General features: G+C 42.9%; 1 protein-coding gene, 1 long non-coding RNA gene and 1 pseudogene across 5 annotated transcripts; all 3 read right to left on the reverse strand.

Annotated features, from left to right (window-relative positions):
- Positions 1 to 2377: 2377 nt before the first annotated feature.
- SLC4A11 (solute carrier family 4 member 11) lies at positions 2378 to 219561 on the reverse strand. 3 transcript variants are annotated; one of them, XM_067533596.1, is made up of 20 exons: positions 218810 to 219561; positions 121192 to 121242; positions 106943 to 107095; positions 94445 to 94488; positions 88633 to 88864; positions 86694 to 86775; positions 69582 to 69705; positions 65732 to 65938; positions 58735 to 58819; positions 45311 to 45436; positions 44099 to 44212; positions 42983 to 43115; positions 41391 to 41464; positions 31834 to 32086; positions 29448 to 29554; positions 27763 to 27931; positions 23415 to 23588; positions 17117 to 17312; positions 8423 to 8592; positions 2378 to 3804 (listed from the first exon to the last, which is right to left on the reverse strand). In XM_067533596.1, exons 1-20 carry the CDS (start codon positions 218865 to 218867, stop codon positions 3741 to 3743), a joined length of 2616 nt encoding a protein of 871 aa, XP_067389697.1. In that variant the 5' UTR covers positions 218868 to 219561; the 3' UTR covers positions 2378 to 3740. The 3 variants fall into 3 exon arrangements, with proteins under 3 accessions (XP_067389697.1, XP_067389696.1, XP_067389698.1); XM_067533595.1 differs by having other exon boundaries at positions 94445 to 94491; XM_067533597.1 differs by lacking the exon at positions 218810 to 219561 and adding an exon at positions 144727 to 145026 and having other exon boundaries at positions 94445 to 94491.
- On the reverse strand, positions 96616 to 98097 carry LOC137143612 (myosin regulatory light chain 2, smooth muscle minor isoform pseudogene; annotated as a pseudogene).
- A 14264-nt stretch (positions 219562 to 233825) lies between the features above and the next one.
- Positions 233826 to 237780, reverse strand: LOC137143678 (uncharacterized). Of its 2 annotated transcripts, XR_010917231.1 has the most exons (3): positions 237560 to 237780; positions 234654 to 235068; positions 233826 to 234529 (listed from the first exon to the last, which is right to left on the reverse strand). It is a non-coding gene; the product is annotated as an uncharacterized lncRNA (long non-coding RNA). The 2 variants fall into 2 exon arrangements; XR_010917232.1 differs by lacking the exon at positions 234654 to 235068.
- Between the last annotated feature and the right edge of the window lie 50578 nt (positions 237781 to 288358).

Here is a 288358-nt window from a genome sequence, read left to right on the forward strand (position 1 = left end):
ACCTCATGGAAATGCCTGCTTATATCAGTAAAAAGACGCACAAGAACTTTCCTTTGTAACAGGAAGGGAAAGGGTATTGGTACGAAAATCCTGCCTTTTTCGGGTCTGAAATAGGATTGTCATTGTCAGCATTTTATGAGCCGAATATAATCTCAGACACATTTGGATCAAGTCTGGGTTTTTATCCGATACCCATATTTTAGAACGTAGGGCCAGATCCTCAGCTAGGGCAAACAAGCACTGACATATGCTGATTTACATCAGTTGATTCTCTGGCCCATGATTTATACAGTGAAAACCCAGAAAAAGTAAACTAACAGTCATGTTTATGCTATAAAGAAAACACATGCGTGACTGAAATTACCTCACAAGCTGTTCTAAAACAACAACTTAACACAAAAAGCAGTCAGGGTGCTTATTTTAGCTGTGAGGGTTAATTTACCTCCCATCATGTTGAAGTGTAATTATTTCTATATTTTACATTGCTTAACTCAGTGACATTTGTCACTGCATCTGGACTGCTATTTTCAGAGAGACTTAGAGAAAAATAAAGGACATTTTTGATTCTTTCAAAAACAGAGAGAGCTCATTTAAAATATTTCACTCCTGCAAGGGCTTTTGTTAAGTGCAACGTACACAGTCTAGTGCAACATCCTGACACCAAAATGACAGGTGGTGGCAACACACATAAGTTCACAAGGTGAGCAATGAACCCAGTGATATCTGTTCTATTGCAGGTTGATTTTTAGGGTTTTCTTTTCCTTTAGTCCTACACTATTGAATGCAGTTTGCGAGTACACTTATAGGTTTTTCGGTAGCTAGATTTATTATATGTATATAGTGAATTCACCCGCAGTGGAGAGGGTCGGCCCAAGATCTATGGACCAGTTATGTTCCATGACACTCTGCACAGAGGTGAATTTCACCTATTTCTTACTTGAAACAGCTGCTCTGCATGCAGCATTTGTGCCCCTCTACCAGTCAGGAGAACCAGCATGTGCTTTAAACCCTCTGATGCACAGAGTCTGATTTTTCATATTATGAGGTCAGCTGTTAGGAACAGAAGCACTAAAGGCCCAGGCATCAGTGACATAACATGACAAACGTGTAGTTAGAACACCCATGTTTTCAACACGCGGATCACTCCAAAGTATTGAAAAGACACTCAACCTTCCTTCAAGGGGTTTCATTCTAATGCGTTTTACACTGGGAAGGAATGAATTTGTTGAAAAATTGTCAGAAAATGATGATCTTATTGCACTTCATCTCTGACAGCGGATATCAATACTCCTCTTTTTGTCATCTCGCCTTTTTCTGTTGACTGAAGCACACTGCCTTTTTAACCATACAAGAGTCTTGTTTGCTGAACATTCACTTGTCTTTAGTTAATTTGGAACCTCTACGACTACTAGCAAGCCTACTATAGAACTGATTCAAAGATTAAGAATATTAGTCAATGTGCTTCATGTAGTTGCTTTTACTTCTTATCTTCTTGTTCTTGATCATGCAAACAGGGTCAGACCTGATTGTTTGTTAGCCATATAGCAACTCCTTTTTGGCGGGCTTTCTAAGACATTCTTATTAAAAACAAATTAATGGCGATGCCCACATTTCCTATCTTAAGAGCGTTAAATTAGGCCAAACCCTTCACAGCTTACCCGCAGGAACTGAGTATAACATAAGGTTAGATTTTAAAGGCAATACAATGCTGCTTAGATGGCTAATGAAGTAGAGAAACTGTTTCCCTGTCATGACTGTGCTAACCGTTTATCCCAGACAGTAACATACACCCTTAGGAACAACCTGGTGCATCAATAAGAAACTTACAAAACTTCAAAAAGAAACTGAAAACTCTGCTCTCAGTAGTTTCCTTCAAAGCTGTAGGCAATTGCATTATGATGGAATCCCTCTGAGTGTTATTAAAACAGACTAATTCTTGAATGGGTTATTGAGTTTGGGTTTAGAGATTTGGCTTTAGCATACGAGCTTTCTTCCCCAGTTCCTCTCACTAGTGATGGAGAGCTGTAGTTTTTTACTTTGTAAAGAAAGCCAAATCACCAATGTTCTCTCGCTGATAAATCTCACTGTCAATTATTGTGCGAACCATTTGCTTGAAACAAAAACACTTTTTTGTGCTAATCTACTGAATGTTTGCATTTCATTTTGTACTAACATTATCCTAATTTTTTGCTTTTTAAAATTCATTATCTTCATCGCTCCACTTTTTTTCTTGTAAAGTTTGCTCCTAGCTGCACTACAGATCAACAGAGAACTCACTAAAGGATAGATCGTTTCACAGTACTTCAAGTATAGAAAAACTGACCATAATAACCAGCAAAATTAAATAAACCGAAAGATAAAATAGATGGCAGGAGAGTTAGAATTCATCCAGAAATATAATGTAATGTCTGGGGGGTGGGGAAAATGGGAGGTAGCTACAAAACTGAAACAGTGAAGTGACAAACAGAAATATTGATTAGGCAACAACCAACTTTCACTACATACTGTACATTAAAATTAAATGCAAAATTCACATGTCAGAGCATTCAGACAGGGTGATGCAGGTCACAAATGCCAAAGGACTAGAGGAAAATGAAGGAATATTTGAACCTAGCAGAGTATTTAAAAAAAAATCAGTAATTGGGATAATGCAGTTTGACAAAGAATGGCTTTGAGTGAGAAAAAAGCAGCACTGAAGCAAAACAAATGTATGTCAAGATAGCACAGGTATCACTGATTGCACAAGAACACTTTCAATATCTTGAAAGAATATGCCTGTATATCCAACATATGTATAATATATGCAAAATATATACACAAATCTAAGTTATGTATGTATATATGTACACATAGGCAGTTCTGTACATATGTATATGGGAACATTAATGCTCGTGACTGAATTTTGCCACATTTCAGCATCCAGGTGAATTTTGGGCACAACCAAGAAGGTTGCTGCTGTACAAACCTACTATTCTATATTTGACTACTGAGAAGTAACAGTGTAAAATAGGTTCAAATAATTCCCAAGTAGCTTAGACCCAGTTGTAATTACATCAGCATCACAAAGTGAACCCAATCTCTGAACATTTCTGGTACATATGAAGAAATTTAAATAATACACAATCTACAGCTTTAGATGAATCAGTACAAACCATATTCTTTTGCTTCCCAGCCCATCCACTTAACAACTCGATGAGATCACTACACGTCTCCTCTGACATCAACAGGCCAGCACAGAGCTATCCTTTTGGAAGATGAACTGGAGATTTGGGTAACTGCATTAAAGCTCCAAATTATTCAGTAATTCTGTAAAGTAAGGATTGGTTACTGTCCTTACAGATCAATAGTGTTCTGGGAAAAGGGACACAGTGTATAAAAAAAGGGATTCCCCTTAAAAAAGGGAACGTGAGGCAACCTTAGCACAGCACAATCCAACAAGAGAAACACATTGATCTTTGGGATTTCAAGTTTTAGGATGTAGAAGGTAACACTTCCATAAAGCTGGCTTGCCTCAAAGCTCAGAAGAGTACTGGCCTCCCAATCCAAGTCTGTTTTGATCTGAAACTTGAATGGTCTGGTCTTCAACCGCGTATCTCCCAGCGCCATACTAGAGCAGAAAGAAAGTCCTGGAGGTTCTAAACAAAAGAGAACTTCAGATCAATAATTCTACATCTCAACAAGGCTGCCATTTCCTTTGGATTCGAAAAGCCGTTTGCGGTTCTGAGAGCAGAGATTCATTTTTAGTGCTCCGCATCCATTGCATCTAAGTATTTGGCTTCAATGATCCTAGGAAGCAGGTTATACCTACGAGTAAACAACAGATATAATTAGTGCTGCAATAAGGGTTTGGTTCATCCTTTTCCAGGCTCTTCAGAGCTGGGGGTGTCTCTGGCTCCGTGTATGCAATTTGCTGATTTCCATCAGGTTTGTCAAGCTGGTGTGAAAACACAGCCACATTTGCTCAAATTGCCGGAGTCCCTGAAACTGCACTGTTGCAAAGACCTTCCTAGAAGGAATGTTCTCAGCGGTCAGAGCGGCATTGTCACCATTTCCGGTGCCTGTGCTCCCTCTCCTCTCTAAAGGCGGCAAGAGCTTCAAGGAAGGGAGGGGGCTTGAGGGTAGTGTCAAGAACGGAAAGGGATGTTGGCCTCTCCCCTACATCTGTGCCCTTGGCTGGTTTGGGGAAGGCAGTGGACCAGCTTTTCATTGGTCGAAACAGAACATAAACCAGTGTTCAGAAAGGGGAGTCTGGCTCTCCTAGCAGGTCATTTCCATCTCTAACTTTGATTATTCAAAAATCACAAAGCAGAACCCAAAACATTAGGAGACTGGCTTAAAAGTGACAATGTTTTAAATAAATCAATACATTTCGGTTCCTTTTATTTGCCCTCTAGTTCCTGTGACCCAGGTGCAAGGTTTTCTCCACAACCACGAGGTCTAGAATCTTTCGTTAAACACACAAAAGTAAGCTAAGATTCTCAGACACTCAATGTCACTAAGAGCTGGGGCCTTAAAAAAAACACGCCAAACATTGCTTGTGAGTTTGCAACACTGCTTTTACATTCTCTTGTTTTTTGCTTCTGTCCACTCCGCTGTGTTATACACCGACCTGTACCTGTTACATCTTTTTACTGTGAAGTCTTTGCGGGCAGGGATTGCCTTATTTCATGTTACAACCCGGACCGTATTGTGCTGGGCACTGTACAGACTGGGGCCTCTGGAAGTTACTTTCATACAACATAACAACAGTATCTCATTTGAGTCAAACAAACACTAAGTGGCACTACAGTCAACATTAAAAAGCTCTCTCCTTAATATATCCTACTGGATATTTGTAGATTAATCCTCTGCTTCCTCAACAGCACAGGAAGTTACTTTTCAGCTATTTCAATAATAAATACAACAATGCAATAAGCCTGTTTTAGATTTAGACCGTCTCAATAGTTAGCCAGGAAAGGAAATTTCAACTCTCACTTACTGCAAAGAAATGCCTCAAACTCCTCAAATTGATCTGACATGAAACAAACACTTGAAAATGAAAACATCCTGGAAAACATAAACTCTGTTTGATCTAAATTCAATTCAATTCAACTCAACACTAAAATGATTGTCCAGAGAGGAAAAGCGAAGCCTAAAATACTCGATCCATGGGGAGTACAGTGCCAGAAAAATCATGTTTAATCACTAGTATTCATGCTTCCCCAAAGCTCTGCCACTCCTAACAATTGCAAGGGGCTCAGGAGATGGCACATTTTCTCTGGATGGAATATTTCATTAATAGCCGGGGTGGAGTCTCCCAAAATAATGTAGTATTCATTTGAGTGCCAGCGCAATACTTGACTTGTACCAACAAAGAGACAATCTATTCCCCTCTCCAAAGAGTTTACAGTCTAAGTCGCACCCTGGCAATGCAGTTGGACTCAGTGTAACAGATAAAGATTCAGTCTAGAAATGGGAAAAAATATCTTGGGGAGAATTATTGTTAATTGGTTGGTCTTGTGGTTAAGATATTAGGCTGGTACTCACTGGATATAGCTTCTATTCCCAGCTCTGCCACGGACTCCCCGGGTGACCACTTAATCTCGGTTTCACTTCTCTATCTATAAAATGGGGATAATACGTCCCTACTCTTACCCTTTGTCTGTCTTGTCTATTTGAAGGATCAACTCTTTGGGGGCAAGGACTTCCACTTACTATGTGTATGTACAACACCTAGCACAACAGGGCCTCAAATCTTGGTTGGGGACTCAGCACCAGGGTGGATTGATTTAAACCAGGATTTCAAGCACCAAGTGGAAAGCCTCGATTTAAATCATCAGTTTTAATCAACTTTTCCATTTGCACTTCAGTTATTCTCTAAAGAAAGGAGCACTCATCAATTGATATAACCATTAAAACACATTGATGTGCAACTAAATAGAGGCAGGGCACTAGATTCGGTACATTTTATTGCTACTCAGGAGGGTACATTATAACTATATACACACATTTATTTAATCAGTGATATGGCTTCATTTCAGATGCTTATTAATTTTACATTTTTAATACGTAAGGAAATAGTCAATGATGGATGGAGCCATAAATATTCATAATTTGAGAACTGGGCCAATCAGAGCTCAGGTAGGGAGAAGCTATAGGAGTACGAGACCACCCAGGTGGGCTCAGTGGCTGATCCTGATAAGATACATGATGGGGTCTCCTGGAGTCAGAGGCTGGTTCCCAACACCTGTGATGACTGTGCAGGTCTCTTGCACTACGTAGTGCAGCTCTTGGGTCCCCCACAGAATCAAGCCCTTAGAGCACAAAAGTTGATGTTTTCCCCCAATTCACTCTTTGTACAGAAAAGCAGCCTTTCACTCAGACGTTTTCGATGGAGGCCCATGGATTCAGCATATTTAATTCTCTTTTAAATGTTTTAAGAGATTATAAGAAGTTTAACATAATTTAATACAAAGTAAGATTTCATTTTAAACGGGTTTATTTTTTCAAGAAAAACAATTTAAATTTTTTTTTAAAATTCCAAGTTCACCCCCCCAAGAAAAATCATCGTTTTTTATCCATCCTGTGCCTCTCTGCCGTAATACTAACAACGATAAACATTGAGGACACAGACGTAAAGGTTCTCATAGTAACAAACTTGCTCTCATTGCCCTACTGTATATTCTGAAGTGCCCATCTTACATTCTAAGCAGTAACTCCAAATATCATCTATGTGCAGTGTGAGTTAGTTAATGTTGCTAAGAGAATTGTAATGGAGCGCAGGGGACTGGACTAGAAGACCTCTCAAGGTCCCTTCCGATTCTATGATTCTGCAATTCCTATTTTTTTATACAGTTAAACAGCACAACCTTGATGTTGTGGTATTTGGGGGTTTTGTTGTTTTTTACAATCCACTTCCCCTCCCTTTTTTTTAAATTAAAGGAAAGGGAAATGTATGCAGGTTAATATTGAAATGCTTTCACTTCTGCTTTAAATCCACACCTTGCTCTATTAAGAGCTGTGGAAAGTTCTGACAGCAGCGCTAGGTGGCAGGGTGGTACAAACACTTGTGGCTGGTCTGCACTAGCGCTCCCTGTCTTAGCACCAGTGGTGACGCACTGTTGCCACAGCAACAGAGAGAGAATTACCTAAAATTCTCACTTTAGACCCAGCCCCTGCGGGAAAAGGAGAAGGCAAAGGAGACGCTCACACGTGTGCTGCTGAGATTGTCTGGCTGGAGGCATTTTTCTGGGTAAGTGAGACGCAGCACATATGGAAAAGCATCAATTAAGGGTAGCAGCAACAGAAAAACGCCGAGAGCCTAATCCTGATCCTAATGGAGACCGTGGTAGTTTTGACATTCACTTCAGCGGGGATAGGATCGGGCAATTAGTTTTCCATCCTCGATACACACTCTCCCATAAGTTCCTTTGCGATCATTCTCTTGCAGATTCTCCTACCAGCTGCCCAGTACGTTGTAATGCATCAAAGGCGGCAGGGCATCATTAAACTGCTACAGTACTGGCTGATGCCCAAAAAGCATGCTAAAAAATCACTGCTAAATAGCTTATTACTGTTGGACGTGTAATTCGTTTCCCACCACACCTAAGAAAGGACAGACTAGGAAAGAGGACGTTGGTCAATTCTTTTTTTTTTTTTTTTTTTTGCTCATTAAATAAAACATCAAAGCAAAAAGCCCACAACTCTTAAAATGCTGAAAAAATGAATTTCTTTCACTCACTAACGGCCCCTAAAGCATCACTGGAGTCTCCCAAAATGTAGACCAAAAAAAAGTCACATCTGGGCAATATGGCAAATTGTGAGCATGTGTCAATGTCATTTTAACACTATGGAGCACTGCCCAGGAGCTCCCTATTCTTGTGCCAGGGGTTTGAAGCTGTAAAGCACTATGTGACTGCTAAGGGTTCTCTATGTAAAACATTCCTTACTGCACGTAACAATTCTGCTTAGAGTAACACGTTACAGGCCAAGCTGGGACGCTGCATGTGTAATCCAGGACACTGAAAACTCAATCCCAGTTTAGCTCCAATCAAGGCATTGTCATGCGACCCCTAGAGCAGACTAATCTGCCTTCTGGGTTCCTCCTTGCTCCAGGGATGTATCCCGTGCTAGAGTCTGTACCGGTCACGGCTGGCTTTTGCTTAGATATCCTAGCTGGTATGTATGGTTCCAAGGGTTCCTGCCCCATACCTCCACCACTTCCTGCCCTCGGTGTGGTGTCCTGAGAAAGACCCCATCCACCACACACTGCTAGCCATGATCCAGGTAGCTGGTTCTGGGGAGCAAGCTGGCACCTTGTGTGACCATTCAAGCCTGAATGTAACATGTCACAGAGAAATCTAAGTTGTATGTAGTTGCTTAGTCAGAGGTCAAAACAGCTTGGCCACTCAGTGAGGTGAAAGCTGTACCGAGAGCGTCATACCTGATTGGGATCATTCCTATCATAATGAGAGGAAAAATCATCTTCATGTAGGGTAACGGTGACATCCCAAACCCACAGAGGATGAGGAGCTGAAGAACCTGCAGGCCTGTGAAATAGTGGATCTTCCTCTGAGGGACCCTGCGAATGTAATGTGTCGGAGGGTAAGCCGTCTGTGAAAGAGAGAAGAGGCATATGTCAGGCAACAATGAACAAATCAGTCCAGGTGGGAATAATGTATCGTTGGCCTACCTTTCTAAATAAAATTATTTTAGGGAAACCATCAACACACAGCTGTGATGGCTCATTTCACATATCAAGTCTAAGGGTAGGTATCAGAAAACCAGAAAATGACACTGCATATGTTAAAGGGCTTTCTAAGCTGAATACCGGCCTGTTCCTGAAACCAAAAGGGCTGAACTGAGGATTTCTAGGGTTAAAGCTCTGGCTACAGTACTGGCAACAGAACACAGAGAATGACTAGGCAATAAAAAAATGAAGGAAACCACAGATAGAATCGCCTTGAGGAACATCTGGAGTACGAGAAATTATACTGATATAAATACCATAATTAGATCACCCTGTGCATGATTAGCAGCACTTTGTAGCAACATGTAAAATATCCAGGGGACAAGGGAGGGTGTGAGCATCATCTGGTGATGCCGTGTTCGGCAGATTCCACTTCAGTTTGTTTTCTATGTTTTAATGAGCTCTTTACCATTGGATAACTTGTCATCTTCTTCCTTACAGGAACGATCACCACTACCCTCTACTTGAACCCAATCTGCCCTGAGATAGAGCAACTGTGAAACTAAGCTGGGAAGAGGACAGAAGAGACCCCACACAAGGAGACTGCAATGCAGTGGAGTAGGAGTGATTATAGAATCAGAGTTGGAAGGGACCTCAGGAGGTCATCTAGTCCAACCCTCTGCTCACAGCAGGACTAACCTCAGCTAAATCATCCCAGCCAGGGTTTTGTCAAGCCGGGCCTTAAAAACCTCTAAAGATGAAGATTCCACCACCTCCCTAGGTAACCCATTCCAGTGCTTCACCACCCTCCTAGTGAAAAACTTTTTCCTAATGTCCAACCTAGACCTCCCCACTGCAACTTGAGACCATTGCTCCTAGTTCTGTCATCTGCCAACACTGAGAACAGCCTAGCTCCATCCTCCCTGGAACCCCCTTTCAGGTAGTTAAAGGCTGCTATCAAATCCCCCCTCATTCTTCTCTTCTGTAGACTGAACAAGCCTAGTTCCTTCAGCCTCTCCTCATAAGTCTTGTGCTCCAGCCCCCTCATCATTTTTGTTGCCCTCCGCTGGACTCTCTCCAACTTCTCCACATCCTTTTTGTAGTGGGGGCCCAAAACTGGACAGAATACTCCAAATGTGGCCTCACCAATGCCGAATAGAGGGGAATAATAATTTCCCTCAATCTGCTGGCAATGCTCCTACCAATGCAGCCCAATATGCTATTAGCCTTCTTGGTAACCAGGGCACACTGCTGACTCATATCCAGCTTCTTATTCACTGTTACCCCCAGGTCCTTTTCTGCAGAGCTGCTGCCTAGCCCGTCGGTCCCCAGTCTGTAGCTGTGCATGGGATTCTTCCGTCCTAAGTGCAGGACTCTGCACTTGTCCTTGTTGAACCACATCAGATTTCTTTTGGCCCAATCCTCTAGTTTGTTTAGGTCCTTCTGCATCCTATCCCTACCTTCCAGGGTATCTACCACTCTCCTTAGCTTAGTGTCATCTGCAAACTTGCTGAGGGTGCAATCTACCTCATCCTCCAGATCATTAGTGAAGATGTTGAACAAAACCGGCCCCAGGACTGACCCCTGGGGCACTCTGCTTGTGACCGGCTGCCAGCTAGACACAGAGCCATTGATCACTACTCGTTGAGCCCTATGCTCTAGCCAGTTCTCTATCCATTTTATAGTCCATCCATCCAACCCATACTTCTTTAACTTGCTGCTAAGAATACTGTGAGACCATATCAAAAGCTTTGCTAAAGTCAAGGTATATCACGTCCACTGCTTTCCGCACATCCACAGAGCCAGTCATCTCTTCATAGAAAGCAGTCAGGTTGGTCAGGCATAACCTCCCCTTGATGAATCCATGCTGACTGTTCCTGATCACCTTCCTCTCTTCCAAGTGCCTTTAAATGGATTCCTTGAGGACCTGCTCCATGATTTTTCCAAGGATTGAGGTGAGGCTGACCGGTCTGTAGTTCCCTGGATCCTCTTTCCTCCCTTTCTTGAAGATGGGGCACTATATTTGCTTTTTTCCAGTCACCAGGGACCTCCCCCAATTGCCACAAGCTTTCAAAGATAATAGCCAATAGCTCTGCAATCGCACCAGCCAACTCCCTCAGCACCCTCGGGTGCATTGCATCTGGCCCCATGGACTTGTGTATGTCCAATCTTTCTAAATAGTCTTGGACCTGTTCCTTCAGCACTGTGGGATGTTCACATCCTTCCCATTCTGTGCCGCCCAGTGCAGTAGTCTGGGAGCCGACCTTGTCTGTGAAGACAGAGGCAAAAAAGGCATTGAGTACCTTAGCTTTCTCCACATCCTCCGTCACTAGGTTGCCTCCCCCATTCTGTAAGGGGCCCACACTTTCCCTAATCTTCTTCTTGTTGGTAACATGCCTGTAGAAACCCTTCTTGTTCCCCTTCACGTCCCTTGCTAGCTGCAACTCCAATTGTGCTTTGGCCTTCCTGATTTCATTCCTGCATGTTCAAGCAGTATTTTTATAATCCTCCCTAGTCATCTGACCAAACTTCCACTTCTCGTAAGCTTCCTTTTTGTGTTTAAGTTCACCAGACTTCTTTGTTAAGCCAAGCTGGAAGCCTACCATATTTGCTATTCTTTCTGCACATCGGGATGGTTTCTTCCTGTGCCCTCAGTAAGATTTCTTTAATACACAGCCAGCTCTCTTGGATTCCTTTCCTCCTCATATTAGCCTCCCAGGGGATCCTGCCCATCAGCTCCCTGAAGGAGTCAAAGTCTGCTTTTCTGAAGTCCATGGTCCGTATCCTGCTGTTCTCCTTTCTTTCTTTTGTCAGGATCCTGAACTCGATCATTTCATGGTCACTGCTGCCCAGGTTGCCGCCCACCTTCTACTTTCCCTACCAAATCTTCCCTGTTTGTGAGCAGCAGGTCAAGAGAAGCACGGCCCCTCGTTGGTTTCTCCAGCACTTGCACCAGGAAGTTGTCTGCAACACTATCCAAAAACTTCCTGGAGTGTTTGTGCTCTGCTGTATTGCTCTTCCAGCAGATGTCAGGGTGATTGAAGTCCCCCATGAGAATCAGGTCCTGTGAACTGGAAACTTTCCCTAGTTGACTGAAGAAAGCCTCATCTACCTCGTCCTCCTGGTCTGGTGGTCTATAAACAGACACCCAGCACGACATCACCCTTATTGTTCTTGCTTCTAAGCTTAACCCAGAGACTCTCAACTGGCTTATTTCCAGTTTCATACTGGAGCTCAGAGCAATCATAGTGCTCTCTTACATACAGTGCAACTTCTCCACCCCTTCGCCCCCGCCTGTCCTTCCTGAACAGTTTATACCCATCCATGACAGTGCTCCAGTTGTGTAAGTTACTCCATCAAGTCTCAGTTATTCAAATCATATAATAGTTTCTTGACTGTGCCAGGACTTCCAATTCCTCCTGCTTGTTTCCCAGGCTTCTTGTATTTGTGTATAGGCCCTTGAGATAAGTAGCCGATTGCCCTACTTTCTCAGTATGAATCAGGAGGCCTCCCCTACTGCATCCTCCTCCTTCTGCTTCATTGTGGTGTTCCACTTCCCTTTGGGTTTAGGTCTCCGTTTCCCATCAAACCTAGTTTAAAGCCCTTCTCACTAGGTTAGCCAGCCTGTCTGCGAAGATACTCTTCCCTCTCTTCGTTAGGTGAATCCCATCTCTTCCTAGTAATCCTTCTTCCTGGAACATCCCATGATCGAAGAATCCAAAACCCTCTCTCCGACACCACCTGCGTAACCACGCATTTACTTCCGCAATGCAATGGTCCCTACCTGGGCCTTTTCCTTCAACAGGGAGGATGGATGACAACACCACTTGCGCTTCAAACTCCTTTATCCTTCTTCCCAGAGCCACATGAGCAGATCACTGTGGACTAAGATCATTCTTGGCAGTGTCGTTGGTGCCCACGTGGAGAAGTAGGAAGGGGTAGTGGTCTGAGGACTTGATGAGTCTTAGCAGTCTCTCTGTCACATCCTGAATCCTAGCTCCAGGCAAGCAGCACACTTCTCTAGTTTCCCGGTCTGGACGGCAGATGGATGACTCCGTCCCCCTTAGGAGGGAGTCCCCAACCACCATCATCCTTCTCCCTTCCACTGATGCAAATACAGATGAATGTATCTAGGATCACAGCATGAGTTACTAAAATTTCCCATATTTTAAGGGGAAATATCCAAATATGGAGGTTTCCTAGCCTAGGTACAGCAGGCTAATCGGTACTAAAACAGATATTTATTATTTGTATAATCATAGCATCAGACCAGAACCCCATTATGCTAGGTGATGTACAAACAGAACAAAAAGACAGTCCCTGTCCCAAAGAGCTTACAACCTAAGTATATGCCAAGAGACAACAAATGGAGAACTGCATACACCACAAATATCCATCCTTTATTTACAAATGAATATATTCAAATAAGGGAACCTACAGTTCCTGCAATATCCGAGGTAGAAGTGGGATACAATAATAGATGCCAAATAAAATTAGAAGGCTGTTTTTTCCTTGAGGCCCAGTCATGGGCTCAACTGAAATCAACGGGAGTGTTGCCAGTGAAAAAAAGCTAGTTACTAATCTTTTGTCACTGTTGTTCTTTGAGATGTGTTGCACATGTCCATTTCAATCTTGATACGTGTGCAGCCTGCACAGAGTCATTGGAAATATTTCCCTCAATGGTACCTGTTGGGGTGGCTCAAGCACCCTCTGCTGCCATGTGCCACTGTGTGCTGGTATAAGAGGCCAAGCTGCCCCAGTTCCTTCTTGCTGGACAGCTCTGATGCAGAGGGATAGGAAGGCAGGTTGTGGAATGGACATGTGCAACACATCTTAAAGAACAACAGTTACGGAAGGTTAGGAACCATTTTTTCCTCTTCAAATGATTGCACATGTGCATTCCATTTTCGGTGATTCACAAGCTGTAAAGTAGGAGGAGGGATTGGAGTTCATGGACATACAGACCAGAGCACAACTCGTCCACATTTAGCATTGCCTTTAGAGTACTGGGTGATGGCATAATGGGATGCGAAGGTGTGAAATGAAGACCAGTTTGCTGCTCTAAACATTTCTTGGAATGGGATCGCCTGTGTGACCTTGTGGAATGTGCTGTCACTTTGCTTGCGGGGGAAATGCCTGCCAGGTCATAACTTACACAAATGCAGGAGGTTATCCAAGATGAAGTTCTTTGTGGAGAGACTGGGAGACCCTTCATTCTGTCTGCAATGGGTCTGAATGGTTGGGTTGACAAATGGAACTCTATAGTCCTGTCTATGTAGAATGCCAAAAATCTTCTAACATTTAGGGTGTGCAGGCATTGCTCCTCTCCATTGGAGTGTGGTTTTGGATAAAAGGTAGGTAAGTAAATCGACTGGTTAATATGAAAATTAGATACCATCTTAAAGAGAAATCTCGGATTCTTTATCCTTAAAGAAGACTGTATAAGGTGATTTGGACATTGAAGCATGCAGCTCAGCCACCTTCTGGTCTGAAGAGATGGCTTCTAGAGGCTCAAACGGAGGCCCCATGAGCCTTGACAAAACTAGGTTCAAGTCCGGGGCGGGAGACAGATTCCTTTATCTGAGGGTACAACCTTTCCAGGCCCTTCAAAAATCTGATTCTCTATCGTTAGAAAATATAGAACAGTTGGCCACATGAAGATGGAAAGCTGGTACTCTTGCCAACTGGACCTTGATAGAAGTAACTTCCAACCTTGATGTTTTAGATGCTATAGATAGTCCAGGATATGATGGATTGAGGACTGCATTGGTGAAACCTTGGATTGATGAGACCAGGTGGAAAAATGCTTCCATGTAACCATGCAAGTAGACCTGGTGGAGGGCTTTCTATTATTCAATAAGACATTGCTAACGTGCTCCAAACAAGACTCCTCTCTTGGATTTAGCCATACAGCCTCAAGGAAGTTAAAAGAAGTGCACACACAAGTTTGGTTGGAGTAGCCATCCATGATTTTGGGAGACTAAATCTGGGTCCAATGGAAACGAAATCAGAGCATCCACAGACAGATTCCAGAGACCGGAGAGCCAATCTGTTGGGGCCATGCTGGGTCTATTAGTATAACCCAGCATGGTCGTATTTGATCCTTAGAAACAATCTGTGTAGGAGTGGGATTGCAGGAAAAGTGTAGCACAACTTGTTCGACCAGGGTAGCAGGAAAACATCTGTGATGGAACTGGTATTGTGACCTTGTTACAAATAGGTCTATCTGGGGATTTCCCCCTGCTGCAAAATGCATCTGGTTACATCAGGGTGGAGAGAACACTTGTGGGGACTTATAAATGATCTGCTCAAGCACCCTGGAGGTAAGAGTCTTTGAGACTAATTGAATCAACAGTGCAAAAAGTTCCACAGGTGAACTACCTCTTGACAAAGCAGGGAAGAGCGAGTTCCTCCTGGCCTGTTGAGGTAAAACGTTGCTGCAGCATCGCCTGTGAGAACAAACCAGCTTTTCCCCTTGACCTGAGATAGGAAGGCCTAACTATCTAGGCGGACAGCCCTTAGCTTTCTGACAGTGATATGTAGAGAGAGATCCCTTGAGGACCATAAATCCGGAGTTCGGAGGGGACCCAGCTGAATCCCCTCTTCCCAGAGCAAAAGCATCTGTCACCAATGTCAGCAAAGGTTAAGGACAGACAAAGTGAACGCCTGCACTAACATTGACGGAGTCTGTCCGCCAATCTAGAGAAATCAAATATTCGAGAGGGCACACTGAGCATAGAGTTCAGATGACGACTTGGCGAATAAATGGAGGCGAGCCATCTTTGAAGAGTCTGAAGAGATGGGATCTGGCATACTGGACTACGTATGTGCAGGAGGCCATGTGCCTTAGGAGCTTCATGCAATTTCAACCTGTTGTGACTGGGTGAGCCTTGAGATCCACAAGAAGAGTTCAAATGGTTTGGAACCTCATGTCCAAAAGGAAAGTTCTGGCTTGAGTAGAGTCCTGCACTGCTCCTAAAAATTGAATCTTCTGTACTGGACAATGGGTAGACTTGTCTAAATTTATCAGTAGACCTAGAGCTTCAAAAGTAGACTGGATAAGATGTACCCTGGACAGTACCTGAGCCCTGGACCAGCCTTTGACTAGCCAGTCATCCAGGTAAGGGTAGACTTGTACTCCTAGACTTCTCAGGAAAACAGCCACCATTGATGTATATTTTGTGCAAGCCAGAGGCGATGCTAACAAGTTGAAAGGCAGCGGGGTGAACTGGTAATGAGAGTGCTTCCCAATGAATTTGATGTTCTTTCTGTGATCTTGATAAATTGCCACATGAAAGCAGACATCTTTTAAATCGAGGGCTGCATACCAGTCCCCAGGAAAGGAATGGAAGCTGGGGTGACCATGCAAAATTTTTCTCCTTTTGTGAAATCTCTGAGCTGGCGCAGATCTAAAATTAGTCTGAGACCTACCTTCACTTTAGAGATTAGGAAATAATGGGAACGGAACCCCTGTGCAGAGGGGATTTGGCATCCTAAGCGTACAGTGGAGGAGAATCCATGGGGAAAAATCACACTCCCACTGCCCCAGATTTCCAGCATACCGATATGTTTATACATCTGCCTGAACTGAATGTGCGTCAAGTCAATGTTATTGTTTGCATTGCAGTCATGCACAGCAGCTTCAGTCTGGATGAACGTTCTATCATGCCAGAGGCTATAGAACACAGAGAGAGAGAGAGAGAGAGAGAGAGAGAGAGACAGTCCTTGTGGCAGTGAAGAGCTTACGATCAGGATGCTCCTCACCTCTATGAGTACTAGTTTCATTCATTTTTAAGAGAAAAAAAATAAAGTTACTGGTTTAACAGTGCCCTTAGGTATTTTCACCAGGAGCCACATACTCACGTCTGAGAGCAGGATTTGCCTCACTGTCTAACGTACAGCAAGAGGGACAATAATTCTGAACGTTTTGGGGGTAAATTAAGTGCAAAAGGAATCAAACACGAAATCCCCATCATTGTGAGAAGGGGTGAGTTTAAGGCCCAAAGAGCTCGCGGCCTTGTTTGCCAACGTTCAATGAAATAAAAACCAAATGACAAACATCAAATGGGAACACAAAACAAGGGTGTGATTGGAAAGGCAGGCAATAAAAGCTCCTTAATGTACCAAGCAATGGAGAGGAACCTAAGGTTTTTTCCGGTCAGGGTTAATAGCAAGATTATCGGGAATCCTACTGTGGCCTATTGCCCTGTAATTATTGTTGTGGATGCACGTACAACACAGCTTACATAGGGCGTGTGGTGTCTGTGGAGGGTGGCTTGGGGAAGGAGGAGGATGAAACACACAATCATGGACGGTTTAATGGCAATGTTTTGAAGCTGTAGCAATCAACTCATTATATGAGTTTCCTCAGGAAACAGAATGTTAAGGCGCTATTTCTTGTTCCATATCCTGTGCAGTAATTTCCAGTTCAAGTGCGACTCTATGTACCTGCTCTTTCAGCAAGAGGGCCACCCTCTCAAAGAGTTGATTCCCATCAATGGAGGTCAGGGCGATGTACAGGAAGAGACCGTAGAGGACTGGCTTCGGAATCCACTGCAGTGGGAATGGCAGGAGCAAAAGCGAGAGACCCACCAAGAAGTTGGCTACCAGTGTAGTCAGTCGTGTCTCTTTCACACTCACGATCCTACAGGTGGGAGAATACACACAGTGACATGGAAGCAAAGGCAGAAAAGGACAACAGCAGGTCTAGGGCTCATTCACATTGGGAGCCTGTTATGGGACATGTGATATTTCAGTACAAGATACTTGATTGATTGCATGCGATAGGGGTATCTCCAGCCAAATGCTAACATTTTCAAAAGACAGAAACCCTCTTGGACTCAGTGCAGGCATTTAACCCACAATTCAAACAGAGCAGCTGGATAAGTGCCAGGGCCCAGGGCCAAGTTTGTTTATTTCATTTTCCCTCTCTACTCTTGTTTTCTCCCAAGCTCCATAGATACTATCGGAGCTTAAGCTAATTTAATCTTCTACGGTTTGCTAAAAACATGCTAGATCACCTTTCCAGCACTGCCTGATTTCAGACTGCACCAATGTGTGCATGCATGTTAGATGATACATATATATCCCCCCACTCCAAAGGGGAATCAGAGAGCTGCTTCTGTGGAAATTAACTAGTGAGCCACTTGTTAGGAGAAACTCATTCTCCTGACTAAGAAGTCAGCATTTTTGATAAACATAAAAATCCCCTTTTTTTTATATATATACCAGGGAAATGGTTCAGTGAATTACGTAGAGAATGAGGACTTAATTCTGTGGTGAGGTATGGGAATTGCTCCGCAAATTTCCCATTAACCATGCTAAAAATGTAATCCTTAATGCAAAATTTCCCAAACTGACAGACCTGTTACTGGAAAAATGTTGAGAGGAAGTCAGAAAGGACAAAATAACTTTAAACCCACTGTACAACATAGTCTAGAAACATTTCTGAATGTGAAACAGAGTGCCCCATGCAACAAACCGAAAAAGAAGAAAAGGGGACACCGCTACCCTAAATGTGAGCAATCTCTGCCACTGTCCCATGGGCCTACCAAAAAACAGCAAAAAAGGGAACCTCTTCTCCCAGGACTATTTAAATAAAAAAAATGGACAGTTTACCTGTAATTGTTTCCATATAAGGAAACCTAACCACCAATCCAGAGGATAACAGCTGGCTACGGCCTGCCTACATCAGCAGAGGCAACTGGGCTGAAGATTGTTTTGGTGCCTGTGTGTGGCAGGAGCCCACGCCTAGTGGTTGGGGATAGGGGAACCTGGGTTCTCCCACTCCACCGGGTTCCGACCCAAGGGCTCACATGGGTAGCATAGGAAAAACCATCAGGTATCCTCCCCTGGGTCTTTTCCAAACAACTCTGTCCCTCCTCAGGGTGCGTTGCTTGTGGTTATCCCTTGTCACCCAGTCCATGGGCCTCTGCAGACTAAGGAGTCCCAGCTTCATGCAGCTGCCCTGCTGGGGACACCTTCTTGGTGTAGCTCGTTTGGTGCAATTAGTGCAGTTTTTAACTCTGCCTGCCGCCTGCTTGTGCAGAAGAGATTACTCCCTTTCAAATCCCTCCTCCAGCTAGAGCATGCCCTGCAGGCCTGCCAAGCTGGGGCTTCCTGGGCCCAGAATTGTTCCTGCACCCCCTTCTCTCCACCCCATCACACTGCTATCTTGTGCTCGCTGTATCCGGATGTAGAACATTGTGCTCCAGATGCACTGCAATCAAGCTTCTGGTAAGGAAGCATTTTAAAGTCACAGGGATGGAGATCCCGTAGAACACATGTTTCTGTTTTATATGCACATGTTTCTGGGGCTTCGCAATTCCTTTTATCTTATAGGAGATTTTTGCCCTGTGGGGTGGAGCCTTTCCACACTGAATTCTCATAAAAAATATAGACACCCCCTTACTGTAAGACAGACCAAATTTCAGAGTTCCTATTTTCTTTAATTAATGCAGCGTTTAACGTGGTGAGATCTGGACTTGAGTTCCCAAAAGCGAAGGCTTCCCAGGTCACGTAATCTTCCATGCCAATAAATATAAACTTTAACCTGCTACCCTTTAACAAGGGAAAAATATTATCCTTGGGTAACACGGCAGAATTAAGATACATCTAAAGAATGAAGGCCAACTGTTAAAATGGGGGAATGCAGTCTTTAAAAGGTCCTTTTAAAATGGGGGAATGCAGGGCCATGTTAAAGCACCATTGATGAGTGATAGAACAGATCCAGGATCAAGCCTAAAAATGACAGGAGGGTCATCAAAAGGAATTGCTGTCTAAATCTCCCAATTGCAACAACAGCAGAAATTGGAATCTGACACCACTGGCCAAGACCCTCCTGCAAAACCTAGAACCATTGGCCAGATCTTCTCGCAAAAATCCAGATTGGAGGGGTTGGGGGTGTCAAGTTCTTCCCATTATACTATTTACAGAGTATAACCCCAAATTCTGTAAGAACCGTTGGAAAATTTGGGGTGGCTAGCCATCAATAAGGTGGATGGAATTCGTTTCCCACTTGTCTGCATCCAGACTTGGGTTGTTGTGGAACAGAGATGCTTAAGATGATGGACCAAGGCAAGCTGGAAGCAGAATTGATTCCTTGATGGCTAGAATTAGATCGTTTGTGTACCAGCATCACTGTGACCATTCAGGTGCTAGTAGGACCAGTAACATTCTGTTCTAGCCTCTCAGATGACCTTGTGTTCATGTTGAAACAGGAGGGATGGAATACGATAGTTATCTGGCCTTTCCAGGAAAATAGTGAACATGCCTATTAAAAGTGCCCCAGGTTCTCTTCAGCAGATCGAATACAGGGGGAATTTTATGTTTGATGCAAACAGGTCCATTACTAGGTAATCTTATGGCTCACAAATGTATCTGAATATTTATTATTTGGAGCATTCATAAAGCGTACTAGGTGTCTCATAAGCCAAGCAACACACACACCAGAGAGCTTGCATCCTGACCTGGACATGACACAGCCAGAAAGGGCATTCCAAAAGAGACCAGGTCAGAGAGGGAAATACAGCCTGTGTGAGTTAGAAAAGCAAGGATAAGAGGGTTGATCTTTATGTGTGGGACTGGACTGGATGATTATTTTCAGAGCCAAGAGATTTAATTCTACCCATCAAAGCAACTTGAAAGTCTAGCAGGGTAAAGACAGGCTCCTGATCCCTGCTTGTGATGGTTTAGAAACAACAGCACTGATGTATTTGCTGACCAAATTAGTGCTGTTAGACCATTTCCCATGTACCTAAGTGTTGTGAATCTGCTTTCAGCTGTAGGACACTATTTATAGACAGCACTGCTTACAGCTAAGATTGCCTGACCCATTGTCAATTGCTTGCAACTTTGCCAAATGTCATCCATTTAGGCTGACATGCTGGCTGTCTTGCCTCAGGTTGAATTATTCTGAAAAATTTCTGCAAGAAAGGTTCAGTTGTTTCGAAGAACAAGATTAGGGAAAAATCAGTTTTACCCATGTTAAAAAAAAATTCTTGCAACTGTTTTGTTGAGAATCTCTAGCACTTCCATGCTTTGAAGCAAGGGCTTGAAATTTGGTCAGGTTGAGGGGTGTCTTCTTGCCAGAGACGTGCCTTTTGCTGGGAAAATCTAACCAAATTTGTCCAATTTATAAAAACTCTTCAAACTGAGTTCAGGCAGGCTGTCCAGATATTTTTGAGAGTTTGGCAGCTAAGACTGTGGCCCTAGAAGGCCTGTCGTCAGCTGAGGAAATATAAGGAACTGGGGGAAACTGCAGCGTATAATCCAAGCTCATCTTCCAAGAATCCTTAAACCACAGCTCGAGTGAGATCACTGGATTCTGCACTGCACGAGGTAGGCGTAGCACCGAAAATTAATTTGTCTACAGGATCAGACTCCAAGGTTGGTCTGCACCAGACTCTGACACAGACTCCTCCTCAGACAAGAAAGAGGAGGACTTTTGCCTTCTTCAGGGGAGGTTCTTTATTCTTGTGTTTACTTGTATCCTCCTGTTCTGAGGTTGTAGCTTGGTTTCCTTCGGAGAGCAGGAGGGGGAACTTTCAGCACCTGGTGGTGAACCAATCTTTTTTTCACTTTCTATTTAAGCCTTGCTGCCGTTTCCCTCTCACAGCAAGGCTGCTGAGGAGGAGGAAGACAACGATACATAGATTCTCTACTTTACATTTTACAACTTCACGGGGAACAAGAGATCTGGAATCTCCATGGGAGCTGAAGAAGGCAAAAAATACTCCGATGTTTCCCAGCATCCAGTTCAAAGTTATCATTTATGTATTTAATCACCTCTGGGCAGAATGAGCATGAAGCCTTAGGAGAAGGTTCTTAGCGTAGCTTATGGACATCTGCACCTACCCAGCTTAATCCTATCGATGTTTCCCCAAGAAGGCCTAATGGCTGAGACGTGCCTGTATAACGGAAGAGCCTCTCACCATCCCGAGGAACACTGGGAAAAGCTGCTGGGAGCGCTGAAACAGATCCACGTTGATACTGTTTTCAGCCCTTTGCACTCATGACCTCACAGGTTCCAGACGTGGGGGAGTTGCACTGGATGTTTTTCTAATAAGACAAGCAGGCAGCATCTGGCCAAATGACTGTCTCATTGCTCAGCAGAGAGCTTAGAAAAACCACTAACATCTCTGAGGAGATGAGTTCGACAAGAAGTTGTTTGGTCTTGGATTCCCAGATGGACCAAAAAAAAGTAGGGGGGAAAAAAAAAGTACTGAGATGTGGAAGACCTGGTTTCCCAGCAGCATACCTTAAGGTTAGGACCAAAAGAAAGTGCTCTGTTAGAGTGGTTTTTCTCAACCTTCTGAGAAGCAAGGACCCCTTAACTTATTAACATTTTAATAAGTGCCCAACACTCCATGTTCCACGGGATTTTATATTAACAGACTAATGTGAGCCATATCTTGGAAGAAGGGCTGAGTATATACGGCTGTGACATGACAGATGTCAGATCTAGTGTGGGTAGGGTTCTCAGCTTTACACCAGGGGTGCACAACTCAAGTATGTACCTGGGTTAGAGGTGATGTTGGCCAAAGCTAGGAGGTTTTGAGCAGCATGCCAATGCTGGGGAATATAAAGCACCGCGCCAAATTTTTTGCCATAGATTTGAGAGGAGGAAGGGGTGAGAGAGAGACAGGGAAGGAGGGTGAGACAGAGAGAGAGAGACAGGAAAAGAGGGTAACTGGTAAAATCTGGGTCTGTCATAGAGCAGTGAAATTAACAAGTTTTCTGGGCACTGGGCTTTGAGCCACGGAGGGGAGCTGCCATCTGGGCAAGTTGCAGGCAGCTGCTGCCTGGCTGCCAGCCCAGGAGGTGGGCGACTGCCACCCAATCTGAGCTGGGGCAGAGGAGGCTTCCATGCCGGCTGGAACCCAGGGATATGGGCAGGCGGCTGCTGCCCGTCTTCAAGCCAGGGCATTGGAGGCTGTCCCTTGGCTTGGAGCCAAGGCCCGGGTGGCTGCCTCTCAGCTGCGAGCCCAGCTCATGAGACGCAGGAGGCTGCCACTGCGCTCCCACCTGGGAGTTGGGACCCGGCGGGAAGCCAGGTGCTGCCACCCGCCTTCCCCAGAAGCTAGCGGCTGCTGCCTGCCTCCCAGCTCGGAGTTGGGACCTGGCAGGAAGCGGGCAGCTGCCACCTGCCTTCCCCAAGAGCCTGTGGCTGCCACTCACTTCCCAGCTGGGAGCTGGGACCGGATGGGACGCGGGCAGCTGCTGCGCGCCTTCCTCATAAACCGGCGGCTGCTGCCCGCCTCCCAGCTGGGACCAGATCGGAAGTGGGCTCCTGCCGCCCGCCTTCCCCAGAAGTTGGCAGCTGCCGCCTCCTTCCCCTTCGCTCTGTTTTTCCGCAGGTACCCCCTGCCTGTGTCTCGCGTAACCCTGGCACAGGTTGAGAAACTATGTGTTAGAGAACAGTGCAGCCACCAGCTACTCCAAAGATGCAGAATAGCGGTAGTGGTTAGAGTCAACCACAAGGCTCTATATTTGCTCCTGACCCCCCGCCCTGAACAATCTATCTTCATCTTAGCTGTCCCTGTGTTGATGTGGGCAGACCATTCCTGGGCCCAGCAATCTGGATTGGTGGAGACTGACAGGAAAGATTAATACACATCATTCAAAACAATCATTTGTACGTGTTAAAAGAACCCCGGAAAACCCCTCAGGACCCCCCGATTCACAGGTTTCTCTGTCCTGCAATCTTGCATCTATGGATTTGTTACTGGGACTCCCCAAAACTTACGTCTCATAGATGTGCCCATTTTCAACCCGCTCTTCCACGTAGGCCAGTGCTCGGACATGCATTGGGGAATGAGGGAATGCAGCGTGTATCCACGGCAATCCGAAGACAGACAGCCCCGTGTTAATCAGAGCTACAAGGAGGAGGTCCCAGTGATAAGCTGTTCCTTTCACTAACCTGAAATAAACTCTAGTTAATAAAGATTTTATGTGCTCTTAACCATGTAGTAACAAGGTTGCAGTTGCTATGACTGAGTTAGAACATTCATTGATGGAGTGCATCTCCACACACAGAATTTTACAGACCTCCTCTTTTATAGCCTACAGTACATGAATTTGAAAGGTAGTGAAAACATGATTGCTGCCATGGGAGAGCTACCTCTTTGAAAGAATAACCGAAAAGAAAAACATGATCCATTAATGTTGATGAGTTCCAGAGGGATAGTCGTGTTAGGCTGTTTTTAGCAAAACAACGAGAATCCTGTGGCACCTTAAAGACTAACCAATTTATTTGGGCATAAGTTTTCGTGGGCAGAAACCCACTTCATCACATGCATTATGCCCAAATAAATTTGTTAGTCTTTAAGGAGCCACAGGACTCTCGTTATTATCCATTAAAATGATCGTCTAGTCCTCAATTGCTTCAGCATTTATTATTGCAATATCAATCATGATGCCTCAGCTCATTCGAGATGAATATTACCATCATATGTACTACTGCTATCACACTTGGAGCACTAGCAACAGCTGGAGCAAGGGTTGCCAAGGCATTTTTCATTTTAAAAGCTCTTGTTTTTAGTTGCTCAAACTTTCATCCATCGAGCTGAAGTTTTCCAGATCTAGTTTTTTGATGCATTGCAGATGTGTGCCTGGTAAGCTAGCTACAGGCTTAAACAACATTCACGAACAGTCCGTAGTCGGCTGCATCCACGGGGGTTATGTGCATGCTTCCCTGGCAGGCAGGTGCTGAGCAGTCAGAGCCCCAGTTTATGTTCTGTTCTTTCACACTGCCGAAGAAGCACCTGCATATCTGAGGCTTCTTTTATTTCCCCCCCCCCCCGGCATCTGCCCTTTTTGGATTTTCCCGTTAGCTTATACATTTTCTTCATACAAAAAAAAGTATGTCATTGCCTATGCCATCGTGGGCTTTGTTTCAAAGCCTAGCTCCATCTAGTTACTCTCTGTCCTGGTTTCAGTCCCAACCTGGGATTTTGCCCTTAGGGTTTTTTTGATAAGTTTTTAAACGTATTCAGCTGACAGCAAGCAGACCAGGGCCCAGGACCTGATCCAAGAGGTGTACAGCACGTACTCAAGCTGAATAATGGGCAACATCAGCTAAGTTATGCTGAATCTCAATGTATGGAACCACAGATGTAGCAGACAGTAAAGATTTATTAAGCCATCTGTACATTTCCCAGCCAACCCATCATTCTCTTCACTCGTCACAGAATCAGAGAAATGCAGGGCTAAAAGGAACCCTGAGTGGTCATTTAGTCCACCTCTGCAGGCTGAGGCAGGACCAACTGGACCTAGACTCTCATTGCTAATGTTTTATCTAGTCCAGTTTGAATAAGTTTATGACTGAGCAACTCAATTTACCTTCAGTTGGGCAAAGACAACGAGAGATCTGTGGCACTTTAAAGAATATTCAGTTGGGCAGCATCTTTTGCCTTTCTGTCCCACAACAAAAAGGCTCCAGTGCATTTGAAATAGACAATGATGTGGGAGTTGGTAGTTTGGCTGTGATATCTAAGGAGGATCCCAGTTACAAACCCTTTAACAATAACCCTACTAAATATGAAAAGTCACCACATGACATCTTCTTCTTCTGTCATGCATGCAGAAAATGGTTCAAGAAATTCCATGAAGAAAATGGCAAAATTCCTGTTTTAGAAGAAAGCACTCATGACCCATTTATAACTTACATTTATGCCAATCGCTGTTTAATTAAAAAGCTGCATGATGAGGATAGAGGAGAATTTTCAAATGGCACACAGAAATCCCAGAATAGGCATAACCCAGTTGTTTTGAGCCTGTCTATCTGACTCTGCTTCCCTGCACAATGGTCCTTTATCAAATAAAGTGCAAGAAACAGAAAACACTAACAAAAAATTGTTATGAGCGAAAAAAACAAAACCCTTCCTATGTTACATTAGCAAAAAAAAAAAAAAAATCCACTGGGAAAATGGTAGTTCCTGGGGGGGGGAAGAAGAGATGCCTTATCTGACTGTAGTTATTAGAAACATCAAAAGGAATATTTGAAGACTGTAGCTTCTTGTTTCCAAGCCTGTGCATAAATCAGTGATTTTAGATAAAAGTGATGCTAGATTACACACTGCCCTACTTTGAGCGTGACCTCCTTTGCTTCCCATATTCTGAATTATATAGAGGCAAACCAGCATAGCTCCAAACGCTGCTTGTTCAGTTTCAAATTCTTTCAAGTTAGCACAGCTGCAATACACGAAGCTGTAGACCTTTTTGGTTGATTCACTCTTAGTTTAAAGAGAAATATTCAATGAATCCCAGACAGCAAGAAACCACAAGGCAGACTAGATGCCAACCCCATATCAGAGTGGGAGGTGTACCCACTGACTTCAGAATAAATGAGATCATTAGTGTAAAATCCACAGAGTAAGAACAGTGAAGTAACCAATTTACAGATGCTTTTGCCCACTGCTCCAGCTCATTGCCGGTTCTTTACTTGGCCTCCTATGTCAAAAGTTATGAGTGATACTGAAGATTCTTTCCAAAAAATGAAATGCTTCCTATGGTTCATTTTCTTAATGGTGGCTTGAAATAGCCTTCTTTCTTCCAACAAACCCAATTTGAGATGGTCTGACCCTACCTGGTCTCTCTAGACATTGGTATTTTTGGAAGCTCCCACGTAGGTTGAGTACTTGTAGGCCCAACTAACAAAATGGGTGATAGCCACTCATCTTGCATCATGTAATTCCCAAATAACAATTGCTGGGCAGAATGCCACAGTACACTTGACAGATGGGTACATCTGCAGTGCAGCTGGGAGGTGTGAATGCAGCATGTGCAGAAATACAGCAGCATGTGCAGAAATCATCCCTTGCTGGGATGATTTAGTTGGGGTTGGTCCTGCTTTGAGCAGGGGGTTGGACTAGATACCTCCTGGGGTCCCTTCCAACTCTAATCTTTTATGATTCTGTGATACCTGGGTTAGCTTTGATCTGTAGCTGGTCAAAGCTAGGTCAACTAATAATAATGGTAGTGAAGCCAGAGTAGCGCAGGCTGGTTGCTGCTCAAGTGTGGACCCAGGGGGCAAGCCTGCAGTGTTGCAGCTTCACTGCAGTTATTATTTGAGCTAGCTTTGATCAAAACTAGCACAGGTATGTCTTCATGTGCTACAATCACACTTCCTGATCGCAGTGTAGATCTAACCTATGAACTGGGGTCTACCCAAATTCACAGCTGTGAAGATCTCCTCGCAGACCAGGAAGCCTGGTCTCCCCCATGAAATCTGGTCTCCGGCCACCCAGCTCTGAAGGCAGAATGGAGAGCAGCAGCTGCTAGTTGGCCGCTCAGCTCTGAAGGTAACACTGCCGCCAGCAGCAGCCAAGTAGTAAAGGTGGCAATACTATGATCCCCTAATAAGCTTGCGGACCCCTTTTGGATCGGGAGCCCCAGTTTGAGAAACATTGCAGAGAAATCAGACATTTTTCATGGGTTGGTCACGGCACAAACAGCAAATGTTGTGGATGTGTTATACACCTGTGAATCTGCTATTTATGCCATGACCCACTTGTAAAAAATGTGTGATTGCGCTGAGATTTAAGTAGACCCCTACCTATGAAGTCACTCCCAGAAGTACACATCGCTAGAGGTAGTATTTCTCGGACTGGAATAAAATACCATGCCAGATATGATGAATGTGGAGCCTTCCACGTGTAAATATGTACCGGGCGCACGCACAGTACTAGCAAGGTTGTGTAATTCAGTCCCAGCCCATCTTTAACCAGAATGCTGGTAATATAGTACTGAAGGGAAATCATCTCAGGGCTTCTCTACATGAGCAATTAGACCATGGCTAGCTGGAGTGTGAATCTACCCTGCACTAGCCTGCTGTGGTCTAACACACGTGCCCTGCTGACATGCATGAACGGTTCGTTAATGTTCTTTGAGCTAGTCCCATTTCAAAGAGGGCTCTGTGAAAGTAGCCTAGTGAACTGTTTACATGCATTAGCAGGGTTAATGAGGACAGTTATATCATGGAAGGCTAGTGCGGGGTAGATTCACACCCCAGCTTGCCGCAGTCTAATTGTTCGTGTAGACAAAGCCTAAGAAGAACTGCCCTGGTTTGGAAAGAGAGGGGTTAACAATGTTACCTGTTCTCTGGAGCGTTTGTGAGTGACGCCACTATATTTTGCTCTATGAAGAAAAGCATCGACAGAAGGAACCCCAGGCCCATGGCACTCATTACAGAACCAATTGAGAGAGATCGGATTGGGGCCAGAACGAACAAGCTCTCCGATGGGTTGTAGTTAAATTTGGACACTGTAAACAGACAGAGGGGGGGAAAAAAGCATTAAGGAGGCATCTGACTATTTTCTAGCTACCTGCATGAAGCAAATGGATGTTCTAGCCCAACCACAAGTTATTGGCCTGGATGCAGGTTTCAGTGGGACTCTGGTCTGCATTCTGTAGGAAGTCAGGCAAGACGATCATAAGGATCCCTTCTTGCGTTGAAATCTATAAAACTACTGTTTTTAAAATATATATATTTAGCACCTTAGACCGGGCAGATAATGGCTAGTCATGCTGCAATTCAAATTTTATAAAGGAGATGGAAGCTTAAATTGAAGATGCAAAAAAAGTAAAAAAAGAAAAACATTCTTATCATAGACACAGGATTTTATGGTATGTTTATTTATAATTGTTGTATATTTACTGTATACAAATTGTATATATTAAATTATAAATGTTTACGATTATTTCAGATCCAGAATTTGGCACCTCCATCGTACAGTCCTACTTCTTAGTTAATTTCCTAGCACAGGCATTTTTAAAACACTCTCACACCAACTGAGCTGCATAATGGGTTTTTAGCATAATACAGGGATGGCCAAAACTTGTGACTCATGAGTCGCATGTGGCTCTTTTATAGTTAAAGTGCGGCTTGCGGAGCCCTCTATGTCCTCCCCATTTTCCATCTACCAGACTGGGGTGGGGAGCTCAGGACTTCTGCCTTTCGGCAGGATGGTGGGGCTAGAGGATTCTGCCCAGCAGGGATGGGGCGGGGGGATCAGTAAGTTTGGCTACTCCTGGCATAATATGAGGCTGCCTTCAGCTGGTGACAAGAAATCCATCGTCACTAAGGGAAAGATCACACGCTACAATTCACCACTTCTCAATCCAGTTAGATGGAGTGACAATCACAGCAAAAGAGCCACTTCTTATTTACTTCCATACATTTCCTCACATCATCCACTCACGTCATCACAGGTCAATGCAATTCCTGTCCCTATTCTCTCTTCCTGATATGGAAAAGCTGATCCATTTGGCCAATGAATGGTGTATCATTTTTAGATTTCCTTGTGTATCTTAGAATCACCCAGATGCTTTGGACCATTACATTTTTAATTAGGAAAATATGTAGAGGAGACTAAAAGAACAGGCCGAGCTCATCAACACCACATCTGTACAGCTGGCAACAACCCTTCCTGCCTACTAATTATCCTGCCCTTTTGTTCTTTGTGAGAATAATAGGATCAACTATTTCTAACAACACACACACATTTTAATGACATTCAAATGAAATGACAGACTTAAATAATGCACTGAGAAAAACTTTATACAATCCTGTTTGGTTTGGTGTTTCCATGATTTAACTTTTATTGAAGGAACTGGAGGAAACTCATGCATGTGTAGACAGGGTGCTTAGGAGATAATATACTGCAGAGCTTTTTACATTTTTATTTTAATGTTCTTCGCAATAAACTTGTTTTCCTTTTTGATACCATCTTAAGTACCTTTCATGTAGCAATTTGGAAAAGTTAACAAGCTGACTTACTTTCTATTTCCTTGAAGAAATAGGAGCCAACGATGGAGAAGGTTAGAACGGATATGGGTAAGGCACAGTCAGACAGGATTTCGCGGACCCTTGCATGCAAATAGGGGCTGCAATTATAAAGAATTTCCATTAGCATCCAAAGTACTCCGTTTGCCCGCTACTGTGGTAATGGAGTAATCATTCAAACCACATGCAGTAGAAGCTCCATACCGGATGCTGCTATTGTTAATTCTTCACCCCCAATATTATTTTAAAAATCATGTAGTGTACCTACCAGCTTTTTTAAACCTAAACAGTAGAATTCACATTTGTGGGAAATCCAGGCTCTAAAGTTTGGATTTCACTGATATTTTCATCAAACGGGAACAACATTTAAGATTCAGGCTTTGAAAAATACACAGAGTTCTCAAGAGCTGACAGCTAGCTGTTATTTCCAGGTTTTTTTCCCCCCAATGTGGCTCGTGTCTGCAATTTCAAGCTTCAGTACTTTTCCATTCTTTAAACATTCAAGTGGGAAATTTTTCAAAGGCCCCAAAAGAAGTTAGACACCCAACTCCCATGGACTTTCAGAGGGCGTTGGGTGCCCGGTTAATTTCCTTTTGTGCTTTTTGAGAAAAGTGAGATGAAACACCTTTCCAGGAAATCATCATTTACATTATGGGGGTATATTTCTAAAAACTTTCTAAACATTCTAGAAAAAGGGACAAATAGTCAAGTGGCAAAATTTGCAGACAATACACAATTACTCAAGATAGTTAAGTCCAGAGCAGACTGTGAGGCGTTTCAAACTGATCTCACAAAACTGAGTGACTGGGCAACAAAATGGCAGAAGAAATTCAATGCTGATAAATGCAAAGTAATGCACATTGGAAAATATAATCCCGACTATATATACACAAAATGATGTGGTCTAAATTAGCTGTAACCACTCAAGAAAGATGTTGAAGTCACTGTGGATAGTTCTCTGAAAACATCCACTCAATGCGCAGATGCAATCAAAAAAGCAACAGAATGTTAGGAACGATTAGGAGAGGGATAGATAATAAGACAGAAAATATCATAATGCCATTATATAAATCCATGGTACACCCACACCTTGAATACTGCGTGCCATTCTGGTCACTTCATCTCAAATAAGATATATTAGAATTGGAAAAGATGCAGAGAAGGGCAGCAAAAATGATGAGGGGGATGGAACAGCTTCCACATGAGGAGAGATTAAAAAGATAGTTTTCAGCTTGGAAAAGAGACGACAGGGAGTGATATGATAGAGGTCTATAAAATCATGAGCGGTGTGGTGGAAGTAAAGAAGGAAAGGTTCTTTACCCCTTCACATAACACAAGAACCAGGGGCCACCCAATGAAATTAATAGGCAGTAGGTATAAAAAACAAACAAAAGAAAATATTTCATTACACAACGGACAGTCAACCTGTGGAACTTGTTGACCATGGATATTGTGAAGGTCAAACAACAAGAAACAGGGTTCAAAAAAGAATTAGGTAAGTTCCTGGAGAACAGGTCCATCAATGACTATTAGCAAAGATGATCTGAGATGTAACCTCATGCTCTGGGTGTCCTTAGACTCAGACTGCCAGAAGCTGGATCACTCAGTGATTGCCTGTTCTGTTCATTCTCTCTGAAGCACCTGGCATTGGCTACTGTTGGAAGACAAGCTACTGAGCTACATGGACCATTGATCGGACCCAGTTTGGCTGTTCTTATGAGATGAATTGGGTTTTAGCCACAGAGCCTCCAAGCGTGTCAAAGGAAGCTCGTATGGCTCTCAGAACACTCTCAAAATCTATGAATGTCTTCAAACACCCAGCCAGATAGGGAAGTGTGTTTTCCACTGCTTATGCAAGAATTTATTTAGCGTTTGCATATTTGCCGAGCCAAACAACCGCGTTCGTAGTGGCCAAATGGAGCTCCGAGACCATCACTGAATTTGGTCAGCGGGCACTCCTTGACAACGTGTATCCTCGTTTGATCTGCGCTGCAGCTGCAGTTTATAGGCGACTGGGATTTTCCAGACTGCCAGCCAAATTAAGGCCTGTTCTTGTTCCAACTGAAGTCAACGGCCAGACTCCCAGTAACTTCACTAAGGGTCTGTCTAGGCTGCGATAAAGATGTGCAGGCTCAGGCTGGAGCCCAGCCCAAGGACCCTGTGAGGTGGAAGAGCCGTACAGCGTGGGATCCAGCCTGAGCCTGCAACATCTTCACTGCAGTTAAACTGTCTCTTAGTCCGAGCTCCGCAAGTCCAAGTCAGCTGGCACGGGCCAGCCACAGGCGTCCTAGATTTGAGATCGGGAATTGAATGATTAGGAGTTTCCAGTGGGTCACGTGATGCAATCTGTAGAATGAACTCTAAGGCTGAAGTAACTCACCTTTTCTTAAACTGATACAGCGTATGACCAAGCCAAAGGGTTCCCAACATGAGCATGAGACTAAGGACAGCAGTTTCACGCCCATAATGCCCGACCTCATTCATGCCCGTCTGATTCTCCAGGGATATGGACCTGCTCACTGATGAATTCATCAAGAAGGTGGTGTTGATGCTGAGGCTTGGAATTACATCAGTCCGTGCATTTTCCAAGTAACTGTCTCCTTGGTTCTCATGGTAGTAATATTTCTTAAAAACTGCACAAACCACAAACAGGCAAATGTTACAACAACAATTGCACAGCCACTAAAATAATTTGGTTCTTACGTGCTTGAACTTGCAATATTAACAACTTTCACAGTGTTCTTTATCTGCAATCTAGTCCTCTAATGGCACCATTAACACCACTAAAGATAAGAGAAACACTGCATCCTATGAAACCATAAACTCCGACTCTAAGGTCAGAAGGGACCAATATGATCATCTAGTCTGACCTCCTGCACAATGCAGGCCACAGAACTTCACCTACCCACTCCTGTAATAAACCTCTAACCTATGACTGAGTTATTAAAGTCCTCAAATCATGGTTTAAAGACTTTAAGGTACAGAGAACCCATCAGCAAGTGAGCCGTGTCTCAAGCTACAGAGGAAGGCAAAAAACTCCCAGAGCCTTTGCCAATCTCCCCTGGGGGAAAATTCTTTCCCAACACCAAATATGGCAATCAGTTAAACCCTGAGCATGTGGGCAAGATTCACCAGACAGAAATCCAAGAAAGAATTCTGTATAACAACTCAGAACCCACCGCATCTAACATCCCTTCGCAGGACATTGGCATATCTACCACCAATAGTCAAAGATGAGTCAATTGATAAACTAGGCTGTCTCATCATATCATCCCCTCCATAAATTTATCGAGCTCAGTTTTGAAGACAGCTAGGTTGTTTTTTTTGAATAACCAGATTATTAGGCGTTTATAAATTCAGTTGTGAATAAAAATTAGCTTGTTTTATAAGTTTAAGACAACAGGTAGGCCATGTGTAAGTTACTGTACAGAAATGTAAGTCCCTCCCCATTCTCATATTTTTCCCTGGGTTTGCTTCATGTGCTGAATCATGGCTTTACATTTAAAGAAGTAAACTGTGGCAAGTTCTTACTCTAGTATACTAACAAAATGTGTTTGGCAGCAATTGAAAACATCCAAGATAGAGCATCCTACATAGTTACTATTATAAATATGCAATAGGTACTTTCTTACACTGACTAGTGCATATTTTTAAAGACATCCAAGTACAGTTTTATAGGACAGACAAATTAACTGGGAGATAATACTTTTGGAAACGTGCTCCAAACCTGTAGTGAAAAAACACAGAGATACAATGGTTTACCAGGCCTTCTATAACTATCTTAAAAATTAACCTGAATAAATGACCAACCCCAACATGCCTGTTATAACTATCCAGGGTAAATACCTTATAATGCTTCCGAAGATCCCTAAAATACATAGTGAGATAATCTAGATTAAAAAGAGACTGCATCTAAACATTTATAAAAGAGTGGCTGCTGTAAAGATGCTATTACTTATACTTATGGAAGGCTTGGAACTGTGGAATTGGATGGGTCTGACCATACGTGATGGAAGATGCCATTGTCTTAGATGATATGATGAGCAAGGGTCTGGAGAACTCATTAGGAAAAGAAGCAGCCAGGAAAGAGCACTTGGTGAAGGGGAAGATGAGGACAGCAAGCAGCTAAGGGGAGAAGAGCAATGGAAAAGGAAGTCAATTCAGGGGAGAAGTATGTGCCAACCATTGTGGACTAATCAGCATGGCGTGGGGTGGAAGAATTACTTCTCGTGCCTTGCTTACAACACTCCTGTTAACACATCCCAGAATGAGGTTTGCTTTTTTTGCATCTGTTGACTCATATTTAGCTTGTGATCCACTATGACCACCTAAGGCCTCTTCTGCAGTGCTCCTTCCCAGGGAATCATTTCCCATTTTGTATGTGTGCAACTGATTGTTCCTTCCGAAGTGGACTACTTTGCATTTGTCCTCATTGAATTTCATCCTATTTACTTGATCATTGTAACTCCCAGCTCCTTTTCTGCAGAACTGCTGTTTAGCCGGTCAGTCCCCAGTCTGTAGCAGTGCATGGGATTCTTCCATCCTAAGTACAGGACTCTGCACTTGTCCTTATTGAACCTCATCAGATTTTTTTTGGCCCCATCCTCCAATTTGTCTATGTCACTCTGTGTCCTATCCCTACCCTCCAGTGCATTTATCATTACCCCCAGCCTAGTGTCATCCACGAACTTGCTGGGGGTGCAATCCACCCCATCATCCAAATCTTTCAGGGTGATGTTGAACAAAACCAGTTCCAGGACCAACCCCTGGGGCACTCTGCTTGTTACCGGCTGCCAACTAAACATCGAGCTGTTGATCACTACCTGTTGAGCCTGATGATCCAACCAGCTCTCTATCCACCTTATACTCCATTCGTCCAACCCATACTTCTTTAACTTGTTGGCAAGACTGTATCAAAAGCTTTGCTAAAGTCAAAGTATATCACATCCACCGCTTTCCCCACATCCACAGAGCCAGACATCTCATTGGAGAAGACAATCAGGTTGGTCAGGCATGATTTGCCCTTGTTTAATCCATGCTGACTGCTTCTGATCACCTTCCTCGCTTCCAAGTGCTTCAAAATGGATTCCTTGAGGACCTGCTCCATGATTTTTCCAGGGACTGAGGTGGTCTGTAGTTCCTCAGATCCTCCTCCTTCCCTTTTTTAGAGATGGACACTATATTTGCCTTTTTCCAATCGTCCGGGACCTCTCCCAATCACCACGAGTATTCAAAGATAATGGCCAATGGCTCTGCAATCGCAGCAGCCAACTCCCTCAGCACCCTCGGATGCATTGCATCTGGCCCCATGGACTTGTGCATGTCCAGCCTTTCTAATTAGTCCTGAACCTGTTCTTTCAGCACTGAGGGCTGCTCACCTCCTCCCCATTCTGTGCTGCCCAATGCAATAGTCTGGGAGCTGACCTGGTATGTGAAGACAGAGGCAAAAAAAGCACTGAGTACTTCAACCTGTTCCACATCATCTGTCATTAGGTTGCCTCCCCCATTCAGTAAGGGGCCCACACTTTCCCAGACCTTCTTCTTTCTTGTTGCTAACATACCTGTAGAAACCCTTCTTGTTACCCTTCACATCCCTTGCTAGCTGCAACTCCAACTGTGCATTGGCCTTCCTGATTTCAGCCCTGCATGATCGAGCAATATTTTCATACTCCTCCCTAGTCATTTGTCCAAGTTTCCACTTCTTGTAAGCTTCCTTTTTGTGTTTAGAAAGCTCACCAAAGTTCCTCTGCTGAGCCAAGCTAGTCACCTGGCATATTTGCTATTCTTTCTGCACATCGGGATGGTTTGTTCTTGCACCCTTAATAAGGTTTCTTTAAAATACAGCCAGTTCTCCTGGACTCCTTTCCCCCTGATATTAGCCTCCCAGAGGATCCTGCCCATCAGTTCCCTGAGGGAGTTCAACTCTGCTTTCCTAAAGTCCAGGGTCCGTATTCTGCAGCTCTCCTTTCTTCCTTTTGTCAGGATCCTGAGCTTGACCATCTCATGGTCACTGCTGCCCAGGTTGCCACCCACTTCCACTTCTCCTACCAATTCAGCCCTATTTATGAGCAGCAGGTCAAGAGAAGCACAGGTATAAAGAGGTCTCCGTTCACTATCCAGTTTTTTTTTTTTTTTAAATAAGTTTCATTACTTTGATTTTTTTAATGTACTAGTTTTAACTTAAGAATTTGCATAATTCATCCTCTTCATTTTCTTTTCATGTCAAATCTGAGAGAAATTTAAAAAGGTAATTAAAATTTTGCTTTTTTTGCTAAAATGACTTTCACTGTCTGTTTCAGTGAGGTTCCAATGCACTTACACTATTCTGCAATGCAGTCAACACGGCAGGAGAATATTTATTACAAGAAGTTACTCTTGGGTTGTTATTTTTCTAGTGGTTTTAGATTATGCATACTTCATTTTTCCTAAGAACTGCATTTTGGGCAAAAACTGTCCTGCTAATTTCCTTTTAATAATAAAGACCAAAACTTTAGACTGGATGATTCTGAAATTTTGAACCATCACTGGAGTTTCCTTGAAGTGGAGATCTGAAATCTGATTGGCTAATGTACTCACTGGCCATTATATACCATGACAATGCCCAATAAAGCCAGAAGTCAATGCCCGTGATCTCTCATACATATCACAGGACCTGAGAAAGTCAGAAGGAAAACTATCGCAAATGTATTAAATGATATCTGGATGATAATACTTGGAATTTCAATAGCACACCTCATCTGAAGATCTCCAAGTATTTTATATTAATTACACCTGCAACACCCCTTGAAGCAGATATTGCCATGCCCATTTTACAGACAGGTAAACTGAGGTACAGAGTACTGAAGTTACTGAGCTTTGTAAACAGAACCCAGAAGTTCTGACCTGCAGTCTACTGCTGTGACCATTGAAGAACACTCCTAGTGCAGTGGAAGTAATAGCAAGCTGGAGTTAAAGACCTGTAAAAGCCTCCACTATTCCCAACAGGCTTTGAACCCTATGGAAAAAAACACTTTTTACTTTGACGACTACCGACACACACGTCTATCGTACACGTCTACTTAGCTTCCGATCAAAAAAGAAGAAAACAAAAAGAAGGTCAAGAAATTCAAAATTAATGCTGACATTTTAAGTCATCCTGTTGGTCTAGTTACCATAGATGTTCTGGGAACAGTAAGTGATTTCACATTCAGCACTACTGTAATACCTGAATACAACAGAGTTGGGTTAGAATTGAGCATAGGTCTTAAAATGAATTTCAAGATTGCTACTGATTTGTAGCAATTTCACATTTAATTTAAATGCAGCAGGTAGATTATATTTATTCATGTTGGATTCAGTGTTGGGGAAAACAGCTGATTTTTCATCTCTATTTTACTTATTGTAATGGGTGTGTTTCTGATTGGAATGATTGGCAGTTAGAGAACAAGTCTGCCATGTAACAAGCATTTACTATTTAATATTCAGCTGCTGCATACTTGGTCTTTTTGGAGACATTGCAGAGCAGGCAAGTTCTATGAACAAGTTCATTAGAGAAAGCACTTTAAATTAGAAGGTTGTATGTGTTAAACCACATTCTAGGACCGTGCTGTTTATTTCTAGTTCCCTCTGATCCAATTCACCTTTCTTGTTTGCTTCAGCTGTTACATAGCTGTTTCCTGCAGAGTGCAAATGTCAAGATCAAACAGAAGCATGGCTTAGGCGGTTGGGCCACGAGTTGAAAACAACTGTCACTGGGACAGTAAGAAGAATGCATGTGTTTGAACTACTATATGTGATAATACCCTTCCCCCTAATTTCCTGCATATGCAAGGATATCTTGCAGAGCACATATAAAAGCAACAAGGCTTAGCAAATTAAGGAAACAAAGGTGATCTTCCTTGGGAGCAATGTGTTGCTGGATGCACTCTCTGACACAAAAGGCTTTTAAGGGGAGACAGATATTTGGAGCAACATAACAAGCTGTACTTAGAAAAGCCAATAATGCACCTGGACTTGGGCAGTGAGGAGCATGGCAGTTTTAAACACACTGCACAAATATTCTAATGCAGAACATCTTTTAATGTGGAAGAGCTGTGCACCTAAACGCCCATGGACCCTGCTGAAAACTGACCTTGGGATGGCTACCTATATTATAGGTGGGGCTGTTGCACTGCCTAATACCTCCCCCGTTATAAGACTCTGGTTTCAGTTGCTTACAAAACTTTGCCACACTTTAACCATTCAAGCTGAAGTTTTAAATGTCACTTGTCTGCATCAGGCTGAATTCCTTCTGGAAAATTTCAGCCAGAATGGTTCAGCCACTTCTGAGAATGAGGTTAGGGGGGAAAAAAATTTTTTGTTGAATCTTTGATTTGAGAGGCTCTAGTGCTCCCATACTTTGGATCAGGGATGTGAAATTTGGCCAGGGATGTGCCTTTTGCCATCCCTGTGAAAATCTGCCTACAGTTATAAGCCATTTAAAAACGCAAGTAGACACATGATCAGCAGAAATTTGTTTTTGCTTTGCAGATAAATTCTGAAGATTCCGTCTGCATTGGGCATGCTCCAGCCAGGGGGTGAGCGGGGCTTTCCCTACAATTGCATTTCTGGGTAGCAGAGGGCCAGCCATTCAACCGGAGAGCCAGGAGCCTGCCTTTCCTATACTTTCGATACCCCTCCTGCTGAGCCCAGACAAGATGGAGGAGGAAGCTGCCTGATCTGAACACAGAAGGAACAAGAGACAGGCTTGCAGGGGAGGGAGCAGGGGGTGGGTAGACTGGGACCAGAGGCTGGCAGGGAAAGCTGGGAGTGGAGTGGGGTGGGAGACTGGAACTGAAAGCTGAGGAGAGAGCCTGGGAACCAGTGGCTGCTGTGGGAGACTGGTACTGGGAGTGGCTGGTCAAGGAAACTGGGAGTGTCTATCAGTGCATGGGGGGGGGGGAGGGGGGGACGACGACGGGAGGACAAATCTGACTAGAAGCCAGGTTGCAGGGGGAGAAATGGGACAGACTGGGCAAAGACACTGGACAAGAAACTGGGTGTACAAACAGCACAGATTGGACGAGGAGCTCAGAGAGGGAGACTGGGACTGGAAGCAAGTAGGGATGGGGAATGTGGTCAGCAGAGGGGTGACTGGCGGCCAGGGACAGATAGCTGGATGAGGATCCAAGGGAGGTGGAAAGGGAAACTGACGTGGGGGAGAGGGGTGTCTGAAGAGCTGAGACTAGGCCTTACTGGACCCGGAGTCTGGACTGGGGTGAGAAGCCTGAGGAATGGAGAATGGACCTGGCTAGATGAGAAGAATGGGACTGGGATGGGGAGCAAGAGACAGGAATAAGACAAGGGCAGGCTGGAGAGGACAAAGAGGAAGAAGGGGGGCAGAAGAGTCTGTGCCCACCAGGTCACATCCCCACCAGCGCCTGGAATGGAACCTAGGATTCGGGAGTCGTCTTGCTCCTCTGCTGCCAGCAAATATCTGTGAACCCACTGGCAAAGCATGCGGCTCATCTCCCTCGAGTTCTGGTCCAGGCACAGGATGACGATTACCACGATCAGTTACTCCATTAGTTCAGGTAGCAGAGGTGGGCTTTGGTTATTTTTGGTGGGGGGGGGGGGGGGGGCGAGTGTTGTAAAGTTTCCAAGGGTGTCCTGGATAGAACTGGATTCTATACCTGCATCTGCCACAGAGTTTCTGTGTGATGCTAGTCAAGTGACGTACAACCAAACTTTCCACCTCCTGGTGGTCATCAATTGCATGGGCCTCATTTTCTGGGTGACCAGCTTCAGACCCTCCAGTCTGATTTGCAGAAGTGCTGACCACTCCCAGCTGCAATGAAGTCACTGGGAGCTGTGCCTTGAACATAGGAAATGCTATTAAATGCTAAGTACTCTGAAAATTCAGTTCCAAGGCATCAAATTGGGCACCCAAAAAGAGTGGATATTTTGGAACTTAATCTCTCTGTGCCTCAGTTCCCCATCTGTAAAATGGGGATAGAAAGTCACCTCACAAGGCTATTGAGGCACTAAATTAACTAGCGTATGTGAAGCACTTAGAAATTATTGTTATCAGCACCACAGAAAACGGTAAATTAGTAATTCTGTCTCCACAGCAGGTTGAATAACGTGCAGGAAATAAGTCCGGGGCCCACACACTGAACAAGGAGGAGAAAAAATATGGAATAGCTGCTCACTGAATCAGCACAACCCATCCTGTGCTCTGAATGAGGCAAGCATGTGGAAAACATAGTATGTGACCATGCAATTGAAGACTATTGTAAAGCAAAGGCGTAAAGTGCTGAATTAACGTTGCTCAAACCACCCTAACTCTGCCATTTTGTAACTTTTCACTGCTTCATTTTGCAGCCTTAATAAATGTTATTTTAATGTACTGTGTGTGTGTGATAGAGAAAGAAGAGCGCCTGCAGGTTCTAAGAACTACAAGTTACACCATGGGACCACCTTAATTATAAAGGATTCCTGGCAGCAGAGCTCAAAACCCCTTTCGCACTGTTAGTATCAGGAAAAAGACACAACCCACCACAGTATAACACCAACTAATCCCTCACCGTATTTTCAAGGCTAGGCAAAAGGAACACTGCCGTTAGCAGGCAGCTTCTGCAGAACAGCTTTGTTCCCACGCTACCTTGTTGCCTGAGTTAGGTGAGGGTAAGACTGCGGGAGATTTGTGACTCTTACCCAAGATCAAGCATTGCAGAGGTGTACAGCAGAGAAACCACGAACTGTGACCAGTTTGGCAGAGAGGCCAGAAACACTTCCGATGCATTCCACCCGGCATTTGCTCCAAACCTGTATGCTTCCCTTTAAGCGAGCTTGAGTGATATGGCAGTTCATTCGTAAGTCATCTGTGTGGGTCTCCCTCAGTATCTAGCCACAGGTGGAGTGCCTTTAGGTTATCCAACAGTCCCGTGGTGCCTTGTGTATATCGGGCGCTGGGGCACTGCCACACGCATGCATACGTGTCTCTGCGTGACTACAGATGAATCGGGAACATGGCAAATCTGTAACAGCCTGCCATAGATGAACTGTGTGATTTGTATTTAGTAGCAGGGTGTTCTTCTCCACCGCCCCTATGGCATATGCATAGCCTGCAGAGTTAAGGTCTGGCAGGAGGTGAAGCCACGGTGACTTTCAGGAGGGCTGCAGTGACTGTAGGATGCTCAAAAGTGCTGTGCTCTAACTTCTCCAAGCAGCACAATCTAAACCATACCTAGTTTGCATTGAGGAAGTTCCGTTTCAAACAGGACTATGTTAACACGCTTTAGGTACCTTTTAGTGTGTGACAGCAGGGCAGCTGGAGCACACCACTTTAGAGCAATTTACATCCCTTCAGCCTCGGCACAGACTGTAAGGACCAGCTCTCACATAACCCCAGTGCAACTGACAGGGACTCCAGAGCCCAGGTAGGTTACCCAAGGGATCAGGCTCTCCCCGCTATGCCCCACTTGCTGGAACTATTGATGGTGGAAGGGAGGATGGGTGCAGCCAGCCCACTGAATCTCAAATCATGGGTGAATTTTTGTTGAACAAGACTTTGAAAAAGAAATGAAATGGTTCATAATTATATATGTGGGCAGTAGGAAGCAAAATTTTCTAGTGTCACTATCTGATGCACTCCCTTCCGATTTCAGTCTCTGATTCCAAACCCTAACAGAACAGCTGAAACAAGAGTCTACAATACAGCCTACACATCCAAAATAAAACCTTGTCATGATTTCTTCTTCCCATCAACACATTTCAGAAAAAATGAAGACCTTTAATGAATATTGAATAGACAAGCACATGCTGGGTATAGTGCAAAGCACGTTTTGCTGGAAGTTCTATAAAATGGTTTGCATTGAAAAGAAACTGAATTTATGGTTGCAACCTACTTATTTTCTTTCTACAGAAAAATGAAGCATGGATCAGAATTGAAGAACATTGCTTTGTTTCACTGCTTACCTTTAATAATCCCTTTGAGTGCATCAAGCACAAATGTGATCGATATAAAAAGTGCAATGATTTCTTCTGTTGATCTACATTAAAAAAAAAAAGACACTCCCATGAATTATTACGGTCAGAGTCACAAAGTCTGAATCATAGAAGATTAGAGTTAGAAGGGACCTCAGGAGGTCATCTAGTCCAACCCCCTGCTCAAAGCAGGACCAACCCCAACTAAATCATCCCAGCCAGGGCCAGCCGCAGCTTAAAAACCTCTAAAGATGGAGATTCCACCACCTCCCTAGGTAACCCATTCCAGTGCTTCAACACCCCCCTGGTGAAAACCCTTTTTCCTAATATCCAACCTAGACCTCCCCCACTGCAACTTGAGACCATTGCTCCTTGTTCTGTCATCTACCACCACTGAGAACAGCCTAGCTCCATCCTCCCTAGAACCCCTTTCAGGTAGTTAAAGGCTGCTATCAAATCCCCCCTCACTCTTCTCTTTTGCAGACTAAATAAGCCTAGCTCCCTCAGCCTCTCCTCGTAAGTCTTGTGCTCCAGCCCCCTAATCATTTATGTTGCCCTCCACTGGACTCTCTCCAACTTGTCTATATCTTTTCTATAGTGGGGGGCCCAAAACTGGACACAATACTCCAAATGCGGCCTCACCAATGCCGAATAGAGGGGAATAATCACCTCCCACGATCTGCTGGCAATGCTCCTACTAATGCAGCCCAATATGCTATTAGCCTTCTTGGCAACCAGGGCACACCGCTGAATCATTTCCAGCTTCTTATCCACTGTAACCCCCAGGTCCTTTTCTGCAGAACTGCTGCCTAGCCTGTCGCTCCTCAGTCTGTAGCTGTGCATGGGATTCTTCCCTCCTAAGTGGAGGACTCTGCACTTGTCCTTGCTGAACCTCATCAGATTTCTTTTGGCCCAATCTCCCAATTTGTCTAGGTCACTCGATATCCTATCCCTACCTTCCAGGGTATCTACCACTCCCCCCAGCTTAGTGTCATCTCCCCCCATTATAATAATATATTTATTTGTTACTTTATGGAAAAAAGTGTACAGATCTTAGTTCAACTCTGACTTGGGTGATAGAATTAGCAAGTGTTGAAAGCATCTTGCAAGCAGAAATGCTGAACACTGAAATGAGCTCATGTTCTCCAAATATAAATCTATACATTCTCAGCTGATCGCATTCTAGTTTTATAACACAGGACTTGTTTACATGACATTTACTTTGCAGGAAGCTGGGGTACGGCTCTACAACACACCAGCCTGCTGTAGCCTAACTGTCTCTGCAGACCTTGCTGACGGCATTCCCAGTTCATTAATGTGCTTTGATCTAGTCTGCTTTAAAAGAGGACTAGATCAAAGCTCATCAATGAACGGTTGGTACCCATCAGCAGGGAAAGTTAGTCCCTGGCAGGCTAACGTGGGTTAGGCTCATAGCCCAGCTTGTTGTGAACTAATTGTTCAGGCAGACAAGCCCAGAGACCATATAGCAAGTTCACAGTCAGGAACTTCTGGAACATATGGATTTTCTATTTGCTGAATAATATGATCAAAATGTGACTTTCCTTGAAGAAAGCAAGAGGTACCTTTTAAAGAGCTTCATTACAAGGCTGAAGTTAAAGAGAGAATACAGCACAAGAAAAAAACTGTTCCACAGTCCAATCCAGGCGTAGAAAGCATTAAAATCCAAGCTATAGTCATCACAAATCCCTTGGATCACTGCAAAAAACAGTAAAACATTCAGTGGTGGATTCATGTTTATATTCATTTCATAAATAAGACACTCAGATTTATAGAGTTTAAAGTCACAAGGGGCCATTAGATCATCTAGTCTGACCTCCAGTTTGCCACAGGCCATTAAATTTCATCCAGTTACATAGCCCAATAACTTGTATTTGACTAAAGCATTAATTTATTCAAATGCAATAAACGGGCAAAGGTTTCAGTTCCGTCTGTCAACCCTACAGACTGTTCCAAATCTAAAGGGAGCCTTAAAGCTGACAGGGAAGAGAGAGAAGTCTAGCATTATGCATCTTGACCATTTGACTGCTGCTGAATTTTCTAGGTACTGTATAACCAAATCTGATGCGGTACATCTAAACATTGCATTGATTTTCAAGACTTGTTAACGAGCATTGGTAGTACAGCACAAACACAGGACCAGTCAAAAAAGTGTTATGTCAGAACCAATGTTTAAAGAATGATACTTGGAAAAAATACATTGTTCAAAGGTTTCTTTTAAAAGGGAGCCAAGTAGTAAGTCTCTCTCTAATGGAGAGCTAAGCCACCAAACCGCCCCACTTAATCTGGCTTATTGGACCTATAATTCAAATATTGGTGGAGCAACTACCCTGAACAATTACCAGGACAATATATAAAGGACTCCTATTGCAGTCCCTTACCCTCCACGTGCACAAATATTTATTTTCAAGTGAGGAAAAAAGCTCCATGGAAAAACAATTTTATTTTCATGAAAAACTACATAATTTTTTCATTTCAGATAATTCTATTAGAAATCTCCATGAAACAATTCTACAGATCATCTCCAAATCCTTCCCGCAGGGTCTGCACATTTTAGCTTTGTTTGGTTGTAGGCAAAGGACGTATTTGCTTAGCAAAGTCCCTAGGAACACAAGGCTCTCAGAGCGTGACATCTCACCAGTAGGTTCTCCTCCATCCACATAATGCTTTGGTAAACTTACCATTGATGTACAGTGCTAAAGGAGCTGTAGTTAAGAGTACAACCAGTGGCTGCCCTGAAAACAGAGCATAGAGAAGTCCACCGATACACTGGCCAACGATGGTCTTCTGCACATCTAAAAATAATTAGAAAGTACATTTCTGAAGCCCAGGTATTTAAAAATGCATTTCCTATTAAGGGTAGTGTACACTGCAATTAAACACCCACGGCTAGCCCATCAGCTGGCTCAGGCTGGAGGGTCCCAGAACTCAGACTCCATACCAAGCCTGAATATCTAGACCACCATTAAACAGCCTCTTAGCCTGAGCCCTGGGAGCCTGAATCAGCTGACATGGGCTGACCGCAGGTATTTAATTACATTGTACAACATACCATAGTGATCAGCTAGAGTATTATTGCACTAATGTAACCATGCAAGTCACGAATGCTAGCCACTAATAGCACATACTGAGAACAAGACTATTCAAACAAGGGACTACCCACAGGTTGCAGTTAATACACAAAGGGCATAATCATTACGAGGACACATCATCAAACTTGCATAAATAGTCTAGAGAGAGACTCAGGATCCCAGGAAATTGCCCTTTCACATGTGGATCAAAAGGCTTCTTTTTAATTATTTATTTAAAGTGAAACAAGGAGCAATTTCTCCTAGATAAGAAGTAGACAAACAGGGCTGGATTCTCATCCACACTAGGGCGCCACTGAATTGCAAGCACAGCGTAAAAGGGCCTTAGAATAGCTTAATAAGGCCTACAGTGGGGATAGGTTGGGAGATACAACAAGGGTAAGCAACTGCCTTCCACCAGGTTAGTTATTTGTGTTTCAGTAGCAACCCGAAGCCTCACTCAGGAGTGAGGCCCCATTGCGTTAGGTGAGGTACAAACACGTAGCAAGCGTGCACTTACAACCATGTGCACAGGACTACCTTTACTGTCATCGCAACATGGGTAGCAGAGGAGACAACAGTATGTCTGTACTTGTCTCTGCCGGGGATACCAGAAAAGTTTACGGATCTAGATTAGTTTTTCTAACATATTCCGAGAAATAAGGCAGAAGCACAACTGTCCATATTGTAATTGGAAAGAGGTGCTCACCGATGTCTCCTCTACCAGACCCCACTTGTTTCGCTATTTCCACCAAACTGAGCAGACCTAAAGCAACCCTGACTTGCAGAAATACAGGGTTTTAAACAAGAGAGTGACAAGCTCACCAATAGCTCCTCTTGTGTTTTCATCATTTAGGGAACCAAATGCGATGGATGGTAGGAGGCAAGCAAAATACAAAAAGATCATTGTTGTGATGTATTTTCCTATGGCCTTATTATTCCCAATAATACCTGAAATAAACCCAAATAGCAGTATTAATACTCAATAGCACAGTTGATTTGATGGCATCAAAACATTACTCAAAGATCGTCATGCATATTATTAGTTATTGGTGACAATTTAACTGTTGAAATGAAAAACTGGGAATGTCGTCTGCGTCCATTTAAAAGACAATTCCTGCTGGTATTTATGTACTGTTAAAGTTCTAGTATGAAGGCAAGCTATGGTAGATAACCCATAAGTAGTGAACATGGGTATGAAAGACTTTTTTTCAACCTGAAAACCTACTTTCATTACAGAAAATTCCCTCTCTGTTCAGATGTGTTTTTTTTTGTTTGTTTGTTATTTACAATATGTATTCGATTTTTCATTACATTCCCATTTAAAAATTATTTACAGATACTTCTTAGGGACCAAAGAAGTGACTTAGGCGAAGGAAGCTGAACCAGGTGGATAAAATACTAACCAAACTTCAAGGCAAAAGGTTTTTTGGAGGTTGGGAGGGTGGAAGGTAATTTATTTTTCATTTTAGGGCACCTCTGCACTCCCCTCAGGGACCTATTGTATTAATTTAGATCAGTAATTCTCAACAAGGAGGACACGTACCCCATGGGCACTCAGAGGTCTTCCGGGGGTACTCACCTCATCTAGATCAGTTTCTCTCAACCTGGGGGTTGCAGCTCTTGGGGGGGAGGGGTATCACGGGATGGATTTAGGGGGGGGATCACAAATGAAGGGCTGGTGTTAGGAGGTGGCAAGCAGGGCAACTGCCCAGGGCCCCACACCACAGGGGGCCCAGCGAAGCTAAGCTACATGCTTCAGCCCTGCCATCTGGAGCTCGGGCTTCAGACAAGGTTCATGACTGAAAAACAGTCTCGAGTATCACACTGAAATATACGTACAATATTTATATCCCAATCGATCGATATTATAATTATATTGTAAAAATCAGTAATAGTGCAATTAGTAAGACTGGGACTTTTCAGCTTGGAAAAGAGATGATTAAGGGTTAATATGATAGAGGTCTATAAAATCATGACTGGGTATGGAGAAAGTGAATAAGGAAACGTTATTTGCTCCTTCACATAACTCAAGAACAAAGCCACCCAATGACATTAGGCAGCAGATTTAAAACGAACCAAAGGAAGTATTTCTTCACAGAACGCAGTCAACCTATTGAACTCCTTGCCAGAGGATGCTGTGAAGGCCAAGACTATAACGAGGTTCAAAAAAGAACTAGGTAAGTTCATGGAGGATCGGTCCACCAATGGCTATCAGTCAGGATGGGTAGGGATTGCTGTTTGCCAGATGCTGGGAATGGGCAACAGGGGATGGATCACTTGATGATTCCATTCTGTTCATTCCCTCTGAAGCACCTGGCATTGGCCACTGTGAGAAGACAGAATACTTGGCTAGATGGACCATTGGCCTGACCCAGTATGACTGTTCTTGTGTGTGCGGTGACACATGTATTTTTATGTCTGATTTTGTAAGCAAGTAGTTTTTAAGTGAGGTGAAACTTGGGGTATGCAAGACCAATCATATTGCTGAAAGGGGTACAGTAGTCAGGAAAGATAGAGAGCCACTGGTTTAGATGGAATATATGGCCCAAAGGTATTAACATAAATCCAATCACTATCCAACATTAAACAGTGTTAAACAAAGTCCAGGGTTTGCTATTCAGAGTCGTCAGCCTAGTACATGAGCAAACACACCATTAAAAATCCTTTTAACCTCTTATTAAAAAGAAAGAAAAGACGGAAAAACAGTTGAAGCATTTGAAATGTAAACTGTTGAGTAAGGCTTTTATTTTAACAGCATTCCTTGTTCCTTTTCCCTGGAGAGAGTGTTTATATTTGACAATCTCTTTGGTGGTATTAAAGATGGTAATAACTGTCCTGCTGGGGAAAAGAGAAGATGTTAGTTGACATGGGCTGGAGCCATTGTTGATGCTGTTGTTAAAGTCCAATCTTGTTTTAGCTCTGGTGGTGTTTGGCATTCAGCTGGAGCTGGTAGGCATGGCAATGTCATTTGGATCCCTTTTTCTGCCTTGGTCTAGTCAGGACATCTTATTGTCACGATGATGAGGGTCCAGGGTCCCAGGAAACAGTGAGGGCATCAGCAGTGACAGTGAAGCTTGCTTCAGTAGCCTGTCTTTTCTTCCTTATTTCCCTCCCCCCCTGAATTTCTTTAAGGACCCAAAAATGGGAGTAATGGGTGTAATAGACTATCCTCTCAATATTTTGTTCTTGAATTAGGCTTACTATCTGACACCCTGATTTTGGTTCATTAATTTCTGGTTCCATGTCTTACAGTCCTTTAATAATATCAACACGGTGTTTTTGTTTGGACTAATTTAAGTCTCTGTCTGGTTTTCTTGCACTTGTTTTCAATAAACGACCTATTTTTTCATCAACATTTGTTATAGGTTATTGTAGCATTTTATCAACTTTCACTTAAAAAAACCCCACAGTCGAGCTTACAATTAGGGCCACTTTATCAAAACAGACCAGAATTGGAAGTGCCAGAATGCCACCAGATCGGCTGTTCTAGCAGACAGACATTCTAGCATCATCAAAAACAGGAAATACTGGAAATCTCAAGAGAAAACATGTTTTTGTTAGACCTGCAGCCTAATTTTCCAGACCCAAGGAGTTTGGATAATTTGGATGAGGATCAAAGCAGCATCCGCATGTTAGGGTTCTTAACTAAAAATCAAGCATATGAACATTTTGTGATTTGCCCTTAGTTAATTTCAACATGCTAATCAATTGTCTTCTCAGTGCATAACACTTTCGCTAGGAAAAACAACCACCAGGTACTATACTGTCCCAAATGGACATCTGATAATGTTACGGGCTTGAATCATTTACACGGGGAGGGGGGGGGGGGCGTGGGGGGAACGACACACAGTTTATTTGAACATCAATCTTACAAAAACAAGTGAAACAATACAAGAATGCTTATGTTAAGGTTATTTGCAGTGGTGTTGCAGCTGTGCTGATCCCAGGATATTAAAGATACAAGGTGGCTGAGGTAATATCTTATAATGGACCAGGCAAATGAACTCTCACAAAAAAATGATAGAGAAAACCACCACATGACTTGTGGGCAAACACTTTTCACAAAGTGATCACTCCGTATCTGACCTCTCAGTCCGTGTTCTCAAAGGAAACCTGCACAAAATCTTCAAAAGACAAGCCTGGGAGTTAAACGTCGTAACTTTGCTAGACACTAAAAATCACGGTCTTAATAAATGCACTGGATTTATGGCTTATCACAACAATCTGTAACCCACTAAACCCCCTTTTTTGTCTTATGACTGCAGGGGTGTTAATATGCCACTTCACCTTGAATGGTCCCTTAGAATGTGTGTTAAATACTTATTCCAAACCATCTGTTTCATCTCGCATTTAGCTGTGATGCTCTGAGTACCTATCCCAGACCTGAATAATAGCTCTGTGAAGTTCAAAAGCTTGTCTCTCTCACGAACAGTTGGTCCAGTAAAAGATATTACCTCACCCACCTTATGTCTCTAATATCCTGGAACCAACATAGCTACAAACAACAATGCAAATTCATTGAGCTGCTGTTTCTTTCTGTGCGTTCAAATGTACCACATATAAAATTAGCATTTTAACTTGAAATATTTATCACAATTACATTTTTCCGAAGTCATTGTCTGATGAGAGATCTAAAAGGTTTATGTGCAATTCAGAAACTGGCCCAGTCCATTTCATCCGAAAAAAATTCAGGATGCATCATGACAGTACACCATTTGGAAAAGCCTAAAAAACGAGTGGCAAAATAAGCCACCTTGCTTCCACTGTGCAGTGTACATTTGCAGCACATAATCAGCTTGCAGTCCGGCTGTGAAATTTGAGTGCTTGACATTTAGAAAAGCAGTCTCTTAAAATTGAGGTACATCTACAAATTCAAACTGCAGGAAACAATGCTTATTTGTATGACAGCTCTATTTTATGTGCTCTATAATTTCTATCATGTTCAAGTATCTGTGTTCAGGTAAAAAAAATTGCTATTGACTTTTTAAAAAATATTTACAGTATCTTCTGGAAAATGCACAGACTAGGTATTGTTGGCTTCAATTTACTTTAATATTCATGTTTATAACATAATTGATAAAAAGGCTCAGTCGGTAGCTGAGAGACACTTAAACCTATTAATTTTACATTTACTGAATCAAACTTGAGACATTCAAAAAGCTGTGTGGGTAAAGCTATTAGTAAAGCAAGTGTTCCTATCTCATTGTATTAGCTATTGAATAAAAGACAATCAATCAGCTGAAAAGTTCAGTTATACTGATGTGCTTCACAGACAAAGCCGCATCTTTTAAACCCAAGGCAAACAAAGTATCAATCATGTTTAAATTATGAAAAATACTTTAGATGGTATCCTCTGAGTTATCCCTAAATAAAAGTAACATGTACACACTTCCTGCAGCACTGCCACATTAAAGCCGTTTTTGAACTATATTAGTAAATTGTTAGATTACACCTGCTTTTCTGACCTACCTCTCAGATTCATCCCAATTAAGAATAATACAATTTCATTGTACTTTGCTGGAAGAGTGGAAAGCAAGGAGGATTGAAAGGAAGAAAGGAGTCTGCTGTGTTTTCTTGAAGAGCACAGATGGCCAGAATGAAGAATTTCTTTTTGCTTATGAGAACACTTCCTTTAAGCTGTCGAGCTCTATTGAACTGATTCTTTCTTGGGCAAAGGGAACATACAGTCAGGTTCAGGAAACTAAATTTGAGAAAATAAACAGAATGCCCAGGAGGATTCTATCCGCTTACTTTCTTGCATTTCTTTCAGCTATGTATTATTTCCTGCAGACTTCTATCCACTTGGGAGGATGTATATTCACATGCATCCAGATTATGTTAATGTTATTTTTAAGGGCTTCATTTTCAACAAGGTGGGCCTGACTGTGCATGTAATTGGCGAGTGCCTGTACAATTTGTCACTTGAACATGGCCAGAGGTGGGGCTCTGAGAAGGCAAAACCCATCAAGCACTAAAAGCAAAAAAGCAAAGCGAAACAGACAGGTCAGGGGAAAGGCCACCTATTTAAGTGCACTTGAGTATTTTCCAAGAGAGTGTTTAAGGCACTTTGAATGTTTGCAAAGCACGCCTTTTCCAACAAGTCAGATTATTGATAGCACTTAATCTATGCTTTTTACCTTTAAAGTTCTTTATAAACATCTTGTTTGTGGGGAGCTGTACCTCACTATGGCCCTGATCCTGCAAAACACTTAAATGCATGCATTGTTTGGCTCACATCTGTAGTCCTTCAATAGGACTGCTCCCTTGAGCAAAGTTACATGCGTGCTTAAGTGCTGTGCAGGATTCAGGCCCACAGGTGCAATCCTACTCATTTCAGTGACACAATTTACATGGTGAGGTCTTATTCAACATGAGTAAGGGTGGCAGATTAGGATCCACAGTAATTAACCTCTAACTCCTGTGAGACAGGGAAACCAAAGCAATGAGAAGTTAAGCGATCAACACAAGGACACAGAGGGTCAGCGTTATTGCTAAGAACAGAACCGAGGGACACCTATATTCTAGTTCAGTGCATTGATTTCCATTTAGCTGAACATCAGTGTACGCCTTTAAATTGTTGTATTGCACAGTTAGAGTAAAAGCACAAACCACAAAAAAAGCCAATATATATTATATATAAAAAGTACTGAAAGAATGAAAAAGATTTTAAAATGCAGCAAATGTGTAAAATCTTATATATGATCAAGAAAAATCAACAGGGTTTTTGGTTTTTTGTTTGTTTTTTGGGAAACGTAGGCAGTCAAAATCTGTATGACTTCATCAGGATCTTTAGTCAAAATCTGCAGATTTTTTTTAGGGCCAAATTCAGCAACAGGAAATCCTTGGCCCTATTACTTTATTATTTTTTGACCTGATACTGGTACGTCACAAGGAGAGTTATTCAAATATAATCAATAAAAGCTATGTAAGAAAACTGCTGCTGGTGGGCCAAAGTTTATAGAAACCAAGCAAAATCCCACAAGCCACACTGTAGGAGCACAACAGTTCGTAGCTGACTATACTATGGCTTTCATTTTACTCCCAGTTTTAAAGGACAGTTGCAAGTGTCCCAGTTATTTGCATAATTCAAGTGTATCAAACCCAAGTGCTTCAACGAAGAATTACAGTCTATATAAATTGTACACTCCCTTAGAATCCTGTCATGACATCCTGGTTCCATTGATGTTAAAAGGTGCTAGGATTTCCCTCCTAGTCGTCTTGTAAAAACATGAGCCTCTTAGGTACTGAAGCAGATTCTCCTTTAGCTAGCACTAGCAGATCCCTTATCTTCCCTGTGAGGACAAAGCCCTAGGACAACAAAATCATCCTCCCCGCCCCACACAGACCCTCATGACATTATGGCGCATTTTGTTGCTCTGTTTGCGCATTGCTCCTGTGCCCTCTGCTCAGACTGCAGTCTTTACTTCAATAAAAACAATGCCTCTGTAACCTGATCCTCTGACGAGGCATTCATGGTTATTTGTTAGTTCGCAGGTAGTTGGATAATTCAAATGCCCCCTATGCAGTACCATGTTGCTTTGAGATGATTCAGAAATGTCATAGTATTATTCACCTTCAAGCCCGGTGCTGTGTGGGAGATGCTCACTGTTTCTCATCTATTTTTCATTCCATGTGTCCTTAAAGAACGTTACCATTGCATTCTTGATTGCTGCAAGAATTTCAACCTTTCCACCTATATTCTGTACAGATTGCACTATTATTGTTATTTCATAATGCAGTGTTGAGAATCACTGAATTGGATTTCAACTGTGCCCACTAGATTGAATATTGCTTTAGTTCTTGGTTTCCCAGGCATTGTATATTTATGCACAGCCGTTGTAGTGTGTTAATACTCTTCTTATTCTTCAGTTTGTGTGTCAGGGCCACTTCTCATTCTGAAGTGCATACCAGATGATTTGAGTTAAATGAAAATTTCACCTTTCTCCCTTTTTAAAGGAAGCCACATTACTTGGCTTTAAAAAATATTTAATCTGTTTTACACTGATTTTTTTTTAACTTGCACCTTTGTTAGAGCTATTGTCCGTCATGTCTGGAATGTTGGTAAGACAATATCACATTGCTTCAGTTTACATTCAACAACCAGAGTGGTGTGCGGGGTGTACCAGGTCCTTTGAGTCCCCCTGATGGTTCTACCATACCCCACTCTGGAAAAGGAGCAGTGAAGGTGGGTCCTCCAGGCCTGCCTAGAAAGGCTGCAGGGAAGCAACCAATCAGAGCTCAGCACGCTCAGATAAAGGGAGCTGCAGGGCCTGAGCTATTCAGTTACTGGCTGGGACCAGAGGAGCTCGGCATGTGCTCACTGCTCGAGTTCAAGGGAGAACCAGAAGATGGGTTCTGGTGACACTGGCATTCCATGAGAAAGAACTTCAGCCCTGAGGTGGGCTGGGAAGGGGCTATGTGGGAGATGGCCCAGGGAACAGCAGCAACAGAGTTAAAGGAAGCAGCACGTGGCTGCTATTTGTAGGATCCCTGGGTTGGGACCCACAGTAGTGGACGGGCCCATATCCCCACACCAGCCACTGGGGAAATGGCCTAAGCCATAAGAAGGGGACAAGATTCAGTACTAAAATCCCAAGAAAGGGGCTAGAATTAAAACAGGCCTAGAAATGAGACTGAAGACCCCAGAAAGGGCCAACCATTGTTGGACTGTTACACCCCGGAAGGGGTTCCTTCATTAGCTGGACTATGTGTGATTTAGCTGGAGGGCTGGGTCACTGAAGACCCACCTGACAAGGTTAACAGCTGACAGACGGTACCAGGAAAAGGAAGGCATGCAGGTTCGCACCCGGCTGACAGGAGGCGCTCACAAGAGGTGAATAGTCCCTGTCACAACTGGCTAGAAACAATTTTTAAAAGTTACAGGGAGTGGAACAAGTGAAATTTCCAAGCACGCGGATTTCCAGTATATCTGCTCATGCAAAACTGCTTTGATAATTTGAGCTAGTGATGTGCAGGGTACTTCACAAACAGAGTAAGAAAAGGTCCTTGCCTAACCGGACCATGAAACACATATTTACTCTCACTCTGTGTTCCTGCTCTTGACCGATTTTTAGCTCAAACTACAAAACATACTATTTATTTATAGTACAGGTTACCAGAAAACAGATCCATTGAAATCAAAATGCTTTTGCAAAATTGTGTCGTTCTGATGAAATTTTGTTCTGGAGGAAAAAAAAAAAACTCAAAACAATTCTGACAATGTAGAAAATGTCCCATCTCAACATTTTCAGAACGAAATGTCTGATGGGGGTGGGGAGAGGATGGTTTTGAAATGACTTTTTATTTCAATTTTTAAAAAATTTTGTATAATATAAAACAGTCAAAATCCAAACAAAATGTTATAATCCATTCAAATTTATGTAAAAATTGTCCTTCACAGAACTTCACAGTTTTCAGATTTCATTCCAATTTAAAACAGTCAGCTTCTGAAATCCTTCACAAGACGGAATTCCCACCATCTGCATAGCTCTCATTTATAGGCCTTTGTACAGCGTTTGTATAGCACTCACTGTTCTAGTCGCTGTGCCCCACACAATAAAAATACATCAGCATCACCTCTTGAAGGCTCAGCTCTACTTCCTTCTATTAGGCCAGTTCTTCCCAGTGATAGGGGCTACCAGTAGATTCCTTTAGCGCTGGGTGCTCTTATTACATGGTTGCTTTGGGGAAAAGCTCACTTAAAACGTGTGATATGCAATGTATTCTGCAGGGGACGAGATTTGGGCTCAAGTCTGTTCCATCCTAGGAACTCTCTGTCCTGCCCAACAGAAGAAGAAACCTGGCATCTGTCAGCTGATATGTCATAGAGCAGTGTAGCACAGGGTGGAGGAAAGAGAGATGGTTCTGGGAAAACAGGGTACATAGTCCATTCAACATTAACATGAGAACAAGGACCTTGAATTGGATTCAGAATTCAATCATCAGTACACTGAGCATGGAGAGCATTGGATGATGGGTTCCTGCCTGCAAACCTCGGTTTGCTACACCAGACGCTGGTACAGGGTGGCCCCTTGAGTCACCCCTGGTAGAGCGAGCACCCTATAGTCCAGTCTTGCGGTGACAAATACATGGATTATTGCAGTAAGCTACCCATTGCAGAGTACTCATGCAGCACTTTCCATTCAAGGCACTCAGAGTGCTTTACAAACGCTAATTAATCCTCAAGGCCCATGACCAAGCAGGCATAGAGAGATGGAGGGACTTTGCCCGCAGGCGCGCAGCAAATCACAGGTATAGCTGGGATCTAACAGATAATTCAACTCCCCGTCTTGTGTTCTAACCACCAGACAAACATAAAAATGCACATGCAAAGAAATCATCTTTTTAGTTGCTCTGGGCACTTTAACTCCACTTCCGAAAATAGTTTTCTCTGAACATCTTTGCCCATAATTAGTTCATGTAATACACTCTGAAAATCTAGCTCTAAGGGTCTGACGTAAGTGGGGACAAGCTAAGAAAGACCAACTCTGTCTTCACACCAGCTTGTAAAAATGTAGTTACTGCCAAACAGATATGGTAGTCACAGACCACCTGGCGCCACCTTCACCACTCAGGCACAACTGAGAGGATAAAAGAAACTAGACCCATTTCACTCAGCACAGCAGAATGGAAATGCAGAAAGCAAAAAAAGTTGCTTTCCCCCAGCGGCAAGAGCTAATAGCAGGGCTGGGGGGTGACCTCACCCTGCCTTTAGGTGCTTTTTAAAGCATATTATGAAAGCGACAAAAGCAGGTGTATGACACAAATTTCATATAGGGCTGGAAAGCGAGCCCCCCCCCCCCCGCACTCACCCCGCAGTGGCAGCTCCTGTCCAGTGAGGCTGGGCCTGGCTCCCCCACTCCAGGTGTTGTGACCTAGCACACGGGGGCACTGTGGCACTGCCACTTATCCACATTTGGCCTGCCCACCCCTTCATCATGATTGGCTGGGCCAAAGCTGAATGGTGCTACGACCCCATGCCTGGGAGCTGGGCACGGAATCAGCTGCTGCTGAAGGACGTGGGGTGGGCTTGCTCCCTTAGCCCATCATTAACAACCCATTGGCCCCTGTGGTTGCAAATATTTTGCTCCACCAGTTTGCACCATTCTCAAACTGCAAAATAAGACTTTTCAATTCCCCATCAGCTTTTGTGACCCTCCTGCTGGCAGAAAGCCAGATCTTCCTGGGAAGCGGCAGCCTTTGGGCCACTGGCTCTCTGGGAGACTAAGGAAGCCCCAATCCTGTTCTAACCAGACACATCATCATCTGGAGCCTTTCATTGTAACGCATGGAGCTGTTTGAGTAAATGAACCCCAAAATCATTTTAAGTAATAAAATTAAAACTTCCATTACTCCTTGACCTGAAAATAAACTAAGAGAAGGTAAAAACTGCTGATGGTCAGGGGCTTTTTGTATGCCAAGTTTCTGTCCTGAGTCAGTTTTTACAACAACAGTTATAGGCCTTCAAAAATGGGAGTGTTTTCACAGATTCCAAGATCAGAAGGGACCATTGTTTAGTCTGCTCCCCTGTATAACACAGGCCATAGAACTGCCCCAAAATAATTCCTAAAGTGCATCCTTTAGAAAAAACATTCAATCTGGGCTAAACACTCAACGATGGAGAATCCACCATAAATTGTTCCAATGGTTAATTACTCTGTTAAAAATTTACACCTTATATGCAGTCTGAATTTCTTTAGTTTCAGATTCCAGCCATTGAATCGTTTTGTGCCTTTCTCTGCTAAACCGATGAGGTCATTATCAAATATTTATTCTCAATGTACGTACCCATAAAGACTAGTCCAGTCACCCTTCAGCCTTTTCTTTGTTAAGCTAAATAGACTGAGCTTTTTTAGGCATGTTTTCTAATCCTTTAATCATTCTCGTGGCTCTTCTCTGAGCCCTCTTCAGTGTATCAACACCCTTCCTGAACTGTGGACACTAGAGCCAGACAGTATTGTGACACAGTGGTCACACTAGTGCCAGTTATACTGGAGAAAACTGGGTGACCATTTACAAATTATGATTGATGCTCCTAAAATAATAGGTGCATAAAACCAGGTAGTTAAATCCTAGCATAGTAAGTAGGTTGGCCAATAGCCCTAGGCTTCTTTAGATTGCTTATGAACCTAAATAAGACCATATTGTTTGTAGAAGACATTGTGCTGACGCTCCCGTAACTTCAATTTGTAACAGTGTTCAAACACCCACATCACCTCCATAAAGGCTATGGCTGGCTGCCTCACAAAGACAGCAGCAGAAAGTGTGTACTGTACAGATTAAAACTGATTAGTTTATAGAATCATAGAATACTAGAGTTGGAAGGGACCTCAGGAGGTCATCTAGTCCAACCCCCTGCTCAAAGCAGGACTAACCTCAGCTAGGGTTTTGTCAAGCCGCAGCTTAAAAACCTCTAAAGATGGAGATTCCACCACCTCCTTAGGTAACCCATTTCAGTGCTTCACCACCTTCCTAGGGAAAAACGTTTTCCTAATGTCCAACCTAGACCTCCCCCACTGCAACTTGAGACCGTTGCTCCTTGTTCCATCATCTGCCACCACTGAACTGCCTAGCTCCATCCTCCCTGGAACCCCCTTTTAGGTAGTTAAAGGCTGCTATCAAATCCCCCCTCATGCTTCTCTTTTGAAGACTAAACAAGCCTAGTTCCCTCAGCCTCTCCTCATAAGTCTTGTGCTCCAATCCCTTAATCATTTTTGTTGCCCTCCGCTGGACTCTCTCCAATTTCTCCACATCCTTTTAGTAGTGGGGGTCCCAAAACTGGACACAATACTCCAAATGTGGCCTCACCAATACCGAATAGAGGGGAATAATCACTTCCCGCAATCTGCTGGCAATGCTCCTACTAATGCAGCCCAATATGCTATTGGCCTTCTTGGCAACCAGGGCACACTGATGACTCATATCCAGCTTCTTATCCACTGTTACCCCCAGGTCCTTTTCTGCAGAACTGCTGCCTAGCTTGTTGGTCCCCAGTCTGTAGCTGTGCATGGGATTCTTCCGTCCTAAGTACAGGACTCTGTCCTTGTTGAACCTCATTAGATTTCTTTTGGCCCAATCCTCCAGTTTGTCTAGGTCACTCTATATCCTATCCCTACCTTCCAGGGTATATACCACTCCCCCCAGCTTAGTGTCCTCCGCAAACTTGCTGAGGGTGCAATCTACCCCATCCTCCAGATCATTAATGAAGATGTTGAACAAAACCAGCCCCAGGACCGACCCCTGGGGCACTCCGCTTGTGACTGGCTGCCAGCTAGACATGGACCCATTGATCACTACTCGTTGAGTCCTATGCTCTAGCCAGTTCTCTATCCGTTTTATAGTTCATTCATCCAACCCATACTTCTTTAACTTGCTGATAAGAATACGTTGAGAGATCATATCAAAAGCTTTGCTAAAATCAAGATATATCATGTCCACTGCTTTTCCCACATCCACAGAGCCAGTCACGTCATCATAGAAAGCAATCAGGTTGGTCAGGCATGACTTCCCCTTGGTGAATCCATGTTGACTGTTCCTGATCACCTTCCTCTCTTCCAAGTGCCTTAAAATGGATTCCTTGAGGACCTGCTCCATGATTTTTCCAGGCATTGAGGTGAGGCTGACCCGTCTGTAGTTCCCTGGATCCTCTTTCCTCCCTTTCTTGAAGATGGGCACTATATTTGCTTTTTTCCAGTCATCAGGGACCTCCCCCAGTTGCCACAAGCTTTCAGAGATAAACGCCAATGGCTCTGCAATTACATCAGCCAACTCCCTCAGCACCCTCGGGTGCATTGCATCTGGCCCCATGGACTTGTGTATGTCCAATCTTTCTAAGTAGACTTGGACCTGTTCCTTCAGCACTGTGAGATGTTCACCTTCTTCCCATTCTGTGCCGCCCAGTGCAGTAGTCTGGGAGCTGACCTTGTACTGTGTTATAATCAGTACTGATTCATCCTTTGCAGATACCAACAATAAATCAACGTAATCATCAACACAGTTTTAACAGGGAATTAATTTAGATCAAAACCAAACATCTTCATTAGGAAGAGAACGCTGCAAGTGTCTGAAGTCCTTACATATCTATGTTTGCTCAGAATTTTTTTTACAGGTTTCTATCTTGATTTTCTTTTAAATAAAAAGGGCCAATTGAGATATCAAAGAACATATTCAATTCACATCATAAACAGGACATCGTATCACAAGAATTAAAAGCAGGCCAATGCTTCTATAAACATTGGCCAACCTACCGTCAGTGAAGTCCAAAGCGTACACTGGAAATCTTCGTGCTATGTCATCAAAAATTCCCTTGCCAACATTGAAAAATTCATGCAACTGAAAGAAAGGAAGGAAATGTGTCAGTTTAAAGGCTCATGTATTGTTAAAAAGATTAACCTCCTTATTCAGTGTCGATAGGCAATAAAACAAATGGTTTTGAATGGCGCATTCAAATCCAGACAGAGTAATAATAATACAAACAAACAGTTAGCACTTGTATAGCAATTTACATAATCAAAAGCACCATAACCCTTCATCCTCCCCTGTGAGAAGTATTTTTATCCCACTCCCCAGATGGGGAAATGGATCCTAGAGGTTGCTGATGGAGCCATGCTGCCAAGGTGGGAGGAGAAGGGGAGAGAGAGTTTAGGCGGGTAGCCCAGGGCCACAGCCACTACTGAGTAAGGCATAGAGATCCATATGGACAGCCTCGCCTCCTGTAAATCTCTGGATTTTGCAGGTTTGGGTTGAGTCCTGCAGCCTTTTCCATGCAAACTCCTACCCAAAAGGGATGATGTGCGGAGTCTCCAAAACAAGAGACTGGGGGATTTCCTCCCACAAAGTCCTCTTCCTTTGCTTTCCACCTAAGATGATGATCCAGGCTAGTAAATCTAAAGAACCAAAACTATTTTTGCATTCAATAAAATGCTGTAGTCGGTTGTGACCTCTGTTATAGCCAACCCCAAAAGTTCAAAGATCATTAGTCCAACCCCCCACCCCCTCCATCATAAAGATTGACTTTAAAAACCATGAGATTTAAAAAATAAATAAATGTTACAATCTTTGTTTGTTTGTTTCTGGCTCTTTAGGATGCAACAGCTTTGCACTGTCAATCTTTTCTTTGCAGCTATGGGGGCTAGATGCCTCCCCCCCCCCCTTTTTTTTTTTTTTAAATAGAGAGCTGAGATTCTCTTATAGCCTTTTAATTCCAGCAGCTGGGGCTTTAAGAAAAAACTCTGAACATCGTGAGAATCAGAATAAAATTGAGAGTTGGCAACATTACTATAGTAAGTAACTTTTTAGCGTTCAATACATCTCAGCTGCTTTTAAAAACCAGTCTTCAGACTCCTGCACTTTTCTAAAGAGCCAGCAGAACATAATATATTTGGCTCCTTGAACCATGAAAAGGGAAATTTGATTAAGTTCCTTTAAAAATCCTAATTCATCTAACAATTAAAGTACTTAGTTTTTTTGAGCTATCCTTGTCGATGCAGAGCGTAAACACCATACAATAGTTCAGGTGCAAACCTTTAAACATTGCTGTTATTTCAAACTAACTGCTACAAGGATCTGAAGAGAGCCAACAATATGCTTGTTGCAATACTGCATACTGAAAATATGGTCCCTGCCCATAGAGCTTACACAGTCTAAATGAGAGAGTCAATACAATATGGACATGTAACATATACCAATTAACCAGATGGTGGCCCCATCTCAAAAAGGTGCAGATTTATCCTCTTTTTAATGTGGTTGACTATTCATCTTTGAAGGCTAGGTGGAAGTCAAGTGTTTGAAAGGAGAGTTTTAATGCTGCAGCACTAAAAATCAGAAACTATAAAACATTCACCATGAATTGCTTTTCACGTGGTATTGACCAGACTGCAAACGACAGAACTCCACCCGTCTCAGAATGTAATCACTTATTTAGGGGAAAGCGATCACAACTGAGCTGAAAATTAGGATTTTCCCAACCATAATCTAAAGGGATCCCCCACAAATTCAGTGTCTGCGTATTTACTCTTCATCACTTTTCCAATTCACATTCAGCTACTTGGGCAACAGCCTGTTTCTCTTGGCATGGTGCTGACACACCTGTACTGTTGCTGTGTGCCATAGGACTTTATTGTCAGCCTTCTTCTGAAGATCTTTTGCTTGCGTGTGCTGGAGATTTGGATTCTAGCACCTTGTTTGTGGTCTCTAAGCAACTAGGAAAATATGAACTTAAAAAAAACCATTTTAGCGTTGAAGCAGTTTGTGTTTTAAAAGATTAATAATTTTAGAAGCAAGCATTCCCAAAGGCACTGGTAAGACAGAATCACAACAGCTTTAATGAGTAGTGTGTTTACTCTTCTTACTGTAGCAAGCACAGGAGAACCACTCTCAGACTGGTTACCCATAGGGGAGAAAGAGGAAAAAAGACTGCAACCATGTGTTTGGTTGGCAAAGGCTGCTGGCTCAGCGTCTGCCGCAGCAGCACTCACGCATACAAATAGATGTTGGGCTGGGTGCTAGTAGTGGCTGCAGCATAGAAGGAAAAATTATACGAGAAAAAAATTATGCAGAGAGTAAATTAAAGGAATTTTGGAATAAATGAGCAGAAACACTGTTTGTGAGCCTTGCGTCCCTCTCCACATTACTTGAATGCTGAATATTATCACTGGTTTATTTGGCGCCCTAAAATGTCAGAGCGGACAATGGAACTCACAAAGGTTGCCCAAAAGTAATGAAACTATTACTCTTTTTAAAAGGTTTTTGGGGAAACTCAAGTGTTGGTTTTTGTTTGATTTTAATTAATTGTGTATCATACAATTTTAGGTCAGGTTTGTTACAAGGAATTGGCTTCAGCAATCAGTTTCTATTATTGCTGATGATCTTCCCTCCACAGCGGTGACAACCTACATGTTTCTCTAAGCATCTGTCTCTCACTTACCCACACACAACATAAATAAAAAGAAAAGCCCAGCCTTCTTAACATACTTATATATTTTGGGTTGGTCATAATCCCACTTTCCTGCTTGTCCACCAGGGCTCTCAATCCTTTTCTGCGTAACCAGCTTTAGATTTCTCACCAGCTAAAATTATACTTTTAACTTCAATCAACTTCTTGCTTCCCCTCTGGTCTCCAATACCCTCGTAACAGCAGTACCTGTAATGGCCCAGGAGAATAGGTAGCAGCCCTCACCCCCTATATTGTGACTTCAGAATTCCCCCAATGCCTCACCTCCCTTTACCCGCATCCTTCTCACTAACCTCTCAGTTGCCCCAAGTTCCCTTCCTGCTTACAATATAAACACGCACTGGTTTCTCCCCTATTAATACATCACACCCTATCCCCTACAAATTATTGCCCCTTCTCCCCTTTATCTCCAAACTCATTGAGCCCATAATCTGTAAATGCTGCCCCTTTAATTCCACTCTAGGCCGTCTTCAATCTGGTTTCTCCATTTTACCCTTGGTCTCCTCAAGGTCTCCAATGACCTCTTTCTGGTCAAGGCTAACACTCCACTTAGACACCAACACCACACATGCTTTTGTGACTCTGTCCTCCTACTTCCAGGATTGCTCCTTCGGGGATTAATTTGGAGAGTCCTCTTCTGGTCCTCCCTGTTTTTGATTGGAGTCCCTCAAGGCCTCATCCTTATCTCTCTACACGTTTTCCATGTTGCTGAATAAGCTTACCCAGGACTTTGCAGATCATCTTTATGCTGATGACTCACAAATCTGCCTCTGTATTCCAAACCTCTCTCTCTCCATCCACACTAAAATCTGGGCCCCATCTTTCGGCTAGCTCCTTGTGGACATGCAGTTATTAACTGAAGCTGAACATGGCCAAAACTGAGCTCTTGATCTTCCCTCCCCAGAGCCCTCTCCTCATTCCTCAATTACAACAGACAGCATCCTCGGCCATGCTGTCATCAAAGCCCAAAAATCTCTCATCCATCCTCCTCATGCAGGCTGTGTCTAAATCTTGGCATTTCTTGCTACACAGCAGCTTGGATACATGACCTGACCCTTCAATTTACTCTGCCAAAAAACCCTTCAAGCACTCATTATCTTGAGCCTTGTCTACTGTAACCTCCTCCCCCTGCTCTCAATACCTGCGACCCCATCGCCCCCTCAGGTCCACTCAAAATTATCTTTGTGGCTTCTGTCCAACTTCCTCAATCCCCACTTCAAGGCATTCCGTTCGCTCCTTCTTTAGCGTGTCAGAAACAAGCTTCTTGTACCAACTTCCAAAACCTTGGATAATTTAGCCTCACCCTCTCTATCTAGGCTGTTGTCTCACTGCAAAGTCATCTCCTGCCTTAGCTCTGACAACAATAATTTCAGCCTTGATCTCCTGATTCTCCCACACACACACTTGCTCCCGTAGAGTTGCTAGCATATGTGAAAAAATCCAGGTCAAAATGTGTAAGCCCACCATCTGACCTCCAAATTCTCTCTCAATCTCACCTCTGATGCAACGCATACAGAAAACAGCAACCTGATACTAGCTGGGCAGGTGGCAAGTTGCAGTTACTGCTGCTGGAGTGGCTAAGAATTATGCACAAAGAGCCAGCCTATGCTAAAACACCCTATATGTTTGGTACACCTTTCTCACATCTTATCCCACACCTGCTTATCTGTCCACCTGCTCTGTTTGGTCTTTCCGGTTGTAAACGGGGAGTCTGAAGTCTCCAAAAACTACCACAATGTAAGTGATGCATAATAATCTATATAAAATGTATTCTGTCAATGCTATGTAGATATTCTGGCCTTGCTCACCCAAAATCAGTTAATGAGGAATTAGTCCAGTGCTTAGTAAAGAGGAGGATTTCAAGATGGCATAACAAAGGCAGCACACAGCTGTCATGTTTTCTCAGTCCTCAGAGACAAACAGAAGCAGTGCTACCATGCTGTAAGCGGAGTATTGCGGACAACTCGACCTTGCACTCCCGAGAGGTAGAAATGAGTGTTTGCAAAAGAGAAGCTCATTCATAGGTGTAAGGTTTGTTGTCTACTCTCCACTGTTGCTGCAGGATGGGTACAGTGGGAGAGCAGGTGGGGCAGATTTTCACATCATCACACGTTCATTACTCACCCCCACACTAAGGAGAGCTCATGCTTGCGGGCGATAGAGTAGCTGTTGTCCTCAGTGGATTATGGTATTTTATTTCATTTGGGGTGGCTCAGGAGAGAATTACATTTCAGTTTGCTAAAGGCTTGTCTGCTTTGAAGCACTGATGATATTGCCTTTCCCTGTTTCTTAAATCCATCACACTGAAAATGAATAGTCAGGGCCACTGGGGATCACTCATGTAGAAGAATGTCCCACACTGTTTACGTAGGGAACTCACCCTTTTCAGTCAAATGCTATGCCTAAAAGGAGAGAGCTAAAGAGAAAAACCTCGGGAGGAAGTCTAAAGCTTGGCTAACACTTAGAAGTTTTGCTAGCTCAGCTCTGTTGGTTACCCCTAACCAACACACCACAAAAACCCTACTGTAAATGCAATTATTTTGCTGGTATGGTTTATTTCAATTCTGTGAACTGGTATAATCTACACCGGCAAAAGCACTCTTTTGCAGGTATAACTTGCATCTCCATTAGGCGATCACTGGCATAACTACACCAGCAAACCCTTTACCGCTTAGCCACGGCCTTAATCCAAGAAGGATCAGAGATTATGACAAGGTCAATTGATTCTACAATTAGTATTATAAAGCCAGTGCCTATTAAGGTTCGTAGGTCAAAAAAGAAACCGCCAAATAAATACATGATGAAGAAAACTAGAACATGTCTGCCCACGATAAAAACCACCTGAAGGTAAGAGATCAGAAAACTAGCAAACCTCAAGTCCTAGTCTCGCTAAGCCTTACACACACACACAGGCTGTGGTTTCCTACTGCGACATGCACCAGTGTTTACAGAAATGGCTTCAGAGGAAAGGGAGCAAAGGGTTAAACCTGCACTAGAAGAAAACATTGCTGCAACTCACTTGTAACCTCATCGAGTCAGAGGTAACCAGTTTAAAGAAGTGTTTTAAACTGGTTCTGCAAACCTGAACCCTTCTATGAATGGGGTTTCGAAGAGTTCAGGAATCACCAGCTATAGACATGTCTCTGGAAGAAGGGACTTTATGCTTAAAATGCAGAGGACTGGGATAAAGGTAAGAAAGGGCAGGCACTCAGGCAGGCCTTTGTGATCTTTACTTATTCCTAAAACATGGTTTTAAACCCCTTAAAACTAGCCAAAACATATGGATTTGTGATGAACGTTTCCACTCTGCACACTGTAGGCTGCTCAAAACTTCACATTACTTGTAGCCTGGGGAAAAGAGTAGGAGATTAGAAGTGGCTTACACCAATTTATTTTTAGAATTGCAGTTTTTCAGCTGCGTGCGAACAGACAGGGTGCAAGAATGACATGAAGGGTGCGTCAGAAGAGAAAGCTGAGATGCAGCAAGCTCACTGAGAGATGCAGCTTCTTGAGTGAATTTAGCCTTCAGGGGAGCCAAGAAACCCTTTGATCAAAGGTGGTGCAAGTGATGACAACCTGAGTACAGATTAGGGTTCTTCAGAGACAGACTTGCTATCTTCCTGACTGAGGATGCTAAAGTACATTTGCTTCTCTTTCACAATTCACAATAATCCATCAATCCTAGACCTCATTAAGCATCTAGAGCGGAGATACTGTAACTACTTCAGTCCTCTTTCCAATATATCTATCCTTTGAAGGGGTTTCCTTTAATTTTCAGTGTGAAGTAGTTAAGTGGAGGTATATATGTAAGATTCATCGTATTTATAAAGCTATTTAAAAGGGGCTATTGCACTTTTTAACCCATTTGCACTGTTGCAAAAGAGATTTTGTTAAACGGCATCAGAAACAACAACATTTTAGTGGAATTAGACTGGCAGTGACATAAAGGGCTTTCTACACAACGGCTGGGAGTGAGTCTCGCAGGCCTGGTCAACAGACTTGTGCTAGTGGGGCTTCTGCTAGTGGGCTAAAAACAGCGATTTAGACATTCCTGCTCAGGCAGGAGCTCGGCTCTGAGGCCTAAGGAGTAGGGGTGGGCTTTCGAGCCCAGCCCAATTGTCAAAGCAACATCTACACAGCTATTTTTAGTCCACTTTGAGGACTGAGATGCATAAACTCATGAATATACAAGTACAGCTAATCCAGTGCTAAGAAAAATCTGCAGGTTCCCAGGCTTTCTTTAAAACAGAAAACAGTGGAAATCCAGGACTTAAGACCTTTTCTGAACTTACCTTGAGCGGCTTGTGGCTGTGTGTTTTGGGTCCCTCATTCACCGCCGAGGGTCTCTGATTCACCACAGTCAGCAGGTGGCGCTGATGTACCAAGGCTTCTTTAAACTCTTCTTCGGTTTTCGTTTCTAGAAGCTTCTGCCGAAAAGTTATATCCGAAAACATTGTGGCAAAGGTCCGGCCCACTTCGGTGGCAGTTTTCGTACTTTTCTGAGGAAAACAAATGATGTGCAGATAAGGGATCGTAACAAAAACTTAAAGTTATTTGAAAGCTGTAAAACTTCAAAACAAAATACCACCCTAAATGCCAATCCTCCTTCACCTGCCTGCCAAGACCAGAACACAAGATTCCTCACTTCCCTGAAATCACTGATAGCACAAATCAGGGCAGCAAGAGCAAGTAAATGCTTCCGGCCTGGCTTTTTGTGTTTGAGAGACCATTTCTTACAGGGGAACAGGGAAAGTTGAATGGGTTTATGCACTGTAATCTCACTTTGCAGTGAATTTTTACAGTCATTTCAATAAATGAGATTGGCAAACAATTCAGGGCTCATCTAACGCACAACTCAGGAGACGGGGTGCACAGTGTCTACATTTTCATGCTACATGAGTTGTGTCCCAACTACCAGAAAGACACTGCACATTGCTTGGGATCACCCGAGACATTATTGCTACCACTCCCTAGACGTAAACATCTGGAGACAGCAGGTAGTTTGTTCTAGGTTGAGTGCCTTCAACCAGTTTGCTCCATTGGTCTGCAAGTCTGCTGCATCCTGAAAATGGAGTTAAGACTTACTGTAAACTCCGTGGGGCAGGCTCTTTACTTCATGACTGGACTGCCCAATGGGCACCTGATGGGACTTCTAGGATCTACTGTAATACACAACATAATCACCACCACTACTCAGGCTTTTGCTGTGTGGGTGGGAATCAGCAGGGAGGACAGACAGCTGTTTGAATAAGGTAATCGATTCAGGGACAAGGCAAGCAAGTATGAGCTAATTAGTTTTTTCACCACCGTGGAAAGACTGGGCTGTGGATTTGATGCCATTTCCCAGACAGTTTCTCAAGGGTATTTATTTAGTTCGAAATTCTCAAATGAGTTTATTATTTTAACTACTGTACCATGCATGTACTTAGGGCTTGATAGAGAAGTTCATTTAAGAAAACAAAACAAAAATCATGGACTAACACAAGCCATGGCTTCTCTTTACCAGTCAGTCATACTGCTATTGCTTCCCCTTCTCTTCCCCTTATTTGTACGCTGTGCACTTCTACTGTGCACTCTTTGGGAGACATCTTCAATACCGGTCTGCAGAGTGCCTTGCATCCCCCTAATCACCAGCATCACGCTCTGCAGCACAACCCAGGGGTACTGATGTCAGTACTGACTCTGAAGGAAGAGCGCCCCCTACTGAATCATCAACATTGGTCGTCGCAGCAGCTGGGTTTTCCTGAGCATGTTGCTGACTTTATAGGAATACACGGTTTACATACATTGAAAAATGAAATCAATATGGACGAGTGGACTCAGTTTTGTCTGCTGCTTTCTACGGGTGACATCTGTGTGTTTGTTTTTAGCCTGTACCGTTTTCAGACACCAAAGTGGTTATTTATATAAAAATGCTTTTGGCACCAATGAAAAAATTAACTCAGAAACCACTGAATCAGTCTGGATACATATGCTCAAAAAAAATCAGTCCTCTTTCTATGAACTCATTTGAGCACCTCACAATTTTTAAGGTCTCTCTCGTCACAATACCCCTGGGAATCAGGGAAACACTATTATCCCCATTTTTAGAGAGAGAGAATTGAGGCTGAGAGATTAAAGGCCCAGATTTTTAAGTTACTTTGACATTGCTGAGCACAGAGTGGCAATGCTAACTGATTTAGGTCTCATTTTCAAAAGGGGCTTTTGTCTCCAAAGTGCCTAAATCCCCGTTTGAAAATGAGACTCAGGCTTCCAAATCAGTTAAGCACTGAAATGCTGAGCTCAGCAACACCTTTTAAAACATGGACCTAAGTGACTTGCCCCAGGTCACAGAGCTTGCAGTGCAGCAGAGATTTGAACCCAGGTCTTCCAAGTCCCACACCAGTGCCTTAACCGCTCCCGTCTTCAAAAGGCCACCTGTACACTGCAGATAGACCTACTAGTGTGGCAAGAGTGTGGCTACACAGCTTGAAGTGTGAGAAAGGGTGGGATTTCTACAGCTTAGCCAGCAGGGGCGGTACAGCTCCCACATTGGCTCATGCCCACTACAAGTGCGTCACTTCAGACCCTGTTCTCTGCTGGCCCAACAATTGGGATCCTCAAGTAGCACTTGAGCTCAGATCCCCTGCACGAGGGCATTTGTTGCCTGATCTATTCATTATATACTGATTACCTAAGAATTCCCAATGAACACACAGAGGTTTGGTAGGTTCTTGGCCCAGGATCAGGGCCAGTATTAAAAATTACTGTTCAGTTGGGAACCCCAACGAGCACGGTTGTAACACTCAGACTTAGGAAAAACCTTTTGTATCTGTTATAGGTTTAACACCACACAGTTAGCAAAGTTCCACTCACTCCAACCCATTAAGATAGATGGGGAGAACACAGACGGAGCGTCTGAGCACCCATACACTCACACTATCCCTTGCAGAACAACATGAAGCATTAGTCATTATCTTCCTCATCACCATCATCAGTGGTCATCATCCAGGTATCTCCCAAGGCACATAGGCCAGGACAGCACTTTGATAATGTGGACGCCACTATGCGTAACTGTGTTAAATAGGGGTTTCATCCTCTTTTCCTTATTTGTATTTCCTCACCCTCCTAAGGTTGGCATGCCCTTCTCCCATATGCTACTAGATCTTTTGCCTCAAGCTTACTGGCATGTACATCAATTAGTAACCATGTCGCACTTGTCATCAGACAACTGCGGAGTTACAAACTTAAAATATCCCAGGACGATACAAACTGGCATCAGTTTAGTCCTTTCAGCGGTCTATCTTTGATATCTTATGATCTAAGGCATCTGATACTCAAACTGAAACTCGAGAGCTGCAAAGGACTCTTTAATGCGTCTCCTGCAGCTCTTTGGAGCACATGGTATTAAAACACTGCGTGATTTAATTATTAACCGATCTAAGCTATTAACCAATCAGGATGCTTTTACTATGTTATTAGTGCACGTTAACTTAATTGGTTAAGTTATTAACTTATTTGTGGTGAGAATAATGCGTATTTCCCATCATGCTGTTTGAATATGAATATATTGTACTAGAGTAAATGACAATGAATTCACACGACTGGGGGGCTCTTTTGAGTAATGTTGATCGCTAATTTGGCTCATGAAGCAGTGAGGTCGGAGTATCACTGATCTCAGGTTCTCCTGGTTAGCTGCTTATGCAAAGGCTTTGAGCCTTATGCCTTGTTTAGCTAAGCTAATGTCTTATAGGCCTCATAGGCTCATTACATTACCATCTTAACTTACACCCAGGCTTTTCCTAACAAAATAGCCTACGGGCTAGATTGAGGCAAGAGCTATGATAGTAAATCAGCCATAATCAGACTTACTAACTATGCCAGGCACCCGCTCCAGTGCTAGATGGGATGCCATTCTTCTCTATAATGAGACTGCAAGAGCCTGGGGAACAGGAAAGTCATTTGTCGTAATTTTATACCTCGTGCTCACTGCTGAGTCAGAAGGAGATGTTGGCAGACAACTACTGTGGTGATCTCAATCATGCTCTCTTCCTGCTGTGTCTGGAAAATGGGTGGTCATGCACCCTGGTACGGCTCCAAAAGAAAAAAATATAAGAGAAGACTTCGGAGGCAGCAGAGTGAATGATGGAGAAAAACACTCACCATTTTAGGAGGCGCAAGAACCAATATCACAAATCTCACTTCACAGGAGTTCTCCCCCCAGTTCTGAGGCCTCTCCAGTCGGCTGATGCAAACGTGACGTCGCTGAAGAGACTTTATAGTGCAACTGTCAAGTGAGATGGAAGTATTATGGCTTAGGTTAGACAATCCATAACACACACACTCTTCTGCCGAAGGAAGGTTTTTTTTAAATATTCACATTCTAGGTATGATACAATAGGCATGTGTGAAAATAGGTAGCTTGAACATTGTTCATTGTAAAAAGACAAAAAATGGCATTTTAATGGTAGTGATTTGCCTTCTTTTCTAGGCCTCAATCCTGCAAACTGCTCAATGGGAATGACCCTCTCTCATCAGGGCCCTGCTCACAGAGCAGCTTGCAGCAGGATTGGGGCCCTACTTCGCTTCATCCTCTCTCGTCTGCTGTATAATAGCCAGTAAATCAATAAAGAAACTTACCCTAAATTTGCAATATTGCACAGAGTTCTAGCTAGAGGGCTCCTTTTATTTTTTTTAAAAAAGAAGAACGAACAGATAGTACTTTGCACTTCCGAAAATCCATTCATCCAGAAGTCTCAAGGGGCTGTTGCAAACAATTAAAAAGCCAATAAATAAATTGCCTCTCTCTTATTGCTCCTCTAACAAATGCCTCAACATTGGTTTTGGGTTTCCAGAGGTTTCCCCCTCCCTGCTTGGTTGGTTTGGATTATTTGTAAATACATTACGAATATCAGGTTCTGACCATCCTCTTTCTGCTGGAGAAGTCCAACAGTCTTCAGAGAACCCAAATGGTGACTTCATAGCTCAGCGATGAAACTTGAGTTAGAAGTCCCTCAGCTCCATTAGAGAGGAGAAGGTTGTTGAAGAAATAAGCAGTCATTTAGATCTTTCAAAGATTGCCAAGACTTCTATTAAAGAGAAGTCAGAACCTGACATTTCTAATGTTAAAAACAAAACATTTTTAAATAAAACATGGAGGCCATTTTTAGGCATCACAAAAGAGCAGTAGTTTCTCTTTGCTATTTACTTCAACTATCACAACATGCTGGCACGGTGGGTAGCCATAATTCTCACCATGTTACCAGTGAGGAAACTGAGGCAAAGCAAGGTGACATGTCCAATATCACAAACCAAGATTATACCCAGAACAACACCCTCACACTGCCAATAAAATCACTTATAATTTTTCTGCTAATACACTTCACAGTTCTTTCAAAACAGACTGACAGATAATGCATGATAATTTCCTTATTGGTGTGAACAGTACACAACAGTGATATACCATCCTAACTGCAGTGCTTGACTTTGCAACGTGAGAGTTTACATTATTTTTAATGTAATAAATATAAGCAAGATTATGTTAGTTATTGTCATTGCTTTTCTCAAGTGAGTATTTGCCAAATAAACGACTAGCAATTAAAGGATGTGGACAGGGCTTCAGTACTTTGGTCCAGTTCCTCTTTTCCTTTCTCTTAACATAGTTTATAACCTTAATTAGCAACTTAAATGGCATACTGGTAACAGTCGCTCAACAATTTGGACAAAACGGGGTGTGTAGATCTGAGACCAAATGAATAATTCTTCCATACAGGTCTGAACAATTAGCTCATAAACATATTTTACTAGCGAATAAGTTTCTGATTGACACTGATAGCTTGCATAAATCAAATAAACTTAGCTAACAACCTGACAGGCTATTGTTAGAAATGCTTATTTTGACGCAAAGGAGAGTTAGATTCCTTTATTATTTGCACAATACAGAGTATGTGGAAGGATATAAGATTTCATATATTTATACTGTACACTCCCTTTAGTCCCCTTTTTACATGAATCAGACTCATAACAGAAAATCCATACATCCCTTTTGGATAGAAATAAACCTATTCAAAGTTCAGTGAATGCACCCATACACGTTCTGATCTGTTTATATGCAGTCCGGTCCTGAGTGGCAATTATATAGATGCTAAAGTTACTAAAGGACATATTTGGTAGCAATCTACTATAAGTTTTGCCAACAGGGATCAGACGAAAACAGGGTTAAAACTGAATTCAATAATTTGCAGCAAACTGAAATCAATCAATCAATCTAGAGTCATTGAAGTGGCTAAGCCCGAATGTGCTCAAATTGTCTTGTGTTGTCAATTGTGGGTTCCCATTCAGCAAGATAACTGGGGTAAGCACAGGGACTCTCCTGAGCTTTGGGGCTGATACGATAGCTATCAAATTGTCCAACATCTTAAGTCATTTTCCTTCATCCATATTCATTGGAGAGACCTAATGCATGAACGGAGAGGTGAACAGTGCCGTTAGCAAAACCCGCCTGCCTGCATTCTGTGCCGTTTGCTCACTGAGTCAACACTTTCATTCCTTAGCCTTTGAGCTCAGTGATTAACTCAGTTCTTTAAAAAGGAAGATTCTGCTGGAGTTCTGAAAGGTATTATTTGTATTCTGGCAGTGGCCAAAGGCAGTCAATCAGGCTCATGACCATATTGTGCAAAGTGCTGAACAAACTCTTAAGAAGACACTATCCCTGTTCCAAGTAGCCTATGATATAATGCCCTGATCCTCCACTGAGACATGCCTGGGGCTCTACTCAAGTGCAGGTTGCACCTGTACGCTTCTCAGTGCAGTATCAGGGCTTAATTTGAAACATAATAGTGCATTTGTGTGTTCCAATCTATAGGAGGTTATATGTGGGAGGGAAAGGGTTAATAATAGTAAGATCATGCTGCTACTTGGGTAACAATGTAAAGAGCTTGATAGCGCCAAACCTTTTGAAAGTTTTCATTTTCTTCAGACACACACACACTCAGCAATCCCATCATCATTAGCTAAATGAGTTCTTGTAGGCATTGACTGCATGCAAAATACTTACATTCAATTTATTTCTTGATATATATATTTTCAACTCTCACGCTTTTCCATCCGAAGCTTAGAAGTTTGATGTATGCAAAAAAAGTTCAGTAGTCACCATCAAAAAGTCAACATTTACCATGAGTAAACACATTATGGTATGCTTAGAATAGGGAACAATACTGGGGTGTAGTAACCATTGACTTCGTCTAAATGGTGACCATTACACAGATGTAACATGGTTAGAACAAAAGGTCATGCCTATGAAGTCAGGCATCTGGATTAACAGTTGATACTGACTGGATTCTCTTTGTAGAAAAAGCCTTCAGTAACATAGAAGTTTCTTCCTGCCAGAACACCACTGTGGATATTGAGCCAACAAGCTAGTGAAGTGATGAAAGGGCTGAAGTGGTTGATGGAAAAAAGATGGAACAAAAGCCAGGAAAAAAGAAAAGCCCACGTGAAACGTGAGCCACAATACTGGAAGGACTCTCAGACTGACATCAACAATTCCCTCTCATGGGATGGTCAGTGAAAAGCTAGACAATGCCCGACAATGAAATAACAAACCATTCTGCCAAGTTAGCATGCATGTTAAAAGCCAATCGCTGCTTGAACCAGAACAAGATAACTTCATTGGACTAAGACAGAATAGTGCCATGTACTGTCATGGGGCTTGCACTATGGTACAATAACTCCAGCAAAATGGAGCTATTTTAGGCTTTGCCAACAGCCAACATCACAAATGGATTCCTAAAAATTATATTCAATTTGATCTGGTTTATTCCAAACCATTTTTGGAAACTTCTCCAATTTACATTTTTATTTACTTGTCTAGTATTCGTTTAAGAAATAAAAACAAAGTCAAAATGGGAGAACATGCAAAAACAAAGTTACTCAAGGCCTGTTCTAAAAGGCTACACCAAGCTGATTAACAGCAAATAATTGGAAAACTTTTGAACAAAAAGACGACAAAGGGATGGGACCTTTAATTTCTTAGCACAAAGAACAATGTACACAGTTAGTTACAGAATTTAATTCTGAGTATTACATGTGGATTTTGGAGCTGAAAACCAAAATAGTTGATTGGATAGCTCAGAGGGTTAAGAGAGAATTAAGACCTTCTCCTGTATGAAACCCATTAAAATATGGCAGCAGACTAGGTTTACCTGATAACTATACTATTGCTATTAGAAATGAATAGGTGATCTCAGTTCAATATAGATGACCACTCCACAAATCTATCCATCAAAGATGATTCTCTCTGCAAAAAGACCGTGCCCTGATTTATTTGATATCTTTTCACCCCTAAAATGGACCTTCCAAATCAAAGGAGAAGTAATCAGAACAGCCAGTGCAAAGCATTCCAAAGTTTGAGTCTGCCCTCCTCACCACCACCAAGGCATAAGATTTTTTTTTTTTTTTTTTTTAAATAAAGGGTTTTTTCCTTTGCTGTCTAGGCTTTTTAGCCATTAAGCTTCACTTGAGTCACATTTTTCAGCTCTTAGCAGCAGCCACAAAAAATAGAAACTTCGCTTTCATTTAAAAAATAAAAAAATGAGATCACCAGGATCTGGGGCTTTAAGAAAAGTCCCCTCCAGCCCCAGATATCAGGAGACTTGTGATCAAAGTATGAGATCGGTGGGGCAATGGGAAAGCCTGCAGGGTCATTCTCCATGCTATCCCTGTCCTGTGGGTAAAGGACTTCAGAGTCTAGGACTTTAAGTCATTCACCTTTCATTAATATCATGCAACAATGGTAAGAAAGCAACACCGTTGTGATTTCTTCCAATACCGAAGAAGGAAATTTACAAGCACTGGTCTACACACAAACCTGCACCATTTAATTCAAGGTGTGATTTTTCTACTGATTTAATTAAGCCCGTTTAACTATGTGTGGACCACTTAAAATAGGTTTCAGCCTGGCTTATATTGGTTTAACTTGTGTTGGTAAATTTACAGACACAAGCTAAACCAATAGAACCAGTTTTAAACTGAGGTAAGTGTCTTAGCAGGGGTTTAACAAAATTAGCATTTAACATTATTTAAACAGGCGCAACTTCAGTGTGTAGACAAGCCCTTATGCTAAATGAAAAAGTAGCAGTCCCTAAAGCTAGTCTGTCTGTCGCTCTGCTTCACTAAAGAGCTTTCAGCTACAGCCTTCCCCAACCCTCTGGGTCCCTGCATTAAAACTTCAGTTGGGGACAACACTGCACAAATTCTCACATGAACACTAACATTCATTGACACTGTCACGCTGGCTGGATGGGGTGGGAGGGCATTTATTATATTGCTTGACATCAGTATGTCAAAATCGTAGTCATTCATGTGAGATAGGCTATAAATGTGCTAAGTAAGAGGATAATGTTTATGTTCATGTTTTATGTGTAATGGAAGTTATGGATATGTTTGATATATCTGTATTTCAAATTGTGCTGTCTGGGTCACATCCCAGACAGGATTGCTGCAGAACAAAAGCCTGCTTGATGGCCCATTAAGAAATTCACAGGTGCAAGGGGCCCAGGGGGAGAAGCCAGGGATATACCTGATGAGTCACCAGGACTTGCTCATGTGACTCTGGACTCCATTTTGGTTCCTGTGAAATTCCACAAGCAGCATGGCAAGGGCCAGAGCACATAAAAAGGCAGAGGCCTGCAATCCATCTTGTCTTCAGTCAGGTTCAGCCTTCAGCCACCTATCTACCTCTGGATCAAGTCATTTGCAACTGAAGATGTGAAACAAAGGACTGAGCCCCATCCAGGTACTGGATGTACACTAGAGGGATTATACAAGCCTGAAAACTCCACAATTCTTCTGGAAACCTGATATATATGGACTTTCCAATCATTTGTATGTATCCGATTGCTTTAATCCTTTAACATTTCTCTTATAGTTTGTTCCTTTCTTTTTATAATAAACCTTTAGTTACTAAAGGATTGGCTGGCAGTGTGGTATTTTGGGTAAGATCCAAACTTATATTGATCTGGTACTGTGGCTGACCCTTTGGGGTCAGGAGAACCTTTTTGGTAAAGAGCATAGTTTAAATAACTGGTCTCTTTACTGGACCTAGTGGCTGACTGGGGGCTGGAGACTGAAATGCAGTAAAGGGGGCTGCATGTATTTGTGTACTGGCTTCTTGATAACCCGTTTGGGGAATCAGAAGCACAGTTTGTGGCTGGTTGGGAAGCCTGACTTTAGTGTCACCCATCAATGCTAGGAAAACCTGCTCTCCTTTTACAGCCTGCCCTGACCTTGGCATTATCAGGTGGCTACCCTAGGCACAGACGGGTCACAGACACTTTGCAAATTTTAAATTGTGAAAGCCCTCTAAAATAAAAGATTGGGTGGACATGCAGTCATGACAAATGATCTAATTGAACTGTGTCTAAATACCAGGTCTTACTGATGAAAATGCCATAATACCTTATTCTTTAATAACGGTGTTCTTAAAAAGGCTAATTACAGTACCCATTTCTGCATCACTACTCATATATATATATATATATATATAATATTTTTTTTAAGTTACATTTAGAGCAATGGTCAAGACAAGAGGCTAGATTTTGAGCTGGCGTGAATTGGCATAACTCCACTGACATACACAGATTCACACAAGGTGAAGATCTGACCTATGCCCAAGACCTTATCTAAGAAACAACAGACATGTCTCACACAATTTAAGATTTAAACTAGGGATACCAATCAGAAATAAAAACAAAATCTTTATCAGGACAAGAGAGGAAGTGAATTACTTTCAACAGTAAGTTCTCACCAGTAAGAAAAACGTAACTATGATTGCCTATTAGAGCTAGTCAGCTGGCCTTCTCCTCTCCTGGAGTAGAACAACAACATTTTGTTTCTTTTGCATTGCAGGTACATCTAAGAAAGCAATGTTCTGAGACTGGGACCACTTGTGAGGGATTCAATTTTGACAACTTGGATGGTCCCTTTGGGCTTTTATTGACACCTAGCCAAGAGGAATGTCTACTAATGTACTAGAATACCCAGTCCCATCCTTCTTGATATAGTCTTGAACCAATCCTGGTGGACTATCCAGACAAAAGTAGATCCTATCCTTACATGTCACCATCAAGAAGTAGTTCTACAGAACAGAATGCAAGGAAGAACTAATCACAGCAGAAATTAAACTGTCTCCTCCACCACCAATAATTCACTTTTGGAGAGTTAAGAAGATTGGTCAAGAAGATTTTGGCTTGACAGCTTCAATGGAAAAGTAAACTGAAGGTGGAAAAAGGTCCCACAACACACTTGCTAAAAAAGAAAAAACCAGTACTATACAAGCAAGGCTGATTATGGTAGCTGTAAAGTTTATCTAGAGAGAAAAATCGGCATTTAAATACTTTAGACAGCTTACTGTTGTAAGCATGAGAGCAAAGGCATTTGTATACACAGGATTTCATTAACAGAATAAAGTCCTGTAATCATTCCTCTAAAAGAGCCTCTCTTTACAGAAAAATAGATAGTTGTCAAGGAACAAACATGGCAGAAGAGTACATTTAATTATTAAAAGCGATGCATTGTGCTATTATGAGGCATAGTTTTGCACCGATTACTGTATTTTAAAACATCGTAGATTTGAAAACTTATTTTAAAATCTAAAATAGTAATGCCAGGGATTTTTTTTATAGTAGCTTTGAGACCATAACAGAAATTCTTTGGAGTTCAGAATAATAACTACTTTTTAAAATGTGCAAAATCCAATACATGTCCCTACTTCTGTTTAGTAATGAAGCAGAGAAGCATCAGTGTCCCATGCTATGATTAATTATATACATCAAAACTGAAAAATTATTTATCACTCTTCAAAGTTATCACTGTTTCTACAGCAGGTTTTGCTTGTTGTTTAAAATAGCCTCATGCATCACGTTTCAAAATGTTCCTGGGAGTTGGAGTTAGTTAGCTCCTCCAGAGGGACCATTATGATGACACAATTAATATATTAGAACAAGCAAATTTGCAGCAGTATGAACACACAAGAAACATCAAACTGCACTCCTATCTTGTTCAGAGATTTTTCCTTTGCTTGGTCAATCATAGGGGCCTTAATCAAATGAACTGAACAACTTCAAAACAAACCCTTCACGTGCCTTATAAATGCAATCAAAGGAAAAGGCCCTTCCACAACCTGACATTTGCCTCTCCAGGGCCTGACTTTTCCAAACTCAGCCATTTAAAAAAAAAAGGAGAGCAGCTATATCTTGGCATGAAGAGAATATCTTGGTGCCAACAATGCCTCAAGTTAACAAAAATGCCAGAAAGAATTCCATTTAAGTAGCACATATAAAAATACAGGTGTTATTCAAAAATCATTCTAGGAAGAACACATCAAGGACAGAGATGCTGCTTGCTGCAATATTGCTGCAATATTATTAATAAGGTATATGGCACATTCTATTTTAAGCATTAGGTAATTAATCCTTACCACAGCCCTAGAAGGTAAACAAGCATTAGCATGTGAACCTTCACAGGTACAGAGAATGACCTATCAGTTAACCTCTGGGCATGGAGAAGCTAGCTGGCTGGACAGAGGAGAGAGAACATGTAGGGTAGCCCTGAGGAGACCCAACACCTCCTGAAGCTCCTGTTAGAGCAGGGCACCTTTTACAAGCCAAGTGATGTGTGAAATGTGTAATTTCTGACCCCTGGTTTTGGGAGAAGTCCACTACACTATAGTTTGAATTCACTATCAAAATCAACTGGCTCCTCTGAGACAGAAAAAACCATTTAGACACTCATGTATTTCTGGGATGAGATCTGGTTGAGAAGCATAGTACACTGTAGAAGAGATCTTACACTTATCCGCTCATTGATTTTCACTCCAGTGACAACCTTTGGAAGGGCTTTTTGACAGAAGGGCACTGTCAATACCACAGTCCCAAAAGTTATCCCCTCTGGCTACATAAGGCTCAAGCTCAGGGATGAAGCACTGAAGATGCAGATTTCTACTTGCATAAAAGTAGGAGACTGTGTCACATCAATCAAGATCTGTCAGTTGGGGACTGCCTCTCCTCCACCAAACCGTCTCCTATGGAAACGGTCAGATGCAAGAGCGAAGCAGAACAAAAACTAAACTGGATTTTGACAAATCTTTTATTTACTCTGGTTTCTGAATCTAGTATCTAACTGGCCACTCTAGCCATGAATTCTCAGACACATCACCTGGGAAGATTTGGACTGTGGGTTTCTTTTCTAACAAAAGAAACTAAAAGGCAACACAAGCCATTGCCTATTTCAAACAAGCATCAAGTGACAAGGAAAAAGTGTATTTCGGTAAGAAATAACTCAGAGCAACAGGCTAGTGAGCCAAATCAACAAGACTTATTCCACCCTTGACTCAGGCAGCGCACAGTTTAGTTCAGTGACCTCCGGCAAAGGGCTCCTGCTCTGAAGAACAGCATCCTGGAAAAGAAGTGTACTTCAGGGAACTTTTGAGCTGATCTGTCTATAAAGTATGTTGCTTTCTGGTTCACTTTGATGTTCAAAATGGCATATAGCCTTTCAAAATGCCAGCCAGAGTACAATAAGCACAGAGTTCTTTTAAGCAGTATCAGAGATGCATGCATACCGGTGACACACTTGGGAGTTCAACCTAGACCAGTAAGGAGTTGTATCGCCACCTGCACTGTCCCCCTAAGTGCCTGTGTGCTGTGCATCTTTGGTTCAGAGCCCTGACATTAACAGCCTGCTTATATTGCACACGGATCTTACCCTAGCTTCCACTGCCCAGTTACTCTTTACAAGGGGACCTCAACAAGTCTTCCAGCCCCTAGTTCTCCCCCCAAACCATCCTTCTTTGCAGTGCTCTGCGCTTCTTACTGTAGCACAAACAAAACCTTATCAAGTTCGCTGCTCCTTTAAAGAGACAGTACACAGCAGCTTATTAACTTAACTGGGGTTGACAAACCCTTCACTTCAATCAAAGCCCTGAGTTGGGTTATGATAAAAAGTAAAAAGTTTATTAAAAAAAGGATATAGGTTTAAGTGATACCAAGAAATAAGGGCAGAAATGGTTACAAACAAACAAAAAGTAAAAATATGCTTCTAAAGCTAAAACATGAACAAGTTAGAGACTTTTGTTAAAAAAGTTTCTCTCATCCGTCATTCCTTTTTGGCCCTTTCTTTAGCCAGGACCCAACATACAGAGCTCAGAGCGCTAGGTTTCTTTGACTCCTCAGGTGAATTACACCAAAAATGGCTTTTTCCCCTCCTTCTATGCTCATATCCTCGAAGTTTTTAGCTTTGTTTTCCAAGTCAGGAAGCCCTCCTGAGGGTTCAGCTCACTGTGTTCATCAGGGAGCTCAAGCCAGGTTAATTTTTGCAGTCTCCTCCTCTTGACATGATAGTTATGTGGTTCTCTCACCCACTCCCTAGTTTGATGGCTTTGTTTACCTTTTATGTAAATATACTTTCCGTATATCTCCTTGCTCAGTTTACACTGGAGACCCATTCAAGCAGGCAGAACCATTCCTTTGTCTATGATACAGTGACTTAAGACCTGCTTACCAAACCTTTTAAGAACATATTTCCAGCACATACCTATGATTCTCCATATAACACCCACACATACACCACACAAGAATATTAATGACCAGCGTGTTTCCTGTTCACATACGATATTTTACGTGACACCTTTTAGATACAGACAACAGTGTGTGAGGTGTAGTGAGTATGTCAATCTTGACAAGAGTTGCTGACATAGCATAGTGAACAACCATTGGGCCTGTGTGTGTCACAACTGGGTATATGAGCCAAAGAGCCAGGCCAGAGCTACCTATGAACTTGGTACATCAGAGAGGTTGAACCAGCATTAAAACTAGCACTCAAATGAATGCCAATGGGTTGTCTCACACAGGTCATCTCCTGTATTTCCTTAGACCTATTCAAATAGAAAGCTACAACACTATTAGCACATAGGGTCGGTAGCTTAACTTTCCCTCAGAGAGAGCGAGGCCTACAGAAAAGATACTGGCAAGTTTGGGTAAGATGCAATTCTTTTAATACCTTGGGGAGAAACTCTGGATGCAAACAAAGCATCATTTTATCTCTGTAAACAACTGTAAAGGGGGAGAGGGGGGGAATGAGGGCTCACCATGAGATCCTGAAGCTCTTTCACTCTTTTTGTGGCTGTAATTGCCACAGTAAAGGCTGTCAAATGACAGATGAAGCAGGGAACATTCTCTCATGAGTTCAAAGGGTGATTTCATGAGCTGAATGAATACAAAACCAAGATCTCATGTGGGTGTGGGTGCTTTAAACGGAGAGTAGAAGTTCATTAACCCCTTCAAAATATTTTTTCCACATTGTGGCTGAATAGTCTTTTGCTGCACTAAGCAGCAATGAAAAAAAGAAGGCTAACGAGATGTACTTTTACCATCAATATGGAGCTTTCAAACGAAGTTTGTATTCGGGTATGGACTGAACAGGAGCCGAAGCTGGGTTCAATGTTACTGTTGATTACTCACAAAGAGAACCGTTTCCACTTATGATCTTAACACAGGCAAGCTGAATGCTTCCTAGAGTTGAATAGAATCTCCTGTACCTTGTCTGAACAGGATAGTTCAAGATCTCTCAAAGTCCTATGGCCCATGCTGTCAAGTGGAGAGAGTCTGGGTCCAGATGGCAACTCCGACACCTCTGCTGGGTCAATAGATCTGGAATGGTGGGGAGAGAGAGATAGTTGCAGTAGATCCGAGAGCTACTGTTCTTTTGATCAGGTCAGGGCAATCAGAATAACTGTGGCTTTAGCATATCTGATTTGCCAGACTCTTAGAATTAGAGGAATTTAGGGGAGAGGTGCAGAGAAGACATAACCCCTCCCCCCCCCAGTCCAGAAGAAGGTGGACCAAGCATCCTCTCTTGCTAGGAATATTTTGCAGTTTTGCAGATATCTATTAAAAAGGTTATTTAAAAATATATTTCAACTGCAACATTTTGTGCCAGAGCATGGCAAGAAAAGGGTTCAGTCAAACATCACTTTTCTTACTTTGGGGGATTTAAGTTATGTAGGAGAGTAAAGAGTTAAAAGCTGGACAAGTGGTCAGGCCTAAATTACAGGGAACGGCGTCAAGGCACGGGCAAACCTTGTTTCTGTTAATTGGTGTGAATTTTAGTTAGAGTCTGTTCTCTCTCTTCTTCTCGTCCCTTCCTGGCCATCTGCGCAGGGGATGAGTCTATCGCCATTCCTGGGGAAGGCCTTTTGGTGGGAAGAAAGCATTATCTTCCTTCTCCCCCTGGCAAGCCTTTACTTCAAAGAATGTTAGTGTAAAATGTATAGGTTTTAAGGTGATGTGCCTGACCACTGTATGGTAATCCTGTAAACAACAAACAGGGGTGGGTATAATTATATTCGTTATGTAGTTGTTGATATTCATTTTATAGGTGTCAATGTAACCAAATAAGGGTCTATGGGAGTTGCTGAAAATATATACATTTACATATTGTTATGGATAAAGGAATTGTAAAGTAACCCCCTCATTTCTCACTCCCGGTGTGGAGGTGGAACAAGCAGGCAATAAAGGGTTCGGTCTCCCCGATCCGCCCCTGGGACAACCTGTTTGATTATTTCTAACAAGTTGGATCTTGAATGTTTCCCTTGGTGAAGCTTTTAAATTCTAACGCCAGTCACCATCTGTTCATTTGCTTTAGATGTTTTAAACAATTAACATAATCCTATCACAATGCCTGCCTCATCCAGTCTTACTCTCACTCCAGGAACAGAAATGAGAAATAAATGCATTTTTAGAAGAAAGACAGACAGCATAGTCAGTTTAAAGGATAGCTAAGGGTAAGTATTAGGAATGATACACTGCAGAAGAATAATGGCAAAAGATTTATTTTAGGTTATATTCCTATTAATATACAGTAAAAACAGATTATTCTCCCTGACAAATCTTCCAACCAAGTTAAGTGAGTTGCAATTTTTCTTCAGGCAAGACATATGCTCTAAAAATACAGCTCAATTAAAAGCTTTTCTACACCCACTATTCTAAACTAGTTACAGCAAAAATACAATAAAATAATAGGTATTATAGTGCATAGCTCATCCACTTCTTTCCTTCATAACGTCCTTCCCCACTCTTTTAATTAGAGTCACAAAAGGAGAAGGAAATAAGGAAAATTGTGGATAACAGCACTTGACATCTTTGGATTATAAACTTATTTTTTCAAATCCTGATTGCCACAGAAATAAGTATTACTCACACATGTTATTATTCAACCCTTAGGGTGGCCTTCTGTAGAAGCGAAAGCATGAAGTTATGCCATCAAACCCTATGTATTTTAATTAACCAGAACATTTGTACCATAATTTCACTTCTGATCAGTGATTTGTTATGAAGAGAATTGCACCATGAACACGTCCAAATAGACACGTTTTAAGTGACTGTAGCGGATGCTTGATCACACCTCCAGCAGTAAAGCTTACACAGGGACTGTATCCTTTCACTGTAAAACTCAGTTTTCAGTTGCTCACAGCTTTCTGACAAATTAGTTTCTTCGGCTGAAATTTTCCATGATTGTCCACAACCTGGGAGTGAATGGGCTTTTGTTTTTGACAACCTTAAGCAACACTCTTTCAGCTAGTTAAATTATGCCAACGTGGGGAAAGAGATGCTCTTTTAGTGGGAACAGTGTATCTTAAGCACTTTTTTCTTTCACATGCACAAAATATGGCTGAATTTAAACATTTGAAAATTTTCAAGACACTCTCTCTGAACATTTGGCCAATTAAAAAGAACACAACCAAAAACCAACAACTTTGGTATAAGTATTTAATACCTGCTTGGGTCATGCACAACAGCTTTAGTTAGAGAGATACAGTCCTAGAACAGAATTCCAGCTAAAATCTACAGGACAATTTTCAGCACAGAAATTCTATTGGTAAATTTCACTACAGAAGGTTTATTGATTCTATTGTCTGTCACAACTCATTCGCAGATGAGCCTCCCACCATGATTCCTGATCCTCTTTTGAGTACTTAGTCCTGATACCCCTCACAAGCTTACTCTCATCTCTCGAAACTTGTTTACGGGGGGAGGGGGGGTGGGAGGGAGGGAAAGGGAATAGAATTCAACACAAGCTTCCACGGGACAGCGTTATCAGTGCGGTGAAATGTTGTTGCTGATACTGTAATGTTTGTTACTGCTGCCAACATTGCTGTTCTTGGAGTTCGGATGTCAGCTGCACGAGCAGAGAATGCAGCTTGCTGATTCAGCAGATCTCAGTGTTATTCATAAGACAGACCACAGGCTCGGTTCCATGGCGAAGGCACTCGGCCAGGTTCATAGTTGAAAAAGCACGGTACTAGTGCCCCATAGGAGATACAGGGCCACTAACACATGTATGCTCTTGACAATGTACCTGCTCAGTCAGCACACCAGGATACTGTCCCCTAGGCTGAACAAAGATGCCCCTCCTAGGACTTCTCCTTTTATATACTGATAGAAACAAATGACGTATTACGCTCCAGACATTGTTAGTTACCACCCTTATCCTTATACCTGCTACTTCGAACAAAACATCCTTATCCATTATCCTGTCATCCCATTCTTAGCTTATGAGAGGTCAGCGTGTTCCATACCATCTCTTAAGAATGTGTTCACGCAGTGACTTAAGAACTCTGGGTGAGTGTTCCTGTGCAATCCTCTCCAGTCAGGAATGTGCGTACTTGGTTAGTCAATACCTAATGTGTGGTTATTTTGTCAAGGCCAGACCTACTCTGGTTCACAGCCTTTGGTTCACACTGTTAGTTATGCCTCGGGCTCCAGCAAGGCGTACAGACAGCGCAAAACTCAAGCACTCCCAGACTTCACCCAATAGCAGGCAGGCCACGTAAAAACTGCTATCTGATATCCAATCTACTACCACACTACACATATTGATGGGACTTCTAGTTCTAGTCATGGACAAGGACCTCCCTGTGCTAGGCACTGTACAAAAGCACAGAACAAAAAAAAGATGGAGAGTTTACAGTCTAGGTACTTGTATGGTCCCCATGATCACAACACACAAGTGCCTATTTCTGCAGGTAACTCAGCAAATAAAGACAGCTTTAAATTAGGGAGTGGAGTGGTGATGTGAAAAAAAGAAAAGAGAAAAGAAGAGAATTTCAGGCTCCCAAAAGTGATGATTTCTGGATAGACATCCTGCAAATTGGAACTCTCCCTATTGGTGTGCACAAATGAAATCAGTAAGGTGTTATTTACTAATGAATTTATATTTATACCCTTTGCTGAAAAGAATGTTGGCAAGCAGGTCATCATGCCATCTTCTGCAACAGATCCAAACATTGTGGCCACATATATATAAATCCTTCAGGCATACACTGTGATGATAAACTCCCCTGTTCTCCAAAACCTATAAAGCCACCAGCAACAAGGAAATGCATCACTGAACCATAGATCAAAGGAGAAAACACTTCCACTGAGATGGGGTTAAGATGAGCCTTGCAAAATTCTATTTGCTTAAAGATAGTAAATTCTTTCCCCAACAAGTACGTAAAAATATTGTTCGTATTCTCAACATGTTCAGTCACCATGGCACATATGTAGTGATCCAAAACCCTCTTATAGGGGGAATGGAGGGGCTCTGAGCACTGTTCCAGTCTACATGTAACACAGGCTGAAAATGCATTACATTACAATCTCACAGTTAACTTCAACCCCCAGAGCTCCTTCGACATAGCCGGTTTACCCCTGGCTGAAAGACAAGTGTTACTGATTCAGTATGGTTGAATCTAACTAACTGCTTACCAGAGAAAATTATGCACCAAATATCCATCGGCCTACATGTGGGATTTTATACACATGTACTACTTGTAGACTTGTCAGTATATAATAGTGCATATACTTGTGTAGGACAATGCTACAAGTAATTTGCTCTTAACTTCACATAAACCCACACCTGTATAATATAAAATATATTGAATTACCTCTGAAGATTCATTCTCTGTAGAACTCTCTCTCACACACACAGACACACACACACACACACACACACACACGGCAAAAACAGCAGCAACAAAAACCCCCAAACCCAACCAACCAACCCAAAGCTCTGATAGATTTGAGTCAAAAACAAACATCATAGCATGGATGGAGTGGCAGCATCCAGAGATGTGGATCAATATTACCAGAGGAATGACAAGCCTCACTACCACCCGAATATCAACTTCGGTTTGAAATAGACGACTACTCATAATGACTTTTCCAGTCACTCTTTAACAAGTTATCTATCAGACTAATAAGGGATATATATTCTCCTCTTGACATGTGCATGTAATTCCCAATGACATTATTACAACTTTGTCTAGGTCTATGTTTGAAAGAAACACAATCAAGTGGTGACTCAGAGGATGAAGTCAGAAGTTCTGAGTTCATTTCCCAGATCAGTCAGCAACTTCATTTTTTTTAAATGCCAGAAAGGACCAATGTGATCATCTAGTCTGATCTCCTGCAGAACACAGGCCATAGAATTTCACCCAGTCCAACAAGTTGTTGCTGAACTAAAATAGATTTTTCACAGAAACACCCGGTCTTAAATTAAAGATTTCAAGTAATGGAGAGTTTACTACATCCCCATATTGTCTGTTTAAATATTTAATTACTCTCATTTTTAAAAATGTGCATCTCACTTCAAGTCTGAATTTTTCTGACTTCAGCTTCCAGGCCCTGGTCTCAGTAAGCCTTCACCAGATAGATTAAAGAGCCCGTTAGTATCGGATCTCTTCCTTCTGGGTAGGTAGACAATGATCAAACTGCCTCTTAATATCTTAGATATGATAAACAGATTGAGCTGCTTATACGTCTCATTGTAACAAGTGTTTCCAGATTACAAATCTATCCAATATCTTTGTAGAAGTGTGCACACCAGAACTCACCACAATATTCCAGCGGTAGTTTATCTAATATCATACAGAGAGATTAAAAAAAATATTAGAGAACCTGTGTTAATTAAACTGTCTCTCTCTGTTTCCCCAACTGTAAAATGGGGAACATTCACAGCACATCATATTAGTGCTAACAAGTTTAATTCATTAATGTTTGAAAAGAACAATTCAAGACTCTTGGATGGAAGACAGTGCAAAGTATTATTACTATATACCCATGAGCAGAAGAGAATAAATTATCCTTTATAAAGTGCAATTCACATTGTTTTGTGCAACAAAAAATGTTTCTTGTTCTGAACAGCCCAGAAAGGTTTCCAATAGTCTGATGTACTTACATGATACAGAGCCAGGACTGTTGATACTGCACCCCTGTGACTGTTGCTGTAACCCCCTGAATCGTATCTGATAAGAGATGAACTGGGGGAGGAAAAAAAAGACACTTAATGTTCTGAAAATTGCAAGTCTGAAGAATTGCAGCTTCATCAAGCCAGACTCATGCAGAGTGTTCTGATGGAAAACATTGTCTGAGCACTGGCAGGAATGCTGCACTTTTATTAACTTATCCGCTGATTAGACTGATGCACAGGAAAAAAGGATGAAAGATGGAAACACTCAACCTGATATTTTCAAATACTGTCCTTAAAAGACATTTTACAGCTTTGAGTGACAATGTGCTTCTCTTTGTAGCAAAGCTGACTAAGTCAGGCTATAAGGCCTGTAATACAGAATAAAATAAGGTTAGGTTAAACCCAACTATCAAAAGATGAAATCTTATCTCTTGGTTGGACTATTTCATTTCCCATTGCTTGTTCTGTGGAACATTTTCAACTTTATGCTCAATTGCCATCAAAAAATGGCAGAAAGTCTATATTACATGTAGTTATAAAGATATAAATATGTGAAGAAACGAAAGCTTAGCACAGAATACCTGAAAAGTATCTGAAAGGAAGGGAGGATGGAGCTAGGCTGCTCTCGGTGGTAGTAGGTGACAGAATTAGGAGCAATGGTCTCAAGTTACAGTGGGGAGGTCTAGCTTGGATATTAGGAAAAACTTTTTCCCTAGGAAGGTGGTGAAGCACTGGAATGGGTTACCTAGGGAGGTGGTAGAATCTCCATCCTCAGCAGTTTTTAAGGTGCAGCTTGACAAAGCCCTGGCTGGGATGATTTAGTCAGTATTGGTCCTGCTTTGAGCAGGGGGGTTGGACTAGATGTCCTCCTAAGGTCCCTTCCAACCCTAATCCTCTATGATTCCATAGAATAACCGAACTAGGAACAAATGTACTATTCACTCAGGATTATTGTCAGATTTGTTAATTAAATTAAAGATGGGACCACTGTATTTTAAGTAACAGGTTTGTAGATTGATGTAAGTGTTTTAATTCCCAATTAAGAGACTCTAAAAGGCACATGGATGCCCGCACATCAGTGCCGCTTGGTTCAGCTAGTGTGGCCATGAGTAATGGACTGGAGAGCTAGGTGTCGGTGCCATGTACTGCCACGCGGGTGAGTCAGATTTAATCACGGTCTCCAAGGCCTTATGCTGTAGGCCAGCTGGTGTTCCTCCCATGGCATCACACTGAATTTTTGGAGGAGAAGAGGAACTACCTCCTGTCACTTTCATCTGTTGGAGAAACAATGTTAAATGGCCTCAAACAAGTTCCATCCAAGTCTTCTCAACTGGTTAGATAGTTGCAAACACGCAGGGCTTCAGCAGAGCCATGGAGGAATTCACACGCATGCGTCAAGTTGAGTGATTTTAGGCTTAGAGATTCCCATGGCAAAGCTGTGTGTTTCTGGGCAGAAGAGGTAACTCTTATCAGCCCCGAAGGGACACTAACAAACACCACTCTGCTTTTTACAAAAGCCAGCTTTTACAGAGAGTGAGAGAAAAATTCCAACCTGAAGGGGAATGAAATACAAAGAGCGTTTCAATGCTGCTGATCCACCCCTTCAAACTGACCCAATATGATTTAATTTAGTGAGACACACACAGTCAGTATACCAGTTTAAATACAAAATGCATCTTTTAACAATTCAGACAGACACAACCATGGGATAACTCAGCTACCGCATTAATAAGTGACCCAGATATAAATGTTGCCAATGGAATGATACACAGCATAGGAGTGTGTGCTCATGGGGAATCAGCAGTGAATACTAAGAATCATAAGCAATAATGAAAATGGTATAAAGCAATTTAAATGTTGCTCATAACAGTCAAAACGCACAACTCAGATAGAATCCCATAGCTAGAGTAAATGAAGAGATAGTTACCATTCCCTTCTCTGGGGGCTCCCGAATCGGTGAATAAAGTGCTCATGATTTTGTCAAAGTTGCAGCTTGGCTCCATGTTATCAGAATCTTCAGCAAAGTGTTTCAGCATTTCTCGAAGGACATCATCCAAGGAAGTTGCTGTCTCATCCAGTATGATGATAGCTCTGGCCAGGAACCCATCCAGGTCACGGTGGGCTCTGACTTCTTCCTCAAAATTCTTTAATTTCAGGTACTGCATTAGGGAAAGGTTCTCTCATTAGACATTTCGTACTCACAGTATATTTAGCAATGAACTAGAGCACCTGCTCACTTGTCTAGCTAGCCACAAATACGCAGTTCATTTGGGCTGTAAAACTGACGCAAGATTTTATGCCACACATTCTGCGGGATAGTAGGAGTCCAGTAGACTCCCCACTGACTATCTCACTCACAGATGAGAGGCTGGGAACACACCCAGGCTAGATCATAGAAGAGCAGCAGCACTGTGATACCTCTATCACTTATATTTTTGTTAGTTAAATAATTAGGTTATCATTGAACTAAGGAGCTGCAGTTCCAGCTCATGTCAGTGGAAGTTGTGGGTGCTTGGCTACAGTTAAAAAAAAAAAAAAAAAAAAAGACCACAGTTATGTACACCACCAAATAGATGCAGTATCTTTATAATTCTACAAGCGCTTCAAGCAAAGTTTTGGCAAAAGGACATCTATAAAAATAGATTTTTTAAATACTAATGGTCACATTTTCTAAATACATTTCCTAAGTCCCATTTTCAAGAGTGACTTAGGCCTGTCGGAACTAAGTCTCATTGAAAAAAACACTTTTGAAAATGTGACTTCGGCACTTTCGAAAACGTTACCCTGTATCCTTATTGCTGGCGTCCACATCTGTTTCATGCACGGAAAACGGAACCTCTTTTCCTTCTCCATTTACAGCCTAAACAAAGTGTAACTAACATTTTGCTAATGACTTTAATTATCAGGTTGTCAGGACAGGCAACATACCCATTGCAATGAACACTGTTTTACTTTGCAGCAATCAATTTCTTACACAGAATAATTTAGACTGAAGGATTCTTCAAAGGAACTAGGTTTTCCTCTTCTCAAAAGCCTATCGCCCTGTGTTCATAAAAGGGAAACTGAACTGCTACTTAATCTTTATATTACTTATATTATGACAACACTAGGAAGTCCAGTCAAGGAACATTGTACTAGACATGGTACACACAAGTAACAAAGAGCCAGTGCCTGTCCCAGAGACTTCACAGTCTATCTGTCAGATAGGATGGAAAACACAGATAAATGGGGTAGAGTGGATTGGGAGATTAAGACAACAGCAAAACAAACAGGTCAGCAGAAGTCCCTGTTTGCCACTTGCCTAATCACAGCCAGATCTGTAGGCACCATGGCAGAGGTGAGGTTTAAGGAGCTATTGTAAGTATGGTAACAGAGTGGCTTTGCAGATTTTAATAGGGGTCTTCTCCCACTGCTCCTTATGCATGGGAGAACCACAAAGGTTCTTAAGGGAAAACTGGTCTGAACAGCAATGGTGCTGTTGGCAGAGCATCATAAAGCACTTTGAACAGGTCCATCGCCCATCTGAATCACCTCAAAACATACAGCTTCTCCAGCGGTCTGAACTAGTGAGCCCCACTTTGATGTTTATAAAATCATTCCAATGGCTTTTATGGAGATGTAAAGCACTCTGTTGAAACTTACGCACTAGGATCCCCAACCTTCACTCACTGAAGTGAATGGCACAGCTCCTAGTCACTTCACTGGTGCAGGTCAGGCCCTATGGGGGTTTTCAAGGCACCGCATCATCCTCAGCAGTGTATTTCAAGCCAAAGGGTAAAGAAATACCAAGAGCGCTCCAATGCGGATGGCCCATCCTTTTTGGGCTGTACCAACACGCTAAGTCAAGATTCCAGACAGGAAGTGATTAGAGCACTAGCCTAGGACTTGGAGACCAGGGTTCAAATCCCTGCTCTGCCAGACTTCCTGAGAGACCTTGGACAAGCCACTTAGTCTTTCTGTTCCTCATCTGTAAAATGGGGGATAACAGCACCGTCTCACAAGGGTGTGTGAGGGTAAATACATTAAAGATTGTGCGGCAATCAGAGGCTACGGTAATGGGGGCCAGATAGGTACTGTAAGCTAGTATTAAGCAGCTACAGAAAGTGACAAAATTTAGATTGATGGGGCTCATGCTGAACTAACCCCCTTAGGTAGGTCAATGGAAGATTGTTACTCCTTCCATTGCTGTAGGCTGGGTCTACACTATGGGGTTACACCAACAAAGCTACAGCGCCATAGCTATGCTGCTCCCTGGAATGCAGCTATGGCCTTAGTTGGAAAGGCTGGGGGCTTAGCTCAAACTGAATCTGCTCTAGGAAGAGACAATTCACTTCTTTAAGTGCAAAATATTTGTGAAGGCGAGGTCATTCATCTTTTCTGAAACAACATGCAAGTTGCAATGGGATGCCTAATGCTGGAATCTTCCTAATGAAAATTGGAAAAGCCTCAGAACAAGGCAGTTCTTATAAAAGAAAAAAATCCTCTTCACACTCCTAAAGTGCAATTGCAACACTGCAAACAAAAGTTGTTGTCATTGTGAGAGGGAAACAAAGCCTTTGAATGTGTTGTGTTTACAGGAATAGAAGAATGTAATTAAAATTGCTTTCCCACTTCACAAGTGATAGCCATGGCTCCACAGCCAACAACAACAAATGTGAGTTCCATGCGTGATCCATATAGAAAAAGTTCAAAAACACTTATCAACAAGGCCCAAAAGGAGTTTTAGCTGTTGGGCTGCTGCTGCTGCTTTGGTGACTACATCTGCTCACAAATACTGCAAGACAGTTTAAAAGAGATGTTCCAAAAATGTATTCTCATGAACCTTATTTCCTAGTTTTCCCATTGTCAAGGTTGCTTGAGGCAATTCACTCAAATCAACTGGGGTTCTCATACGCAGGTTCAAATCCTGCCAACAATATGTTTGGCTTCTTTGAGTCTCATGCTTACAGGGCAAAAGCTGATCACCAGATGGAGGCCAGAAGAATTTCCTCTCCGTACATGGTACAGGACTACACGAATAGCTCCATTATGGGAATTTATGTACTCCTCTCATTTATCTGCCACTAGCCACACTCAGGATACTGGAATGTGTCTCAATAGAGAAAGCAGCAATTGGTCCATTCCAGAGAACCAGCTGAAGTGAAAACATTTCAACAGCAAGATGATAAGTAGCCAGTCTAAAGCTGTAACTCCTTGAACTGGAAAGCTGGCACTAGAATTTAACTTTTCTTTACAAATCACTGCACTATTCTCACAGATTTGAATGACACACAACAGAAAGCAGTGATCAATGCTCTGCATGCAACTTAGACTAGAGAGATTTTATTTTTAAAACAAAAATTGGAAGAACATGTCCTTCTTTACATACCTGCTGAGAAAACAAATTTAGTATTCTGATTTTCCCTGCCAGTAGCTGCTGGCAGAACGCCTACAAGAGAATGAGGAAATGCTGCTCTGCTGTAGCTACTCATGATGCCATCACCTGTCACAGGGAGATCAGAAGCTGCCTGTGCCTTCTGACAGGTAAAAAGCTTCTGAATTTACCTCAGTGAAAAGTGGCCAGTCTTTAAATGAACTTGTCTCGCCAACTGTATCGAGAATCACCACATGTACACTGCTCAGCCACCAAAGAGTTGCAGCAGGGGGCGACACATGCACCCAGTCAAAACAGTCGCAACGTATCATGTTTTCCTCCTCTTCTTTATGCACTTCTGTTGGTCTCCCAACCATTGCATTGCTACCTCCATCCTCTACCTCCTGAAAAGTACAGTCGCCCCCAGCAGACGCTCTATGGTCTTTGGGCAACACCAAGAGAAGGGGGACTCTAGCAGCAGAGAAAAAGGAGACTTTAGTCGAGGAAGGGAAAGGCATTCCCATCACCTCTCTCAAAAGACAATTAAGTCAACTCTGCTTGCTCCCCAACCAGTGGGGAAGAGAGGCACCCATTCAGCCAGGACGGCAGGTGGCTTGCAGAGGAAGAATGCCTTGAAGGACAGCAGTGTCTTTCTGAAAAGAAGATGATGCCAGCTCTGAATGTGTTATCTGTGGACTTTGGGGCCGCAGATGAGGATCAGTGTGGGAGAATGGCAGAAAAGCAACTCCCCACCCCTACCCCGAGTGGCCCAAATAGCATGGTGGTCTGTGACATGCAAGATGCTTTGAGTGCTGACAGTAATATCCAGTGCTTTGATATCCCTAAGGATTCCCAAGAAAGGAGCAAATGCTGGACAAAAATGAGAATCCAGATTGAGAAAAATCTCTCTCTCCCTCCATTCTCTCTCGGTGCATCTATGTACTTTGTCATCCTCACATCTGAGCACAGTATCACAAGCCTTCTAAACCAGTCCTTCCCTAAGATCCAGCAAATTGGCAACAGAATCCTTCGCTAATCCTAGCCAAAATATTTACGACAGACTACTAATTATTCCAATCGTGCCCTGAAATGCTTTAAGCGCTACCTATGTACAAAGAGGTCAGATACATCTTTCAACTCAAAGCAAACAGACAAGCTGCCATGTATTCAACACGGCCTTCCCTTTGTTTCTCCTTTTTAAAAGTGAGCTCCCTCCTTTGTGGTTAGAATTAGTATTTTAAGATACTAATTGCTTTTATTCTGCTTAGCACCCAAAAATGCTTTAGGGTTTTTTTTGTGGTGAGGGGAAATTGTAAACTATTTAAATGAAGACCTCAATTTCCAATTATGCGTGCCCGAAGTAAAGGCACCAAAATCCCCGTTTCAGGAATGTAAATGCTAAATTTGAGTGCCCAAATACAGTTGTGGTTTCAGGTACTTAAATCAACATCTAAGACTCTAAAACAGGTACTTAAGTGTCTAAAGACAGATTTCTGCACATAACTTAGAGAATCCAAGCTTCAAAATCTGGGCCCAAATTATAATAGTTTTAATAATTATATTCAAGTAACCTATTGGGCTAGCCAGTACAAAGGGCTAGCAAGCCGGACTTCAGAACTTAAGAGTGGGTGGGAATGAGACAAAAAGATTTAGAAAGGGTACACCACGCTCTTAGACTGTCTCTCACACAGTTTCCAGATCCCACAAGATCTGCAAGATTATAGATGTATGTGATACTGAGTAAGTTTCCATTTCCTTTGCGACACGCTTTCTGGTTGATTTACCTATTTATTAAATTGTCTGCAGTTATGCGGTTTCTGCATGAACTTTTTCATTTCTCTGTTGGCACTAACATGTTGTGGCCTCTTAACTAAGCACAAAATAAATGTTATTCAACAATAATCCTTTCTGGCTACATTGCTTCCAGGGAATTCACTCCCGCTGAACCTCCTGAAGGCAGATCTGATTAACTGGGATAAACAGGAAACTGAATCACACTGTTACAATGTCTATTGGATGCTTTTGTTTTTAAGTTTGAGACAAGCTGTATTGAGACTGTATTGCTGTGTGTGAGCTTGGACCACTTTTCAGGCAGCAACATGAGAACAAGTGATGAATTAATATGGTACTGAGGTGTCTGAGGGAAAGCCCAATAACAACGATATTAGATTTTGATGGCAAAAGAAATTGGGTTTGGAAAAGAAGGACAGTACATGGCTTTTTGGATGAAAATAGAAACAAAATATTCTGAGCGCGCGAGGCATTTAAATGTCTTCTGATTAGGGCAGAAGGAAGAAATGATCAAGCTTACTCCTGTAGATCATAACATGTTAATAGAAAAAGTAAGATAAAAAGGATTAACCAGCAAAACAAAATTGCTACTTACCTTTCTAGATGTATGTAATAAAACACAGCCAGCACTTTCACTTTCTACTGGAAAAGAATTTGAGAAAAATATTACAATCACAAGTATCTAAGAGGCAACAGGCCTCAAATGAAGGCTTTGCAAATATGCTACAATTTGATATAAGGTGAAAGTTTGCCATTCTACTGACAAAAGTTGCCACTGTCAGTCCAAAAAGCAACTTTTAATAATGTTTGCAGATATATCTGTGACTGCAGCAACAAGAGCTACTCAGTGTGCAGAAATTTTTTTAGTGACATCACCAAAAGAAATTGAAATAAGTCAGCAAAATGTTTCAAGTTCTGCAAAAATATTCTTTTTTCCATTAGTTACAAGATTATTTTCACCTAATCCCCAATCCAGTAGGTAAAATATAATTTTATCCCGTGTATCTGTGTTTTATTCAGGTTTATTGACAAAACATTTCAAAGGATCAAGAATATTTCCTCATTTAGAGTCCAACCATGCATTCATAGTAATTAATGGAAAACCTCCCATTGACTTCAGTGGGATCAGGCTGTGACAGAGTGTCACGATGACTTGGAGATAATGGGAAAGCACCACCACCACCTACTCTTAAAGGGCTGAACTCTATGGCATTACCTTGACAAGATGAAGCACTGCGACTATTTTTGGAGATTTTGTAGACTTATTTTGTGTGTACATGAATTAGACACTAAAGTGATAAGAAACTTATGAACACCTAAAGAAAAGGCACTGAGAGTCATTTTAACGTGACTCTGTATTCTAAATTCTTACCTCTGTTAGCTATCCAGAGGATATATATTAAAGTGATTTTTAATTTATCATCTAATTTATGGAGAATGAATAGCAAAGCACAGGAAATTCCTACTCGCAATCCTTTCAAAACAGCAAAATTAATCAATCAATTAAGACATTTTTTTCATACCTATAGCACTTGGTATGAAGAAAGAAACACTCTTACTTTCTGCCTCCATGCACTTGTATCGTAGTTCTAAAAAAAGTTGATATCTACTGTACCAAGCAATTTCCCATATATGATCAACAAAGACATTTGATGGGCAGTGGATAAAACGTCTGCTCTATCATTCAGAGGTCTGAATTCATGTCTGTTGGGATTGCACTTTATTAAAAATTCCGCCTTTCAACTTCACAGTACCAAAAGTACCACTGTATTGTCAATACTTTGCTTTATTACTCAAAAATACACTGGAAATACATAAACTCTTCCACACTGCCACGGAGTTTAAATGGAAATACAGAACACCTCTTTGTTGAAGAAGCAAAAAAACATATGTGGAGCTGTGAATGTGTAGGGTACAATTAGGACTATTAAAAGCCATAATCTTTTCTAAATCAGCTGTTTTTAAAACCACATCCTTAAAAGGCTGAATTGCTTCTATTATCTTATTTTTATATGCAAAATATTTTTGATCTGCTCCCCCTCCCATTTACAAGTATTGGGCATATTATACACACAGGCCACATTCTTAGCTGGGGCTTTGCTTAGCTCCATGGTCGTCAGAGGAAATAAAGCTGACTGACACCAGCAGAAGACGGGGCACATCATATATACAAGGTCTGTCTTCACTACAGACACAACTCGAGTGAGAGTTGCCACTCTGCAAAACACTGAAGCTACAAAAAGTGAATGGCTCAGTGCACAGAAAGATTTTATTAGCAGCTGCAAAGTTGTGCTTTAGACTACACCACCTAGCCCCTCTCAAAGTTTAGCCTGAGGATAGACCTTAACTTGAGTAGTAACTCACGTGTTGCCCCAACTTAACTCTACAGTCAAGGCATGCCCACACATGCGTCCCTTTAAGCACGGTGAAATATTATAAGGCAGTTCAGATGTCATAACATTGTTTGCCATAGAGAATTTCAGAGTGGAGAGGTTACTCCCATTTCTTTCAATCAATCAACTATTAAAGTGTAATTAACTTTTAAGTATTATAGATTGTGCAAGTCTCCATATGAAATTTATGATTGTTAAAGTATCTTTGCCAGGAATATTTGATTTATAAGTCATCTTTATTTGAAAATGGTATTTAGTATAAAAATGTAAGCCTCCAGCTAAACAATAAACACTGAGCATTTTCCCTAGGCTTTTGTATTCACTCTTCATTATTCCCAAATGCTTTTCACTTACAATACCCTCCATTTACAGTCTAATTACACAGATAGACATGTGTAAGAGACCTGGAATCAATCAAAGTGTAGAGGAAAGCAAATGCTAAAAGCATGCAATAGGTGGCTCCAGGGGGTAACAAAAATGAAATGAGAGTCAAAATAAAATAGATCTGTGCGTGTCTGATTATCTGCAGTCTGTCCTTTGCTCCATCCTGAAGGATGTGCGTGAATCTAATATAATTCAGGTTACCCTTTTTGTCACTTCATGTCCCTCTCTGTTCAGTTCATCTACTAACTCAGCTGTAAACCAGTCCAGTTATCATCAGCAGTTCTCTCAAGTAATCTTCTTAAATGAACCCTTTTGCTTCATCATCAAAAGCATCTTTGATTACATCTTCTGGACCAGGGCCATTTAAACTTCTCACCAAATATCTTAAGGAATGTATGGAAGTTTTATAAGGCCCGAGGCCTCATTCATCACAGTATCCAAGAACACACAGCTTGGATTCTTTCCCAGGAAAGGAAGCATATCATGCAAGTCTTCCTTATTAGTAACAATGTTCCGTTCTCATCTATAGAATTCTTGAATCTGTTATTGAATGAACATAGCTAACACACTGGAGCATGTGTGTTGCAGGATGCTTCTTAGTGGCCTTTGTCTTTGTCCGTTTTCTTGGATTATGGACGGCTGGAGCTTAGATACCCCAATCATGGGTACCTAAGTAAACAGACTGTGCAAACAGCACAGAATTGGAGCTGGACCAAATGCAGCACACACAAATCTAATTTGAACAGCTGGAGGCATTTACACAAAATAGTTTCAGACCAAAAAAAAAGGAGGGGCGAACCAAGGATTTTAAAAAAATATTTAAAAACAAAAAAAAAAAAAAAAAAAACCAGTCACTTTTGTATTTTCATTTCTATTCCTTATACGCCTCCTTGCTGAAAATAAAATTTTAACCCCTCCCTCCCCCCCAACAAGAATGTGGTTTGAAAATCTATTAGAAAAGTCCAATAAATACAGTACCTTCATTAGCTCTCTGTATCCCTACAGGTAGGGTAACCACAGAGCAAGTGTGAAAAATCGGGGTAGGGAGTAATAGGTGCCTATATAAGATAAAGCCCTAAATATCAGGACTGTCCCTAAAAATCAGGACATCTGGTCACCCTACCTGCAGGTAGCACACACAAACCAATAATAGTGCAAGGATTCCAACCTTGCATTTGTCAGACTGTATACTCCAGTTTCTGTCTGGAGATTTTTTTTTTAAATTAATAAATAAAAATCAGCATATAAACCTTAGATGTACATCAGAACCCATACTTAGATAACACACATTATGATTTGTATGACGTACACACACATCTACAGGTTTGCGGAGATGAGCTGTGAGAAGTTCGTCGGGAGTTTAAAATACTATTTCAGCGACAGTGACAAACTGCACCATGTTGAATTCGTACTTGTGGTTTTGCCTAGGAGCAATCAGGACTTCTAGTAGCACACCATTGCTTTTCTCCATTTTATTATAGTACCTAGGACCAGTCTCCTTCCAGCTGACTGCAGCGGCCAGCAGATTTTAACAGGACTGGTTAACTTCCATAGCTTAACAAGGATGCATCTGATGTGATAAAGATTCATAACTAGGAAGATTTTAGGTTTGTGACCTTTACTGCATTCACCTTAAGGCAAAGTTTTCTCCGAGCCAGCCTTCGCATGGCCTGGTAAACTCTCCTGATCGGGGCAACCTGGACATGTAAAAGAAAGTTTCTGATTTCATTTTTAAAGAGGAACTGCTAGAATTTTTCTATGCAAAGGAGGTCTTGAAAACAAACTCATTTAAATTGAACAACAGGATTGAAACTTGTCACTCACTTTCCCTAAAGACCTCGGTTTACCCAAATTTCCTTCCCCCTAATAGGCTCCTAGAGCTGGCTTTTGGGGTCTGTTTAAAAAAAAAAAAAAAAAAACCAGCCACACATTTTTGGGATGTCTCCACGTTAGCGGACAGTGCACAAGTTGTATATAGACCCACCCTTAGATTTTAAGATCTTTGGGGCAGGAACTGGCTTTTTAGTTCAGCAGCCACTGCCAAGGGGTCCAGAACTTGATGGATTCCACCAAGTGCTAGCATAATAAAATAAGTCAACTCCAGCTAACAACACACACGAGAGCAATTTCATTATTCTCTAGTTAGAAGTCCTATTTTCAGTTTCTGAAGTGATCACGGTTGGGCATTTAGATAAAATGCTAATCATTCTGCTTCGGCATGGCTGACTTTTCCAAGGACTCAAACCAATTAAAAGACATTTCTAACAAACAGAGTTGGCATGCACCATGAACTGAAGCAGCAACGACCGCCCCGCCATTTTGTTTTCCTCAGTATCTATGACATTTATAAAATGACAATACGGACATAGGGTGCAGCAATAGGAGCAGTGACAGGAACCCAAGTAACTCCACTGTGCTGTGGAGAGCAGCAGCTCAAAGGGCTCCTCTGCTTTGCTCTTAGCCATGGGCACTCACTCCAGGACTTAGTTGAGGGCCTTTCATTCGCAAGTGGTCGACGGCCAGCATTGAAAATTTGAGCCACTGTCTTCCTGGTTTCTAGTGGTGCACTGTCAGCAGCAAACAGCCAAGGAAGAATGGCAGGCAGCTTCACATGAACGTCTCTCCCCTCCCTGCCCCCCATTTAACTCTAATTTTGAAATGTGGATTTGAAATGGGGGAGGGGGGGGGAAGTAAGTTTGAGGATTTAAATCTTAAAGTCAGAGCCCCTAGTAATAATTCTTCCATCTTTCTTCACAGGGATCTAGTTACTAGGCCAAGTTGAGACTTTTCAGGTACAAGGGCAAAATTTGGTCCCCAAGGAGGGTGGCCAGGTATCCCGATTTTATAGGAACAGTCCCAGTATTTGGAGCTTTGTCTTATATAGGCGCTATTCCCCCCCCCCCCCAGACACACACGCACTTGTCCAATTTTTCACACTTGCTGTCTGGGCCCCCTATCCCCAATGCTCATAAATTGCTGCTGCTGTCACCACTATCATAAGGTTGATTATTTATATTTATCATATATCATATCATAAGGCTGATTATTTAATATTTATTGATTTATATTTAAGCTGGTAGCACTTTAAGGCCACGACCAGCCCCATTGTACCAGGTGCTGTACAACATAAGAAATGACATTCCCAGCCACAAAGGGCTTACAAATTAAGAGACATTATGAGTGAATGAGAGAAACAAGTGGGCTTGGGCGGTGGTGGGGGAAGAGGTAACAAGGCAACAAATCTAATGGGCTGTGCATAGTTCTTAGCCAGGTGATGACAGCTCACCTTCTGCCTCGCCGTTAGTTTTGAGATCAAACTGGAAGGAGAGTATGGTGGCGGCATGATGAATTCTGACTGGCAGTTTCTCTCACGCACAGTGTGGGAAGTGTGACTGGAGAAAGACACCACCCCACTCCTCTCCTGTCGTTAACTGAAATGGTCACACAAAGAACTAACACAGCAGATTCTCTTGAGATTACAGGTTTTGAGACCTGCAAAAAGAATAATCTGCTGCTCTGGCCCTAACCATTGTATTGGAAAATACGGTTTAAAACAGCGATCTGCTCAAACAGGGCACCAAATAAATCTCTTACAAATAAACCTGGGTGCCCGGCCGCCTCTGAAGCAAATTCACTGTGAAGGATCTAGAATTAGCAGTCCTCTTGTATAAATACTTGCATTAGACAGACACACACCAAAAAAAAAAAAAAAGGTGAGGGGGGGGGGTTAAATTTGTAAACATTGCTTTGAAAATACCCTGATCAGGAAGCTTGAAGGGAGGCCAGCCCTCTAGGCAACGGGACAACACAATTGGTGTATCCACTTTCCATTATAGTGTAGGAAACCCTAAGAGCCCAACCTGACATCAGACTTCTAAAATAGGAGTTATCAGATGTAATCCATGGGTCAGCATTGTGCCAGTAGACATAAAAAGGCCTTTGGTATTCATGTGAGGAAATGTGGCTATTGTGTGTCGAGTGATACCCAGTCAGGCCCAGACCACTTGTCTCTGGACACTACTCTCCCTGGAATTCCTCGGCGCCACCGCAGCGTTCCTCATCCCCTCTCTTTTTTTAAAAAAAGGATTTTAAACAGGGGCCTGACAGCATGCTGGAAAGCTGTGTTTGGCTAGTAAAGCAGCAGGCGAGTGTGTGCACGCGTGTGTGTCTCTGGAGTGTATTACAGGAAACTGTTGGCTCTTGGTATCTAGGAATGAACTATTGTCTAGAGGGTGGAACAATCTTTATAATTTCTTGTGAAGTGTAAATTGTGTTCCATTATTATTTCTAACAAAGCCACATCCTTCCTTCGGATTGATTTTTCACCAATTGCTAATAACCAGGACTTTTATTTCTTCAACTTTCAAGCACAAGCATTCAGGCTCCTTGTTGCAGGCATTACTAAGTATTTGCCAGTCTGAAATAGTTTTCAAACAGATTATAAAATGATAGCACTGGCCATAAAATTCATGAACCTTTGACTTAAGCTGGGCCCAATTTCAAGCGAATCAGGGACATATTATGGATTTGCATTGAAATCATACAACCCCCATCAATTAATATGAAACTGAAAACTGAAATTAAAAAGGCAAAATTGGACAGTTGTGCTTTGAGATCATGGGGCTAGCAAACCCGAGATCAAAACTACCAGCAGCGTTCGTAGGAAGATTTGAAGTAAAATGGCTGAGCTTTGCACAGCTCTGTAAGCAGTGCTTTTGTTGCAATCCATCATTATCACCATGAATATCCACCTTCCACATTTTACGCAGCTAATAGGAGGTGGCGTTAACCCTGCTAATGAAGAAATATTATGGATATATCGGATTGCTATGTCAGACTTCCCACCCCAATCCTTCTGTAACTCATTTGTAGGGAAGCATGTTAGCTGTGAAGTTTGGATCTGAAGACCCACAAAGTTTGAGGGGTATGGAGCTGGGATTTTGGTTTAAGTCCATCCCTGTTAGTTGTTGGATAATCCATTTCTTAGTGCAAAGCCTAAATGCCAAACCTTAAAGCACTACAGAAAAAAAGAAGACCGTCACATACAACCAGATGGCATTAAGACAAATACCCAAGCCACTAAAAGGATCAATACCTAAGTAGGTAGAAGAATGAGGAAAAAGGGAAGTGGATGCAAAAGCCAGGGGAGGGAGACCACAACCACCACCACCCATCCCTACCCCAGTCAACAAATGAAAGGGACAGACTTGCAGCATGTCCTAAAGGTAGCCAGCAAAGGTCACAGATCTCATCTATAAGGGAGTTTCATAGCAGAGAACCCACAAACTGGCCCCCAGCCTCATTAAATCTGGTATTACGCGGGAGTCACACAGATTGCTGGGCAGGGACATAGGGGTGAGAAGTGACTGTACAGAGCAGCTAGATACTTGTGACAGGCACAATACACAGAAGGTGCAGGTGTGTATAGTCAGAGCCCAGGTTATGAAGGAATGGATACCCGAAGGTACACTCTTGTATGAGTTCTGTATTTGATCTACATTCCTTTCGTATACTGGCAGCTAGCACAGAACACGGTGGATAGGTAAAACACGCCGCTCTTCCGTCTGATTCGGGCCCAATGTTCTTCCACAGTCTCATCCCCCAGCTCTCTCCCTGCAACCTGCTTCCAGGGAAGCCTTTCAGAACCCTCCCCCCGACTTATGAAGGACTCTGCCTGTGCAGAACTGCCACTCTACTGTGGTAGCCTGAAACCAGGGCAAGAATGGTTCAGCCCCTACCTCGGTTCAACCAGAGGAATACTAATTCTGGATTAGGGAGAAGTGAAGATGGCCTGTGCCCAGGACAGAGGAGAGATTGCTAACGCTCCAGATGATGACCTCAGGCACAATGGAACTTTCTACCACAAGAGTAACGTTCAGTTGACAGCTTTCTCGGGGGCTGGCCCAAGACTATAGAACAAACGCCCTCAAAAACTAAGGACCATCCCCAAACCTCACCAACTGCTTTCCACTGCACACTTATTTGGCCTGCCTCTTTTACCGAACAACATAGCATGTACCTACAAAAAACTGTCCTTCCAACACAAAATGCACACTGCACACACAATTCTCCCCCAGGGAGAGGATGAAAGAGAAAAAACAAACCACACTTGACTGATGGTTAGTCACGTCATTTGGTGCACTACTGGAAAGTGCTAAGATACCACAGTGATAAGAGTTGTATAGGAACGAAAAAAAATCACCACATTTCCATTCGATGTCATTTGAAAATTGTTAGTGCAAGGTAACAACACGGAGAGGGGCATGTTGGGGGAGGGGGGAATAAGGGGAGGTTGCTATGGGGAAGTGAGATAAGGATGGGACGATGCGAGATTCTGAGGGGAGGACAGTCCTATGGAGTTGGGAGGAGAACAAAACGATGCCATGGAAGGTTGGGTGGAGCTTACTTGTCAGGATTTCCCTTACAAGGTCATTTCTGGAGTGGAGATATGAAGGTTGAACAGATCGCTCTGGTTTGAGAAGTTCTCCTTTCTCCCTTTACCAGCCATGAGGCATTTTTGGCCCACTTTGATCCTCTATTTTGGCCTCTGTGGCACAGGGTGGCAGGGAATAATGCAAGAGTCTAATTTTGCTAGAGTGAGAACTCTGGGGGGGGGGGGGGGGGGGGGGGGGGCACATAACTCTTGGATACAAAGCAGAAAGGGGATGCGAACCCTGGAAAGGAGAGACCTCTCCCCACATGGGAGATCAGAGAGGGAATATGGGGAGGAGAGGAGTGGCTTGGACTGGGGCAGAAATGTCACAGAGGCCTATATAGAATGCTGGTAAGAAGGACATTCCTTGGTTTTATTGCTGTCTATTGTGCATGTCTCCCTGGAGATGTAGGTACATTGTAAACGCCTGTGCTTTTATATTTGTAAATTACATTAAAATAAGTCTTAAAAACAAGCCTATAGGAGATCTTCCCAATCCTGTATAGCCCGCATTGCAAGCCCCGCACAGACTTCCCTACTACCATCAATTCCTTAGTCGAACCTTTCCCATTCCCCATAGAACCACAATATCCTAAACAAAGGACAAAGCTGTGCTGAGATTGTTCTTTTAGGCAGTTTGAAGATCACACAGATATAGAACCCACATGACCTCCCCCAAAAACCTTATAGACATGACAAGTAGCAGAAGGGCCCCAGGCAGATGTAAGCAAATGCCTGTAATCACCTCGCGTCCTTCCTACCATAAATAAGCATAGCCATTCAACAGTACAGCCCACCTACCTCCGCCAACGACAATAACCTCATCACCTGCATCCGATAGTCAGTGATAGCAGAGGCTGAAGAATGAGCTTTATTGTGCACTCTCCAGCAACCACAAGGAAACACACAAGGTATGTGAGCTGGTTCAGTGACCCAACTGCCAAAACTGAGCCAGCCTCTGGTATCTGGGCACTATGCTGATTTAGGGAAGGAGCACAAGCTGGTTTATACAATTATAGCCTGTGCTAGCTAAGAATGAAGACCGCCACACCTTAAACACAGAAGGGTTTTTTTAATATCATGTATATTGTATTTTTTAGCTACATCCTTGCATATGGTACAGAATTCTAAGACAATAGTTAATTAGTTGCCATAATTTTATGGTCCACGCTATGCTCCATTGCTCAACATTGTTTAATCCCACACAAAGATATTTTAAAATAAAATGATAGCAACGAGTATCTAATTAATGTATGTGCCAAGATGTATATCCATTACATGAGGTTACTAACTAGAATGGATAATAGCAAAACTGTCAATGGTCCATAATTCCATTTTATTTGTTTACACTTCTTGCATGCGCCTATCCCCAATGGTGCTGGGTGCTTTAACAAGTGATTATTATTTGTACTGGACATGAAGGTGGGGTAGATGCCGTACTGTGATGTTCTGCGGATCACCCAGAGCAGGAAGAGGTTCAGTCACCTACTGCCTTGTAACCTTGGATGCCTTAATGTTATGCTGCTATGGCTCCCAGCCTGAACACCAGTAAACAGCCCAGAAGCATAAAGTCTCACCCTGGCTCTCACCAGTCCACTTACTCCTTGCAAGGTGACCCCAACAGCCCTGCTGCTCTCATGTCTCTCCAAAGCCATCCTTCCTGAGTTCTTACCTACCAGACACCCTGACTCTTTCCCTCTGGTTCATCAACCCCCACAGGCGTGAAACCAGCCCTCCTCTCACACATACCAGCTTACTTGGGCGCACACGCGCCACAGTTTGCACACCAGAGACCTGCTCAAGGTAAAAATTAACTACAAGTTTATTTAACCAGGAAAAAAAAAAAAATAAAAAATAAAAAAATCAGATTCAAAGATGAAATAACACAAAGCAAACACATGCAAATTACATACAAAGTAAACAAAGATGCAACTTCAGGCTTTACATTTGTATTAGAAAAGGGAATTCGTCTGATATAAGTCACTATTATCTTTGAACAGTTTCCCAGCATACCCTCTGTCACAGCAGGGATCCAGCATTTCACAGACAGCTTCCTGGTTAGAGGCTGCCACTCCACTTCTGGATGAAAACCTAAATTGTTTTTAAGGGATCCCTCCCCACTTCCCCACCACCACCTTTTCTCCTGGCATGGGGACTCAGTTATTTAACATGGGGAAATTCTAGCTGGGAAGTTTCAGTGTCTGTCCATTAACCCTAAGGGATAACCATTTGTCTCTTCCTGTGTCATACAATGCTAGGTGCTTGGAGCTAGTTTCATCTGGTTGGGGAGGCAGCCCTTCCCTCTCACCATCTGCCGCCTCCGGCCCCCTCTTCCCCCCCGCATGGCTGACCTATTGTGTGCTGGAGCTGAATGGGAGGTGGTGGACTCTCCATCATTAGAGGTTTTTAAGGCCCGGCTTGACAAAACTCTGGCTGGGATGATTTAGTCAGGGTTGGTCCTGCTTTGAGCAAGGGGTGGGACTAGATGACCTTGTGAGGTCCCTTCCAACCCTCATCTTCTATAAATGCCCTTTCCACTAGACTACGGGATATTCTGGTAAAATGCTCCATCTCTCCTGTTGTCGTTGTGCCATGTTGTATAAAGAATTGGAGCAGGGATTTGAACTTGGGCTCCCACATCCTACACGCACGCCCTGATCACCAGGCTAGAGTCACTCACCGCTTTCTCCTTGCCCCAGTGGCTATCCACTATCATTCATAGCGGCAATTTATCGTCACTCATGATGACAGCAAATACTCATTGGACCCGGGAAAGATTGAGATCCTACAATGGATTCTTTCAATTTGCTCACATTTTTCACAATTTTATGAGATTTGGGTCAACCCAAACCAACGGGATATTAGGTTTTTTCCTTTTCTTGGGTTTTTATTTTTTTGAACTGCCAGCAAACCAAAGCAATCAGCTATTTAAGATCTACCAGTTACATTTGCTGCCGTGAATGTGACAAACGTATTTGAAGTTACACATGAACATGACAGAGATTTATCAAATGAAGACCTGACCTTTGAACATTTGAATACATGTAAATACTGTGTTCTGTTTTATCACATTCATTTATATTGAAGTAGCAATTTTATGTGTGTTTCCGCCCCTCTCTCCTTTTATATATTAAAAGGAAAATACAAATTAAAAACAAGAGAACGGAATACAAGAGTGACGTTCAAATCAGGAAATGCAGTCATACTAATTAACTACTCTTACTTAAATGTTGATGAGCAAGAGAAAAGTTACATTACTGGAAAACAACCTATTTTATTCAGCTTTCACTGAAAAATACAAGACAGAGCTTTTCTGGCAATCAGCCCACAGCTATGGAACTCTCTTCTAGAAGAGGTCGTGATGACAGTCCACCTCAATACCTTCAGAGCTCAATAGAAAACACACTTCCCCCTCGCTTCCCCAACCCTTCCCCCTCCCACAGGAAGTAAAAATTAAAACCAATGAAAGAAAAAACTTAGTGTAGACTGAGGTACACACTTCCAAAAATGGATCCTTTAAATTTGTCTCCCAAGTCCATTTTTAGGGCTACACCTACATAAAAATCTCTATTTTCAAAAATGCTGAGCACTCAGCAGCTCTCACTGAAGTCAATGGGTGCTTCCAGGCATGCACTTGGGGTCCGCTTTTCAGAGGCACAAATAGTATTTAGGTGCCTGTCATTGAAAGTCAATAGCTGTTAGGTGCCTAACTGACGTTTATGACTTTGCGTATCTCCCTTGGATACCACAGCAATAGACAAGGCTTTTGTTGGGCACATACCTTCCAAGGGAAGTCTGCAGCAGAAAAGTAGGGAGATCAAGGCAGGCATAGTTTGACCTCCTAACATTTCAATAAGGATTGCAGAGAACACAATGCACTTACCAGTTACATTCTGTTGTACTTCTAAATTGACATTCACAAAGAATCTGATGCTGTCCCCTGAAACAATTGAGGAGTTTACAGTGTCAAAGAGCTCTTCTCCTCCTACTTCTTCTTTGTTCTCACAACCGTCATCTGTGTCACATTTAAGATAACCTGCAAATAAAATTGAAAAAAAGTTTCTTCATTATATTCTTTGCACTTCACAAGTAATCGAACCAAGATCAGAAAGAAAAAAGATCCTTCATTATATCAAGCATTTTTCACAAGCAAAACGAAAAGGATTTTGCAATTTTTCTTTAAGGGCGACATTATCTCCTCAAGTCTGCAAAAGGATTTTCAACTGCAAAATTGTTACATCTGCAGAAATCACGGCATACCGCACATTCAGGAAGCATAGAATACTAGGCTCAACCATCGTCTTAGGGAAGAATGCTGCCCTATATATTTGCATTATTAGTAAACCTCTAAGACACACACAGGATGTGACAGATGTTGGATGTAGTAGCAAACAATTCAAAGTCAAGTAACCTGTGTTTAAAAATATTGCTTTAAAAACCCTACGTATAAAATACAACACATTAAGTAAACAGTAAAATTCATGTCTATGAGCTCTGTGGAAGAATCAAAAAACATTTGTTTAGATTTATGAATTTTTTAAAGCATTATTTGTGTGAATATAGGACTGGTGAAAGGGGAAGAGGCAACAACCCTGGAGAAGGAAGCCTCCCATTTATCCGCAGACCAGACATAGCGTTAGTAGCAGCAGCGCAAGCTTCCCTACAAACCTAAATAAATAACTTTCTTCTTCAGAGGCTGGGCCTAGTTATGATGGGGCAGTTCAATGCCAATGTGCATTCAGTACTTGGTCTCTATTCTAAGCCTGCCAACAATGGGGCTAATTAATGCAACGTAAGTAGAGGTGCGGGGGTTGTGATACTGAGACTTGTCCAACTGAAGCTGGATTAAAAGCACTCACCTTATATGCACCACTCAACAGCTATGAGACAGTAAAAAAAAATTAGGCCCCATATCAGCAAAGCACGTAAGTGCATCCCCTATTCAGCAATGCACTTCAGTGCTTTGTTGATAGTGACGGAGGTTCCAATTCATTCTGAGCTGCCCAACTGACGACCTACAAGTGAGCATTTCTATCACTCCATCCCTGTTCCACCGAAGCCACACAGACCAAGTCAGACAGCCAAGAGGTTTACCATTTGGCTTAGCTTCTAGCAAAACAAAATCTTACTCTAGATTCATTATTTGAAAACAGAGAGTTACAAGAATTTGGTCTTGCAGGGGAGGAGGTAGCTGACAACAATTAAGACTTATCCCTTTAGTCAGAAAAAGAGAGAAAAAGACAAGGAACAGGGCATGGCTAATCAGATGAGATGATACACCAAAAAGGCAGACAACATTTCTTAAATTAGAAGAGACAATTTTCGTTCCTTTCACAACATAATAGTAGCTTAATCTAGGTCTCATTCAGCACATCATTTTATTACAAAGCAACTGAAATACCTGGGAGCAATGTAGTTCTTCTATTCATTAACAAGCTTTATATATTACCAGAAAGTTGTTCAGGTAATTTCCCCCCCCTTTTGTGGCAGGTAATGTATATCACACACACAAAATATATGGACATTTTATTAATATGTTTTAGGGATAACAGCAAGCTAAAGCAACTAGTTTCAGAACTTAAGCACAAGCCTCTTGAATAGAAGCTAATATTGATGGAATTTTTTTTTTAAATCCGTGTAAGAAACCTAGATATAAAAAGGACTGCAAAGAAGAAGAGTTTAAACTCAAATACATTTTTCGTGACATCAGGCTGACAGTTAGCCACCACAAAACAAAGAACTGCCGAATTTGAAGACCAGAAACAGGAACTCTAAGCTATGACACTTGAACTTCAGCGCTTCCTGTTGCCAATTATCTTTCGAGGCTCGCTCTTGCATAATGTGCTGACTAAGAAGATGCATATTATGCATCTTTTGGTTTAGGATCAGAAGCCTGTGCCAGCTTCCATTCTTCAGAAGGTCGAGTTTATTGGGTCATCCTTAGAGGAGGGCTACCACGAGTCTCTGAATGCCTTCTAGAACAAGAACATATTATCCTACCCGCAAGTTTCCAGAGGGCTCTAGGGGAGATCATATTACTGCCAGCATACCCTGTGAATGGTTTGGCAGGACTAGATAATAATGGTTTGTGCTTTGTCATCAAAGCTGCAGCCTTTAGACAACCCTCTTCCCCAGTTTCATCCTCACAGTTCACCACGATTTACCTACTGCTGCTCAAGGGAGAAGGAAAAATGGCTAGAATATAGGTGATAGAAATTGTGGGATTAAGTTCATCGCTGATATTCTAAAGACTCTTGATTCTTATGCCATGACTGCGTAGGAAACATGTAAACATTCTTCTGCATCCAGCATCGCATCGCACTGTGGTGGCTTCATCAGAAGATTTCTTCTAGATGGTGGAATGCCCAGTTAATCTGCAGTGCCTTTCCACAGGTTTTGTTGCAAGTCCATTCATTGTGAGGAAATTTCAAGGAATTTAGCAGATTAAAATGTCTGTTTCCATGGAGGTGTGGCAATGCTTGGAGAAGACAAAAGCTTGGTCTTCCACTGCTTGAATTTCAGCCAATGCCACTTCTAGATATTTTGGGAGAACTTCATGCCACCATCTGCGCTTTGAATTCTTGCCTTCCCGAGCAGGTGGGAACGAGTGGGCAAGTATCAGTCTTCTGCTGGTTGAGACGGTCAGTGCCTCCTTTTGGGGAAGGGTGGGGGGGTGAAGGCAGGCTGTCAATCAATTTAAAAGTTAGCATGTGCTCGGCCTGTGCTCAAGGCAATCATCTCTTGACACTGGCAATCTAGCCAACCCATATCTAACAGATCATTTTTCTTTAGGGTTATAGGATAGGTTATGGCACGAAAATACTCAACGCATCGAGATTGGGCTGGTTCCATTTCCTTTTGTTAATCAAGGCTCTGACCCACGTCAGGCACAAACACTGCAATTGTTATGTCGGTTGATGATTTTATCCCAGCAAGAGATAATACCTAGATGCCCATGCACAGATCATTAACTCTATCAGCTGCCTTAGCTACTGTGGATAATTAGGTGCTGTTGACGCATTGCAGTCCCGGGTGGAAGTGGACAGGGTGGCCCTCAATTGGCTTTGTTCTTTTCTCTCTGACAGATATTCCCAACGATTGCTTGGGGCAACTGCAATTCTTCCCCAACTTGCTTCCCGGTTCCTTGTTGTCACCCCTCTTACACAATGTGTGCAGTTTTTAGGAGATATACTCCAGTTACAATGGTTTAAGTATATTGTTAACACACAGATTTGTATCTGACTCACCCAACTTGAGGGTATGTGGTTGTGTGTCTTTTAGTGTATGAGTGCAACTGAGACGTGGATGACCACAAGCTGGGTGATACTCAATTCCAGCTAAGACTAAGCCAATTGCAGTGGCTTAGGGAGGAAGGTCAGCTGTTAGAAGGGAGAGGGGTGAAGGAGCAGGTGAAGGGCAGACATTTAGCCTTGGGGGGGGCCTGACAGGGAGACGGACGGCAGACTGTTAAGACTGGAAAGGAATGGATAAATCACACCAGATCTTATCCATCTTCTCTCCCTGTCCTCAGTTTTGCTGACTCAAGAGAAGAGGGAATGAAAGCAATGGGGGATTTGAAGTGTGGAAAACAGAGAAATAAATAGTGTGGGTATGTTTTTGGTAAGGCAGCATATTCAGCCTCGAAACTCGTACTACTACGATTCCAACCTTGATTAGAAAAATCTCCAATTTCCTAATTCCTACCTCTTCAGAACAAGAAAAAAAAAAAAAAAAAAAAACCCAAACAAAAAAAACTTGGTGCCTCTTGAAAAGTTACAAATAAGCCAAATACATCTGGATTATAAAAGTCTGGGGGGAAGTAACACAGACAGCATTAGAGCAGGTTTGTAATTTTTCACTAAGCAGAAGCTTGTGGCTTAGGAATCACTGGGGATCTCTTAGTGAATTCGTTGATACAGACACAACACTTTCCATTTCATTGATTAATTCTTCAAATCCATTCTCATTTTGCCCATGATCTCAGGAAAAGAAGAAATGTTTAGCTGTTAGCTGTCTGGCAGGCAGATACATTGCATTGCCTCCCAACATTGTAGTTCAGCAATTGATTAGGAAGAATGTATTGAAAGTCTGGCAACAATCCATCCCCAAAGGGAGACCCAGTGATGTGGGGTTTTTTTTTTTTTTTCCCCAAACAGAAAAGATGCTACCCAAGGCAGCAGAATCTGTTCAGTTATCCTGGAGTTTTGATTTTTGTTTAACGGTGATTTTGGTGTTGTTGCAGATTTCAGCTGCCTGAAATGAGATTTATATTTTCACAATGGAAAAACAGCTTATCAAGCTTTAATACAGAGAAGCAATTTTGTGTCTTGTACAAACAAACAAAAAAGACCCAGCCCCTTCCACAAAAATATGAAATGCATTTACATCTAATTTGACCTTGACTTGAAAAGATTCACACTGTGCAGTAACTAGACTTCAGTAAGTCATTGCATGCCACTTGTACCTAGCTACATCATTTTCTGTATTGTTCCAATCAAAGACACCATCGGTACCAGCAAAAGAACTGTGCCAGTGCTTTGAAGATGAGAAGCACCAGGTAGAGCTGAAGTACTGCCAGAGCTGCTTGGATTGAGCCTTCGGTACCACCCCGGAGTAAGGGGTGGCACAAGTCCTTTTCCAAAAGAGCCCAGAGAAGAAATTGCATCTGAATCACTGTTCTGTCAAATGCCCTCCCTGCTCCTGCTTGACATCTTGGAGGGGGCAGCGAGGAGTAATTCACTGCTGCCCGTAGGCAGCGTCTGCCTCTTGAATTTGGGGAGGTTGGGTCCACACCGAGGCCCCACCACCACTCGGTCTCCCTCCCCCCAAAGGCCGCACACACACTCCACCCCCTCCCACAAAGCCCACCCACACTGCTTCGCTCAGTCTGCTGTTCTTGCTCTGCTTCTTCCCACCCCTGCTCCACCTCCTCCCCCGAGCCCGTCCCCCCCATGCCCGCCCACCACTCGCTCCTGTGAGGAGTGGGGGCGGAGGGGAGGAGGCAGGGCGGGAAGAGGCGGAGCAGGGGGCGGGGCAAGCGGGAGCTTCCAGCAGCAGTGGCTGTTTGGGGCGGCTTAGCCTCCCCAAGCCACTTATACCCACCGCCCATGCTGCTGCCCTTGTGCCATCTCCGCTCTGCCCACTGCCCACCCATCCACTCTGCTCATTTGCTCAAGGTGGGAGAACCTGCTGCCCTCTGCCCTCCTCTACTCACCTGAACTCGTGATCTAGGAGGTCCTTAGGCCCCCCCCAGTCTACGTCTGCATAGACGGGGGAAAAAAAGCTACATTAAAGAACAGGGCAACCTGAATAAAGTCAACACTCCAAAGTTAGGAAACGCCTGTGCAATCTTAGCTCAGCCTCCTGCTAGGGATGAATTAGGATACGGTCTTTAATGATATGACCCTGTGCTATCTATCCCCAGCGGGAGCCCTGCCTCATTCAGAGCACAGGATGGGCGGCGCTCGATGCAATATTTTGTTTTCTCCCCATTGTTCAATGTATGGCCTCAAGGCCCTATTTATTGCACGCTATTCAAACCCTGCTCTGGAGGCTGAATTATTAATTTCCTCATGGGCTTCTCTATGGTGCTCATCAGTATAGGAGCCAAGTGCTTCAAACACGTATGTTAATTTACCTTCACAACACCTCTGGGAGGCCAGGGCATGTTATCCCCATCTGACAGATGGGGAGCTGGGCACACCTAGGATTTGATTTTTCACAGTAGTTAGCACTACACAGCGATTTGTACATTTAAAATTACAACTCCCACTAGCTCTACTTGCAGCCGGGAGCACTCAGCCCTTCTGCAAACGAGACCTCAGGGGGTCTTAAGTCAGGCCCCATGGAAATGAGGAACACACAGTTAGTGACTACATGTGAAAAGTTTGGGGTCCTGTGGGGAAAAAAATAGTACATGATCAGCTAATCATGGCGTTGTGTAATTAAAAATTGTATCATAATACATAAGCACAAGGGGGCTGAATTAAGGTTGCAGGAGCAACCTTCATCCTGGCATTCCCTAAGTTGAGACTCCTTGCCTTTGCAATCTTAGTAATGTCCATCTTTGGCCCTTAGCCCTGGCTGGAGCATGCACAGTTCTTCAGGGATGGCACGTGAAGTCAGGTCACAGGTAGGAGCTATGAGAGACTTGAGCATGCTCAGTGAGGATGGAATCCGGGGAGATTTTAGCTGCTAAAAAACAAAGTCCCTAGTGAGCATGTGCAAACTGCTATTTTTCAAAGGCTTATAACCTTGCCAAAATATACAGCTTTTCATGGGGATGGCAAAAGTCACCTCTTGACAAATTTCAAGTCCATGCTCCAAAGCATGGGGGAAAGGGGGATGCTAAAGCTTTTCCGAGAAAAAGTCACCTGAATTTTTTAACAGGGGCAAAAAACAATGAATTTCCCCTATTCCCTAAAGCAATTGAACTCCTTTGGCTGAAATTTTCCAAACACTCAGCATGTAAAATTTCAACCCAATCTGTTAAAGTTCTGTAACATTATAAGCAACTGAAAAAACATTGCCTTATAATCAGAAGCATCAGGTGACCGCAATCATCAACTGCACCACTAGCCCTCCGGATAATAAGAAATCTAATAAACATGGGAAAAGCTAGTGTACCTGCTAACTGCACCAACTTAGTGGGAGGTTTTCACTGGCACAAAGGACAACTAGGTGCCAATTGAAAACCATGCTTTGAAAGACCGTGGGAATTAGGCACATAATTACCGTTTGTGCCTTTGAAAAATCACAGCCTTAAATTATCACAGAGAGGGATTCTCTGTAACAAGACTATAGCTCATCAATAATTGCTTCATTTTACATTCCAGCCTATCTGAGGTACATACTGCTGGATCATCTCTCATTTCATGACATCCATTTGATCCATTTTGTAGATATATCAACATTTGGGACTACACGTGTGTGAACAACACTGCAGCACAAGCAGTTTAAGGGCTGTCTAATGTGACTCGGTCTATTTTGCCATCAGTGCATGTGCACAATTATAAACAACATTAACTGCAGCAGGCAAGTGGCACTGAAGGGAGAACAGCCCGAGCATTTCAGTCACCTGTCATTTCTTCTTGCAGCACGATTCAGCTGTTACTCAGCATGTATGTTCCCAGTGCAATGCAAGACTAAAAGAGGAGAGATTTTTGTGACCCTATATTTAAAAACTGACATTTTACATATACAACTTTCTCCCTAGTCGTTACATTTCTGAGGAGTGAGAAGAGAGAACAGGGAGGCAAAAGAATGAATAAAGTGTAAAAAAGCTGTCGTCAATATCAACCAAGGAGCTGTAAAATTATGACTGGTTTTGGGTGGCAATCACATGCTCAATATGCTAATATCATGAATATTTAGGCCAATTATTGAGAAAAATCCCTTTTAAGCTACATTTTACCCTCAAGCATTCCAAGGAATGCACATTTAAAAAAAGGACCCTGATCACAAAGAGAATTTAATGGCAGTGTTTGTTTATTAGCACTTTTGTTCAACTAACAATTCAAACTCGATGATCCCAACTCTCCATTTAATTGAGAGTCTCATGATACACCGTGTTTTTCTTAAAACATCAGCTCCTGGATTCATGCAATTACATGAGAATTCCAGCATTCATTTTTTATTTTTATTTAAAATAAATCAAGCTTCTCACCCTTGTGGTTAGGAGAAAGAGCTTAAAGAAATGGAAATTATAATGACTCAAAAGCCAGGAGAGAGAGAATACTTTTGGGATTGTTCTTAAGCCACTCATGATTTTGGGAGGCCTGAATCATTTTTGAACACTTGGGATTGGCAACACTGAATTAAGTTACAGATACACTTGCATCATTAAATTTCAAATTTCTTTTTAAGTGTGTTTCCAGGCAGACAGCATGGACTGCAAAACACAGGGTAGTCCCTCTTTCTTGGCTTGGCAAACTAGCGTTTGTGGTAATGCCGCCAAACATTAGAAGTAGTAGTATCAGCTCTGTTCCTGTTTTAATTTAGCAACCCAAATTGGTTTTCCCCCTGAAATAGGGATGGTTTCTCTCCAACATCACTACTCTGGATGTATTTATCATCGATTCCAATTCACTAAACAAAAAACATCAGACCATTGGGCTTGTTTTTACGGTATCAAACTGTAAACCTGAATCCCTGGTTTAAGCGTCAAATGGAACTCAGCTTTACCTACAGAGTGTCCTGGCCTGCACCTCCACTCTGAAAATGAGATTATAAAAATATGCAGGCTCAATATTGCCTCTAATGGGTCATCAGCTTTCTGCTGTGTTAACATTAGTGGGCGAATAATGAAAGGACCTTAGAAACAGCGAAGAATTCACTTTATACGTATGTTCCCAATTCCCTATATTTTGTATTCACAGCATTCCAGAAACAAAGGTTTTTTTATAAATAAAACTTTCACACAAATACACACTCTTAAAATGCCATCATTACATTTAATATGCACACTTACACATACCCTTGTTTTCAAGCAAGTGGTTGGTTGGTTAATGCAGAAGTGCAATTTCTGAGTCAAAAAGTTATCACCATAGGCACCCAAAGCATGAATAAGAGCTTTTTCCTTCAAGGCAGGGTGATCAAAACTGTATATATTTGCATTTTCCTTCAAGCTGCAAACATACAGGTCAATTATTTTAAAAATACCCTTTCTGCTGCATTTCCAGTTTAAAGAAAGTCTGCAAAATTGTCATGAAAATTTACCAAACTGAGCTACACACTGTACTCACCGCATTCTTTGTCATGGTAATGGAGGATAATGAAAAATACTTACGTCTTTCTACCCATCTGTAAAGAGAAATGTTATTTTTCCAGCTGATTCCCCACAGAAACTAGGTTTAAAACATTAAAGCAGTGTGGAGGAGATTAATAAAAGTTAATGATTGTGTTACAGCTGCATCTGCCAATCTTAAAGATTAAACTTTTCTTTACTAGCATGTTAAGCTTTACTTAGATCTATGGGTTGAGACCTTACCTAGCAGCTATGTCCCAATTTAACTTCTCAGAAAATTAACAATAAGGAACAGGTAACAATGTGGACCTCCAGATTAAAGAGCTTCCTCAGTGTTCAGTTAAATAAGAAGCATTTTACTTCCAGCTCAGGGCTCTCTTCACACCAGAGGTAATGGGCTATGTCTGCCAATCCCCAAGACCCACAGCCAGTTGGGAAAAATGGAATAGATAGTTAGGGATGGCACTATTTCCCACGGGTTTGAAGACAGCTATTTTAACAAGGAGGCTGATGAGATACTGTCTTGGGACGAATGGTTTCTCTTTACTACTCTTTACTACAGCCATGATTTCCAATATTTTTTCCAGACCTATTGGGAAAGGGGTTGTCTTCTGTCATAAAACAAGCCAGATGGAAACACACACTTTCCCCTGCTGCCTTAATAATAATTCATAACAGACTTGGAAAAAAACTGATCTGCTACTACAAAAGGGAAAAAAGGCTCTTCGGAATAGATTCCACTATTCTATTATATAGCTAGCTATCGAAGAAGTAATGTAAATAATCTAAGTAATTCAGTGGTTTTGGTTTTTGTTTTTTTTTTAAACACAGCAGCATGCAGAGTTTCAGCTCTGTACTACAAGCCACTAAATTAGAAACTTTCATTTTAATTTATAGTTCTTCAAACTAGGCTCTAGAAATAATCTGTAGCAAGACATGCAAACTGTCTTCTGGCTTGCCACCAGCAGTTATGGTGCATTCACTGCTGGCAAGCAGACGCTGTCCCCGGAAAATGCAATTCCCATTGTGCAAGGATTCATTTCAGAACAGCATTTAGCTTAATTTCATAGTTAGATAAAACTAAATTTTTTAAAAAGCAAAACCGTGACACAGAGACCAAGCAAACACAAAACCCAGCAAAACTGAAAACACAGCAACAAATAGATAAAATATGTCCAAACATCCCCAGCCAGGCTGGTCCCTCCAGCAGAATTGCAATTTAGTGTGCCAGCAAAACCAATTAATAAGTAAGCAGAGACCAAACAATAAGATTCACTCCGGAAGGTGAAACTTGTGTTGTAGTATTGCTGAGCCAGCTTTAAAGCAATGCAATGCTTCGGTTACTCCATCAAATGTTAGGGATTCTTCTTTTAGGATTTAGAACCCCTCACAATGAAAACAAGATCCTCTTCAGATAAAATGAAGATGCAGTACCAGCACATGTTGCCTGGTCCTTTACAAAGTTCATTATGTTGGCAAATACAATTATATTCTACCAATACTAATTCCTTTAGAACTAATCCATTTACACTGCAAGTTTAGGTATCAGTACACCTTTGTGTAGAAGGTTCTAGAAGGTTCCACTAGGAAAACGCCGACTAGCGTAATGAGTTATTCTGATCACTGATTGCAGAGCTGCATTTCATCAAAATTCTAATTATCTTCAGATCTGGAGTTCGTCTCTACCGTCATTCAAACAGACATTTAAAATTGCCAGGAAGGACTCTACCTGACGTGAAATCTCATTCAGGATACTAGCGGATCAACTCAAAAACACAATGTGTCACACTGTTGCTATTTGCCAGATTAGAAAATACTGACACCTGTGGCAAAAAGGAAAGGAAAAGAAAAAAGCAATGCAAAAAAAAAAAAATGCTAATTTAATTGTTTTGAAGTATTTTACCATCAAGGAAGAGATTTTTTTTTTAATCAATGTCCATTAAATTTGCTCAGTTTGGTATATAAAACAAAACATGATGCTACTGCGAAATACCATCATACTGTACTTCGATGGGGAAAATGGGATTCACTAGAAGCAGATGGCTACAAAAGTGATAAAAGGTGTTGGAAAAATTATTGGGAGGTGAGGACACAGCTAGCAGATGTTAAGGAACATTCAGACTGGGACATAACACACAACAGATGTCTGTGAGTATCAAAGATTCAAGAGGAGAATCTGTTTGGAAGTATTACTCTTCCAGTGGTAAAGGTCTATAGATCTAAGCATCGATCCAAGCAAAATTAGGGTTTCAACTAAATGGAGCTAAAAGCAGTTGCGGTACTGCTAGAAACAAAGAATATCAGTGTTTTTATGCTAAAAAAAAAATTAAAACCTAGAAGAGACGAACAGAAATATTTGGCTTGGCAAGAGTATCCATTTCTCAAATCAGTATCTTAAAGATGAGGTGGGATAACCATAAGCCAACAAGATATTGGGATCCTTAATTAAAAGACAACGTTGCAGGGGAAGGAAAAGACCAATTATACTTACAGATACTATCAACAGATCATTCCAGGATGGAGATATTCCATCTCATGGTTATGAGTTCTTATAAGATAAGAAAAACACTAACACAGAAATATTGTTCAAGTACAGTGCAACAAAAATGCCCTTAGTGTATTGAAGAAGTAAAGGAAGTTGCTGGTACAGCAATGGGCAACTTTAGCTCTCTCAGTATTAAGTGGTTGAATGACACATTGCGGCCTGGTTTGGATAAGCGACTGCTTTACAAAGCAATTTATTTTCATACGTATAATTGGAAAGGTGACTCTCTTTAAAAGGAGGAAGTGGCCTGTGGAATAACAATCTGGCTTCCTTTAAATTGAGTTATTCAGACTCTGCCTGAGTTTATGGGCAAGTCTTTTAAACTTCTGTACACCTCAGTTTCCCCAAACATGAAAGGGAACTAACAAATCTTTCCTCCCTCACAGAGTGATGAGAAGAGACAAGGTAAGATAAAGTAATATCTTTTATTGGACCAACTTCAGTAGGTGGAAGGGACAAACTTTCAAGCTTCATAGAGCTCTTCCTCAGGTCTGGGGAAGGTAACCAGAGCGTACAAGCTAAATACTGTACAGGGTAGGTCAGATTATTAAACATAAGGGGTTACACAGAGGGTGATGCAAGGATTACTCTAGATAAGTGCTATTATGATTATTATTCCCAAATTCTGTGCAGGCGATGCACTGTGATCACATCACAATTAGAGCACAGACCATAAGAAGGTGATTCATCTAGGACTAACAGCAAAAGTGAACTTAAAAAAAAAAAAAAAAAAGGTCAGATTTTAGAACCGTAACACTGAGAAAAAATGACTGATAGGAGGTTTAAGGGCAGAGTAACAAAAAATTCACCACCTTTACAATTATAATCAGCCTGGATACAATATAAGAGCATTGTATTCAAAGAACCACCCGCAAGCAAAACCAGAGAAACAGAACAATGGGAAAAAAGAGTTGGCATGATAACCTAAAGTGCTTGGGTTTCTTATAGCTAGAAAGTAACTAACCTCTTCCATCCATCAGGGATAGATAACAGGATGAAAGATGATGCTCGGAGCATCTTTGAGTAAGTTATTCATGTGAAGACTGGCCCCTGGGCAGGTGCTCTTCCTTTTCCTTCAATGAAGTGAAATGTTGACCCTGCCCTCCCCCACTACTGCCACCCACACCCCTGAGCCTCGTGGAGTTGGGATGGAGGCTGATGGAGCAGACCTGTGGCTGCAGAGGCCTCTGGGCCCCAGTGACAAACCTTGCTGGGTGGGAACAGTAACACCCGGGTGGGCTGAGCTGGGCCAGGCCAGGATGAAAGTCTCTAGCTCTGCTCTGCAAGTGGCCAATACCCCCAGACAGGGCCACCCGTCCCAATGGCCCTTTCTGGGCAGGTTGACACCAGCTGTCTGGGTCTCAAGAGAGGAGCAAGCCTCAGCTCAGCATCACCATAATGGGAACCATCCACCGGCAGGTGACAGCTCGCACGCACAGGGCCCCCAGAAAGCCACTCAGGCTGGGGGCACTGATCCCCTTTGCACAGGGGGTGATGGACTCCTTCCCACTGGAGAGAGGGGGAGAAGGTCTCTGCACCCAGGAGCCTCCAGCACAGCCCCACACCTCCAGTCCCCATCCAGCCCTATGCATTCTGTATTTCCAGCCCATTCCAGCCTGCACCCCCTGCCCGGCCCTCAGCATCCTCTGCGTCCCCCAAGTCCACCCAGATGAGCTCCGAGCCCAGATGAGCTCCGAGCCTGCATGGCGGCAGTGACTCGAGAGCCCAGACATCATGGATTGGGGCAGCGGCTGCACTGAGAATCCGGGGGGCAGCAAGGTCTGCCAGAGCCGGCGGTGGAGCAGCAGGTGCAGTCTGGATAGTGACATGGAGCTGGGCAGGTCTCAGTGCTTGAGGCCGAAGCCCCAGCAGCACTCGTGGTGGTACCAAGAGCAGCTCCCAGCCACTCAGCACTGAAGCTGCGACCACCATCTGACCGGTCCTGGTGGTGGGGAGTATCTGGAGAGAGGTGGGAGTGCTTCCCCAGCAGCCTGGCAGGAGGCCGCTTCCTGCTCCTCAGAGCCACGGCTGGTGGCCACTGAGCTCCGCTGGGCAGCCCTGACAGCCATATCTGTAGCCACCGCCCATGGAGGGAACCAGGGCGGAAAGATCATCTGGTGTGGAGGCAGTGGGTGCATGCAGGCTTCTCAACTAGCTCGGAGCTAGTGCTGGTTTCCCAGAGCTGGGCTGGTGATGGGCACCAGTTGCTCCAGGCCTCAGCTGCTATAAGACTGCCCAGTTGGGAGAAGACATTGGGGCTTTTCCCCCTAAGGGAGCCTGGCCCCAGCCTGAGTGGCTCTACAATGGGGAGGCTAGCCCCACAGAGCTGGTAAGATGTAGGGGGATCACAACATACATCAAGGTCTTGGCTGTGCAAGAGGGGTGAGTCTACAATCCCAGAAATCGACCACCCTAGGCAGCTAGCTAGCTAGGGCGACTCCTGGATATACTGGCCATTCTCCATCTGGCATATCCAGGGAGATGGCAACACCCTAAAAGAGAACCTGAAAAAAAAACAAAACACAAGACAAGGAACCACCCAAGACAATGACGTGCACCAAAAAACTGAAGATACCGCTTTGAATACTGTATCAGCACCTACGGGACTTGATTGTACGGACTATTTGTAGCACTAGATTATGTAACATTCCCTTTCATCCATACAAACCTGGATTCAAACCCTGTTTAGGTCATAAGTTAAATGAATTTGATACGCCATCTGTTGCACAATAGACCTTCAAAATCAACCTAGTTATTTTCCGTCGATCAGGTCACTGTGGTAGTTTCTTTTATACGCTGTATAACATGCAACAAATTAGTAGAGAAGAAATAAAATACTTGCCAGTCTCTTCAAAAAAGTACCCATTTCTGGACATCGCTGCCGGTGGGCTTTCTAATTAAAAAGAGAAAAGAGGAGGAAGATGAGTCCAACTGTGAGAACTGTAATGAATATGAATACTTTGGCTTAACGGCTTAGATCATCATAAATGCTAAGACAGACAGAAGAAAAAAAAAAAAACTATTACAGACATTAATGATTCATTCCATTACTGACAAGTTCAACCTTTTGTTTATTGACTTTAACATTTCCCAGAATGTTCAATTACAGTCACCATCTCCTGCAAATAATGTTTTTAAAAAGTCTATGCTTCAGATGTCCTGTGAGCATTTAGTGCTTCCAGCACAAGATACCACATTAGTAAACATCTGTGCAAGCCTAATTATGTCAGCATGGTCCATCATCTGAAGGAACACGTGTGCAAGCATTCACACAAAACTCTGCTAGGGGACAAGTCTGTTAAAATGAGAGAAAATAATGACATCCAGCCTGTACGCACAAATATGGCATTGTATGCTTGGATAATTAATTCTAATGAAAACTGAACTTTGATGAGAGCTTGATTTTACAATCCGTTCTGCTCCTTTTAACAAACCAACCATCAAGGGCCCCTGAACCAAAGTTTTTCCCCCATATGACAAACATGCTCTCTTGTCTTCTTCTGCCCTCAGCCTTATCCTGGATATAGGCAGGCAGACAGATACCGTTTGTTCCAACCAGGTCCCACAAGAGAGGCAGTATCACACTCACCTACAACGACCTAGGAAACTGAACCGATGTCAGGAATGGGGCCCGGCGTACCAGTGCTTAAAACAATTTAGCTGCTACGATGGCTAAGTTAACCCCATTATCAGCAGTTACACAAAAGTACGATGGACACTTCAGTCAGCTGAAATGTGCCCCATCAGTTCTGAATGAGTGTGTGTCTAGCTGCCTACTCTTCAGGCAAGTATGTGCAATTCTGGCATCCATTCCAGGTTCAATTTTTAAATCCACCCTAAACAACAACTCAGACAGCTTGTTTAGGACCACTGAGAACCTTCTTTATACCAGGGAGAGGCCAGGGTGTAACCTTTCTTTAATTCAACTCACCGTAAAAGACATGGAAATTGCTCTCAATACTCAAGAATACATTAAAATAATGACCTGAACAACCCTTCTCATAGCAGCCACATGCAGTATTTGAGGGCCAAATTAACTGGTGTGTAAGTAGTTGTGTAAGCCAGTCAGAAGATAAAATGAAAGATGCAGAAGGACATAATCTGCACTGATCTGGCATTCAGCAGGTATGCAAAACAAGTGCAATGGACAGAAATTTGGGCCTATGGGTATTAGAGATAGTATAAAAACCACAGTGAAGCAAGCCTCTTTACTTTAATTTACAGTATAGGACCCTGGTACTTAATTTCCCTGCTACAAATACCCTACCCGTCATCCATCTCCCACAACCTATATCGAACACAGGTTACACTCATTTTGCACAATTAGGGCCAAATTTGCTGCTGGCATAATTCCATTTGAGTTAGTGGAGTTACACCAGCAGAGACTTTGGCACCTTCAGTGCCAGAAGGGTGCAGGTTATGCTACTTTATATTGATTTTCTAACCAACTTACAGCCAGCTTGTAACTTCACCCCACCATTCAGTCACTGCTGAACACGTCTTGGCAACTGCCATTTGGTTGCATTTACTCCAAGCGTGCATATACCGAGGGCTATTTAAAGAACACAAGTTAAAAAGGATGAATCAGGAGACCAGTCCCAGGATAAAGCAGACAGAACCATGTGCTTTCCTGAGAGAGAGTGAGGACTAAGAAAAGTGACAGGAGTGCTGGACACGCAATGAATCAGGATCCTAAAATGCCTCACTGAAGAGTCAGTTTTATCTAGCTGGGAGGCGAAAGCAAAAACATGGTGGTTATGTTAATAACAGATGGGTAATTTAGGAGCGGTCCATTTTTAAGGCACTGTCAACCAGCATCAAGCCTAAAGCAAATCAACAGGCACTTCTTTTCAGTGGTTGTGTACATACAGTAACAGAAACACATCAAGTTAAAAAAATAAGATACCCTAATGAAAGACACAAAATAGCAAAGGCCTGTACTCTCACTTTATAGCAAGCATGAAGTCCACCTATCAAGGGTCTGATGGAATTTATTTAAAAAAGCTTGTGCATCGTAATTTTTTGTTTGTTTAAATAAAAATAAGGTCACGTGTATTTTCATAACATTTTGAAGTCATCAGTCAGAGTGTGAACTAAGAGGCTCTTCTCTGTTTCACATCTCTAGCCTCCTCTTTGATTTCTCTATTTTGTTTCCATTACATTCCTGAAACATGGTTATCCTCTGATGGAGAAAGTAATAACACAAATACATAAATCTGCATTTATTTTAACCAAAACCTACACTTACTATAAAAATATGTGTATAGTATAGAGGCAAGGCGAGTGAGGTAATATCTTATAGGACCTACTTCTGTTAGTGAGAGACAAGTTTTTGAGCACACAGAGTTCTTCTTCGGGTCTGGGAAAGATGTTTTCCAGCGTCACAGCAAAATGCAAGGTGGGACAGATTATTTAAGTAGTTAGCATACATTGTAAGGGACCATTCAAGGTACAGTGGCTTTCTGATACCTCTTCAATCATAGGACAAAAAGAGGGGGTTCATGGGTCACAGATTGTTGATAAGCCATAAATCCAGTGTCTCTGATCAGTCCATTATTGTTAGTGTTTGACAGAGTAAGGCGTTTGTCTGTCTGTTTATATGTATAAAACCTGATGAATAAGAAGTTCAAAGTGTGTTGCATTCTACATTAAGAGTGCCTCGTATCTGCAGCATCCTTCCTTGATGGTGATTTTATTACAACTTAAGTAGGGCTGTGGCCTGATCACGACTTGGATGGGAAACAAAGGGAAAAGCCAGAGTACTACAGTAAGCATTATCATTAGGTGGCACTATTTCCCTGGAGTAAATAACGAACCAATGCTCAAGCACGTTGCCTAGGGAACAGTTACGCTGGATATGCTGTTTTTCAGATGAGTCAGAAAACCAAGGTCTTAACCTTGTAATTAAAAGGTCCGATGGCACGTTTTGAAAAAGCTAGGTGTTAACCCTGGAGTGTTCTGGCTAAATTCCTACTCTGGTAATTGCGTTCTCTTTACGTAATGTTGCCCTACAGTTTCAATTGGGTAAAGTCTTAAAACTATTGCGTGGCAATGCTTTGCTGAACACCTATTATAGCCCACACAAGTGGCAGAACTTATTACTTTGTCTCCCAATAGGTTTATAATATGCTTTAGGAGCCTGTGCGATAAAAATATTTACTTATGTGTTGATTATAGGCCCAGTCCCAAACGGCATTTGCACACGGGACTACTTGTGTGCTTAAATTTAAGCACATACATAAATTTGAGAATCAGGGCTCATTCTTTTTCTCTCAGCATCCGGGGGATCAATACATTTTCAGAACAATCTTATTTTCTCAAAGCATTCTGCATCTAATAAATATTTAAACAACTCTGTTTAAGATGGAAAACTAAGTATGGTCTCTCTTCATTACATGGAAGCATACGTACATGGATAATTTGCATCTACAACCTCACACCACTTACCACGCTTTTGTATATAGTATACGGCAGAGCAATGACTCAGAGGGAACATATCTATCTGTAGGGTGTAAACCGTGAAGAGCGAACAATTATTTAGGGTGGGACAAGAAACCAAGAAGAGGAAAGGTTTTGGCGGAGTATCAGAATAATCTTCAAAGGGTAATGATGGAAGCACCATCACTTCAGACATTTAAATCTCCACTGAATGAAACACTAAGCAGTTATACTATATAGGGAGCTGTCCCACAACACCCCTCACTTTACCCTCTAACACACCAGAGAGCCAGCAACATCTTATGGAACATATTGAACATGTGACTTAAAACAAATCTGTTTATAGATGTGTTCTATGATGTTTCCCTTTTATTCTTTGCTACTAAGGATACAGTCAAGAAGAGTCCATCTGCAGCTTTAGCCTTATCTAAAGGTACAAATCTTGACTTGTACACTGTAGTCCTATAAACAACTCCCAATTGTGACATAGGTAAGGTGATTGCAGGTGGGGATAGAAGTAACAGTAGCAGATGGAATGAAGAAGCCATAGGTCCTATTTTATGCAAATGTTTTTAATAAGTATGGTAACAAAATCCAAAGTGACAGGTGCAATTAATGAATAACAAAATCCAAAGTATGCAGTGTTGTAGTTGTGTCACTCCCAGAATATTAGAGAGACAATGAGATAATATCTTTTATGGGACCTTGGTGAGAGAAAGCTTTCGAGTTTATACAGAACTCTTCTTGAGGTCTGTAACAGAACTGTTAAGTTCTCCCTGGAGGTATCAGCAGTTTTTGTATCAGCTTGTTGAGATCAGATTTGTCAATAGAAAAGCTCATGTTGTATTCATGGAGCTCTGCCAGGGAATTGTTAGCAGTACAGTTTGCCATAATTTTCTTGCTGTTGTGTCTTCAAACATTTAAAAAATGTTCCATCAAGTCTACTATGTATTAATTCTTTCCACTTTACTGAAAAAAGCAAATCAGGCCAAAATAATAAATTGCACACAGAATCAAGTATCAAGAAAGGAAAGCCGCAGTGTTATATTAAAGGATGCAATATCCTGAATGTAGACAACTCTAGTAAAAAGAGGATGAGCTATGAAGAGATTCAATTTAAAACAAGGCAATCAATCATCAATCCCATAGTAAGCTATAAAGATTTTTCTACTTTAAGTGTTTAGCAAAATAGTTTTTGTTCACATACTTTAATGCTGAGGGATTTATAACCTGTACAAGCAAAGGAAAAAATTAACCATTTTATATGACACCCATCCCACCTCACCCCATCTATGAAGCTTTCCTACCCTCTGCATCATCTTCTCCTACAAAGTGTCTTTGAACTTTTCTTACGTCACCACCCTAAAACACAATAAAGGAGTTAATAGTATTCAATCTCATCTTTATCTTCTTTCACCTATACTATGGGTGAACACCTGGCCCCACTGAAGTCAATGGGAGAGTTTTGTACTTATTCCAACAGGGCGCGCACACACACACACACACACAAGTCCCTGTGCCACATAATCTTCTTACTATACATGTTCCTTCTTATCCATTCCCTCCCTGCTGTTTACCAACCTTGCTTATTAGGTTGAGTCTAAAATTTAGGTTGTACACTCCGAGGAAAACCTTATCTGTGTTGTATGTAACAAGTAGCGTACTTATGGGTGCTATAATATGAAAGATCAGAGGAGACACACACACACACACACACACACACACACACACACACACACACACTTTCAATTACATTAAGAGTACTTCAAACTACCTCGCCCACTTCAGTTTTATGGACAAGGACTTTGTAACCAACATAGTACATTCAGTATTTAGGAAAAAAGGATACCAATAGAAAAAAAATCTTTTCCTCCAGCATAATTAATTGTGTAGATTATTCTAGCTGCTCGAGGAAGAAACAATTATGTTTTGGCTTCTTTCCTCACTACAGGAAAATACAATCTTCCTCCTAATTATTTGCCAGCAAAACCCAAGGAATCGTGGTGCAACTTTTTAGCAATTTAACAATTTTTTCAATCAAAACCATCCATAACCAACTCTTCTCACTCCCTAGTAAGTATCTATTTAAATTAGGATTTTTAGAAAATGCTGAAGTATTATCGTCATTGCTTTTTAAAACTTTTTTTACATATATTTTGCTCCCTCTTTATGAACATTCAGTTCACAGAATGTTATATAATCTAATCAAAAGCTGCAAATGGTAAAATGTTAATATCCATTCTTTAGATTTAGAAGATATAGGCTCAGAAAAACCACCACTCTTTGACTTCAAGCCATTTCAGTGACTCAGAAGTAGCATACAAAGTTTAAAGAATTTGATGGTTCGATTTCCTGGCGCTGCCAGTCAGGTAGGAAAGTCTAACTTATGTCGCTGTTTAAGATTTTTGGGCTCAAAAACAAAAACAGAAATATCCACAACCAAGATCAATCCAGGCTGAGAGAGATCAGGCGAACAATATTTGTACTTCCTGATTTCTTACATTTTTATCATTTTTACATTTGCATCTAATAAAATGAAAAGACAAAAAAATCCAGCATGCCATCTTCCATTATTAAATTCCTCAGAGAGATGTGTCCCAGCAACTCCCTTACTAACCAGTTTTAACTCTCTTATTATGAAGGTTAGTAATAAATTCTCTTAAGCCATGCAATATTACCAGATTACAAATAAAAACATTCTCTGGATATTTTCAAAAAAAACCACCGCTAAAATGTGCAGATTCCTTGAATGACTGAGCCTTTGCGGTAACCATGACAAAAGCTTCAACTTTAATTGGAGAAACTTTCAGCCTAACTTTTCAGAAGTGACTATTGTTTGGGCGGGGAAAGGGGTCCTCAGGTTTTTGTCTGTTCTGCTTGACACACCTTAAGAGGGGCATTTTTATATGAAAAATGCTCCGTAATTTTTGAAAACATAGGACCCTTGGCTTAAAATCATTGGTCACTGTTGAAAATACACAGCTCCATCAGTAAGCCACCTTACTGAAGAATGTTTGCTGTGTTTGGGGAAGGACAGTCACCCTGCCTCACTGAGGCTGCCTTTCATTCTGGCAAAATGATTAAACAATTTAATTTTGTTTGGAAGGAGCTGTAACTATGGAAAACACTAACCAAGGTCTAGACCTCAGGCAAACTTGGCCAGTGGCTGGGCCACGCAGTCCCAGGGGTTTACCAAGGGTCTGATAACAAATGCAGGGGCAACCGATTGATTCCATTTGCAGCTGCGTGTGTGGGAGTTATACAACAGAAGCACCAGAGAAGCAGAGAAAGCAGCAGCAGAAAGCAAGGACACAGCCAAAGCAAGCATTGAGAGCAAGAAAAACCTAGAGAGAGCTTTTAGATAGAGTGCTGCATGTAAGAGTCTTGCAACTGCGAGAGAAGAAAACATCTCCTGATTGAGTCCTAACGTGTTCAAGAAAACAGGATTAATAAATCCTGCTTCTTTACCAAGAATGTGCGCACACACAAAAATACTGGATTCCATTATCAATTTCTCCACCTAAACAGAAACCACCTGCAAGACCCCAAACATCGGCTAACCACTGGGGTCAAAGGGGAATACAAAGCACTGTTCATTTACGTGCAAGAGAGGCCGGACGCATGTCTGCCAAACATTTTCAGGCTCGCACTCTCACGGGCTGAAAATACTTGCTGCGTGTTAATTTTTGCCGATTTCTTGAGTCAGTGAAAGTTAACGTCTAAGAAATATTTCAAATTCTAGTTTACCTTAAAATACTGCACCACTCAATCTTATACATTTGATTACATGGTCCATCTAATTTACACTGCGAATCATTGATGCAAGGACTTCATCCTCTACAGTTGTAGACAGGCAACACAACGTCAATAGTATTATTTGTCCATAATATACACACATTTAGAGATAGGTACATGCATGTACCTCTGTCTCTGTGTATATGTCTCTCTCCCCATATTCGACAATATCCCAAAACTTGGTCCAAAAATCTCACTCTATCCTGTAGGACTATCACAAGTCTGACAGTTTATTGTATATAGTCACCTTCCAACTTAAAAGGATTGACCAACATAAGGCACCCTACCCAGAAACAAGTAGTACCATGCATGGTTTCAAAATTGGGCAGCTCTCTCGTATTACACTTCCTCATTCCTCACAGATTAAGAGCTGGGCTTGGTTAGCACTTGGCTAGGAGCACTCCAGGAAACACTCAGGTACCACAATAAGCTGTGCTAGTCACTCAGAGGTGGACTCTTCCTTCAAGACTGTTTCTTCACTGACACAAAAGGGGTTTGGTTTTTTTTTGTTAGTTTTTTTTTTTCCCCCTGGGTTTTTTTTCCCCCCCCCTAAACAATATGGTAACAGATATGGGATAGTGACCTCCTGGTAAAAATCACTGGAGACAAAGCACTTGTGTTTACTGTGAGATTGCTAGGCAAAGTCAGCACTGTACCCCTGCCGGACCTCACAGTCTACCTTGGGGTAAAAACTAAAGTGCTTCGTCTCCACTATGTTTTTACAGCAAGTTAGCTCACATGCATTAGTTATCCTTTAATAACAGACACCCCTTTATCAGCGGAGACAAGACCCAAGCGGGTGTTAGATTGCCACATGCTGTGAGAGGGTGAAGTGCTGATGGAGGTGCAGTCTTTCAGAAGAGATGTAAAACAGCATTCCTGATCCCTGCCTCATGGCATTCTTTGCAAGTCGGGCGTTCGTATGTTCTACCTACCCACATTCCTCCTGCACTTTCAACTGGATATTCTAGTCCTCATTTTGTCCCCCAAACACTTTGGGTGCTGTGCACCATTCATCAGCTGCTGTGTTCTGTAAGTACTCAAAAAGGGAAGATGCACCACATTTCTCCTCAATTCACTGGGTCCGTTCAGGCCTCTAGAAAAGCTTAGCTCCTGTGTGTCATGCTCAGAGGCTTACAGCACGCATTAGGATGGTAGTTTCCCCCACCTCCTCAATCAACATTGCATCATCTCATCTGCAGCATCACTCCCGTGATAATAACATGGCACCTACTCCTTCGGTGTTGTACTTCATCTGTATGTAGATGCAAATAGCATCTGCCCATTAACTCTGGAAAGTGCTTTGAGATGATTTTGGATAAAGAGCTGCATAGTGTGATTTATATGCAAGATACTATCAGCATCTTCTTAGCCTTCTTTTAAACCAGGGAGTTTACTATTTACATTTACCAATTAAGTGACAGCCAAAGCATGGACCAAAATAATTTTGGTTTTAAAGTAGCCCAATCCTATGAGACAAGTAATTACAGTGGTTGAGCCTTCTGTGATGTGTTTAGATTTATGTGCATCTTTCGTTTCCTCCTGGAACCACAGACTGCCAAGTCCAAACTGAGGGCTGTCCTCAGACTCTTAACTTAGGGTTAACACAGCTCCCTTCCCTACCCTAAAAGAGGGGAGGCGCAAAGGTGGTGGTGGGGGGTATGGAAAGCTACCTTTGCCCTCCTCCTATGAGCAGTGGTCAGGTATACCCAGGAACTGGGGCCAGACTATCTTGTTTAATATATACATGTTTCTGAAAACTAAACAGGCATTTTAATAAATCTTGGCACTTTTAAAAATGGAATACACATGCAGCCACATCTATGTACATTTAATATGCTCTCTACCCTTTTCCTTAGGGGGGTTCCCCCCTTTATTTAAAAAGGCTCCTCACCCATTCTTTACAATGGGCTCCAGTCCCGTAACGAATGCACGCAAAACAGAATGCACCTGCTTGCAACATTTGCAGGAATGGCCTCTCTCACTTATAACTAGAAAGAGCTAAGCCACTTGTGAGGTGTCACTCTTCTTGTCAGAGTGCAATCTCAGCAATGATTTGCTCCCATAGACTATCCCAGAACGTGTGCTACAAAAACAGTTAGTTTTCAGGGGAACTGTAATCGCTACACACGCCAGGCAACAAAGTACCCTAACCCCATAATCACCATCACCATGTACCATAGCTACGTCCTTGACGCAAAGCCTACCACACGGGTACAGTGAAAAATGCATCTTTACAGCCCATCAGACTGGGCATTCTATTCAAAGTTCTTATTCAATGCTCCTTTTAAAATCTATCATTTCCACTGCAGGAAGAAAAAGAGCTGTTTTTAAATCTTATCAGTCATGGTCACCCTTCTGGTAAATGTGAAATCCCAACTCACGGGTGTGGGGAGAAGGGGAGGAAGGGAGAGGAGAATCTAATTTTCACAACTGCTGGCTGCAAAGAGGGAAAACATCATACTGAAATAATGCAGCAGGCAGTATCCTCATAACCGCGTACTCACAAGCAAACATACACCCCCACACAAACACAGGATCAGCCTTGTCTGGTATCAAAGCATTTTCCTTACTGTTCCTTTTTTTAAAAGCTTGCTAGACTGTACCCCAAGTAGTTCTAAAACCATGTAACAAAAGATCACTGTCTGCAGCAATGACAGTGGCTACACCCCAGCCTTCAGAACAAAGCAAAAAGGCTGTGTTGATATATCTTCTCCTAAAGTACCAGACTGCACAAATTGAGTCATCATGTTAGCCCACCGGACAGATTAATATGCAAGGGTGCCTCCCAGAGGTGACTCTAAAAAGGAAGCTGTTTTGTAATCAGAGATCTGTGCAGCTGCTTAATTAGCAGGATACATTCTACTTTATTTTTTCCCCCCCCTCAATTCATTCTCTTGGCCAACATTCCTATACAGGTGTCATGTAGAACTAACGGGTCCCACCATAGCAAGAGGAACTATTGCACTTCCACACTTCCTGCACTTTTCACAGCAATTACTGTCCAGCACAATTGCGTGGGGTTTACGCACAATAAACACATTTATTAGGTGATCAGGAAAGAGAAGAGGAGCCAGGGAACAATGACCATTCAGGATTTGGCTGACAAACCAACAAAAGCTTTGGGCCATTTACATTTCTCAGAATGAAAGGGGGCAAAAAGGTGCTGTTATCCAGTATAATTTCATTAGATCCTGAAAATGTAGTCAAGGTCTACTGAGCTCTGGGGCATAAATTCCAGACATAATGCTACACGGCGGGTGGGAAAAACCCAATCATTAAATACACAACAATGTGATGAAACATAACCACGTTCCATGTTAAGGCTCTTCACTACAGGTGGAATTTTCAACAGCACTTAAGTGATTTAGGAGCACAGATGCCATTGAAAGTCCCTCTTCCATCCAGTGACTACTTACAGAGGCCTATCCATCTCTCAATGGTATTTTAACTTTGTTGGAAAAATACTGACTTTGTTTAGGGCTTTTGGGTCCTTCCCGTATAATATCCAACTTTGGCAGTATTCGATACAATTCTGTTATAGCACACCATCATTTTACAGACCATGCTGTGCATACTGCACTATTGTTACTCTGCTGGACTCAATACAAGTGATTTAACAGATCTGCACAATCCCATACAAGTCACCTCTCAATAAAAAAAAGTCTCAGTGAAATCACTCCATGTAACTGTTCTATTGTGTTCATGAAGTATTGTGAAAACAGTATGCAAGACAGCCAAGACAGTTGTCGGATTTAGTTTAAAATAAAATGTGCATTATAGTCCTCATCTTGGGCTAACAGAATAGAACAGTTTTGTACAACTACAATCACCCAGAGTTCTAGGATTTCTGGCATGTTTTTGAATATTTCTCATACGGGCTCATTTTTAAAATTAAAAACTTCTAATTAACACAAAAAAACAAAATAAAAAAAAAGGGAGAAGAGTACCAAAAGGCATTTCCATGTATAACTGCGGCTGGACAAGTTTTATTGCAACAAATTCTGCAAGCAAAAAAAAAAAAAAAAAAAAAAAAAAAAAAAAAAGCCATCTGGTCTGAACCTGTGACCAACTATAATTCACACTGAACCCAAAGTGACAAGTCTGCAGACCCCCGTAAAACAAGTTTTATGACAAACTCTGAAAAGGATCATGACGATAGCAGCATGGATGAGTGCAGATAAAAGTCACCTGACTAGCTGACCCAAGTGTCTTCAGCTCTATTTCAGACCAAAAAACGATTTACAAGTCCAACAGTGCGCGGAAAGGCAGATTTTCTCCTTGCCAATAAAAGTGAAAGCAGCCTACGTGAGCAAACAAGACAGTCTCACCACACTCAATCTACGAAAACCAGAGAAATGGAAATATGAAAATTGATCGTAATCAACCAACTAAGTAGGCTAGCATGAACATAACCAAACTACATGTAGAAAAAAATTCTATTTCCTGACAGACCATGAACCTCCACCAAGCAGCTGCAAAAAACAAAAATAGAGTGGACAGAGATGGAGGCCTAATGTTCAGGTACAAGAATGTTAGACTAACAATATACATTTCTGCAATGTTATTGAACATCAAATTTATTTAACTTCATCAAGATAGGTTACACGGCTACTGTACCAGGGATGTTCCATAAGGATCTTCGATATCTATTCCTTTTACACATCACAATGACAGACTGTTACGATGTTTTAGCATTAACAAGTTTTTTTTAAAAGACAAAACATCTTTCTTTGCTAGCCTCTCCCCATGTATTTTCTGTAACTGAATTCTGGCTACAAACAACAAACCGATGTTTAATTAGATTACATTTAAAATAGTATTCTGCATCCCTAAACACACAGGCATGTAGAACAGGAGGAACAAGCAGTAGAATTCATTACCAAGCAGCAAAACCCATGGAAACACAAGTATTATCTTACTTTGGTTGATTAAATAATTGAAGAGCTGACGGATTACTTGTTTTCTAAATTTCCTGTTTAAATCCACCACCCAGCAACAGCAGTGCCTCAATGCCAGCTATGGTTTTTTAGACTAACTTACCTGCACTACTTCTTTAACAAAAGATGCTGCTAAATTGCAAACAGCTTTAAATCCTGTTTGTTGCTTTCCCTAAAGCTTTCAATAAGCCTGAATACTGGTTTCCTAATGCCACTTTTGTTCAGGTGGCAAGAGGCAATGGCTTGTGGTTCCCAGTGGCTCCAATATTAATCAATCCAGTGCATCTTTCTCCCTCACTTCCAATTGGTGAGTGGCAAATGGGTGGAGTAAGAGCATGACCCATTAGATTCCAGAAGTATAGACTTCAGTTCAGCTTTCAGAGAGATCACTGTTTGCAGAAGTAAAACAACGAGGGAATGAAGATGCTGGAGATCCAATAAGCTAATTAATTCAAAGCTATCTACATTCCAAGGCAGGTTCAGCTATCCTAAACGTGCAATCTCTCTCCTGCAGCCATAAAGGTTTACTGTCTCTCACAGCTATTTGCCTCTGGTAGGAAGGAGGAAAAATAGAACAATTCAATTAAAGTGACCCTGCACTTCCGAGCTGGTGCTTTTTACTGAATACCACATCAAGAAAGCTAGCGCTCCTCCTTAAAGAAACCTTGTAGCATTCAGGCACCAACTGAATGAGGAGATACTGTACCTTACAGACAGAAGTACAAAAGATGACAACAAAAGGATATGAAGATGTAGGAAAAGGAGGAAAAACGGCTGCCAAAAAGGTAGAGATAGCAGAGTTCTCTTAAAGACAAAGCCACTGTAGTCTGACAATGTGTTCTTTACTATAATGCTGTAGGTTACAGCATTATAGTAAACTGGGGCCAGGCGTCCAGCCTTCTTACGCATAGGCAGCAATACATACTGTTATTTGTATACACAAACTCATACAAAAGCAGACACTCCTGCATGCAGAGAGGCTATTGGGTATTGACAGTATACAGGGGGTTAAAGGACAGATGGCAAGGAGAACAGCGAGGAGAGTTTTGTGATGTCCATTAGGAAATGGACTACGGTGACTAAAATTCATTTCATATAGTCAAAGACGATGTTCATCACCAAGCCAGAATTTTGAAAAATATTTAAATTTAGATTTGTTTCTAGCAGAGGTTTAATTCTTTTAGCAGGTTCTCAGATAAAGGGCAACAACTGAAGTATTTCACATTAGTGTCTAAACAGAAGTTTGAGTTTGTTAGAGATTTCACTATACAATCACATCCACCAGAACTAATAGGGATCTACTGTAGAGAGACAGGAGAATATGCATCTTCTCTATTTCGGCTTCCTTTTGCACTGGCTGTTTACCTACAGACAGCAGCACTTCTGAAACCAACTGCAGGTTCAAGTGAAAAGCCACACACCCTGTATGCAAGTCCCTCCTGTAGATGTACTTCCTGCACACCATACCACATGTAAAACGAAAAAATGCAAATATGTATTTTTTTTTTTTTTTTAATAAAACCTCCTTTGTTGTTTTCTGCTTCAGGGTCATAGAACATCTCCTCTCCATATTTGCATCTTACGTTAACTCTTTGGGGCGGTCTTGTTCAGTCCTGAGCACGTTGTGTCATCACTAAATAAGATGTGCTTAAAATAGAAGCAGAGGCTATTGTCTATAAGGTAAACCTTGAAGACAAGTATGTAGTGGTTTTCAAAGACAGATGTTCTTGACCAAGAATACAGTTGTGACGCTGGCTGAATCGGGGGTCCCTTGAGATATATTCAGGAGCTCTGATTACTCCCTTCTACACCAGTCTCACGTGGGGGGTGTCACGCTGGCTGGATTAAGGGAGGCATTTAGTATATTGTTTGACATCAGTATGTCAAAACCATAATTCATGTGAGATATGCCATGTCAGGTACTGTCAGAAAGGCTATGAACGTGCTAAGTAAGATGATAATGTTTATGTATTTTATGTGTAATGGAAGTTATGGATATGTTTGTTATATCTGTATTTCAAATTGTGCTGTCTGGGTCACATCCCAGACAGGATGGCTGAAGAACAAAAGCCTGCTTGATAGCCCATTAAGAAATTCACAGGTGCAAGGGGCCCAGAGAGAAGCCAGGGATGTACCTGATGAGTCACCAGGACTTGCTCACGTGAACCATTTTGGTTCCTGTGAAATTCCACAAGCAGCATGGCAAAGGCCAGAGGACATAAAAGGCAGGTGCCCGGGATCCATTTGGTCTTCAATCCCATTCAGCCTTCAGCCACCTATCTACCTCTGGATCAACTCATCTATAATTGAAGCTGTGAAACAAAGGACTGAGACCCATCCAGGTACTGGATGTGCACCAGAGGGATTATACAAGCCTGCAAACTCCACAATTCTACTAGAAACCTGATGTACATGGACTTTCAAATCATTTGTATGTATCTGATTGCTTTAATCCTAGTGGCTGATTGGGAGGCGGAGATTGAAATGCAGTAAAGGGGGCTGTGTATATTTGTATATTGGCTTCTTGATAACCAGTGTGGGGAATCATCAGCAGTTTGTGGCTGGTTGGGAAGTCTGACTTCAGCATCACCCACCAGTGCTGGGAGAATCTGCCCTCCTTTTACAACCTGCCCTGACCTTGGCATTTTCAGGTGGCTACCCTAGGTGTAGAAGGGTCACAACAGTTTTCTGGAGTTTTAAAGAAGTGAATAGGAAATAAACTCAATTAAAATTTTAATTATGGAGTTATTGGCAGAGACATCGTTAAGGGTCCATTGAGATTTGCACTTCAAGCAGAACTACATTCCCTCTGTCTCACACGTTAATGGTTGAATTTAGTCTCCAGATTTGCCAGTTGACTTTTCCATGGCATACAAATTTACAAAGTTTTAGCACAGAAGTATCTTCTAAAAAGCTCCCTCTTTGCGGTTTGGCCTCTTTTCCTCACATTTATTAGGGTTCCTCCACTTATAGTCACAGGCCCCACACACTAACACCTTCTGATAACGTGTGGGAAAGATGACAGTTTTGAACTTCTAAAATTAAACATTCTTGAGGTTTTTAACCAGATACTAACTGAGTCTGACCAAGATTAACCTGCAGAACTGCCCAGGTCTGTCAGGTATTTCTCGTTTCCAACACTGCCAGTCTGATTTTTCAGCTACAGAGAAACACATACGAATGGCCTGCAATTTTCTCTTTGCCTTTTTTTTGGGGGGGATGGGAGGGGGTGAGAACGTTGTTTTCCTAAACATTTTCTGACCAGCTCAATCCCAGACTCACCTGCTGTGCTCTACTGAGCCAGGCTAGGTATTATGGCAGAGGACTCTGCAGGTGGCTGGGGGCAGTTTCAGATAGCAAGGCGGAGGAAGGATTAAATGGTTTACGCAGGGATGCACATGGGCTGGAGGGAGGCAGAGGAGGTTTGAAGGCAGGAGGAGATGGAGGGGAGAGCAGAGAGCTGTGGCTTTGCAGGAGGCCTGCGTTGGGTGGGGAAGCTCAAAGTGGCAGCACAATGGCGCTGACACTCGTAGGACTCCCCCAATGCCACCACCTTGGTTCCCTGCCGCACCCGAACACCAGCTCCGTCGGGAGCCATCCAAGCGCGAGGGCTTGGTGCAGAAACGCTCTGCTCCCCAGCGCATCAGCGGTAGTGCTGGAGAAGTCACCACCCCCAGCAAAATGCACCAGGGCACCTCAGTGCAGCATAAGTAGCATTACTGGGGGGCAAGAGGGAACCTTCAAGGGCCAATGCCTCAGAGCAGACGTGACGCTGTCTTGGGGTGTCCAGGATTGAGAGTCACCATGTTAAGCCCCCCTGCCGCCTGCCTCAGCGAGAGTGACTTGCTGGTGCTCAACTGGGTGTCAGCTCTCTGACACGCCCAGTCTGTTCACCGCCTAGTCTCCTCAGGGCTCTGCCAGACTTTACTTTCCCTTGCAGGTTAACACCTGATGCACCCCAGTCCCCAAACCCTTCAGGAACCTCCCCCTGTAGCATCCAGCCCGTCACCAGACGCTCACAGTAATTACCAGGTGAGCTGTCCCTAAAGAGTCTATACACACACCAGCTTGTTTGAGTCAACGGACTATCAATTCCAGTGTAACACCGCAGCACCGTAAGCTGTTTATAGTGTAAACACATCTACGTTTATTGGCAAAGGTAAAGATTGAAGAGATAGTGAGCAAGGATAATGAGACCCACAGGTTGCTAACAAAACCAAAACAGCACAACACACTTCTTCTAGCTGAAACGTTCGATAAGGGCATAGCCTGTTAAAGTTAAGTAGTTTCTCACCTAAAGCATCCGTGCAACATCACTAGCTCTCATGGCCAGGATTCGGCTTTCACGAATGCAACAAGCCTCGTCCTCCTTGCATCCTCCGTGAAGGGTAAACGAGGTGCCTTTCTCTTATACCCCAACGTTCATGGTCTTTGTACCCCCGAGACAGGACAGTCCCTTGTAGTTTAGTCTCTGGGGTCTTCCCATCCATTGACACCATATGCAAATGTGGCTTATAATGCTTAATTTACATTTGACAGAGACACACATCTGATCTCCTATCCAGAGGAAACCTGTTTGTCAGCTCTACCTGGTTACAGGCTTTAAAACTTAATTCCAGTATGTCTACATAATTTTAAAATACCATCAGTACATACATTTCACAAAAATATTAATGAATAGCGTGATACCAGCTTTCGATGGACACCTTACAAGGCACCATGCATGGATAAATGCTATAAATGGCATTATGTGTAATGAGTTTGTCAGGCCTACCAGGAGTTGCTGACGCAGAGTAGCAAACCCTTTGCCAATTGACACCAAAGGAGCTCTGTGCCCAGCAGAATCACTGAGCTGCCTCACTACCCAGGCCATTCACACAATCTTCCCACCCAAAAACTTCCCCTCCCAATGCCCCATCCCCACCAACCCCACTCCCTCACCTGTGTAGCTGCTCTGTGAAAATGCAGGGATAGGGAACCAGTAAACATGGTCAGAGTTAAGACTGAACTCCGGACTGGTTGTTCAGGAGGAGGGTAGAGATATGCAGGCTATGAGGAGGTGGAAGTTGAGGAAAAGAAGGGGAACTGAAGGGCAGAGTATAGATTGGGTCTGGAATAATTGATGGGGTGAGGAATAATTATTTATGGTTTATATTGGTGGGATATGCAATCTAGCAACCTTAGCTCTCAGTTAAAGTTTTCTGGAGGGGAATAATATAAAACTGAACACAAAACACCCTGCATGCAGATACACAACACAGTAAAGTATATGGAAATGCTGCTTTTCTAACCTACATTTAAACACCATGCAAATGCAAAGAGACAGCACAGGAAAAGACTCAATTCTAGCTCTGTGTCAGGCTGATGAATATATTAACCTGGTTTAAGAGTTAGCATTACTACGGTCATTTCCAGGAATATCTCAAGCAGTATGTTTGTTGTGCATAATAAACATAAAATAGTCCCTAAAAAAAAAATCCATCTATTCCCATAAGAATGGACTGCGTGCATGTTTGTTGTAAGACACATGCATATTAAACCCTTGGGGATCAATTAATCTCAAGGAGAGGTAAGGAACGAGAGAGAAGAGGTATAGCATCTGGGATAGCAGAGATCATAAAGGGCAGACCAGGAATAAATATGCAATCCTTAAAACTTGAGAAGTACGGCACTGTTTCAACATGACGCCACTATAACCGGGGCATCTCTGCTTCTCCCAATGCACTGGCAGTGGGGATCTGACCAAAATGGGCCAGCGGGGAGAAGAGAAAAACACCAACAGTGCTGCAGTTGTCCCCAGCCATCCCAGCATACAAGCAGTAAGGTGATAGGTGCTTCTCGAGGGGCGAGAGGAGATTCCCTCTCTCCTACCTGCCCCGAGCACATAGAGAGTGAAGAATTCGGCCTGTGGTTTGCAGTTCACAATCCAAACAAGGTGAAATGACAATTGTGTGTGAGCCGTTACCAAGAGCTATAGTTTAGATTGTATCTCCTGTCACTCCATGAGCCTCCCCGTCCCCTTATTAAGAGACAGGCAGCAAGTCCTCAAGACGCATCTTTGCACATCTCCCCTGTCCACCTCGCCCTTGGTCCTCAGCCCCGGCTCAGAATCCTGCCACTTCGACACCAATGCCTACCCCACTGCAACCCATTCCCATTCCACACCCACCACCAGCCTCTGCTCAGTCTCAAATGGAGTCGGTAGCTCAGTGCGTTTATGAACGCTAACATTATTTTAACTATTCCTCAGTATACACATTTAAAAAAAAAGCAGCCAAAGTGTGACACAGAGGGAATAGGGAAGAGGAAGAAAACAAAAGGGTGGAAGGGGAGTCAGACAAAACAGCTTTCCTACCACTTGAACGCATGGATGTGTCTCACCACCCAGGCCGAATGCAGGACAGGGCCACCTGCTAGACTGCAGTTTTTGGGAACCAGTCTAACAAAGGACGCATTGCCCCAGCTGTAGGGGTGAGGGAACGAAATATCAGCCCCTAACTTAAAGAGTTTTGTGAGCAACACAGTCCTTCAGTGTAGGCAAGATGGCCAGTATCCCCCCAGTTCCTCACCGCTCCCCGGCCTGGTCCAGACAGCTTCCTGGCCCTGTTTCCTTCCTGGCCTCAGAGGTGAAGAGAAGTGAGAGAGAGCACTTCCTTGTAACCCCCAGGGACATTTCTCCGCCTTTTACTGCCTCTTTGTTATACCCCTGCTTTAATGGACTCCTACTTAATCTCCTTAATGTCACCTTTTAACTTCTCTTTAAGATAAGTAGGCTGAGCTCTTTGAGACGTGGCTATAAAGCAGGGTTTGCTAATCCTTTAAAGCAGTCATTCTCCTGGCTCCTCTCTGAATCATCCTCAATTTATCAACATCCTTCTTGAACCCAGAACTGGTGACAGAGCAGAGAGCAGACCCAATATGCAGGATTTTTTTTTTTTTTTAAACTCTTAAAAACCCATTTTCCCCAGTTTCTCCCCCACATCCCCAAATTCCTCTGAAAGATTCTACACTGGGATGATCTAGGATGCATGAAAATCTGCAGGGAAGGACACAACACACGGCTACCTCAGGGACAGGTGGTGCAGGGTAGGAAGAGGAGCTGTTTAAAAAAATCTGAAGATAATGGAAAGCAAATTTCAGCTTGAAAAATGTTTTTTCAACACATTTAAGACTTATTTGCCCTGCTGCAATTGGTATCTTCTATACCCTTCGCTAAGTCAGATCTCACACCCATTCTGTGACACAGCTGGCAAAGCGGTCTCTAATGTACCCCTAGCCAATCTCTACTACAGTTAAGACATACCACTCCACAACACTTCTGTGAACCACAACAGGCAAGTTATTTACAGTAAAACAATGGAAAGGGCCTTAAAGTGTGATGCCTACTTGAGAGCTGCCTGGGTAAAGTTGGCACTTCTTACTAAACATATCTGTCCATATGTAAGCAAAGCTTTCCATGTACTTTAATAGCTAAAGTCAGCTTTCAGTGGGGTGTGTGTTTTTGGTTGTTTGTGGGGGTTTTTTTTTTTTTTTTTTTGTTTTTTTTTGGGGCGGGGGAGGGGGGGAGGAGAGGACATTGTTTTTGTTTTGTTTAAACTTACTAGCCCTGAAGAGCCAGCATCGCTCTGGGAGAGGGAACTGGATTCCAGTCCCCTGTCCACAGGCTTGTTTGCTCACTTAAAATTAGTCACGCCTGGACAAACCCCACTGAAGGTAATGGATTTGCACAGGTGGCCCTCGGCTTAATTTGAGGACAATGGGGTTGCACAAGCGTTCCACAGCCCACTGTCGTCTGCAGAACCTCTGCTACTGATGAGGATGAGGAAAGGCAACAGCTGGATCCCCAGAACCCAGTGTGAGGTTACAGGGCTGGAAGCTAGAAAAAAAAGACATTGTTCCACCTGGAGATGGCACACCTTTATATGGAAATCGTTTAGAGTCCACAGATATAGAGCCCCGCAATGCCATGGTTGCATTCTTGTTCAGAGGACAGGAATATTTTAATAAAAAACTATTCTATCGGTTGAAACACTGCCCTCTGCTAAACCTTCACCACCTACTGCAGTAGCTCCCAGCACAGAGGCCTGAAGGATCTGCTTTTCATATACAGGCAGTACATAAGAACAGCCATACTGAGTCAGGCCAATGGTCCATCTAGCTCCGTGTCCTGTCTTCCGACAGCGGCCAATGTTAGATGAAGTAATTTTTTTGCAAGCCTCAATTCAAATTAGCATGAGTATATTAAGCAAAATAACAGTACCACCATCTAGCACTTTTCAGCCTTAGATCTCAAGGCCCTTTAGAAAAGGATATAAAATATCAATACCCCTTTTCACACATAGGAAAACTGAGGCACTGTGGGGTGGATTTAGCATATTTCTATGTAGCTATCACTACAGATCTATCATAAACATTCATTTACTTCACCTCTCATTGTGTAATTAATGCTAGTTTTACACATATGTAATTAGAGGGTGGATGACTTAGTTTCGCGTGATGTATCATTTAAAATATTCCAACAAATTTACATTCTAGAAACATTCTAGAAGGAAGCAGGACTTCAAAGAAACATTTATTGTATCCAGGGGATTCTTGGTAAGCAGGGCATCATTGCATGCGTTCAGAGAATAACCCCTGAGCATTAGCTGATAGCACACTACTGGAATTCACTGGGTTTCACAAATACCTGACATATCCCTAAATTCCTGGAGGTTAATGTCACATGCATCTTTTTTTTATATCTCAATTTATGTAATATAGTGTAATGCATTTGTCCCATATACACTTAGCACACACATGAACTGTGTGTGAGGGGCACAATCTCATAATTCGTTGAGAAGCAGATGTATGGTGAGTAATGAGGGTGTGGTACATCACAAATATAGGATAGTGACAGGTAAAGTAATTGACATGACTCTGGGCTAAACACATTACTCATGAGAGAGTTTGCTGACCATCCCTAATTAGTCAATAAAAGCATCATGTATTTTGTTTATTCCACAGTTTAGAAGAAGAAGTTATTTCAGAAAAGTTCATTAGTATTACTTTGCATGCCTCTGTTATCGTGAGCCACATTCAGTGAAAAAAAGTTGGTTTAATATCTACTAGAGCTTTGATATAAGCCAAGGCATCACCATTTTAAAGACCAATGTCTCGTGTTCAATCATGTGATATCAGATCTTAACACTGTCAAGAACCAACTATTACCAATTCTGGACTTCAAACCTCTCTGCCTTTGGAGCAAGAGAGAAGAAAATATTTCTATGGTAGGTACTTGTTACAAAATGGTAGCGTCACAAAAGCTGCTCAGAGATTTGAAATGCTAGATAGTTCTGGCTAACATAAATTAGTGGAGAGAGGGTTGGAGCCTTGTCTATACTAAGCTACAAAGCCCAGCACTGGTGGTGGTAATGGTGGAGATTGTAGTGTGGAAGGGGCTTTAGCATTTTTAGCACCATCCTTCTCAAAGCTGCGTTAAATGATACCGTACTTAAAAGGCCTGAGATCCGTGTATATGACAGACTCCAACAGCAATTCAGGGAAGAATGGTCAAAAGATGCATGCGCTATATAGCATATTCCACGAGTTCAGTCAAAGTAATTTTTTCTCACAGCTAAATACTCTATGTGAAAAAAAAGTAACACACTCCGTTGAGTGGATTGCTAGAACACATTTCAAATCTCAACTAGAAGACTTAACAATAGAGACAAAACTTCTATACAAAACAGGCACTGCAGCTCTCCTGTCATCTACAAGGATGAGGATGAAAGCCTGGAAAAAATCCAAATGCCATCAGATAGAGATGCACACTTCTGGCACACCAACACCATCTATTTGGATAACAAGAGAACTCCAACAAGACACCCATTTAACACAGCATGCCCTCGCACTACTAACACGACAAGATTTTTAACAGAACTAACAAGTAGTGAAAGAGAAGAGTAGGTAGCTGGAGAGAAAGAGAGCATATTTCTTTGAAAAAACTGGTGTTCAAAGCAAGTCACGCAGTTTTTAAAGAGATACACAGAGACCACCAACTAACTGGGGAGAAAAAAAAAAAAAACCATCCATGCCACAAAAACAAATCTATGGGAAACTGAATCCCAGTTCCAGCATTATTGCACCTGTGAACTAAACAGTTCCTTTTCCTCTAGAATGAACTTTCATAGAGAAACAGCTGTAAATCCAATGTAATTTAATTTCTCATAAAAAGCAGTATTGAAACAGCCATGGTGCTTTTCAAGGAAGTGCTGATGATATCCATTAAAAAAAAGAAAGAAAAAAAAACAGTTGCACAACATTAAATTGTTGTTATCCAGTTGGTTGCAAAGAGCTCTGGATAATCAAGAACCTTATTTCAAAGTGCATTTAAAATTATTTAAGAGATTTGTTTCCAAACAGCTTTTTCAGAACTGAAGTTTAGAACATATTACTGGGGTTTGCCAAGACATACATACCCTCTCACCATTTACAAATCAGGTTACATTTTCCATTAAGTTATTTCATTGTTATTTCACCATTTTTATTCCACTACTTCTATAAGTGACCTCAATGAGAAGACAGACAATGCTCCATCTTTCACGAGAGTCTTACATTTTAAGTAAAAAACACCCTGTGCTAACGTCTCTGCGCCCCCCCATTACAGCATATGTGAACACCCTAGCACAACATAAACGTTTAAATCGCCAGTTCATCCCTTGCTCCTCAGAAGGAAGTGGTTGTTTATTTTAATGGCATATCTGCACGATTCTGGTCTCACTAGCTCCAACTGCTGTCAAATCAGCTCAGTTTTGCAAAGACGAGACCTTCTACCTCGCAGCAGACTGCAACTCGCCAACAAACAAAAAGGTTTGTAAGCAATGATGCAACTCAGACAAAAACTTAACGCAGTTTTGCAATGGGGGGAGGGGCAAATTTTGCAAGGGGAGGGGGGGGGGGGAAGTAGCAACAGCTACCCATGAAAACAAAACACTCGTGCTACGACTTCTGAAAGTGTCTGCCCTCTGAGCCCAGCGCATTGTAATACAGGAAAAGCCCAGGCACTCCAAACGCTGCACATCCCTCCTGGAAGTTGCCAACAAAGCGAACCCCAGCACATATGGGCGGGGGTTGAGGGGGGGGGGTTTAATATCTTGCACGTTGCTCTCTGAACTAGCCAGAGCTGCATCACCCCTGATTGCTGCTCGAGTCCTTTTGCTCCTTACCACATGGCTGCAAGTGGAAAACACGTTTTGTTGCTGCCATCGCTGCTGCTTCTGCTTCTCTCTCACCCCATCTTCACCATCCTGCCACTAAGACTTTTTTTAAAAAAGAAAAAAAAAAAAAAAAAGAAGAAGCGCAGCCCAAACTGAAAGTCCTGGTTGCACTGGTGCAGGCTGAAAAGGGAAGAGACAGAGAGCAGCAGAGACAAAACCCCGCCTGGGTCCTAGCGCTGCTCCTTTTCTTCCCATCCAAGCACGGATCCACCCCCTGCCTCGCCTTGCTCATTGACTCGAAGGTGTTTGCAGCCCCACCTGCTCTTATGAATGGTGATTCCACCGACCCGCCCTTCTTATCTTCCCCACTCCAGAGACAGGACCTCAGCGATTATCTCCTCTACCAATCAGCAAACCCACAAGTACCTTCCTTAAGTATTCTTGCAAACTCCTTAAAGGAGCACAGTCAAGGGATGTATTTTAAGTGACTAATTAAAACAAAACACATGTTCTGATAGCCCACCCTTTAAATAGCAGCATGGGAAATATTGCCTTTTCAAACATCTTTTTTTAAAAGAAGTTGTTGTTACAGGAATTTTTTTTTTCTGCTTAAGTTTGTAAGGGTCTTTTTGGTTAATCAGTTTCCCCTTCCCTGCCTGTACAATCAAATGCACAAAACAAAACTGATAAAAGAGAAAAATATATTATCTGGAGTGTTGCTTATAACACTAGCAGGGCAAAATGTTCAGACCCAAGTGTGATTTTTAATTTGACAATGCCCCTTTCACTTTAAAAAGCATGACACAGAGGCATGTTTTCAGTTCTTGTGTAGCGTCCCAGCCATGCATGTTGTTTTCTTACGGAACGCATTTGGCAGTTACCATGATCCAATTTGTTTGCCATCTGAGCAGTATTTGATTTGCCTCACCATTGTACATTCTCTCTCACCAAAAGAAGCTGTAGATGAGTAATTCTAGGAAGTGCAGAATGTAAAAGAATTGGACAGGCAGTGGGGAGTGGCTAAAGATCTATTTGTTAAATTTCAACACAGCATTAAAAGCTGCCCTATAAAGAAATGGAAGGAAACGTAACACTCAGTCTCTGGGGAAAAAAAAAAAAGTTCTGAATTTAAAGACTGGCCAGGGAAAGATTACATCATCTTTAAAATGTATAGAAGCAAAGTGAGGGTTTCAGGGTGTAGGTAAAAGCTTGACACAACCAGTTTTTGGCCCTGGACCCCAAAAAACACATTCTCTAAATAGACCTGATGTAGCTACCTCAATTACATCACAAAAATCCAGACCCTGACATATCCCGGCACTAAACAGCCACACATATCTCATATCAAGCATCTGGATCCAGACAGTTTTTGGAGGAGTTTTTTGCTCTGAACCCCAGATTTACACCCAGTAAAATTAGCCAAGCACTGCTAGCATGATTCCACCTGAAGAATGAATAACAGCAGCACAAAGACCCTGGTCTGGCTCCTGGATCCAGCTATCTTTTGGCTCAGAAACTCCAGATTGTACCATCCAGAAAAGCAAATCTCCAGCAGAAATATACGGACTCTATTGCATCCTGGTAAAGGCTAGTGAAAAAAGAAAAAAAAGAAACCCACACATATCTAGCACCTAAATCCATTTGGAGTCAACCAGCTTTCGGCTCCAAATGCTAAAGAAGTTCACTCACCAAACAAAGACGTGTAACCACTTCCAGCACACAAGAAAAATCCAGACTCCTTGAGTCCAAAGCAAATATGGGATGGAGTCGGGTGTTCTGGTTTTGATCAGATCATGTTTGGTTTTAGCTGGTGAATCTATTTAAAATGCTGATTTGTGGTTCCACTGACATTTTTCTTATGTTGCCTAAATTAATGATTGTTAGTTTAATGGCTTAAAATCTGTGGTTTTAGTCATTTAACTCCTTCTTCTGAAAACAGGGCTATGACATTCCCAGTTGGATCTGGTTTGTGCGTGAAACTACGGAGTGAGAGTATTCAGAATCGCCTAGGTTGCTATACTGGAAAGTGGTGGGCTCTCTGTTCTCATTGACTTCAGTGGGTACGAAGAGTCTTGAGGACTTTGCAGCATACGGAGCAAAAGAAATCCAGTGGACATCAGGTAGTAATTAAATAGAGTTGTGTGTACTTGTATGGTATTCTCATGTAATTAAATCAGACAGACCAAGTAGGAGAGGGAATATCTTTTACCCCACCTACTTGTCTCTCTCATGCCTGGGACCGACACAGCTACAAGAATATTGCAAATATCTTCAAGATTCATTTAACAGTGCTAAGAGCCAATTCTGTCCTCAGGCACCATACAACTTCCTCTGAGGCTGAAGGGGAAGTGTGTGTGCTTCACCAAGAGCAGAATTAGGTTATTATTTGGCAACTAAAATTATATCTGTGACAAATGATCAACTTCCTTTTTCCTTTCTACCCAGAGTACTAAAACTTGGTTCACTCCTTGTTCAGTTTTCATCTTGATTGCTTTAAGTTACCGGTCTCTGGGCTCACCATTTCTCCCTTCCAACCAATCTGAAGTTCTGTCAGCTGTCGTCATAATTTCTTCTTGCCATTCTGAGTCGGTCATGTTCCTCCTCCAATATTCTCTCTCCAGATTCCAGTTCAATCACTTTGGCTTGGTTAAGAGGAGGCTGGAGACTTTTGATAACAGAATCAGTGATGAGGATGAGGCAGAAGCAAAATTGCAGGGGAATCGAGGAGAAAGCCAATGCAGAGATAAAATACAGCATGCTCAAGTAGTATGGCAGGTGACGGGGCTGTAACTGGAAGAGCAGGAAGGGTTAAGGGAAGGGCTTGGGGCTTTTTTAGGCTAAAGAAAACCAGGGAACACTTGCAGGTGTAAAGAAAAAAGCCATGAACCCTCCATCTTGTCCATTCCAAATGCTCAAAACCTGCTCTTCATGTGTATTTCTTGGAGCCCCAGGATACCATCTCCACTGGGATAAATTTAGTCAATTTAATGGAGGGGAGGCAGGGAAACCAATGCAACCCCCACCCCTTCAGGTCAGTAGATGAGCTTTAACTAGGGGATCCAGTGAGACCCCAGAATCATCTCCAGCATAGCACTGATTTCGAGTGGAGGATGACTAAAAGAAGAAAAAAAAAAGCATTTTACTCTAGGGAGTTTAAAATACTGTCTACCGACTTGCGACCCTCTTGAACAGGATGCTTGGATAAAGACTTTTCTAGCATACTAACACCAGTTTACATTTACCTGTGTACATGGTATGATTTTGGAGTTCAGAGCCAAATCTGCCGGATCCACATGGATATGATATCTGATGTACTCTTGCACCAAAATTCATAGGGTCCAGATTTTTCAGGTGCCCTGGTTACATTTGTCTTCTAAATGGACAGGAGGATTGCAGGGGGGGGGAAGGGGGTTGAGCCAAAAACTGTCTGGATGCAGATGCCAGACACTTGTTTTTATGGTACTCTTGTGCTGGAATACATCAGGGTCCAAATTTTTCCAGTGGGCTACAATGACCTTGTGGAACAGCATTTGGGGCCCTGAATGAAAAATTGGCTGGATCCCCATGCTGGATAGGAATTTTTTTGCAGCACTCTTGCATTAGGAAGTGCCACAATCCATATATCTATGACAGAGTCCCACTGACTCAGACAGGAGAATTTCATAGGGAAAAGTTGTCTGCAGTTCCTGATTCTTAAGAACAGCCATACCCATGATATAAAAGCATGTGTTTATTTTTTCCAATTTATTTTTTCCTCATTTCGATTATACCTTAAGCTTCTCAATATTTCTCGGTTGTGCTTCGAGTGAAGCTGCAAACAACAAAAGTTTGGTTTCACGAGTAAACCTTATGCCAAAAATCCTTGCTTGTGTGACAGCAGCAGCATCTTTCATTGGACCTGCTTCTGTGGGTGAGAGAGACCAACTTTCGAGCTTACACAGAGCTCTTCCTCGGGTCCTGTAAGCTCCAAAGCTCGTCGCTCTCACCAACAGAAGCTGGTCCAGTGAAAGATATTACCTCACCCGCCTCGTCTCCCTAATATCCTAGGACCAACACAGCTGGCTACAACAGCACTGCAATCAGCAGCAGTTCAACACAGCTCTGGAGACAGAACTGGTGAGTTACAGTAACTGCTATTCAACAGCAGAGGGAGGACAAGTCATCATTTTTGGCAACTTCCCCAGAAGATAAAGATGACGACTGGGTAATGGTTCCTTTCCGAAGCCAACAACGTTGGGCTGGAGGCACGCACAGAACTCTTCCAACTCACCCCCACGTGCTAAGTATAAAAATCCTAGCACAAAGGGTTAACATTTGAGAGACATGTTCTAATCCGTCTCATTCTTACTGGTCTGCTCGTAGATTTACAGGGCCAACCTTGAAACAGTGGGGGGGGGGCTGTTGTTGTTTTTCCTAAGTCAACTAGGTGTTAACGGACTAATTCTCTGTTGCCCTGCACATGGTGCAGTCATTTACTCCTGTGTACAATGAGCACAAATTGGATTTTAAATGCTACCATTGTGATTTGGTAGCATTTTTACCCACACACTTTGCACAGGTGTCAATAATTGCACCAGGTGCAGGGCAGAATTGAGTCAGACCCTAAGGATGTGGGGAAAAACTTCTCCATCAGATGATGGTAGTTTCAAAGTAGGTCAGATTTTGGTCCTAAAAGCTTTATGTAACCCCAGCTTTTATCTTAATACAGGAAGGAGTATAAAGATATCACAAAGACAAAAAGATTAGAGAAAACAAAAATCATCAACCTGTGCTTGAGGCAGAGTGATCTATTCAAGGAGTTAAAGAATCTGGGATTATACAGTATAAAAAGGAAAAAAATTCACGAAAGGAGATAAGACAGGAACCTGCATAAAATTTACTCATGCAGAGTTGCATCTGATGCTTTAAACACAAACACGAAGTGAGACATTCTCAGTTATGCTTCTCTCTCACCCACGCACCCACCCGTTAGGGATGGACAAACAGCTAAGGCAGAAGAAGAACATTGAGGAGTAGCTCCCTTAGCTCACAGTTTCTGCCCCTCTCTGGGGTTTCCCTGCCAATGGGAGCCCTGGAGTGCACAGCACACTAGGAATGCCTCTCTCACATGCGTGCTCCAGGAATTTGTAGCATGCAGTAACAGGGCCGGCATTACCTGCTGCGGGGGAGAAAGGTCACTGAACCGCACCACAAAGATTGCTCCAAGATTTCTACTGGCATTGAAGGAAGATTGAAATTCAGCAGCTCGCCTTGCAACAGACAAGTGTACCAGAGCAGAGGTGGAACTCTTTGCAACAGTTACACTAATGTACTAATTTTATTAAAAGCATGTTATGGAATGGGTAACTTCCCTGAGGACTGGAAAAAAGCAAATATAGTGCCCATCTTCAGAAAAGGGAGGAAAGAGGATCCAGGGAACTACAGAGCGGTCAGCCTCACTTCAATCCCTGGAAAAATCATGGAGCAGGTCCTTAAGGAATCCATTTTAAGGCACTTGGAAGAGAGGAAGGTGATCAGGAACAGTCAACACGGATTCACCAAGGGAAAGTCATGCCTGACCAACCTGATTGCTTTCTATGATGAGGTGACTGGCTCTGTGGATGTGGGGAAAGCGGTGGATGTGATATACCTTGACTTTAGCAAAGCTTCTGATACTGTCTCTCACAGTATTCTTATCAGCAAGTTAAAGAAGTATGGGTTGGATGAATGGACTATAAAATGGATAGAGAACTGGCTAGAGCATAGGGTTCAACGAGTAGTGACCAATGGCTCCATGTCTAGCTGGCAACCAGTCACAAGCGGAATGCCCCAGGGGTCGGTCCTGGGGCTGGTTTTGTTCAACATCTTCATTAATGATCTGGAGGATGGGGTAGATTGCACCCTCAGCAAGTTTGTGGATGACACTAAGCTGGGGGGAGTGGTAGATACCCTGGAAGGTAGGGATAGAATACAGAAGGACCTAAACAAACTGGAGGATTGGGCCAAAAGAAATCTAATGAGGTTCAACAAAGAAAAGTGCAGAGTCCTCCACTTAGGACGGAAGAATCCCATGCACAGCTACAGACTGGGGACCGACGAGCTAGGCAGCAGTTCTGCAGAAAAGGACCTGGGGGTAACAGTGGATAAGAAGCTGGATATGAGTCAGCAGTGTGCCCTGGTTGTCAAGAAGGCTAATAGCATATTGGGCTGCATTAGTAGGAGCATTGCCAGCAGGTCGCGGGAAGTGATTATTCCCCTCTATTCGGCATTGGTGAGGCCGCATTTAGAGTATTGTGTCCAGTTTTGGGCCCCCCACTACAAAAAGGATGTAGACAAGTTGGAGAGAGTCCAGCGGAGGGCAACAAAAATGATGAGGGGGCTGGAGCACAAGACTTATGAGGAGAGGCTAAGGAAACTGGGCTTGTTTAGTTTGCAAAAGAGAAGAATGAGGGGGGATTTGATAGCAGCCTTTAAGTACCTGAGAAGGGGGTTCCAGGGAGGATGGGGCTAGGCTGTTCTCGGTGGTGACAGATGACAGAACAAGGAGCAACAGTCTCAAGTTGCAGTTGGGGAGATCTAGGTTGGACATTAGGAAAAACTTTTTCCCTAGGAGGGTGGTGAAGCACTGGAATGGGTTACCTAGGGAGGTGGTGTAATGTCCATCTTTAGAGATTTTTAAGCTGAGGCTTGACAAAGCCCTGGCTGGGATAATATAGCTGAGGTTGGTCCTGCTTTGAGCAGCGGGTTGGACTAGATGACCTCTGAGGTCCCTTCCAACTCTAATATTCTATGATTCTATGACATGCAAATCCCTGAGCAACATCACAGAGTAAATCAAATATGGGCTTTGCAGAATTTGATTTTTGTGTTATAATTTCAACAGATAATACCAATGTTCAGTTTTAAGCTTCCCTCCACTCCCAATTTCTATCTTCATAGCTGCACAAAATTATGGGTTTTAAGTATTTCTTTATCTATTCAAATTTTCACACTTACAGGGAAATTTTGGGGAGGGGGGGGGGTCAAACAATAATTTAATGTCCGTAGATGTTGAGATTAAAAAGAGTTACGACTAGATAGTCATTAAAACACAAAATTGTCAACATCACATCAAAATATATGAAGTAAATATCCTTAAATTGAACTCTAGTAAGTTCTCAAGCAGCATTTTTCTTACTAGGCCAATCTATATATTTAATTTATTATTGACAGACATGTTTTTCCTCAGTTTGTGGTGGGATGGTGAAATCAACATTTACTGATATTTACCAACCAAAATCTAATTCTTCCAAGCCAAACCATAGAATACCAAAGGCAGAGAATAGTAAGTGCAGTTCTTCAAGATGCGTTGTCCGCACACATTCCACTCTTGGCGACTAACAAGCAGTTGCCTGTTTGCTTGGAGATGGGTATGAGGAATCCTGTCTGAATAGTGACAGCTGGACAGCCCAACCAAGACGGGCATCCGGTCTGGAAGCCTATGTGAGTGGTAAGCATGTGGATCAAGCCCCAAATAACTGCTCTATATATCTCAGTATGGGTCTGTTATCCAAATAGGCATCAGTGGATGCCTGATGAACTCTAATAAACTACACTAACCCTAAAAAAACCCCTAAACTAAATTGCAGAGTGGGCAGCAGAAGTATATGCTGCTAAAGGCCCCATCTTACATCCACAGGCGATAAGAAGGAGCTGAGATGTGGTTGACCATGCTCCACTGGTAGGGAGGGTGTTAGGTCATTCAGGGCACAAGCATGGCCCTAACACACACTGTTAGCCTAAACAATCTGATCCCATGTGCAAGTGGCACATGCTCACCTAGAGTGAAATCTGTGCAGACATTTGTTCGGAGAAGAATGTACGTTGTTATGTGACTTCAGATATACACGTGGTATAGCACGTATAGCATAAATTAAAAATTGCTATCGCCACGTATATGCAAGGGGAAAAGATAAAGGAGATGGAAAAAAAATGTACTCACTATTTTGTAGTCATGTTTTCAATCTTAAACTTTACTTTTTTTTCCCTTTAGAACAGAGTCAATTTCCTTCATTTACAAATGGAACACAACAAAAACAACAACTACTTCCAACCCGACCACCACTGCCTTCTATTTGTACAAACCCTTGGACCCCCTCTCCATCACTGTTGAAAGATACCCGATTAGAGCCTGCTTGGAATTGCCAGATGCTTTTAAACATGAAAAAAAAGAGATGAAGGAGACTGGAGGAACAACAGCTACAACGTGGAGAGGTTCCATAGGAGACAAAATACCAGCTACCATTTGGTATGCAAGAGGTCCATGTGTATTCCATGGACATGTTGGTTCATTGAAGGATTCAAATGAGTACTCACCAGGCCAGATCTTTAATAGAGATATGTGACAGGGTAACAGCCCTGTTCAGTCAGCCTCTTCTCTCCCACTGAAACGAACCGCCTACTACACGAGGCTAGATTCACAAAGGGGATTTAGGAGCTTATGTCCAACATTTAGGTGCTACTATCATTCACAAAACTACTCTCATCTGCTGCCTGATCCTGGAGTTTGGGTGACTATGTTTCCCCTGATAAAGTTCCCTAGGCATCTACGTTTCTGTCGGTGGGCATGCACAAAGCTGCCAAAATCCTGACACCATCAATCTGGTTGGTAGGATTCACAAACTAGGTGTTCTCCCATCGATCTTGCCTACAGGTCTGATCCAGAAGCTGTGCTCTGAGCACACAACCTGTCCAACAGATGGCTTCACCCTGCCACATACCTGGAGCAGTCACCTGGGATGTGGAAGACTGGTGTTCAAATCCATACTTTGCCTGATTCAGAGCAGGCATTTGATTTTTGAGTTTCCCACACCTCAATTTAGTGCCCTAACCCACCAGACTATTGGGTAGTCTGGGGTGGTGTCTCAATCTCTTCTTTTGAAGTTGTTAGAATCATAGAGGATTAGAGTTGGGAGGGACCTCAGGAGGTCATCTAGTCCAACCCCCTGCTCATAGCAGAACCATTCCCAACTAAATCATCCCAGCCAGGGCTTAGTCAAGCTGTACCTTAAAAACCTCTAAGGATGGATATTCCACCACCTCCCTAGGTAACTCATTCCAGTGCTTCACCACCCTCCTAATGAAAAAGTTTGTCCTAATGTCCAAACTAGACCGCCCCCACTGCAACTTGAGACCATTGCTCCTTGTTCTGTCATCTACTACCATTGAGAACAGCCTAGCTCCATCCTCCCTGGAACCCCCTTTCAGGTAGTTAAAGGCTGCTATCAAATCCCCCCTCACTCTTCTCTTCTGCAGACTAAACAAGCCTAGTTCCCTCAGCCTCTCCTCATAAGGAATGTGCTCCAGCCTCCTAGTCATTTTTGTTGCCCTCCGCTGGACACTTTCCAATAGTCCACATCCTTTTTGTATTGGGGGGCCCAAAACTGGACACAATACTCCAAATGCAGCCAGTGCTGAATAGAGGGGAATAATCACTTCCCTCGATCTGCTGGCAATGTTCCTACCAATGCAGCCCAATATGCTATTAGCCTTCTTGACAATAAGGGCACACTGCTGACTCATATCCAGCTTCTTGCCCACTGTAACCCCCAGGTCCTTTTCTGCCGAGCTGCTGCCTACCCCGTCAGTCCCCAGTCTGTAGCAGTGCAAGGGATTCTTCCGTCCTAAGTGCAGGACTTTGCACTTGTCGAACCTCATCAGATTTCTTTTGGCCCAATCCTCTAATTTGTCTAGGTCACTCTCTATCCTATCTCTGCCGTCCAGTGCATCTACCACTCCCCCCAGCTTAGTGCCTTCTGTAAACTTGCTGAGGGTGCAATCCACCTTATCCTCCAGATCATATGAAGATGTTGAACAAAACTGGCCCCAGCACCGACTTCAAGGCACTCTGCTTCTTACCACCTGCCAATTCTATATCAAGCCATTGATCACTACCTGTTGAGTCCGATGATCTAGCCAGCTTTCTGTCCATCTTATTGTCCATCCATCCAACTCATATTTTTTTAACTTGCTGATCAGAATACTGTGGGAGACCGTATCAAAAGCTTTGCTAAAGTCAAGGTATATCATGTCTGCTGCTTTCCCCACATCCACAGAGCCAGTCATCTCATCACAGAAGGCAACCAGGTTGGTTAGGCATGACTTGCCCTTGGTGAATCCATGCTGACTGTGCCTGATCACCTTCCTCTCTTCCAAGTGCTTCAAAATGGATTCCTTGAGGACCTGCTCCATCATTTTTCCAGAGACTGTGGTGAGGCTGACCGGTCTGTAGTTCCTGGGATCCTCCTCCTTCCCCTCTTTGAAAACGGGCACTACATTTACCTTTTTCCCATTGTTCGGGACCTCCCCCAAGTGCCACAAGTTTTCAAAGTTAATGGCCAGTGGCTCTGCAATCACATTAGCCAACTCCCTTAGCACCCTCAGACACACTGCATCCGGCCCCATGGACTTGTGCATGTCCAGCCTTTCTAAATAGCCCTGAACCTGTTCCGTCAGCACTGAGGGCTGCTCACCTCCTCCCCGTTCTGTGCTGCCCAGTGAAGTAGTCTGGGAGCTGACCTTGTCTGTGAAAAGCAGAAGCAAAAAAAGCCTTGGGTACTTCAGCTTTTTCCACATCCTCTGTCACTAGATTGTCTCTCCCACTCTGTAAGAGGCCCACACTTTCCCTGACCACCTTCTTGTTAGTATCATACCTGTAGAAACCCCTCTTGTTACCCTTCACGTCCCTTGCTAGTTGTAACTCCAATTGTGATTTGGCCTTCCTGATTTCACTCCTGCATGCTCGAGCAGTATTTTTATACTCCTCCCTCGTCATCTGTCCAAGCTTCCACTTCTTGTTAGTTATTCTACAATGGCCCAATGAATATTTATTTATACAAAGTAGAATGTAGGATCCTTGTGTCATGTGTTATCTGAAGTCTTGGACTGGACAAAACAGTTGATGGTTCTTTACAAATATCCTGATGTTCCTGCAGAGGTATGGACTGCATGAGACAAATGTTTCCTTTTTCCACCTCTAAATGAAAAACAGGACCTATCCATCTCCATAACAACAAACAACAAAAGAGACGGTCAGTTTGCTGCTCCTCCTTGCCCTGCTATATATTAGGAGAGTGAAAGGATACAATGAAATTAAAAAGGCAACAAATTTAAAGAACAGATACAAAGGAAAAGATAATTGGCCGGCGGAACTCTCTGCGACAGAATACGCTTGTGGCAAACAGCCTGTGGCCAAATTCTGGCTTCAGATATATGGATATCTGTTTTGTACCTCCATCTGAAGGGGACATTTGGCCCATAGTTAGGCTTAAGGAAAGATTAGAGACAAAGTAGGAAGAGCGGCATGGGTTGGAGAACATTGCAAAAGTGCAGGCTTGAACACCAAATTTCCTTGTTGTATCAGTCATTTTAACTAAGACATGTGTGTCAGTTTATCTTTTTGTGGCATTTTAATGAAAACAGCCGTTATCAAGTCCTTTGAGGCACTTCTATATTCTTAGATCATAGACACAATAGAATACAGGTTGTCCATCTGAGCCATGACTCACTATACCTATAAGCAGCTGCTATGCAAGGGGGGGGAGGGGGAGGTCTTTAAGTATATGGGTTATTGGCATGATAAACACCAATGGTTCCATTTCTCTCCCAACAGTATGCAGTCAAGAGCTTTAACACTTCTCATTATTAAGGTCTAATGCATCAATTGGAGTTCAAATATTTCTGAGAAATATAATGTATGTAAATTACATATTACCACTCATATGTAGTCTAAAGGAAAGTTACTTTCCAGTTATTTTGTTAGTCATGGTCTATTATCCAGAAAAGAAAAAATAAGTTGATATTATGCTGTTTCTGATGAGTGGAGTCAAATTAGCATAATCTGGGTATTTTCTTCATAAGGATAACAATGTAGATTGAATTACAAAAGCTGCAACTGCACAAGTGGGGTACCTGATTTTTAAACCTTATTTTGGCCATCTGTAGAAAAGTTTCCCCTTACTCTAAAAACATGTGCAAAAGATGGATTTAAAACTTCAAATGTCCTGGGTCCTGTTGTCAGCAATCTATTCTTTGTTCCAGTTAGCTATGGCTCCAGCTATGGGCATGTTTTTACTATCTCTAGAGGTATCTAGCTCTAGCTAAAGAGTTACTGTGGAGTTTGTTTAGTTATTTTAGAATTTGGTAATGGATTAGGAATAATAAACGATGGTTCTTATCTAAGATTTGCCTTTACTGAAGTGTATTATACAGCTCAATGTACAGACCACAAGAGCAAGTCCAAATGATGTCATGTGTATTTTTTATACTAGTGCAGTTTAAAAAACAACCCAGCTGTAAAAGCAGTAAATAACTGGAAGAACACTAACTTCTTAGCAATGAAAACTGACAACATAAAACAAGATTCTAAATTATTTAGTTTTTATTAACATAAAAATACTTCTACTATTCTTATTTTTAAAACATTGTGTCTTTAAAAAAGCTGTTTTCCTTGCCAGATTATAGCATAATAAAATATAGGAGGAAACAAACTTTACCTGGTACCTTCACAAACATCATCAGGGAGAGCCGAGAGCCATATAATATTGCAATTTTATACGGAGAAGAAAGAATGCATTGAAAATGGCGAGCAAAAATCTAACAAGGAAAGACATCTTCCATGTAAAACGATGCTTTAAGCAGCTAAAGGACTCCTTATCAGTAGGTTCACAAGGACTTGCGATGAAGAGAAGCTGTACGGTCGCAGAATGACTCGAGCAGTTTTTAGATAGGTTAAATACACTTCGAAGACAAACAAGAATCATATGCTGGGATGTGGTTTTGAAAAATCTTCATGCTTGGGGATGGTGCCTTTCATCTTGCCGAGCAGACTTAACAGCTGGTGGCAGTCTGTTAACAGTGAGTGCAAGAAGAGCAAAATAACGAATTCACAAGGTGCTCAGTACAAACCAACTTCAAAGTCTGACAGCGTTTCACTTATCAGTACATCATGTTGGGGTTTGTTAAGAACATTTTGTTTGATTCCATCCCCCCCAGCCACCCTCCAACTCAAAGTGAAAAGCCCGTTCTTAATTTTCTCTTTTCTATATGCTGCACTAAGGCAATGGTATTAGAATGGGGGTATGTACAGAAGGGATTCATTGGATTTCCAAACTAAATGGCTGTAACTATACATATTTAATCCAAGTACTGTGAAATTCCATGTCACTGTTTGACATCTGGTAAAATATGGTACAATAAAACAGACCTAACCTAGATGAAGAAGTCAGGACAGCCAACCCCAACATTTTATTTTGCAGGATCTGACATAACGATTTCACTTTAGATTTGCACCAGACCCAATTGGCCCAATTCTGTCCTTAGGTGCTTGAGGCACCTCTATTCTCTCAGCTCCTATTGGCTACAGTGATTGCTGCATCCATTTTCAGGTGGGAATTTGACCCGATGCATATCAAGGTGTCACTTCAAAGGGACATCAATTTAAAAAAAACACCCAAAAAAACAACTAATTCTTCCCCCCCCCCCATGTCTGACACTTTTATCAATAGCAAAATTTTAGCAGCAAAAATTTCTATAACTGTTTACTTCCTGCACTGGACCGCACTTTATATAGTCAATTTCATTGTCTGTATATACGATTCCGTCAACATGGGAGGGGAAAGTACTTTAAACAATGAACGACATGTGATAGTTAAAGTACACACCAAGCGGAAAAGCATCTCCAGGGTAAGTGTAGGGCCTGAAACTGTTAATTTGTGTTTAAACTATTCACATTTTAAATTGATGGAGTCACTTTACGCAGAATTTTTGGGACACTGTCAACAAGAGTAATCTACTTACCTAGGTTAGCAATATAGTAAAAACTTACACTGTAAATAGAGAACGGATTGATATCTATATAGATAGAGATATGATGATCTACCCCATGAATGATGAAAATAAAATGAATGTGTGTGTGTACATATACACACACATTTTGTTTTCATCATTTATGGGGTAGATCATCAGTTGGTGTAAATTGTCATTGCTTCATTGACCTCACTGGAGATGGCAATTAATACCTGCTGAAAATCTGCCCCTATGGTGCTTCTTTTCTGCACATCACTTATCTTGGACAATGAAACGAAACTAATCAATTTAATTTTTGGTTATAGTCAGTTTCAGGGTTGCAACTCTTATCGGGGGGTGTTTAAATCCAAGTAAATTTTCATGGATTTTTTTGTAGCTACAAGTGGGTTTTTTTTTTTTAAATACACACCAACAAAATCAAAGGGCCATATCATGCTATTGAATTTTAATGAGAGCTCTCCATTTAAATGAAGTAGGAAAACTGCTCGGTGATCAATGGTACAGAGCTTAAAATTTGGCTTCTAGAACTACTGGGAAACTTTGCTTTATTTAAGTAGCCTTAAAAGATATAGTCATGGACATGAATTAGCATCTCACACTGTTTATAGGAAATTACAGTATGGGTCTGCAGCCACCACTTCAAGATAAACACGTACACAAAGGAACTAACAACATCACATTCAAAATTACTTGGTATTTTGCAGCAGACTCCCAGCCTCGAAAACAATCACACCGCTGTGCAAGCTAAGTGAAAGAAAAAGTTATTTTGAAGTTGCAGTTTTATTTAACTACTACAACCACAAATTGGATTAAATGGCATTTAGGCATCATAGTTATTTTAGGCAAGTATGGTTCCTATTGCCTGGAGGACAAGACACGAGAAAAATGTCTGCATTAGAAGATGACTCAGTAGTAGTGCAAATACTTTTTTTGTTTAAAAAAAGAATATAAACGATTGTCTTTGGCAGCATGTCCATTACTCCGTGTGAATACTGATCTAGCTGTAAAGCTGAAAGGCAGTCTGTCTATTTTTAATGCTTCTGAACCACACATTGCTTTTCAAGTGAATGCTTGTTGATGTCATGCTGTGGAACTGCACACTAAATGAAACAGCTATGGGTGTCCCTCATTTTAGTCCCACCCATACCAAATTAAGATTTAGTCTTATACATTTTCATTACAAACCAGTTTTTGGCCACCCTCTAGCTTCCTCAGCAATGGCCTTTCAACTCAACATTTTGCAAGAGTTGCAAGAGTTGAGTTCAACTCAACATTGTGCTCTGAAGAGAATTTGGAATTCTTTAGGTTAATGAAATGAGCCATTTCAGAGATACCAGACTCACAAATAATAGGTGACAATCACATTTTCAAACTTCTCAATCCTGTTTTATCCCTTCAGATCTGAGAGTCAGATTAACCTATTTGAATTGGCTTTATTTCAGCAGTTCTTAGCAAGACTTGGTGTATCTATTTTTGACATTATTCGGTACAGAATTAGTAACCTCAGAACCATCTGTCAGTCTCGGTAAGGTTCACCAGAGGTCTAATGAACTTTGTGATGTTTCTAAGGACCAGATTTCTGCATGTGAGAGCAAACAGAAAGAACAAATGAATTTCAGACAATTGTACATCTTACATCTGCTGTTGACAGCTTGTCCAGTTGTGTCAGCAGGCACAGGTTAGACATTTGTGGCTCTCAACGTATGCTGTTCTCCAAGCAAGATGGATTTGAGGCCCATTACCTCTGGCTGGTGTTGCAAAAATTCAGAAAGTTTCCTTGCAAAGAGGAGTCATCCCTTATTCACAATTTCCAATAATTTGCGATTTGTGAATACAATTGACAAGTAACAGCGCAAATAAATCCAGCCATTTTGCCTCCTTCTGCAGGTGGATCTGGCAGTCATCCTTTATCCGGCCTTCTCATGTGATGGCGGATATGACAAGTGACCCAGGGTAAGGGTAGAAATGCTCCCAATCCATGCCAGAGACATCTGATCTCCTGATCAGGATAAGCAGAAAGGTAGCATGCTGGTTTCAGGACAATCTCATTAATTGGGATGAGCATTTTCCCTTTCCATTATAATTCAGATAAGTCAACTAAGCAGCACATCTTCTCCTGAACTGTTAAAGTTTGATCTTGAAAGCTCTGGAAATCATCTGGCTGAGATGCAGAGGACAAGTTTACACTGACATTTAGACGAGGAGAAAGTGCAAGATTCTAATTTGTTGTGTTCCTTATTTCCTGGGCAACCTTTGTTATCTCCTTCAACAGATGAACCTGAAGGGGCACCTGCATAAGCACAAACCTGTGCGTAGTGGGATGGGACCAAAAAAAAAAAAAAAAAAAAGTGGCAGTGGGTGTCCTAATAGATATGTCCAGAGACAAGGAAATAGAAACACCTCGTCTTTGAGGCCTTCACAAAACTTCCCCAGAAGGCTAACACGAAGCATGTGATACTCATATGGGGTTCCTTGATCTTACAGTAGTGGAGGATAGAGACCAATTGCTAGGCATAGAGTAGGAAAGCCCAGACTGGGGATCAGGTCCCATTGCCAAGTGTCCCCTGATTTGCATCAAACTCCATCACAGATGGAAACAAAAATAATCCAGAAAAAAGTATGGAACCAAACCAACCATTCCCAAGAGGCACTCCAAGCTGGGGAACAACAGACTCCAGCGAAGACAAGTTTCCTCAAGAAGCAGATGAGAGGCTGAGATGGGAATTAGTGCCTGGATCAGATAACTCACTTCTCATTGAGAGAGATGACTGTGGTAGAAATGAGACTCTCAAAGCATTGACCTCCATCATCCTGAAGCAATCTCGTGGTGCCATTGGCTCGATGGCACCTCTATTATTAGAGTCCCAAAAAACAGCCAGGAGGGTGTTTAGAATCATGGTATTTCTTTTTTTTTTTTTTTTTTTTTTAATTAAAAAAGGAGTTCTGGGTTCTCCCTGCTTTCTTAAACAAACATTTCAGTTCATATCCCTGAAATTCTCAACTCTTCTTCTGGTCAGATCCCTGCAAAGCTTTCTAAAGAGAAGTATGCTATCCCTAAAGGATTCAAAGGCTAATTATATTGTTAGGTTTATACATTGATTCTAAGGAAGCCAAGCTGTATTCCAGTACAAGCCCTTATCTGTAGAAACAGACATGCTTCACCGATGCAATTACAGTTTCTTAGCATTACAAAACAGATCCATCTTTTAAATGATTCACTTATGTGCAACAGAATAGAAAAACCATGAAGTAAAGAAGCGGTGATAGATGACCTACTATATTTTGCAGTTCAGCTTTATAAAAAAAACTGTACTTATTACTTTCCCTAAAATTTAGCAGCTTCAGGAAATGCCCAAAGAATGTGAGCCAGATTGAGTCAAACCTTTTAAAAATGTATTTAAAAAAAGTTAAGTATGTGTGGCCATTTCAGAGTCTTTTTGTGGCCTTACTTTCATTAATAAGAGACGCTGAATTGCAGCATTAGTGGATACCAATTTAAAGTCAAAGACATTACTTAATATACAGAATTGATTTAAGTATGTTTAATGGCTGCAATTTGGGGTGCCCGTTTAAGAAAGATATTGATGAATTGGAGAGGATCCAAAGAATGATTAAGGTCTCAGAGTAACTGACCTGTGGAGAAAGAGTGAAATGATAATAGTCTGAGTATCTAAAGGGAGCCAACATTATGGAAGGGGAAAGAACCATTTAGGGCAATTTACAGAAGAAACTAGACGTAATATAATGCAATTGGAGAAGGTGGAGAAAGAAATTCCTGATGTTTAAGTCAATTATATTATGAATTAGTCTTCCCTCTCCAAAAAAATAAAGTTATTCAAAAACTTAGGCTGGAGAAAAAAATGCAAAAATTGTCATGTAGAAGCAAACCTGTATCATCGAAGTAATGGATTGGAAAAGCTAGTGGGTCTCATCTCTAAATTCAGTGGCTTGATTCCAATTCTGTGCCATGAGATTCTTAACTCAATCACTTCACCAAAAATGAAATAATCTGTGTATCTGAGGGGCACAAAAAACCTGCCCAGGAAATGTAGATGTGTAGGATTCTGCTTTCCTAAAACTATAGGCCCCCAGACAGCTATGCATACATACGTTTTATTCATGCTGTGTTCAAGTGAGGTGTGGTTTGATTTGATTTAAATAGAAGGTGTGAACCTTACATCCTTATTACTCATGCACTATTCTACCTGGTGCATCAGGAACACTTTTAAGTGCAACATTAAATACTCATGAATCCTCTCAAATGTGTAATTAATAGATTTCTGGCAACATATAACTTTATATACACGACTTCCAAACTTGAAAGTTGGATTTGGTGTCAGCTTGCAAGGATATCTAATGCTTTTTAATATACTTTAAAAAAAATTCTAGACACATTTTTGGGATCCACACCCCATCCCCATTTTTCATCCACTCCCTTTTAAAACCATCTTCTCTTTATTACTGGTTCAAGAAAAAAAATACTCAAAAATATTCACTGTGCAATAAGCAAGACATATAAAATTAATAAATCACTTTCTACTTGACAGGATTGATTCAAAAATTGCTTAAATTTGAAGACTGAAATGTAGCAGTTAATAGCCCTCAATGGACAGTTAGTGGTTTGCTAGCTTTAACAAAACAAAACAAAAAGCCCAGACACACACATTTGATTTTGATTTAATTCCAAAACCAAAATAAGCCATGACAGAGTAGTATGTCTGCATACGTCTACACCCATCTGCAAACCCCATTCTGTTTCCTGAATGCCATTTTTACTGTAAACTGTCCTAAACTCAGAAATGGATGTCAAGATCGAGCAGGGAAGCATGGACACGCATCAGGAAGTTTGGTGCAGCAGAAAATCCACCAGAAGCATGACACCAGAAGATCTCTCCATAGTGTTGCCACATGGCTGACCATCATCACTAAAGCAGACATAATAAAAGGTTCAAGATGTCAATTAAAAAAAAAAGTGGTGTTAGGACTAGTGACTATGTTATGTGAGTGACTATAAGCACTACTAGAACCAGAGACCATGTAGAGAGGTGCAGGGAAAAAATCTCCTATACATACACCTCTATTTTAAGTTTCCTTATTGCTTCAGTTCCTGACCCATCAGCCACACAATGCTGATCATGATTCGTTAGGTCAAATTAGTACATGCAGTGATAACATGGACAAATAGCTACTCATGATTTAGCTGAAGCCTCTAAATCCATTTTCACGCATAACCCGGCCTAGCATTCTCCAAATCTCCAGAAGTTAGAAGCCAGTGAGCGTATTGATCCATTGGGCTGTTCGTTTTGTTGCGTACCCGACACACCAAGCTAATGCTCCTGGAAAGTGAAGTCCTCAATCCACAGAAAAGCAGAAGCCGTGGCAGGGCCAATACGGCTATTCAGAAAGCTGTGAGGCGTTTCAGACGATAGATTATTGTGCACATTTTCTCAGTTAGCTAATTCATTATTAACAGAGCTAAGGAATTGATCAGTAGCCAGAAAGCAAAAAGTTGAATTTAAATATGTCCTTCTTCATCATGGACACTAGCAAGGAGTGAGTCCCACAGGACTCTGTATTAGATCAGGATTCCAAATGTCAGCAATGCTCAGTCCATCCTTCTCAGGATAGATTAATAATTATTCAGGGTTTCTTGGCATGAACTCCCCCTCCCCCAATCCTACAGTTGTCATGGTCCTGGAACAAAACTGCAGGTGGTATTTAAATGCAAGGAGGGGCCTTGTGAATGGTGGGTAATGGAGGTGCTGGGTTTAGTTGGGACTATGGGGATATAAATAACTGAGGGTGCTGCGAACGGTGGGTCCTGGGTATGGGGTGCTGGGTTTGGGTGCGTAGGTTAATAGTGGCTGCTTGAGGTGCTGGGATGCTCTTTCCCCTGTCACACAGTGCTCAGCTAACAGGGTAGCCACAGCTTCAAAGGGCTGCGGAGCTTACTACACAGCCTCCTGAAGTTTGGCTTCCCCACCCTGGAGCAAAACACTTGGCAGGCAGCATGGACAGGCTCAGCAGAGGGGCAGGAAGGAGAGGGTTGCTCCATCCCTCCTCTACCCTGGCTCCCAGCGACTGTGGGATCTTGCATCTTTTCCTCCTCAATCTGTTGGGTGGTGCCCTGCGGGCGCCCCAGCACAAACCACTTCCAGCCTGTGTCCCAGGGGCCAAGAAGTCCTGTATAGTGCAGAAGTGTTAAGCTATTATGAAAAAAATCATTAGATTTGCAGACGACGCTAAATCAGAAGAAGTCAAGACTTTGTGGGACAGGAGCTTTTTTTCACGACACGCTCAGTGCATTAGGCAAACGGGCTAGACATGAAATGCAAAATTGAATGTGACTTAGAGTCAAATAAGGCCCTTGGGCAGAAATTGTATTCAGGCAAAGCAGTATTGAATAGGTTAATGCTGTAGAGAAAAATGAAATGGGTATATTGTTAATCCCACTGTTTAAATCATCCCTCAGTGAGCCGTGGCGGTACAAAGGTCAATAGGATGCTGCTGGTATCAAGAGAACTATAAATCCTCAAATACCGTGTGATCACTTTTATGAAGCACTGGTTACTCCACCCTTAGAGTGCATTATCTAGTTCTGTTTACCCAATACAAAGCAGTTTAGCTAGATCAGGGAGATACAGCCTAGGGCAATAGATGATAAACAGAACAGACGATCACTTGATGATTACCTGTCCTGTTCATTCCCACTGAAGCACCTGGCATTGGCCACTGGCGGAAGACAGGATACTGGGCTAAATGGACCATTGGCCTGACCCAGTATGGCTGTTCTTTTGTCCTTCTATTCTTAACAGGGGAGCAATGTATCTTGGATTATTGAGATTATTATTGAGGTATAAGTAAAGTTACTTAGTGGTAATTCCCTTATTTGTGCGGGAATCTTCTCCCATTGCACCCGGCAATCCACTCAGCATTACAGCTCCACCTCTCAGGAAGTAGGATGTGAACTCTGTCAGTTACTAACAGTCCACTCAGACCCCCACATGCCTCCTTCCTTTCAGTTCTAGAGACTCCATAGCAGAGAGATGAAGAGGGTTCAGATGTGTAGACGTAAAAATGACCATTTTGGGCCAGAAGAGTGGTCCATCTAGCCCTGGATCCTTTTATTCCAGCCGGCACTCCCCGAACAGAGGCTGGGCAGAGGGTTGGTATGTCGTATGGGAGAAGCGAAAACTTTTATGAAGCTACCAGTAGGTGATCTTTCCTTGTTGTGTGTCGTTCGGTCATCCCACCTGGGAACAGTCTTTTACATTCAGTGAGTGTAGCAAACTGTCGCATGCCAGAGAAAGGCTTTCCCTAACGTGAGGCTCGGTCCCTGGATCTGCTGACGTCAAGATTTGGCCACAGAGGACCAGTTCCATTGGTGTGACAGATGAACATGTGCTGGGATGACCAGTGGCCGCACTGCTACGTCGGCTCTTCTAACACAGGAGGTTGTCAAATGGCCTCCCCTCAATGGGTATAGCAACCTTTGAATGTCGTGTCTTGGAGTGACGATAAGAGACAGAACACAATCACTTATACCCCACACCCTCCCGTTGCCTTATTACGGGCCATGTCCTCACAGCTGCCAGCCAGCTCACACTATTTTCGTGACCGATTTTCATGATGTCACAATGAGCTCCTGCCACTTCAAGATTTCTAGCGGATCATGACTGATGCAACGCTTGCTCACTGTTGCCAACAGAGGCAACTGCTCCCCTTGGTGACTCGTGCTAATCCTGTGTGCACAGAGTGGGGAAGAAACCATGTTAGGGGCAGAAGCAGTAGCAGCAGGAAGCCACCTAGCTTTGCGCTACATGGAGAGCTCCAAGATGCCTCCTTCCCCTTGCCCAACACTTGCTTGGTGCAGTCATGAGAGGGGGTGATGATCAGTTAGGTGTGGGAGGGGGAGCGTGAGGAAGAACAGGAGAGATCTCAGGAGCACATGTCTGCACCGGCATGTCCCCATCTCCATTCAGAGACTAATTTCACTTTGTGCTTTAATAATACTCTCTTAACCATGGTAACAGAAGAGCTAATTTACACTAGGGCAGTTCTTGTGAACTGAGTTAGTCTGCTGGGGAACTCCTGACCCGAGTGGGAGGACACAGCCAGCTGTTTTCCAAGTGTATTTTCTGGGAGAAAAACCTGTCTCCACATCCACTATTTGAAATCTGCAGTGCTCACAGACCATTTATTAGGGGTTCATTTCTTGGGGGGAGGAAAAGGGGGACTGGAGAACATTATGCTGTTCTCACAGCTTCTACAAGGTGCTAAAGCAGGGGTCCCCAAACTTTCAGCTGTGAGAGCCACATGACTCAGTCTTAATTTTATGGTGGGCTGGAGCAGCTGGGCCCATGTCACATGTGAAGGGGTGGAGGGGAAGGGGCAGGGCCAAGAGGGGGGAGAGCAGCCGCCGCACAGTGCTCCTTGCGGCCGGGAATGGCGCACTGGGCCCACGTGGGAGAGGGGCGAGGGTGGGAAGAGGTGGGACAAGGAGGGGGGAGCAGGCCCGTCAAAGTGTGTTGGTGAGCCAGATATGGCCTGCGGGCCATAGTTTGGGGACCCCTGTGCTAAAGTGATGTTGTAATAGAGTTGTGCGTGTGTGCGTCCCCCTCCAAAATGAAAACCTTTAGAGTGTGCGCTTCTCCCAGATAGGAAAGACCCCCTTCTCAGGAAGCAACTCCAAGAGGAAATTGAAGAATGTGCACTTCCTAACTTGGGGAGAGGGGAAAGCTGCTTGTACTAGCAATATGGGTAATAAAGACATGCTCTGTCCTTAAACTGAGCTTGCGCCAGCACCATTATTCCAGGGATTCTTCCATGGTTGTGTTAACCCATCAATAAAGAGACCATGAGGTCACACAACAGTATGTACAAGAGGTATAATGCTAAGCCCTTCTGTAGCGTCTTCCACCGTGATGCTCACAGTGCTTCACAGCATCACCAGTGGTGGTGGGGGAGGAACAGGAGGAGGAGTAAGAGAAACTGAGGCATGGAGAGATTAAATAATGCCCAACATCGCACAGGGAACCTTTAGCAGAGCAAGGAACAAAAACAGATCTCCCAAGTCCCAGACCACAAGCTAATCCTTCCTCTCCTGGCTGGTTCTGATAACTGAAGGAGAAACAAGTTGTGAATGAATACAAGTCTGGTTCAGTGGAAGACTGGAAACAGCGGATAGGTGCCAACCCACGACCCTCTACCCCATACCACAAGTGACAGGGATCAGAGTGAAGAGCTGAGAGGGAGAAAACTACAAGCATCTTGACCTATGCAGAGAAACAAGGTAGGTGAGGTCATATCTTTCATTGGACCAACTTCTGCTGGTGAAAGAGACAACCTTTTGAACCACATAGAGCTCTTCTGTGCAGCTTGAAAGGTTGTCTCTTTCCTCAGCAGAAGCTGGTGCAATGAAAGGTATTATCTCACCCACCCTGTATCTCTCATCTCCTGGGACCACCACAGCTACAACACCACTGCAAACAATGGAAGATCTCAAATTTTGACTTATTAAGGATGATAGAGAATTCTTCTGATTAAGAATTGCTGCAGTTATCTATTACCTAGTAGCCTGCCCGTAGTTATTAAAGGATTTCACAATATTCCTAGCATCGGTAAAGAGCCAACTTCCAAAAAGTATTGAATGAACATGAGCATTGCAGCCAAATAGCAAAGGCTGACAGTACAGACCCTGGATACAACTCAGGATCTGTCACAAAAAAACCCCACATGTAAGCTACATTTATAGATTTGAATGCCTAGGTAAGGCATCGAAACTGGTGTTTAAACTCCTAAATAATTCCAGTCAGTGGGAGCTCTGGGTGTTCAGCATCTCTGGGGGACGGGGAGGAGATGGGCGGGAAGGAAAGTAATTCATTTTAGACCAGGAGTATGGTTTTCTGGTTACTGTTCTACAGCAAAGGGGTGGAGGTGGGGGAGGCACTACTGCTTCTCTCTTTCAGTAGTAGCTCTTTGAACTTTCTCCATGCTTCCTGCAGCAATGCATCCAGCCATGATGGAAATAAAAGATGGTAGTCATCTGCTTTGTGCGGATGGGAGAGAAGCTTCATCCTTCCCTTTTCTCTTCCAGTGATGAGATGGGAATAGAACTAACTGCACCTGCCTTTCCTAGCTCCCACTTGGAAAGCTCCTACAGTAGCCTGCGGGCATGTTTCAGAACTCATTTCCAAATATTTACTCCAGAGAGAGGAGTCCACAGAGGCCTCTATAGGCCACCCCACCCCGCTGACCATTGTTCCTCCTCACTCCCGCACTGGAGCCATTGTAGGAACTATCTGTGCGTGACACCGAGCCCTTGTCCTCAGCAGCAGTACCAGTGGTAAAAGAAGACTCATGAGAAGGAGCTGCTGCGTTCCACCTCAGAGCTAGTTGCACTACAACGGTGAGTGAAACGCTACTGCAGGTATCTGTAGTTGGACACGGTTGGTAAATGACATGACATTACTTCATTAGGAATGTATTTTGTCTGCATCAAAAACCAAACAAATATACAATAGCAGCTGAAAAAGTTAGAATTACTCTGTAATGCCACTGAAAGATGTTTACAAATTGTTGTCACTAACTTATACAATTGTTAAATGGTGAAATAGTCTCTCTCTCTCTGCACTACACACTTAAGAACAAGAAGAGGCACAAATTCAGTGGAGTATATTTCTTTCCACCGTCCTAAACTATTTTTGTAATAGAACAACGAGAAAGCAGAAGGCAGCAGAGTGCCTATGGTCTTGTTTATGATCAGAGTCCTGCTCTGATGTGATTTATGTCCTGCATGTCTTGAAATTGGGTAATTTGAATGGGAACATTTTAGATCTTTCACCAAAAAAAAAAAAAAAAAAAAAAAATCCACCATCTCAGTATAAATACCCTCTCAATATGTGTGTGCATCTCAGAGGCTTTTCTGGCTGCACAAGAAGCGGACCAAGTATATTTTCACCCTTAAGAATGAGGGATCATGATAAAAGAAACACAAATCAAGTTATTCAGAAGACATTTCCACTATAGCTACAGATAATCGGAGATGACCCAGCCAGTTCTATCACTAGGAGAGGACCAGCAGATATTGTCCATGTTACTTATATGCAATGGAGGGAACAAATTATATGACTTGGAACTATGAAGTGATGCACGTCATTGGCCCATATAAGCATTTATAGCCTTATAACATACTTCCCCCCTCTTTCCTATTGTTTGTCACAACCACCCCTTGCACCTTTTCTCCAATTATTCTGGAGGCTACTGATAGCAACTTTATAGTTAGGGATGCATTCTACAATGGGCCATAAAGTCCTGTTTTTCTCCAAAAGCAGGTGGACAACTGAAGTTTCAGGACTTACGTGCACTCTGACTTACCTGTGTGGTTTTGGGTCAGGTTTCTCGTCATAACTAATATTTAATTTTGGACTTTGGCAAAAATTCTTCATTGGCAGTTCTAATTTAAGTTATTGACAGGTCTCTCTCAAACCTGTAGTCTGTTTACACATTGGAGGTAGAATCTGGGAAGAACTGGGGAACACATCATTGCAGGGGGAGGAGGGGAGTTGTTCTCTTTTCTAATCAAATATTTAATGTTCGATTTTGGGTAATTTTTAGCTGTTAGTCGTGTTACAACTGAGAGTGTTGCGTTGGGCACACAAGCCTGACTGACTGAGACTGGGCACACACAAAACCTTCATCGTTCGAATCAATGCTGTCCTGTCAGACTATCCTATAACAGTGAGTGCATGCGAGTGCACATGGGCAGTTTCTGGAACATAAGGATTTGCAGGCATGAGATATTCTCCATCAGGGGCTGTGCTTCTCACCCCCTACCCCCAACTGGATGTCTCCCCACCTCTTGTCCAGCTCTCACTCCCAAGTGCACATTAAAAAACCCAGAGGACAATAACGCATTAAAATCTGAGTTGGGGAATTGCTACTAGAGCTGATCGAAACTCAAACTCAGAATTTGTTTCATGGGAAACTGTGATGCTTCAAAAAAGGTTTTGTTCCAAATCAGAGCAAAAACTAGCAATTCTGAAGTGTCCCCCGGGAAGGAAATTCCATACATTTTCCATTTTGGAAAAATCTAAGTGCTTCTGTTCAATCTTCCAAAACGCAATGGAGTGGCTATCTGCCCTAAGTCCGGGAAACTCCTCACACTGCCCTGCCTCTGGAAAGCAGCCTGGGAGTCCCCTAGAATCAGCTGAGACCCCTCTGCCACCAAGCCTAGAATCTTTGAGTATGCCAGTTCCTGGCTGCAGGCGGGGAAGTGCTGGGATCCCCAACTCAGAGGCAGTCCGCACAATGGGACCGTCATGGACTCTGAAAGCCTCCCCAGCAGGCTGCTGGATGAGCTGGTGGGAAAGCAGGAGGTTTTCTGATGGATTCCTGTGCCTGTATTTTGGTAGAAGCACATTGAAACTGAAAGGTTTCCACTAACCACGTCAGTTTCAATGAAACTGGCATTTTTTAAGGAAAACGGTTCCATTTAGCCAGAAAATTCCTGACCAGCTCTAGTGCCCACCCACCCACACCCCGCTCCTGACAGACCCACCAAAGCAAGGATACACAAAATTAAGTCACTAACACCACATGCCCTCTACTCCTCCAGTCAGTGAAGGAAGGTCAATGGGACATAGGCGGCTAAGTACCTAGGCCGCCTCCCCCACCTCAGCTCATTTTTCAGGTGGGGAAAAAGAGAGCATATTCCTCACCCACATCATCTCTGCAACAAGAGCTGAAGCACCAGCAAAAAGAGGAGAGAACAAGAAAGGGAAGGAGCTTACAAGGTCGTAAACAGAATAAGCTGCCTGCCTTGGACCAACACTTGGCGCACGCCTTCCTCCGCCGCCTCCAAGGGCTCCGATACGACCGGCAGCTCTTTTATTTCCATCCAAGGGGTTTTCCGCGAGACCTTTCTGAGCTGCCGGTCTTCTACCAGGACCTCCTCCAGACCTGGAGGCTGGTCTTGGCCTCCAGACCTCTTCGGTCACCAAGGGAGCAGATCTCCTCACGGAGCCCCTGCTACACAACCCCCAACTCGGTGTGCAGGTGGCGGAGACCCCCTTGGTGCCACGGAGGCTGGTCTTGGCAGGAGTCACCAAGATCAGAGACCTCCTGGACTACGACAGGGGGGACTGGGTGGACCCCCAGGTGCTGGCTCGGCGCATGGGGCTCTCTACCCTTCGAACCCTCCGGTGCATATTCCAGGAGGTGAGGGCAGCCTTTCCCCCCGCTGCTCAGGCTTACCTCAAGCAGGTCCTGCGAGAGGGTGCTTTCCGCCCCCCCCGCCTCAGTCCCAGCCCTCCGGCGCTTTCCATCGGGCCCCGGTCCCACGAGCCCCCCCGGCTGCCCCCTTCCCATGTACCGAGCCAGCTGCACGACCTGCAGCTGGTCCTCTTTTGAACCGCACCGAGGGCCCATCTTTACACACTCGTGCTGCACACCCTTCACTTCCTCGCCCTCGTGTCCCACCCTGACATCAAGTGGCGGGACCTGTTGCCACCTGCGGCAGTCTGTACTCCACCCTGACCCCACGGCCCGCCAGGGAGATAGTTGGTGGCTCCTCCATGGAGCTGTGAGCACGGGCGTGTACTTGGCACGGTTCACTCCCCGCCCCGACACCTGGCCCTTTTGCGGCACAAGGGAGACCCTGGTGCACGTGTACCTGGAGTGTGCCAGGCTGCAGCCCCTGTTCTGGCTCCTCCAGAACCTCTTGCTGAGGTTCTGGCTGCACTTTTCCCCGCACCTGTTCATTTATGCACAGCCCGTCTGTGGCCCCACAAAGTCGCGGGACCTCCTCGTCAACCTCCGCCTAGCCCTGGCCAAACTGGCTATCTATAACACCAGGGAGAGGAGGTTGGCTGAGGGGGCGCCCTGCGACTGTGGGGCCTACTTCTGTTCCCTTGTGCACTCACGCATCCGGGCGGAGTTCCTCTGGGCAGCGTCCGCTGGCTCCCTTGACACCTTCTGGGAGCAGTGGGAGCTGTCCGGGGTTCTCTGCTCGGTGTCCCCTTCCGGTTCCCTCTGTTTGACCCTTTGACCCTCACGCCCCTTCCTGTTTTCTCATTTGTTGTCCCACGCAAGCAGTTGAGTCCTGGTTCCAGTGGCTCCTCCCCTTAGGCTGGTCCACCCACCCTGGACTCAAATAGTACCAACTGAGCCTGAATTCGATCACCTTGAAGACAAACTGCAGGGCTGATCTGTCTTTCCTTTTGGCTTTTGAGAAGGCAGGAAGGGGTATGTGCTCAAGGACATTACTGAAGACCCTGATGGATGCCGATATTCTAGAGGGACAAGTGGATTAATTGAAGAGCTGAATCTAACCTATTATCGGCTTATTTGCTCCTTTAGAATGATTGTATTTTACACTCACCGAGAGCATGGGTACTGTACGACTATTGCAGAAGCACCCTTAAAAATGTTTTAAAATACACGATACTTGAAACATGGGCAAGATACAAATACCGCAAATATTTTATAAACCGGTAAGAATAAATCATATTGGATATAAAATTATTATTTTCTTTTTATGATCGAGATATTGCCTCAGAACTCCAATTGTGCTACACACTGAACTCCTTGAACTGTTCCAGTAACAGTCTTAGCTACCTTTATTAAAAAAAGATAACATCCCTTATTAGATCTGCTTTCTTGGTCCCTTGATTGGTCATTTCATACAGGTTTCAGTGGAGACAGCAATGCTCTCAAGAATGTTATCTGTGTTTTAATAGCACCTAGGGGTCCCATCTCATCACTCAAACCTTGGTACTGTAAGAAGATTTGAAAGGGTGTACAGTTATTCTCATAGCCATACTGAAAATTGCACAAAGGTCCCCACATGGTAGTATTTATAGTTTCTTTCTATATGAAACTAAAACCATTGAGAATATTGAAGTGCTGCAATAATAGGAGACTGTCTAGCAGGTCCATCATAGACTTTGACCATTTTGATCATCTAGTCTGACCTCCTGCACAACACAGACCACAAAGCCTCACCCACCCGTGTAATAGACCCCTAGCCTATGACTGAGTTACTAATGTCCTCAAATCATGGTTTAAAGACTTCAAGACACAGAGAATCCACCAGCAAGTGACCCATGCCCCATGTTGCAGGGGAAGGCGAAAGAAAGAGTTTTGCTTTGTTTTTGTCAGATACTTTTAACTACCCGAACAATTCATCTGCTTCCTCTTGATAACATTTCTTGCAAACTGGTCTTATCTTTTCACAGTGGGGGAGGAGGAAGATAGGAGGGGAAGAGATGCTTAGTCAAGTGGACTGTTTTCTCCTCTCCCTCGCCAGCAGCAGCTTCTAACTCAAGACAGTGACAAGGCTATTGGACAAAATTTGGAAGAAGGCATTCTTTAAGCTGAAAGTGACATACTACATTTATTATAGCGGTCACATTTAGAAACTTGCCTTTTACCTCCCAGATAATTGTTACCTCAGTAACAGAATTATTAGTTACCTTGGTTACCGTGGTATCAGAATAATTCCTTACACTTGCTATAGGTAATTACTGCGAACACTGAAATAATGTTTACTTCTCTGAGTAACTGACAAGCATAAGGGTAATCACTGTAGTTTATATGGGCCAAATTCTGGCTTTTTGAAGTTAATAGAATTGTATAGGGTGCAAGTCATCCCAAGTTTGGCCTCTGTCCCTTTAACAGGATTAATTTCTTCGTTGTGTGGTCTACAGAACAGCCTGCTTGACCTGTCAATCACTAGCAGCAGGGGAATGTCCCGCCTCCTGAAGATCCCTCCAGTTTTCTTTGCCTCCACGGTGGTTGTGGAGAAGAAGTCTCATGATTTTTAAGCCAATGTCATGATTTTTGTGGGCCTCAATGTGCATATGTGATCCAGTTCGACAGCTTGATCTTCCAAGCTTTACCCAATGCCACTGCTTTCAGCAGAAGTCATCTCCATGCCCTAGTAAGGAGAAGATGGAGTGTATATCAATGACCTCACTTTTGCGTGTCTATAGCTAAAAGATGATTCTGCTTCCCACCCTGGAGACACACCTCCCATTGTAATCAACGTGTGTATCCCATCATACTGAATAGGGAAAAAAATGTACCTGAGCTTATCTGAAAAGTTTCCTTTTCTGAAAAATAAGTTCCATGGATTCTATCCTGTCAACAAAGGGATCACCCATACTCAGAGATTAAAATTGACATCCAAAGATTCAGGCTTATTTCATTAGGGGACATTATCTCCATTCCGAGAAGGTTGTGCCTTTTTAAAAGGCTGGATAACACTCTCTCATTGGGGATATTAGAATGGAATTATCCTGCCTGTAGGAGGGTCTCAACAGGTGGTGACTTCAAGGAAGGGGCATTTCCCAGCTGCCAGTGACTGACAGGTCTGGTTCTGTCCCCGAGCTGCGAACAGGCTGAAGTTCCTATTGTAACAGATCTGTGGACCTAATTTCATGAAGGAGGGACAATTTTCAGTTAAGTGCAAGTTTTCCTAAATGTATCTGTAGCTCTATTTTCTGGTATAACTGAAGGCACGTGGTAGAGAACAAAATGATTAGATGTTTGCACACATGGTGCATAGAATTACACTCTAACCACCTATTGCCAAAACATGACAAGCTCTTAATAAAATGACAATACCAGCACCTCAAGTTGCACCCAGAAATCAACTAGAAATCAGTATTTACATTGCAGCACTGAAGAGCTCCCTGCTAGGCAAATATACTGATGCATTTCATGCTAACTGAAGTTTCCAAATGATGCACCGGTGTAGCCTCTTGTAGAACACACATTGCCATAATCTAGACTCAATGTAATCAGAGCATGGATGATTGCAGGGAGGTCTATAACAACAACAAAAAGTTGCATCATCATACTTGGTGCAAATGAAGACAGTGGGGTTAGTAACTGCTGGAAATCCAAGAAGCAGCTAAAGATCAATTAAGGGTGCCCAGATTGTAAAGCTGACAACCAAGGGGCAGATATTACCTCCATCACTTCCTCTGAGTGACTTCCCTAATATGCCACCCATCATCTCAATTCTTTTACATTAGAAAAATCTTGAAATGTCGCTAACATTAGAATTGAAGCTGCAACTCAGAAAACTTCATAAGAACTATCAGGGTTTATATAATTAAGTAGCTTCCTCAGACCCATCACTTCTAAGACTTTATTTTTCAAATGCATATTTTTAAATAAATCAACGAGTGGTCTCTACAATAAATTACATTGATATCTTCCTGTAGTTGCTGAACCTATTCCATCAACATTATTAAATCCACTTCAAATTCATATTTCATGCTACATATAGTGGTTCAAGCAATTCATCCCCAAGCAACCTACTAGACATACATTAATTTCCAAGCCACATAGACATCCTTCTCCCCAGGTACATATTTAAATGCCTAGCCAGTCAATCCTTTTAAAAAGTTGTCCAAAATGTGTAATTTCCAGTCATCGATTACTCTCATCTCAGAAGCAGAAAGATCAAAGAATCAAATGTCAATGGGATCCTTTGAACATTAACTTTGAACATTTGTCTTTAATGCCGATCAAAATTAGATTTTACAGAAGAATAAGATTGGCATTGCCGGCATGTTAATATATTGCACAAATACGGCTGATGACATTTTAACCAGCTTTACAATGATGGTGTTAATAGCACGACTGCACAGTTTAATTGTGTCAATAAGGAGTCATTGACATGACACATGGGACAGAGTAAGGAGCCTTACAAGAATCCAACACAAAAAGCCCCTAATAAATCTAACATTGCACTTTATGAGTGAAGAAGCTACTGTATATGGCAATCACCTCTGCTATAGAACAAGGACAAAGAATTGACAGCACACAGCACTACCCACACACCAGTTTAAGGCAACAAGCAGACACCCAACATAACTGAACCTCAGCACAGGCAGAACGTCATTGTACAATTACTCATTACACATTTACACATACCCCTGCAACAAACCCCGTTGCCAGCTCTGCCCACACATCGACTCTAGTGACACCATCACAGGTCCTAACCACATCAGCCACACCATCAGGAGCTCATTCACCTGCACATCTACTAGTGTAATATATGCCATCATGTGCCAGCAATGCCCCTCTGCCATGGACATTGGCCAAACCGGACTGTCAGTATGCAAAAGAATAAATGGACACAAATCAGATATAAAAAATGGTAACATCCATAAAACAGTCGGAGAGCACTTCAATCTCCCAGGACACTCTGTAGCCGACTTAAAAGTTGCCATACTTCTCCAAAAAAACTTCAAAAACAGACTTCAGTGCGAAACTGCAGAGCTGGAACTCATCTGCAAACTTGACACAATTAAACTGGGTCTGAATAGGGACTTGGAATGGTTATCTCATTACAAGAAGTAATTGTCACTGTTCACACACTCTCACCTTCTGATCAACGGTTGTGAATAGGCCTCATCTACTCTAACTGAATGGACTTTGCTTATACCTAACTTCTCCATTGTTGTTCCTACCCTTAGATGTATATATATACACCTCCTATCTGATTTCTATTCCTTACATCTGACGAAGTGGGTTACAGCCCACGAAAGCTTATGCCTGCAGAAATTAAATTTGTTAGTCTTTAAAGTGCTACAGGACTCTCCTTTTTTTTTTTTTTTTTTTTTTTTTTTTTTTTTTTTTTTAAAAAGGGTGCAATTAGAATTTGGCCAGGATCTGGAGTTAATATCCCTGCTCTTACAAGAAGCGCTGCAGTATCTTTAATGACCACATCTGGCAGGGAAATCAATTTTCCAGAATCTCTAGCCGCGCAGTGTCTCACAACTTTGTGTTGGGGGCATTGGCTCAGTACTGACTCAGTGGGAAGAGCGCTACCTGAATTGCCAATACTCCTTCCATGTGGCAAACTAGCATCCAAATCCTGCTGAGACTCATGCATGCACTTAACCTTATGCATTGTGAGAGTCCCATTAACTTTCAGTGTCTTCTGACACCATGCAGAGTTGAACATGCGTTTATGTCTTTGCAGGATTCGGGCCTGAGACTTCTAGAGTTCTCCCTTTCAGCTACTGGCCCATCCAGGCCCTGATAACTTGTGAGATTTGAGAGGATCGTATTCTCACAGGGTAAAACTGTTGAATTAAGGTAGCACCTAGCATTAATTCTGACTTTCAACACCAAAAAAAAAAGCAAAGTGAAGATCCAGTGTATACTTTACCACATTTTTTCCAAGATCATAGCCACATAATTAAGTTTTATAAAGAGTCTGTAGTTTTACACACACATTCATAGAAGATTAGGGTTGAAAGGGACCTCAGGAGGTCAACTAGTCCAACCCCCTGCTCAAAGCAGGACCAACCCCAACATGGTAGCCTATTGAGGAATTCTGTTGCCCTAAACTACAGAATTCAAAATTTTTTATCTCTTTAACTTGCAGCAGCTAATTAATGGCTAAGTGCATTTCCCTTTCAGCTGTACCCCCACAGAAAACATGCACAGATGAGGACACACAGTAGTTCATAGATTCCAAGGCCAGAAGGATCCACCGTGATCATCTTGTCAGACCTCCCAGGCTATAGAACTGCCCCAAAATAATTCCTACAACATCTCTTTTAGAAAAGCATCCAGTCTGGATTTGAAAATGGTCAGTGATGGAGAATCCACCATGACTCTGTGTAAACAGTTCCAATGGTTAATTACTCTCACTGTTAAAACATTTACTCCTTATTACCAGTGTGAACTGTCTAGCTTCAACTTCCTGCCATTGGATCATGTTATACTTTTCTCTGCTAGATTGAAGAGCCCATTATTAAGTATTTATTCCCCATGTAAGTACTTAGACTGTAATCAAGTCACCTTTACCCTTCTCTTTGTTAAACTAAGGCTATGTCCTTCACTGACAGTGGCAAATTTGCCGCCGCCAGATCAACTTATCTGGATCGACTGAGCGGTCAGGGAAGACCTGCTCAGTAGATCCAGAAATTGATGTATTAAGACCACCTTCTCAAGTGGCGTAGCACTGTGTCGACGGGAATGTGGTTCCCATCGGCACACAGTGCAGTGACGACGGTGCATAGAACAGAAGCACAGAAGTCGATGGGAGTTACACAAACTACGCAAAAAACTTGCGTAACTCCGGTCAACTGCCGCCGAATCTTCAAGGTAAGTGAAGACAAGCCCTAAATAGACTGAGGTATGTTTTCTAATCCTTTAGTCAATCATTCTCATGGCTCTTCTCTGAACCCTCTCCAATTTATCAACATGCTTCTTGAATTGTGGACAACAGAACTGGACACAATATTCCACCAGCAGTCGCACTGGTTCAATTTTCTTTCAGATATTACAGGTATTCTTGTAATTATTCTATGTTTCACAGTTTTTACAAATTAATAAAAAGATGAAACTCTGCATGAGTTTTTTTTATTGATGTTTTATTTTATTTATTTTTAAAAGCTGAAACATTTTTTCTAGAAGTCAGATTTTCACCACATATAAATACTGGGACATAAATTTATAAGATACAATTACTTGTGATGCCTGAATTTTTTTAAAGGTTTTATTTAGATTGTCAATGAAAGCTTTTTAAATCAAATTTTGAAAAAAAGACAAAAAATTAATTTCTGTGGGAAAAAAACATTTACTGCCTTCTATTTACTGCCTTCATTTTCCCTTCTATAGGATAAAAGTAATTTTTTCCCACCAAAATTACATGAGAAGTGTTGGTAAACATTTGTTTTTCAAACATTTTAGATGAAAGACATTTGAGTGAGAATTTCAGTTTTCACCAGGATCTTTGTTCATTTAAAGTAATATTTACCCTGGAGAAACTTCCTTATATGATACAGCTGACCAATATATTATACCCATTTGTTTTTCTGATTATTTTCATTACTATATTGATCTTGTTTGCTAATTAACAGTATGCATTCATAAAGAAGTAAGTGTTTTCTTTCCTCATAGTGCTATTTTCCTTGCATTCATAGCTTGCAATAAACATATCACTCATTTTGACCCAAATGTATACATCAAACATATCATGCACTAGCTCAATATTGCTAAAGGTTAGTTATGTCAATTCTAAAAAACTAGGTTTATAGAAACCTTAATATTTCAAAAAAATTAGAGTCACATCATTTCACGTTTTCTCCGACATTTTTATAGTTCCCCCTATTTTGCATCAGTGTTATACACCTAGGCTGCACAGCTCTCTATCTGCCATGGCCCATTTTCTCCTATTTGATGTGCAGTGAAATCATAATGCGGTATCTGTGCCATCCGAATCACTTGCTGCCAATGAACATGAATAGGATTTCACTACAAGAGGCAGCCAGGATTAATGTAAGGTGAAAGCAATAAGCATGCAATGTACAGTGATATTTAAGTGCTATTATGAAGGACGGTAAGCCAGAAAGTCATTTTAAGAACAGCTCACAAAAATTTCAGTAGCAAAGATAGCTAGAAATAATGGGCAAGTTGTTTTTTTGTACAAAACATGCTCCTTTTCCAAGCTATCTGTAGTATACACATCTTTTCTTCCCTTGGCCTGTATATTTAAGTCCCCTCCACAGAAATAGGAGTTATGCATGTGTAGAAATAGGGAGAATAGTTCTTTATTGTGCTTATTATGAGTACTTAGAATTTTTACAGTTTGTTGCATATTCCCTACTTGGAGTACTAAACTGACATCACAGTTGTTTCCATGACAATCTGTTTTGATGTCACAGATGAGAATTAACACTTCGGGCAAGAAAGGAGCAGATAAACTTTAACAGTGAAACAGAAAATATAGGCTGTGTAGACAAAGCTGTCTTTAAAACAAAATGTTTTCCTAAGTTGCTTACAGCAAGTCATCTGGTCTTCCAGTAACATGGAATTCTATAAAACTGCTGAAAGAAAAATGGCAGAATGCAATGACTGCATGCCATCTCCATAAGAAATCACTTTGCAATAGGTAATGTCAAGAATACCAGGGGTGGGTGCCCAACTTGAAAAGAGAACAGCGAAAGGAGAAAAGGGAGTTACCGCCATATGTGAAACTCCAAATCTACAGCAGATCCCAAGTGCAATTTTAAAGAGCTATTTACATAATTGAATATATCTGGTAAAGAACTTCTTCCAAATAGCTCCTTTCCCTGTCTCTGTTTTCCTTCTCCGAGACTTCTCCCCATCATGGTATGCCAAGAACATCTATGTCAGGCACACCTGTGACATTTACCAAAATCTGATTCCCAGTCTTTATCCCAGGATGACACATCTGGCCTTCATTATTGTAATATCTGAGCACCTCAATCTTTACCATATTTATCCTCTCAACACCTGTGTTAGGTAGGGCAGTGCTATTATCTCCATTGCCCAGATGAAGTCCAGAAGCTCAGACACATGCAGTGACTGCCCATGAGTGCACACAGTCTGTGGGAGACCTGGGCTCATTTCCCTGATTTGCCAGGTCCCTGCTCAACCACCTCAACGGGGGTGTCTGGGCCAAACCTGAGCGGCTCTGTGATCCCAGGTGCCAGGTTGCAACATCCAGAATGGCACAGGTGTCATTTCTGTGGGTTCAGTTGAACCCATGAGCCCACACTAAAGTTGTCCCTGAATTGTACCCATTACACAACTGGGGAAAATGGAGACAGACAGCAGAGTTGAAAGAGAACTCAAATCTTGAGTGTCCACCTATAGCCACTAGGCAACACTCCTAAACATTGAGCTCAGACTAGCTGAAAATATTCCTGCAACGTTTGCATCCCCTCCAAAGCTTTATAGACTGTTATGGCCCAACTGAAAAAGACCTGGAAAGTGACTACTGTGCAGTGTTCACATGGATGGCAGACTAGAGAAATGATCCCAACCTTTCAAATGAAAGATTTCAAGGGGAAATCCCTTTACAATATGCAGCTTGCCTTAGCAGGTCAAATGAACGTATCCTGAAATAATTCCAGATAGTAATGAGATGTCAAACAGCAAATCACAAAAAAAAAAAAAAAAAAAAAAGACACTGATGGAGTGCTGATAAAGAGAATAGATCTGAAGAAGCAAACCAGTCAAGTTTAAGCTTCCATTTAAGGATTTCAGTATGTCAACACCACATTTGTCCTTCGAGATTTAATAAGAAGAGTAAGTGAAATAGGAATAAAATGTTTTAGAATCGTATCCGCTTTTAAAAATAAATCAACCATTACAAGACATGCTGTTTTACAGATATGCACTGCTCATTGTCCTAATTATGAACTTGGCTGAATACAGCTCTTTGAAAAATGAAACATGAATGCTGTCATGCTGTTTCAGCAGGGTGGTGTGTCAGAGGAAATTCTCAGACAGGCAATGTTCTTTCAGGGTCTGATTGTATATCTATGGGAGGATCACGTGGCCCATGACCCTTGAAGTGTGAGTTATGAGTGTATTTTTAATAGACTATCACTACTAGTCTTTTATACTTTTGTGGTAGGTTCAAGAATACTGTACTATTTAGACAGTAAACCTCAGGAGATGCAACAAAGCTAGCATTCTGGGACATTAGAAACCCAAGGAGATCTGAATTTGTCAAACAAGATCTTAGCCAATTCCATAGGACTCAATATCTGCAAAATATTCTTGTCTTTTTTGAACGTGAGTGGCTAGTCCCAGTTTGGGGCCCTGTGAGTGCTCCAGCTGGAGCAGAATTTGGTGGTAGTCAGGTGTTTCTTTGATGCAGTTTTGTTTATTTACAAAGAATGTACGAAGTTCTGTGTCTCTGAACACAGGAGGAATCAAATAGCAGGAAACAGCTTCATGTGCTCACAGCTCCCAGAGCACCCTGATCCAAAACCTTCTCCCCAGGTTTCTTCCAGGGTCAGCCACTGTGTTTTCAGTTAGTCCAGCCCAGTGTCCTGTCTTCCAAGAGTGGCCAATGCCAGGTGTTTAAGAGATGGGGTTTATGCTTACACTTAGATTAATTGAAAGGTGAGTTCACACTTATCAACCTCAATCCCAAAGCAAAGTTTCACCCAGCTCATAACAATATTTTCTACCGGAAAAAAAACCTAAAGTATTCATCCCACAAACTACTGATTTTGAAACAATATTAAGGTTGCCCGACACTTCCCATTTACATCAACCTATTTTCATTTGCTTATAAAGTTTATTAAACTTTAACCATTCAAACTGAAGTTTCACATGCCACCTCCGCATGTCTCAGGTTGACTTGTTTTGGAACATTTCAGCCAAAAAACGTCAGCCATTTCTGAGAATGAAGCTAAAGAAAAATATGTTTGGTCCATGTTAAAAAAATTCTGGTGACTTTCTCTCGAAAAAGCTCTAGTGCCCCCATAATTTGGAGCAGGGATTTGAACTTTGGTGGGAGTGGACTTTGTGCCAGGCATTTGCCTTTTGCCATCCCCATGAGACCCGCCCAAGTTATAAGTCCTTGCATGGTAGTAGTGATGGGGGAATCAGAACTTTCATATGCTCTGTACAAATATCTTCACTTTTAATAGCTCAAATCTCCAAAGATTCCATCTTCACTAAGCATGTTCAAGGGTGGAGGGCTGAGGGAAGAAAGGGGAGGCTGGGATTGGAAGCTAGTGAGGGAAATGGGGCAGGGGGAGAGGAACACAGAACAGATGAGGAGCTTGGGGAAGACAGGAACTGAGAATGGGGAGTGGGGATGGGAGAAAAGTGGGATCAGAGGGAGAGGTATTGGATGTCTATCCTAGAGGGGGAGACTATGATTGGCTAGGCAAGGAAACTGGTACTGGAAGATGAAGCCAGCACTTAGATAGGCACAGATTGAAGGGGACAGAGCAGAAGGAGGTGAAACTTGCAGGTAATGGGCAGAAGAGTCAGTGAGAACTAGAGCACACTCCCCTCCAAAGCCAGAGCCTGGCAGGAACTCCAAGATTCCCTAGTCTCACCATTCCTCTGCTGTCACAAATATGTGAAACCCACTGACTCTGTGGACCAGAACTAGCGTGGGGGGTAAGACATGTTAAAGGTAACAACCTACTACTGCTATCAGTTACTCCAGTAGCTCAAATGGCAGAGGTCTGTGCAGTGGGTCTAAAGGTTCCAGCCCTGTCAATTAATTGATAACCTGGTCAAGGTGGTTGATGCAATTACGTGTCTGTTTATCCTGTTGCGGAGTTCCAAACTGGGCCAACAAGGAGTTGACTATCCCATGACCTTCCTGTGGATGTGTTGCATAGTTAAAAAACAAAATAAACACACCACATGACTGGCACAATTCACACCAAAGCCATATGAGCTATGTAATAGTCTACCACTCATGAAAAGAAATAAAAGCCAGGAAATACAATTTTTTCCAATTTAACTTTTTAGAAAGCTTAGTTCTTGCAAATCAGCATCAGTAAAAAAAAAAAAAAATCCCTCTTCAGGTAGATTGTCATCATACATTTATACAGCACATATGCCCTGGCACCAAAGTCAGAACCCTCCGGAACAGGGACTATGCTCCAGTTGTCCTCTACTTTATAAGGTTTGTTACAAGCTTTAGTTTCAAATCATTTCCTTCCCATCTACAATCACATTTCAAGTCCAATACTCCACACAAGTGAGGACAGCTGGTGGGGCAAGTGAATCTATACTGACAAGCTACTCAAAGAATCAGGGAGTTACATGGAAACTAGCACTTTCCCTCCATTAAATGTTTTCAGACTAGATCCCCTTCTTGGGCATTAACTAACAGAAACTCCACCCAAAAGGAGTTGGGTCAGTGGAAAGCTGGTTAAATAAAGTTTGCAGAACTTCTGTCCAGAACTGGGCATCAACTCTAACTGAGAGATTAAGACTGTGAATAAAAGTAAAAAGCATGCAAGTAGCTGCTTTATGTCTCCCTGTACAAGAGACATTTAAAAAGCTGATGTAGAGACCATTTTGGACTTGGTCAATAGGCTCAAAGATTTTCAAGTAGTGAGACACCTTCAGGGTAAAAACAGGTTCTGCAGCCTTTTTTTATTTAAACTGAATTGAGTGATTTTGTATTAAACTACAAAGGGTGCAGCTCCCATTGTTACTGTTTCAAGCTTGACGGACCTTGCGTTTCATGCTTCTCCAGGAACATCTGAAGTCCCAGGATAGTGACCACAGACACAATCACAAGTACAAAGTCTTATCTGTCCTACAAGTTTTATTAAAGCAATAAGTAAAAGTTACAATTGCCCATGCATATAGAAAGCCTATAACAAGCCATGCAATGACTAATGCCATAGTCATACTCACATCCCAAAAGATATTCTGCGGGCTGATGGATCTCTCAACAGATGATCATCAATGGAGAAGCGGTCCCTGCTGGGGTTTCTCATGGATCTTCCCACTTCTATCTAGGCAGGGAACCTCTCACATTGTTGTCCTGGCCAAGCCTTATACATATGCATGGTTTCAGCACTCCCTTTCCTTACCTGTATTTCCACACTCCATGATTGTTGGGGTTCCCCGTGTTCATAGGCTGTTTCTAAGTTCCCCTTATTTTCATTAGCATTTATGCACAACATGGGTCCATGGTAAACTGTGGTCATAGCAGGATATCCCCGTTACAATGGGGTGTTTTGTAGTCTATCGCAGTCTATTTTTCCGTAACATCAGCTATTGGCACATTCTTTCCAGTAATCTTGTAACCTCAGCGGCATAGGCTTGTTTCGAGGTCACCCACTCACGTCAGACGTTCTTAGGCCTACAGCCTAATATGGCTAAGCTAAAATCTTACAGTCCTCAGCCTGTAGGCCTTGCATTACAGGTATGTAAGTAAAGCATGACTAATACACACTCAACACTCCTAAATACTTGTCACAGTCTTATACTACTATAATCCTACAATTTAAATCTATTTAGTATATATGGATTATATATGAAATAGCATATGAGTGGACCATAACACCAAACAACAACGATAAACGGATGTCAAAATGAACTAATTGACTACACTTTGTATAGAGAGATTGATCAGCTTTGACTCCCTCCGAATGGTCTGTTCCCCTGGACTTAACCTCCATGTGCTACCAGTCTTGAGGACTTTTAATAGTAAGTATTAACAATGCAGGACTGAAATAAATGGCAGAAACTGGTAGATGCCCTATGTACCTGAGGATGCGGGAGGATAAAGAAGGAACAACAACAATGAAAGATGCAACAACTTAAGGATGTGTGAACAAATTGTCTTTCAATTAGAATAAAAATGTATCCCTACATAGGCTCTGAGCACTCTGCCAATTGTTAAAAACTACTAAAAAAACGCATACTCAAGATATTATATAGTTGCTTCAGCGTTCTACCAATCAGTAGCACATAATCAAATACCAGCACCTCAGTACATTGATCAACACTTCAGTTCACCTGCCTCTCTATAATGGCCAAGCAACGTAATATGGCCCCTGCTGTAGGAGTTCATGCATGTAGAGTAGCATACAGACCTCCAGAATGGAAAACAGGCTGCATGCAATCGTTCGTGATTGAACAGTGCAATAAAGTTCCTTCAGTTGTCTAAGCAATTTGCATCAAAAAACTGACACAAGATCAGTCATTCAAAATTGCCATTGCTATATCATGGCCTGTGAAGTCTCAAGAGTTCATGGCACTCTTCTCAGAGAAGTCAAAGTCACGTCAAAGTGCCTCTGTTCTTTACTCCCTCTTCAAGTACCAATGACTCTCAAAAGATTTATAAAAACTTTGACTCAATCTTACTTATACAAAGGTGCTTCTTAGCTTCTGAAATTTCAGTGTTGGCCTGAAATACGTGGATACATCTTCCCCTTAAAGTTACTGCATATGGAATACGCAATAGCAAAAAAAAAAGTATGGAACTAAAGTCTTCCAAAGTTTGCCCCAACGCCACATCTGAGAATGCTGAGATTTGCATCAAAACATTTACATAAGCCCAGGTGTGTCGGAAGCTTGCCAGTCACCTCCTCCTTTTGTGTTACAAGAACTTGAAGAGCAAGTTTTCCACTACTGTTAAGTTATTCAGTAATGTAATAACATAACAGTTATGTAATCAGGAATGTAAACACCCCGGCTGGATTTCACTCACTTCATTTTTAAATGATAGAAGTGGAATAAGGGGTTTATATCAACAATGGATCAGAGGCTGAAGGAGAACAACGTCACGTTCCAGACCAAATCACAGTTTTTCCAGCCACTCAGCAACCACACACTTAAGTGATGGGGTATGCAAACCTCACACTGGAGAAGAAGTGGTTATGGAGCTGCTCTGGGCCCCAGGCAGCCCCATACCACCGCACCTGCAAAACCTGCCACGCTGGAGGAAGAGCTTATAATGAGAAGCAGAATAGCTTAATGGTGGGCAGACAGGAGAGGTAAGTGACCCATGCGCTGACCTCCTGGGGAGAAACACCATGGGAGCTCTTACTGCCTGAGGTCTGTCAATAGTGATATGACCAAGCCTGCAAAGCAGGGACTGGTGACTTTTGAAGGACGGAAACGTGTGTGTGTGTGCGCGCGTGCGCGCACACTGGGAGGAAGTGATGCAGGAAGGCAGCTGCATAGGACCCCAAGGGGCAGACCTCAGCAGCCTACATCGGGCTCCAATCCAGAGTCCAAGGGGAGAGAATGAGCCCTGGCTCCCCAACCAATGCCTAAAGACGGGACAACAATAGAATTCAATCCCTTGGAACAGAGCCTAGTTGGGGAAGATCCTGAAGGTACAAGGGGCCAGAGCCCAAGCCCCGGATCCAAGGGGAAAGACCTTGATGACTTCTGAAGGCTTCCATATTATTGGACTCATTATGTGTCCCCCAAAACCAGTGGCCTTGAACTTGCGACCAGCCAGATGGCTGAATCACTAAAAGGATGTCCCCATAGGGTACAGCTATAGGGAGATAGGGGAACACCTGGAAGGAAGATGACGTGCCCCATCCCGGCCTGACAACTAAGTGGAACTGGCAATGAGTGGTCCCCTTCACAGCCTCTCTCACACAGAAGTTAGGTACCTGACGATCAAGGACTAAACTCTTGTTCCCGACATTTTAAATTAGAACAACCACTGGCCCTATAATTCAGAGACATAAGTGATGCTAATTGACAACAGTACTCCTTTGGGTTGTGAACATGTACTAGAACATGGAAGTGGTTTCTATGTAACTATGCATCATTACCACAGATGTTTGATCACTATGGATAATTGTCACTAGTAGCCTGGTATGGGATGAGAGGCATAAGAGACAACACGATTCTTATTTTACTACAGGGCGCACAAAATCATGTTTAAGAAGAGGGAGATGCATACCACAAGTTCTAAGGACTATGTACATTAAGGATCATGCAACAAATAAAATTGACTACTAGAGCTGGGTGGGCAAGCAGTGAAAGATTTCAAAAGTTTCACATCCCAAATCATGAGAAAAGAAAAAAAATCACAACATAAAATTTTCATGAACTGATAAACCCCCAAAATTTGGTTCTGGTCAGTCTACAAGTTTCGAGTTGGCTCTGTGTGTGTGTGTGTGTGGGGAGGAGTGTATTTCACACCCACACACCCAATAGGGTGACCAGATGGCCCAATTTTATAGGGACAGTCCAGATATTTGGGGCTTTGTCTTATATAGGAGCCTATTGCCCCTCACCGCCGTCCTGATTTTTCACATTTGCTGTCTGGTCCCCTTACACACACCCATGCACTATAATTAGCTCGAATGTCAAAAAGTCATTCGAACCAGGAAAGAGGAATTTTTCGTTTTGAAAAAAAAGTGTCAAAACATCATATCTTGATGATTCTGAAACCTTTTCTTCAAAGTTTTGAGTCAAGAAATTTGCCAAAGAACCCCAAGGTTTTCCCACAAAGCTTCAGTTTTGACATTTATCAACAGGAATATTTTTTGCCAAAGATCCCGACTCCTCTACTAACAGGCTCATCAGCATCCTGTGACTATTCCAGCCCAAGTTTTAGACGGAGATGTATAAAATTGGACTTACACTCCTAACAAATTTTAAGTCAAGAAGAAATTTGTTTTCCCAAGTATCCAAACCTAAACAAACATGCAAGCAGCTCAAATATTAAGTGAACACATAATGAAATATACAGAAAGTAATTTAAAGCATACGGTTTTAGATATGCACATAGCTGAAAGGAGATCTGTTTGTTATTATTATTCCAATGACCTAACATCAGGAAATAAAACACAATCAGTGAAGATAAAAAAAGATCTGTCTGAAGTTATCCATACCTGAAAGAATCCAGAAAGTTACTTCACGGGACAACCAACCGCCTTTGCCTGATTGCTTGGCTATACATACAAAATCCTTTAGCGCATCAATAGCAAAATTGCTTACGGAATCTAATTGTTTTGTGTGCTAAAGAAATGTTTAGTGTAAAGTCACTTTTTCCTCTTGACTGTGATTAAGCTGAAAACTTCGATGCTTTACTTGTCTATGGGCTGGAGCATCTTGCTTTCCATTTCTTATAATGCATTCTCATTCTCTGTGCATTAAACATTAAACGCTAAGTGGGTCATTACAGTAGATTTGTAGGTATAACCCTTACCCTTTGGTGGTTGTTGAATTTTTTACTGTACAAAAGTTACATTTAAAAAAATGTTTCCCAAAGGAGACATCTACATGCTTCCGTTTCAACAGAGCAGAAAGGCTGGAATCCTGTTTGCAGTACAGTAAGAGCAGAGGGTGACAGTCATTTAGAATCACTGCTCCAGAGGCATTCAAGACGGACAGACAGACTTATAAGACTAAGAGGCGGCACACGCATTGTCACTTCTGTCAGCTGAGCTCATTGTATACACCAGGGGCTTCTTGTACCTTTCCATCCACCCTCGCTTTACTCTCCCCTGCAAGCTCCTTGTGTGCCACCCGCCCATCCCTATGTCAGGGGCTCTGAACGTCCCCCACTTTCCCCCTCCTTTCCTGCCAGTGGCGCTGTGGGTATGTCTGCACTGCAATTGGGAGTGATCCTCTCAGCCTGCGTGCACAGATGTGCTAACATGAGTCTCGCTAGAGTGCTTGAAATAGCTGTGTGGACATTATGGCAGTGGTGGAATCTCAGGCTAGCTACCTGAGCTCAGAGCCAGGGGTAAGGGTGGGCTTGAGATTGGGCAGCTACCCTGTCCACACAGCTATTTCTGGCATGCTGACATGAGTCCCATTAACACAAATCTATCTACCTGGGCTGGAAAGGCTTGTTCCCAGCTGCAGTGTAGACATACCATTAGTGTCTCCCATCTCTCCTGATCTTACCCACCATGCCTCCTCCCTCCCCACACCATTCCTGTCACCCAGATGGAGGAGAAATAAGTCATTCAGCGCATCAACATTTCAAACTATATTGGGAGGTTGGGCAGAGCCAAGATTTAGGGTATTGCTATGCTGGAAGGTGATGATGGCGGCCATTAACTAGCTCTTTGATCTACAGACAGTTACAGAGCTGGTTGAACTACTGGGTCTGCTAACCAGATGCAAGGGGATCCATGTGTCCCTCATTTCTCCCTTCACCAAAATAAATAGGGATCTACCCATTGATTCATAGATTCTAAGGCCAGAAGGGATCACATTGACCATGTAGCATGGCCTCCTATATGACGCAGGCTATAAGACTTCCCAGAGTTAATTCCTGTCTGCACTAGAGCATAAAACCCACCAAATCTTCATTTTAAAATCACCAGTGATGGAGAATCCACTGCAAACAAACCTTTGTTACTAGTTGCAATGGTTAATTACCCTCACTGAAAAAAAAGTGCTCTTTATTTCTTGTCTGATTTTGTCTAGTTTCAACTTCCACTGGATCTTGTTATATCTTTGTCTGCTAGACTGAAGAGATCATCATCAGATATCTGTTCCCCACATAGAGATGGGCAGACTGTAATCAAGTCAGCCTTAACTTTCTCTTTGTTAAAATAGATTGAGTCTATCAGTATAAAGCAGATTTTCTAATCCGTTAATCATTCTTGTGGCTCTTCTCTAAACCCACTCTAGTTTACCAAGATCCTTCCTGAATTGTGGGCACGAGGGCTGGACACGGTATTCCTGTAGCAGCTGCACCAGCGTCAAATCCAGAGCTAATATAACCTCCCTATTCCTACTTGATATTCCCCTGTTTATACATCCAACGATCACCTTAGCCCCTTTGGCCACAGCATCTCACAGAGAGCTCATGTGCAGCTTCTTATCCACCATGACCCCCAAATCTTTTTCAGAGTCACTGTTTCCCAGGATAGAGTCCCCCATCATGGAAAAATGGTCTACATTCTTTGTTCCTAGATGTATAGGTTTACATTTAATTGTTTTTAAATGTATACAGTTTGCTTATGACCAACTTACGAAATAACCCAGATCACTCGATCAGTGGCCTGTACATCTTATTTACCATTCCCCCAATTTTTGTTATCTGCAAACTTTATAATATATTTTTTTCTTCCAGGTCATTAATAAAATACTAAATAGTATAGAGCCAAGAACGAATTCTTGTGAGACTCCACTAGAAACACACCTGCTCAATGACTTATAATTACATTTTGAGACCTATTAGCCTATTTTTAATCTATTTAATGGGTGCCATATTCATTTTGTATTATTCTAGTTTTGTAGTATTGTATTGTATTATTCTAGTTTCATGTAATACCAAATAAAATGCTGCAGACTTCTCTAAGTATATTACATCAACACTTATCAACCAAACTTGAAATCTCAAAAAACAAAAAAATCAAGTTAGTTCAATATGATCTATTTTTCCATTAACTCATGTTGATTGGCATACATTTTATTACCCACCTGTAATTCTTTATTAATAGAATCCTATATCAGACATTCCATTATTTTGTCCAGAATTGATGTCAGGCTGAAGGCCTATAATTATATGATTCATCCCATTTACCCTTTTTAAATATTGGCACAATAATAGCTTTCTTCCAGTCTCCTGAAACTTCCCTAATGTTCCAAGAGTTATTGAAAACCAGCATTAATGGTCCAACAAGCTTTTCAGCTAGCTCATTTAAAACTCTTGAATGCAAGTTATCTGAACTGGCTAACTTAAAAATGTCTAATTGTAGTAGCTGTTGTTTGACTCCCTCCTTACTTAGTACTAGAATGGAAACTGTTTCATCATCGTATCTGACTGTATCATCTCTTTTTTCCCCTAAATATAGAACAAATATTTATTGAACACTTCTGCCTTTTCTGCATTATTGACAATTGTACCATATCCATCTAATAATGGAATGACAACACTGTTATGAGATTTTTTTGTTCCCAATATACTTAAACTCCTTCTTGTTGTCCTTACATTTGCTGGACAGGATTTTTTTCCTTGTTTCCTTTACCTTCCCTTATCCATTTTCTACAATTCCTAGCTTCTGATTTATATTCATTACTATCAACTTCCCCTCTTATATATTATATTTATTATATATAAATAAAAGCAAATGTATGATAATATATTCTATTATATATATATATATATATATATATATATATATATATATATATATATATATAAATTACTCGATTACTAAAGGAAGAACTGTCTTTAATACCTAACTCAGAAAAGCAGCCATGTAGATACAGCACTGTCTGATTCAGAGCTACTCACTCCCCATGTGTATTTAGGATAATCATAGCTGAATAATTTGACAAACTAGTCACTCTCTTAGTCCTAACACTGCTGAGCCACACTGCGATGAGGCGGAGTGATTCTGTTCCTTTCCCTGCGTCAGCATCCCGAAAAAAATCATGGATATATATATATAATTATAATGTATACATAAAATTACATACACTCTGTAGCTGCCTTCACTTCCCTTCTAGAACATCACTGATATTTTGGACTTGATTAGATGCAGTGTTCAAAAGGTATCAAGTTATGTCCCAACAGACAAATTCTGTCAAGGCGAGGGTAAGACCTCACTTTCCTTGGCCAACAAATATTAGTTTCTTTGCAATGCTGATTTGGGAAAAGGTGGAACTGCTATAATTCCCAGCCCCTGACTTCCATTTCTCCATTTCTTTGTATATTCTGGGGATATATTTTCAAAGGAAATCTCACGGACCTGAGTGCCTATTTCCCATTCATGCCTTTGAAAGTTTATTTTTGGAGGTATTAATTCATGGGATCGTATTCCACTGACAGACTCTCACTGCCAAAAAGAAATTTCCCCCTTTCTTAGTTTCATCCCATTGCATCTAGCTCTATCCCATGTGCCAGGCTGAAGAATTTCTCCTCATTCCTGGAGTATTCAATATTCAAATATTTGTAAGTTTAGCATATTTTTCCTTCTTGCCATCTTTTTTTTTTAGCGAGAAGATATGTGGTTAGTTCTTTAATCTTTCCTGATAATCAATTTTTTGAATGAACCAGATCTTTTTCACTTCTTTTCTGAATGTCCTCCTATCTTTAGTGCCCTGAACTGAACCCAGACAGTCAAAATTACACTGTTACCGCCCAACCGCCTTCAGTAGCATTACATAGGTGCTGTTGCAGGCAGCTTTGGACAACGATACAGATGCATAAGCATCAGTGTCACATAAGTTCCAATTTTCAAAGACAGATGCCTAATATTAGGATCCTAAACCAAGTATTTAGATGCCTCTATTTGAAAACTGAGCCAATGGACCAGAAATAATCGTCCTGTCCTCTCTGTGATGCCTTTACAGAGGAGTCCAGAATTGTATTTGCCTTTTCTTCAGCTGTATCATATTCCTCACTAATGTCTTGTTGCCCCAGCTCTCCCAGTATTATGGCTGCTCACATTTCTTCCTCTCACTGAACGCAAGTCTTTTGGATTATTTTTCCTGTTTGCATTACTCCATATTTCTCCCAAATGAATATCAGTTTGTTATAGTCATAGCATATTTCTAATCTCTCTAGGCAATGTTATTTGTCTGGCCTGAAACCGGTGAAAGCAAATCAACCTACCATCTACATATTCCATTAGTGTACCAGTTTAGTCCCTCTTCTTGATACTAAAGGAAGAACTGTCTTTAATACCTAACTCAGAAAAGCAGCCATGTAGATACAGCACTGTCTGATTCAGAGCTGCTCACTCTTCATGTGTATTTAGAATAATCATAGCTGAATAATCTATCAAACTAGTCACTTAGTCCTAGCACTGCTGAGCCGCACTGTGATGAGACTGAGTGATTCTGTTCCTTTCCCTGCATCAGCATCCCGAAAAAATCATGGAGCAGGTCCTCAAGGAATCTATTTTGAAGCACTTGGAGGAGAAGAAAGTGATGAGGAACAGCCAGCTTGGATTCACCAAGGGAAAATCATGCCTGATCAACCTAATTGTCTTTTATGATGAGATAACTGGCTCTGTGGATGTGGGGAAAGCAGTAGACGTGATATACCCTGACTTTAGCAAAGCTTTTGATATGGTCCTCCACAGTATTCTTGCCAGCAAGTTACAGAAGTATGGGTTGGATGAATGGACTATAAGGTGGCTAGAAAGCTGGCTAGATCGTCGGGCTCAACAGATACTGATCAATGACTTGATGTCTAGTTGGCAACTGCTATCAAACGGAGTGCCCCAGAGATTGGTTGTGGGTATAGGTTTGTTCAACATCTTCATTAATGATCTGGAGTATGGGGTGGATTGCACCCTCAGCAAGTTTGCAGATGACACTAAGATGGGGGGAGTGGTAGATACCCTGGAAGGTAGGGATAGGATACAGAAGGACCTAAACAAACTGGAGGTTTGGGCCAAAAGAAATCTGATGAGGTTCAACAAGGACAAGGGCAGAGTCCTGCACTTAGGATGGAAGAATCCAATGCACAGCTACAGACTGGGGACAGATGAGCTAGGCAGCAGTTCTGCGGAAAAGGACCTGGGGGTAACAGTGGACAAGAAGCTGGATATGAGTCAACAGTGTGCCATTATTGCCAAGAAGGCTAATGGCATATTGGGCTGCATTAGTAGGAGCATCGCCAGCAGATCGAGGGAAGTGATTATTCCTATCTATTCAGCACTGGTGAGGCCACATTTGGAGTCGGGTGTCCAGTTTTGGGCCCCCACTACAAAAAGGATGTGGAGAAATTGGAGAGAGTCCAGCGGAGGGCAACAAAAATGATTAGGGGGCTGGGGCACATGATTTACAAGGAGAGGCTGAGGGAACTGGGCTTGTTTAGTCTGCAGAGGAGAAGAGTGAGGGGTGATGTGGAGTGGCCTTCAACTACCTGAAGGAGGTTCTAGGGAGGATGGAGCTAGGCTGTTCTCAATGTTAGTAGATGACAGAACAAGGAGCAATGGTCTCAGGTTGCAGTGGGGGAGGTCTAGGCTGGATATTAGGACAAACTTTTTCACTAGGAGGGTGGTGAAGCACTGGAATGGGTTACTCAGGGAGGTGGTGGAATCTCCATCTTTAGAGGTTTTTAAGGCCCGGCTTGACAAAGCTCTGGCTGGGATGATTTAGTTGGGGCTGGTCCTGCTTAAAGCAAGGGGTTGGACTAGATGACCTCCTGAAGTCCCTTCCAACCCTAATCTTCTATGAGTCAGCAATAGAATTTTAAATCAAGTTCCAACTGCAGGTCCAAATTTTGCCCTTAGTTATTTGTGTGCAGTCCCATGGAGGGTCATATGACCATATGATAGATGTAATTGAAGGCAATAGGGTTGCAAAATTATATGAGCATATTTGACCTAAGCAGTCTACCACTGGGGATGATACATAGGAGGGGAAAAAACACCCTGTTTGTAGTTTTTATTGTCACACTTTTGCTGATTCTTGTGATATTTGAGGTTTTCCTTAAAGTCTGATCTCCTGAAGTTCTATAAAACAAGAGAGTCTCAACTTTAACGTAATTTTTAAAAACTATTTGCTATCCCTCATCCTGGAGAAAAGCTTAAATAAACCCTTTCAAAGCTTGAAAGGATGCATAAGATTAGAGGAGACGAAATACCAGCACAGACAGTTGCTTTAAAATCCTTCTTTTCTGATGTTTTGTTCCAATTGCTAAATGAACTTACTATGTTTTCAGCAGGTCATTGATCCCTATGTCACTGATCACAGGTTCCTCAGATGCCTGTTTGACACACTACATCCCATGTACATCCTTATAGTGTGATTGTGTATCATTCATGTTCACCCTTTTAGTGTAACTGTGTATTGTTTAATGCAAACTATGTTATGTAAGGGGTTTTGGGACTGCTCATGACATTCTGAACATTATTGTTATGTTTCTTGCAATGTCATATGTATGGTTATGGAGCTCTGATATGTAACATTCCCAAATAGGGTGTCTCACATGGCTTGAGGTAGATCTAGGCAAACACTAAAAGCAGAGATGTAGTTCACACCTCACTAAGGCATGCATAAAACAACCCAACTCTTCCTGGGACAACGGAGAAGCCTAAGCATGTGCTAAGGGGATAATCATTGACTCAGGATGTGGAGAAGACCATGCAGGAATAGTGTTGGTCACCTGACCCTGAAGGAGGGGGGAGGGGGTAAGGCCTCAGAAGGGGGCACAAGGATATGTTGAAAAGGGGAGACATTTTGGCTGCTAACTCTCTCTCTCTCCCACTTCCATCAACAAAGCAACATCAAGAAACTGAAGGACTGTCCACAGCGGGGAGGGCCTGGCTGAAGGAGTCAGCCAGCCAGCCTGTGGTGAGCATTGTGTAAGACTGTAAAATTACTGAAAGTGTTCAATTTAATTTAGAATGCGATTTGCTTTTATTTCATCCTGATCAAATCTGATTTATATTCATCTGTCTTATAATCACTTAAAATCTTTCTGTACTTAATAAACTTATTTGGGTTTTTTTGTCTAAAGCAGTGCACGTGGTTTGGGTTTGTGTAGAAACTTCATGTAGAGTGACAGCTGGTGCATATCAATTCCTTTGATAAATTGATGAACACATGAACTTGCAGAGTCCAGTGGGCAGCACTGAACTCTGTAAGATGCCAGTTTCTAGGATTGCATCTGGGACTGGGAGTGTTTGCTGGGGTCATTCTATTGCAGAATCTCATGAGTGGCTGGCCAGAAGCACTCACTCACTAAGGGAAGGGCCACTTGCTTACAGGAGTCTGTGCGTGGGCCAACCCAGGAGCGGTGGGTTCACACAGCAAAGCAAGTGCAAGATGGACTCCAGGAGTGAGGGATTGGGGTAACACAACTATATACCAGTCCAGATTGCAGAAGGGAATGTCACAGCCTGAAACCCAGTTGGACCTGCAAGATGATAAGTGGTTGGGACCCGGGGTACTGTATTTGGTTCCCTGTCTGAGTGGAGAATTGTGAGGTTCCATCCCGAGACAGGGAAGGGCAAGTGGCCCAACACCTGACGGAGAGGTGCTCTCGGGGACACCAGAAAGGGGACAGAGGTGCAACTAGCCCCAGAACAGTTACAGATGGACACCCAAAAAATATTCAGAGGCTGTACAGGGGAGCTATGTCATTGATGAGACTGCCAAGGAGGTACACTTGTGTCAGAAAGAGAGGGAGATTCATTGGATTAATTTTAACTGCACTAGTAAGAGGACACTATAAGTGATTATTTCACTCCTGTAAAAAAGGCACTATCTGAATCGTACGGTATATAAGATTATTGACACACTGCTCCCCCCGCCCCACCACCACCAGTTCAAAGGCACAGATGACTCATAAAACATCTGACTTCTGGAAACTGCAAGTCAATAGTATTCTGGGAGGAGCTAAGGTGTTTAAATAAATGGAGCCCAATAAATGCAAACCATCTTTGGTAACATAAAACCAATCTTTGGTATAATAATGTATCTTCTCCTGTCCAGCCAGCCAGGGACTGCTGCTCCAAACAGTCTGCACAAGGAAAATTACAAAATGATTGCTGACCAGTCTGTAGCACAAGCCTCCAAACACTCACACACACGCACACACAAAGTGCTATCTCATGAAAGTCGGCAAAAAAATATTTCCTGGCATAATAATAATATATATTGCAGATCTTGACATTTTAGAGCTCCCTCAATTTTGTCTGCATTTTGCAAGTGTTTCTCTTTCATCTAAAAACGGAGATGCATCTTTTTCAGTTGCCAAACCGTGAGCCATCACAATGCAAACAGCTGTGTTGCTGTCATGCTAACTCAGCTTTGCAGAAAAGGATCTCCTGCCAAACAGCAGCAGCAGCGGAAGCCTGAACTAACCCCTTCACCATTTTGTCACCTCATCTTGTGATGTTAAAAGCAACATTGACGCTATCTAGCCTGGGAAAGTTTTCCCAAAAATTTCCACCCGTTGCTGATCTAGGCTGAACTCCACTGATGTTAGCAACATCAGGATCCCTGGAGTAGATTGTCACCATTGTTACTACATCAAACCTGCCTCTGAGTAGATCTAACAGACACCCTGCTTGAAACGGTGATCCATCTACACCATGCCTTACCTGTGGAACTGAACAAGTGTGAGCAAGAGAATTTATTGAATGTTTCCCTTCTCACCCTTTGTCAGTCCTGAGGATCATCTCTGCCCTGAAGGATTTATATTGATGATCTCTTACTATATGTATATACAGTGCTTAACATAAAGAAGACCCAATCTCATCTGGGGCCTCTGGACATTACCAGAATATAAATTATTAATACCACTGCCACATGAGACTAGAAATATAGGCCTCTGAGGGGAAGGGGGTGGGAGCCTTGTATGAGGATACATCCAGAGAAGCAGAATTACATATATGAATGGTGTCTCTAAAGAAGGGTAAGTTACTTACATGGGTACCACTTTTACAGAGTGAAAAATCTCAAAGGGCTGACTCACGATTAGGCAAAAAGACATCATAACCCGCAGCATTGGGAGTGAAATGGCAGGCCAAGGAAAGAATAGAATGGAAGCTTTACATAAAATGGAAGACTCCTTAACAACCCTTGTTATTCAAGAGTTGAATACATTTCAGAAGCTATGCATGGACACATTGCAACGTTACAGATTTAGCTGTCTAGAACAAAGGATACCACAAACAGCCCAACTGAAGATTACTGTGTGAATGTAAAAACCCATATTAGAAACTAACAGAACAAGGGTAACCACATTCAGACTAGAAAAATAACTAGAAAATAAGCAACGACTGGCTGCTTTTGCCTTTATTTACAACAACATGTAAACACATTATGATTTGCAAATAGGTGCCAGAAAACAAACTACGGAGAATTCTTATGAAATCTAATCCCCATCCCACCAGATCTTCTCATCTGAAGACTTCTATGTACCTTTGACAAGACTACCAATGATAGGGAAAAGAAATGTTAGGCGTATCAGATAATGCCTCCTTTGAAAGAGATACGTGATTGGTGGTCTGTATGGTTTGATATCCATCATCATTCCACTGTGTGTGTTTCACAATTAGTCATTACATTTTATAGTCCAAAGATTAATTTTCCCATTTCAATAAGAGGGTCACCAAAATCAACTGATTAACAGGGCTATTTAAAGCCACTTAGTCAAGATCATTAATACCACAGGAAAGGGTGTTGGTAGCACAATGAATATCACAACAAACCCTGTTGACCTGCATCTTGAAGATAGTGGATTATATTCAGCTGCTTCAAAAGGTTGTTGAATGAACTGCAGATCAATTCTCAAATCCAAACTCACCTAAGATAGTGAGTAGCCAAGGTGATGATGTGCATTCAGACAATTATACATCAGCCTGACAGTATCGCAACAAACATCCCCCTATGGCATATAGTCAAACACCTGCATCACCACTCCTCTAGTGCGAGTGCAGTTATAAATCGGTAAAACGGGGCTTTATCCCAGTAGAGGTTATTCTCGTAGATTTAGGGGAATAAGTTATATGAAAATAAGCACCTGTATACCAGCATAACTGCATGCCCACTAGGGGTTGTACCAGTTTAATCATTTCGGTTAAAGAGTCGCACCTCTATTGGATCACTACCAAAAACTCTGCTGTGGCCAGGACTATAGCATTCTTAAAAATGCTTTGGGAAGGTCTTTGGGAAGAAGCGGCTATGGATCAGATGAGATCAGGCATCTTTGAAAAGAACAGTCATTGGGGCCAGCGTGGCCACTACCACCCACAGCAGGGCAAGTCATTCACCTCAAGCAAGAACAGAAGTACATGCTCTTAAGGCTTTTGTCTTGCTCCAGTCATCTGGAGAACAAGGGAAATACATGTCAGGACAAAGCCACAGGAACAACAGGGAAGGGAGAAGCTACCTATTATCTGAGAGAGGCTCAGGGACGCTGAGAGAGCCTACATTGGAATGACAGAAGAGTGACAGATTGCTCAAGGACACTGTGGAACTGTTCTCTCTCAAAAGCAGTGAAAGCAGAGTAAACGAAGCCTGGGGCATAGGATGCGCCCGTGAGGAATTCCTTCCACTACCGGCACTCTGAGAAGAGCTGACCAAGAAGTTTCTGGAAGAAGCCACGGTAGTGGCAGCTGGAATAGAACCCTGGGGTGGGGCTTATGGACAACTGCCAGCGCCTCAGGGGGTGAAGAGTTTGTGAGCCAGGGGAATCCTCAGCTTGTCTTCTGAGACCCAAGAGTCAGAACCCCGCACCTCAGAATCTTGCAATATTTGGTGTTTTCTTAAAGCCCCAGCTTCTGGAGTCATGTTATGTGAAAACTTCAATTCTAGTGGGAAAAAAGGATTTAAAAAATGCTTGTAAGCATTCAAAAAAAGAAAAATCACTCTCTGATCTTGTGCATATGGTATCATTAAGTAAAAGAAATTACATAGAGTAGCTTAAGTTGGAACACCCTGAACATACGAGTCTTAACTTTTGCATTGCCTAGCTTTTATGAAAACGTAACTGTGCAAACTTAACCCAATTTACAAACAGGTTTATATATTGAATGTCTAGATGGGAGGGTTAAGAGGAATAATTCAGGTCACTGGTGATTATAAAGCCTTTGTTATATATACACACAGTAGTGTGATTAGGCAAACTCTATTTCTCCAAAAGGGTACTAATAGAGTGCTTAAGAACTCTGAAAGAAAACATGTATCAAAATGTAAGCTTATCTGCTTTAACAAAGACACTATGATAAAGCAATAATAGACCATTATGAGCAATCAAAGGCTGTGAAAGCACCACATCTGAGAGAAGAACAGAGCTCTTAATGATCACTTTTCATCACAGACTATTCTTTCTATTCAGTGCTCCCAAGGAAGGCCTGCCTACAGAAACAGACATTCACCTTGCAGCCAATGCATTTCATTAAAGATTATAAAGTGACATTTGAACACGGCATGCATTTTAGAACCCCACTTCCCTGCTAGACATTTGGAAATGTATAAAAGTGAACTGTAATTGCTGTTCTCAGGAGATCTACACTGTGACATTCTTGGGGCTTATGCTCCAGCAGGGATGTTGTAAACCATTGTCTCCACAGAGGATGTAGCAAGGTAGTCCAAACAGAGGAAACTATCTACTGCCATACACAACCTGTGATGCTATATAAATTATACAGTATCAGTAATAATGCCTTTTGGGTGAGAATTGGTACACACACAGCTGTTCCATGTTACGGATATAAAATCAGAGCTTTAAAAAAAACCAGCCCAACATCTACTAGCCCAAAGACTAAGTCTGTTAGCAAGGGTGAAATATACCTGCACTACCATTCCCCTCACACTCAAACTCATGCCCCCTGGAATTTTATCCCTTTAAATAATTCTGTGCTGGCAATTTTTTACTTTAAAAAAATGCAACTTACTCTCTAGATTTTATTCAGCTTTTTTCCACCGTTTCTTTCCTATGTCAGATCACGGCATATATATATTTCCCCAGGTTGTTTTTAGTGCCTCCTGTTACTTCTCTTCCCACTTAACACTTTTCCTTACATTATAGCCTCTCTCTGTTCCCCTGTGTTTTCTTTTCCATGTCACTTTTTCAATCACCTATTTTTCTAACTTATTTCTCCTCATTCCCTCCGTCCCATCTACCCACCACTCTATTTCTCCTCTTCGAGGAGTTCCCTGCTCAGCCTGAGCCATGTCAAAATTTGTACCTACACAGACTACTACTACTAAGAGTTGGATGTTTTTAGTGTCATTTCCGTAAACCAAATGTAGCTACAGAACAGTCAGTTGGATTATTTACCGCTTCGTGCAAAGATTTCAAATCAAGTTCCCATTATGGAATTGTTACTGAGAGACAAAGACCAGACTGATTTTCAGAGCACAGATGGAATCTGCAGTGCTGGAAGTGAGAAAGGTCATCCTGCCTCATCCATTTCCTTGTGCTTTCTCAGTTTATATCCATCTGTTGACTCTTGTTTTATATAGTTAGGCCTGGTCTACACTTAAAAATGAGATAGATCCAGTTAAGTCACTCAGGGTTTTGAAAATGTTCACACCTAGAGTGTCGTGGCTAGGCTGACCTAACCTTTGCTACAGATGCAGCTGGGTTGATGGAAGAATTCTTCTCTCAACTTAGTTACCGCCTCTCAGAGAGGTGGCTTAACAACATCAACAGAAAAACCACTTCTATTGATGTGGAAAGCATCTACACTACAGTGCTACACTGCATTGCTGCAGTTATGTCGCTGTAATACAGACATGTCTTTAGACCGTAAGCTCTTTGAGAAGTGGAGTCACTTGTTATATAGGATTGTTGAAGTATGAAACAAGGAGATGTCCACCAGGACTGTAGAAAAAACAACGAGATGTCCACTAGGACTGTTGCCATTTTTCCTCCCACCCTACCTGGATGAGCAATGTATTGAGCCTGGTGAAGATAGAAACTATCTACCCGCCACCCCTGGGAAAGACAGAAGTAGAATTTTCTCTCTCAGCAGTAACCCAACAAGTCTTGAGAAACCTCTTCTGGATTGTCATTTTTGAATTACACACTCTTCTGTATTTTTGGCTCCTAGGACAGAAAAAGATATAGGTACAGCTGGGCAAAAAAAAAACAAAAACCGATTTGTCAGTTTGTTGGCAATTTTGAGAAGTAAACAAAAAAATGTCCAGGTGAGCTAAACATTTTGTTTTGATTCATCATTTTGTAATGCTTTTGAATTTTTAAAATAAAATTAAAGGATATTTCAATCAAAAATACATTTCAATCTGGAAAGTTGAAGTGTTTGCCTTCAAAAATGTCAAAATTTTGGTTATTTTGGAGTTTTTTCTTCAATATGAACAATTCTCCAAAACTGACAAGAATTCACAAAATTTCCATCTGTGATTGTTCACTGAAAAAGCTTTGGTCAAAAAATTTTGCCCTGGTCTACTCCAAATACTGTTCCACTTCAGTACCAGTGATAGTTCTTTGCCCCTAATGCAGACATCCTTATGTCTTTCCTAGGTCCCTCTGATCGCTATTTGGTAAAGCATGGTTAGCTACAGCATTTAGATAAAACTTTACTTTATAGACTTTTATTTTGCACCAGAGAGAAGCCTTTTAAAATAATGAACTATTCCCCCTCCTGAGTTAAGGCTGGAAAGAACAACAGTGGTCCAAAACTCATGCACAAGTTCTAAAGTCTCCCCAAAAATCACGCTTAGATTATCAATGTTTTATCTGCTCTTGACAAAATTATGTCAAAGATGGCTCCAATGAAAGGAACTAGCAAAAAGGATTGGCTCCAATTGCCTTTGCCTAACTCAGAAGCAATGCAAGTCAGACTCCGTCGCGTTGGTAAATAGGTGTAATGTACATATCAGAAGCAACCAAGACAGAAGTAATGAGTTATGCCCATATAGACTCCACCTCCAGTCAGATCTGAATAGGGGCCAGAGGCTTTATGGGACAAATACTGAGATGCTGATCATCTGCAATTGACATTGCTCACAACTTGCAATACCTGTTGGAATCATGTCTCAGGATTTGATTCTATATTTGCTATGTTTTTGCAAATAAGCGTTGAATTGCATATTTTTTGTCATCATCTGATTAATAAAAATAGTGATAGATCCATGCTAGCTTCTTTCAGTTATCGCAAAAGAAAGACTGTTCACTTGTATCATGTTCCACAGTATTAAGATTCACGTTGATTATGTATGGAATCAATAACTGTGACATAACAGCGCAAATGCTAAGCTAGAAAAATCATACTTCTCAGCCATCCAACTCCAATTCAACCACTATTATCGGTTTACATAACAATTATTCAAATTGTATTCATTACACTGAATAGCAGCAAGATGATAAACAGTCTGCAGTGTAAACACAAAAAGGTGGAGACTAGTTTTCCTGTAATCCATTTTCCTCCTGTCTGTATTTCAACAAAATATCAATGGACTTTCAAATCCAATTTCTGCGTAATTTAAATACATTATAGTTCATAAACTATCATTAAAAACAAGACTTGATTTTGTTCACTATTAAAATTTGGAGTGTTTTTACTTTTAATGAATTCTCTGGGTTCCCTGCTAGGGGTAACACTTACGCAAAACTTCAGATCTCATCTCATTGAGTGCATTGCTTGTGTATAAATGTCTTTCATTAAGCAGCAAAGCACACTTTAAACAGGAAATGTTTATTGACTTTATAGTCACTCCATAAAATGTTTACATGACTAGAAAAGAAACAGAAACTCCCAACAATTCAGACTGGATATTAGTTTAAAATAGAAAGCTGGGTTCAGTATAGCGTAAGTGTCTAAGTGAACTTGAGAGAGACAAGGTGGGTGAGGTAATATAATTTACTGACCCAACTTCTGTTGGCAAAAGAGAAAAGCTTGCTCGAAAGCGTCTCTCTTTCATCAACAGAAGTTGGCCCAATAAAACCTACATCACCTACCTCATCTCTCTCTTATCTTGGGACCAACATGGCTACAATAACACTGTAAACAACAATTGATCTTGAACATTTAGAAATTTGAACCTTGATTCTACCACATAATGCCGGAAAGAACTAGGGGAAAAAAATCTAGTTATCAAGCTCAACGAGGCTTTCCATGGGAGGGTTTTGTTTTCACTGACCAGAAAGTCAAGTGTATGGGTTAAAACGATATTGATTTTAAATACAGCATATCAGTAAAACATCTCCCAACTACTTTCCTAAGGGTATGTGCACACTGACAGTGGCACGGCTGGTGCCGCTGGCTCGATTCAACGGGATCGATTGAGGGGAAGTGGAGACCCGCTCAAATCGATCAGGAAGTCAACCGCGTTAATCCACCCCCTCAAAAAAAGAGAGCAATGCTGTGTTGACTGGAGGGCATTTCCAGTCGGCACAGCGCAGTAATCAGAAGTTACCAAGTCAATAGGAGATACACAAGCTACTCTACATAGTTTGTGTATCTCCTGTTGACTGCCCCAAGTGTAGACCAGGCCTAAGCAATGTTGTATTGTTGAATTAAAAAGGTGTTTGTGTGTTCACGCACACAACTGCACCTATATAACATATTGGTGTAAATCTGTTTTATGTTGGTTTAGTTTGAGTTGATAAGTTTATAGGCTCAAGCTTAACTGAGTTAAGAGAATCCACACACAAATTAGTTTAAACTGGTGCAATTTTAAGTGAAACAGATACAACTTCTGTATTTAGACAAGCCCTAAGTGACTTCCCCATGACCCCTCAGTGGTAAAGTTGGTAAGAGAACCCAAGACTCGACTCCCAATCCAGTGCCTATCCAGTAGAAAACCTGCCTTTCTAAGATCAATAAGTTACACAAACAAGGAAAATATCAGTGCGTAGGCTGCTCAAAGTCAGCTCCGCATACAATATATTAGTGCTGAAAGGTTTAACATGTTCTCTAAAGTCTTAATGTTTGTCATGTTTCGGTAATAAAGATACCCAAAGCGTTTAGGACAATCCAAGAACTAAAATAAATGACAACTCAGTTTATGACACCAGAACCCACAGAAATAAGATGGGCTGATCCAAACCCATCTGGACCCAATGGGATGGGTGGACCCAAACAACATGCACAGAGGTAAAGTATACATCAAATTAAAAAAAATGCATTGTCAATAAAAGACTGAGGGCCAGATCCCCAGTCAGGATAAGTCAGTGTCACGCCACTGAAGTCAAAATGTTCAAATCCAGTGTAGCTTTCAGTTACCTTGTTTCATTGATCAGCAGAACTGCATGGATTCTCAGCTGAGGATCTGGCCATGAAACTGCATCCTAGTGTCTGCTCCTAAACATTGGAACCTCAAAAACCTACCAAGTATGGAATGCAAAAGCATGTGTGATTACACACAGGGATTTTCATAAACGGAAAGCTACAGGATTTTATTTCCCTTTGAATAAGAAATACCTTTACTACATCCTTTCCACAGCACTCTAGAATTCAGCTAGATTAAGATGACCTACTAATGCAATATGAGGGCAGTCTCATTGTCTCCCCATTTATGCTGGCTTTATAATGGCATAACTCAAGGAAATTACTCCTGGTTTGCATAGGGGTAAGTGACAAGAGAATCATGCCTCTAGACTAGAAACGGGTAATAGAAAAATATCAGCACCAGTTGACGTTTTCTTTTTTAAGAACACACAAGAGTTTAAGGATTTGGGTTTTTTTAAAAAACCTCTAGAATAGAAGAACCAGAACTGGGTGAAGAACTGATTTTTTGATTTCCGGTTCTTAACACAAAAGTTCACCTGAACTTTGTCAAAATGAAATGTTTTCTTACCCAAAATGAGAGGTTTCATTTCAATTCTGACCACTTATAAAAGTTTTTATTTTTAAATGAAGAAGTGAAAGGAAATTTCAAAAACAAAGCGGTTGCAAACCAAAATATTGCTTTGAAAGTGTCAAAATGAAATGTTTTGACTTGTTTAGGTTTTCCTTTTAAATCCTCCTCTCCACCCAAGGCACAAACAATTCACAAAGCGTTTTTGTACTGCCAAATCTGCAATTTTCAGCACTGGTCAGAACATTCTAAGGGATGGAGGAGAGGGATTTACAATATATTTGACAGGATGCTGTAAATGCACCAATGAATCTTTCATTGTTGCCCCTTTCTGACGTGAGTGGCTAGTCAAAGTTTGGGGGACCTGAGGCTCTTCCAGTTGGAGTAAAAATTGATGGAGTCTGGTATTTTCTTTGATGCAATCTAGTTTATTCACAAGTGATGTGCACGGTCCTGTTCTCCAACCACAGAAGGAACCAGAAATGAAAGAATAGTTTCTTAGCCACACAGCAACCTGTGAGCTTTCTTGCTTTTTCTCTGTTCTCCTTATATATATATATATATATACACACACACACACACACACACACACACACACACACACACTCCACCCAGTCTAGAACTCCTGGGCAGGGTAACATAACCCTTTTTTCTCATGTAGGGGTTTTGTGATTTACTTATTCTTGCAGTTCTGCGAACTGAAAGGTGCATTCACACCCATCAATCTCACTGAAGTCTTTAACTCAGCCCATAACAAGGTTTCACCCATCTCATAACATTTTGATCTTACTGAGAGTATTCTACATATCCTTCAGATAGACTGAGTCTATTTAACTTAACAAGGAAAAGGTTAAGAGGTGACTTGATTGCAGTCTGGAAGTACCTACATTGGGAACAAATATTTAATAATGGTCTCTTCAGTCCAGCAGAGAAAGGTCTAACATGATCCAATGGCTGGAAGTTGAAAGTAGACAAATTCAGATTGGAAATAAGGCGCAGATCATTTTAAATGAGAGCAATTAACCATTGGAACAATTTAACAAGGGTCATGGTGGATTCTCCATCACTGACAATTTTTCAATCAAGATGGGATGTTTTTCTAAAAGATCTGCTCTGGGAATTATTTGGGGGAAGTTCTATGGCTTTTGCTATGCAGGAGGACAGACTAGATGATGACAATGGCCTCTTCCAGCCTTGAAATCTATTAATCCTATACTGTTTGGATTATTTAGATTAAGGTAACAGAAAATGCAAAATTGACATGTAAGTAAAGGAAGCTAATGACCTAGAAGTTCTCATGCAGTACTGTGGATAATAAGAGATCTGGTCATCCCTCCCTACTACTACTGAGAGTCACATACAGAGGGTCCTCTCTCTGTATAGATCTCACTCTTTTCAGAGGTAGAGAAGGAAGAAGATTCCTCCAGGACATTATCTCCCCCTGTACAAGTGTCATGTTCTGGGGTGCAATTCAGACCAGTGAGAGGTTGTGTCACTACTTGTCCTGTAACACTGAGTGCCTTAAAGTGCTCTGCTGCTGTAGCTCCCTGTGCGGATGCTTCCAACCACCATACAAGCGTGCATTATGCTTTGAAAAGGCCTGGTTCAGCAACCTGTCTCCAGTAGTCTGCTTGTTACACAGTCACAAACCGGTCTCCACTAGCTAAGTGACCCCAACACGTCACAGTCCTGAATTTCTCAAAAGCCTCTGCCATGAGATGTCTAACCCTCTCCTGGAACTTTCAGAGGAGTAGAAAGATTTGTTGCTCCTTTAAAGAAAGGAATGGACAGCAACTCATGGCTTTAACTGGAGTTAATAATCACTTCATGTCAAACGCTAGTGGATTGATTTAGAATAAAAGTAAAACAAGTTTATTTAATGAAAAGGAGGTTTTAAGTAGGTTCAAGTAGAAGGGTAAAGTCAGAAATGCTTACAAGCAAATAAAAGTAAAATACCTTTTCTAGTGGCTAAGACTTAACAAGCTACACCCTTGGTTCAAGGTAGATTTCTTGCCAATCTCTTTCTTTCCAGCCATAGCTGACTTTTTCTCAGTCAGGAACTTCCACAGAAGTACTGTACAAGATTCTGATTTCCCTTGCCTTCCATGCAGATTTTTTTCCACTTTTATTCAGTCCCTGGGAACTTCAACCCTGTTAATTGAAGGACCCATCTTTCTCAGCTTCCAAGAGCTGTGGCCCCTTGTGTCTGTCCAAGTGTTGGATTTCAAGACGGTCTCTTCTCTGTCCTTATAGTGTCCCCAGACTCAGGATGACTTCATGCTGTTCTTCCTTTCCTGTGGATTTCCCATCCCCCTGCTGATTCATATGTAAACAGGACTTCCATTGTTTTTGGTCATGCCTTGCTTAGTTTCATTGGAGACAGGTAGATAGTTGCCTTCCCTCCTCTCTGGGAGAAAACCAGTTTCTCCCTTTGTTTGGTCACAGACTTTGAAGCATGATATCAAAGAGTATTTGTAATTCTTCATATAGTGTTAATGCATACATACCACAATCGTATTAACCACCAGTGTGTCATTAGCTTTCACAAAAGATCTTACTGTATTATGAACGTGTATAGATTAATACAATCAGTTGAGAGACTCAATTACTTATCATTTGAGCTTCAGACTCCTGAAAGAGGCTTCCCTCCAACCCCACTCACTAGGCTGATGACTTTGTTTACCCTTTATGTAAATGTGTCTTCACTGGCTCTGCCTGAGAGCAAGCAAATACACATTCCTTTGTCTAGGGTAGATTGGGCTTAGGTGTTGTTTGCCAAACACATTTTAAGGACATAATGCTAGCACATATCCACAGCTCTTTGTACATGCCTCATATAGACATCAAGCAAGAATATTAACGATCAGTGAGTTTTTAGTTTTGCGATGTGATATATTACATGACACCTTTTGGGTATATATCAATGACAAGAGTGTGTTGATGTGGCCTGTCAGGCCTGACAAGAGTTGTTGAACCCCCCCAAAGGGACTCTGCGTCACAACCAGATGCTATGAAAAAGCTCTGTAGAAATGGGGATATATGGTTGGTTAGGAGGTACTCTAGGGGCAGATGGGGAAGGCTGGAGATGGACACGCACACCCCCATGTCAGATTCATGTTACGGTCACCATGTCAATCATCTTATGGTATTAATATAACCATTGCTCAACCCATGTCAGCGTTTATCTCATTAAATACACACATTTTGTGTAATCCAGTGCAGATTTGTGCATTTCATTTTATTCATTTTTAATTGTGAGTTGTTAAAGAAGCATCCCCATAGTTAAACAGCGATAGCGCCAATGTGTGGCATCTGGAAGCATTGGTTTTAATAACATCTCTTTATGGGAAACAAGTGATGCAATTTGTTTTGTTCTGGGAATGTATTCGCATTAGTTCCAAATGTCCGGGTGGGTATTTCAAAAGCCACACAGAGATCTGAAAACAGAAACATTATTCAAGCTCCATCAGCTCTTGCTGGAAGATGTTGCAAGTACCAGATGTAACTTGCTTTCTGAGGATCTGTCTGCACTGCGGTCAGACATGATTGCAGCACATGCAGACATACCTAAGTTAGCTGTGATTTAACAAGAGCACTGAAGCTGTGGCAGCACGAGCTGTAGGGTCCTGGGTGGGGTTAAAGCAGCTAAACCATGTTGCCCTGGCTTCACCGCAGTTACACGAGCTAGCTATGGCACAGTTATCTTGGGTACGTCTACACATGCTGCAGTCACATCTCGAAAGGAAACCTCACACCGAGACAAACCAAGCTAAAGCTCTGACATATGTCTAGCACAATGCCACAGGAATTATGCAATAGAAATCAGTTGCTGCAATGGCACTTCTCCCCCACGCATCTCATCACTAGGCAGCAGAACATGGCTTAAACACTCCACCCCCAAACATCTTCCTACCACCAAGAAATCCACTATGCACAACAGGTTCAGCACTCCAAAGATGCCCACTCAAACAGAAGAGTTTTGTAGTGTGCCCAGGAGGTCTAGGCTACTTCAGGCTAAGGGACACGGGGCATTCCAAAGGAAAGGGGCCACTTAAAATACTTCTCCAGCAGTCCCTTCCCCTTTATAGAAGAAAATCCCACTGAAATGCCCAACAATCTTAACTTCAGTAGAGGCCACAGGGAGAAATGTGGTCTCGCAGGTAAGCAAGTCCCAGGTCATTTAGGGTTTTAGAAGTGAAAAATAGCAGTGTAAGCCCACTACCCCATTAACATCCATGCAGATCTGGGAGTATGGGTCTCATGTAGTTGTTCGGTAGAGAGGTGACAAAAGGCAGCATGGTACCAAGTTCCACATCCAAAAGGAAAGGCCATGACCACCTGACATGGCCCCGATGAAGAAAATAGAACAGCAGCCTTGAACCTGCTATTATTTGATCCTTGAGAAGCAGCTAGAGATGTAAGCAGGGCCCCAGGGTGCTCACAAATGTTGGAGATACTCCCACAAAGCAGATGAGATAACCGGAGCCAACTCAGCCCTGGCTAACTCCTCCACTTACTTGCCCGAAAACCTGTCATCGCCACCTCAATCATCTCAAGCATGAGCTTCAGCCAGCTCACTCTCACCCATTCCTTAGTCAAGCCCAGACACTGGGAAATGCTTTCCAGTGCTCTGTGCAAATCCAATGACCGAGCTATCAAGCTGGATGCTGTCAGCAAAGTGAACACACTTCAGCTCACATCTCCTCACTCAGGGCTCAGGCCTGCCAAGTACCAAGCATTCTATTCCTGTCCAGCAAAGCACGTAAGAGCAGCTTAACTTTATGCACACGAATAGCCTCATTGATGTCAATGGGGCTAGTCACGTGCTTGAAGTTAATCAAGCACGGTGTGGAGAAAGGGAATAGGGAAGTGTTAGTTATCCCTTCACAGAAAACAAGAACCAGAGGTCACCCCATGACATTCATAGGCAGCAGGTTTAACACAAATGTAAGGAAGTACTTCTTCACACATCGCAGTCAAGCTGTGGAACTCGTTGTCGGGGACATTGTGATGACCAAAACTATAAAGGGTTCAAAGAAGAATTAAGTTCATGGAGGAGAGCTCCATCAATGGCTATTAGCCAACATGGTCAGGAATACAACACCATGCTCCGGGTGTCCCTAAACCTCTGACTGCTAGAAGCCGGGACTGGAGGCCAGGGGATGGATCACTCAATAATCGCCTGGTTTTGTTCACTCCCTCGGAAGCATCTGGCATTGACCACTGTCAGAGGACAGGATCTTGGGGTAGATGGATCATTGGGCTGACCCAGTCTGGCCGTTCTCATGTTCACGTGCCCAAGTGCTTTGCTGGATAAGAACAGAGTGCCTGGCACCTGGCAGGACCGAGCCCTAACTGTGCGTAGGAGGCTAGTAGGACAATAGTGGGGACAAAAAAAATCCTTGTGGAACCACTCACAAAATAGCTGACAGTGCAGACGAGTAATTGGCCAATACTATCCTCTGTGAGAGGACAGACTGAAAGCTTTGACGTGCAATTGCATGCACTCCCACTGAGAGCCTGGGGTGCCAATACCACCTTGTAAACCACAGCTCTTCAGCATGAATCTGAAGTATTCAGCCTCTCCGGGAACACAGACCGTGTCTCAGACTCCTAAGCTCCCAAAGCCAGGCTTTCTAACAGAGAGAAACACATACTACCCCCAGGTCCTGTAAGTATATTGACATAGTATCAAATACTGGTAAATATGGCAGTTTTGCCTCCATGTAACAAGTGATAATCCATCCTTAGCCTGTTACACTGAAACTAGATCGTTCAGGAGCTTTCCAAACAGCAAGTACTTTTCAATATCTTAGAGGCTAGGGGTCCTGAAACTTTTTTTCTGGGACCCCTTTTGAAAATATTTCAGGCTGTGATGACCCTTCCCAAAAAGTGACGACCCCTCCCATGCCATGCCACTCCCCCCCGCCCCGCCATGCCACCTTTACTGCTGCCTTCAGGGCACCCGGCCAGCTGCTGCTGTGCTCCACCCTCCCACCCAGCTCTGAAGGGCTCTGGCTGTCAGCCATGCATGGGGCTGAGAGCTGCAGCCACAGCATGCATGGGGGCTGACAGCTTGCAACCCCCCCATAATAACCTCATGACCCCTGATCCCCACTTTGAGAACCCCTGGACACTATCTACTGTAGAGAAAGAGAGGTGGATTAGGTAGCAAAATGTCAGCCCTTATCCATAAACCCCTTGCTCTTGAATAGTCTATAAACAGTCTCAACATCATTTGCATGTACTTTTTGTGGCATAAGATACTGTCCATTATTAAGATAAGTCATATTTAAACCTTCTTATCTGTCTTAAGATCGTATAGTTGGAAGAATTTTTAAAATATAGAATTTACTTTTCTGTACTGACTTTTGATATTGTGCTCCGCTTGGACAGCACAACAGGAGTGGTCAATTTCCCTTTCTGGTTCTAATAAATTAACAGGATTGAGTGAGGTTTGGCAAGCCGTGGAGAACAGCATAGAACATTTTCTTAAGCCAGGCTTTTAGCTAACCTATTTTTATATTAAGAAGAAGCCACTTGAAGAACATTGCACTTACTGAATCTCCAAGGTAGCAGTATGACAGTGAAATGATATTTTCCCTCAGTTGCTGGTTTAGGGAAACAATGTGCCTTTATAGCACACTGGGTGCTATAAAAGAATATAAATAAGTACCACATTTGTCTCATCTAGGTTTCCAGCTCTATTGGGGAATATTTAAATCCCTTCCAATTTTCCCTTTCCCCACACCAGGCAATTTGAAAAGAGAAGTCAACTCTTTCTTTTCATGGTATGTTTTGTAAAAAGCTCCATATTTGAAACTTAAAAGATCAACTTAAAAAAAGAAACCACACATTTGAGATTTTTTTTAACCTTTTGTTACAAGATTACAAATAACTACATAAAAGTAGTTTTTTCCTTCTTTATTTACTTCCTGCATTTGACAGTTGTGTGACAAGTGATAACTCTGCACCTCTAAGCGGGTATTTCACACAGGAAAGGAAAGAATCAGTTTTATATGATTAGATAGATAGAGGAAACTTAACTTTAAAAACACAACATCAGCAGAAGAACTCTGGGGAAATGGGAGCCTCAGACTCGAAGTACATCTCCCATGAGGCAATAGGTCACAATAGGGAAACACAGTTTAATGTTGAATTGATGCAAAATGAAATATTTTGATTGATTGAACTGATGTGAAACGTTTCAACTCAGCTCAAACTCACCTGAAACGAGATATTTTGATTTTGATTTTCCCCCAGTAGAAAATCTACAATTTTTGGCAACAATAATTTTCTACAAGAGCATTTTTATTCGCAGAAATTGATTTTTTGTTGTTGTAAAGTTGTTTGGATGGAAAATTCCCAGCCAGCTCTAATAAAAATATGCAGCACCTATAGGTGTGACACTAAGAACACCACATACTGCACATACGAAGGACATTGGCACTATAGTAAAAGTGTACTTCCAAAAGTGGGAAGCATAGAAATGGATCCAAAACCCACTTCTGTGTGTGGGAGTTTTTCCATTGGCTTCAATAGGCTTTGGGTTAGAACTTAGAAGAACAGAAACAAATAATGTTCTGGAGTCAAAATATGTTCTATAGCAGAAACGACAGCACTGAGTGTGATAAAAAGTCTTAACTACCACTTATTTGGAAAGACATCCATGCCTCTGCCCCCTGGAAGTATTGTGGTCATCCTAAACTTATGGCAACACGCACTCATTCTCTCTACACAAACACAAGAGAAATGAAACAACAGATCTATATAACTGACAAGCACAATCAATTTCATTAGTTAAAGCCAAAGCCTGAGCTCTGTGTAAAACACAGGGCACAGAGAGTGTAATTGACAAAAGCCAAACTGTTAAAGAAAGACCCACTCCTTAGAATGCTTTTGTGGGAAGCCAAAAGATCAGCAGGGAGTTGGGGGGTGGAGGGGACCACAAGGAACCACTTTTAGCAAATACCATAGCATCAGCATGGTTCAGAAGAGTAATTTGCTCTTAAGAGACCTGGCCACATTTCTAAGCAATATCCACATCTAAGAGGATCTTTATGATGTCTACTTCTGCACAGTAGAGCATTTTTCTTGTAATTTTAAATTGAAGCCACTGGGTCAGATCTCAGCTGGTATAAATCAACTTAGCTCCAATTAACTTCACAATACTATGAAGAGTGAAGGGGAAAAACCTTCCATTTTTTTCCTTTTTGTAATTTGACTGAAGAATACAGTTTGTGTTCAAACAGTTCCGGAAGAGCTGTAGCTTAACTGGGTGCGACCTCAATAAGAACACATGCATCATTTCGTGAAATCTCAGAGAGAAAACACATATTGGTGTTTATCTGTTATAGCAAGAAAGGATGGTCCAATGGTTAGGACATAAACCTGGGACATGGGAAACTTTGATTTGAGTACCTGCACCCCGTCCCCCCACCCCCAGATATCCTGTATGACTTGAGCAAGTCACTGAGTTTCTATGTCTCAGTTCCCCATCTGCAAATCAGGAGTAATAGCTCTGTCCTATGTCAGAGGGGTTGTGAGGATATGTACATTAAAGATTGTGAAGTGCTCAGATACTATGGGCTGTATGAGTTCCTTAGATAGACTGATGTTGTAGTTTGTTATGGCATTAAGGAAGATGTATAATTACTTTGTCCAATACATAAAGTATTAGCCTGGTTCAAGTACCATGTGCTGGGTAATAGCATGGGAACACACCAGTGAGATGCAGGTGGAAGCAGAGTCTATGGTAGATGAAGATTATAAAAAGTGAACCAGAAGAAGAGTGGGTACATTACATGTCTATTTGATGATGAAGAATACACAACCGTTCACTGAGTGTAATAGTTTTCTTATTCTGTACCAACATGCTACAGTTCTTAGCAGGAGACAGAGCATGAGAAGTTGTCAGGAAAGCTGCACATTACTTTGAGACAGTTGTCCCAAATGCGTTAGGAACTGTAAAATCTGGCACAGAAGGAACAATAATCCACAGTCAGAAAAGCTACTGCAGCTTAAACAGGAAACCCTTCTTGCCGAGGACTGTCAGACACAGGTTGCAAAAAGAGCAGTTATTGATTAATACAACGTAGTTTCAAATAAGAGCATTTTCCTGACGTCTTGTATCTGTCGTAGCTTTGTCTCACGTTCTTTTTTCATTACATCAGGTATATTGCCCTGTAAATCATGGCAGTGTTACCAGGAATAAAAAAAACAAAAACAAACAAAAAAGCCCACAAACCAAACTCAGGAATGTTTAAGTTTTCAATATTTATTTAGTTCAGTTTTTCCACTTTTAGTTCAAACTAACAAAAATAAATTAATGTAGTTTAGAGTGGTTTCTTGTTAGTTACTAGAGAAGATCAATGCATTTCTCAATTACCATTCTGTATTAATTTAAAAATTAACTACAGAAACTATAGACTGCTGATTTGCAGTCTTAAGAGGTCTAGTTTCAGTGTTTATATGTCACTCCCAATGACAAGTTACACGTATGCTAATAGCAAGATATATTCTGTTACAGCTTGTTTGGATATATAACTAGAACTGAGTTATTTAAATTAGCTTTTGTGAATTATAGAATTAAGCTTCACATTCAAAGGAAAATTTCAAATAACTTTTTGGTGTGTGTATATATTTTAATTTGGAGTTCTGTATTACTTAGTGCTAGCTCCGTAAGAAAGTAAGGCATGATACATATTTTAACAAGACTGACATTCACCACATTCAAACTGCCTCTGATCTCATTTGACATGTCTAGGGGATAGCTGGAATCTCTTTTTTAAGTTCTGGGTGAAGAGGAGAGGAACTTGCTTTTACCTTTTTAAAAATTATTGTAAAGCTTAAAAGGGAGAAACTCAAGTGCCTATTACACAAGAGTAGAAAGTTATGATTTTATCCAAAAAAAATCTGCTTTGAGGAGGAAAGCCTGGGCATCTTATTTGTCTCTTGGCTTAACTATTTCATTTGAACATGCTATCCTAGTGAGAGAATAGGCACATGGTATAAAATAATGCAATGGTTATATGCTTTCTTGTATAGACCCTCTACATTTTTTTGGATTACATCCTTCTGACTTGGAACAAAAAATAGCACAGGTATAATCCTTAACAATCCCAGTCAATTCATTCAAAAGCCTCCTGATGATCAGCAAATCAGCATTGTTCAAGTCTTTCACTCCTGAAGACCTGGATTCGAGCGAGGGCTTTAGGGTTAAGTGAAAATAAACTTGGTCATCTTCTAGTGCCAGGAAAGCTTTCTAGCCCACACAGTGGAACTAACTTTGGTACCAGTGTCCGTCTGCTTAAGAGAAGCCCATAATTAAAATATGATCGCACATCTCACTTCTAATTTGATACAGTGGAAAGTGGCATAGGCAACCCGCTACAAGCGGAACAACTGGCTAAGTGGTAGTGGTGCAGAAAAGGATCTGAGGGTTATAGTGGATCATAAATTGAATATGAGTCAATAATGCGATGCATTTGCAAAAAAGGCCAATATCCTTATGGGGTGCATTAACAGGAGTGCTGTGTGTAAGACACAGGGGGGTAATTGTCCTGCTGTACTTGGGAGGCCACAGCTGGAGTCCTGTGTCCAATTCTGGGCACCCCGCTGCAGCAAAGATGTAGATAAATTGGAGAGGGTCCAGAGGGAGCAACAAAACCGATAAAAGGTTTAGAAAAGCTGACCTCTGAGAAAAGGTTAAAAAAAATTGGGCATGTTCAGTCTTGAGAAGAGATGACTGAGGGGGAGCCTGACACCCATCTTCGGATACATAAAGGGCTGTCATAAAAGGAATGGCGATCGATTGTTCTCTAAGTCCACTGAAGGTCGGACAAAATGCAAGGGGCTTCCTCGGCATCAGGGAGATTTCGGTTAAACGTTAGGAACAACTTTCTAACAATAAGGGGAGTTAAGCTCTGGAGCAGGCTTCCCAGGCAGGTCGTGGAACCCCATCACTGGAGGCTTTTAAGAAGAGGTTTGACAAACACTCTTTACTTGGACCTGCTTCAGTGCAAGGGGCTGCACTTGATGACCTCTCCAGGTCCCTTCCAGCCTGGCAGTTCAATGATTCTATATTTGCAATCCTAACTTTGTATTAAGGAAATACTTGGAGACGCTGCAGCTAGCATTCCAGCTGTGTGCATGCAGATGGCTTTCCTAGAGCTCCTTTCAATCTCTTCCCTCCTACAACCTACTCTCTTCCCTCCAAATTCCATGCAGTTTGCTGCAACCCCTGCTCCCTATTCAACTTCCCTAGGTTGGGACTTTGTCCTCCAGTCCCTTCTCCACCTTCTCCCTGCCTGCCCCTCATTCTGTATCCGCCAAATCCTCATCACTGCCCTTGTCAACAGGACATGGACACAGAGAGCCACCAACACCTCCCTCACTCTATCCTCCCAGTTTCCTTGCTGGCAGGGATTCATCAGGGAAGCAACAAAAATGCAGGAAGAGAGGGAGCCCAGTTGCTCAGAGTCTTGCTGCCACAGCATCCCCCAGCAACTGGAAGCAGGGACTGAAAAGGAAGCTCAGACCCTGCTTACAGAGATCCCAGGGAAGAACTCCCAGGGAAGATCGAGACAAGAGATCCCAGGGAAGGGCTTTGGTGGGGGAGAGGCAGGCTTAAGTCTCAGAAAGATGCCCAGCACTTGGAAGCCCTTCAAGATTTTCTTTTGAGTCACGGTGATAGAACCAGCATCTTGTGACCCAGTCCCTCCAGGACAAGCCTCTATTAATCAATCCTAGAGCCCCTTCTAGGGAAATGAGGCCAACGTTACCTGTGTCTATGTGCGTGGCAGGAAAGACTCCTGGCCCAGTTCCCCTCCGCAATAAACTCATAACCTCTGCTGCTCTTGCCTGATTTTCCCACTCAGCAAAGGACGGAAATTAGGCCCTAAGTATCTAAAGCCACAGTTCAGAATTAAGCTAAGAGTCTACCCCACCACATGCAGTTACTTTTCATGCTCCTGTTTCAGACCACCTGCATCTGGGAACTCATTCTCCAATATACACATCTGCCATAACAGAGCAGGCCAGTAATCCATCCCATCCATTACCCTCCACAGTAGCCAGTACCAGATGAAACAGAGGAAGGTGCAAGAAACTCCACAGTAAAGAATTATGGAATAACTTTCCCCCTATGGGAAATTTCTTCCCAACACCCATCAGCTAATAGTTGGCCTCTGTCTTCGAGAATGAGGATTATATGTACCTTTAGTTTAAAAAAAAAAAAATCCTCTCTAATGCAATTTTGGGTTTTCTCGTTGCTCTGATGACAGTCTAATCCTTTTATGCAGTCCACTGTGCTCTTGTCCTAACTGATGCTACCTGCTCCAAGGTCCACAGGTCCAATAGGCAAACACTATTTCCTTTTATCAGTTTAAAATTTGATGCCTTTGAATTTCACTGAGTGACCCCTTGTTGCCATTACTCTGTATGCATCCACCATGTTACTTTTCTAAGTAAATAGCCCTTGTCTTCTCACTCCCTCTTTATGCTGAGGTTCCTCACTAACTCTAGTCATTCGTTCATCTGTTTCTGAATCTGAACACTGGAGGAGAGGGGGGGAGACAAGGCAACATGAACTGACCACAACGTTCCAGCACAGGGATAAGCCACTGATCTATAACCTCCCATTTTCAGTTCTAGTCTCTATCTCACGCCATACACCACCTACTATTTTGTTTTATTTTTTGACCATTCAGTGCACCTGAAGCAGAGACTTTCTCTGTGGTGCCTTCAATAACTCCCTGGTCTTTGAGTAACTGCCGTTAATTGAGAAGCCAGCAAAATGGATGAGTAATTCACCTCTTACCTTCCTCTATGGCCAGGAGATTCCCCTCACTCTCGGTTCTCCTGGACTCAGCTTTCATCTTTGAAGAGCACAGGATGCAGTAGAAGGACCAAAGCTGCCTTTTCTTCTCTCCTCCGACCCTTAGACTTGTGGGAAATGAGCTGGGGGGGAGGGAATGTGCCCACTATAAACCCCCCTGCAACCTGCTTTAGAAGGTCAATCTGTCCCTATTGCTGGGCTAGTGGAGGATAGCCAGGAGGGAAGCTGCTTCACCTATCACTCCTGGTGGGTGGGTGAGGGGGACAAGTTATTCCTTCCACCTTCTCCTTAAAGCACTACCAGCTTTTCCTCATGGCTCACTGCCCTGCCTGGGGCTCCCCAAATCACAGGCCTGCCGCTTAGTGGTCTGTACTTTGGGCCCTAAGCTGAGGAGAACTGTGCAGAACCCAGCCGCTCAGTTGGAGAAACAAACCTATCCTAGGACTTTTCGAGCAGGAAAGAGGAAGCAATGGGAAGTGGCCCTGGCAGCTCACACTGCTGGCAACAGTTTAACTGTCGCCTCCTGGAATCTTCCAGGAGTTTGAAAAACAAACCTACCCCTGATGGCTGAGTAGCTGGTTGTGGGTTGGAATGAGCTGAAAGAAGAGCTGGGTACAGGTGATCCTGTTAGCCCTGAGAGAGGTGGAGCTGTGAGAAAGCACGGCCCACCTGTGTGCTGCTCAGCTCTGCCTCTAGGGAGGAAAGGCTCATGGTTGGGTCAGGAAAAAGCTATTTCTCAAGGGCTTCTCCTTGGAGCTAGTTACTGAAGGGGCCGGATGAGGGAGTCGCAGGCAAGTTTAGGCTAGGAACGAACAAGGTCATGAAAGCTCCTAAGAGGGGGTTGTGGTTATGGGCTTTTTCAGGGGCTGCCTGAGAAGAAGAGCCTTTATAATGGGATAGTGTTTGCAAACTGTATTCAATTTCTGGGACACACTTTTGTACTTAATACATTTCTGCAGGGGATAACTTTTAGGTCTTGGCCTGCCTGCAATACCCACACACACCATGCCCCAGCTGCTTCCCCAGAGCAACTGCCGCTTCACAGTGTCAAAGCCCACTATTCTGTGCTGTGCACCTCCTTTTTTAGGGTCTCTTGATTAAAAACAGGCCACAGCCATATAAATAAAAGAAATAAAAAAACAGTATATATTTTGATTATACAGACTGCAGTGGCTTCAGAAGGATAGGTTTGGTGCCACAGTCCTGATTCCTGAGGAGAAAAAATCCACCTGAAAACTTATTTAAATAAAAATAATTCACCCTTCGTCATTTAGTCTTGATTCATAGATTCCGAGACCAGAAGGGACCATTGTGATCATCTCGCTGGTCCTCCTGTATAACACAGGCCATAGAATTTCATGACCCAGCTCTCTGTCATATGTCCCTTGTATCACACAACCCCAGCTTGTTTTCACACAGTACTTTTATTATGCTACATCCAGAAAAACTATGTTACAAGTATGTTAAGATTGCAAAGTAAAGCACTCTAAAGTTAGGAAATGCCAGAATTAAGGTTGCCTGTGCAACCTTAATTCAGCCCCCTTGTGTGTCTGCATTATGATACAGTATTTAATTACATGATCAGATACTATTTTTTTTCTTTAGGACCTCTGCCACATTCAGTAAGTAGGTAGTTATTCAATATTTCTTTTTATCCCGCACATTCATTGTGTGACCCTCTGGCTTATTTATTATGCCACCATTCAATCTCTGCTCAGAAGATAGAATTATGAATTTCCTCCTGGTCATTTCTTTGTTGTTTTCACCATAGTACTTGAGTGTATCACAAACAGTAATGGATTTATTTTGACAACATCCCAATGAGGTGAGGGCTATTATTATCCCCATTCTACAGAGGGAGAACTGAGTCACAGAGAGATTGGAGCCAAAATTGTCAAAAGTGTCCACTGATTTTGAGTGCCCAGTGGAGACATTGTGTATGTGCACCTCCTCTGCACCTGGTTGCGTATGAACCCAACATGGCAGCTGTCTATGTAGCGGGGCAAGCGACGTCTCTCCCTTTAAAGGTTTAGTACACAAAAACTCAGGTCATAACAGATACAAGCCACATACACCACACTGATCAGGAATCCAGAGAAGATAGCCCCCCCATCACATTACACCTAGCTTTTAATGTTATTCATAATTACTGAAAATTATGAATTTCATATTGAAAAGAATTTCCACATTTTGTAGAAATGACCTCATCACCCAAGCACCCTACTCTTAGAACTACGTTATACTGTTGCTAAAACTATTGCCAGAACTTTGAAGTTGTGGATTGGATTCAAGCAGAGACCAGGTCATTAGTCGATCATAAGATGACACTGATCCACCAATGTGATGCAGCCATGAAAAAGGCAAATGAGATCCTAGGATGTATCGGGGGAGGTATTTCCAGTAGAAATAGGGAAGCATTAATGCCCTTGTACAAAGCACTGGTATGACCTCCTCTGGAATACTATGAACAATTCTAGTCACCAATGTTCAAGAAAGATTCATTCAAATGGAAACAGGTTCAAAGAAGGGTTGCTAGGATGATCAAGGGAAAGGAGACCAAAAGAGCTTGGCTGGTTCAGCCTAGCAAAATGCAGTCTGGGAGGGGTTCTGGGGCTGGTTTTGTTCAACATCTTCATTAATGATCCAGATGAGGGATGGATTGCACCCTCAGCAAGTTTGTGGATGACATTAAGCTCGGGAGAATGGTAGATATGCTGGAGAGTAGGGATAAGACACAGAGTGATCTAGACAAATTGGAGGATTGGGCCAAAACAAATCTGATGAGGTTCAACAAGGACAAGGGCAGAGTCCTGCACTTAGGACGGAAGAATCCCATGCACAGCTACAGACTGGGGACTGACTGGCTAAGCAGCAGTTCTGCAGAAAAGCACCTGGGGGGTACAGTGGACAGGAAGCTGGATATGAGTCAACAGTGTGCCCTTATTGCCAAGAAGGCTAACGGCATATTGGGCTGCATTAGTAGGAGCATTGCCAGCAGATTGAGGGAAGTGATTATTCTCCTCTATTCAGCATTGGTTAGGCTACATCTGGAATATTGTGTCCAGTTTTGGACCCCGCACTACAGAAAGGATGTGAACAAATTGGAGAGAGTCCAGTGGAGGGTAACAAAAATGATTAGAGGGCTGGAGCACATGACTTATGAGGAGAGACTGAGGGAACTGGGCTTATTTAGTCTGCAGAAGAGAAGAATGAGCGAGGATTTGATAGTGGCCTTAAACTATGTGAAGGGGGGTTCCAGGGAGGATGGAGGTAGACAGTGGTGGCAGATGACAGACCAAGGAGCAATGGTCTCAAGTTGCAGTGGGGGAGGTGTAGGTTGGATATTAGGACAAACTTTTTCACTAGGGGGCGTGGTGAAGCACTGGAATGGGTTACCTAGGGAGCTGGTGGAATCTCCATCTTTAGAGGTTTTAAGGCCTGGCTTGACAAAGCCCTGGCTGGGATGATTTAGTTAGGGTTGGTCCTGCTTTGAGCAGGGAGTTGGACTAGATGACCTCCTGGGGTCCCTTCCAACCCTAATCTTCTATGATTCTATGATATGCCGTCTATAATTACATTTGGGGGGTAAACATTAGAGAGAGAGAAGTGCTATTTAAGCTAAAGGACAATGTTGGCACAAGAACAAATGAATATCATCTAGCCACAAAGAACTTTATGCCGGAAATTAGAAGGTTTCTAACTATCAGAGGATTGAGGTTCTGGAACAGCCAGAGGGGGGACAAACAACTCAGCTAGTTTCTAACTGGGATCTTGATACATTTATGAATGACATTATATAATGAGGTTGCTGTTAGGCTTCCCTCTCAGTTCCCGGACACGGTTTGCCAGAAAGCAATAGTCCAATCTGCAGGCACTCCATGATGGGTTTATTGGGACTTATAGTGACAAGGTTAAAACCATAACCGTACCTCCAAGCCCTTCACACCAATTGGGCTTATTTTTCTATATGCTGATAGAGATCTCTTCCCCCACAATCATAGTTCTATACAGCCATAGAACTCCCTCTTTCCCTGACCATAGTTCTGTAACTGATAAAACCCCCACCCCCTCCTTCTTCTTAATAGCCTTAATTATACCTGTAGGCCAACTCCCCCCCCCACTACCTCCCCTTCCAATATACGGTCATGTTCGGTTTTGTGGGGTCTGGGGACTTTAGTACAACCCCTCTTGTACCCCATGGGAGGACCAGGGAGCGGGATCACATCTTGACCATGAGTAGTTTATGGCCCTATGTTTATGGTTCTTTTTAACACCTCCCTTCACCTCTCTTGCTTTCCCAGCAGTTGCTTGGCCTTTCTTTGGTATCTGTCTTGAAGAGGAGTCAGAGCTTTCCTTCATCCGTGCGTTCATATATCACACCTTTACTACACCTTGAAACCTTTTAACTACATCCCTTGTCTTTTCATAGTAATAAAGAAAACCCATTTAATTGTGGACAGGCAAAAGGAACACGTAATGTCTTTGTTCTTTGCTAACATGTGTATCTCAGAGACTTTAGTTTTCAGGCAGGCACACAGGCCCAGAATACCATTTCAGGCAGATACACAGGCCTAAATACTTACATGATATACTGATACCCTAACAGTTGTCTGTGATAACAGGGGATTGGATTTGACCCAGTAGGTCCCTTCCAGTCCTACATCCTATGTCCCTAATAAAATGTTGTACCGCTAGAGTATCTGTCATGCAAGGATCTCATTAATGAAGAAACACAACACTTCCGCTGTACCAGGAAAGCATCATTATAACCTTTTTATTAAATAGGTAACTAAGCTATCGAGCAGTTGTGACATCCCCAAGATGACCTAATGAATCAGTAGCAGAGGCTAGGATTCTTGAATTCCAGGCTCTTGCTCTAGCCAGTTAAAAAAAATGTTTTCCATTATATGTGAGTTGACATGAGAAAGCAAACAGTTAACCACCGTGATATCTGAGACACTATAGCTATTTGCCAATGCGAGTGCCGCATAGGGGAAATACAGTGGTACCTCAGATATCAATGTATGGAAACTGAGGATAAATGACAACATTTTTAATGGCAACCAGTGTAGACAAGGTTGATTTTCAGTTTCCATTGTAGCCCCACTCTTTTCAGTGCTTTACCTTCATCAAGTATACTCTCTTGAGTGTTGAACTTTCTATGTTGGGTTTTAGTCTACAGGTGAAGGACTTGTTGTTGTTGTTATTTTTACTGATTGATTGAAAGTTTGGATAAAGTCAGTTCAGCTGCTTTTGTTGAGATATGCGAGTAGGAAAAAATATACTTTCTATATTGTCAAGGAGAATCTCATTTCTATTTCTTCCCCAGTTTAAAGCTCCTTGTCCTAGAGGCAGTGAATCTGTCCAGGTAACTAAAGATGAACGTCATCTTGATGCATTTAAGGAGAAATGTACATTTACTATTACTGCATCATATAACATCTACACCTAGCTACAAAACTCTACTGGTAGAGGCAGAAGTTACTTATATAATAGTCATTGTCACATTATAAAATTTGGTAAACTGGAATAATGTTTGCCAGATTCAATGATGTTTTCAATTACATTTAGTTACCAAGCACAGTATAACCTCTCTATTCAGATGTTCCTGGCAGTCAAGGACTTTGAGTGTCAGGATATGCTTTTTAAAGAGGGAATATATAAATAAGATGATAATCCCTTTGTGGGAAGTAGTTATATACTTCCTTTTAGCATCAATCCTGATCACCTGATGAGGTAGTGAAGGATGGATGGAAGATTTGGAGCTGGGCCTAAACTGGAACACTGGACCTGAACTCCCGCAAATTTTGGGAAAGTTTGGCTTTGGATCTACTTCTGGATTCTAACTTCTCAGAGTGATTTTGAACTGTGGGAATGGCCCCAGGTACATACCTCGCCAACTCTCGTATCAGTCAGTTGAGTTGCATGTAGCAATAATATTATCCTGCGTGATGATTTTCAAATAATTTAATGTTCACAAATTTAATGTTCACAAATCTGATTAATAGTCCTGGGGACTGTAGTCAGCTAATATCACTCATTGACTTCCAGTGGTGCTGTGAATGGGTGAGTTGAGAAGGATTGAGCCCAGACAGGTACAGGAAAGGTAATGGTAGTGCAAATACACACAGAATGAATGTGCTTCATGGCTGCTTTGGAAACATCACTTTTAAGAGGAAAAAGATTTATCAGATGCCATGGTTGATTCAGTCCTTGGACACAGCTGAGACTGCCAATTAGTGTCAACTATAGTGGTTTCTGGGATACACACCGACACTACCAGCTCATTTCACTTAAGTCACTGAATAGCAATCATTTGGTAATGACTTGTGGTCAGTGTGTAGCTGCAGTGGGAAAATGTGTTGGGTCAGGGTCACACTTTCACCTTGGGTATAACCTTTATTAGTGTAGCAATCTGCATGGAATTTGAGGGAGGAGCACAGGTTGCAGGAAGGAAGAATTTGTAGGAGACACCAGGAAGTCAGTCTGTGAGCACATGACTGGAATGCTAGGTGTAGTTGCAGCACTTCTGCAACTCATTTGTAAATGCTTCCCATCTTGCAGAAAATTCCAATATTTCAAGATGTGTTTTGGCCCTGAATTGGAACAAAAATTGAAATACTGAAATTTCTCATGGAATGGACAGCTAAAAAAATTCTATTTAAAATATGCAATTTTAACATTCCCAATCAAAATGAAATGTTTCATCATTTCCAGATGGAAACATTTTATTTTGGCTTGGTTTGACAATCTGTGACCTCATGAGTTGTTGTAGTGCCATATGAAAGACACAGATTGAGTACCCTCTGCTCCCATTCTCCCATATGAGCTGGGCTTCCCAGCTGGACAACATCTTCCATTATAGATCATGGTCACCTGATTCCCATTATGCATCATGTCAGTTCAACCAGAGGGGGCACCATGGTGCATTGTGGGAGATAAAACCTTACTAGGGAGCCCAGCCCATAGAGGATAACTGGGGCATGAGGCACCCAAATTCTCATGAGATGTTGCAGAAGCCAAAATGGTTCAAATCAGTTCAGCAAAACTGAATGTTTCATTTGGATTTTCCGAACAGAGTGGGGTTTTTTTTAAATTGGCAACACAGATGTTTTTCTGTAGCAAATTTCAATTTTGTGGAAACTCCATTTTCCATGGAAAATCTTCAGCAGAAAACTCCTGACCAGCTGTAGTGTAAAACACTACCAAACCACAATGGTTGTATTTTATACCCCTTTCCACTGGTGTAAATGATTGCACAAGATAAAGGACAATGGTGAAAAAGGCTCTTTATGCCCAAAATGGAAGAGATCAGAATAGCTATTTGCTCATTTTTCTCCTGATATCTTTTGGGGAAGAAGTTCAGATGCTCAAATGACAATCAAGTGTCCAAGTCCCACTGGCTTTCAACAGGAGTTGGATGCCTTGGGAAATTGCCCTTTTATACCATAAATATTGTTTTCTTTATGGCATTTATGTTTATTTCTCAGAAAGGCATACGTGGAAAAGTGTCAAAAGAAATGTGATAATAGCCTCATAGACTTTAAGGTCAGATGGGACCATCCTGATCATCTAGGCTGACCTCCTGCACATTGCAGGCCATAGAACCTCACCTACCCACTCTTGCAATCATGGTTTAAAGACTTCAAGTTACAGAGAATTCACCATTTACACTATCTGCAAGTGACCATGCCACTCGCTGCAGAAGAAGGCGAAAGGTAGCTTTCCCCACACAGTTCAATCAGACATATCACCCTTGAGTCACAGATGCACATGTGAAGAAATGTGAGAAGTGCCCGGCTTATTCTGTATCTCTAATACATGCATTCCAAGGTGGGCTTGTGCCTAGGTGAATGGGATCTTGAAGGTTGGGTTGTTAGTAACTTTAGATATATTTAGACAGTTGAGCTTCCATACCTATGTCATCATAATGAGGGCAAAACAAGCAATAAAGAAATTAGTGCTGATGCGCTTACATGGCATATATCACTGCTAAGCAACTGGCAGGTAGTGTGTGGTAAACCAGGTGCCAGCTCTCGCTAAGTCTGTAGTTGTCACCTGAGCAGTGACAATTTCATAGGTGAAAACCAGACCAGCTCACCTATATGTTAATATTGTTCAAGAGAGGTGTTAAACCTGTAAGAATGTGTTTAATGTTTAGACTCTAAGATGCTGGTAAGTTGCTGCATGGATTAATCTTACCTGTTATGTCTGTGTCCTGAGCTGTAAGGTAACACGTAAATTTTGCTTTATAATTGTAATAATGCCTGCTCCGAACTTGTGAACCTAGGCAGGAAAAGTGGTTCCCCTGCTCATCCAGAAGAACTATCAACACTAAGTGACCATTATGGAACATCACAACACAAAGGCCGGTTTAATGGACCTCTTATAACCAGAAAGGGGCTACATGCAAGAAAGCACGTCCCGTTATCTTGAATTCTGGAAGAGGAAAATTAAGATTGCTGACATGAAGATTTTTCATTTCTTTGCTCTTTGAACTCTTATTAGAGTGGGAGCTAAAAGGCAAAGATCCCCAGGGTCAACCTGGGTTAGCCATAAAAAAAGCATTCCATTTGCGTATATATGTTGCCCGCTTTAACCTGTAAATAATTCTTTCTTTTCTTTTTCCTAGTTAATAAATCTTTAATTAGTTTACTCTAGGATTGGCTACAAGTTCTTTCTTTGGTGTGAGATCTAAGACACAGATTGATCTTGAGTAAATGACTGGTCTCTTGGGACTGGGAGCAAACTGAACGTTTTGTGATTTTTTGTATAAGTGACCATTTATCATTAAGTCCAGCTTGCCTGGGTGGCAAGATAGACTGGAATGAGCAAGGCAATTATCTGTGATTCCATCTCCATAGTAAGACTATTACAGTGATCCAGGAGTTCACATTTGTGACTGGGTTGGTGAAATCTAATTTTAGAAAATACCACCAGTTTGGGGTGTCTGCCCTGTTTTTGACAGTCTACCCCGACGTTGGCACTCTCAATTGAGAGCCACTCCAGACAGCATAATAGAGACATAAGCAGATTCTCTGACTTTTTGGAGGTTAACAAGTATCTCTCTCTTGCTCTCTCTTTCCCCCTTCTGGTGCTGTAAATCTTACTTCTGGGAAATGGTCTAAATGATGCCATGGATGCCAAAATAGTTGTGGCTAGCTGAACTGTTTATTCCAGAACCTTCTAACACATACTCTATATTTCAATAAGTTTTGTTTTTAATAGCCGTCCAAATGAGTTGAGGATCAATGCACCAGCCTTTCATTTGTGGAGATCTAAATTCAAATCTTTCCCCATAAATTAAACAGATGTGGAGTTCTCAGTCTAACCCCTAACAGATATTTCTCATATGGCAAGTTTGCCAAATTTGACAATCTCTCTCTGAAGAGGCTGTGAAGACAACATCATCTTCTCACCCAACTGTTCATAGCAGTATCTGCAATAGGGTGATAGAACATTATATGTACTTTTGACATTGACATTTAATTAGGGTAACTTGTCTTCCTTATTACATGCCTGGATTTGGGTTTATAATTTCAGGCCCATATATTCTAATAAGAAAAAAGTTCCATGACTCAGATTCCAAGGACAACAGGGACTATTGTGATAATCTAATCTGACCTCCTGCATAAAATAGGCCACAGAACTTCCTCAAAGTAACTCCTAGAGCAAATCTTTTAGAAAAACATCCATTCTCGGTTTTAAAATGGCCAGTGGTGGAGAATCCCTTGACTGTAGTGTGGCTGATGGGTTTGTCACTTGATGAGCTGTAACCTAAAAGACGTTGCCAATGAAACATCATGCAATGAAAGGAAGTAAACTCAAGGCAGTAGTGTTGAACTAGCAGGGGTGTTGGACTGTGTTAATTGTAAATCAAGGATGCAATCCAAAGCCTGTGTTTCCCCTAATTCTGGCAGGATACTGCATGCTAATCCATGGAGAGTGCTTTCAGAACAGGAGATATTTAATGTCAAGTCTCTGTGCTATCTTCAAAAGTGAAGAAATTGAACTTTTATATTTTCATAGCTCCTAAAGGGCTCCAATTGGGATTGGGGCCCCTATTGTACTGGGCAGTGTACAAATCTATGGGGAAACGTAGGGCCTTCCTCCAAAGTATTTACAATTCAAAACCTCAGTCTAGCAAACTCCCAGTAGATAAGTGACTTTTTGCACTTGAGTAGTTCCACTGAACGCAGCGAGACCACTCATCTGCCTAAGAGTCTGCAGAATTTGGGTTTAAGAAGAAAAGTGGGATACAAAAGGTAGAGATTATCCTCTTCTGATGGATTGCCCATTGGGACAATTGCCAACAAAGCATAAATTAGAGCATCTTTGCAGATGTTCTAATTTACATGGAGGGCCAGGCCAGCCTCTGGACAGCCCGTGAGTACAAAGCACACAAGTGTTCCTAAAAGCCTCTTTTCCTCCCACTCCCCCCCAAACGCCCATCCAGTTCCTGCACTTTCATGCTGAGGAAGAAGCATAAAGGAGGCAGAGTTCAGGTTGAATTTTCAACCTCAACTTTGCGGTTCCTAACTTCTGAGTGCTTGATTCCGCCTTCTTAACATTGTATCAACATCGTTAATAAATGTTAGCGCATGTTTTTTTAAAAGAAGCAATTTCTTCTTCTAGTTGATGAAAGGAGGAATTTATAAAGCAAATGAAAATCCTACAACTGCCAACACATCCCTACCTGAGAGAGGGTCAAAGTGTCAAGAACCTTTCAGGTATGAAGGTCAATAACTCCTTTCTGAAGTCTAACTGTGAGTGATCACCCTACAGGCCCAGATCCTGAAATCAATGGGAGTTAAGCATCTAAATACCTTTGAGGATCTGAGCCAACGACCTTACATGAGGGTTAGAAGTCCTTCACAATTTTTTGTTTGATGCTAAGAATCCCTTTGTCACACGACAGTAACACTACATTTCTCTCCAGTGCTTGACTGTGTAACATTATAGCTCAGAGAAGAGCTCTGTTAATGGATCGTCATGCTCTTATCTCATTATTTATTTGTGAAATCACAACAGCCAATCCGACGGCCTACCAGGTCAAACCAAAGTAAGTACAGCCCCAGCGGGAATAGAAGAAAGAAAGAAACATTTCCAACCTGCACTCAGACAACACCGTGGGAAACCTTAGCTGTTGACAGGCTTCTCACATGCTGGTTAAAGGCCTGATCCAAAGTCCATTCAAAGGGCATTGTTCACTGACTTTAAATGAGCTTTGGAACAGTTCCCCTCTAAGGAAAATGAGACTTCACTTGTGCAGTAACATGAGGAACACACAGGTACAGGAGGTTTAAAAGAACAGAAGTATTTTCTCAGATCACATAATCAGGGTTCTTTTCTTGTGTTACAAAACGAACAAAATACCAAGCAGCTGTATGCAGGATTCCCAACTTCTCATTAACCCCTGAGTGACCTTTTGTATATAAATGAGCTAGGTTCCCCCAAACCCTTCCCCTAATTTTTCCTAAGGAAACCCACACTGAGTTAGATTCACAGACTATAAGGTCAGAAGGGACCATTATGATCATCTAGTCTGACCCCCTGCACAATGCAGGCCACAGAACTTCACCCACCCGCTCCTGTAATAGACCCCTAACCTAAGACTGAGTTACTGAAGTCCTCAAATAATGATTTAAAGACTTCAGTCTTCAGAATTAAGTAGATGGAGATCAATAGTTGTTATCTTTTCTGTAAATGTTGTGAATGAATTTAGTGCTGGTGAATGACAGCCTAGGAGAATTAAATCCCCTGCAGAGAGGAACACAGTGTGATCTTTACACTCCCATCGGACCTTGGCTTCGCTGCTGATACTGCCAGCAAAACTGGCTTTCGGGAGCACTTGCCATGTTGTGTTTTTGAGATGGGCTTGCCCATCCATTAGAGACTGGACTGAGTCATCTCATGTGTGCTGACTTCCTCACCAACCTGAGGTATTAACAGCCACACCAAATTAGTCTTTAGCCCTTGGCTCTGGGGTCCATTTATTGTCCAAATGGCCACAAACTCACAAAAGGCAAACAAAATGTCCAGCTAGGGCTTTCTACCCAACTGTGACACCCAGAGCTCATCACCTGGAGTCTTCTTTACGCAGGGACAGTGATGCTCTGTCCCTTGAAATGGTTGATCCCTCTCCCCACCCAACTACAAAGCTTCACTTTGGTGTTCGTGTCAGTTTTACTGCCAGAACAATAAAGTCTCCACAGCAGACAGCTGTGTTTCTTTCAGCTCCCTCTGTGTCTAGCGCCTTCTCTGCTGAAGCCAAATATAACAGACTGTCCCCTCCTGCAGTTCCCCATCAGCTGAGCCACTTGCTGGCCTTTATAATCCCCTACTCCCTTCCCCACCAAATCTAACAATTGACCAGGGGCAGGCCCTATGGGGCAGGCCGCCCTGTAACACTGACAAAGAGACATCCACTGGTTACAACTTTCAGTCCCTGCTGACCTGGGCTCGATTTGAGCAATCTGCTTTTTGATCCAGATTATGCTCTTGGTTACAACAGTGTTAATCTGAAGCTACTCCTTGGACTTCACTGGTGTGACTCTGGATTTGCACTTGCATCAGAAAGATCAAACTCTGTGGAGTAGTGGTACGTTAAATGAGCCAAAGGTTGAGAGATCAAGACTGGCTGCAATCAATATTTAAGGACCACGCTTTGTTGTGGTCAGTTTTCAGCATAACATTTTCCTTTCTGTCACAGCTAAAGTTGCAAGACACCTTGAATTGTGCAGACTAACCAATTCCCTTGTTCCTCTCCCTCTCTCTTTAATGAGCCTTTCCACACATGCTGTGTGGCAGAGTTGTTGGAGGACACAAGTGGCATGAACTTAACAAACGGGTTGCTTTATTCACCACCCGGTAGATTCCAAGCCCAGAATCCAGCCCAAGTAGCAGGGGTTGGGGGCTCAGTAGCTCTAGGCGTAGAGCCCAGCAGAGCAGGAGAAGGAATCCTAGCCCAAAGCCATATCACCTACATTCATTCAGATGCCAGGCACCTACCCAGCCTCCTTGCTCCCCTCCTGACGGGGTTTAGAGGGAATGACAGCATGGTTCACCGGGGGGGAAGTTCTGCTGAAATCACCAGCCTGTGCCCTATTCCCTTGTTCCCAGCTGGATCCAGGTGATGGGGTGGGGACACAGAAGAAATAGGCTGACTTCCCTACACAGCAGGCATGGGATATAAGAAAGTCCCGGGTGCTGCACGGGGCTCCAGCTGTGAGTGCCACTAGCCACTCTGGAAAGGGCAGATAGGGGTCGGGAGACTCCTCCATTACCACTGCCTGGGCTGCAGCTGTTCAGTGGATCAATGGAGGACAGCCAATCCGCACCTTCTGTCTATCCTAGTCCTTCGGAGGGCACCAAACCTGGAATACTGCATGCAGTACTGGGGTCCACATCTTAAAAGAGATGTTGAAAAACTGGAGAGGGTGCAGAAAAGAACCACAAAAGTTATCTGAGGGCTGACACAAATGCCTTACAGTGAGAGACTAGGGCTATGTCTACACTACCACTTACGTCGGTATGACTTACAGTGCTCATGGGGTGTGAATAAGCCACCCTCCTGAGTGACATAAGTTTAACCAATCTAAGCGCTGGCGTGGACAGCACTACGTTGGCGGGGGAAACTCTCTCGCCAACATAGCTGCTGCTGGTCGTTGGAGGTGGATTAATTCAGACGACGGTAGAGCTCTCTCCCGGGTATTACAGGGATCTTTAATTTATCAGAGAAAGGCAGAGCAAGAACCAATGGCTGGGAACTGAAACCAGATCAATTCAAATTAGAAACAAGACAAATGTTCAACAGTGAGGGTGATTGAGACGAGGAACTAACTATCAAGGGACATGGTGGATTCTCTGGCTGCCTTTCTGGAAGACGCGCATTAGACAAACAGAAATTATTGGGCTCAATACAGGGGTAGCTGGATGGATTTAATACGTGATACACAGGAGGTCAGGTTAGAGTCTATGAATCTACAAATAGTAATTAATAGTGAGCATGCAGAACAGCTTCTCTCCTGACTCACAAATGTATCAAAGGGGGCCTGGATCAGTGTTCACTTCACACTCCCCTATCAGTACCCGGCCCAAGCCTGGGAAGCTAATGATCCAATCTCAGTGGATCAAATTCGGTGATGAATCCTGGTCATGGGCCACCTGAGGCACGTTGCACGTACACAAAGAAGAAGAACATATCCAAGTCAATAGGCTACTGTTAATTACTGAACATCATCATTTTAAAATAGGACTTTAAAAAACAAAACAAACCCCCCCCAGCAGTTTGACAAAGTCAGGGAAGACTCTTTTAAACTGAAGATCAGATCATCCCCCTGAGATCTGCATACATGAGGGAGATTCTGCCCTCAGATTTTACCTGCACTCACAGAATTTTGGGACAACTGTCTCCATAGCTCCACCCTCTCTACCTTGCTGAGACCACGGGGAGGGCTGTCTAGGAGATACACTAAGCATTAAGGAGTCTGGGGCAGCATGGCTTCTTTGGCGCCAAACTGCCAGTGAGCAACGGGGTGAGGTGCCAGGGCTCTCACGCCCCCAGGGAAGCATGGGTTTTCTGCAAGGATGGCCTTGCTTCTTTGGAAGCCCAGAGAATCTGCATGTTTGGGCACCGGACAAATGCCAGTTCCATAGGCTGTTGGCCAAGGGGCAAAGGAGAGGGGGCAGGGCAAACCCAACCCTCTAATGGAACAATGTGATGGAAACTCTTCAACGGGCCCTCCGAGGGTTTGCCCCCCCCCCCCCTTCTGCCCCCTCCCACAAGTTCTTCTGCAGAAAGAAGTGTTCTGGCCCAATATTGCGACAAGCCAACCTAAACAGGTGAGGCAGGAGAGACTGCTGCAGGATCAGTGTGTGGAGGAAAATGAAGAATATTCAGTCATCAGATCACAAAGAGAGCAAAACCAGACAGACAGAAAGACAGCCCTAGTCCTAGTCTCTAGGACACAGAGAATAAGTGCCTGTATCTCGAAAATAATCACAAAGCCCAGCCACGTTTGGCTGCACAAATTTTGCCCCCTAAAAGCAAATGGCTTCACACATCTATGTTGCTAGGCAGGAAGGGCCCTGGCATGCCAAATTCCAGGCCTTGACAAGTCTTTACACCATCTGAAACGAAGGGGGGGCGTTTTATAATAGAGGAGCAATGCAGGAGGGATTCAGACGGTATATTAGTGGGGCTTGAGAAATGCAGAGTTAACACAATGCAATGAAGAAAGTGCTGCTGATTCAACCTTAAACCCAGTACAGCAAACATCAGGACTGAATTCACTTTTAAATTACAACGCTGCTTCTCTGATTTGTCCACCAACTCTTTTATGTAATACACAGGGCTCTGGGAAGCCTCAGCAGCCTTGACGACGGCAGGGAATAGAAAACTAATGAAGAGAGTGACAAGACACGCGTCTTAATAAATAGCATTTAGCCTCTAACAAGTAAATTTACCTTTGATTTGCTAATACATTAGTGGGAACATTAGGAGACACTGAACAGACGGTGTTGCCAAGGTCGCACACTCTTGTTATTCAGCTTCTTCTCATTCGTGTGCAGTGCGCCGCTGTTGCTTGGTATCCTGAGAAATCAAGTTGTTCCAGTGATACTGTAAATTGTTCGAACTTGCAAATGATTGCAGCCACATGTTTATGTAATTTGTCACCGAACACATGTAGTTTTCCGGGCCTGAAGGAAAGAGCAAATGTAATTAGACTGTGCCCCAGAGACGCTGATTCCGATGGCAAGAAACAAGCTTTCCGGCATCTCTGTTAGTCACTGCAGCCAAGAATCAGCAGCCACTGATACTCACACAACAACTGAGCCTGCACACTTGCTCGCCCTGGTTTAATATCTGTGTAATTCCATTGGCTTCATTTGCATTAGTCCTGATGCACATCAGTGTTAACGAGAAGAGAACCAGGCCTTGCACTGTTTGATCAGCATGACCTGGGCATCCTCAGCTTCTACTCCCCTTCCTTCCCTTGTTCTGGCTGAATCACTTGATTTTGAACAGCTTTTGGGTGGCATGTCAGGGACTCTTCATTTTCCCCCCTTTTCCTTCACTGCTACTTTCAAATGTTCTTCACTGCAGTGACTGTCCAGCTAAGGAGACCTTGACGTGACTGCATTTGGAGCTGCTTAGAATCCTACTGAACATCAGCCATACATAGGTCACTTGAGAGTGACATGCAGCGCTCTCTTCCCATGCTCAGGGCCTGCCAGTCCTGGGAGCGAGACACAAGGTAACTGCCTGTAACTCAGGTCTTTGGTATGACTGCATGCTTTACTGTCCCTATCCCTAGCAGCTGTTTGTCTGTTCTCCTAAATCTCCAATGATAGGGATTTCAGAACCTCCCTAGGTCACCTGTTCCAGTGCTTAATAATCCTCATGGTTAGTTTCTCCTAATAGCTAACCCTCGCTTCAAACTAAGCCAATTATTTCTTGTCCTACCCTCCGTGAACATGGAGAACAATTGATCGCCGTCCTCTTTATAACAACCTTTTATATAGTTGAAGACTGTTTCCGGGTCCCCCTTCAGCCTTCTCTTCTCTAGACTAAACACACCCAGTTCTTTCAACCTTTCCTCACGGGTCAAGTTTTCTAAACCTCTTACTTTGGCCATCCTCTAATTTGTTCACATCTTTCTTAACATGTGGTGTCTAAAACTAGACACAGTGCTCCTGGTGAGACTTCAGCTGAGTCAAGCAATTATCTCCTGTTCCCTAACTTACAACACTCCTGTTAATACATCCCAGAAAGACATTTACCTTTTTCACAACAGCATCACGCTATCGACTCATATTCCACAGTGTTTTATTCGTGCCCCTAGAAATTGCGCCAACAGTCCAACTGTGTTTAGATGTTGATAGATAACCAAAGCTGGGATTGGCCTGATGCTCTCAATAATACTTAATCCTGTCTCAGCATGCGGGCAGATGGACTAGATGACTTCTCAAGGTCCCTTCCAGCCCTTCTATGTTTAAGCATTATCAAGAACTAATGATAAAAAGGACTTATTAATGCTTTGATGTAGAGAATATTAGTGACATTGGGAAAAGATTCAGGTTGGGCAATAGGTAACCTGACTGACAAAGCAGAGACAACACTTAGTCAAAAGTGAAATGGTTTCTCGCTATTCTTTCCCACTAATGTGTTTATAGCTGTTTGATCTCCTGCCCCACGGTAGGTGCAGTTGAGAGGTTGCTATGGGACATGCTTGATTTTACAGAATCATAGGACTGGAAGGGACCTCGAAAGATCCTCTAGTCCAGTGCCCTGCACTTGAGACAGGACCAAGCATTATCTAGACCATGCCTTGCAGGTGTTTGTCCAACCTGCTCTTAAAAATCTCCAGTGACAGAGACTCAACAACTTTCCTAGGCAATTTATTCCAGTGCCCAGATAGTTAGGAAGTTTTTTGTCCAACCTGCAATTTAAGCCCATTCCTTCTTGTTCTATCCTCAAAGGTTAATAAAAACAATTTTTCTCTTTCCTCCTTGTAACAACTTTTTATGTACTTGAAAACTGTTATCGTGTCCCCCCTTAGTCTTTTTTTCTCCAGACTAAACAAACCCATTTTTTTCAATCTTCCCTCATAAGTCATCTTTTCTAAATCTTTAATCATTTTTGTTGATCTTCTCTGGACTTTGTCCACATCTTTCCTGAAATGTGGCACCTAGAACTGGACACAGTTGAGGCCTAATCAGCGCAGAAGAATTACATTTTGTGTCTTGAGTACAACATTCCTGCTAATACATCCCAGAACGATATTTGCTTTTTTTGCAACAGTGCTACACTGTTGACTCATATTTAACTTGTGATCCACTATGAGCCCCAGAACCCTTTTCACAGTACTCCTTCGTAGGCACTAATGGCTCAGATATCTCCTCCATCAGTTTCTTGAGCATTCTAGGATGCGTTTCACCAGGCCCTGGTGACTAGAAGATATCTAATTTGTCTAAGTAATTTTAACTTGTTCTTCCCCTATTTTAGTCTCTGATCCTACCTCATTTTCTCCGGCATTCATTAAATTAGATGTCTAATCATTACTAAACTTTTTGGTGAAAAAAAACAAAAAAGGCATTTTGCACTTCCGTGATTTCCATATTTTCTATTATTGTTTTTTCCCCCTCATTGAGTAACGGGCCTACGCTGTCCTTGATCTTCCTCTTGCTTCAAGAGTATTTGTAGAATGTTTTCTTGTTACCCTTTATGTCTCTAGCTAGTTTAATTTTATTTTATGCCTTGGCCTTTCTAATTTTGTCCCTTCATACTTGTATTATTTGTTTATATTCTTCCTTTGTAATTTGACCTAGTTTCCACTTTTTGTAGAACTCTTTTTTGAGCTTCAGATCATTGAAGATCTCCTGAGTAAGCCAGGGTGGTCTTGCCATACTTCCTATCTTTCCTATGGAGTGGAATAGTTTGCTCTTCTGCCCTTAATAATGACTCTTTGAAAAACTACCACCTTTCTTGAACTGCTTTTTCCCCTGGGACTTGCTTCCCATGGGATCTTACCTACCAGCTCCCTGAGTTTGCTAAAGTTTGCCTTCTTGAAATCCATTATCTTTATTGTGCTGTTTTCCCTTCTACCATTCCTTAGAGTCGTGAACTATCATTTCATGATCACTTCCACCCAAGCTGCCTTCCACTTTCAAACAATTGTAATTATAACAATGCTAGTCTAGATTCAGCATTGATGAGGGAAAATCTACCTTGTGGAGGGCTCCAATGGAACAGAGTGTCTGCAACCTCTTTCCTTCTCTGCTGTGGGACCCACAGCCAGCCAGAACTACACAATTAAGATGGTCAGCAGAATGAGCTGACTCAGGATATCTCCTCGGCAGCAGCATCCATCAGGGTGTTCCCCAAGGCGCGCTATATGCAGCTTAAAGCTTCCTTTCATCCATAGGAGAACAACAGATATGCACACACAGGCTGCTCTTCCCAGAACAGAATCCTTCTGGAAGGATTAGCTGCCCTAGTTTTATCTTCCTGTGCCATCTGGGTTGAATCAAGTCCATGATGGTGAGTATATTGGAACAGGCTGCATATTTCACCACTTGATTTTAATTGGTTTGTTCTTCAATTTCCCAACATTCACACAAATCATAAACCATCTATTCATAAATCACTGGATTTATGAAACAATCTGTTATCCATTAAGTCCCCTTTTTTGTTCTATGACTGCACCAGTGTTAATTGGCCACTTTATCTTGAATGGTCTCTCACAACATGTTGTAATGCCTTATGCTAAACTATTTGTTGCCCCTTGTGTTTAGCTGTGACACTCTGAGTACCTTTCCCAGCCCTGATGAAGAGCTCTGTGTAGCTCAGAAACTTGTCTCTTCCACCACCAAAGAGATTATCCAACCAACTTTGTCGCTCCTGGGATCAATATGGCTACAACAATCTGCAAATAACAATCTAAACACTTTGCACTCCTGCCGTGGATGAATCCAGCAGTTTCAAGGTACTTTGCACGCACTGGTCTTTTGAAACCCTGAAGAGACCGGTGAGAATTTTTATCTTCCTTTCGGGTCAGCTATTGCAGATACTCCTCAGGGGCCATACATGTTTAGGGCTCGGAAAGAAACCCAGGTGTCTTGGATCTCAGTCCAATACTCTAATAAGGTTTTCAAGCATGGTCAGCCCTGTGCACCCATTACAAGTCCTATTGATATCAATGCAATGAGAGTTACATCAGCCACAAGCACTTGTGATAAGCACTAGACAGATTTCCTGGACAAAACGTTTGGCTAAGACTCACATTAAAGAATAAACCATGCTTTAATTTTTTTTTTTCCCCCCTAAATCCAGAGTGGAGTCTAGTGAAGCAGAGACACAGAGAAGAGACCTTAACATACTTGCAAAGTGAACCTATTCACATTTAACATTTAAAAAACATACACTGGGAAGATAATACCACTGATGTTAGGAAGAGGCTTTAACTTGTTCAAGTGACGTCATTTAAGCCAGCAAGCAAATAAAGGTGCAAAGGACTTTGGCAACATTTCAGGGGCAATCTTTCTATATGTATGAGCTGTTTTTGAATAATATTTTCTGTGCATAAACTGAATACATATAGTCTTGGTCTATCTGTACCTTGTTAATAACATACAAACCTGAAAGTACTATATAGAAACTTTCCATTTATGTTTGCATGCTGTGAAATTATTGCAAGGAAATGATTCACTAGAGGATCTTGTTTCAACCCCCAGATCTCCTTTGTAGGTTTCTCTGCAGACTTGGATGCTAAAGCGATAGTGGTAGTGTTGAATATCTTTCTGCACAATTAGTTTGGTCTTATGTTTCTCTTCTTGACCTGTAAAACCTGTTATGTATTGAAGAATTCTGGAGTACCCACCTGAATTTCCTTAGTCAAATGCTAAACTTCTACAAAAACAAAGAAAAGCAATTCCAAAGAGCGAGCGAGCAAAACATCAGCCTAATAGGTCATCGCGCTGCTCAATAGCAGTTCTCAAGCTATCCCTAGGCTGATTAATTGAAAGCTAGAATAATAGATGCAACAATGCACAATTGGAGTTGCAGCTAGCAAGGGACGTGAAGGGGAACAAAAAGGGTTTCTACAGGCATGTTGCCAACAAGAGGAAGATTCGGGAAAGTGTAGGCCCCTTAAAGAAAGAGGGAGGCGACCTAGTGACGGAGGATGTGGAGAAAGCTGAGGTACTCAATGCCTTTTTTGCCTCTGTCTTCACAGACAAGATCAGCTCCCAGACTGCTGTACTGGGTGGCACAGAATGGGAAGGAGGCAAACATCCCGCAGTGCATATGAACAGGTTCAAGACTATTTAGAAGGATTGGACATTCACAAGTCCATGGAGCAATGCACCCAGGGTGCTGAGGGAGTTTGAATTTCAGAGCCATTCCTTGAAAGCTCGTGGCAACAGGGGGAGGTCCCTGAGGACTGGAAAAAAGCAAATAAGTGCCCATCTTTCTACAGACCGGTCAAAACTGGAAAGATCATGGAGCAGGTCCTTAAGGAATCCATTTTAAGGCACTTGGAAGAGAGGAAGGTGATCAGGAACAGTCAACACGGATTCACCAAGGGAAAGTCATGCCTGACCAACCTGATTGCTTTCTATGATGAAAGTGGAAGTGATATACCTTGACTTTAGCAAAGCTTTTGATACGGTTTCTCACAGTATTCTTATCAGCAAGTTAAAGAAGTATGGGTTGGATGAATGGACTATAAAATGGATAGTGAACTGGCTAGAGCATAGGGCTCAACGAGTAGTGATCAATGGCTCCATGTCTAGCTGGCAACCGGTCAAACATCAGTTCAACATCTTTATTAATGATCTGGAGGAGGTCACCCTCAGCAAGTTTGCAGACGACACTAAGCTGCTCAATAGCAGTTCTCAAGCTATCCCTAGGCTGATTAATTGAAAGCTAGAATAATAGATGCAACAATGTCTCATCATTTATTGTTCCTAGGGTCTTTTAGCCAATAGGAGCAAGTTGGAGAGATAGGAACTTTGCAGACGCTTCAGCCAGGTGAGGCAGTTAACCTTTTAGCTTCTGGTTACCTAGGGAGGTGGTGGAATCTCCAAAAAGGTGCACTAAAAATACCCAAACAAACAGGTTGTAATCTTCTTTATGATTTATAATGAAGATCCAAAAGTTGTTAATTTTCGTTACTTTTTGCTTGTTTTTTTTTTAAACATTCAGGTCTTGTCTGTCCTGGTTTTCCCTGAAGTTTCTATGGACAACTGGAGAGCTGGTATGATCATGACATCAGACACTCCGTGGAAATGAAACCTGATTAAGTGAGGTAAGAGGTAATTTTTTATTCTGTCTATTGAGAGCTCTTTGTCTTCTGTAGTTCTTCTTTAACTCAAAAGAGTGAAGAACACTTGGGAAAAAGACATTTTTGTTAAAAAATGAACAAAGGTTCTTCCTTCAGCTGGGAGCTGAGAAAGCTCACATTCCACATCAGATCCAAACACCATGTAGAGAGAGCAATGCTGCATGAAATTATATATATTCCTGATATTTCTAAAGGATAAACAGGCAGGAGAGAAGAAAAACAATACAAACCGTCTTTCTTTCTACACATAAAGCAGCACAAACAATGGGGACACGATGGTGTTGGTGGGGTAACCCATTTGTTTCTTTATGGATTTTTGCAGGTCACTTTTAACATACTGTACATATCTAACAAAATCTCCTTGCTCCTAATCATGCATAAGTAGCAGCTCATTTAGTCATCAGAAATGGAATGAATTAGGAGGCTCAACATGAATAGATATTGCTGAGACAGCTTCTCAGTCCTCTTCTGTGAAAATCAACCAGCTCCTTCATGCGTTTCATGGATGGGAGCCACCTCTGATGCTAAACTGTCTAACCATGAATGTGCTTGGATTTTACGGGTACGCCTACATCACAGCATAAGTCCAGGGTTAGTAGCACTTGAGTGAGCAGACCCTGGGTGTGAGTATCTACACTCATTTGCAACCCCAGGTTAGGAATTGTTGAAACCCCGAGTCCCAACCTGTGGCTCTAGCAGCTACATGGCATTATACAGGCCCAAGTCCAACCACTCATATCCCAGACTTCCTACAGCCCCCTCAAAAAGTGACCGCTCTAGCCCTTAATTCGTAGTGTAGTGTGAGGAAACCTGACTGTCCATCAAATTTAACTGTCCAGAGGACAAAAAGTCGACTTGTGGGACTTGAATGCTTTTGGTAGACTCCCAGAGCACGAGATCAGTGGGGTTGTTTCTGCACTGCAGAGCAATAGGGCTTGAACCCTAGGTCCCAGCTTGACTCAGACCCTGCACTCCTGTGAGAAGCTAGGATTCTGGGTTAGTACAATGTATGTAGACAGAAGGGAGGGTAGGCTTGATCCTGAGTTCGAATCTTGCTTACCCTATGTTACCATGTGCAGCTCCCTCACACACAACAGGCCATGAGGTAAATTCCACTTATAAATGAAAAATACAAAATCTCACTGTGTTGTGGGAATGAGAGGAGAGAGAAATACCTTTGAGTCAGGGCAACTGCTTTCCCCAAGGAAGCCGTGAAATCCAAATCACCAAGGAGTGTTTAGTGCTGTATATTGTCCCAGTGCTGGGTTCCTCACTCCTTACGTGCATTCCTGACAGACAAGAGCAGCTGATGGGTAGGTTATGCTTGACAAAGGGTTAATTAAGCTGAAATTTTCTCCCCCTGCTGGTTTGTGTGGGCCCAGAGTTGCTGATCCTCAGGGCCTGGTGTAAGACCCAGGCTGTTTACACAGCCACAGACGTCTGGGACATGACAGGGATCTTGGCTTCGTCAGCCTCTTGGCGAGTGATGCTGTTTTTGAGTGTTTACTCTTTATGGTGGTCTCCCGTCAGGGAGAGGTTAATCCAGCGCCGGTCTTTGATGCTGCCACTTCTGAGCATGATTATTGGCTCCACGGATGGAAACATGCCCAGAACCCTGCAGGGCAGGCACGTTTTTATGAATGCAGATAGCAATAAATAAGTTAAATGGGGTGGGGAGCACCACTAAAAAGCAGCAACCTCCACTTTGTGCAATAGCAGCTGGCATTACCACAGATCTAAAGCAGCTGCTGTTGGCTATCCCCTCCCCGCCTTTGCTTTCAGAAACTGGTTGTTTATCCTTCCTTTGTTCCTTAGGTTTTTGTTGACAGAGAGGTCTGAGCACAGGATCCTGCTTTGAGCAGGGGGTTGGACTAGATGACCTCCTGAGGTCCCGTCCAGCCCTTATCTTCTAGGATTCTACCATTCTATGATCATGGCAGAAGCAGGTTTTAAGGAGGGGTTTAAAAACGGGATAAATTGCAGGGGTGGGAGGGGAGCTTTTCTCCTGTAAGGGGCCCAGCCTAGGAGAAAGACCAGAGATGCTGGAGAGAGAAGAGGGCAACAAACTCTGACATCATTGGCAGAAGAGGGGACGGGGGTAGTGGGAAGGTCTGATGGCCTGGAGGCCAAGTGATCAAGTCATGCCCATATGGTTGCTGCCGGCCTAGTCATTCGAGGGGGCTCCGGTGGTGGCCTCAACCCCTGCCCCACATGCTCTAATTGATCCCTCAGAGGTTTAGTCACTACAGAGATGCAGGGGGGACAAAGTGGGGGCACCGAGGCCCTTCCAATCCACCGGATCCAGACCCAGGGCCCCCTAAGTGATTTATTCAAGCATCTGGCCCAGTTACTCGGCTACCCCAAACTATGTTTTCCATGGGGCACTTTCTACCAGTCTGGAGCTCCTCAGTTTGGGGCAGAGTCACTGGCTTAGAAGAGTCTCCTCAGTCTTAGGGTTCTGTTCAATTGATCTCTCTTAGGGCTTTCAGCTCTCCCAGGGGGTATCCAAGTCCCTGCTAATAATGCAGCCTTCACAAAGCTGCTGCCACTCCTGGCACCTTTCACAGCATCAGCCTTGCTTCCTGATACCTCACGCAGCTCCCTTCCTCTTTCCCCAGGCCACCAATGTCCTTTTCACCTTTTCCTGCACTGGGAACATACCCTGCACCTGCTGAGGGATAGGGCCTCCCTAGCCCATTATTGCTCTATTCCCCACCCTGGCTCAGTGTGGGGCCCGTAGACCTCATCAGATAGACGACAATGGCTTGATACATTAGTGGATCTGACAGACAGGGGAGGGTGACATGGCAAATGGCCTCAAAGGCAGAGGCAAGGAGCTTATGTTTGGGAAGTCAGTGGAAGGCTATTAAAAAAAGCAATGAGTTCAAATTGCCGAGCCAGGAAGCTGATCCTGGCAGCAGCATTTTGAGTGGACATGAGAGTGTAAGATGGCTGGCGTCAAGGCCAAAGAGGAGCTGCTTACAGTAGTTGAGGTGCAAGGTTATGAGGGTCTGAACAAGAACCTTGGCTACCTGGGCACACAGAAAATACTGAGCCCTTGAAATATTAGAGGTAGAAGTAGTAATACTTCCAGTACACACAACCTAGATGTGTGGGTCAAGAGAAAGGGCCAGTCAAAAAGTTGAGGCCCTCTTTACAGGCCTGAGTGACTGGGAGAATGGCGGCGATAGCCATGGTGAGGGAAAGGTGAAAGCTGTGGAGGGTGGGTAAGAAATCAAAAGCTGGGTTTGGGCCATGTTGAGCTTGAGGTGGTGGTTGAATGTCCTCAAAGAGATGCCGGAAAGAGAACCCCAGAGGTAGGAGTGGATGGAGGGAGACAGGCCTTCAGCAGAGAAGGAGCCTTGAGAGTCATCTGTGTAAAGCAGTCAGTTGTAGATAAGAGCAGCAAGAGATGAGATGAAAGAAAGCAAGCCCTGGAGCCCCTTCTGCTCTCATGTCCCCCTGGAAAAAGCAGCAGCCAGAGAAAGGGGGAGCCCCAGAGCCCATTCCCCCTCCAACTCAGCAGCACCAGATGCAGCTTCTCTGTTCCACCCTGGATGCACCCCCAGAACTGCCTGAGGGAAGAGAGAACCCTTGAGCCCAATGGCCAGACCCTCCCCTGCACAGCAAGCTCCTATCTGCACACAGTGTCTGCTTGGGGTGGGGCCATGCCTCTCTGCAGCCTATGAGGGACCTTGGTCAGGACCTGATTTAAATTTCTTCTTAGAGGCAGCACAGTGCCCCCATCACCACGCGGGAACATCAGTTCAAAACTCAGGTGGCAAGAGCGCCGACTACTGCATCATCAGCCCCCGCCTTGTACACCCCCAAAAGTCCTCCCATCCAAACACTTCCCCAGCCTAGTCCGGCTTGCCTTGGGCCCAGGTCTGCATTCTTTAATCTGCCGGAGCACTAATTAATTTACTTCAATTTAAAAAGTAATAAAACCGATGTCTACACAGGCCCTACCACATCACTAGGATTGCAACAAAACCCCAACAGCATGAAAACAATTGTAAGCTATGCCAGTGTGGTGCTCTGATCCCCTCTGGAGGCGGCTATGTCACCTAGAGGTTAATGCACCTGCTACAGCCTTTGCTAAACAAGGTACGTCTTTCAGCTCAGGCAGTAGAGGCTCATGCATTGGGTTCCAGGTTCAATCCCCACTATGTCCTGTGCAGGGGCATTCATGTCACACAGACATTTGAACAAATCCACTTCCATTATGCCAAGAAGCTTAACCTCAAGCCCTCTCCGAAAACCATAACACGTCACTGTATTGAGTCTATTTTGGACCAAAGGTGGAAAGGAAGCAAGATTCAGAGTCCATGCACTGAATACCCTGCCAACTCTTTTATTAAAAAGGGGGATCTATCTTGAGTCTCCCTGCTGGCCACAGCTGTGGTAGTATGGAACAGGCAGAGAGAGATGCTCCAGCAGATGGATCTCAGACCACTTAGGGCTTTATGGGTCACATCCCTCCTTTAAATGCATAATCAATGAGATTCCAAAGCTACTCTGCATGCATATGGGTTCAGATCCGCTATGAGATCTGGAGGCTGGGTGATACAGGAGATGAATTGCCTTAATGCTTTAGTTTAGCTTGGTTAATGAACCTGTTCAGTTCTCAGTGGATTGCGTGCATTTGTGGGAGTGGTGCACAACAGAACAGTTGCCAGTGACATAGAAAACGTAGCATTGCACGTCTCTCAGATTTTTCTCAGGCTATGCTTTATTTGCATGTTTTGTTTGCTGTTCAGTCTCAGACCAGAACTTTTGTCATGGCACTCAGATTTGCATTTTGCTTTGAGCAATGAAGTTGTTGCCAACCTTTGTATTTTAATCCTTGTAGTCCCTTTCATCTCTGGCTGCCAAAAGGACTTTGGAAACCAACACTGAAAACGAGCTAGAAGTGGTGTTTTGCTTTTATTATTCAAGCTTTCGCTGTGAGGCTCTGAAAAGGAAGACCTGTTTGTCCAGTGTACCTGGTTACTCACTAGCACAAAGCAAAAGATATCGATACGTCAGCACTTGTGAGCACAGCAACTAAGCATCACCTTTCCTTATGGGAACGTACCTGTGTGACTGTCTAAGGGCTAGTTTACACTAGAAGCACAACAGCGGTGCCCCCTGCACCGATGCAGCGGCACCACTGTGATGTACCTGGTGAAGATGCTCTATGCTGATGGGAGAGAGCTCTCCTGTCGGCATAATAAAACCACCTCCGTGAGCGGTGGTAGCTACATGGGCCCAATAAGCTCTCCTGCCAACATAGCGCTGTCCACACTGGCGCTCAGGTCAGTGTAACTTACATTGCTCAGGGGGTGGTTTTTTCACACTCCTAAGCAACATAAGTTATTCCAACATAACCTGTAGTGTAGACAAGCTCTAAGAAGATGTGAAACCCATATTGCATGTGACATTTAAAGGTAGGCTGAACTAGGCCCTTGAATATATTGCAGAGAAAACTCCTGCGCTGGTAGAGCATGAACTACATCGGTGCGTCTCACTTAGTGGATCACAACCTCCGGGGGGGTCACAAAAGACAATCGTGAGTTGTTGAAAATATGATTATAATCTAACACAAAGAAAATCCTGCTTCCCTGCTCCCCACACACTGTTACCTTTTGCGGTTAAGAGTTTCCTGTTAACCTCTCAAAATGTACACCCAAATAACTGATATGGTTTTATCATTATTGATACAGTGTTACTCTTCCAATAAATGTAAGGGGATCATGAAAAATTTTAACTTCAAATAAAGGGTCACCAACCTGCAAAGATGGAGAAACACTGGACTAAATAATCTAAACGGGCTAAATTCTGCAGACCTCACAGGAGCACAACTCCAATTGAATCTGACCCATAGTTCTTTGCCATCTCTCACTTTGTAGCATCTGTAGTGTTGCAGAAAAACAAACTCTCTTCTCACTTGCTGGCCCTTTTGCTTTCTCTGGTTTATCAGGACAGAGCAGATGCCCACACAATTGAGTTTTTCAGAGCGCTGGGCATGCCACAAAAATTTACGTTATGGACAGGGAGGTGGAGCAGATTAAGAGATTCTTTTCTGATCAGAAGGAGACAAACTAGAGAAGGAGCAGGCTAGAGTCTTAGAGGCATCCTTCAGAGCGGGTGAAGGTGCTTCTGGAATATCATACATGATCTGGATCGACGAAAGGAAAAACTCAAAGGCTTGTGGTGGTTTGGTGCCTTCATAGACTTTAAGGCCAGAAGAGACCTTCCTGATCTCCTGCACAGTGCAGGCCACAGAACCTCACCCATGCACTCCTGTAATAGACCCACAACCTCCGGCTGAGTTACTGAAGTCCTCAAATCATGGTTTAAAGACTCCCAAGACTCCCAAGTAGCAAAAGGACATGTCTGAATCCAGGCTGAAATCTCAGGGAAGGGTTGGGCTCCATCCTCTGCCCAGTGAAAGCTTTTCAAGCAACCATTGTTCAGATAAGTTGATGAACAGCCACCCTTCTCGCAAGCCAGAACCACATCCAAGCTAAGCTGGAACCAGAGCTCAGTGCCATTGTAGCAAGTGGGCTCCCTCAGAGACTGATGCAGAGGGACCACCATCCACCCAGAGCCAAGAAGACCCCGCACATCTCGCTGGAAGCAGAAGGGCGGGAAAGCAAGTAGAAAAGACAGCCACTGCAGCTCAGTTGGGTTGCGGCCACTGAGGGAGGTAGATGCTTCCCACCAGCTACTGAATCGGGACTCTGAAGAGGACCTCTGCTGCGCTAAGGACTCACCTGACCTACCAGAGACCTCAGACACTGAGGAGCTGCTGGGCCACCACTGGTGGTGTACCCTGGGGAGACCGAGAATGACCCCTGGAGCCAGGTACAGCCCAAGGGGAGGGGAGGAAGTAGCCCAGGGACCACTGACTATAGTGCAGCCAAAATTTTGAAATTTCCTGTGACATGATTGTTCAAAAAACTTTCAGATTTTGGATCATCAGATAGTTTCTTTTCAATAATGCTGAAATGTTTCATTTCAATAAGGTACAACCATGTCTTTCGATAAGGTGAAATGTTCATTTTGACTTTATTATTTTGACTGATTTCATTTTGACTTATTTTAAAATAGAAGTTGAAACCCCATGAATTGCAATTAGTCAAAAAAGAAATATTTTCACCCTATCAAAACAAAATGAAAATGTCAAAACAATTTGTTCAGATTTTTTCCCCCCCTCAAAATCAACACATTCCTGCTAGGGTTTTGATTTTTCAAAAACTGCATTTTTCAACAGAAAACTGCTCCGTCTAGAATTTTCCTACCAACTCCATTTGTAAGCAACAAGGTGAAACAGTACCTTGAGCTTACATCTTTCTCTGAGGGGTAGTTTGCCTTCTTGCTTTTCTAGAACCCCAGTGAAAAGAGAGGAAGAACCATTCTGAAAATACAAAAAGCATTTGGAGAAGCACCCATCAAATATTTCTTCTAGTCCTTCTGTGGATTCATTTTCTTAATGAGGAAAGTGAATTTTCTGACTAGGGATGAAAGGATTTCAAATCACAGACTCAAAGGCTTTCCCCAGCCTGAGGGGACTTACATAGTTTAGAGAGGAGATGACTAAGTGACATGGTAGAGGTATATAAAATAAAGCTAGAAATTCCTACTTAGTTTTTATTATCAAAGAAAGGGGACACCCAATAAAATAAAAAGGTGACATTTACAATTGATAAACACAATGCTCAATTAAGCTGTGGAACTAATGGCCACTGACTATTATTGAGGCCTAGAAAATACAGTTTTTAGGGAAAAAAAGAACTAGACATTTATCTTGATGATGAGAGCATCCACAGTTACATTAGACAGATTATAAGACAGTGGTCCACAGACTTTTACCCCGCATGCCCCCTTATCCCTGCCCAGCCACCCCTCAGCGGCTGGGAGTGGGGCCACCGCCAGGGCCAGGGGCTGTGGCTGGAAGCCTGGCCATGGTCAGGGGGCTACGGTTGGGGCCCAGCAGCCGGAGGCTAGGTGCTGAGGCCAGGTGCTGAGGCCACAGCTGGGTGCTGAGACTGGGGTAGGGGCCAATGTAGGTGCTGGGGCCTGGGAGGGCTGGAGGCTGAGACGGGGGCTGGAGCAGAGCTCAGTGTAGACCTGGGCTGGGTGGCTGTGCTGTTCCCCCCCTGCAATCTGGACTGGTGTGTAACTGTGTTACCCCAATCCCTCACTCCTGGGCCCTGACTTACTCTGCTTTGCTGTGTGAACCACCCACTCCTGGGTCGGCCCACGTTCAGCCGTCTGTGAGTAACCAGTCCCTGGCCCAGTGAAGGAGCGCTTCTGGCCAGCCGCTCATGGAATTGACCCCCAGCAAACCACCCCAGCCTCAAATGCAACCCTGGGAACTGCTGTCTTACAGAGTTCAGTGTTGTACACTGCACCCTGCAAGCTCATTACATTAGTCTGTCAATTTATCAAAGAAATTGATATGACCAGCTCTGTCACTCTAAGTGAAGTCTCTGCACACAGTCTACATGCACTGCTTTAGATAAAACAAACAAATACGTTTTTTGACTACAGCAAGATTTTAAGTAATCATAAATCAGATTTATATGAATCAAGAGATTAGACCACGATTAACTAAAAGGTAACACGCATCCTAAACTAAACTTAATATTTCAGTAGCTTTTCAGCCCTTGATGTTAGCTTACCCACAGCCGGCTGAGATGCCTCTTGCAGCCAGGCCCCCCCCCACTCCCCGTAGGCAGTTGTGACTGCCTTTGATGTTGCTATGTAGCTGGATTCCAAGGGAGAGCCTTGAGACAAAGATGCCTCTCTCTTTTAACAAGTTTCCTTGACCCCCCCTGGGGCCAGGCGATTGGCCATGTCCAGCAATGGGCATGATTTCTTCCGCTTGAGCCAAAGTGCTCACAGGTGCTCAGGCCAGTCCATTGTTCCTGTATGCACGCCTCTACAGGGCGGGGACCTTCACTTTGCTTGGTATTTGCCTGGATCTATTCAAGCCACGTGAGACACACATTTGGGGGTATGACATAGCAGAGTTGCATATCTACACATATATGACATTGCAGGAAACATGTTACCATAACAATAATGTTCAGTATGTCATGAGCGTTCCAAAAACACCTTCCAGGGCAAACTTTGCATCAGACAATACACAGTTACACTGTAAGGGTGAACATGAATGATACGCGAATCACACTATAAGGGTGTACATGGGGTACAGCGTGTCACAGTAGCACTCCCTCCCCGCCCTCCATGGTGGCTGGCCCAGGCCCAGCTATGTCCCCCTGAATCTTACTCCACTTCCCTCAGGGGGCGATCCCTACAGTTTGAGGAACTCTGTTATAAGGCTGGAAGGCACCATTATGATCATCTAGTTTGGCCTGCATAATACAGACCACAGGATTTCCCTGAATTAATTCCTGTTTGAACTAGAGTGTATCTTTTAGAAGAAGTTCCATTCTTGTTTTAAATTTAGCTAGGATTAACAGTAATGTAAGTGTTCGTGTTGCAGGGCATAAACAAACTAGCAATTGCCCAGAGTCTGAATGAAACTTCCTCCGCCCTCAGTGTGCACGTTATTCCATAATTCTCCATTATAAAATTACTTGCACCTTACTCTGAAGCAGCTGCTAGTGGTCAATATCAGAGGCAAGATCCTGGATGAGATGGACCACTGGTCCGGTGCACTTCAGGCAGGTCCAATACTGTGAATAATTAAAACTCTGGGGATTCAAATGCACCAGAAAAGGGTTAAATCAGCTTCTGGTAAATTTCCCCTCAGGGTCTAGAAAGGAAAAATCGAATTCCCTTCAGCCTAGCCATAAAGTACATAAAATGAGTGGGAACATCATAGAAAATGGAAGTAGACTACAGATAGTTTACAAAATCTTACAGGAGCCAAACAGACACAGCTAAAGCTACCTCTGTTCAGATTCATAAATTGGAGCCTGCTGTTGCCTTGGTGACCATAGGATACAGTGATTACAAGTCAAAAAGATTTCTGCCCTTGGAGCAACCTGACAGAAACATAGAGGTCGCATTGAGACACAATGATGAGGCAGTAACGGCAGGTCTATGAACATCTATGAATTTTCAAGGCCATAACAACTTTGTGCATTGAGTTAAAGAAATCAGCTGTATCCACAAATAAAACTGTTCAATTCATTATTAATAATGCCAGTTGAAAGCCATCCATCAAGCCATTTTTCAACATAACACTTTTTTTGATTAAATACAATTTTTTCAGGAAAAGTGAAAGTCTCTTTTTTGTGGAATTTTTTTTGCTTTTCCAATGAAAAGTCAACACCCAAAACCCTAAGAATTTGATTTGTAAGTGCCACTGCAGTGCCCCAGGGAAACTGTAGTTCAGGTGCCTCATGCCCTCATTCTCCTCTTTGGACTGGACTATCCAGCTGGACTACATTTCCCATGATGCACCACAGCCAAGGACTCCCATTGATGCACCAGAGAAGAAAATGAGGCATGGGGTACCTAAACTACAACTTCCATTGGCACTGTGGGAGCATTTCTAAATCACATTTTGGAGTTTTCAAGCCAAAAAGTTTTAGTTTTCAAATTTTCATTGAAAAGAATTAAAATTTTCAATGGGGAAAAAAAAAATCCCATTTTCAAATCAGATCTACTAATTAATCAGATATTAATAAGACTCTTTGTTTTTGGTGTGGATGCATTGAGCGACTAAAGTTGCCTTCCATAGAGGTGGATTTCAGTTGTAGTGGCCTACACACACAGACTCACACACGCAAAGCACTGTAATGTGCTACTACAAGAGATTCACAAAAGTCCATAGATAAAGGAGCAAGAACAATCTGATAACAGTCATTAGTTTAGTTCCTATGGGGTCTATCAGAGCAAACCACAGAATGCCCTACTGCAGATCCTAGGGAAGGTGATGGTGCTGTCTGATCTACTTCTGATTAATTTTTATAAAAGAACTAGTGAGATGTGAACTGTTCCAAACTATCAACTGCATAACTCTATTCAACATATTCCTCCTTCCATGGAATGGCTGGGGTGTAGGCATCCAGGCCAGCAGCATCCGCTGAGCTGGGGCCAAAGGCAGGAGTCGAGACAAGTTACCAAACCAAATCAGGAGACTGGTACCAAGCCAGGCCAGGAAGGAAGGCAGGAGTCAGGTGATGTGAAAGACAAAGCCTGTAGCAGTGAGCCAGAGTCTGCACTGTTACTCAGATAGCTCCCTGGGTCGCCTTTCTGGTTTAAATAGTTGGTGTGCACCAGGTGGCTGCAAGGTTCTGCTTCTCTGGACTCTTCAGGTGGCTAACTCTTCAGTAATTGTTGAGTGAGCTTCACCTAGGGCCCCAGCGGTGACGTGAAGGTATCCGTTACCAACAACCCCAGGTTCTAGGCCTGAGGATCCATCCACCTCCTGCTTTGACTGATGTCATCTTCCGCAGCTCATGTCTTGCCACACTCAATTTTAAGATCCTCAGGGCAGGAGCAGTGTCTCATTTTTTAATGTTAAACCAGCACGTACAGCACTATATACAAATGTTAAATAAAATAAACAACAGCTCCTCTGTGGTTCCTGGGAGAATTAATAATAATTTATATTATCGTATCACCTAGAAGCTCCAATCATGGCCCAGGACCTCATTGTGCTAGGTGCTGTACAAATACAGAATAAAAAGACAGTCACTGCCCCAAAGAGCTTACAATCTGAGTTTGATCTCCTATACAGCATCAATTCTCCCCTGGGCTATGTTACACACCATAGCTTTCCTTTGGATAGATTGGCCCTCCAGGGAACAACAAGTACAGATGTTCAGACAAACACCAGGATTATACTGAAGGGGTGGGCCAAACACCAGGTGCTAAACCCAGAAAACAGAGAGGTAATCACTGCAAATACCACCTAAGAAGTGTGTGGGTGGAGGGAAGTTGCATAGGGATTCACTCAGTTCAGGGAAAATGATCGTGGGAAGAAAACTAAAATAATAAGCATCAATTTCCTAGCTATTAATAGCAGTTTGAATGGGCCTTAATAGCTCAGAATCAACACATTTAAAGGCAGGCAGTGTAACTAGTAGCTTCCTGTCTGACGTGCAAGCAAAATGGGTGGAGTCTAATCTAAATTCATTCAAAGACTTCCAAGGGACATCTTGTGCTTGACTGGAATTTCTCAAGTGTATTAGGTATCCATAGAAGTCAGATAAAAAGCGTATTCCATTACAGGTCCTAAGAACTCTACAAAGAAATGGAAGTCTGGAGGGTTGACCCAATTCCTTCTTGCTGTATTTTATCACTCATAATACTTTCTAATGCGATTACACGGTGGATTTTTGAGGGCAGTTCTTCATGCTCATTACCCATTTTTGGCCCGATCGCCTCACAGCGGTAGAAGAATGGTCATCAAATGTTTGTGGTTAGGCTGATACCCCCCCCCCCCCCTCCCACTGGTTAGCTCAGTAGAATGGCAGCAGCCAACCACTCGTGTTATGCGGGATTCCTGGATTCAGTAAACTATTAACTACTGTTATTCCTTAGACCTAACGGCAAAGTTCCCTTTCCCTACCAAGTGCTCAGCTCATCCAGAGCTCATGGCAGGCTGGAGTTTCTTAATCTCAGAAAATATATGCCACTGTTTTTTTTTCCTCCCCTGCTACCAAGTATTCTAGTGCTAAGCCTGATCCACAAATACAGTGACTGTCAGATTATCCAGCATAGTCATCTTACCGCTCAGCATGATACCAGGTTTCAAGAGTGACTTCAGGACTGTCAGACTAGAGTCTCACCATAATTTTCCATTCTGTTTTGGTAATTTCCAGGACAGTGCCTCAGTTTTGGAAGAGGTTACTCTATGACTGGGAGAAATGGTTAGTGCAACAGACACAGCTACTACTTTTTCACTAGGAGGGTGGTGGAAGCACTGGAATGGGTTACCTAGGGAGGTGGTGGAATCTCCATCCATAGAGGTTTTTAAGGCCCGGCTTGACAAAGCCCTGGCTGGGATGATTTAGTTGGGGTTGGCCCTGCTTTGAGCAGGGGGTTGGACTAGATGACCGCCTGAGATCCCTTCCAACTCGAATCTTCTACGATTCTATGATTATATAACGGAAGAAGAGATAGGAATATATTGCACCTGGATCCTGCTGCCATTGACATCAATAGAAAAACTCCCATTGACGTCATTGGGAGCAGGACCAGGCCTTGTAAGGAAAGAGAGGCCAGCTACAATGAAAGGACGAGTGAAAGCCATAGACCGCAATTTTCAAATGGGCCTAAGGATGCTAGGCACCCAACATCCATTGACTATCAGTGGTAACTGGGCTCCTAACTATTTGAAAACCTTAGTCTTAGACACATCTTCTACACCAACTAATATATTGAGTCAGGTCCTCGGGGTATATCTTGGGACCGGTGGGACACAGGACAATATCTGTAACAATTCAGATGAATGACAAACTTTCCCCCTTTGTCAAATAGTAATTAGATCGAGGGAGGTGTTTACCTTATGAGGAGGTTCTTCAGAGGCGGGCACTGAAACAGGGGGGAACGCCAGTGTCTGAGTGCCCCGCCTATTTAGGTGCCGAGAGGAATGCCTCAGGGTTGTCCATTTTTGTTAGTTTCACCAGGATGGGTGGCATTGGGGCAGTACCTCTCCCTTCGGTACTGAGACTCGCTGCGGCCCCAGATGGCTGTTGGAGTGTTGTCATCTGCTGGGTGAGCCACTGCTGCTGTACCACCATTTCTTTAGTCAGCTGCAGTTGTTCTGCTGCTGGTGAGTGGCAAGCTGCTGGAGCAGTTGGTTCTGCTGCTGCTGGTTTTCCAGGACCCACTTCACCAACTTCTTGAGATTCATTTCTGCCCCTGTAGTTTTGTTTTTTCCTCTCTCTCCTCTGGCCTACTTTCAGGCCTGGGACACTATGCTGCCGGCATTCTCTGGCATGTCCGGCTCCCCAGGATTCAAATGCTGCCTATTATGCAGATTAACAATTCCAGTCTCTGACAGACGTGCACAGTGTCTCCACTGTTTTAGCGAGACGCATATTCCTCAGACGTGCTCGCACTGCCGCAACCTCAAAGCTAGAGCAGGGAAGGTGAGAGATCTCCAACTCAACTTACTCATAATGGAGAAATCTCTATGACCAGGCACCAAATCAAGGACCCCCCCAGGCCAAAGATGGCCATCAATAGCCTCTGAGAGAGGTCCTGCTGTCAAAGCTCATACTAAAGAGCACTTGGCCAAAAAGGCTACTAAAAAAGGGCTCCAACTTCACCTTTGTGGGAGCTGGTTAAGAAACAGCAATCCCCAACCACAGAGACCCCATCGGTACTGATGGCACCAGGAACGTCTGTCTTCCATGAACCAGGACCACCCTGTACCACAGGTACCCTGAGAGTGAAAGACCCTAAGCGGGCAAGCTCTGACAGAGGCACAAAAGTGAAAACAAAACCCTCCGCCTTGGTACCCTCAGAGCCGAAGAGGTACTCAGCACCGAGCAGCTCAACATCACTGCAGCCAATGGTACCACAATTCACAGCCCAAGACCCTTGGCACCAGTGATTACAACACAGACGCCAGCACTGGCAGCAAGGCCAGCATCTGTACTGCCATTCGCAGTACCACAACAATTTTTACACCACAAAGACTTCATGGTCTCATTCACACCAGAATTCCCACTCCTCGGTACCGATGGCATTCCAGCTCAGTCGGTACCGAGCAGACTGACCACTCCACCCGGGTCTGCCCCTCCCTTTTCCAGTGACGATGAGGAGAAGGATGAAGGGGATATTTATTCACCCTGTCACTCTTCATCTGTACATTCACCCAGACCAGGGCCATCCCACCAAAGAGGATACCATTCAGGTTTGGAGGCACATAGCTGGTATGGATACTCATGGGTGCCACCACCATGCCTTCCCCACCATCGTGGCCCTACTGGGACTCATGGGCTGCATACAAGGCAGAACATCACAAGCCCCTTAGCCCACCAAGATTAAGAGCATGATGCTCTCCATCACCATCCATAAAACTCAACAAAGTCGTTGAAACCCAACAATTCAAAATGGTGACATTAGCAACTATAATTCCAGCACTAACTCTCAGCCCTCGACCTCCAGGATGCATATTTCCATACACCCATCACACAGAAGATTCCTAAGGTTCATCCTGGGAAAACATCACTTCCTGTACAAGGTACTATCCTTCAGACTATTGCCTGCTCCAAGAGCATTTTCCAAAGTTTTAGCAGTGGTGGCAGCGCACCTCCGCAGACACGGAGTCATGATATTTCCATATCTGGACAACGGTCTAATCAAGGCGTCAACAAAACAGGAAGCCATAGATGCCATCCAGAGCACAATAACCCTTTTAATGAACTTTGGGTTACACATAAACACGCAAAAATGAATGCTCAGACCCATCCAGAAATTGGAATTCATCAGGGACTACCTCAACTGCCCAAAAGCTACAGCTTCCCTTCCTCATCAACGCCCACGACACTTGTCAGCTTAATATTGACAGTGACATACAGCCCACAGGCATCAGCTAGGACGTGCCTACATCTGCTGGGACACATATCAGCAACAACGATTGTCATCAGATATGCCAGACTTCACATGAGATGTCTGCAGGCCTGACTTAGAACAGTGTATGTACCACAAAGACACAGTCTAAACAGACACCTCACAAGGCCAAACAAAATAAAGAATTCCCTAAAATGGTGGACACAACCAAAGTTTGCACAGGAGTCCTATTTGTACAAAAGACCTCATCATTGACAATCACTACAGAAGTTTCCTTAATAGGCTGGGGAGCACATCTACTCAACCACATAGTCCCAGGTCAATGGTCCCCATCGGAATCCAACCTGCACAAACTTACTGGAGTTAAGAGCAGTCCACAACCCATGTATCCTCTTTCTACCACTAATCAAGGACAACGCTATAAAGATACTCAGAGACAATGTAACTTGTATGTTTTACATAAACTGTCCTGGGAGCATGATCACATTCCCTATGCATGGAAGCCATGCTGCTCTGGAATTGGTGTATCAGTCATAACATTGATATCTCAGCATCCTACCTTCTGGGATGTCAAAACACCACAGAAGATGCACTAAGCAGAAAGTTCTCACAGAATCATGAGTGGAAAATGGACCTTGGAGTTCTACACAACATATTCAAACAGTGGGGGTTCCCAACCATAGACCTCTTCACAAAAGCACAGAACACAAAGGGTCCACAATTTTGTTCCAGAGCAGGACGGGGACCTTGTTCCCTAGGCAATGCTCTCCTCATCAAATGGGATGCGCCGCTAATGTATGCTTTTCCTCCAGTCTCCCTTCTAGCCTGAATCATACACAAGATCAGAACGGACAACTCCGAGTCATCCCAGTAGCCCCTACATGGAGCACCCACAGGGACAACCATCTCGAAGAACCTTAGTGACTGCATAGGTGAGCAACCTTCTCATCACTTCAGTTTGGAGCGTGCCCCCTGTAGTCCGATCACCTTACAACAGAAGAGTCCAAAAGAACAAGACCCTGTCGGCTTTGCGAGTTCTCAAATTGGCAATAGTTAGAGAAGGCTCAGCCTGAGGGACCTACCCACTGTACGGTCCCCTCTCAGGTTCATGCTTCTGTCTGGCTTCCAGGAGAAGGATTCCGCTCTCCTGCAGCCTGTCCACCACCCTTTGCCTGAGCTTCTGAGTTCCTTTTAACCCACTTCTCCAGCTGGAGCATGCTCGGCAGGTCTGGAGGCACAGGAGTACCTGGGCCCAATATTGGCTGTTAACCCCTTTGGACCCAGTGTGGGGTTTGTATGCCCCATCACACCCCTGAAATGGCTCCATCTACCCACTGACCCTGTGGTATCCTACATCAGTGTCCTTGGACCTGATGAGCATTTTTTGCCCAACACAAGCCTTTGAGACTTCTCAGCTAGATAATAATGACACCAGTCCAAGGCAGCCCATCTTCTGCCTGAGACCACAGATAAGTCAGCAATACTTTGTGATCAAGGCAGCTGACAGACCAAATGCTGTCAGCTGCTCCCGCTAAGTAGGTCATTTATTTCCCATTGAATAGCAATACTAAATCATTTAGAGCATTTCTGGCCCCCAAATGGATTATCCAATCCACAGAACTGTGCATAATGATCCTACATGCAAAAGAGAGGATACGTGTCCTCCTGTGATGCCCAAATGAGGCTGTAAATTCATCGACCAGCACAAACCAGAACTGAGCCTTGAAACTTCAGCTTTCATCTTCCATTCAAGGATAAATTTATCAACCAAGAAAAATTGGTTGAGTTTCATGGATTCAGACAAGGACACCTATGTTAGTAAAACTCCTGAGTTGCTAAGTGCAGCGTCTGCCATTGAAAGTGACCTAAATATCTGTTCATACTATGGCTAATTTCAAACAAGAGAAAGACACACAGAATTACTTTGATTAGCTTAAAAGGGTGATGGCGGCCTCCTTCTAGAAATAGATTTAATGCTGTTTTTTGTTATTTATTGTGTGTAGTAGTATCCTATGATAGAAGAAGCTGAAAAATAAAGCACTTTTCTTCTCATCGTCTTTATTATTCTTTATTATTTGTGTTATGGTACGAACTAGAGCCGTCCGGACAGGGACTCTCGCTCCATTGTGCTAAGCTCTCTGCACACACAAATCTTAGCTAATTTCACTGAGTTCTGCTTGGCAAACACTGATCTTTCCCATCCTTGTTCTCCTCCATGGAGCTGAAATTAACATCATTCAATTAATTAAATTTGATTGAATCCTCCTCCTAGGCCAACACGTCACGATGACTCTGGGAAGATGGCTGCTGCAAAGCCAGAAGCTGTAACACAAGTTTTCAAATCTTTAGTCAAATTCCATCCACATATCTACATGCCGAATTCCCATCGATTTCAGTGGGAGCTGTGCACATGTACTGGATGGCAGAATTTTCCCCGCTGCCCACTCCATTCATTTGGCTCATTATAATACAGAGTGACTACTGTTTTCTTAGTAATGAAGAAATTGATTTTTTTTTTAATATGGCCTGCGTGGGATTTTTTAAACTTGGGCTTGTGGGTTTTTTCACTTCCCCCATCTCCTGTCATGATATGTGACCCAGAAAGGATGTGTTAATCGTATTTTTTCTTGCTTTGTTTTTAACATTAGAAATATCAGAAACGTAAGTCAGCTCTCCACTCACTTTGCTGCAGGACCACTGGGAGATAGAAGGGATGTTTGTGGTTGGCTCTTGGGCCCAGATCCCGCAAGGTATTTAGTCTCCTACTGTTCACTAATTTCAATAGAAGTTAAGAATCTATATAACTTTGAGGCTAATGCCTTAATTGAGACACAGTGAAATCTTTCAAATGGGCCGCTTTTTTCCACAATGTTAATTAGTTATTGACATTAAATAGCTGTCAGCAAAGAACAAAGAAGAATTTTAAACATTCTTGACTGAAAATTCCTTCCTGTCTTAACCGCTTAACTTTCACTCTCTTGGCTCTTATGATATCATCATTCCACTAATTTTCCAGTCATCACACAATCAGAGCCTGAATGTCTAGTTGTGACAGAGTGCTGGACAGCAAGCCTTTAGCCAGCCCTCTGTCACGCCAGCCCCAGTTGAGTGAGGGAATTGGAGCTGGCTAGGGAAACCTGCACCTGATTGTTCAAGGCAACAGCTGTCCGCCTAATAAACCAGGTGCTATATCCAGGCCCAGGCAAAGGAAGTGAAGGGAAGGAGAAGTTGGGGAGTGGAAGGGGAGCAGAGACTCTGCTTGCCTGGCTGCAGAAGTTCCTGAGTCAGGTAGCCAAACTGCATGTTGTAAGAAGGTGGTGGGACTGCACACTGTAAACAAACTACACTGGAATGCTAAACCACAGGGTCTTGGAGTCATTCATGACCAAGAGGGTGGCGGAAGTGGAGGAGCCGCGGTGGAGAACCCTTCCACTAATGTTAAAAACACCAGCCTTTTTTGTACCAAAAACTCCTTTTAGGCCCAGGTTATACCTCATGAAGCAGCAAAAAAACTAAAACAAACAAACAAACAAAAACCACCACTCAATATTTTTCACACAACATCTAAGCTGTGGGATTCGTTGCCACGGGAAGTTGCTGAGGTTAAGAATTTAGCAAGATTCAAAAAGGGATTGGACATTTATATAGACCTCCAGAATAAAGAATCATCCTAATGAATGATAACAAAATGGTGGAAGGAATATTAAACCTTATGTTTCACGGCTTCAGCCAATCTCTAAACCAGCGGTTCCCAAACTCTGCCACATTGTGCATGACCAACATAAAACACCACCACCTTTAGTACCACCTCTAATTTTTTATATACAGAGTATGTATGAAAACCTAAGTGTTGTTAAAATACATGGTATCGATAGCATAGCTATGTATATAAAAAGTTGTAGTCTTGCAAAATATTAATAAATGCATTATAAACTTACCCCATTTGAGATTTCTGGTAGGCCTTTAATGAGAGGGATGTGCTTGCTTGACAGAGCAAAGCTGATGGATATCTGGATATCTTGGGAGGTGGGGACAGCCGCCGCACTGCTTGGGACAGGAGTGGCTCCTAGCCAGGGTGCTGGACCCACGTAGGAGAGAGGTGGGGGGAAGGGAGAGCATCCACTGTGCTGCTTGGAGACAGGGGTAGCACTAGAAAGGCTCCTGGCCAGCCTCTGAGTGTGTCCAGGGAGATGAGGGGGGCAGAATGGCTGGCATACTATGGTAGGTTGGATTTGGGGGGTCTGCCTAGCTTGACAGTGCCCATTCAAAGTGAGAACGGTATTATGGGTCAAACACAGCAATTCCTACTCAGACAAAACTCCCATTGAAATCAATGGGAGTTTTACCTCAGTAGAGCTGCAGTTCTGTGCCCTGTAGTTTTTGCAGGGTAGTAGCCATAGGCAGAGCCTCTTTGTGGGTAGAGTTTCAGTGAATAAATCAGCTATCAGCTCAGAAGGACTTGGAAATATTTGGAAAGACAGAGACAGTAAGTCAGTCTAATGCCGAGTCTGTTTCCATAAGACTCCACGTAAGGAATGCCCTTCTTTTTTTCTTCCAAACTGAATATAACAAAAGTAAATTAATGTGCTCCCTGTGCCAAGAACGATCGGATTTCCGCAGCCATCTCAGTGAGATTACTTGACTTGAACTGGATTGTTTCGATAATTAATTTCCAATCAAGCAATCGGAGTAACTCTTCCCTTCGGAAATCTGCCTGACATCACCATGTTCTAGCCTAGCTTCATTAAAAACAGACTGCTATTGAAAGCTGCCAACATTGTAAAGACAGGCACTATGCCACCCTGCGGGGATACATGCTTTCCACATAATGAAAACCTGCCTTAAGTGCCATCTTTAAAGCAACCCACCCGCCTCCTCTTGGGAATCCTTGGGCTTCCACAATCCGCGGTCCGTGACAACCTTCCACTGCTGACATGTTTCATCTTGCACGGGTGACTTTGAAGCAATTGTAGTAAATGAGGCAGGCGCTCCCAACATGATTGTGGGGGAAGGTCTTGCCAGCTTCAGAAATCTTCTCCAAGATATTCCGAGTCCAAGCCACAAACCCAAGGGTAGCCATCACTGCTCTGAGGGGGGAAAAAACAATCTCTGTGTAGGTGATGAAAAGCACAGCTAGAAGCAAGAGATGAAATCCATTGCAAGTGGTGCCAGGGGCTGAGTGGGAGGAGAGACACAATAATAAAGCTACATCTTTCAGGTGGTGTGTAATTAACAAAGAGTTAGGAGATAGGGCTGCCTAGTGGTTAGAGGAAGGGATTAGGTGTATTGATACATATTTCCAGCACTGCCCCTGTCTCTCTACATCAGGGGAACTGCTTAAGGTCTCGGGCCTCATCCCCACTATGAAATGTATGAAATAGGGATAATTATATCTATAATATCTTACAACAGTGTTGTGAGGCTTAATTAAGTTTGGAAAGTGCTTTAGGATCCTTGGATAGGACAGGCTCTATATATTCAAAGGGTTATTCCCCAAGAAACATTCCTCCTCCTCAGAGCTGATTGACTGCAGCCCCCTCCTTCCCCCCTTTAAAAAAAAGGGACGATTAGAATTGGGAGCTTGTCTTTTTATCCCTGAAGTTTATGGCTCCCTGAAGCCTCAGGGTAAGGATGCAGGGTGTGGCTTGTGACCTAAAGAGATCTGAAAGCAACGGTCAGGGAGTTGCAAACCCAGCCAGGTGTCTTGATCTATCTGGGCCCTGTCATGCAGCTCTTCCTTACTCAAGGCAAAAGCATCCCCACTGTGGAAAAATACAATGAACAGGCTGTGAATTAGGCTGCAGATTGCTGGGAGTTAGGCACCAAAATATCTCTAACAATCTGACCATAGGTGAATTTCCCAGTAATCAACACATCCCAAGAATGGGGAAAAGAAAGTGGTGAGGCCTCAAAAGACTGATTTAAAAAGAGGTTAATTGCTCGGCTTTCCCCACCCATGTAGGAACAGACCTGGGAAGGATACCTGAGACTGATTCTGGTTCAATGGCTGCCTTGCTATGAAGAGTAATCACCACTTTTCCCTGCTCTGCCCTGCCCTGTCAGACCCATGCTGTCACAAATCCACACACCCACAAACAAGGTTTCAGTGGGATCAAGAGGAGGCCCCGTTTCCATGCATCGCCTCCTAATCCTTAGCATATGAGACAATTTTGTCAGGGGCTTATTCAGTTTGGGGTCCTTTTCAGTGAGTGAGTGTGCTTGTGCACACGTATATATGGAGGACCAGAGCCGCTTCAGCCCTCAGTCCTTCCCTCAGGCATGACGCACCCTTAATTTCAATGGGAGGTTTGCCTGGGTAAAGGTGAAAGTATTGGGCTGGTATGGTAGCAACAATCTCTCCATGGTGGTCAGGATCTGATGTCCAGAGACCAAATGCTCTCTGTCTCCCAGTTGTTGAGAAAAACAGCACTTTCAATAGTATCATTTCCCCTCTTTCCTCACCTCCTCCAAAGAAAGTCAGTGACACCAACCTGCCTGAGACAATATCAACCAAGACTGGTTGGGAATTTTCTATCCAACTAATTTATTGAGGGACAATGTATTTTCTCCAAAATGAAATTTCTAATTTGCAGAATGTTTCAATTTTCCATTGGGAAATAGTTTGTTTCGAGTTGCTCTGATAGGAACAATTGTGACTTGCTGATCTGAAATGAAACACTTCTTTCTGGGTCACTTTGACATTAATCTGTGTCTACCTAGGTTGCTGTGGTCCCTCATTGGACTTGTACTTCATGTGCCTCATGCCTCCATTCCCCTCTTATGGACTGGGCTTCCTGGCTGGACTACATTTCCCATGATGCACTATGGTCTCCCCTCTGGTTGAACCAATGCAGTTCATCAGGGGAGTCATGTAACCATGATGCATCATGGGACACGTAGTCTGACCAGGGAGCGTGGTCCAGAAAAGTGAATGGGGACATGATGCACCCAAACTATAATCCCCAGGAGGCACCTCAGCACCTCAAGTGGACACAGATTAACAAATGTTGTTCTGATTCAGTTTAACCTGCCAAAATGAAACTTTCAGTGTCAACTGGAAAAGTTTCAAAACTCTTCAACTTTTCTAAACCAAATTTTTCTATTTACACTTTTTGTCCCAATTTTGGATGAAAAGCCAATTTCAAAATATCAGAATTTCCTCCGGGACAGAAGTTCCAGTTTTTGATCAATGCTAATACTGGTTGAGTCAGTGAGAGCTCCTGTGGGCTTCCCCTCTAGCCTATGAACTCCCTTGAGAGGACTTCCTGGACCAGCAGTCAGCTGGGCCCCCACTGGATGCATAACATTCACAGGTGCCATGGTGCCACAGAGGGGCCAGGGCCAAAACAGTGGAATGGGACTTCTGTGCCAATGACCCTGTCTGCCAGCAAACCTCCCAGGCTCTGTGGATGCTGTGGGACAAGGTCCTGCCCAGCCTGTCTGAATGTCACTGTACGTAATTGGGTGCAGCTCCTGGATCCTCAGCCACCCAGACCCAGTTAGTGCCTCACAGAAACAGATCCAACCCAGAGTAGTCAATAGGTGGACCGCAGGCCAAATCTAGACCATCCGATGCTCTAGAACGGACCACAAAATCTTTTTATTTATTGATTATTATCTTTATTATTGTTATTTGTGTATTCCTTTCTCTGGAGTCTGGACCTTGACTATACCTTGACCATGAAATTGGGACCTTGACAAAAAAATAATTGATTATGCCGGATGTTACCCATCTTACTAACATAGGGTTCCACCCCACTGTAGAATTGGATATAGTGGAGCCGCTTCCCACAACACTCAGTCCTTGAGCCCCTGAGATGTTCCTTCCTTCCCCTTATGCCAAGGTCTGGGGAGATGGCTGGTGCCAGCTTTCCACCAGAGAAGAGATGTCCTGATGTGACATACCAGGCTACAATCCAGACTAATAACCAGACTAATAAATTCTTTTCCTTTGTTTCCCTTCCTGCTTGATGACTCTGTTTACTACTTAAATGCAAATTAAACAAAGTACACATTCCTTTGTTTGAGACAGATCTGCTGTGTTTGAAACATGTATTAATAACACCATACAGTGGAATCTTATAACTTAACATGCAATTTTATTGCCAGACATATATTATCAGGATGGTACTGATCACCAAATTATGAGTTTTCTAATGATACCTTACAAGACATAGTTTGTAGAAAGATTATTGTAATAGTGTGTAGGGTGTGAATACAGGGGTACATTCTGTCACACCTGCCCTAAGGGAATCTTCCACTGACCATCTCTGGCTGCATTAAGCTTACTGTGTGCACATACACTACAAAAAATAGTTTTAGCGAAGTAGAGAATCCAGCCCAATGCCATCCACATGTTTGTCAGGGGTGACGTGAGGCTTAATTTATAAAGCAGCCAATCCAGTAAGGTACCTGAATGTCATCAATTCCCATTCAAGGGTGCTCAGCCCTTCATAGGATCAGGCCCTAATAAACATGAAGTGCTGTGAGATGCTCAGTGATATATAAATGGAAAGAATTGTCCTTTGATGATTGCTTTACAAGAGAGGAGGTATTTCACTTAAGAGCATGTGGTGCATCACAGAAGCCTATAAGAAGGTTAAGTCCCCTGGTTTCATTAAAAAGGAACAGACTCAGAGGAAGAATGAGTATCAGCAAAGCCCCATATGTGACACTCAGATTTGGAGATGGGGAGAGCAGAATCCAATAATTTTCTCAGCTGTCAGAGCAGTGGGAAGGAATGGAAAGCAGACATCACAAACAAGTCCCACAGCTTGGCTGTGTGGTACCATGTGTCTTCTGGGTCCGGAATGTGTGAGAAATCTCACTGAGAAACTGCCGGCTTGACATGTTTTTGGAGAACGACTGCTGGTCTTTTGTCAACATAAAGCACAAGTCAGCTTTTGTCAACCCCAGGATGCAGAGAGAGAAGTGATCCCATTTCCGCTCCGTGACTGTCTTCCAGATCTGTCCGCAAATCTTGTACACTGCCTTTTTTAAATGAAGCACTCCGCTAGTTCTGTAAAAAGGTGACCCTTCTAAAAAAGCCTGAATAAAGATGCCAGCTCCGTGTTCTTTTCAAATCACTGCATCTCTTCCCTTTCCAGGACTTTTACTTCTGTGTTTAGGCAGTTAGCCGAGGCAAGCAGATGGATTAACTCTTTCTGGTGCTCTGAGCAGACCAAAAATGGCTCCATTTAAAGGCAGGTGTTAAAAGGAAAAGCTTGCTTTCCATTCCTTCCAGCTCCCTGGAGGCTGCCTAGGGCATGGCTGCTGAATTCAGCAAACAGGCAACATTTCAATCACGTGCATGAATACATTGGACCCAGTTTCCATGTAATCAGACGCCCAAACCACTGGATTAGAGCAGGACGCACATCTTCTAATCCAGTTGAAGATGGAAAGATTTGATGAAGACTCCTGTGCATCTCTTCTCTAATCTTTTCCTGGCTAGTGGATGCTGCCTGATTTTTGCTGGTACCCTGGTATCTGGTCCATCCTATGGGTTAAGGAGCTGATTGTGGCTGTTTGTTCTTTGCATGCGTGTGAGAAGTGAAGGGGTGCAAGGATCCAGCCTCAGCCATGGGACAGCCCTGGGTGAGAAAGGGCTCAGAGGAGGCAGAATCATGCTTCTTTTGCGTGCGCGCGCGCACACAAAACCCAGCAGAGCTGGGTGTCTGTAGATGAGAGACCAATTTACCTCCCTTTCTAGAGCGTGGTGCAACAGGCCTGCTCCAGTTGGAGGATGCAGTGCTGCACTGCTCCCAGCTCAGTTCAGAGCCTTCTTAATGGCACAACCTGTACCTAATAGGCCCCTAGGTAACCTGGAATTCCTTCTTCAGGCTAAGTATTCTTGAGGGTTTTCTGAAATCCCCTGAAGTTCATTAGCTCTCCCTGGCATGCAAGTGCACCGGGGTTAGGGCAGAAGAAGGAGATTTAACAAGAGCAGCCGGAACAAGCAGCAAAACAAGCTTCCCTACCAGTGGGCCTAAGAATGTGAGTTACTTGTGTTCCAATAGCCCATAGGGATCCTCGCTGAAATCGGGGCCATCGTGCTGGACACTGTAGGGACATGTAGTGAGAGAAAGGACCAGCCCAGAGGGGAAACAGAGTCACGGAGAGACGTGATTTGCCAAAGTTCACCCAGCTGGTCAGTGAGAGAGCTGAAATCAGAACCCAGGCCTCTAGCCGCTAGACCACCACTCTCTAGTACAACAACCCCTTGAGGTCGGTTCAGCGGCTAGTCAATCACCTTGTCTTTTCTGGAGAGCCTGCCAGACAGGAGGCAAATTAGTACAACGCATTAGAGGGGTACATTTTTCAAAGCATCCACAAGGGAGTTCACTACCCCTTGTGCCTGGCACCCGCTCAGCACATTAAACACTGACTCTGGAACTGCATGTGTAGCAATTTAAATTGTCAGACAAGGGACTGGGCCTCCTCCTGTGTCATGTAGGAATCTAAACACACTGTCAGCACTCAATAAATAATCCGGGAGATATACACTGAATGCATTAGCCACATTAATTCTTACTACACCCTCCTCCCCAGCAGACGCCTCACTAGCATGTCTAGAATCCAGTTGCAGTTTAAAGCTGCTTAAAAAGCAAACGAGTGTGTTTCTTATTGTTCTGGCTTGTGTATGACCGGCTGAGGAGATCTGATAATTGCCCTATTCTGTACATATCCTCTGAAGCATCTGACACCAGCCACTATCGGAGACAAGATACTGGGATAGATGGACCATTGGTCTGACTCAGATTGTCCATTCTTATGTTATGTTCTTATGGCAGAGACAAGAGATGTGAGGGAGATTGCTACTGAATTATTTTCATCAGCTACTGTTCAGTTGTTCTCAGAATCTATGTTAGAATCCACAGCAAAATTACAGTCCTCTGGCATTAAAGTGTCTGAAGATTGGTATGAAACAAGGATGCATATATATTATTTACCATGGCAACTCAGTATGCTAATATATCCTGTGCCTGAACTAAGACTAAGGCACAGGGCATGAAAAGTAAGCATTCAAAAATATTCTGCCCTTAATATGACAAATTTGTTCATGTTATGTGAAGTATTTCACCTATTAAGAAAAACCATGATGTTGCTCTATGGCAATAAGAGAATGTGGGTGGCAAGAGAGTTTGTCAATTAGGAGAACGTAGAAATTACTGGACTGGATTAGACATGGGGTCCATCTAGCCCAAAAGCTGTCTCCAACAATGGTCAGTAATGGCTGCCTCAGAGGAAGGCACAAGAAATTATGGAATAATCTGTCCACGGGGCAAGTTTTTTCTTGACACTCTTTTGTTAGTGGGTGGCTTATGCCCTGGTCATGACATTCTATTTTTCTCTTCTATTTCTTCCACCTATCTAAATCACTATGTATGTTCTCATCTACATAATCCTTTTTGGAATGAAGTGAGAGCGTGTGGCAATGAGTTCCACAGTTTAATGACAGTTTGTGTAAAAAAGTATTTTTGATCAGATTTAGATTGGCTGCCTTCCAATCACATTGCATAGCCCCTTGTTCTTTATTACTGTGGCTATATTGAAGTAGTGTCTAGAGGCCCAAATGTGCTGGGTGCTGTACGTACACATAGCAAGAGATCCTCTGAAGAGTTTACAATCTAAATAGACAAGGCAGACAAAAGAAGCGTTAATAGCTCCCCATCTGTAAAATGGGGGTATGTCAAGGAGATGATACGACTTACCCAAAATAACACTAGGGGAGTCTGTGGTGGAGCCCAGGTATCTTGGGGCCAGTCTGGCACCTCAACCGCTAGCCCCTCCTTGTACTGTGAGTGAGTAAAGACGAGGGCTCAATTTTTCTCCTCCAGGTATTCTTTTGTATCCATCTATCATGTCCCTCCTTATTTATTTCCTCTTTAAACTATCCAGTCCCAGTCTTTTCAATCGCTCTTCATAGACTTCCTTGCTGTGCTTCTACTTATTCCCATCACCCTGAGGCCCCCTCTATTTTTCGTATGTTCTCTGTGAAAGAGAGAGGGGCCAGGATTGCATGCAGTGTACCAGAGTAGGTGCTTTATAGAATGGCACTGTAATATGGTCACTATTATTTTCTGTCCCAAGCCTTACGCACCCTAATATTTTGCTTGCTTTTTTAACCTGTTTGCGCTCTTATAGTTTCTGTCTGAAGACCAGCACGACACCTTCATCTTAAGGATGATTCAGTATATATTTAGGAATTAAATTCTTTGTTCAGTATGCCCACATTGAAACACATATGCATCAAAAGTCCATGGCTTGTACCTCCTGTGTTAATCTTGCTAAAATCATTTCCTTTCTCCAGAGTCCTTGCCCGACCTTTTCTTCCTGTCCTTCACCCCATCAGCATCCTCAGAGACTCTGCATTGCAGTGACCCAGCCAAACGTAGGCCTTGCCAAACTAGATCAAACCATTGAGCCATCAAATCTAGTGCTTTGCCGCTAGCCGTGGCCAACACCAGATGTTCCAAAGAAAGGTGATTTCCCTCAGCATACCATAGCTTGCTAGTGATGCATTGCTATACCGGGGAGGAGGAATTCTTTTCTGGTCCCTGCAGAGGTTAGGTTATGCCCTGAGGAGGGAGTTTTGATCGCCATAATCCTAGGGCGCATAACTAAAAACGTTCTGAATGCTCGTAAAATTATTCAGCTGCCTGGTTTCACAATTCCCTGCAGTAGTGAATTCCTCAGGCTGGCTACAGGCTTTTGTGAAGACTCTCATACATTCCAGTATTAACCTGCCTGCCATCCCTCCCCCTCTTACAAAAATAAAACATTTTCAGCTGATGTAAAAGAGGGGCCATGGAATAGTTTTCATTATAACCTTCAACTGCATATAAAATTATTGGAGGAAACAGAAGTAAAAAGGGAGGCACCTTGCAGTTGTGCTGAAGGGATAGAATCAGCAAGCTGGTAAAAGCATGGGGGACATATCCATTTTCTCTAGTAGTTATACCGTCCTCCTCTCCATGCTGAACTAACACTCGTCTTTGCCATACCTCCTCCGTATCTCTAGCCAACAAGACATTGCCCTTTTCAGTCTCAATTATAGATTTCTTGCTGTCAGGGTACCCACGGCCTCACTACGTCATTCCATTCATTGGCCAGAAGAGAGAGACACGACCAAATCTTTCCTTCTGAGAGCCAGATGGCCCTTAAAGTACCTGCAGCCACTTCCGAGTGCGTAATCTGAGCGGAGAGGATCCACAGAGTTACAACGGGGCTCCTGCCTCCTGCCCACACGGCGTAACTTCGTATGATGTGAGCATCTCTGCAGAATGAATGGCACGAAGCCGGCCCATTCATGGTTTGGCCGTGGAACAATACAGGCCTAACTAGGAGGTCTGTGGGTTGGCTTCTTTTTGAGGCTTGCACCGGTGCCAAAACGCTGTTCCAGCCTAACTTCGGGGAAGCAGAAGCTCTCGTGAGTTGAGGCTGCATGAGCCAGATTTACCAGAGTGTATCTACATGGGAGAAATGATAAGGGAAAGGATCCCGGCCATGTAGGCAAAACAGGTTTCGCAAGGCGTGAGCAAAAGTTGTCTCTTTGTTTGGTGTGGTGCATTTTTTTTCTGATGCCTGCTGAAGAACCCGGAAAGGCCCCACACCCATTGCACAAGAAAAGCAGGGAAGGTTGGCGTGGGGCTCCTTAAATGTGCCGGACTGCATTGCTACACAGTGGTGCCGTTATAATACACTTGTAGAGCATGTTACACATGGCTCGCGAGTGGCTGGTCCACAAAAGATAGCAGCCTTCTACCACGAGCAGTTCATGGATGTAGTCAAGGTCCCGGGTGCAACCCATGTCGATGACAAACATGAGAGGGTTATTATACCATCACGAAGCACCATCGGATGGCGCATCCTACCCAGAATGCAACTGTAAGCAAGATGGAGTGGTGAATACCTTAGCTAGGGTCCTACGTATTCCACAGCAGAGTGGGACCAACTTCTTCAGAAGTCACCTCCAAAGAGCACTGCAGGGTTAATTTATACTATTGCCATAAAATACCCCTCCTTCCCACCCCCCGCTCTCCCCCAGCAACACACACAACTGCAGATGGATTCAGCTATTCGTTGAGATCAACTTTGCCTGGCTATTTTTGACAGTAATTATTTCTGGGGGTGGGTTTTTTTTCCACGCTATTATCTCCAGGCAGCTGGCTCCACTTCCCAGGTCTAATGATGCTGTCAAATAGGCCCAGGTCAGAACCTCTTCACCGACTCCCTACCTCACCTTTGCCAGGGAAGAGGGGAGTGTTAGATGCTCATCTCCCAGGGGCCTGGATGCCGCACTGTTCTCCAGGCAAGGCAACTCACTAGCCTGTGCTTCTGTCTACCCTCCTCCCTACTCCATGGCTGCAAGATGGAGTCCAGCTCTGGCTCCATGTAGCAATGTGGGGAGCATGCTGCAGAGCCCAACTAACTTCCCCTTGCAGGGAAAGCAAGAGAGCAAGCAGCAGCTGTAGGCAGGTGCCAGCAGGGAAGGGAGACAGAAAACAAAATGTCTGGCTGTAGCGGTGACGAGAGAGAACTGGAAAATGCAGCAAATGGGAGAAAGGCGAGAGTCAGAAATAAAAACATAGCATGGGGTGGGGAGCTGAGATACCTTGGTGATGAGCATGAGAAAGAGAGAGAGGCTGGATTTGGTGGCTAGGAAACCTCATTTCTACATCTTGTCTCACAACCTGAAAGTCCTGGCAGTGGCCTGGCACCTCTGCCTTGTACTATACATCTGAATTTCAAGTTGAAATCTCACCCTAACGAACAAGTCTCGCCCAGTTGTTCCCAGGGTTAAAAATCTGCTACTGGCCATAAAAGCTGCTCTGAAACTTCCGATGAGCAAATTGCAAGAGTTCCTAAATTGTATATTAATTTTAAACTCTGACCCCAAAATCATTGTTGTGTGGTAAACTTCTGAAACTTACTTTTACATGGGAGAGTGGGAGTGGGGAGGGAGGAGTGAGCTGAAAGAGAATGCGATAAAACCCCCTCTTTTTCCTCCAGGAACTTCTTGTCTTTATACAGATAGTTGCCCCTGCCCCAGCATGTCTAGACTTGGTAATGGACATTCCCTTCTGTTTGCTTAGTTTCAGCTAAAAAATCTGACATGTCAAGATCTTCATGGGCCCTGCAGTTTCCCAGCATTTGCACATGCATTGAGTTAAGATTCTCAAGGAATGAACAGGTGAAAAACAGTGGATTTAATGGAAAATTTGGAAGGAGCATCTGCCTAATGAATATCTTTTCTAATGAGAAAATATATTTCACAAAACTCAGCTTCACAGATAAGCTACCTGGGTTGATGCTGAAGAAACCATGGTAACTGCACATTTTAATTGGATGTTTGTTGGTATGAGAGGAAGAGATTGCAAAATAAGTTCTTGGGTGTCTGCACAAACATGACATGGCTTGGAGAGCCCAAGATTTTTGCTAGGGAGAAATTCTATAGAAAATAGGATGTCGGAGTATGTATGTTGTGTGTCATAACGTACCACACAGGCTGAAGGAACCAGGCACACTACACAGTTTCTCTGTCATAACATGATGGTTGAAGGTGTCAGTGATCCAGGGGCTCAGGTTGGAAAACAAAAAGTGGTGCAGTTTCCCCATGTCCCACCCACAGGCCAAGCTCTGCCCCTCCTCCACAGAACGAGCCACCACTTGCGGTAGATTGGACTGGTGCTCACGATGTGAATCAGATGCAAACAATCATTTAAATGCTGAGTGCTGAAGGTGTTTTTGTTAACACAGGTAAGAAATTTGAGGCCTGACTGATTTAACTCTAACTGGGCACTGATTTCAATAGAGCTATGTAGGGTGACCAGATACCCCAATTTTATAGGGACAGTCCCGATAGTCAGGGCTTTTTCTTATATAGGCACCTATTACCCCCATCCCCTGTCCCGATTTTTCACACTTGCTATCCAGTCATTCTAGCGTTGTGCCTGGTTTATACCAACATTAGTGAGATCAGAGGCAAGACCCTTGTCATCTTGATGTATCAGTTTTGCAGGGTCATGTATAGGAATCGGGCAGGGCTCCCACCTGGGGGGTGGGGGGGAAGGGTGCATTTTACTGGGGCCCGGAGGCCCTGGGGGGCCCGGCCCAGGCTGCAACCTCCATTACCATGAGGAAAAAAATGTACATGGCTCATGAGATTGTATGTAGGGGATGAGGGATTGTGGTATGTGTGTGGGAGGGGACCCGTGTTACAAGTTTGTACTGGGTCCAAAAAAATTGTGCTTGGGCCCTGGAATAGGGTTACATCCCTTCACACAGTTCGTGAGCCCTCTAGTGGCGCTCACTGTGTTCTGTTTTAGAAGCTGCCGGACAGTAGCTAGAGCAGCCATGTGTGTATAGCGAGGCCAGCGATACTCGGACTGAGGTTGGGAGCCACAATTGGCTTTTCAGCATGTCTCTTGCAGCACATGATATTAAAACACTGTGAGATTCAATTATTAGTGTCGGGTCAGGCTATGCCTGCTACCGTAATGAGAGTGGACAGTACTACCTGTGGCTTATCAAACCCACTGACTTGTGGGTAGCCTGGGCAGGAGAAAGGCTAAGGAAGCTACCCCTGACAGAAAAGCCACACTGTCTTGTGGGTGAATTCAGGAGAATGTCAGGCTATGAGAATAACCTCAGACAGAAAACCCAGCGTGGAGCCCCTAAGGCAGTCAGATACTAACCTTTTAGTATCTTTGCCGCAGTTCCTGCAGCGGGTTAGGTACCAGATGTATTGGTTCTTCCTCTCCCCTGGGCCATGATACATGGGCAACTCAGGACTCCATACTATCAGCTCAGGCTTGCGTCCTGTAGAGATACTCCAGCTTCGCCTTGTACGTCGAGACAACATGGGAGGCAGCAGTCACCGCTTTTACCTCTCAAAGGCGCATCGCATACCCATCGTCTCTCGAGACTGAAGGATGCCAAAGAAGAAGATTTTATTATTAACCAATCTCAGTTATTAACCAATCAGGACGCTTTTGCTGTGTTACTAACCAATTGTAGAATCCTTGGCCAGTCATTTTGCTGTGAGAATGAGAGAGAGTAAATGAAACAATAAATTCACACTACTGTGGCTCTTTTGGGTAATGCCGGTGGCTAATTTGGCTTCTGAACCACCCAGGGCTGAGCATCACTGAGCGAGGCCTAGTATGTTTGTGTATAGTTAGTAAGCACTGCGCTTTTTGGTGCCCGGCTGAGCCCACGTGGTTTCTGCATACTGTATTTGTTGGGTAAAGAACAAAAGACTCAACGTGCAGGCACAGATTTGCTTGACTTTTAAAATCAGACTATTACTGGTGGGGGGCGTCTGAAGCCCTCTTGCGGAGAGAGACATAAGATATAAACAGTAATTGACGTCCCAAAGGGAATAACAGTTGCATCTTCATGGCAGACGCTATAAACTGTATTCCAAGCTTTACCTGGAACCATAAGGCTATTAGTCCGTTACTGATAGCTCTGTAATATAACCAAGAAGATGCATTGCTTTATTGCTCTGTTTCACTTCTCACACGTCCCTTCCCTTTTTCATCAGAACCTCAGCCCTCTCCTCTTGTCTCTGACTTGCAGTCGATCTGATTTTGAGAGGGCACCTTCCCTTCTGCTAATTCAGAGGGCAGGAGGTTGGATTATATGTAGGTATAATGCAGGAGGAATACTGGGCCAGAGCCCCAGCTGGGGAAAACTGGCAATTAACCCAGTGGAGCTACTCTGATTCATATCATCTGAGGATCTGGCCCCAAATTTTAAAATTTTCAAGTGATGTGGATACCGAAATCTCTGTACCCTCGCAGGGTTGTGGTTTTTTGGTCATTCACATCAAGCTGATCGTGCACGAACAAATGACAATGTGCTGGCTTTTCTGGGACATTCTGTGCTTTGGCCTTTTGCTGACTATTTGTGCACATGGCTGCAAAAAATGTTCCCTCCCCGAGAATCACTAGCATGTCCATCAGGATGTTGACACAGTGAAGGGATGTCAGTATCAAACATTTCAGCTCCAGTCATAGCCCACACAGTTCAAACTAAGGACTGCCCTAGGCCAAACCATGTCTAGAGCAAGCTCAAATGATGTGCAGCACCCCTTGGTTTGGTTTGGTTTGTTAATGGTAGATCCCTCCATCCAAGTGTAAGCCAACCCTCCCCACTCTTCACCGCTCACTTCCTGCCAGAGTTTCTGTCTTGTTTCATTGGTTCATCTTCGACTTCTTCCACCTCGCTTCAAGGCAGGCTGATGTCAGCCATGGGCAGATGAATGAAACAGATAGAGGACGCTGATGACGGTTCTGTTCATCTGTCCCTAGGGCAAGTGCTGGATCAGAGCTGGTGAGCCTCCAGGCATGGAGAAGAGGTGTCAGTGAGGCCCCTGGTATTATTAAGGAGATGGAAATGCAAAGAGTTAATCACTAATAGAGTCCAGACAACCACAAATGAAATGCAAAGAGCTCCATAATAAACTCCAAGGCACTGGACAATACTCAAAGTGGTGATAAAACACTGGAAGTCTATACAGAATCTGAAGGCTAATGGCGTTTTATTGCTTCCAAGCAAATAACTATACTGTATTCCAAGAAGTAATTTTAATTCTTAGCAGCAGGCTTTAAATTAAAGAGGGAAGAAAAACAGATAGACTTACAGAAATGACTAAGCATATGATTCTGTCAGTGGTAGGGGATCTACACAAGTAATTCCTTGTGTTGCAAACTATATATTTATTCAAGTAGGAAATGCAAAAAATTAAATTAATTGAAGATAAAGGCTGCCAAAATAGACTGGGATTTTCAAAGGAACATAAGGGAATTAGGTGTGCAGATCCCACTGAAATCCCATGGGATTTGGGTGCTTAATTCCCTCACAAGCACCTTTGAAAAATCTCAGCCTGTGTCCTTTTTAGCCTTAACATGCACTGACATTGAAGCTTTTTTGCATTTAATTTCCTTGGTGTTTTCCTGGGAAACAAAAATGTTGGTAATAAAGGGCTCTTCAGTCTAGCAGAAACAGGTATAACAAGACCCAATGACTGGAAGCTGAAGCCTGACAAAATCAGTTGAGAAATGAGGCAAACATTTTTAACAGAGAAACTCATTAATCATCAAATCCACTTACCACAAGGGGAGTGGTGGACCCTCCATTACTGGATATCTTTCAATCAAGATTGGCTTCTTTTCAAAAAGATTAGTTCAAGGAGGGAAGAACTCAGGGAAGTTCTATGGCCCGGGATATACGGGGGGAGGGGAGGCGGGGAGGCAGCCTCGATGACCCCAGTGATCCACGCAAAAACAAAAACAAACGTTAGCAAGACACAGAAATTGCTGGCACTCGGTAATTTCCGCATTCGGGGGGCCCCAGTTAGGTTCAGAAGTTAGCACCTGACAGGGGGCTAGGGTCTACCACCTGTAGGCGTTTTGAGCCAGATCAGCTGCACGCAAGAGGCAGCCAAGGGAGCTCCATCACCAGCTGAGTCTCTGGTCAGTACCTTACTTGCCTGGTACTGACCAATTTAAGGGAGGGTACCACAATGTGATGCAGAGGAAGGGGTAAGTCCCCCACTCTTCCTGTTCCTCTTGTGCACATTGGTTTGAGGTGCCCTTCAGGCCCATTGGTTGGCTGGAGAAAAGTTTCTGGGTTAACAGATCAAAGGAGAGGCCAGGCTTATAAAGGGAAGCAGGGGAGGGCTCTGTGCTGCGGGGAGTCTCCCCTTTTCTGCCCTTCTTAGAGGGACACACTGAGAAATGTGCGATGAATCTGCTGAGTGGCAATGGGGCCGCGGTGGGTAGTGTGTTGAATATGTTAAGGGGAAATCTACTGCTGCTTTTCTCCTTGGGGTGGGGAGGATGGGAGGAGGCCAGGTGGGGCAGATGGAAGGGCAGCTGGGAAGAAATGGGTCACATTGTCAGGGTTACCCTGGGAGGAGTGCGGCAGGTCCCACCACCTGCGAGAACCATGAGCAGTGGAGGAAGCTGCAGCACAGGCCTGGGCCATGGGGTGTCTGGCAGACAAGCAGGGACTGTTTGAGGGTAGAGTTTAGGACCATAGCCCTGCAGAGACCCTCCCCCGCCCCCCAGAGGCATGACAGTTGCAAATGCTACAACTTTGGCTGCCGGGGCCATCCTAAAATGGGGCCAGTGAGTTGCGGCTTTGCTTGGCCATTGCAAGTGGTCCAACCCAAGAAAGGGCAGGTGCCAAACTATTGCCAAGCAAGAGAGGGCTGAACTGGGAGGAGACCAGCAAATCAATCCAGCGTTTCGTAGCATGTGACAAACAAAGCGGCTCCGCTAGCGAGAGCAGTACAGTAAGAGATCATTTTGGAAAGCAATCATCATTGCCACCGTAATCCAAACCCCAACACAGCTCATTTCCACTTTAGAGGACTGCATCTGTCTTCCATCTCTATGGCCAGACCCCGCCACAAGACATTCAATGCGCCTCTCTCATTTGGATCCATTTCCTTCGTCTTGCAGGCTTGACGCCTCCTGTCTCTTCTCCTTCGGCTTCTGTTGTCTCCCTTGGTTCCATGCCTCTGTCTTTCTGTGTATGCGTCTTCAGTCTGCAGCTGGGGACTGAGAGAAGATACCTTCATAAAAACGAAAACTGAGCCGCATTAATGAGATCACTCTGGGAGCATAGGACCTCAGGGGATAGCATAAATAAGATAAAGCTGCAATGTGGACAGATTTTCTGAGGCTAGGAAGGTTTGAGCATGAAACACATTCTTGATTTTTATTTTATTGTTTGCTTCTTATAGAATTGATGCAGTCCTGGGTACCCTGTCTACTTTTTTCTTTTAACTTTAAAAAATATATTAACAAACTATAATTTGTAATAAAGTTGCATCTAGAAATCTCAGTTAGATTTGGAGCCCCAGTGTGCTAGGAACTATGCATCCACTGTAACAGACAGACCCACCACTGAAGAATTTACAATCTAAATAGATGAAGAAAGTGTTATCTCCGTTTTACAGATGGGAAACTGAGGCACAGAAAGGAGACGTGACTTGCCGAAGATCACTTGAATCCCAGTCCACTCCTTTATCCAAAAGGTCATCCTTCTGCCCACATCTAAGGCACTCCAAATCTCCCAAGCTGAGTACAAGTCTCAGTTCTACAGCATGCGTCTCCTGCTTCCACACAAGCATGTTAACAGAATATTGTAGACTATACCAAGAATGTCAATTGTTCTCCATGTCCGCTGAGGGGAGGACAAGAAGTAATTGGCTCACTTTGCAGCAAGGGACATTTAGATTAGGTATTAGGAATAATCTTCTAATTGTAAGGATGGCGAAGTTCTGGTACAAGTGACCTAGGGATGCTGTGGATTCTCTGTCATTGGAGGTTTTTAAGAACAGGTTGGACAAACACCTGTCATGGAAGCTCTAGGTACACTTGATCTTGCCTCAGGGCAGGGGGGATGGACTAGAAGGCCCCTTGAGGTCTCTTCCAGCCCTATATTTCTGATTTCTCTGATAAGGATATGACAGAGCTCATCTCTGTAGCTCCAAGATGTCAGGAGTCACCTTGTTAACATCCCTGGGTAGATTCCTGCTTTCCAGACTACAATCCCTGATTCCGTAGGTGTGGTCTGCATTCCTTATTCCTAGGTGTATAATGTTGCCTTTGGCTGTACTAGAACACATTTTGTGTAAATGGGCCCAGGCTTACCAACTGATCTAGATCACACTGCATGACTCTCCTGTCCTCATAACTATCTACCATTCCTACAGTCTTGGTATCAGCTGCAAGTTTTCAGCAGTGATTTTGAATTTATTTTCAGATCATTGATGAAAATGTTGAATAGAATTGGGCCTAGTACCGATCCTTGCACAACCTCACTAGAACACCTGTTCGAGATCTTCCAGTTCTTAATCTATTTAATGTGTATTTTACTATTATGTGTTACTAATTTTTTAGTCAGAATGTCATGTACTACTAAGTCAAATGCCTTACAAGAGTGTAAGCATATTAAAGCTATGCAGTTACCTTTATCAACTAAACTTGTAATCTCAAAAAATGAAATCAGATTTGTTTGACAAGAACTATTTTCCATAAAAACCATGTTGTCAGGCACTAATTATATTCCTATCCTTTAATTCTCTATGAATTGAATCCTGTAACAGTTTTACATTATTTTGCCTAGGACTGATGTCAGGCTAACCAGCATATAGTAACCTGGGTCATCCCACTTGCCTTTTTTGAATATTGGTATAATATTAGCACTCTTGGAGTCTCCTGGAATGTCCCCAGTATTCCAAGTAATTGACCATACGAGTCCAATTCGGTGTTAATTAAAAATTAATATCAGTGAAGAACGCTCCTCTGTCAGCTCTTTTATGACTCTTGGGTTCAAGTTATCTGGGCCTCCTGATTGAAAAATGTTTAATCGTAATACTTGTTGTTTAAAATCCTCCTTGGCTACCAATGGACTGGGAAGTACTCCATCATCCTTATACACTGCGAGTACATCATCCCGTTTCTTTTCAAATATGTTGCAATATCAGCATCCTTAACAATTTGCCCACCTCCATCTAGTAATGTGCCCATACCATTGCTAGGATTTTTTTTGTTCCTTATAAATTTAAAAATTCTTTACTGCTCTTACCTCTGCCAGCCATGATTTTTCCTTAAATTTTTTAGCTTCCCTTATCAATTCTCTGCACTTCATAACTTCTAATTTATACTGATTTCTATTTTGTCTTTTTTCCATTTGTTATATGTTGCTTTTTTATTTCTAACTCCCTTCATCTCACATCTGACCAGTATGACCTTTTAACTAAAATTCTTTTCTTTCTTGATTATGGAATCATGGCTTTTTGGCCATTTAATAAATTCTTTTTAAAGAGCTCCCAGTACCATTCACATTTTTCTGTATACATTTTTCCTACCAGTGAAATTTGCATATAATTTTCCTCAGTTTGGGGAAAATAGATCTTTTGAAATGCTTGGTATATATATTAGAGGTTGAAACGGTCTTTTTTTGCCCATCTTGAATGTAATCAGGTCATGATCAAAAGGCAACCACCAATTTACAGTCCAGAGATTAATTCATCTTTATCTGTCATAATGAGGTTCAAAACAGAGTTACTTCATGATGGGTGCAATATCTCTTGTGTTAGAAAATTATCTATTATTTTTAGAAACTCTAATGTTTTACTGCTGGTTGTAAGAGACTGCCAGGATATATCTCCCAAATAGAAGTCCCCCATAACAACACAGTTTTTCTTTCCACACATTAGAAACAAGTGCTTAAGGAATAACTTATCTTGATCTCTGGTTCCATTCATAGATTTCAAGGGCAGAAATGACCATGGTGATCAGCTAAAGCCACTGGCTCTTGACATTTCCAGACTACTGTACTCCTTTCAGGAATCTGATTTCTCCTGCATACTCCCAGGTTTCACCTCACTTAAAAACTACTTAAAAAATCAGACATAAAAATACAAAAGTGTCACAGCACACTATTGCTGAAAAATTGCTTCCTTTCTCATTTTTAGCATATAATTATAAAATAAATCGTTTGGAATATAAATATTGTACTTCATAGTGTATAGTGCAGTATAAGCAAATCATTCTCTGTATTAAATTTTAGTTTGTACTGACTTCGCTAGTGCTTTTCATGTAGCCTGTTGTAAACTAGGCAAATATCTAGATGAATTGTACCTCCTGGAACACCTCTGCGTATCCCCAAGATATGTGTACCCCTGGTTGTGAACCACTGATCTAGGCTACGCTCTTGTATAACACAGGTCAGATAACTTCTGCAAAATAATTCCTAGAGCATATATTTTAGAAAAACATCCAAGCTTGATTTACAAAACTGCCAATGATAAAGAGTCCACTGCGACCCTTAGTAAATTGTTAATCGCCCTCACTGTAAAGAATGTACACCTCATTTGCAATCTGAATTTGTCTAATTTCAACTTCCAGCCATTGGCTCTCGTTATCTCTCTCTCTCTAGAAAGCTCTAATGGCCTGTAGATTGAAGAGCCCATTGTTAAATATTTGTTCCCCATGTAGGTACTTATAGACTGATCAAGTCAACCCTTAGCTTTCTCCTTGTTAACTAAACAAATTGAGCTCCTTGAGTCTATCATTATAAAGCATGTTTTCTAATCCTTTAATCATTCTTGTGGTTCTTCTCTAAACCCTCTGCAATTAATCAACAGCTTTCTTCAGTGGCTTGTAAGAGACCCAGACCCCTACCCTCTCTGGGCTTTGTTAGTTGGCACGTTGCTCTGCATGCATTGAAGATCCTGTGGTTCTGAGCGATCAATAACTAAAACAGGTAAAGATGCAGAGTGTCAAGCTCCGCACACCTCTTTTCCCCATGCTATCCTTCCTGAACAGGTTATATGACCAATGATTGTAACATTCAGATCAAGCTAATCATCCCACCACGTTAGTGCCAGTTACATCAAATTTCTTCTCATCAATGAGAATTTCCAGTTCCTCTGGCTTGTTACTCAGACTCCTAGCACTGGTATATGAGCTCCTGAAACATTCTCTTCACATTCTTTGCTGCACCAGTTCACTTGTGTCGGCAACCTGCTGAGTTTGAACTTCATTTGCCTCCTTAGCACCCACCCCCCCATCTTGCGTTACTAGTTTGATGTCCTCCTGGCTACTCCAGCAAGTCTGCAACCCAAGATTGGCTCCCCTTCCTGTGAGATACAGGCCATCGCATTTGTACAGCCTCCTTTGCCACTGGAAGAGAGGAGGCGGAAGAACACCTTGACTGGATCAGGGACAGAGGAATAGGAGGGAGAGCCCATCACCCCAGGTCCTACCTGCTGTCTGGTGGTCACTCCAGCCCCGCTCACCTCCAACTGCATGCACGCAGTTACTGCCTCTCCATTGGTGGAGGTGTGCCCTGTCCCCGCCCACTGCTGGGTGTGGGAGACTGGCCAGAACTTGATTGGCTCTCAGTTCCCAAACAATGAGCCAATGGGGAGGCAATAACTGGAGCTGGATGGCCTGGTGCAGGGGAAGTGGAGCCACGCTGAGCAACAGTGAAGAGAAGAGAAATATCTAACGCCGCAGCCAAGCTGCACAGATGCAATTCCTCCTGCAGAACCCCCAGCTAACACACCACAGTGCCCAATGGTAGCCAGAAGGCAGCTCCCAACTCTGATCTTCCATCTCTCTATTGCACACTGCCACAAGCAGGCAGGGAGGTAGCACCCCATGACACATGGACTCAGTCAGTGCCACTTGCTGTTATATTTTGTTCCTGGAAGCTGAGTCTGTTGAGAGGAGAGGAGAGAGAGAGAGAGAGAGTGGTCTTTATGATTCCATGGGGATACGTCCACCTCTGGTAGGGCTGGGCATTTGACCAGTCCACAAATCAATTGACCAATGCCAAAAATGGTCCAATACTCTAAAGCAGTAATTAATTAAACAGTCACAAAAAATAGTAAGACCTTATGGTCTTCAATAGGCTTGGCCTTAGATAGATACTTATGCCTGATTACCAAAAAAACAAGACTTAACTGAGCTATTTTAACTCAGAAAAATGCAAAACACGATGAAATGAAGCCCTAAAAAATGAAAGAATGGCACTGTGATGCAATCAGAAAGGCAAGTTGCTGCATTCTTGCCTGGAGTATTTGACCAGGGTCTAATAATACACAGTCAGTCGACCAGTCAATTGACAGGCTTGTTGTCCAAGCCTCGTCTCTGGCATGGCGGATACCACACAGAAAGGAATGAAATCCAGAGGTGGAAATATTGACCCCGCCCTCCATTTGGTTCACTGTGGCGTTTTAGCAAGGGGATCACAGAAGTACCCTTGAGCAAATGACAGATGTCGGGGAATGATGCTAGGCGAGGAATCTTTAAGGTGGAGACTCTCAGCATTTTCAGCCCCTGCGTCACCATTCTGTTAGTCGTACCCTGAAAGATAGTGGTGCCCAGTGGGTGGAGCATTGGGTGGGGCTCAGCAGACCTGAGGGACTTTAGCTAAGGCACAGATGAATGCAGTGACTCAGTCTCCTCTATGGCTCCGCAGGTGTACTGCTCTCAGTTCTCTTGGTGCTTGCAATCATTTTCTCAGACCTGAGCACTTCAAACACATATCCCCTTTGTAGGTTCCCATTTATTAACCCTTTTACAGAGTAGCAAAACCTCCTCATTATCCCTTCAGGTCCAACCCTTCTTCTGGCCCTGGGGCTAAGGATGACAAGAGCCTTCTCCCAAGTTCAGGATCACCCAGCCCTCCTCTTGGAGCTGGGATTCAGGCCATTCAGCTTCTCTGCAGCTAGCCTCTTTTTACTCAGTCCTTTCACCTGTCGGATGGGAGAGGACAGTAGCCCTTCTTCTGCCAGAGGCTCTCTGCTCTCCTATCTGCCTTCTTTCCCCAGGGCTCTTCCCAGTTGGCTGGGAGGGAGGGGAACTGTCCCCCCTGTGCGCTATAAGGCTTCTGATCCCAGGACCCTAAAGGAACAGTGGTCTGGATTCTTCCAAACACTACTTATTCCCCAGGGACAGGTTCATCTCACCCAGTATCTGCCTCTGCACTGCTCCAGGACCCAGGTGTATCAAATCTTCCAAAATCTTAAAGAGACATACCAAGGAAGAGGGGTTGTTTGATACCTAGTCCCTACTGCCCTTCAAAGGAACAGACCACTCCTGTTACACTCCCCATGTGTAAGATGGGGATAAAAAGGAGATAAGATACCTTCCTCTGCAAAGTACTGAGGTTTATAGATAAGGGCTACTTATGAATTCAGCCTGATTTGGCACACTGCTACTGATATAAAATGCATTTCCTCCCCTCCAGACTCACACTGTTCTGCTCTTTGGCATCTTCAATGTATACATTTTTTATGCAGCCTGAGGAAGGCGGCTGTTTCCCAGCTAGGCCAGCCTGCCACAGAATCAGTGGCTGTTGTCTTTTGCACACAGCTTGCCTTGCTGTCTGTGGACATTTTGTCCTGTAGATTAAAGTGACTGGATGGCACTCCCTGACACGTATCTTTCAGATGTTCGTGCACTGAGAAATCATAGGCCAAGATTCAGACTATTGCAATTTCTTTCAAGCAGCTGTGATGTTAGCTTCCTAAACATGAGGAACAGATTCTTGTCTGGCACCAGGCCCAGGAGTTCAGTGAGAGATGAGACCGCCCAGCCCTCCCACAGAACTGGGACCTCAGACTCAAATGACTTGCCCTCTGCTGCCCTGGCTCCTTGGTGGTGTCCTTGATACCTGTGCAAAGCAAAGAGAAAAATGCTACCAATGCAGAGTAGTGGTATTTGACATAGGCCTAAGTGATGACACAAGGTGTAACGTGACAGGCCCTAGCCCAGTCAGAAACAGAGCAACACTACTCTCAAACAGCAGGACATGCCTCAGCTACATCAGCTTCCATCAGCTGTGGAGCGGGCCCATAAGTCTCTCTCATCCACACAGACGGTTTCAAACCATTTCAGACCCCAGAGGGTCACGTGGTTGAGTAGCAAGGGCACAGGACTGGGCATCAAGAGGCCTGGGAGCTATTCCCGGCTTGTTACTGACCCTGCTGTGTGAGCTCGGGCAAGTTTCCTGTCCATTGTCTATCTTGTCTATTAAGAGCTTACAATCTAAGGGGCAGGGAGTCTGTCTGACAAGACACTAGAAAGGGTTTGCCAGTATAGCTGTTCTGGCGAGCCCTCCTAGTGGAGAAACAGTTTATTCTGGCTAAAGGACTCTTGTTGGCATAAATAACTGTGTCTACACATTGCTGTATCTGTTGGAGGTGTGTGTTTTTCCCCCGTGCTCCTAACTGTGACATAGCTATGCCAGCAACACTTAAATATAAACCAGGCCTAAGAGTTTGTACAGCGCCTAGCACAATGGGACTGATCTAGTTGAGGCTTTTTGTTGCTACCCTAATACAAACAATAACAACAGTATTTAACCATGGCTCGGCTCAGCTCTTTTCACAGTGCAGATGGGGGGCCTTAGAAATAGTCTTGCCTATGTAAAATATACCATAAGTTAGTCTGCATGTCGGAGGAAAGGCCTCACTAAACCCAGCGAGCATGGAAGAGAAGCAAAGCAGGGGAAAATTTCCACTGAGCATTGTTGGCAATCTTGATGGTTCAACTGCACATTAGGAAGCTAGAATCTGCCAGCTGATCATATTTCACCAAACAAAGATAAGCTGTGGAGCACTCCATTTTTCTGCCTCGTTATAGGTGTGAAATGCAAATGTCAAAAAAGGGGCAGAAACTATAAGAAGAAGAGCTACTGAAGACTTCAATAATCAATTTGAGCAAGGGTTTCCACGTGCAGGGCCACAGTATGATACTAAAAGGGGAAACAAGAAAAGGAGAGATCAAAATCGGAATGGTAGGAGAGCAGACAGCTTGCTGCTATTTTTCTGATACCCATACATTAGAGATCATGGAAGTGCATGAATCAGTATACTGCAGGAAATTAATTTCACTCCTCGTTACTATGCATCTGACATTCAGACTTCTGGTCTTTTGTGTGTATGCATAATTCATTGTTTAGTATAGCATGGACCCCCTCACCCTCCACCGCATGTTCCCACATGGAATCAGAGTCTGCTACAACTGCCAGCTGGGAAAGTTACTCCTTTAGTTCAAGCTGTATAGACTCATGAGTTAGATCAAGAGGTCCTGGATTCAATCCCCAGTGGTGACCAAGATGGTTACTACATGTGTGATGGAGGCCTTGGTTGACACATCATGGTTTGAGTCCTGACCTGCTACAGTTTGAGCTAAGAGCCAGCATTCCATAGCTGGGGCTGTCACAGATTCATATCCTCTGAGATTGGATGTAGAGGAAGGACCTGTAACATGCTCAGAGCAGTGGATTACACACACTACTGCACCAATGCATATACATGCATTTTTTCTTCACAAACACCTGACCACACAGAAAACTGATTGTAACACTTGCATGTAGGGGTGTTGGAATTCTTCCATGCCCTACACCTGTAGGACAAGAAGGCAGAAACTGCCACAGGGGTAAATGCTTCAGAAAAGAATTTGGACTGCAACAGCTGATATTGTGTGAGTACTGGATGGCAGACACATGGCAAGACATAAAACCACATGGAATTTGCAGTTACTGGCTGGTACGCATCTGCAGTACTCTTAGAGGCAACATGTTTTAGTGGAACTACAAGATCTTTTTCTTTCCATCCTCATACTTAGGTCTCTCAGTCATGCCTCATTCTACCCTGCCTCAGTTATTGTAACATCCACCTCTCTGGCCTCCCAAATGCATACATTGTCCCCCTTTAAGCCATAGAAAATGCAGCTACTAATGTAGATTTAAGCTTACCGTTACCACCTTCAGTGTTCTGTGTAGTAGAAAGTAACAGCCTGAGACATGAGGCCTAGTATAACAGGCCAGGTATGAGACCTGAGCTAAAGTAATGGTCAAGTCTGTTATAAAGTAAAGTTAGCAGGAGTCATACTGTGAATGCTGGCAGACTCACAGCAACTGGCAAAAACAGAGCTGATATAACAAACACACATTCCAAAGAAGTGTTAGGCACAAGCACATTCCAGAAAGGAACCAGGACATCCTAATACCCCAGAGATAATGAGGGCTCAGTGACCTCTCCAAATGACACTAGAATGGATAGAAATGTCTTGTTAATATGATGAATAGAGATGTTGTGACCGGTTCAAGGTAATGGGTGGTATCTTACCACGTTGAAGGGTGGTACCCTGCCACATCAGAAGGTGGCAACTAGACATGTCAGGGGGTAATACAAAACTTGTTTGTATCAATGTATAAAAGAGGGTCTTAGAGGAAACATCTTTGTCTGGCCGAGTGGGGAACGGAAAGTTCTGCCGTTTACTGAGCCAGTACCACTGTCAGAGGCACACAATATTAAGTGTCCTTGTAGCATGTATAAGGCGCTTTCTGCTGTGCTTGTTTAGCAATAAACCTGGCCAGGTGCCTTCATTGCTAAACAGATCTGTGGTCGTGTCGAATCATTCACTCGTGGAGTAGTGTCTTGGTTATCTGCGCAGAGGTGGGACAGCATACATACAGGGAGCACAAACAAGCAGCCAACACCTGACAACCTTCTACATGACCCTGCCCTCCCCATCCATCCTCCCTGTTGGGAGTCACACACCCCCTGCCATTGTTCCCATCCCGGTCTGCCCACCTGTCAGATAAGGCCCCTCCACTAATTGGGACCCAGGTGAGGACTGGGTACAGCTTGACTAGGATAAAAGGTATATTTTAAGACTGTTTTAAACGAATGTTTTAAAACCATGGTGTATACAGGGCAAGGTGTATTTTAACATGCTCCATGGTAGCATTCTCTGAAAGGCTTCCAGTTCCACGTGCAGATGGAACTGCAGGGTCTCAATGCATGGATGAGAAGCCCTGTGCATTGACTTTTAGCTGCGTGAGCAGAAGGAGTAAAGGAGGGTGGGCCCAACAGCCCCAAGCTCATTCACCACACCAAAGCCCGTAGAATCAAGTCATGAACCCATGAAAGCCAACCTGGGTTGCTGCCATGTGACCCCTGGAAGAGAGAATGTTGATAATAGCTGAGCCTCTGTTTTTACTGTGACTCCAGGACGCCCTTGCCTCATGCCCAGCTCAGAAGAACGTGGGAAATGGACCGCCCAACCCAGTAGGGGGATACAGCGTGGCCACCACCAGAGTTCCATGATCCGGAACCACCCTGCCTGCCTTCAAGTAGAACCTGACTTAGGAAACATGGAGTCTTCCCGCATTTCCAGTTGCTACTGCAGTTGCTGGTCTTAGGACAGGCACAGAAGATCACCCTAGACTAGCAATGGTAGACTCCAGGGCTGCTGCCAACTTTATAGACAATGAGGTAACCAAAACCCTCCATATCCCTCTCCAGCTGAAATCCACATCAGATCTGATGGAGACAATTGAGGGGTCATCCCTATTGTCAGGATTGACAACTCAAGAGACCATCCCCTAAGAGGCAATAGTGGAAGGGCACCAAGAAACAATATGCTTTCATGTGATCTGCTCTCCATTATTCCCAATAATTCTTGTCATTCCTCAGTTGAAGTGACATGACCCATGTATCTCCTGGTGGTGGAGGAGCATTGGTTTCTTCTCCAAATATTGGTCATGCCTCCAGTGAAACAACAAACCTCCAAGTGACCCGCACCCAGGGCCCAGGACTAGATGAGACCCTCAGAAATGGAACCCCAGACACTGGGGCCTAGCCAGATGGAAGCAGCTCCAGCCTAGAACCTCAGCCTCCCTGACAAGTACCATGACTACCTGGAGATGTTCAAAAATAAAATGAAGACTCACTACCCCACAGAAAATATGACTGTCCAGTAGACCTGCAGCCCAGAGCAAAGGTGTTCTATGGATGGATATACTTCATGTCTGAACTAGAGCTGGAGGAGCTACATATGTATACCCAGGAAAACCTCACCATGAGCTTCATTCAGCGATCTACTTCTCCAGCAGGGGCACCAGTCCTCTTTGTGAAGGAGGAGGATGGGTCACTATGCCCTTGTGTAGACTATCATACATTGAACCAAATGACTAATCATAGCTGGTACGTCTGGCCCCTCACTCTGGAATAGGGGCACTTCAAATTCTTGGTGATGCCATTTGGCCTAACCAACGCCCCTGCCACATTGCAATATTTTGTGAGCCATGTGTTCAGAGGCATCCTGGACCAGTACATGATTTGCTACCTTGATGATATACTAGTATTTTCTGAGCAGCATGTCCTCTTTGTCCTGGCAAGACTATGAAAGTATGGTTTTTACGCTAAAATGGAAAAGTGCACCTTCAATAGGTCACCATTGAATTTTTGGGATACATCATCTCCCCAGAGGGAATTCAGATGACCCTCACAAGGTGGAAGCTATCCACAACTGGATAGCACCTCAGGCCCTCTGGGAACTTCAGTGCTTCCTGTGCTTTGCAAATTTTGATAGGAAATTCATTGTCAGCTTCTCCAAATTAATAACTCTCCTGACTTCTCTTCTTCGCAAAGCCATGCATTTCACTTGATTGCTCAAAGCCCAGCTCTTTTTTGACCAGCTAAAAGTTACCTTCACCATGGCCCTAATTATGCCACACCCCAAACCCAACCCATCCATTTATAGTGGAAGCAGATGCATCCAGTGTAGCCTCTGGGATGGTCCTCTCACAGCAACTTGGACCCCAGTCAGTTCTGTACCCGTGTGCATTCTATTCTCAA

The sequence above is a fragment of the Emydura macquarii genome, unplaced genomic scaffold, assembly GCF_026122565.2.
Source record: "Emydura macquarii macquarii isolate MOO-44397 ecotype Brisbane River unplaced genomic scaffold, CSIRO-AGI_Emac_v2 contig_3345, whole genome shotgun sequence".
NCBI lineage: Eukaryota > Metazoa > Chordata > Testudines > Chelidae > Emydura > Emydura macquarii.

Bases quoted from the DNA above. Each gene is read 5' to 3' on its own strand.
- SLC4A11 (XM_067533595.1), bottom strand. From the start codon at position 218,867: ATGAAAGCTGAGTCCAGGAGAACCGAGAGTGAGGGGAATCTCCTGGCC. The intron at 17,313-23,414 runs GTAAGTTTTGGG...TCCCACCTGTAG, and splicing joins AATGGGCACATCTATGAGAC to GATCGTGAGTGTGAAAGAGA. The intron at 3,805-8,422 runs GTATGACGCTCT...GTTTACTCGTAG, and splicing joins ATAGGAATGATCCCAATCAG to GTATAACCTGCTTCCTAGGA.